The sequence below is a fragment of the Bos grunniens genome, chromosome 19 (genome assembly GCF_055505025.1).
Source record: "Bos grunniens cultivar Pamir isolate PY7600 chromosome 19, Bosgru_T2T1.0, whole genome shotgun sequence".
NCBI lineage: Eukaryota > Metazoa > Chordata > Mammalia > Artiodactyla > Bovidae > Bos > Bos grunniens.
In genome coordinates, this window is record NC_141183.1 from 8,059,381 (window position 1) to 8,281,441 (window position 222,061).

The 222,061-nt window shown below is 53.7% G+C and overlaps 9 protein-coding genes, 7 long non-coding RNA genes and 2 other non-coding genes across 62 annotated transcripts; 10 read left to right on the forward strand and 8 right to left on the reverse strand.

Moving 5' to 3' along the window:
- Nucleotides 1-1,415: 1,415 nt before the first annotated feature.
- On the reverse strand, nucleotides 1,416-11,854 carry LOC147351116 (uncharacterized). 2 transcript variants are annotated; one of them, XR_015147184.1, is made up of 3 exons: nucleotides 11,731-11,854; nucleotides 10,953-11,077; nucleotides 1,416-2,807 (listed from the first exon to the last, which is right to left on the reverse strand). XR_015147184.1 is itself a non-coding variant. In XM_086356285.1 (2 exons), exons 1-2 carry the CDS (start codon nucleotides 10,704-10,706, stop codon nucleotides 2,577-2,579), a joined length of 972 nt encoding a protein of 323 aa, XP_086212411.1. In that variant the 3' UTR covers nucleotides 1,416-2,576. The 2 variants fall into 2 exon arrangements, 1 of the variants encoding a protein (XP_086212411.1); XM_086356285.1 differs by lacking the exons at nucleotides 10,953-11,077; nucleotides 11,731-11,854 and adding an exon at nucleotides 9,966-10,706.
- Nucleotides 8,463-13,667, forward strand: SPHK1 (sphingosine kinase 1). 15 transcript variants are annotated; one of them, XM_086356271.1, is made up of 6 exons: nucleotides 8,463-9,701; nucleotides 11,316-11,510; nucleotides 11,817-11,969; nucleotides 12,065-12,159; nucleotides 12,261-12,376; nucleotides 12,606-13,667. In XM_086356271.1, exons 1-6 carry the CDS (start codon nucleotides 9,638-9,640, stop codon nucleotides 13,408-13,410), a joined length of 1,428 nt encoding a protein of 475 aa, XP_086212397.1. In that variant the 5' UTR covers nucleotides 8,463-9,637; the 3' UTR covers nucleotides 13,411-13,667. The 15 variants fall into 15 exon arrangements, with proteins under 15 accessions (XP_086212397.1, XP_086212395.1, XP_086212400.1 ...); XM_086356269.1 differs by having other exon boundaries at nucleotides 9,104-9,701; nucleotides 11,744-11,969; nucleotides 12,048-12,159; XM_086356274.1 differs by lacking the exon at nucleotides 8,463-9,701 and adding an exon at nucleotides 10,464-11,074.
- An 883-nt stretch (nucleotides 13,668-14,550) lies between these two features.
- On the reverse strand, nucleotides 14,551-63,795 carry UBE2O (ubiquitin conjugating enzyme E2 O). Of its 2 annotated transcripts, none has more exons than XM_086356265.1 (18): nucleotides 63,280-63,795; nucleotides 26,679-26,738; nucleotides 26,461-26,571; nucleotides 24,316-24,413; nucleotides 23,748-23,811; nucleotides 22,957-23,100; nucleotides 22,574-22,683; nucleotides 22,276-22,426; nucleotides 21,600-22,072; nucleotides 21,107-21,261; nucleotides 20,768-20,880; nucleotides 20,546-20,674; nucleotides 19,925-20,014; nucleotides 18,455-19,151; nucleotides 18,120-18,256; nucleotides 16,966-17,169; nucleotides 16,801-16,858; nucleotides 14,551-16,687 (listed from the first exon to the last, which is right to left on the reverse strand). In XM_086356265.1, the coding sequence occupies exons 1-18, from the start codon at nucleotides 63,688-63,690 to the stop codon at nucleotides 16,029-16,031; spliced, it is 3,864 nt and encodes a 1,287-aa protein (XP_086212391.1). In that variant the 5' UTR covers nucleotides 63,691-63,795; the 3' UTR covers nucleotides 14,551-16,028. The 2 variants fall into 2 exon arrangements, with proteins under 2 accessions (XP_086212391.1, XP_086212392.1); XM_086356266.1 differs by having other exon boundaries at nucleotides 22,351-22,426; nucleotides 63,280-63,778.
- Nucleotides 63,796-72,728: 8,933 nt separating this feature from the next.
- On the forward strand, nucleotides 72,729-75,256 carry AANAT (aralkylamine N-acetyltransferase). 2 transcript variants are annotated; one of them, XM_086355253.1, is made up of 3 exons: nucleotides 72,729-73,988; nucleotides 74,279-74,433; nucleotides 74,757-75,256. In XM_086355253.1, the coding sequence occupies exons 1-3, from the start codon at nucleotides 73,826-73,828 to the stop codon at nucleotides 75,060-75,062; spliced, it is 624 nt and encodes a 207-aa protein (XP_086211379.1). In that variant the 5' UTR covers nucleotides 72,729-73,825; the 3' UTR covers nucleotides 75,063-75,256. The 2 variants fall into 2 exon arrangements, with proteins under 2 accessions (XP_086211379.1, XP_086211378.1); XM_086355252.1 differs by lacking the exon at nucleotides 72,729-73,988 and having other exon boundaries at nucleotides 74,060-74,433.
- A 2,175-nt stretch (nucleotides 75,257-77,431) lies between these two features.
- On the forward strand, nucleotides 77,432-79,390 carry LOC147351120 (uncharacterized). The gene is made up of 2 exons (XR_015147185.1): nucleotides 77,432-78,493; nucleotides 79,013-79,390. It is a non-coding gene; the product is annotated as an uncharacterized LOC147351120 (long non-coding RNA).
- Nucleotides 79,391-86,523: 7,133 nt separating this feature from the next.
- LOC147351121 (serotonin N-acetyltransferase-like) lies at nucleotides 86,524-87,978 on the forward strand. The gene is made up of 3 exons (XM_086355260.1): nucleotides 86,524-86,828; nucleotides 87,120-87,274; nucleotides 87,612-87,978. Exons 1-3 carry the CDS (start codon nucleotides 86,666-86,668, stop codon nucleotides 87,915-87,917), a joined length of 624 nt encoding a protein of 207 aa, XP_086211386.1. The 5' UTR covers nucleotides 86,524-86,665; the 3' UTR covers nucleotides 87,918-87,978.
- A 791-nt stretch (nucleotides 87,979-88,769) lies between these two features.
- Nucleotides 88,770-113,706, reverse strand: RHBDF2 (rhomboid 5 homolog 2). 7 transcript variants are annotated; one of them, XM_086355258.1, is made up of 19 exons: nucleotides 113,571-113,706; nucleotides 102,840-103,041; nucleotides 98,658-98,823; nucleotides 97,657-97,799; nucleotides 96,975-97,170; nucleotides 96,688-96,891; nucleotides 95,675-95,798; nucleotides 95,180-95,292; nucleotides 94,852-95,046; nucleotides 93,729-93,840; nucleotides 93,434-93,508; nucleotides 93,086-93,247; nucleotides 92,094-92,203; nucleotides 91,837-91,900; nucleotides 91,650-91,744; nucleotides 91,373-91,448; nucleotides 91,141-91,241; nucleotides 90,824-90,977; nucleotides 88,770-90,135 (listed from the first exon to the last, which is right to left on the reverse strand). In XM_086355258.1, the coding sequence occupies exons 8-19, from the start codon at nucleotides 95,284-95,286 to the stop codon at nucleotides 89,716-89,718; spliced, it is 1,671 nt and encodes a 556-aa protein (XP_086211384.1). In that variant the 5' UTR covers nucleotides 95,287-95,292; nucleotides 95,675-95,798; nucleotides 96,688-96,891; nucleotides 96,975-97,170; nucleotides 97,657-97,799; nucleotides 98,658-98,823; nucleotides 102,840-103,041; nucleotides 113,571-113,706; the 3' UTR covers nucleotides 88,770-89,715. The 7 variants fall into 7 exon arrangements, 6 of the variants coding, with proteins under 6 accessions (XP_086211384.1, XP_086211382.1, XP_086211380.1 ...); XM_086355256.1 differs by having other exon boundaries at nucleotides 95,670-95,798; XM_086355254.1 differs by having other exon boundaries at nucleotides 91,650-91,747; nucleotides 95,670-95,798.
- An 11,619-nt stretch (nucleotides 113,707-125,325) lies between these two features.
- LOC147351123 (uncharacterized) lies at nucleotides 125,326-128,313 on the reverse strand. The gene is made up of 2 exons (XR_015146837.1): nucleotides 127,967-128,313; nucleotides 125,326-125,616 (listed from the first exon to the last, which is right to left on the reverse strand). It is a non-coding gene; the product is annotated as an uncharacterized LOC147351123 (long non-coding RNA).
- Nucleotides 128,314-135,667: 7,354 nt separating this feature from the next.
- Nucleotides 135,668-145,587, reverse strand: CYGB (cytoglobin). Of its 2 annotated transcripts, none has more exons than XM_086356297.1 (4): nucleotides 145,194-145,587; nucleotides 139,779-140,010; nucleotides 139,361-139,498; nucleotides 135,668-136,955 (listed from the first exon to the last, which is right to left on the reverse strand). In XM_086356297.1, the coding sequence occupies exons 1-4, from the start codon at nucleotides 145,334-145,336 to the stop codon at nucleotides 136,884-136,886; spliced, it is 585 nt and encodes a 194-aa protein (XP_086212423.1). In that variant the 5' UTR covers nucleotides 145,337-145,587; the 3' UTR covers nucleotides 135,668-136,883. The 2 variants fall into 2 exon arrangements, with proteins under 2 accessions (XP_086212423.1, XP_086212424.1); XM_086356298.1 differs by having other exon boundaries at nucleotides 139,335-139,498; nucleotides 145,194-145,498.
- A 2,234-nt stretch (nucleotides 145,588-147,821) lies between these two features.
- On the forward strand, nucleotides 147,822-152,224 carry PRCD (photoreceptor disc component). The gene is made up of 5 exons (XM_086356299.1): nucleotides 147,822-148,028; nucleotides 148,321-148,389; nucleotides 150,729-150,809; nucleotides 151,198-151,289; nucleotides 151,622-152,224. The coding sequence occupies exons 1-3, from the start codon at nucleotides 147,955-147,957 to the stop codon at nucleotides 150,748-150,750; spliced, it is 165 nt and encodes a 54-aa protein (XP_086212425.1). The 5' UTR covers nucleotides 147,822-147,954; the 3' UTR covers nucleotides 150,751-150,809; nucleotides 151,198-151,289; nucleotides 151,622-152,224.
- Nucleotides 150,108-153,136, reverse strand: LOC147351126 (uncharacterized). 2 transcript variants are annotated; one of them, XR_015147199.1, is made up of 2 exons: nucleotides 152,765-153,136; nucleotides 150,108-150,359 (listed from the first exon to the last, which is right to left on the reverse strand). It is a non-coding gene; the product is annotated as an uncharacterized LOC147351126 (long non-coding RNA). The 2 variants fall into 2 exon arrangements; XR_015147198.1 differs by lacking the exon at nucleotides 152,765-153,136 and adding an exon at nucleotides 151,687-151,845.
- A 10,487-nt stretch (nucleotides 153,137-163,623) lies between these two features.
- On the reverse strand, nucleotides 163,624-165,487 carry LOC147351127 (uncharacterized). The gene is made up of 2 exons (XR_015147201.1): nucleotides 165,103-165,487; nucleotides 163,624-163,691 (listed from the first exon to the last, which is right to left on the reverse strand). It is a non-coding gene; the product is annotated as an uncharacterized LOC147351127 (long non-coding RNA).
- On the forward strand, nucleotides 164,407-169,298 carry LOC147351128 (uncharacterized). 3 transcript variants are annotated; one of them, XR_015147195.1, is made up of 6 exons: nucleotides 164,407-164,906; nucleotides 165,416-165,487; nucleotides 165,922-166,013; nucleotides 167,571-167,667; nucleotides 167,788-167,865; nucleotides 168,814-169,298. It is a non-coding gene; the product is annotated as an uncharacterized LOC147351128 (long non-coding RNA). The 3 variants fall into 3 exon arrangements; XR_015147196.1 differs by having other exon boundaries at nucleotides 164,631-164,906; nucleotides 167,788-167,917; XR_015147197.1 differs by lacking the exon at nucleotides 167,788-167,865 and having other exon boundaries at nucleotides 164,631-164,906; nucleotides 167,571-167,753.
- On the forward strand, nucleotides 165,773-165,850 carry LOC147351129 (small nucleolar RNA R38). Its single transcript, XR_015148477.1, has one exon. It is a non-coding gene; the product is annotated as a small nucleolar RNA R38 (small nucleolar RNA).
- Nucleotides 167,344-167,428, forward strand: LOC147351130 (small nucleolar RNA R38). Its single transcript, XR_015148478.1, has one exon. It is a non-coding gene; the product is annotated as a small nucleolar RNA R38 (small nucleolar RNA).
- A 691-nt stretch (nucleotides 169,299-169,989) lies between the features above and the next one.
- On the reverse strand, nucleotides 169,990-189,198 carry ST6GALNAC2 (ST6 N-acetylgalactosaminide alpha-2,6-sialyltransferase 2). Of its 18 annotated transcripts, none has more exons than XR_015147194.1 (10): nucleotides 188,572-188,782; nucleotides 184,658-184,721; nucleotides 179,788-179,962; nucleotides 179,002-179,170; nucleotides 178,448-178,586; nucleotides 175,930-176,033; nucleotides 175,275-175,436; nucleotides 174,082-174,282; nucleotides 172,003-172,102; nucleotides 169,990-170,775 (listed from the first exon to the last, which is right to left on the reverse strand). XR_015147194.1 is itself a non-coding variant. In XM_086356296.1 (9 exons), exons 5-9 carry the CDS (start codon nucleotides 177,328-177,330, stop codon nucleotides 170,608-170,610), a joined length of 588 nt encoding a protein of 195 aa, XP_086212422.1. In that variant the 5' UTR covers nucleotides 177,331-177,440; nucleotides 178,448-178,586; nucleotides 179,002-179,170; nucleotides 184,658-184,721; nucleotides 188,572-188,782; the 3' UTR covers nucleotides 169,990-170,607. The 18 variants fall into 18 exon arrangements, 9 of the variants coding, with proteins under 9 accessions (XP_086212422.1, XP_086212417.1, XP_086212416.1 ...); XR_015147191.1 differs by lacking the exon at nucleotides 175,275-175,436 and adding an exon at nucleotides 177,316-177,440 and having other exon boundaries at nucleotides 174,082-174,165; XR_015147192.1 differs by lacking the exon at nucleotides 175,275-175,436 and adding an exon at nucleotides 177,316-177,440.
- A 1,337-nt stretch (nucleotides 189,199-190,535) lies between these two features.
- LOC147351132 (uncharacterized) lies at nucleotides 190,536-198,500 on the forward strand. Its single transcript, XR_015147200.1, has 2 exons — nucleotides 190,536-191,099; nucleotides 195,144-198,500. It is a non-coding gene; the product is annotated as an uncharacterized LOC147351132 (long non-coding RNA).
- An 8,904-nt stretch (nucleotides 198,501-207,404) lies between these two features.
- On the forward strand, nucleotides 207,405-209,099 carry LOC147351133 (uncharacterized). Its single transcript, XR_015147202.1, has 2 exons — nucleotides 207,405-207,719; nucleotides 208,802-209,099. It is a non-coding gene; the product is annotated as an uncharacterized LOC147351133 (long non-coding RNA).
- Nucleotides 209,100-222,061: the final 12,962 nt, after the last annotated feature.

A 222,061-nucleotide genomic window follows, 5' to 3' on the forward strand; every position in this document is an offset into this window, starting at 1 on the left:
AGGGGAAGAAATGCATATAACAGGAAATAAACAAGTCAATTAGCATATTCACGTCATGCAACAATGAGCTCTGCTGCTGCTGCTAAGCCGCTTCAGTAGTGTTCGACTCTGTGCGACCCCACAGATGGCAGCCCACCAGGCTCCGCCATCTCTGGGATCCTCCAGGCATGAACACTGAAGTGGGTTGCCATTTCCTTCTCCAATGCATGAAAGTGAAAAGTGAAAGTGAAGTCGCTCAGTCGTGTCCGACTCTCAGCGACCCCATGGACTGCAGCCTTCCAGGTTCCTCGGTCCATGGGATTTTCCAGGCAAGAGTACTGGAGTGGGGTGCCATTGCCTTCTTTGAGCTCTATCTGGTTTCAAAATAAAACCCACAATAAAACTATCACCCAAAATAAAATCATCCCAAATAAAACCCATGTCCGTTAAGCACTGTCCTCCTGGCAACCACCAACCTGCTTTCTGTCTTGGTGAATTTATTTATTCTGGAGGTTTCATTTAAATGGAATCACACAATATATGGCCTTTTTGTCTGCCTTCTCTCACTTCTTTCACATGATGTTCTTGAAGTTCATTCACAGGGTAGCACAGATCAGGACTTCATTCCTTGTCATGGACAAACACTATTCCTTAATGTGGATAAGCCATGTTTCTTTTACCCGTTCATCTGCTGATGGACACTTGGGTTGTTTCTGCCTTTTGGGTATTGTAAACAGAGCTACTATAAGCATTCGTGTACAAGGTTTTATGTGGACACATGTTCTCAGTTCTCTTGGGTAAACACCTAGAAGTGAAATTATTGGGTCACATGGTAAATCCATGTCTAATTTTTTGAGGAACCTTGAGTTTCTCTCTTTTTTTTTTTTTTTTGGCCACACTATGTGGCATGTGGGATCTTAGTTCCCTGAAACCCTGTCCCCTGCATTGGCAGTTCAGAATGTTAACCAATGAACTGCCAGGGAAGTCCCAGGTCTCTCCTTTTTAAAAGAGATTTTTTGGGACTTCCCTTGTGGTCCAGTGATTAGGACTCCAGGCTTCCACTGCTGAGGGTCTGGGATCCCATAACCCACCCGGCATGGCCAAAGGGGGGAACAAAGATATTTTTCTTGGGGCAGGGTTGTTGTTGGTCAGTCGCTAAGTTATGTCTGACTCTTGTGAGTCCATGCACTGTAGCCCACCAGGCTCCTCTGTCCATGGGATTTCCCAGGGCAAGAATATTGGAATGGGTTGCTGTTTCCTTCTCCAGAGGATCTTCCCAACCCAGGGATTGAACCCACATCTCCTATATTGGCAGGTGGGTTCTTTACCACTGAGTCACCAGGGAAGCCCTGGGGCAGGGTGGGGAGGTTAAATCAGGAGCTTGGGATTAACAGATACACACCACTACCACTATATATACACAAAATAAACCTACTGTAAAGCACAGGGAAATATATTCAATGTATTATAATAACCTATAATGGAAAAGAATCTGAAAAAGAAAACATGTATATGTATAGCTGAATCACTTTGTTATACACCTGAAACTAACACAGTATTGTAAATCAACTATACTTCAATAAAAACAATTTTAACATATGTTTTCCTCAAGGGCTGGCGGGGACTCCAGATTCGTTCTCCACATCTATTAGTAGTAGTGGTGTTAGTTGCTCAGTTCTATCTGACTCTTTGCAACCCCATGGACTGTAGCCTGCCAGGCTCCTCTGTCCATGGAATTCTCCAGACCAGAGTACTGGAGTGGGTAGCCATTCCCTTCTCCAGGGTTTCTTCTCGACCCGGGGATTGAACTCAGGTCTCCTGCATTGCAGGCAGATTCTTTACCATCTGAGCTACAGGGAAGACCCTGTTCCACATCTGTTAGGACCAGTTTTTCATGGGTGACCAGCCTGTCTTTGTTAAGTACACATAACATCCAAGTCTCAGTTTAGAATTAAAATGATGCTGCTGTTCTTTCACGTAGCTCAATGATAAAGAATCCACCTGCCAATGCAGGAGACACAGGAGGCGCAGGCTCCATTCCTTGGTCAGGAAGGTCCCCAGAGAGGAAATCGAAACCCACTCCAGTTTTCTTGCCTGGAAAATTCCATAGACAGAGGAGCCTGGCGGGCTACTGTCCATGTGGTTGAAAAGAGCCAGATACAACTGACTACAATGAAGCCTGAAGCCTGCGCTTCCACTTAGGGTCCTGCCTGAGACCTTAGTGTCCTAGGGTTTGCCTGACTCCTGGGGGCCAGCCAGCCTGCACCGCTAATGGCTGCAAATCGGGGTAACAGATCCACCCCCAAGGACTCAACATGCTTCTCCCCTTAGGAATAACACTTACTCCTGCCAAGAGATGCAGGTGGCAGATCTGATTCCATGCTAATCCTATTTTACAGTTAGATTGTCTTCCCTTCTTAAGTGCTCCAAGTCCTCAATTTGAGAACCAAGTGGTCACAGATACTTGTCACGTGGCAACTGGAATTCAGCCTAAGATGATAGGATCTTTGTGCTTGTTGGCAAATGCCAAGTTGATGCTGTGGATTTTTCTAGGTCATGCCGAGTCCGGAAGATGGATATGTCCTTTAAACTCTGCATCAGAGCCGTCTGTCTGTCCCTCCCTCCCGGGACCCATCAGCCTGCTGCGCAGAGCCAGGAGGAGGTGGGGTGTTTGACTGTGTCCTTCCTGGGCTCTCTGCATCGCTGGAACAGCCACCTGGCGCCCAGATGGGGCTCCCTCCCCTGGATCCTCTGCTGCAGTTGGGAGGGGTCAGCCCACAGCCTTTCTCTCGAGGACTTCTGTGTACAGAACCATGCTTACCGCAGCTCTAGGAAGGAGACAGAAACAGAAAAGAAAGGATACTTTCTTCGTATATGCTTCCCATTATATGCTCCTCCCAAGCCCATTCCATCTTTTGTTTTAAAATAACTTCACTCCTTAGTCTGTAAGCTTTTACAGGTAATCACTCGGCTCCCTTTCTGTTTTGAGACAGGGAGTTTCAGAGGAGGCTGCTAGGATCATCTGATGGTGCCTTGAAGGAGAAATGACAGCTCGACTCATTTTCAAGAAGCTGGTCACGTTGCTGTGGTCAGCACTTTAGGGCAAGGAGCAAAAAGGACAACGAGCCGCTTTTGGAAGTGGCTCTCCTGTCGGATCGGCACAGCATCACTCCCTTGGCAGCACAAAGCTTCGGGGGCACACGTGTGGAATGAGGTTACCGTGTCCCTTGCCCCGGGGCCCCTCTCCTCAGCCCCAGCTGTCCAGCCCATCCTGTGCAATCATTACTTAAATGACCAGGGTTCTGTCTGGAAAGAATCGAAGGGTTTGACCTTCAGGAGGCCAGCCTCCAGGGAAGGGGAATTTCTATTTTCGGGATGTGGATAATGAGTGTCAGGGGCAGGCAAGCCCCACTCCAGGCGCCCATCTTTTTTTGCAGCTTGGCAAAGTAGGGCGCTGGCCCCTCTTTGGCCTCCAGTGAATCGGCTTCTGTGAAGGAGGCCTGAGAGGCGAGAGGGATGCAACCCCAGGTGCCCACCAGGGGCCAGCAGGGTGTCTTGAAAGGGTGTTCCCCATCTCTGGAGGGGGTGAGAGAGGATGTCACCTCTGCTCTGTGGAAGTGGTCCATTCCCAGGTAGGAGGAAACCACCCCAGACCATTAGCGCCAAAATGCTGCATCCAGCCTGTTTGCTTTGGGAACAACCCAAGGACGAGGCTTAGCTTTGGAGCGACGTTAAAATGGAAAACACTGCACAACAAAAAACGCCCGGAAAACTGTGTACACACCCATCCCCTTGGCCTGGACGTGGGGACCAAATAAAAGCGGCTCAGCACTCCCGCTGCCTGGCTGCAGAGCGGCCAGGTCTCTCTTCCTGCTTTCCAGAAGCTCTCCTTTTGGGAATCACCCAAAGCAGTTTGACACAGCTGCTGGCTGCTCTTCCCTTGAAGGAGACGACCAGTCGCACAGTGTCTCTCGGAACCAATATGTGAAATGAAGTCGCTTCAGTCGTGTCCCACTCTTTGTGACTCCATGGACTGTAGCCGACCAGGCTCCTCACTCCATGGAAGTTTCCAGGCAAGAGTACTGGAGTGGGTTGCCATTTCCTCCTGCAGGGGATCTTCCCGACCCAGGGATTAAACCTGGGTCTCCCTCAATGCAGGCAGATGCTTTACCGTCTGAGCCACCAGGGAAGTCGAACCAGTATAAACCAGTATAAATGAGTAACTGATTTCAAAGCACAGTTGAGGGCTTCCCGGGTGGCTCAGTGGTAAAGAGTCCGTCTGCCAATGCAGGAATCATGGGTTCAATCCCTGATCTGGAAAGACGCCAGATGCTGCGGGGCCCCTAAGCACATGCGCCACAACTATGGCGCCTGTGCTCTGGAGCCTGGGAGCTGTAGCGACTGAACCCACACGCCCAAACTACTGAAGCCAGTGTGTTCTAGAGCCTGTGCTCCACAACGAGAGAAGCCACGGCAATGAGAAGCCTGCACAAGACTAGGAGTGGCAACTAGAGAAAGAAGTCCATGCACAGGAATAAAGATCCAGCACATTCAAAAATAAATAAAATTATTTCTTTAAAAAGCAAAACACAGTTGGGTAGGGCAGGGGCTGGCTGCAGCCTCAGAAGGGGACCTTCTCTCCCCTCACTAGTGTTCAGGATGTGGGACTGGGTGCTGGAGACAGGCCAGAGCCCACTGTAGAGAGCCCAAACCGGAGCTGATGTCAGCAAGAACCTATGAAATATTCCTAGCCACCGTTCTCCACGTGGCTGGCCTGGTCCAGCCTCACCACAAAGTATAAAAGTAGCTGGACTGTCGGGCTTCATGACAGGAGCTGTGAGGACCATGTCTTTTGTGTGGTACCCAGTGGGCTGGGCCGGTGGCAAGCCCTTCCTGCAGAGTGGGGAATTCTGCCAAACTGGAAATGGATGGGCAGGTCTGTGCCCCACCCTTTCCTCAGGTGAAAAGTTATTTGTTATCCTATAATTACTATGTTCAGTAAATATGCCAATTGCTCCTTCTCAGGCAATTTCTTTTTTCCCTCCTGTGCAGTTTTTAAAAATGGAAACCGGTGTTCTTTGCGGGGGCCTCTGTCTGATGAGTCAAAGACCACAAAGTCTACAGAATCACGTGTCAATGACCTCAGCAAGAATGTTTTCGGCCCCACCATGACGAATGCGAATTGAGGGAAACCAAGTTCCTGGTTTGTGTTCAGCTGGTACCACTGAGGAGATGCGGAATGCTAGAAAGAAAGTTCTGGCGCCAAGTAAGGACAGGATTCCCAGACATTCCCTGCCCCACTGTGGCTGGCAGAATAACAGCCCCCCCCAAAGATGTCTGTGTCATAGTTCCATGCGACCCATGACTATGTTACCTTATATGGCAAAAGCAATTTTGCAGTTGTGACTAAATTAAATTAAGGCTTTTGGACGGGGAGCTCAACCTGAGTTAGCCAGGTAGGGTCAATGTCATCACAGACGGGAGAACTTACAAGAGGGAGGCAGGAAGATCGGGGGGTTTCCCTGGTAGCTCAGCTGGTAAGGAATCTGCCTGCAATGCTGGAGACTCCAGTTCGATTCCTGGGTCAGGAAGATCCCCTGGAGCAGGGATAGGCTACCCACTCCAGTATTCTGGCCTGGAGAATTCCATGGACAGAGGAGCCTGGAAGGCTACAGTCCTTAGAGTCGCAAAGAGTCAGACACAACTGAAATGACTTAGCACAGCACAGGAAGGTCAGAGTCAGAGAAGATGTGACAACAGAAGCAAAAGTCAGATGGAGACTTGGAGATGCTAGACTGCCAGCACGGAGGTGAAAGAAGGGATCCGAGGCCAAGGAATGCAGGTGCTTCTAGACGCTAGAACAGGAAGGCAGCTCAGCCCTGCCAATCCATTCTAAACTTGTGACCTCCAGAACTGCAAGATGAGAAATTGGTGCAGCAACGAGAACCCAGGACACTAACACAAAACCCAGCTTTGTTCTTCTAAGGACTGTGGAAGAAACCCATCTGCTCAGAAAACCAGAGACGCCATAAGCCGAGGTGCAGGGTAAGATCGGAAAGTCAGGGGAGCGGGGGTGGTGTGCAAGCCTGGGGAAGGTCCCTCAACAGTGGAAGGCGGGCAGGGCCAGTTCCCGTCCCTTTCCTGTGGCACCCACAGGAGCCTGCACTGTTGTCCTCTCTGGAGACACCTAGGACTGTTCGATTTTTTTTTTTTAGTTTGAAAACTGATACATCCATTCACACTAGAGTCCTCATAACTAACTGGGTTTTCCTCCCAGAGAAATTTGCATTCAAAAAAGAACAGGCCCGCAGAAGATAATGTAGACCCTGAAACAACAAATTTCAGCCAGGTCTTTCACCAGGGAAGAGGGTCATGTGGTGGCCAAGGCAGAGTTGCGTGATGCATGCACAGGTTATGTGTGCATGCTCAGTCTCGTCCAATGTGTGACCCCATGGTCTGTAGCCCGCCAGGCTCCTCTGTCCATGGGATTTCCCAGGCAAGAATACTGGAGTGGGTTGGCATGTCCTCCTCCTGGGGACCTTCCAGACCCAGGGATCGAACCCACATCTCCTGGATTGATAGGTGGATTCTTTACCATTGAGCCCCCTGGGAAGCCTGCACATACAGGTCAAGGAACACCTGTGGCCAGTCAACCACTAGTAGCTAGGGGAGAAGCCTGGAACAAGACGCTGCCTCACAGGCCTTGAAAGGAACCGACCCTGCTGACATCTTAATCTTGGATTTCTTAAGAACCGTGACACAGTAAATTTCTAAATCACCCAGTCTGTGGTACCTTGTTATGACAACTCAAGGAAACTAACACAGACGCCTTCAGATCCCAGACCAGCAGCTGAAATGAGTGGCAGGGGTGAGGCCTTTTAGGGGAGGCTGTGCTAGTGAACTTTCCTGAAAGGGATGTGTCCCTCTGAGCAGGCCTGCTCAGATGTGGGGTGTGTGGGAGGCAGAGTCCAGAGACCCAGAAGAGATGCTGGCTGGCAGCCTCGGCAAGGACACCTGTGAGGAGGAGGAGGCCACCTCCGAGATAAATCTAGGCTCACCCCACCACACCTGGAGCAGCTGAACCACCACAGAGACAGAAACTTGGAACACCGCCTGCAGGTCAGGAATCTCGTGTGACTAGTCTGGTCTCCTGCATGCCCATGCAGGACACACCTCTCCACCCACAGCCTGCCACCCTCAATGCGTGTCAGGGTCACTGGGATTTCAGAATGGGAAACCACATCTGGGTCCATCCCAGGAGACCAGTCTTAAAAACAGTCAGGCTGGACACCTCCCTTTCCCTGCCCTTGCAGCCTTCCAGGCAGAAAGCCCTTGAGGTCAAGGAAGGCTGCGGGGGTCCTGCAGTTCAGCCTGGGAGCTGGAACCTCAGGAACAGGTGAGATGGCAGGAATGAACAAATCAATGTTAGTTGCTGAGTCGTGTCCAACTCTCTGCGACCCCATGGGCTGTCGCCCGCCAGGCTCTTCTGCCCATGGAATTCACTAGGCAAGAATGAATACTGGAGTGGGTAGCCAAGGAGATGGCAGGAAACCTCTCCTAATAAAAGCAAGTCATTTGCCATCTGGCAGCCTTGGCTCCAAGTTTCCAGAGAGCTGGGCCAGGCCCAGTGCATGCCTGCTTGCTTTTTTTTTTTTTTTAAAAGAACAGAAAAGGATCAGGTGTGTCCTGGGGAGGCTACCCTCAAGGAGGAGGGAGGGTGACTGGGGGAATTGGAACAGCAGTCTCTTTCACCTCTGAGACAGGTGTACCTGATGGTTGGTGACCGGGACAGATCAAGTCTCATGCCAGGCCTGTGGCCACAGCAGCTAGTTGCTTAATCAGAACCTGGAGGATGAAGCCTGGAGAGGGCTTCCAGATGCTTCCTCTTTCTCAGAGCGATTGAGCAGCGGGGTGGATGAGGCAGCTCTGTGGCAAGCAACACGTGGAGCGGATGGATACTCAAACGCCAGCTAGAAGCCTGGGGTCAGCTGGGCCTCCCGGGCTGGGGGCTGGGATCTGGGTTTGCTTCTCAGCTCTGTAGGGAGCTGGTTCAGTGGCTTAGCTAGGCAAGACCCTTCACCTCTCAGGGTTTCACTTCCCCCAATTATCAAAAGGGGAAAAGCATCTTCCTCTTGCCCAATCCGGTCTCCTGGGCCATGGGTACTGACGAGGATCTCTGGAGATGAAATAACCCTCTTTAGAGAGGGGCTGGGGGCGGGGCGGGCTCGGAGGGAGGGAGGCTGGAGGAAGGAGGTGACGGACGAGAAAGAAGCAGGCGGAGCAGGGACCTTGGGGGTGGGGACGGGGGTTGGGGAGAGGCGGCCGGGAGGACAGAGGAGCCTTTGTGCGGACTGGAACCGGGGCCAGAGGGCTCTGCCCTTCACCTCCCTCCCACTGGGCTCCCGGAGGCCGGATAACAACCCAGCAGGCCGCCCCGCCTCCCTCGCCGCTGGGTTTCCAGTTAACCCCGCCCCCAAGCGGCCGCACGACCCCGGGGGCTCCAGCTAGGGAGGCGGAGGGACCCTGCGGCAGGTGGGCTTTCTCACTAGGCTCGTGCACGGCCACGTCCTCGCTTCCTGGGTCTGAGTCCCACCAGACTCCGAGGTTTAAGCAGCGGCTTCTCAGGACTGATGGAAGCGCTCGTGGGGAGAAGAGGGAGGCCGCCCCCCTCCAAGATCCGAGATCCCCGGGAGCATCACGCCGCGTCCCGCGTCTTCCAGGCGCCCAAAGCCCTGACTTTGACCGTCCTGGCTGGAGGAGCAGGCAGGCGAGGGAGGAGGGGGAGAGGAGAGCCGAGGGATCCAGTCCGGGCTCCCGCAAGGAGCCCCCTCCTCCCGCCGGCGCTGGCGTTCCCGCGTCGCGTGACCGCGGCACTGCGGCTGCAGCGCGGCGCTTGGCTCCTGGCGCTGGATTCCTGGGCGGGGGGTGGGGAGCCTGGAGGTTCAAGATCAGACCTCGGTGGACTCCGATCGCGGCGCTGCTAGAGGGTGATGACGCCCCGCCCCGCTCCCCACTCGGGTTCCTAGTTTCGCAGAGTTTCTCGACCCGTGAAAGCATCGCTGAGTCACCTTCCCGGAACGCGCTCGGGACGCTCACGACCCAGCCAGGGCTGCCCCCAGAGCTGCGCAGGGCGGAGGTGGACACCACCCGGCCGCGTGCCAGGCCAACGGCCCCGGGACCCACGCGTCCCAGCCTGAGCCTCTCCCCTATCCCGGGCCCCGCCCCGCCAGGTGTTGGGGAACAGGGACGCCTGGGTCCTCTCGCAAAGCGGTACCTCGGAGCCGTGCCGAGACCTGCCTCTTGTCGACTTTCAGGGGCGATGGGAAGCGAGACGTGTGAATGGGTGTTGTGTGGGGGCAGGTGTGGGCGCGTGAGCACCCTGCAGCCAGGGCCTGCACCAGCTAAGCCTCCTACAGCGGTTTGGTCTTTTCTAACTTTGGTTAGGGAGTTAGAAACTTTGTAACTTGACCTTGGCAACTTCCTCCTCTGGGTCGCCGCACACTACCCCACAGGGAGCTTACTCGAGCGGGTCGTGGACACTTTCAGATCGGACACTTACTTGCCGGGGATGTGTTGATCACACCCCATTGACACCCGAGGCCCCGGGCCAGTTTGCAGCTCCCCGCTGAGCCAGCAGGGCGACGGAGGACACGCCCCCATGCTTGGCTCCCCAATCCGGATGGGGTCGCCTAGGCCTGTTTACACCGCCAAGCTCCTTTCAGGTGGGTAAGGGGCGCGGGGCCTGGAGCGCCCGCTGGTTCAGGCGAGCATCGATGTTGTCCTCTGGGAAAAGCACCCAACTTCTGAGGTTCTTAACAAGGCCCCCTCCTCCGGACCGCGTACCCTCCGCGCTCCTGGCCCTCCCTCCCGGGATGGCTCCTCTGGCTGTCTCAGGCTCCGTGGCCGTGCGGTCCAGGAAGCTAAAAATAACTCTGGGGGAGGATGGGAGCGGCTGCAGAGACACCCCAGCACGAAATGAGGGGTACCTGGCAGGGCCTGGACCTCGAAATCCGGGTGGGATTGGGGGGCGCGGGCAGCGGGGCAGGTTCCGCCAGGAGACTATCCAGTGACAGGCAAGGGTCTAACCAGAGCCCTGAGCCACGCGCGCCCGGAGCCCCACCCGGGGGCCGCTCAGATTTTGTGCGCGGCGGCCTGTGATGCGCGTTCACCCTCGCGCGCCCGGGACGCTGCGCTCGCGGCGCGCCGCTCGTAGCCGGGCCTGGGGCTCCGCGCCTAGCCAGCAGCCTCCACGTCTCCCGCCCGGCCGCGTCGCTCGCCTTCCTACTGCGTCCGAGAGTCCCCGGACCCAGCCAAAGGGCTGAGCGCTTGGCCGAGCCGTGGGCGCGGGCCGGGCTGGGGCGGAGCGGCAAGGCCAGGGCCCCGCTTGCTTGCGCCGTGCGGGGCCTGGGTTCCACCCCTGCGAACGCCTGGGCCGCGGGGCGTGGCCAGGCCGGGAGGCTAGGCACGGCGCCCTCCCCGAAGTTGAGCGAAAAGTTTGAGGCTGGAGGCAGCGAGGCCGCGCAGTCAGCGTTTACTCGGCGCTCCGGTTGCTCCGCAGATGCGAGGCTGAGCCCGGGACTGGCTGTGTTCAGCCCTAGGCGATTGTGGGGAACGGAGGTAGCGCTTCCCCCAGGAAACTGGACCGACTGGGTAGGGCTGGCCGCCTGCCCTGCTCTCTTGCCCTTCTTGGCTTCCTGGGCGGCCGGGGGAGCCGCCGTGCAGCACATGGCCTCCGCGCCCACTCGGCTCTGGCTGAGGGAGGTGGTGGCTGGCGGCCCGGCTCCGGCTCAGCCTTCGCACGACTCCGGCGCCGTTTCCACGAGCGCTGCGCGCGGCGCCGCAGAGCCCGGCCCTTGGAAACGCGCGCCGCGATCCGGGCAGCTCCAGAGCTCGGGGTAGAGGACGCGGCGACCCGGCTGTTTCGGGCCGAGGATCACTCGCCCCGAACTTCGCGCGCGGCGATGGCCACTCACCTTCTGGGATTTTTTTACACAACTGGACTCCCCTCCCCCTGGCGGCCCCCGGGGAGGGGCTTGAAGACCTGATCCCACGGAGAGAGCCGGGGCTCTGACTCATCGTCGGGCCGGAACCCGAGGTCCTAGAAAAGACAGGCTCTCAGGAAAAGACCCTTTCCCCCTGGGGGTGGGGGTGGTGGGAGCTCAGTTCCAGGACCCGAACGCCCTTGGTGGCACTGGACCTCGGCTTTCTGGACCTCTTGGAAAAATAGGCGATGCCGGTGCGCGCGGCTCCCGGAGCGTGGTCCCAGAACCTAATGGGGCGCCCCCTACCTCAGGGGGCCGCTCCAGACTCCACCAGCGCGGTTTCCTCTCCCTCAGATCCGGCAACCGCAGGGAATGACGCGGGTGCCCCCACAGCCCCGGCAACGGGCGGGGAGGGCGAGCCCCATGGCCGTCACCGAGAGGCCCGCCTGGGCAGCACCGATAAGGAGCTGAAGTCAGGAGCCGCCGCGGCGGACAGCGTCCGGACGGCGCCGGGGACCCCTCGGCAGCGGGGCGAGGTCATGGATGCAGGTTTGTGGGGGCCTGGCGGGGAAGGCCTGTAGGGGGATTCCTATTCTCCCTGGTGAGGAAAGTTGGCCGGAGTCAACTGAACAAGAGGGGCTGGGTACCCTGGAGGCGAGCCCTTTTCCCCATGAGACTAGAAGCTGGTGGGAGTCAGAGCCCAGCCAAACTGGCTGGAGTGCCCCGCTGGAGGCCGCTGCCGCTGGCCAGGCTCAGCTGGATCAATTACCCGTGGATTTCAGGCGCCGCGTTTCCACCCGGGTGCCCGCGTTGTGATCCTCAGCCCCTAGTGGCGGTTCCGGTTTGTGTTTACAGCGGGCGGCTCCCGGAACACGCTCCCAAGGCCCTGCCACGTGCTGGTGTTGTTAAATCCGCGCGGGGGCAAGGGCAAAGCCCTGCAGCTCTTCTGGAGCCACGTACAGCCGCTGCTGGCCCAGGCCGACGTCTCCTTCACGCTGATGCTCACTGGTGAGTTTCTTCCCGGGAGCGGGCGTGGGGAGCATCCCCAGCCGGGGGACCCGCGACTCCAACCTCCCACGTTGATAGCCGCGCCCTCTGCACAGAGCGGCGGAACCACGCCCGGGAGCTGGTGCGTGCGGAGGACCTGAGACGCTGGGACGCGCTGGTGGTCATGTCCGGAGACGGGCTGATCCACGAGGTGAGGCCTTCCCAGGGGAGGCTGGGCCTGGGTCTGGGTTGTGGGGGCGCCGTGGCGGGTGGGGGGAGCTTCCCAGGCTGAGGCCTCCTGTGCTCCAACAGGTGGTGAACGGGCTCATGGAGCGGCCTGACTGGGAGACCGCCATCCAGAAGCCCCTGTGTAGCCTCCCGGCAGGCTCTGGCAATGCAGTGGCCGCTTCTTTGAACTATTACGCCGGGTGAGAGCCAGGGTCCAAGCGGGTTTATTTTCCCTCAGGTCCTGCCAGGCTTTCTTTTATGAGTGCCTGCGAGCTACCACTCGTCTCTGGAGCCCTGAGCCTCTGTTCCAGGGTCCTCTCTCTCTCTCTCTCAGTGACTCCAGTTGGCTGTCACCCGCTGTCAACTCCCCCAGGGGCTCAAGGTTACTTTGGCCTGCCCCAGCTCCTCATCCGACTCCCTCCCCTGCAGGTACGAGCAGGTGACTAAGGAAGACCTCCTGACCAACTGCACGCAGCTGCTGTGCCGCCGGCTGCTGGCGCCCATGGACCTGCTATCCCTGCAGACCGCCTGCGGGCAGCGCCTCTTCTCTGTGCTCAGCCTGGCGTGGGGTTTCATCGCCGACGTGGATCTGGAGAGCGAGAAGTTTCGGCGCCTGGGCGAGATGCGCTTCACTCTAGGCGCCTGCCTGCGCCTGGTGGCCCTGCGCACCTACCGGGGCAGCCTGGCCTACCTGCCCGCAGAAACGCTGGCTTCCAGGAGGGGCCCCTCCCCGGCTCGGGCCCCGCAGGACCCCGCGGACACCCATGTGGTGCCCCTGGAGCAGCCAGTGCCTCCTCACTGGACGGTGGTGCCAGAGCAGGACTTTGTGCTGGTGTTGGTACTCCTGCATTCCCACCTGGCCAGTGACCTTTTCACCGCCCCCATGGGCCGCTGTTCGGCTGGCACCATGCATCTGTTCTACGTGCGTGCTGGCGTGTCCCGGGCCATGCTGCTGCGCCTCTTCCTGGCCATGGAGAAAGGCAGGCACATGGAGTGCCACTGCCCCCACCTGGTCTATGTGCCTGTGGTTGCCTTCCGCCTGGAGCCCAAGGATGGGAAGGGTGTGTTTACTGTGGATGGGGAACTGCTGATCAGCGAGGCTGTCCAGGGCCAGGTTCTCCCCAACTACTTCTGGATGGTCAGTGGCTACAGGGAGCCCCCACCCTCTCTGAAACCACAGCCCTCACCCCGCAGGAAGTCTCAGCAGATGCTGCCCCCATCAGAGCGTCCCTGACTCTGTGGGCCTTGCCCCTGCCTTTGTCTACTTGGTTCACTCTGTGCTCAGGCCCCGCCACCCCTCTCTCCCTCCTCCCCCAGGACTGGAGGGCCTGTCCACAGCCCACGTGGTGAGTTGGGAGGAGGAGGAGGAGAAGGAAGACTGGAGAAGGGTGGGAAGGACAGGCTCTGCCCACCGAAGGCCAGATGGAGTGTTGGGGTAGGAGCAGGGAAGCCACCCTTGAATCAGATCTGAATAAAGTGACATTCCCAGCCTGCTGGTCTTATCCTAGAGGGTGCGAAGAGTGGGGTCTTAATTCTGCCCGGGCTCTAGAATTTAACATGATGACCAACCCAGTGGTCCCTCCTGGATGGGGCAGCATGTGGTACCGGCCCCTGGGAAGTCATTTTGGTAGTGGGCACAGGACCAGAGCTGGTCCAGGCTGCTTTTGCAGGGGTTGGGGCCCTGCCCCAGTGATGATTATACCCCATCTGGTCTGGAGCCAACTGCCTCTTAGCACAGGTAGGAAGACTGAGGTTTAGAGCAAGTATGTCTTACCTAGGGCCATACAGCCAGCGCATCTCAGCCAAAAGGGAGATTGTCCCGGAGTTAGGGGCACTGGGGAAAACTGGCAAGGAGCAAGAGGTCAAAATGGCAGAGAGCTGTCCCCTTTTTACAAGGAGTCTGTCTGTCCAGGGCGGGCTCTGGGGCTCCCCTGCCCTCCTTGTCTGTCCTTGTCGGGGAGTGGTGGGCTGGGGTTTAAAAGGAAGCAGTGGTGAGGAGAGGCAGATTCCAGCCATCCAGAGTGGCTTCGAGCCCAGGCCAGCCCCCCCCAGCATCTGGAAGGAGCTGAACGGGTGGACCTGATCAGAGGCCCCCGGGGAACAGAGCTGCTGCTGCTGCCCTGCTGAAAGGGGGCTCCAGGACCCAGGCCCTGCTCAGAGGCAAGAGCACCCACCCACTGAGCTTCTAGACCCTCACCTCCCGGCCCCTCCAAGTCCTTGACAGGAGATGAAGAGGCTTGGGAGCGGGCTGGGTGAGGAAGGGGCTGCTGCCTTGAGACGCCCCCCACCCCGCCCCAGCCACAGGGATCTTTCCTTCCCCTGGGGAGGGTGTGTGAGGTGCCCCCGAGGGAAAGAAAGGCGACAGAGCCAGATGAATGGCAGAGGCAGGTTTAATGGTGCCACCTTGTCTGTTTTGTACACTGTAATGAGCCAAACCAAAAAAAATGCAAGTAAAAAAAAAAAAAGTTTAATCACACAGCACTTTATACAGATATCTTAAGCAATAGGCATTCACATCTCCACGTGAACAACGCACCGGGAAGCACAGCCCCGCCAGTCACTCTGGGTGATCCTCAAACAAGACCCCGACTCCGGCCTCCAATCGCCGCAGCCCTGGTCTGGCCCCCGTCCTCCCCCGCGCTGCCGCCGGCCGCGTGCTCACGGCGGCCCAGGTGTGGAGCCAGCGTAAGGCGGACAAGACACATCATGCTTTGGCTTCTTATTTTGTCTCTTTTTTTTTCCTAGTAAGAGTTAATATTTTTTGATTTATTCTTTCAATCTTAAATATTACATTACATACACCAAAAATTACATAGCTGCAATGTGCTCAATGGCATCCCCTTCACCTGGAGCTTCACATTATCAAACGCTTAGAAAACTTGTAAACCTCTGGGCCCAGCTCTGCGAGGGAAAACCCTGCTGGCCACCACTCTGCCACATCGAGCCTGCGGTTTTAAGCGCAGGGCTGACAGGCTGTGTTCTTGTCTGGGGCGGGGAGAGGGCTGGCCCACTCTGAGTTCCATGAGCTGCGTGCCACCCCTGCCGGCGTGAGCACTGGACACAGGAGGGGAGAGGGCCCGAGTCCACGGGAGAGGCCCTCGTCTGTGCTGCTGCTCCCGCCTCCGGGGACCTCAAAGCCAGAGCTGCGATCCCCCTCACCCCGAGGGGCAGGAAGGGCAAGGCACCTATAGCCGTGTCTTCCCAGCAGCAGCTCCCTGTCCTTACCCCGTGGCAGCGTGCGAGGGCCACCACCTCCCGGGCGTCGCCATGCACCCGGCCTGGTGCCCACCTCTCGCAGAGAGCAAGTTCAACAGGCCAGGGCCCAGCCGGGAGTCAGTGGCGGCGGCACCGCTCTGGGGAGGGTGGCCGAGCTGGGGGGCGAGGGAAGACCTGGCAGGTGGTGGCGACGGGCGGGCCCGGGACACCAGGAAGCGTCAGCGGGACTCGAGAGGGCAGGCGGGACGGGGCAACCGCCGCGGCAACCCACATTTCATGCAAGGCACGTCCACGTGGCCTGTGTTCTCCTGTGTCAGACCCCAGGGAGAGCCCACCCCTGCCCTGAGGGCGAGACGGCGCGGGAGGAAGCGCAGGGGCACTCTGCCTGGGACTACAAGGGGAAAATCAGCTGCACGGTTCTGATTTCCTTTGCCACAGGGCACCTGCCTGTTGGAAGATTGCTTCGGAATACAAATGGCAGCATCTCAAGAAACTTCCTGCACGTCAGCAGCAAACTCACCTTGGGAGGAGGGGGCAAAGGGCAGGGGGCGGGGCCTGCACTGGGACAGGGGAGGAGAGGGAAGGGGGGAGGCCTCTCCCTGTGGCCACCTACGTGCCTTCCTCCGGGGCTGCTGGCTACTTGTCCCCCGCGCTCTCGGGCATGCCCGCCTCCGTCAGGGCAGCCCGGAACTGCATCAGGACTCCCCGGATGCTCTTGACGAAGCCCTTGGAGAGCGGGAAGAGGGGGAAGCCGAGGTCAGGGTAGCCGCTCTTCTCGGGCAGGAAGCTCCGGTAGCTCTTTCTCCTCTTCTTTGGCTTGACGCTGGGCGGCACCGAGGCGTCGGGCGGGGCCTCCGAGGCCTGCTCCGTGCGGTCCCTGGGGGCTGAGGCCGGGCCCTCCGAGTCTGAGCCCTGGGAGGCCTCCCCGGGGGCTAGCCCCCCGTCCTCAGGTTCCTCTCGGCCGAAGTCTGAGAGCTCGGCCACAGCCGGCGGCTCCGGCGAGCTGCTGTCCTTGGGGAGCCCGTTGGGCAGCGCCTGGGCCCTCTCCAGCAGGGCGTGGGTTTCCAGCCAGGACTCGATGCGGTTCACCAGCCGCCAGCCACCGGTGCTAAAGTGCTGCCGGATCTCCTGCTCAAAGACCTCGGGTGGCCGCCGGACCAGCTGGGTCATGGACTGTACCACGCGGATGAGGGCCATCTCGTTGTAGCAGCGGCTGTTCTCGTAGCCCTCTTGCAGGCCTCGGTCGCTGTCAAAGCCTGCCTCGTTGTAGTACGGTTCGTTCACCAGGATTAGACCTGAAAGAGGGAAGGGGAAGTCCCTCAGGGCTGGCCCAACCTCCACCCCTAGACGGGAGGTCAAGGGGCGCCATGGCCAGAGTGATGGTGCCCTCCAGCCGCACCCCGCCTACCTTGGATGGAGATAAGCACCTGGAGAAGGCTGGATTTGCTCGTCCACCTCTCTGTCCCCTGCAGCACACACACACGCACACACGGTGCACACTGATCAGTTGTGTCCCAGACGCCTGCCCGGACTGGCCCGCCCCCACCCTCACCGCGAGCCAGCGCTGACCCACCTTTCCAATCCAGGTGCCCAGGAGGCTGACGCACACCTTGCCGTTGTCATACAGGTTGGGGTTCAGGCGGCCACTGCACTGGGAGAGGTAGCAGAAGTGGGGGGGCACGGCCGGGTAGATGTTGGGGAGCTGGATGTCGAACAAGTAGAGGCCGTCCTCGTAGGGGGTGCGAGTGGGGCCCTTGATCAGGGCCGAGAAGAGGTCCTAGAGGGGGGTACAGGGAGAGAGTGGGGAGGTTGATGTGGGCATCGGGCACCCGCACATGGAGCCCACTTCCAGTCTTCCAGGGTGCCGTGCGGCTGCAGAGGGAGCAGGAGCGGCCCCAGGATCCACACACCCGCTGACAGCGACAGAGAAGCTGAATGCAGACAACTCTGTACAGACCCACTTGGCACCTCTTAACTCCTGGCATGAAAGGAATTTTCCAAACTGGTTTTTATCTTACTTTTTTTTTTTTTAAATAAACTACTACTTGTAAGTTGCATTCCTCAAAACACCACTGTGACCTCCCCCCGCACACCCCACCACCCCATGAAGGCAACAACGACAACCAACAAGAGGAAAGATCATTCCAGGATGGCACGGCTGCACTGGCTTCGAGGGATCTAGAGGGGTGAGAGGATCTGGACTCGAGGACAATGCTCTGTCAGTCATTAAGGAGGCTCTGCACACACGAGACCCAGGCTGAGGGCCGGGGCAGGGGCACCATCACCAGGGCAACGCCACCAGCCGAGAGACCGCCAGGGCTGAGCGGACCGGCGGAGTGCCGGCAGGCCCGTTCCACAGCGTCCCTTTCCCATGGCCCCTTTCTCCAGGGCTGGGCCGGAGGTGAGCCTCCTAAAGTCACTGCCCCTGGGGCTGGGTCAAGGACCGGTCAAAGGATAATACAGCTTTTCCTGTAACATTCTAATTTTTCAAAAAAAGAGAGAAGTCAAGTAACGTATTACATAATTTTAAACTAAGCTTTAAAAGGGCGGCTGTCTGGTCTAGACACAGCTGTGGGAGATTTGTTGGAGCCTCTCCTGCCCTGTGAGGAGGGGCTGCAGGCGGGCGGCCTTGCGGGTGTCCCCCAGGCCTGCAGGCCCAGGGCCTGAAGCTGCAGCCTCCGGAGTGCCCACCCGGACGCCTGTGCCTGCCCAAGCCCGCCTACTTGCCATTCTGTCCTCAAATGTCTTGACCATGATGCCATCAGGCAGTGAGGTGGCCAGCAGTGCCATCTCCTTCCGCACTGTGCTGAAGAACTTCTTGGCTTCTGGAGGCTGGAACTCAATTTTCTTAAAAGAGTGATTCGCTAGAGGGGGAAAGAGGGTGGTCAGTCCCTCAGGCGAGGCCTGGGAACGCCAACCGGAGGGGCAGCGGCGGCTGAATGTGCTCCCCAGACAGGTGGACAAAGCCCCCGCCTCCCCCGCCGCCCTCTCCTGGCACGGGGACTGGGGCCCACTCCAGGGACAAGGCGCCCTGGCCCTGGAGTGAGGCCAGACGAACTCACAGGGTGCGAACTCCAGCACCGAGAAGACCTCGCCCTTGGCGCTGGTGAATGTGACTCCAGGCTTGCCGCCGCACTGCTGGCAGAGCACCGGGGTCTCACTGGGCCACTCGGCCTTCACTGGCGACTGCCCCTCGGGCTTGTCCTCCTTGCGTTCCGTCTCCGGCACCGCCTCCATCTTCTCTTCCTCGGCGATGGCCACATTGTCCAGGGTCTTCTTGAGGTTCTCCTGCAGCTTCTTGATGTCATCTAAGAACTTCTTCTCCCGCGTGGGTTTCTCAGGCTCTGCCGTGGGGGAGGTGGGCGAGCCTGTCAGCAGCTGCTCCACCGTCATGTTCTTGAGGCTCTCCAGGATCTTGATGGCTTCCTTCAGCTCCCGGAAGCTCTTCGGGGGCCCGTCCTTGCCCGCCTTCTCCATCAGCCCAGCCACGGGGGCGGCCATGGCCACGGCCCCCTGGATGGCGGCCGTGGCGGCCTCCTCGCTGATCACCACACCCTTGTCCTCCTCTGGGGCTGCCGGCTGCTCGGCGGTGGGGATGGGGGGCTCCTCTATCTTGGGGTGCTCATCCTCCACCAGCCCATTGTCTGTCTCCCAGCTGTCACTGTCGTCTTCCCACTCGTCTGAGGATGCTCCACTGGTGCTGCCTTCCACTGAGTCGTAGTCCGACTCCTCGATCTCAGACTCGATGTTGTACAGGTGCTGAGGGGAGATGGGGCGCGGGCTGGTCAGAGGCCCTCTGCCAGGGACCCCGAGCCTCAGAGCTGACACTGACCGGGCGCCCTGAGGCCTCAGCAGCCCTGCCGCCCTTTCTCCCTTTCCTGCTCTGGCCTCGCGGTTGGGCCTCTGCGCTAGGTGGTCCCTAGGCCTCTGGGAGGCACCCCAGCCCAGCCCCTGGGTCCAGGGTACAGCAAATGCCAGTGCCAGCCTCCTCGTCACTGACCGCACTTGGTCCGCTGGACCGCGGCAGACTCTGTGACTCTGTTCCCGTTCCTGGAATGGCCTCCTAGACGAAGGGGGAGCCACCCCTTCGTCCATCCTGTACTGGCACAGGGAGAGGGGAGCTGGGGTGTGAGCATCAGATCAAACGAGGGGCACAGAAATGGAGCTGCGAAAGCCTGTCCATTCCTGCCCCCCGATCTGTGACAGTTTCCTAGAAGTGGTGGGGGAAGGCTGCTTCTTACAGGGCGCAACCTGTGCATTCTCAGCGCAGTGAAATAGGGATCCAGGTAGATCTGTGAGAACCTAGACATGCCTGGCAACCAGGAGCCTGCCAGGTGGGGCGGGACGGTTGGGCCCACTGCAGGCAGCCTCTCCGCTCTCCCGACTCTCATCCGGGGCTCTGGGTGTAACACTGCCCTTCCTTTCCCCAAGACCCTGCTCCCCAAAAGAAGATTCCTTTTCCAGGAAGGCCCTGAGCCCTTGGCCTGGCTGTCACAGTCTGGAGCTGAGCCATGGGCTCCCGGGGGTCTCACCTGGGGCAGGATGATGGTCTTTGAGTTGTCAGCCCACACCACCTCCACTTTGCTGCTGACATCCACGCGGGCTACCTGGCCTACCGATGGCTGCAGTGGAAACAGGACGGGGTCAGGGGCAGCTCTCCGAGAGTGAGGGCACAGGCAGGGCCGTGAGAATGGAAGCGGTGTGGGCGCCGGCCAGAGACCAACGTGAGTACTTGAGAGCACAGCCCTCTGGCTGAAACACCGCCAATATCGCTGTCCACTGAGCCTGGTCTCTCTGGATGCCCCCTGGATGAGGCTCCAGCCTTGGGGCTCTGGTACCCCTTTCTCCCCTGCCCAGAATCTGCCTGACCTCACCACATGTCCCCACTTGTTCCCTGGGGCCCAGCTCAGAGTCACCTCCCCAGGCCTCTCCTGTGCTCCTACGGCACCTGCCACCACGCTCACAGGACTGAGGACAGGGCTGGGCGCCCCTAAGAAACCACCCATGGAGCCCGGGGAGCAGCTGTGTAGACCGGCAGGCGGGCCCTACAGGGGGCGGGGCGGGGCGGGGCGGGGCCGGGCCCCTCCTTCGCGGGGCGGGGCGCCCTCTGGCGGCATCGACAGGTACTGCAGCGGCCGTGCAGGACGCCCTACCTCGTCCTCCTTGTGCGGGGCTCCGTCCTCAGCGTTACCGATTCGGATGACGATGTCAGTTGTGCGGAACCGGAAATCAGGGTGATCGGCGATGTCGTAGACGCTCACGTCTTCCTCCTCTCCGATCAGCTAGGGCGGGATGGGCGGTCGTGAGCCTGGGGGCTCTATGCCCAGCTCACCAAAGCCCACCCTGAAGGAGACACGGGGGCGGCCCCTGCTCACCTCCACGTCGTCACCGCTCGGCCGCAGCTTGAACCACTTCACCATGCACGTGCGGCCCACGTGGTCCCCAGACTGCACCACGCCATAGACAGCGGGGTCCGGACAGCTCTGGACTGTGGACCCAGAGCAGGCGAGGAGTGAGCTAAGGCACCCTGTTGGGGCCACCAGCTGCCCCCACAGCCGGCTGCAGGTAAAGCACAGGAGCCCAGGACCCACTGCTTCCCTGGCTTGGTCAGAGAAGGCCAGAAAGGCTGCCCCGTCCATAGCGGGAGCCACCTCCCAGGGGAGGCCTGATGCCAGACCTCCTGACCCTTCCTCCTGAGCCGCGCCCGGCACTACCTCGCTTGTCCACCACGAAGTCTCCGGGGCAGAACTCGTTGTTGTCCAGGTGGTGCACAGGGAAGAGGTCATTGGAGCGGATGTTGCACTCCACGGAGCCGTCCTGCCACATCACGTCCGCCGAGGTCATCGTGGTCACCACCTCCACAGCCACCCTGCAGGCGGGCCAGTGAGCAAAGGCCAGGGATGCTCCCTCCCCACGTGCCCTCCCTGTGGGCTTGGCAACTTGGAACTCAGCTTCAGGCAGGAGGGAGGAAACAGCGCTGCTCCCCTGCAGTCTCCATGCCCAGCATCTTCCAGAGAATCCCTCAACCCTGGTCTCACCCTCTCCCGTTCTCAGATCCTTCCATCCCACCTGGCCGACCCCAGGCACCCCTGAGCCCGCATGGGGCTTCATACCACATGTGCACCCATGAGCCCGCCTGCGTGCAGGTGCCAGGGAACGGTCTCGGGCTAGACACCCAGCCAGGAAAGAGGGTGCCCCTGAGTCTACCTGTCCCCCGGCTTGAAGTCGCGTGTGATTTTATTCTTCTTCCTCTTGTGTTTCCTCTTTAAATTCTTTATTGACAAGGGGATGCTCTTCTTGCGACTCGTGCCGCTGCCGCTCTGGGAGGAGGTGGTGGAGCTGGCGGAGGAGGTCACCGAGCTGGTGTCGTCTGTGTCGTCGGCGGCCTCATCGTCCGCGTCCTGCTCGGCCGAGTGCAGCCTGTCGTCCCCACCCTCCTTCAGCAGGAAGGGGGGCAGCTGCTCACCCGCCTCGTGGGCCTCCTCTGGGCCCTCGTCCTGCATCTCCACTGGGCTGGAGGACCCATCGGGCGTCTCCTCGGGGCTGGCGGAGCCCGTTTCGCTCTTGGCTTTGGCCGCCCCCTTCTTGCCTGCGTCCTCCATGGAATGGTCCCTGGAGCACTGGACGTCCGGGGAGCAAGATGTGATCCTCACAAGCTGTTTCTTCAGGAGGCGCTTCACCTGCCGGCAGAGTGGGAGGGCGGGCGCCATGGAGAGCTGACTCCAGGCAGCTCGGTCGAGGGGTGACGGCTGTATACACCTAACTGGCCTGCAAGGGTCATCAGGGCTGCCCCCCAAGGCCTAAGGCACAGACCTTCCTGCTGTGGAAATGGCTCAAGGCCAGTTCCTCAAACGCCCGCCAAGCCCCAACCCCGAGGACATACCTTCTTGGCCACAGAGCCCTCCCCCTGGGCGCAGTGTTTTTCTGGACATTCACAGGCAATCTTGGCCGGCTCTACCTTGGCTGGGAAGACATACAGACAGCGCTCCCCAAGCTGCCGCTGAGCATGGTCAAAGCATCCGAGACGCTTCACCCTGGGAGGTGAGAGGGAGAGGGGAAAGGCAGACGCTAGGCGAGGGGGTCCTCGGCAAGCCCCCCGGCATCTGTGCCTGTGGCCCAGAGACTTGCTTGGGGACCACCTCTGGGGCTGCTGGAGCAGGGGGCGTGCTGGGGCCGCTCACCTGCCTAGGTTTTCCTGGGTGATGACAGAGGGTGGGGGGCTGACGCTGTCCGTGCCCCCTGGACAGAAGCTCTTGGTGATCCAGGTGACCTTCAGCTCTACAACCTGCACCTGGGGAGGTGGGCGGACAGGCCCGGTCAGCAGACTAACACCGCTCGCTCCCACAGCCGTCCTCCAGAGCGGGAGGCAGGTCTACATCGTAGTTCAGACCCTCCCAGAGGTCACGGAGGCCTCCTCCCTCCAGAAGGGCCCAGCGGACCTGCCACTGGCCACCTCCCTCCTTCGCTCAGCCCGGGCTCCCCGTCCTCAGAGCAGCCCCCTTCCAGGCGAGGCAGGCTGGGCAGGAGTGCCCGGGCCTCACTCCCTGCCACGCCTCCTCCTTACCTCTTCGACCACCACGCGGAACTTGCTCTTGGTGCTGAGCACCGGCTTGACGCCCGACAGCCACTGGACGCTGGAGAAGATCTTGGCAGGGCCAATGAGCACCTGGCCCGGGTAGAAGCCATAGGAATCATCGAAGAAGAGACCCTGCAGGATTGGGGGCCAGAGGAGGGTCCCTGTGAGTGCTGCCTCTTAGGGGGCGGGGGCAGCAGTGTCCACACCTGCCGTCCACCCCAGGCCTCCATGCTCCACACCACCTAAGACTGCAGAGTAGCACCTCTCAGACCTCAGATGCACACAAACCGCCAGGGGTTTTACTCGCTAAAAGGCACGGCTGGCCCATCCTGCTTACAACAAGCTCTCGGGCCACAACAACGCTGCTGGTCTGGGGGGACAAAGCTCTAAGAGCGGGGGTCCCCAAACCTGCTTGATCACACACACTCTCCTAGTATTACTTACACACTGTCATTCACCACTGCTCTAAAATGTCACATCACAGTAAAATACTGTGTACACTCCAAGAAAAAGGGAGATTTTAAAAGGATGAGATAAAAACTTAACAAAACGCAAAGAAAGTTCTACTGCTTCCTGCAAACACCCAAGCTTTTACACCTTCTGATACACACCCCCTCCTTCCAGGAAAGCACTGGCTGAGACCACTGGTCGCCCAGGGCCAGACCCCGGCTCTCTGCCGAGAAGCCCCTAAGCTCCCTCCTGCAGAGCCCAGGGCTGAGGAACAGGAGACGCGCCCCCCACCCGCGGCCCCCCAGGCTCCTGGGGTGGAGCCAACGTACAGAGTCGCTGACGTGCGGGCAGACGTCGTAGAGCTTGGCGCCATCCTCCGTGTTCATGGAGCACCTGCAATAGGGGGCGGGGGCTTGGTGGGCACCGGACCCAGTCCCTGAGTCTCAGGGGAGGCGAGGCAGCCAGGACCCCGGAAGGAGCTGGTCAGTGTCCACAGGACTTGTGTGGAGGCGTCAGTGCCTCTGCAGGCCTTAAAATGGGTAATTCACCCTCCGCCCACACCTTAGTCCCTGCACTGGAACAAGGAACTCTCTAAAACAAACAGGACTCAGCCAGCAGATTTCAGCGTTCACCCCCTTAAAGTGCCTGAAGGAGAGCATCAGCCCCTCTTGGGGGTCCTATGTGATGACGAGGGTCTCCCCAAGCCAGGGTAGAGCGAAGACCAGGAACTGAGCCGGAGAATCCAGCCAGGCTGACAAGGAGACCAGCCCAGGGTCGGGCCCTGAGACGCAAGGCCTGCAGCCCCTGGCATGGCCCTCGGGGGACCTAGGACGCACCCCTGCCCCTTCCCCAGCGGCCCCGCCCTGCGAGGGCTCCTGTGTGGTGGGGAGACCGCACCTGGCGCCGTTGGACAGTTTCAGGATGATCTGGTTCTTCAGGTCGTAGACCTTGCCCAGCCAGCAGTCGTAGGCGATGTAGTCCCCGTACATGAAGGGCTGCAGACCAGACAGACAGGCGGTGAGAGACGACGGAGGACTCTGGTGTCCAGAACCCTCGTTCCTCTTGGCCCCACAGACGGCAGGAAGGCTCCATGTGGGTCGGACCTAGTAACTGTGCAGCAAGCTTCCCCCAAGAGTCCCCAGCTGCTCGCCCTCACAGGGGCAGAGGCTGGACGGCCTTCTGAGGACACAGGACACGTGAGTGGGAGTGAGCTGGGGTGGGTGGTTACACAGTAAAGTGATTTAAATAAACAGATAACTATATGGAGGATATCAAGAGCCAAGTCTCCCTGCTGGGGACAGCAGCCACTAACACAGGAAGGGGAAGAGAGAGGAGCTGGACTGGGGTCAGAGGGATCAAGACGGGCTCACACATCTGAATACGTACACAAGATGGGCACAGGCACATTTAGACGTGCGTGCTTATCCACCTACATACACATATAGACGTGTGCACTTATCCACCTAGATACACATACGTGGATTCCCTAGCGCTGCCCTGAATGGGGCCCAGGAGCAATCAGCACACCCAGTTTGCACTGAGACCATGGCTTTTGAAAGAAACTAGGGCTCGCTGAAGAAACGGCTGATTCTAGTCTGGATCAGAAATCAAACAATATGGAAAGTAAAGTGTTTTTTAAAAAAAATGGTGGAGACATGTCAAAAGAGCACAGATGCCAGCTTGAAGGGGTTCCTACTGGCCAAATCTGGGTGGGATCACTGAAGCAACAGAACAAGTAACGGATTACAACCAATGAATAAAACAGGACTCTCTGCATCTGATGTAAAAAATGAGGAAATAAATGGCACAGAAAGTACAGCTCTTCCATATGGTAGAATCCCAAACTCATAATAAAGCAGGCAGTGATGGTGTCATGAAATCACCATTTAGCAGCCATCAGGCTGCTGGCTGGGTCAGGTGGGAATTGTTAATGGAGGCTAAGGCTGGTGGATGGGAGTTGAGAACCACCAGTTTATTGACACAATCCCGGAATATCTCCCCACAAAACCAATATGATCGCTGGCCAAGGGGTGAAATCTGAGTTTGTTGGGAGGCAGCTCAGCAGAGCTCAACACGACTGGGGAGCAAAGAGAACGTCCCCACACTGCAGCCGAGGCACGTTCCGGGGCCAGGGAAGAGCTAAGCGGTATTTCTGGGGCAGTTCTGCCAGAAGCGCGGGGCCCGAGGCTGTCACGGGCACTGTCGGACGGCCCCATGCTCGGGGTCACCCAGGACAGGGAGACAAAGCAGGACTGGGAACTGCTCCAGCCTGGGGAGGTCAAAGCACTGACGACTGAGCGTGCGCTCCTGATGGAGGCCGGGTCAGAAGGGGAAAACAGAGATTGATGGAACAACTGAGTGGGTCTGTGGATGGACAGTAACGGGTCAAGGTCCCAATCTAGGGGTTTGAATGGTGGTTAAATAGGAGAGTGTTTCTGTTTTGGGAAAATATACACTTAGTACTCGGGGGCAGATAGAATCATATCTGTAGCTTGCTTTCAGAAGTTTCAGAAAAGCAGGGACTTCCCTGGCTGTGCAGTTAACACGTGGCCAAGGCAGGGAGGGGGGTACGGGATCGTTCCCTAGTCAGGGAACTAAGATCCCACACGCTGCATGGTGTGGCCAAAAAAAAAAAAAGGTTAAAAACAAAGTTTCAGAAAAGAGGAGAAAAGAGAGGCGGGGAGAGAGGGGTGGGTAAGAGGGAGAACAGGCAGGAGCCAGTGCTGACGCGGCACCAGGTGTGGCTCCCGAGGCTGCGGGAGACACGGCACCTACAACCTTCAGCAAGCTTGGAATCGGAAATGCATAAACTACTGGAAAAAATTGTTTCAAAAACGACGACACAAAGTCTTAGAAGAGAAAGGAAACCAGCCTTGTCTGCCAGAGACATAAAGCGCCACCTGACCTCAAGTCCGGATGGCTGACACGTGAGAAGCGCCACAAGCTGCAAGGAGAGGCTGAGCACTGGGCTTGGCCGCTCGACCTGGAAGATGCTGCGGAGAGAAGCAGAGCCCCGTGGGGGGAGGCCGGCAGGGGGCTCACCCAGATGTGCTGCAGGTCCTTGCTGTTGACGGGGTAGACGATGCAGTTGGTGCCGATGAGCTTGACGGCGCAGTCAATGTTCACGTCGATCACGGTGCCACACTGGCTGTCCTGCGGGCGAGAAGGCATCCAGGCCCAGGGAAGGTGCCCTGGGGGCCACCCCAGACCTGCCCCGACCTGCCCCAGGGCCATGCCCGCCGGGTGGGACGGGGACTCACAGTGGAGCGCATGTGCCGGACCACATCGCGGGGCACCACGGAGCGGTCCTCGAGCTTCAGCTGGAACAGAGAGCGGAGAGTGAGAGCTCGGCCTCCAGTCACAGGGGGTACGGCCTCCTCCCAGCTACCACCTCCTTAGTGCAGCAGCGCTTCACTACGTGCAGCCAAGCGCAAAAACCCCGAGTTCCCCGGGGCTTTCCCAAATCCCACACGCCCTTCCCCGGCACCTGGATCTGGGGACAGGACCGCACTCTGATCAGGGACAGACCAGGGGCAGCCTCCCCGGTCCACGGTGAAAGTCGAGCTCACTGGAGGGAACTGATCACACCGGAAAGGGTGGCTAAGCGACAGACCATGGAAAGCCTCACTTAAACGAGAGCAAAACATTCTGCTATGAGCGGAGTCCTGCCTCCGCCTCTGCCTGCCCTGCGCCCCTGCCGCTGAGTGCTGGGGAGGGTGGGCTGGAGGAGGAGCATGACGCAGGGCTGGAGGGCACCCCGAGGCAGCTATCAGCCGCACCACCTTCTAATCTGGGCTATCCTGCCCAGCCAGCTGGAGCCTGCTCCTTATCGACAGTCCCGAGGAGCACTGTAGGCTGATGAGTAACTCAGGACGCCAACCTCTGTGCACAGCAAGTGCTGACCCCTTCCCTCCATGACTGTCCCCCCACCTGCCCCTGGGCACAGGATCCCCACAACAGCCCGACGGTTCTCCACTGAGCCAGCCCACCTTCTGCACTGGCCCCCCAAGCCTGGGGAGGCTCCTCTGGGGTTCTTCACTGTATCCTGGGAACAGGGGGGCTCTGGGACTGCCCACCTCCCTAGCGCAGAACCTCCAAGACCCCAAACGAGGAGGGGGGAGGAGCTGTTCCCACAGACACCCAGCTGAAGACCCTCAGGGTTACTCTCGCCACTGCAGAACCTGGGGCCTGGAAAGGCGACCTCCATGAGGTGGCCTGAGGTACTGAAAAGGGAGACACTCAAGGTCACCGAAACCCCTGCATCCGTGCAATGTGACTTATGAAACAAGGAAAGCGGAAGCAACGGGCCTGCCACCAACAGGCGACCGAGATGCTCCCACAGGGAGCGAGCCCCGGGTTAGGCACAGCGGACCTTCGCCGGAGACGAGACGGCGCAGCAGCCCTTGGGGGCGCAGAAGGTTCACAAGGCGGTGAAAGCACAGACGGCCCCCGGGCGCCTGGCTCAGGGTCAGCGCTCAGCCAGCGCCCACTGGCTGGTGACCCCAAGTTCAGGCTCCGAGACCCCAGGAGGCTTCCAGGGGCCATGTGGAACTCTGCCAAGAAGGTACTGGAATGACGGTGCCGTTTTGCTAACTCAACCAACCTCCTGTCCTCTAACCCTCTGGGTCCAAATCCCCGGGTAGGACATGGTATTTTCAGTGTGCTGTCCCGCTCTATCTCAAACCTCTGCTCCCATTTTAGACTTCAAAAAGCCACAACTACAGGTCTTTCCAAGTTGCCATGGAAACCAGGAGTTGCAGCAAGGGGAAGCCCTCTAGGAGAGGGGCTGTGCTGCGAGGGGTGGGAGGCGACCCTGCATCTGGCCTTGAGGTACAGCAGCCCCACCTCACGTTGGGGTCGGTCCCTGAGAGCGTCCTGGGGAAAGGATGGGAGTGGCCCGGGGCGGACCCTGAGTCGGTACAGTCCCGGCAGGGACACGGCCCAGCCCTGCTGCCCCCGTGGGCGGAGGGGATGCTGAGGCTGTTGCTCGGAGGCCCAAGAAAGAATGCCACAGCTCATGAAAGCTGGCATCGTGGCCAGGCCAGGGGTGGGCTTTCTCCTTCCTCCCCTTGCGCAAGTGCTGCCAGGATGTGGGACAGGCAGGTCACAGAGTTCCCAGGGAGTGGAGGGCGGGTGCTGGGGAGCCAATGTGTCCACGGGTGGGGCTCTCCTGACCTGCACTCGGCCTCCTGCCAGAGCCAGACTCCCTTCCACCGTGAAGCCGGGTCTCCAGATTCTAATGCTGCAGGACAATGACAATGACACAGTGCGTGCCGAGTGGGAGTGGCAGGGATGGCAGGGAGGAGCGCGGGGCGCCGGGGCCACGATTCTGTCCACGTGCCCTCCCCTGGGAATCCCAGAAGAAGAGCACAAAATACCCGGGAGGGCAGGATGACTCGCCAGGCTCTCCTCTCCGCTCCACAGCATTGCCTCCTGGGCGCCCGCGTGCCCCCACACCAGGCACGGCTCTCTGCACATCTGCTGGGCGCCGCCCACGGACCAGGCCTTCCCCTCGCCCTCCTCACCTCTGCCTGCCCGGGGCACGAGCTCCCGGCATCTCACAGTCTCTGGAAGGAACCCCTGCTCTGGAGGCCTCTCCTCACAGCGACAGCACACCTGGTGTGTGTCACGCTCCACACGCACGCGGTCTCCAAGCAGTTCACGTGTTTCAACCTGAGAAATCCTCCACAACTGCGTGGAACCAGTACACCATCCTGGCCTTCAGAAAAGGAGACTGGGATGAAGAGCAGATGAAGTCACGTGGGCAGGGGCACACAGCTCCTAAGTGATGCAGCCTGGACTTGAACTCAGGCAGTCCAGCTCAAGTCCATTCTCTTAACCACAGAAAAAGCTCCTCCCTTCCCAGAGCTGTAGAGACAAGAACGGAGCAGACCGCATTTCTGGCAGCTCCATGCACTCTGCAAGACAGCAATCCTTGTCCTGGTTGTAAAAGCAGTAACTGCTCTGTTCATTTCTGGAGCACATGGCAGGCAGCTGTCGTGGCTTCAGCTGGTGGACGTCATGAGGGCCCCCGAGCACCCGCCAAGGCCAAGGCCACAGGTGGGAGAAGCCTCCTGGTCTCTCTCAGCAGAGCACCCTCTGCTCCTCCCGCCCTCCAGAGATCCAGTACCCACCACAGGTGCTGGACACTGGGCCGACACCAGGGGGGCACTGCGCCTGCTCCAGGAAACGGCCAGGTTCACAGGGAGACTAAGCCAGACACAGTCTCATTCTTTGTTCGGTGCACTCTGATGTAGTTTTTATCATGATCAGCTTTAGAATTCTGAACAAGCTCTGAGGTGGTCAACTATGGTTTAACATTTCTGGAGGAGAGTTGTAGCTGTTGGAGGTTTCTGAACAGAAAAAAAAAGACAACACAACACACCAAAATAACACAGTGTCTGAGTGAAGAGGGGCTACCGGTGGTTTCTAAAACGAACGTGCATTACTTTGGAAAGACTGAGGGGCAGGAGGAGAAGACAGCGACAGAGGATGAGATGGCTGGATGGCACCACCGATTCAATGGACATGAACTTGGGCAAACTCCAGGAGATGGTGGGGGCCAGGAAGGCCTGGCGCGCTGCAGTCCGTGGGGTTGCAAAGGGTCGGCTACAACTTGGCGACTGAACAACCGCAACAGCAGCTGGTTTACAATCCTGTGTTAGTTTCAAGTGTATAGCATGGAGATTTGTTTCTGTGAGTTTTTTTCTTGGTACATTTATTATAGCTTATTATAAGATCCTGGGTATAATAATTAATTCCCTGTGCTTAGACACTTTTGGGACATGTCTGAGGGATGTGCCTGGTGGAATCCAAGAACACATGTCCTTTGCCTCCACTGCCTCCTCTGGAAACGAGTAGCAAACAACATGCCCACCACCCAGGGGGAGCGGGGAATTCCTGCACCTTTGGGGGTGGGGGAGCCAGGCTTCAGGAGAACAGGCACTGCTGAGACAGGTCCTGCTCTGACTCAGCTTCCATTCAGTGAAGCACAGGAAGAATTACTCGCGCGCGCACACACACACACACACACCCACCCACACACACACACCCACCCACCAGGTAGTGCCATAGGCCGTACAGAAAATCAAGGCACTACCAGGCAATGTATGCGGGAGTGACTGGAAGTGGGAGGTGAGCACGAGTGAGTTATTTTAAGTGGGTGCTCAGGAAAGACCATTCCAAAGTGACATGTGACCAGAGGTCTGGGTGTATTAAGGGAGGGAGCTTGCCAAGCAGACAAGAGAGCCGCCCCAAAGACCCGGGAGCCTGTGCCTGGAGTGTTCAATGGCCAGCAGAGGCTGTGACAGCAGCAGTGAGCAGGAGGCGAGGCCGGGTGTCTCAGGCCTCAGAGAAAGCACCGGGGAAGGACCCGAGAGTCCACCCTGAGTGAGGCAGAAGCTCCTGCAGCTCTCTGTGGCGGGGCATGCTGGGAGAATCACCTGGCGATTGGGCAGAGAAGATGCTGCAGAGCAGGCAGTGGGACCAGGCAGCCCAGAGTTCTCAACTGCGCAACTGTTCCCCCAAGAGGACACATGCAATGTCTGTGGACACCTGGCTGTCAAGGCTGGGGGAAGGGGCTCCTGGTGGGTGGAGGCCAGGGATGCTGTTAAAACATCCAACAAACCACAGGACAGCCCACGGCGGAGAATGATCAGCCAAAGCATCACCGGTGTGGAGGCTGAGGAGCCCCGAGGCTGCTCCCAGGTGAGCCCAGCGGTGTGGACACCAGAGGTGGGTTAAGGGATCGCCCTCTGGCTGCTTCCTGAGATCAGAACTGACGGGGAGCTTCAAGCCGGAAAGCAATGTAGCGGCACAGGAGGGAGTGGGGACCCCGCGTGGGGGACGGCCACCTGCAGGGAGGCTGCACACGTCCATCCCGCCCCTTTCTAGGCTCCCAAGGGCTCTGCCCCTTGCCCCACGGGCCGCCCAAGGCGCACACAGCTCCCCTGCGCTGCGGCTCTGATGCTGGGCACTGATGGTGCCGCAGCTCAGGGTCTAGACCCTCAATCACAACACTGCTCCTGGCTGACCTGGGAGAATCTAAATCACTGAATAAAAATGTTCTAAGGAGAGAAAAAGACAAACTAAGGCTGATCAACTGGTTGAAAACACAAGGAAGCTGAAACAAGATGCTCCTTTCCAGTGGATCTGAACATCACATCCTGTAGGACTGGGTGGCCCTATGGGTTAGCATGCTCCGTGGGGGCCAAGCACATGCCCGAGGGATACAAGGGGCCTTTGTGCCTAGTCCCTAAGATCAGGACCCACTAACAAGGCCCCTAGCATGCGCGGGGAAGCAGTAGGAAGTTGGACAACAGGCAGAGGACGGCCCTGAAAGGAGCCTGAACGTCTGTGTTGAGGCTGGAAGCCACCCACCCACCACTGTCCTGTCAAACTCTGGAGGTCAAAACATGGGAGAGGAGGGGCCTGTGTCCTTCAGACCCAGAGCAAGAGAATCACGTGGGCTTCTCCGAGGGTTAGTGATATGGACCGCACCAGATCCTCAACTGATAATGGGAGTAGCTTCAAACTCGGGGCTCAAGGACCAGCTGTCTGCCAGCCCTACAAGGCACCCTTGGCGAGTGAGTGAAGACGTGGAAGACGGTGTGTGTGTTGGGGGGGGATGGGCCCTCTGTGACCCTGGTTGGGGTAGGGTGGTGTGGGGAAGTGGCAGGTCCAGCAGACACACTCAGACGATGAGGCTGTTTACCTAGGCCAGGACTCAAAGAACGATTCCTCAAAGAAATATGATGAGGTCAGACCAATGCTGGAAATTTCTAAAGGCCTGCTATTCCCAAGGGGTACAAACAATCGGAGAAACACGATCCCTCCTGCCCCTCGAGCCAGCACAGTGATCACTGCGGGGTGGGGGTGGGGTCGGGTGGGGGGACTTCGGGTCCCCTAACCAGTTCCCCTCGCTCCCTCAGCCGAGGTCACAGAGGCTGCAGTAGGTCCCAGTTCTGCTGCCCTTGAGTCCACTTGGCTGTGAGAACCCGGGCTCACTGCGGAGGCTGCCCTGTGCACTGCAGAGCGAGACGGGGGCGGGGGCACGCTGGCCACTGGCTGAGAAGCCCAGCTCAGTTTGGGGGGTGAGACTAGAGGAAAACTATTCAATAGGAACTTCGCTAAAACCTAGGACTGAGGTAAGTGAAATTCTTTTTAGTGTTCCTACGGATTCAAGGCTTGATAAGATTACAAAATGCGAAACAAGGAATGTATACAGTCTTTTAAAAGGATGTAGAAGGATCTGGTGCAGAGATGGGTGGGGAAAGAAGGGCAGGCCCAGGGATACTGACCACCTCCTTCCAATACAAATGCAGTCTGGAGGCCAGAGGAGCCGTGCTGGCAGACTGGCAAGTTTACGCCTTGGTGCAGAATTCCGGAAAAGCCTTGCGAATCCTAGAATGGATGCTCCCTAGAGCAGAGATTTTTTTTTCTTTTGCCATGCAGTTTCGCCTGTGCGATCCCCATTCCTGAACCAGGCCCTTGGCAGTCAAAGTGGGGAGTCCTAACCACTGGACCGCCAGGGAATTCCTGAGCAACACTGTTTCCAACCGAGGGCTCAGACCTGTTAGTGGGTTATGAAATCAATTTAGTGGGTCATGGCCAACACTGGGCTTATCACATACAGGAAGGGTGAGTACTATCTCGAGAAAACTTTTCCAGTTGCATAAATAACATACATGAGTTCTGGGTCACAACGTAAAAGGTGTAGTCAATGGTGGGTCACTTTCAAGGTGTCTGAGAGCCCCCACCCCACCCAGCTGCTCCACGGATCCTCTCTGGCTGGTCCTTTCTGGCTTGGGTTTCAGCCGGTTATATCAAGTGGAGGGAGACATTCTTCTAGTCAGAAGCTCGTCTAGAGCCAGAACCAAGCAAACGATCAAAAATCCTAGGATCCAAACGTTTACACGTAGACACTGTGGGTGGGGTTGGGGAAACTCTTAACTCTTTCTGACCTTACTTAAAATGTCAGTATGCTGGCTTTCAGAACAGTCCCACTGGGCGTGGCAGGAAACGGTACTAACTATGGGCTGGAGCTGGGCTCCTCTGTCAGCTTTCAGTTCTGAATGGATCTGGGGACCTGACTGGCCAGTGAGCCTAGTGAATGCCAGAGTAATGACTTTCTCACAGCAGTTGACCATCATGTGACTGAAAGTCCCTAAAAATCCAGCCATCAGCAAGCTGCCCACCTGAGGATCGAAGGTTTCACTAGCAAACACAAATGGCTGGAGGGCCTCACGTGCCTGCGGGAGAAGAGCTGGAAACGGCTGGGCAGTGGGAGAACAGACCAACGCTGGTGCCCCTCGCTGGAAAATTCTGTCAATCCCATGCTACAGAAACCACTCAACAGAAGCTCCGCTGAATTTGAAGACTGAGGTCAATCAACTCAATAGTTTTTTAGTGTTTTCTATAGATTTCAGAACGAGATAAGAGTACAAATACGAAGGTATGTGTCCCGGCTTTACAAAACTTAACATTTAGTTGGGGGGAGACAAAATGAAAATACCTGAAAACACTTACACGAGCAAATAACACAAAAACTTCTGTTGCCAAAGGGCAGGTGGGAAGGGCCAGGCTGCAGAGGCACCCCCCCTCCACCCACACACACCCTTTCAGACGAAAGCTGTGCTGGCCAGGCATCTACACTCTCACCCCCCAGGGTGGTGGCCCTGTCCCCAGGGCCCCCTTGCTCCGATGGCATGCCGCAGACCAGAAGCCTGCAATCAGGGCCAGGCAATACAGCATGGCTGCATCACTGCCTGGAAACTGCAGCTGCGGCCTGCCAGCTTGCAGAGACGGCCCAAGACTCAGCATGCCCAAGGGGACAGAAAGGGGACCGCGTCCCACTGCCTAAGTGGGAGGGAGGGCCGGGCAGCTGTGCCTGGCAGTGGACCAGCGGAAGCCCAGGCAGCAGAGCTGGGTCTGCAGACGCTACAGCGCTCAGGGGGAGGGCAGCGCCCGCCTTCAGGAACTCTGCACTGCACCCAGTGTCTGGCCCCAGCCTGATCAGCCTGGCTCCAAAAAGGACAAAAGAGCCCAGGATTCCTGGATTCGGAAGGAGGGTACGAGACGGGAAGCTTCAGAGTGAGAAGAACTCCCTCCTCAAGAGATAAAGGAGAAGTCAACAGCGTGGTTTCAGGCCTGTCCTTATGGCTGGGCTGCTGGGCATCCCTGAGTAGGCAGACAGCAGGCCTAGAGAGGGCTCGGGGCTGCTCTCCAGACCCCTCCCTCTCCCCCACGAGTCTGATGTCAGCTTAGCTCGCAGAACGATGACCCAGGCTGGGAACCCCGCAGGCAGACCTTCACAGAGCTCACACTGTGCAGGAACAAGCCCTGCGTGGAGAGGTCGGAGGTACTGCTGTGGTCTCTCTCGCCCTACAGAGCAGGCTGGAGGCTCAGAGAGGTGAGGGGCCTGCCCCAGACCACCGGCACCAGGACTCCAGGGCCCTGGATCTGCTATCTCCTTCCTCATTTGGTAGGAGTGGCCCTCGTCATGGCCCGAGGCATCTTCCTGGATCTCACTGGAAATGCAGGCTCGGAGGCCCCCGCCAGCCCGGCCACCTTAGAGCCCACGGGGTAACAAGGTCTCCAGGTGACACATGGGCACATCACCATGTTCTCACTCAACAGCGGCTCAACAGAGGGGCCTCGGGGTGGAAGGAGGGGCCTCGGGGTGGAAGTAGGGACCCAGCCCAGGCTCCCTGCCCAGTCGGTCCCCTGGATGGTAATCTGAAAGCAGGCATTCTGAAGAGGCTCCTAATGCGATTGTGATACGTAGCCGCAAATCCTGGCTCTTCTGACTGGCATTTTAAAGGCAGCAGAGAGGAGGAGAAACAGCTAAAGGGGTCTGTGTCTGAGTCCAGCGGGGCAGCCAAGCCCACCCTCAAGCGTCAGGACCCCACGTGGAGGAAGCACAGCCTCCCGGGACGTACACCAACCTCCGTCTGTGCCTCAGACACCTGCCGTCACTATTTCAAGGCGTGGAAGGGATACCCACCCTAGGGCACCGGGTGTCACTCAGGCACCAAGTGGCCTGATGACCCTGGCAGAGACTGAATGGCTCCTGGGGGCTGCTGTTAACCTCTTGGTTTGATTTTTAAGTCCTAAAACCCTGACTGACCTCAAAAGAGCAGACTCCCTGTAGCGGGGAGGAAGTGTCCCTCCAGCCTCGTTGGCACAGGGAGCGAGGTTGCGGTTGGCCACGCTGAGAGCCAGGGCCACGGAGGCCACAGCACCGCCACACCCCGGCTGCGGGGCTGACTAAGTCCCGACACCTCCCTGGGCTGTCCTGGGATGGGCAGCCCCTTCCAGAGGTCGTCCCCTCAGTGCCTGGGAGCCCTGGGGTCTACCTGCCCAGCTCCTGCCCTTGCTGAGGGGCCAGGTGGCGAGTCCATTGGGAATGTGCACCCCCAAAGCCCACCCCCATCCCCCCGCCCCCGCCGGCCTGAGAAGGCCCTGTGACGGGAGCGCCAAGGCAGAGCGTGGACTGCACCCCTGAAGGTTTCTCCCCAGGAACTCAACCTCAGCTGGAGGAAACAAATACACAAAACTAACATCTACAAAGACAGAAACAGAAGCAAAAATTAACATACAGGTGCATCTTGATTTAAAAGGCATTTCTAAAAAGTCTTGTGTAAACTGAAAGGATCTCAGTATCAGGGAGCTCTTTCAAAGAAAATCCCAGGAAATCTTGGAGTCTGCCAGTTACCACCTTCTTGTTTATACGGTCACAATTCTCCTCCCCTTTTAATGAGAGCAGACACACCCACTTCCATGACCAAGAGTGAGGTGTATCATGAGACTCGGCCAAGAATGAATCAGAGCGCGCGGGAGATGGAGCGCTCAGCTGGCGGCACGGCGGCACTGAGGTGCCTACCCTGGGAGAGGTGTGATCCAGGGACCCGGTGAGGAGAAGATAGCACCGGGCCAGGGGTCAGCATGGGTGCTCTCAGGTCCGGGGGAGTGAGGTTGGGGGTGGGGGGGAAAGGAGTCCTCACGGCCCGCTCAGCAGCAAGGGCCTGGAGACGGCATGCAGGGGGTGGTCCCAGAGCTGGCACTCATGGAGCGAGCCTCGCCCCCGGCCCCCACCAGGACCAGGAGCCTTGAAGCCTCACGAAGCCCTTGTGCTGTCGGAGAAGGGGTGACCAGTGAGCAGAGTCCAGCACACGAGACCCTGGCCTGATTTTCTGTCTGACTAAGCACGAAACTTCTTTCCTCTGAGCTCCTCTAGGTCTCACACAGGAAGAAGGACGTCTCAGCCAGAATTCATATTATCACAGGTCTGAAGGAGGACATGATTCTGAGAGTGAGGGATTCAAAATGCATCTCAACCACTGGACACCCACCTGCAGACGCCAAGCCCTAAAATCAGCAACAGCAAGGCAGTGTTTTGGCTGAACACCCACCACTGTGTTTGATCTCTGAAGGGCAACTGGTGGAAACGAACCAATGGCCCCATAAAAACAGAGTGGAGAAGGCTAGATATATTTAACCTAGCTGTGCTGAAATAGCAAAAGATTATGAAGAAAAACGGACGCCACCTCGGCAGGTCCCTTGGGAGGAGGACTAAGGTTTAAAGCAACTATCAGAATCCTCAGGGCGCTGTCAAAAATACAGATTCATATATATATATAAAATCCCAAACCTACTGAATGAATCTCTAGGTGAAACCAGCAATCTATTTCTTAATGTTCCCTGGGTGAGTCTGATTACCAGCCTGGTTAGAATAGCTCTACTTTCTTCTAAAACAAAAGAGGGCCCTGACTACTCAGGGACATTTGTTTTTAATTTTTTTTTTTGGCCGCACGCCATGGCCTGAGCAGGATCAAACCCTTGTTCCCTGTAGTTAACCCCTGGACCATCAGGGAGGTCCCTGTTATTAATTAAAAAAAATTTTTTAAAGATGAAAAACCTGGGGATCAAGATGCAAAAGTGAGGTGGATTACAATAACTAGCAAAGCAAGGCTGGGCTCACACCCGCCCCGCCCAAGTATACCTGACACACTCCAGCGGGTCAGCCCTTGAGCACACATAGGGACCAGGTTCTCTAAACGATGTGGCCCCAACTCTGACCTCTGTTCAGGTGGTCCAGACTCTGGCCTCCATCAGCTTCCAGACAGACGCCAAGAACAAAGCCCCAGACCCTGGGGGCCAAGAGTCCTGGGACCTGACCCAGGCGGGCTGCTGCCTAGGTGGCAAAGAGCGGAACTTGCCAGCACGCGTCCCTGGACACCCGGGCGACTCGGTTTTCCCATGGTGGAGACCTCCAGGCAGGAAGGCAGCTCTGGGCCCCACACTGCGGCCACAAGAACTGCAGGGATTTTAGAGCTCGGTGGCCGGACGGGCAGGAGCTGGTGCATCGAACGCGGCTCTCCTTATGGGTAAGAACCCCGAGTCTGAGAAAGAACCACCCTGGCAGGAAGCTCAGTCTCTGCCTGGTCCAGTTCTCAGGGACGACCACTGGGACCTCGGCTCCCAAACGCTCCTGCTCCCTCCTCTTCACCTCCCCTCTTTCAAACCCGCAGAAAAGTGACATCACCTTCAAGATGACGTCATCGCTGGCCGGCAGAGCTGGGCCTGTTCCCGCAGTGGCAGGCTGGGGACGCCTCTCCCCAGGAGAGCCCACAGCTCCTGCGGTCCACACTCCCAAACGCTGAGAATTGCTGCTGATCAACAGCCATACTCCCTGCGAAATGCACCCTACCTTCTACAGCAGACTCAGACTGACAGGGATTCACTCAGCATTGCTATTTTTAAAAATGCAGATATGGGAGGAAAAGGCAGTAAAAATACACACCAGAGCCCTGGTCCAAGGCGGAGTCCTTCCTCCAGGGCCAGGTTCTCACTGAGGTGGGCTGGGCGGTGGAGTGGGGGGTGGGGCTGACCTCCTGGGCAGTTCTGTCTTCACCATCCGTGAGGGCTCTGTGCCCCCATCCCACCCACCCCCTGAGCTGCCCCGTGGGCCGGTAAGGGGGATCCACACCAGGGGGGCAGGAGCTTCCAGGACTCACCCCGGAATAACTGTCATCCTCTGCTTTCCTCAATTACAAAACTCCATCTTTCTAACACAAACTGGGTGGGGGGCTGCAAACATGTCCTCTCCCCACCCCCTGCCCAGGAAGCAAGAGCTTTGGCCAAGGCACAGACAGGAGAGGAGGAAGCAAGGTGAGCACCCCCGGGATGGAAAGCGAGCCAGGGCCTCACATCCCTGAGCAACGGTCCTACAGCCAGCTGCTCCCAAAATGCTGATGGCCTTCTGAACCGGCCTGATGCCCTCGGTCCGCGGCACAGCCACCTGGAGCCCCACAGACAGGCTGGCCCCGCGGGGAGCAACTGACTGGCCTCACCACTCACCAGCGCCCACCTCGACAGTCACGTCTTCCTTTCTCAGCTACCCCATGTCACCAGAATTAGACCAGGGGAGGATCAGGTAGCCTGCCCTCTGAGCAAAAGATTTCTAACAGAACGAAGCACAAATGCTTACTGAGCAGCTGGCTTCTAGGCTGAGCGTGTGGTAACTGGCGTGGCTGGGAACAAGGAAAGGACTCGCCACCACCCACTGGAGAGAGGTGAGGAGAAAACACCTATAGGTACCAGAGACCCAGCTCAGTCCTGCAAGCTCACAACTCCTCCAAAGACAGAAAGGCCAGAGTCATTGTCATCTGAGCCTTCAAGGCACAGGTGACTATCTTCTGTTCTCTAAAGGACCGTAGCAATCAGCATCGATGAAAATGCATTAACACATTTCGACGAACGCCCTGGAGCATCAGCACCCCTGCCTGAGAAGGGCTGGAGATGTACCGGGTACATGGTATATACCTTTTACGAGAAACATTTCAGCCTTGCTATCTCTCCAACCTGCACGCATGCTAAGTTGCTCAGGTGTGTCCAACTCTTTGCCCTCCCATGGACTGTACCCTGCCAGGCTCCTCTGTTCCATGGGATTTCCCAGGCAAGAATACCAGAGGAGGTTGCCATTTCCATCTCCAGAGGATCTTGCTGACCCAGGGATCGAACCCGCCATCTCCTGCATTGGCAGGATTCTTCATCACTGTGCCACCAGAAAAGCCCATCCCTCCGACCGGGGCTGGCCGTATTTCTCTTAATCTCTGGGCCCTCAGCACTGGCCAACAGGCTGCGGGACCGGAAGTGTGAAGAAGAACCAGAAGATGACCCCAGGCTGGCGTCTGAAGAATCCTCCCCACCTCCCGCAGGCGGCATCCAGCAGCCCCCATCAATCTAAGTGGAAGAAGACGGGACAAGCACTCTGCCACGATCCTTTCAAGGTCCAACTGAGTCACATGAGGGTGATGGCAGGTGGCAGGTCTGTGATGGTTCTGAGATGGAAGCCCCCAGGACATGAGTGGCATGTGGCGAGTAATAGAAATGGAATTCTCTTGCCCACCCCTGCTTATGCTCTGCCAACGACTGGAGGGCTTACTTCACTGGTCAGTTTGAACTGCCCTGAAACAGGAGGTGAAGCACAGAGCTGTGCAGTGAACCACACAGGGAGAGGGTGCGACGGGGCACCCAGCGTGAACCCCGCTTCCCTCGGGCCTGGGCTCCAGATCCGCCTCTCCTCTCCCAGCGGCCAGGCAGGGACAGAGCCCGCCCTGCAGAAGCCTGGGTTGGCTTCCCTCGACATCTGTCACAGGCTGCTCACGCGACTGTGGACCATCCATCCATCTATCCACACACTCACACGACAATCTGCACACCCACGAGGATGCCAGATGCTGCGTGTGCCTGGTGTTAATGAAACATCAGGCTGGGAAGAGCCGGGAGGAGGCGGGGGCACGGAAGTGCAATGAGCAGTCACACACGAGGCGCCGCCACAGTGACAATCACGGCTTTTACACGTGCCCAGACAGCTGACTCCAGTCTTTGCTTGGGCGTCATCCCATCAGGAAGGCCTCCTCTGACCGCCCCGCTTCCTTCTCCCGCAGCACCTGCCCTGCCTGGAAGCAGATGGCTTTGGGGGAACCCGTGGGAACTGGGCTGGGGACAGAGGCAGTGGTCAGCAGAACCCCCACCAGAGAGCCACTGGCCCCCCAAGGAAGCAGGCAGTGGAGGGTGGCAGCTCCTTCAGGAACTAGGCTGGAAGGAGGGACCAGGGAGGGGACATCGGCTGGGGAAGGGCCTCTCTTTAACATTTCGAAGACAGGTCTGATGGGAGCTGCCCAGGGAGGCTCTCAAGAGTGCGGCCTGTAAGGTAACCAGGGCGGCGCCTCCGGTCTGGCCCCCTCTACGAGGCTGGCGTCCTACAGGCCAGCCGAGCCTTGTGCCAGCTCGGGCAGGCTGCAGGGCTCGGCTTCAGCCTCATAAATGTCACGCGTGGCCAGTGAGAGACCCTCTGATGGCTGCCACCTCTGAACATGTGAGTTGCTCCTCCAACTAGAACAGCCGCTGCTCAAGGGCAGGGTCCCGTCACACGTGGACTGCGGTCGTCGGCCCGGCCCAGGGGTCAGCCCTCCACCCCACCCTGGGGGGCCCGGTCTAACAGGACGGCTCTGGTCTTGCCCCTCTCTCTCCTGCAGCCTCCAGCCCCTCTCCAATGCCTGCCTGGGTGGGATCTCATGGCCTGGATCCCAGGACACCCCCTGGTCTAGGTGCAGCCCACCTCCCACCAGCTTCCGGAGGAAGGTCCGCGGGAGCACGCGCCTCCAGTCCTCGCGGGCCGGGCAGAAACGTCTGCCAGGCGACTGGCTGGTTGTGACGCTCTCACAGAGCGTCGAGGGCTCTGCTCATCCAAACTGAGGGCCTCTAGTGTTACCTGGCGCTGTTGCTCCGATTATTCACTGTGATCCGTGTGGATTTCCTTCCATTTCCTTCCATTACCTGTCTTTCTGTCTACCACACTTTTTCTTTCCTCTTTTTTTCCAGTGAAATGACCTAGTTTTTATAATGCTGAACATTCTCCCTCTATTGGCTTGAAACCTTTCAATCCTGTTTCTACCGTGAACGTTTTAACGTGTCCAACTGACTCAGAAAGTCTAGAGGAAACCAGCTGCCCTCCCACTCTTCCCTAACAGTTCAAAGATCTTCATGTTGACTCCCATGACCCTCTCCCTCATCTCCACTGACCGTGTGTCAGCATTTTAGTTTCTAACCCTCCTCAAGTCAGTAACGACTCCAGTTTTACACGCTGGCCACGATTCAGCTCGACCACAAGTTTTTGCTGTCTCTGACCTGGGTTTAGTTTCCTTCTTCCTCAAGTCCGTGAAGAGTCTGTGAGTGAATGAACTTGGGTTTCTATTTCTGTGAAAATGCTTATATATTTTAAAAGTTAATTTATTTTTAACTGGAGGATAGTTGCTTTACAATGTTGTGTTGGTTTCTGCCGTACACCAACACGAATCGGCCGCAGGCATACACACGTCCCCTCTCTCCTGAACCTCGCTCCCACCCAGTACCTGTGCTCTGTTCTCGCGATAGAATGATATGCTGGTCTTATCGTCCTCGTGAAGATTTTCTTCCACCGTGGTCTGACCTCCCTATTACTATGTAGACACTTGCTGGGCTTCACTGTTGAGCCTTGGGAGCAATCTCTGTTTTCCTCTCAAGCTGCTTTTAAGATGCGCCCGAGCCCTCTGGGAACTCCACCAGAGCCCGCCTGGGTCCTCCTCGCGCCCTCCCCTCTGCACCACCTCTCTGGATCTCTGTGCTAAGTCTACGTAACTTCTTCAGATCTCTTTTCTGGCTCATGCGTAATTCTCTCCTGGGATGTGTCTATTTTGCCGGTTAACATCTCTGTTGGGTTTTATATGCAACGGCTAGAGTTTTTATCGTAGAGATTGTATGTGGTCCTTAAAAAAAAACAGCTTCTTTAAATGTACTGTATCCTATTCTGTTCTTGATTTCTAATCTTTCTTTAACCCTCCGATCACCTTAAACATTATATTAAGATCTCTATCATCTGAAGTTGTAAAATGTTGGAAATCCTCCTGTTTTGTTGTGACACCTGATTCTTGCTTATGATTTCTATATGTTTAATAATTTATTGGCACGGGCTCGTAATTTGTAGAAATTGTAGGATTCCAGGTGGCCTGAGCTGTGCAAGGGTCATTCTACAAACTTTTTGCTTTTCTTTCTGCAAGTGGCTCCAGGAGTATCACCAGCCTGGTGCTGGCTTGGGGATTCCTAAAACACGTAGGGATTATAATACAGACCTCAAACTCAAGATGTTTTGATCGCTCACAGCAGACTTCCCCCAGCACCTGAGTGCAGGATAGTGATAAACTTCTTCATCATTTCTCTGGCTCCATGGGGGAGATTTTCTCATGTCTGTTTTTTCCCGTTTTACCACTTAATAGCCCTTTAATGGGGATTTCTATTTCAATTCTATATGTTTTTAAAAGAATCCCAAGTTATATTATTGTTGGGCCTGTTTCAGAGCCCAGTAAATATCCCTGGGGCTTTCCTGATGGCTCATGGGTAAAGAATCTGCCTGCAATGCAGGAGACACAGGAGATGTGGGTTCAATCTCTGGGTAAGGAAGGTCCCCTAGAGTAGGAACTGCCAATGAAGGTCCCTACAAGTCAAAGCTATGGCTTTTCCAGTAGTCATGTACAGATGTGAAAGTTGGATCATAAAGAAATCTGAGCACTGAAGATACTGATGCTTTTGAACTGTGGTGCTGGAGAAGACTCTCAAGAGTTCCTTGGACAGGAAGGCAATCAAACAAGTCAATCCTGAAGGAAATCAACCCTGAATATTCATTGGAAGGCCTGATGCTGAAGCTCCAATATTTTGGCCACCTGATGTGAAGAACTGAGTCACTGGAAAAGACCCTGATGCTGGGAAAGACTGAAAGCAGGAGAAGGGGATGACAGAGGATGAGATGGTTGGATGGTGTCACCGATTTGATGGACATGAGTTTGAGCAAGTTGGGAGTTGGTGATGGACAGGGAAGCCTGGTGTGCTGCAGTCCATGGGGTCACAAAGAGTCAGTCAGACACTACTAAGCAACTGAACTGAACTGACTGAGGAAATGGCAACGCAACGCCAGTATCCTTGCCTGGAAAAATTCCATGGACAGAGTAACCTGGCAGGCTATGGTCCATGGGGTCTCAAAGAGTCGGATGCGACTGAGCAACACACACACACACACACCCCCCTCCACCAGAGCTGCCAGGACACTAGCAGCCTCCTCTGGTTTTAGGTTCCCTCTTTGATTCTGTGTCTTGTTATTTCATTTCTTTCTCATTTGTTCAGTTATATTTAACATCTTTGTTGTATTTCACATAGCACTTCTAAATGATCCCACTTAAGAGTGGTTCTATTGTGCACTAGCTTAATCTACCACGTCACACTGGAAATCTACTCCATTGCCTTCTGGCTTCCCATCAAGTTGAGAACTCGATGCATCTTCATTCCCAGACTTGTTTAGTGACTGTTTGGTCGCTTTGGAAGCTTTATCCCCAGTGTTCTGGAATTATACGAATGTGCCAGTTAGGACTTTTCCCATTCACCACCCTGGAACCTTGTGATCATCAATTCTGGAAACATTTCTCATTTCTTTGATACATTTCTGCCCTTTGTTTTCCCTCTCTTTAGATTGCCTAGATGTCAGATAATCTATTTCCTGGGAGTCTTTGTCAACGCTTTTTTTCCTTCTAATGTTGTGTTTTTAATTTCTAAGAATTATTTCCTCTTCTGACTTTTATAGCATCCTGTTTTATTTCATTGACAAAATCCTGACTCTTATTTCTCTGAGGCTATTCGCTATGTGTTTTGAGGGTTTTTCTGTTTGCAGTTATCAGCTGTTTCCTCTGATATATCTTTGTCTTTGCTTGTTCTGGCCTCTACCCTTCGTGTTGGGAAACAGGCAGTGATCCTTGCTGTCCATCCCTATTTTTAAATGAGTCATCAGGGAATTCTTTGTGATGATGGAACAGGCCTGTACTTTGACCGCTGTGGTGGTTACGTGAAGCTACATACACAAGCATCCGGGACATGTCAACTTCCTGGTTTTGTCCGGGTTACGTACGGTGTGACCGCCGGGGCAACCTGGGTGAAGGTGCAGGGCGCCTCTCTGGACCATTTTTTGCAACTTCTTAGGAATCTACCTTTATTTCAAAATAAAAAAATTGGAAAGCTGAGGCAATAAAAAGATGATGGAAGCTTTGTGCACACAAGCAAGCCTCTGGACTCACGCTGAGCGTATTAGCTGAAGCATCCAGCTTCTGCTTTGAGGGCCTGCCAAACGCTAGCAACCACAGGTCTGTCTCTGACACCGTTTCTTCTTCCAGAGGGGAGTCCTCCAATCCCGGGCCCTGCCTGGACTCAGGCTCCGGGATTTCCCCTCAACTGGACAGACTTCCCTGAATCCCCTTCTCAGGGTTTGGCTGCCCACTTTGCTCCACCTGAGGTGCCTCGCCCAGAGTGTCTGGTTTGAGGGTTTCTCCAGAGCATCAGCCTCTGCTCTTGTGGGCAGAGGAGATAAGTATTCTCTGGTTGGTACAAGCAGACAGGTAACTCAGGGAACTGCATTTCCTCCCACGGAGACTCTCAGCGAATCGCCCCGTCTTCAGGCCCAGACGGAGTCCCGGCACTGAGGGACCCCAGGCTTCCATACCGCTCCCCCGGGCAGGTCGCTGCGGCACCAACACCAGCTCCTGCTCTGCCGCCTTCCACTGACCACGTTCCACAGCTCAAAGCCTCCTGTCTATTGTCTTCTCTCCTATTCTCGGTCCTCGTGGGTTTAGACATTTTAAAAATTCCTTTACTGTCATTTCGGAAGGGTTTCTGGAGGAAGTGGAAATAAATGAATGTGTTCAATCACCCGTGTGAACCCAAGCACCCTACGTCAACCAGAGCTCCTGAACTTGAACTCTGTGAAGTATTTACACACAACCACAGCCCTAAAGGGCCTTCCTGGTGGTTCAGATGGTAAACAGTCTGCCTGCAATGGGGGAGGCCCAGGGTTGATCCCTGGGCTGAGAAGATCTCCTGGAGAAGGGAATGGCTACTCACTCCAGTATTATTGCCTGGAGAATTTCATGGACAGAAGAGCCTGGCAAGCTACAGTCCATGGGGTCTCAAAGAGTCGGACACAACTGAGTGACTAACACTTTCACTTTTATAGTCCTAAAGAAATGAACCCTGAATATTCATTGGAAGGACTGATGCTGAAGTTGAAGCTCCAATACTTTGGCCACCTGATGCAAAGAACTGACTCATTGGAAAGGACCCTGATGCTAGAAAAGATTGAGGGCAGGAGGAGAAGAGGGTGACAGAGGATGAGATGGTTAGATGGCATCACCGACTCAACGGACACGAGGTTGAGCAAACTCTGGGAGAGAGTGAAGGACAGGGAGACCCGGCGTGCTGCAGTTCGTGGGGTCACAGAGTCGGACACGCCTTAGCGACTGAACGACGACAACAACAACGGGACATGTGTGCAGATGGGAGAGATGCTAACATGTCAGCAAAAACAAGAAACCACCAACTCAAATAGGAAGTCTTCGGTCTCGACACTCAGCTACAAGTACACGCGCACTACCGGCGAGACCTCGGGCGTCTGACGGGCTCTTCCAGTAATGGCAACTCCAAGATTTGCGATGGGGGACAGGAAGAGAAGCACAACTCCACTCCAAACTCCGTCAATGCTCTGAAAGGGCCACCTGTCTGCTCCTACAAATGCTTTTGTTTCAAAGGTCAAAGAAACTTTAAATTCCATAGATGGCTGTGATTTCCAATCAGGACTGATACAGGACAAAGCTGGGCTCTGGGAGGGAGGGACCTGCAGTCATTGTCAGGCAACAGGCACGGGGAAAAAACACTTCCCACACTTACAAAATGAGACCAGACTCTTACATGCTAACCTCAAAACAACCACTGAGAAAGTCGCAGGGCATGAATAGCAGCACATGTGCCCCTCGGCAGCTGGCCATGCTGCTTGAGGAGGGTGGATCTGTGAAGCGGCGGCAGCCAAGACACACTCGGAAAGCCCAGGGCCTCGCAGACAAAGCCCCGCGTCACACACAGGCATCCTTGCACCGTCTCAGCACGGCCACCTGCCAAACGGCTCCAGAAATGACGGTGACCAAAGCACACTCATGTCAAGCAACGAGCACTTCATCCCCACTGTTGTTACTGTTTAGTCGCTCAGTCGTGTCCGACTCTTTGTGACCCCAGGGACTGTAGCCCGCCAGACTCCTCTGTCCATGGGATTCTCCAGGCAAGAAGACTGGAGTGGGCTGCCATTTCCTTCTCCAGGAGATCTTCCCAATGCAGGGATCAAACCTGCGTCTCCTGAATTGGCAGATGGATTCTTTACCCAGAGAACCCCATTTCATCACCTACCGCATAAGAAATATTACAATCTGTACTATGAGAGAGTCAAGGAGGAAAAAAGATGATACAGTCTATGCCTTTGAAAACCTTCAATTGTAAATGGCATACCATGCATATTTTAAGCAACTGGAACATATGTGCAAGGTTGCCCTGCTGTCCAAGAAGCCCCATTCAACAACCTCATTCTCATTCTAGAGTGACTGTGCAGCGTCAGAGGTACAACAATCAGAACTTTGTTCTTAGAAAGATGTAGAACCTAAAGGTCTTTGAGACCCTTTAATAAGGGTCTCAAATCCCCTAAAGCTATAACAGGAAAGGGAGTTAGATCCCAGTGTAAAGCAAGACACCTCGCACAGACCCCAGGGACACAGACAGGGCCCACCTGCCAGGGTCTAAAGGATAGACAAGACCCAAATGCAGGGTCTCAGAGGCAAGTCAACACATCACCATATCTAAAAAATGGGCAAAGGATGTATCTCAATAGACATGTCTCCCAAGAAAATACATCTATGGCGATCAAGGAGATGAAAAGACACTCAGCATCATTAGTCATAATGCACATGGCATCATAATGTGATACCACTGCACACCCACCAGGATGGCTATCATCCAAAGACTGATAAAAACAAGCCACCAGGGAAGCCCACAGTGGATGACTACCTGGCTGTAAATAGGAATGAAGCACTGCTCTGTGCTGTTTCCGGTGGCTCAGTGCTAAGGAATCTGCCTGCCAGTGCAGGAGATGTGGGTTTGATCCCTACGTCAGGAAGACCCCCTGGAGAAGGAAATGGCAACCCACTCTTAGTATTCCCGCCTGGAGAATCCCACGGACAGAGAAGCCTGGCAGGCTGCAGCCCATGGGGTTGTCAAGAGTCAGACGTGACTGAGCACGCACGCACTGTCATATGCTACAACGTGAAGGAAATTCGGAAACAGGCTAAGGGAGAGCAGTCAGACACAGAGGGCCACACAGACATAGGAGGCCGACTCTTCATGTTCCCAACTATAGGAAACGTGCAGAACAAGCAAACCCAGGACGACACAAAGTGCTTACTCCCAGCGGTTGATAGGAGTGGGGGATGTGGTGTAACTGCTGATGGGTTTAGGGTTTCTTTCTTGGGGGGTAATCAAAGTGTTCTAAATTTAGACCGTAATGGTGGGTGTACAAACCTCTGAATATACTAACAACCATCTGAACTGTCTTCCTTAAAAGAGTGAATTTTATGGTATGTGAGCTAAGTCGCTTGCTTCATCATATCCAACTCCCTGCGACCCCGTGGACTGCAGCCCGCCAGGCTTCTCTGTCCATGGGATTCTCCAGGCAAGAATACTGGAGTGGGTTGCCATGCCTTCCTCCAGGGGATCTTTCCAACCCAGGGATCAAACCCACATCTCTTATGTCTCCTGCACTGGCAGGCGGGTTCTTTACCACTAGTGCCACATGGGCATATGAGTTATATCTCAATAAAGCTGGTGGCTGTTGCTGTTTCTTTTCCCCCAAGCTCAGGTTAAGCTGCCCGGTTGTATGTTCTTGAGTAGAAAGTTTTCTTGGAATATGTCTCTTGAGTCATGGTGTAAATCCCCTAAATCCTCTGTACTATAGATTTTCTTTTCCAAGTCAAAAACCAGAAACTGTCTCCACTACAATTAAAATCGCCAGAAAACTAAAATCAACACCACTGACCCCCTCGACTTCTACTCAGAATTAGATGGGCGCCTCCCGTGGACTCCTCTGTCCTAAGGCTTAGTGTCGGGGTTCATTTGTAGCTTCCATCAACCTTAATCTCAACCACTTAGCCCCTCGGGGTCTTAGTTCCCCGATTACAAAATTAAGGAGTCAAACCAAATCTAATCACCCCCTCCGGTCCCTTCCCTGCTACCATGGACCTCGACACCCTAAAACCTGGGATGCAGCCAATATCAACCGTCTCCGGGCCTCAGCCGAAGACCCACCTGCACTGATCACGCCCTTATGGTCCAGGGTCACCAACACAGAAGAGGGGAACCTAAGGTGTGAGTGTCCATGGGAGGCGGGGAAGCTGGAAGCCCCTCTATGGAGGAAACACACGCCAACCTTGGGAACTACTGCCAAGGACACAGTCCCAGTGCTTCTGTGAGCTGCGCCACCTGGGAAGTGTCTCACTGGAGCCACAGGGAAGAGAGTCCGAGCGCTAGGTTCACGCCTGCCCTGGAGAAAGCAAACAGCCCACTGCCCATGACACAGTCTGCTCTGGGGCTGTGGAGGGTCCCCTCAAGAGTTTATTTAGCCTTGGCTTCTGGAAGGATTTCTGGGGTGGCCCCAGCCTGAACCTTCACGCCTCGTGAGCAAAATGCCAAGAGTGGGCACAAAAGGCACTAGGAAGTTTCTGGGAATGCTTTTTCGTTTAAACTTGAAAACAAACGAACAAACCAAACCACAACTGCCATTCCCCTCCCCGCTCCGCACCCACCCATCCTGGGCTCCACCACGGGTCTTTTGATTCAAGGACCGCCAACAGCCCCCACTCACATCAGTGGCACCTCTGGCTACTGAGAAGACCCTAGACAGAGGGCTTGGGGGCAGGTGCCAAGAGAAAATAAACGCTGGTCCTGCTGCCCCCAAGAGCACAGTGGTCTCTCCCTATGTGGTACCCAACTCAACATGGCACACTGCCCGCGCAGAGAGGAGAAAGTGGGGAAGGACAGGCCAGGGACGGGACACTCTAAGTGCATCACTCAACGTCGCAAAGCTAACAGAGAGGGCAAAGCCCACCCAGGCCGGCCTGGAGTATGACCTGGCGAGTGCAGACAGCTGTCCAGAAAGCCATGGTATTAAAAAAAAAGGGGGGGAGGCGGAGGACAATATACACACGTGCAGTCAGAACAGGCAGAGAACAGCGGAGACCGTTTTGAAATGTACAAAAATACTGAAGCAGCACGCTGTGCACCAGGAACAGCGCCGCAGGTGAAACACACCTCAAAGACACACTCGCACAGACACAGGTCAGATCTGCGGTTCCCAGGGGCAACACACCTCAAAGACACACTCACACAGACACAGGTCAGGTCTGCGGTTCCCAGAGGCAACACACCTCAAAGACACACTCGCACAGACACAGGTCAGGTCTGCGGTTCCCAGGGGCAACACACCTCAAAGACACACTCGCACAGAGACAGGTCAGATCTGCGGTTCCCAAGGGCATCCCGGAGGGGACTGGAGGAAGGCGGTCAAAGGTACAAACTTCCAGTTAAAAGTAAGTACTGTGGACGTGATGTACACCGTGACAGATAGGATTAACACGCCGTATGTTATATATGAGAGTTGAGAGTGAATCCTAAGGGTTCTCACCACAAGGAAAAGAATTTTCTTGTTTTATTTTGTATCTATGAGACTATGGATATTCACTAAATTTATTCTGGTCATCATGTCATGATATATTTAACTCAAACCATTATGCTGTATACCTTCAACTTATACAAAGCTGCACATCAATCGAATCTCAATAAAACGCAGGAGCAGGGAGAAAAAAAGTAGCAAATAGTTTTAAAAATCTAATTAGGGACCTCCAGTAGACCTTAGGTGGTCCAGTGGCTAAGATTCCACGCTCCCAATGTAGGGGGCCTGGGTTCAATCCCTGGTCAGGTAACTTTTTTATCCAAATGCTGCAACTAAGACCCCACTAAGACCCCACATAGCCAAATAAATACATATTGAAAAAAGAAAAAAAAAAATCTAATTAATTCAGTCTTGCTGCAGAACCATCACAGAGACATTCTCAGCGGGGTGTTAATATATGCCTAGTCTTGTTAAATATATATGCTTAGAACAGACTAAGTCTGGTCATAGTGATGGTCTCTGGGGAGAAGAAATGTTAGAAAGGAAACAAACATTTCATGACATCCTCTTTAAGCCTTTTGAATGTTGTTCCATCTGCATATATTATCTATTTAAACACACACACAGGAGCATTAAGATTTCAATTTAAAGGGCAGACAAGCTAATTAGCAATATCCCCCCTTGGACCTGCAATCATATTTACTGTGTGGGCTCCCAAACATGACCAGGAAACTGAAGCAGAGCTAAATGACTCCCCGGCAGCGGCAGCTGCCAGCCAGTGCTATGCTGAGTGGTGCTCAGGGTGATCTCGTCCAGTCCCAGAAACCGTCCAAGATTCTGTCTACGGGGTGAGCTGTGGACGCGGAGCCATCACAGGTCTCCATGCCGACTCCAAGCCCCAGGGAGCACTTCCTGCACCCTCGTCTTACTCACGGCCCCCTCGTCCAGCCCTCTGCCTGCGGAAAATGCTCGCCGTGAGCTGAAGGCACGACAGACTGGCCCGCCCGGCCTGCAGAGCTCAGGGCCAACCGCTGGCACAAGAAGGGCTTATTTCTTGGCAACCGGGGCTGACTTGCGCTCTAGTCCCCTAGATGCTGCCAACTAGCCGGGTGCTCCTGCCTCAGTCACAAAAGGCTTCAGCATCGTGCTGGCAAACAGGCGTTCTAAGATGAAGTGTAAGTGGAGACCACTTGGGGGGAGGACAGTGTAGTAAAGTCAATCAAGTCTTAAAAATGTATTCCTACCCCTTGACCTGTAATTTCATTCAGGGATTTAACCTAAGAAACTTACAGAAGTAGACAAAGATAGAGAAAAAGTATAAGATGTCAGTCCCATCATTTAAAACTGAAAACCTGGCAACAATTTAGCTGGTTGAAAGAGACGGATCAGAGAAACAGGTTCATCCATCGGATGGAATTACAGACATTAAGAATCATGTTATCAAAAATTTTTTGTGAAATGAAAATGTTACCAAAAAGAAACATATCTGCCTCTGAACACCCAACTTGGGAGACTATGAAGGCCCCAAGGTATGGGTGACAATTCTAATAGAGAGAATGCAGAAAAAGCAGGGGGAACTGCATCTGAATGTAGTTTATGGGATGAGCGATCAACAGAGGAGAGGACCCTGAAGGGCTGAACAAGCCCCTGTGAGGCGCCCACAGCGCACCAGCGTGACCGTGGGTTCCGCAGAAGGTTCGGAACTGAGACCCCAAGGCTGAAGCAAGGTAAAAGTGGCCAAAGTTTCTGTCACTGGTGGTGTTTCTAAAATACAATCTGGGGACTGTCTTGATGGCTCAGTGGATAGGAATCCGGCCTGCCGATGCTGGGGACACGGGTTTGGTCTCTGATGCAGGAAGATCCCACATGCTGTGAGGCAACGAAGCCCGTGAGCCACAAGTACCGAGTCCACGCATCTAGAGCCCCGCGCTCTGCAGCAAGAAGCCCCGCAGAGCCACTATCGAGTAGCCCCCCTTGCTGCAACTGGAGAAAAGCCCACGTACAGCGAAAAGACCCAGGGCGGCGAAAAATAAAATAACTAAATAAATTTTAAAAATTCACTTCATAGAATACAACCTGGGAGTAAGTCTTTAGGTTCGAGCCCAAGAGAATCAGTGCACATCAAACGAAGCAGGTGGGGTAGCCCGCCCAGCAACAAACGTGACAGGGCTTCCACGCAGATGATACTGCCTGTCGTGGGAACGGTGTGTTCCAGAACACTAACCAGCAAAGAGAAGACGGTTCTCTGGGTTTAAAGCCTCCACTGTTCGGTGGGAATACACAAGTACTGCAAACTTGGAACTCCCCTGGACACGTGCAAATGGTCCATTTACACGGTCCATTTTAAGTTTGTTAAGTGGTGTGGGGGCAGGATTAAGCACGGTATGTACTTTTGTAAACAAATATTGATACGCTGATAATAGACTAGAATAACCATCCACTGCAGTGATAAGCAGTAGTTATACCTGAGTGGTGGAATTATAGGTGACTTTTTTTAAACCAATTTTTCTATGTTCTTGCAACTGTGTACTAAGTGTGTATAAGTAACTCAAAATAACTTGAGCAATCAGAAAAAAGCAAAAAACAAACTACCATCTAGGACAAATAAGAGAATAATCCCACCGATTTTCTTCAGGGATGATCACAGAGACTGACAAGAGGCCACTGAGCCTGCATCTTCCCCGCACACCTGACCTGGATGCTGCACTCCCACGCCCTTGCATTCACCTGTCCACCCCCTGCTGCCCTCTGCTCTCCTCCGGCGCCCTCCACGATTCGTGTGGCTCCCAACTGTCTCTTTCTAGAGAGCTTGACCCCTTCTCTCCAGCATCAAAAGCTGTTGAGCAAAATTCTTCAGTACAATGACTCTTAGGGCAAAGGATGGAGTGTGGATTAGATAAAGAGCAAGAGCAATTAGAACGGTTTTTCCAACATTCAAAAGGCAATTATGCTAAGTGCACTGTGGAGTCGTAGATTTGGATCCTGGAACAAAAGGAGGACATGAGTGGAAAACCAATCCAAACACAAGTGTGTGTTTCAGTTAATGGTGTGGAACCAGGACTAAGTTCTTGCTTTTGACAAATGTACCATATTACATAAGATGTCAACCTTGGGGGAAGCTGGGAGAAGGGTATACCGTGGTCCTTACAACTTTCCTATAAACCTCAAGAGAGTTTATACTGCAGACATGAAATAGGACAATGATAAGAATAAAAGAAAGATGGGGGACAGGCTGAATACGCTTTTCCACGGCGGGTATCTCTCTTCATGTGGCTGCTTCCAGGCACCCACGACACAGCACAACCAAGACTGAATGTCCTCACCCTCTGTCCCTGGTGCTGTTACGGGAGGGGCATCACCTGCTTGAGCCCTTGGGAAACCCAGGTCTCTGCCACTTTAGGGAAAGAGAAAGATGACACGTTCAAAGCAACCATGATGCTGCCTGGCACAGAGCCAGTGAGCCATGGATACGGGCTGGACACAAGACGGCAATTTCAGCCCTTTTCCTCCTAGACTGGTTGCATTCTATTCATAACAACTGTCATGTATTTTCACCCTTAAAAGAAATTAAATCCAACGACACGTCTTGGAGACAGCTGCATATAAATACCGGTCAGTAGGCAAAAGGGAGTATGTCTGTGCTTAGTCACTCAGTTGGGTCTGACTCTTTGAGACCCAGGGACTGCAGCCCGCCAGGCTCTTCTGTCCATGTGATTCTCCAGGCAAGAATACTGGAGTGGGTTACCATTCCCTTCTCCAGGGGATCTTCTCGAATGCAGGGATCAAACCCAGGTCTCCTGAGTTGGCTGGCAGATTCTTTACCGTCTGAGGTACCAGGGAAGCCCAGGCAAAAGGGTAAAGGGGAAGAAAACAGGTTTTTCTGCTACTAGGACCCTTAAGCACTGCCTGCTTATCGAGGGCAACTCAATGTCCCTTCCCTCCTGTGGCCCATCTTTGGCCAATCTCTGGCATTAACACTGTTACTAGAAGACTAAGCAGAGGGGAGACAAGAACCCTAAATCAGATCTATGTGTATATATATACACACACTTACAACTTGGGGTGCAGGGTAGATTAAAAACCTGAATCTACAACAACAGGGTTTTAAGCACCTATATATGTCAGTCCAACTCAAAGGGTAGTTAGTTCCAACCAGCAGACTCTGCATCACAGGGAGGACATTCCCCTCCAGGTCCTCGGGCCCGCCCACCCCAGTCTGACTGTGTCAGAAGAACCTGCGTTAACAGCAGCCAGCAGATTCCACGCCATCGGGTTTCGCAGGTGTGACTGGGGATCATTTACCATGCTCTCCCCGCTCCCCCTAGCCCCACAGGTAAACAGGGTGGTTAGATCCATTTTTAATTGAAGGAGTTACTCCTCCATGTGAGTCATTCGGAACGTAAGCTTTCACAGAAAGCCCTGTTTCTCAAGAAGCACCCCACGGAGAGAACACAGGGTGTGAGACGCAGGGAACAGCACAGGTGACCTGGGGTTCAAATGAAGGGGCAGAGAGTAGGTGAGGAGCCCCGAAGACACGCAAAGGCAGGGCCGGAGGCTGGGGGTGGGGCGCTCGCCCGGGAGCTCAGCCTACCTGCTGGGCTGAAAAGGGGTCCGGAGGCCAGGAGGCAGTCCGGGCTGGGGCAGTCAGAGCCGGAACCAGTGCAGGAGCGAGGACATGCAGGGCAAGCAAGGGGCGTTTCCAACAAAGATCTGAAGACAGACGAGTCGGGGCCTGGCACCAAAGGCACAGGCAACAAAAGCAAACAAAACAGACAGTTCGGGCTTCAGGAAAATGAAAACAGTTTTATGCATCAAAAGACTGCCAAGAGAGTAAAGTGCAACACCCACGAAGGAGAAAATACCTGCAATCAGGTATCTGACAAAGGATTAACATCCAGAACAGACAGTGGTGGTTTAGTCGCTAAGTCGTGTCCGACTCTTTGCGACACCGTGGACTGTAGCCCACCAGGCTCCCTCTGTCCATGGGATTTCCCAGGCAAGAATACTGGAGTGGGTTGCCACTTCCTTCTCCAGGGGATCTTCCTGACCCAGGGATCGAACCCAGGTCTCCCAAATTGCAGGCAGATTCTTCACTGACTGAGCTACCAGGGAATATAGAGAGAACTCCTAAATATAGAGAGAACTCCTAAAACTCAATAACAATAGAGAACAATTCAAGTCAAAGACGGGCAGATGATCTGAATAAATGTTTCTTCAAAGAAGACACACAAGTGATCAATAAGCACATGAAAAGATGCCCAACACCGCTAATCTAATCGTTAGGGAAATGCAAATCATAACTACAATGAGGTATCATCTCACACTCAGCACGATGGCTACTATCAAAAAATAAATAAATAAGAATTACAAATGTAGGGTGTGGAGAAATTGGAACCCTTGTGCCCTGTTGGTGGGAATGTAAAATGGTATCGCTGCAATGGAAAAACAGTTCGGCAGCTCCTCAAGAAAGTAAAAATAGAATTACCATATGATCCAGCAATCCCACTTCTGGGTGTATACCCAAAAGAACTGAAAAACAGGATCTCAAAGAGGTATCTGTACACCCATTTTCCTAGCAGCATTATTTATAACAGGGAAAAAGGGTCAGAATGGGAGCCCAAAAAGGAGAATTTTAAGTGATCCTAAACGTTCTGATGTTTAGAAGATGTACACTTGAGTACTTGGAGGTGAGCGTCATGTCTGCTCCTGACTCACCAGGGGCTCTGGAGGAGCGTATTTACATACTCTTACAGACACAGATAAAGCAAACTTGGCACGAGGACGAGGTTAACTACTGACTCATGCTGGCTGGTAATTAGTAATCACTGGCCTAGTCGTTCAACTTCTCTCTGTTTAAAACTGTCTCATAATAAAAAGTTGGGAAAAGAAATGTTTACAATTCCACAGACTTGCAGGTGGAGAGGGCAGTTAACACTCGCAAAGTTGGAGGTTCTAGATGACAGGATGGAGCCATCAAGGAAGCAGCTGGGAATGTGCGAGTAAGGACGAACATGCAGGTACCAGCAGCCTTTCCCTGGTGGCTCAGTCTGCATTGTGGGAGACCTGGGTTCGATCCCTGGTTCGGGAAGATCCACTAGAGGAGGGCATGGCAACCCACTCCAGTATTCTTGCCTGGAGAATCCCCATGGACAGAGGAGCCTGGTGGGCTGCAGTCCAAGGGGCACCAGAGTCGAACACGACAAGCAACTAAGCACCGCACACAGCACAGCAGGCTGAAGAAAAGCCCAGAGGAGAGGGGAATCTTCAAAATTTCCTAAGAGGAAAGAAGGTAAGAGAGAGAAAAATTCACTACAGCCAGAAGAGTTGTAACTCAATGGAATAGAGTTTCCATTAAGAGGGTGATTGATGGACCATACTGACAAGGCTGGAGGGTCAACAGGGCAGGGACTGAGAAAAAGCTCTAAGTACCATGACCAGGAATTCCCTAGGCCTTTGTGACCTTCGGAAGAGCTGTTCACACCCTTCAGTGGGAGGCCAGAAGGAGAAAGGCTTTGGGGTGCTCCGGGCACGGGGAAATGGAGGCAAACAGCCCTTCTCACCCGGGGGTGGTGGGTGCCCCCAAAGCACGCTGGGGGAGGGTGAGATGCTTTTTCTCCCTTGTCCTGAAGATGACATCATCAGCCTTCAGGGCCCTCAAACTCCCTCAAGTAATTAAACAGTCAGAGCTGCTTTCAGCCCGGAGTATGTCAGGTCCTGATGCTCCTGGAAGCCACACACGAGACACAGATGTGTGTGTCTGTCTTCCTTCCCACCTGCAGTTAGGGGGCCAGTAAGTATAGTCCCGTGGACACGCCTGTCAAGGCAGCTCCTCCAGCCCTCATCACAGCAGCATCTCCCACAAAAAAGGATTAAAATTAAAGCTAGAAGGAAGAACCTCATCAGAACTGCTGAGTGTGAAGGACCAGCTCTCACTTGCAGGATGCAAATGAAGAACGCTCTTCAGACTGCAGGAAATCTCTCCAGGAGCTGGGGGTTTTCATTTTATTGTTGAATAGGATTGACTGCAGTTTGTTTTTTTTTTTTTTAAAGCACTACTCAGTATCTTGAATTCTTTTAATTGCTCAGATTGTCATAGTCAGAATGAATTTTTACCAGATATAGCTATGCCATCAACTTAAACCATAAGTGATCCAGTGTCTAGTTCCTTTCATCTTGCTGCAGAAAATAAGATGTTTCAGTCTTTCAAAATATGCAAACACACCAAAAACCCCTCAACGAGTCAACTGGATTTAAAGGACACGCATCCCAGGACTTACTGCCCCAGGACTTACTGCCGAGCTGAACCCCTCTGAACAGCAGGGGTTTGCCTCAATGTTTAAATCGTAAGACCTTTTTCACAATCCTGCTTCAGAAGAACACAGCGGACCTGCAGACCCAATGGACCAAGAGATCCATTCAGTCAGCCTGGGTCGAAGGACACGAAACCCTCAACCGCAGGGTGTAGCCGAAGAGCAAAACACGGGCAAATAACCTTGGAGTGGATACATTCAGAGGGCCATCCACTAACGTGATTCAGTTCTATTCTGAACTACAAAAAATTCCAGTAAGCGTTTTGCTCTTCGCTGTTGGCAACCACACGTGTCAGGTGGCTCCTAATAGAGCCCCCTGAGGCTGGCAGAAATGTCAGCGAGAGAAGCAATTCTGAACGTGTGTTCCAGCTCAGTCAGAGTTGCCACTGTGGGCTCAGGAGCATGAAAACCTCGTCCTTCTCAGGGCTTGGCATCCAGCCGCCGGGCCGCTGGAACCTCAGGGAGGAGCTACGGTTAAAAACACCAAACTGCTGGTCAATGTGAGTGACAGCATCGTGTAAAGCGAAAAGCACTCTGGAAACGTCCTGCTGGCCATTTCTCCCGCTTGAGCATCTTCCCACTCCGATCTGGGCAGCAAACTCCGAAAAGCTTCTTTCAATCAGAACAGGAACACAGATTGCGTCTTCCAAGGGTTAAGGCTCTTTAAAAGAGAACCCGCTCATCACCGAAATCACCGTAAATTCAACTCGGAGGGGACCACAGGGTCAGCTGCACTGGTCATGGGTCCAGTGTTGTAGTGATGGCAATGCACATCGCACACTGCACCCGCATCCCTTTTGTAAAGCGAGGGCCCCATGGATGTTCCACTGGAGTCCATGAGGCCCGTGGGTAAAGTTATAAAAAAGAAAAAGTTCCTCTTGATAGAACAGGAAAATGACAAACAGAAAGGCAGGACTGCCGGGGACATGGGGTGGGGAAAGCACCAGAGGACCTCAGTGTCCTAAAGCAAAAACAGGTGGGGAGTGGAGGCAGCCTGATGGGGAGGGGCTGGGCCCGGGAGAGGGGACTGAAGGAGCCCACCTGAACCCAGCTCGGGACTCAGCATTCCCAGCGGGAGGGTGACGATGGCAGCAAGACTGGGCAGGAGGTCAAGACTGGGCAGGAGGTCACGCTGGATTTCCTGACATCACCCTCGTCTAAGACAACACAGGAAGGCCGGTTACCTGCAGGCAGGGAATCAGACTTGCACAGGTTTCTTTCACTCAACATCTAGAGGTATTCACAGGTTCTCTAGAAATAAAGTGTCTTCTGACAGTTGTTTGGATAATGACCAAGGGGCTAGGGAATGAATGACAAAAGTAGGCTGGAAGCAGCCTGCAGTGCAAACAGGGTGTTTCCCCCACACTTCTTCTGCTCTTGTCCAAGACGGCCTCCCTTGTGGCCACTGGTCCACCTTCCACCCATCCCAACACCCTGCCCTTTCTCCTCGCCTGTGGTTCCCTCCCAGTCCACTGGGACATCCAAGTGTGAAAAGACTGGATAATTAATGCCAACCACAGGGCTAGTGACTCATGTTTGATGGGGGTACTCAATTCTAGTTAACGACCTATGAAACCTCAGGTGACGGCAAACTATATTTACTTCCACTTTATTTGGGTTCCTCCACTATTATCAGTGTGACTGGATAAGTTACACAACTACTCTGTTCCTCGGGTTCCTTCTCTAAAACAGTAATAATAGTACCTAATTCCCAAGGGTGTTGTACACATAAGTGAGCCAAACGCATAAAGCACTTACCGAGTGTCCAGCACATAGTAACACAGTAAGAAGAAGAACAAGCATTATGTAATCTTTAAATACAAAAGCAATACTCTGCCATCCTTGTAATTCACAATCTCATTTTCTGTCTTTTGGGAATTTCAAAAGATGCCCCTAGATTCTGAAAGATAAACATACCTACATACACACATTCATTCCGTCCCCTCCTGGAGGCTGGTAGACTTTGCCAGGTGTTACTTTAAATGTCCATTACTGTTTTCTTATAAAGTAACAGGAGTGAAGATCATGAGTATTTATAGACGAGGCTTAAAGAAGAAGTCAAAGGTATAATCCACCAGGTCATAAGCTGCAGCATCATCAAACAGGAATGCCTACATCACCGAAACAGAGCGCACCTTCTGGCTTCCCTGTGGAGGAGCACCACCTGCGACACATGGATGCGCCCTCCTGAAGGGGCGCGGCTGGCCCTGTCTGATGGACATCAGGACAGTGTCTGCCAACAGCCAAGAGGCTGCTCTGGGCACCACCCAGCTAAGCTGCTGGTTATTCCACCTGTGCAGGCTCAGTTCAGTGGCTAGAAAGACAGACCTCGTATTTTATTGCAGACAGAGAAAAGGAGGCAGTGACGAGGCCAAGGTCATTCAGAGCAGGTGACAGCCAGCAAGAGCACCCAAGGTTTTTACTTCCAATCACAGGACGCAAACACATGTCCCTCATTGGGTGAAAGTGCCCTTGAGTTGGGCAGAGGGCCAGACAGAGAAGCCAGGAAGACACTGAGGCCTACAAGTTAGAAACCAGAAGCCAAGGGACAAAGATTAAAATCACAGAATAGTGGTGAGATGCCACCGCGCTGTGATCCTACCTGAATAGAATGCAATCAGATGCGCTCAGCCCTGCACCCTGGTTAACCTTACGTAAATTCTTCCTATTACATCACTGAGAACAATTGCTTTTAATGGGCCCAGCACTGGACCAGCGAGGCAAGCAAACCTCACACGCTATGATGCTACACCTAAATAGCTTTCCCCGTGGAAATGCTGGCCTGAGTAGGAGCCAAAAATAAACCCAAAAGCCAATTCCAGAGGGACCTGTCACCAGGAATGCCACACACACACACAAAAACACACACCACCTCACAAAAGGAGGGTGATCGTGAGAGACAGACCGTGAAAACTGTGGCAACTGAGAGCAAGAGACAACGCATGAGAGACGGGAAAGCAAACGAGTGTAAACACGAAGGCCCTAAAGCTGCTCAAACAGCAGCTGGCGCTCTTCCTTACAGGGGCTGCCTGTCCAACCACGACAGGTGGAGATCAGGACGACCCACCATGTTTAGCCAACGCTCAAGAAGGGCAAGAGGCTGTCAGCACTCGGCTTCATTCCAAAAATCTACTCAAAGGATGACCACTGATGGGAAGGCCGAAGTCTCCACACAGGAGACCCATGGCCGAACGGGACAAGCCTCAAGTGGATAAATCAGCTATCACACTGAAGGGGTCAGGAGCTCAAGGAAAGGAAGGAGCACAGACTGGGTGCCTCTTTTTTAGTCCTAAAGAGGCCTATAACTTTCGCTGCTTGAAGCCTCAGGAGTTAGACCATAAATCCTGCAGTTTCCAGAAGAACGACTTATTTTTCTGTTGATAACTTTCACGGTAGTGGCCAGGAGGGGACAGGACTTGCTGACTGTCCTCTTCATCTCTCTTTCTCAATTTGCTCATTAAAAACTTAAAAGAAATTAAGAAACTAAGAGTACTCACAGTCTGCCATATTAACATGAAAACTACAAAAAACACTCCACAGCCTACCAAACAATTCACATTAAAAGGACACTATTTATAAAATGGCAATAGGTGGCAGCTTTAAAAAGAAAAGTTTCCCAAGACTGGCACTGCTTTATCCTATCAATAACTGGGTTCTCAAGTCTCATAACCAGATTAGTGATGGAGGAGGAATCACTCTCGGTCTAATGGTCTTTACAGCACACTGTCCCTTCAATGGGTATATAAGGAGTGGGAAGTGAGAGGGAAAGTCTTCCTAAACCATAATGTCACACGGTCCCAGGCCCCACCCCACCACCCCAGTGGGTGCTCAGGAACAAAACCTCAGGAGCAGAACTGGTCAGGGTCATCTGTGCCTGTGGTTTGCGGTAACAGAGAGCTACCTACCAGGTATAAACTCCCTTCTTTCCCGCCAATAAAACCATTCTCAAGTCCTGACGGAAGCACTAGCTCCTGCCATCTACTCATGGGCACTACGTATCACCCCATCCCAGGATCCCTATGTCCCTGAGGTTTTGCCAAGCTCAGAAGCGGCAGAAACTACAATGGCAAAGAAAACATCACCGCTGGAGCCACGATGGACTTCACCGAATTCAAAGCAAGTCACAAGAGGGCAGCTTCAAAATATATCCAACCTGGGGCCTTAAACTTATTTTCTATTTAATTCCAAAATAGATTATTTTAAGTCAAACTTCATAGAATTACACATTGTGTGAGGAGACAGACTGAGCATAACTGTAAACAAAGTTAACCACCAAAGTCGAGAAGAACAGGAACAACAACTGAGAAACACTGCAGCTCCCAGCAGCGAGCCGGGCCTGCCTCCCTGAGTCCCCGGGCAGCAGGCCCTGGCAGAGGCCAGCGAGCTCCATCCCAGAAGTCACAAACCTCTAGAGGAGATGGTTAGAAAAAACGTTTTTTAAGAACCAGTGGAAAGATGCCGGCAACCCTTCACCAGTGACACAACCTTCGCTAGTGTAACAACACACAAATGCAGTGCATAGGGCAAAAACTCCTGTCTTCCCAACAATACTGGCAGTAATTTTTAACCAGCATTCTGCAGCAAAAGGTCATCTATTCCACATACTTTTGCGTGAACTTATCATTTTCTCTCCGACTCAGAGAAGCTACCGCCTGATCTGTATTTTTCTGAGGGGAAGCCAGGGGTCCTGTGCAGGGATTTCTGTGCCCATGGATGCGCATGTACTGGCTAGGAAAAAGACTCTGCTGGTATCAGTGGTGACTTCTGCCACTAGGAAATGGATCACAGGCTCTTCCGGAGAGTGGGGACTTCTTCCCAGCCAGACCAGTCATCACAGAATCCTGTGCAGGTCGCCTTCGTCTCCCAGATTAACTTCTAAAGTGCCCTCCCCTGAAATCAGACCACTCAACACCCCGGGCAGCTAAAACAGTCCAGGCCTGATTCTCGCCAAGAAATGTTTTCTTGAAGGAGAGGAGGAGGAGGAGATGAAATAGGGGTGAAAGATACAAGAGGCGTGTGTGTCTGTGAATTACTGATAGGAGTTCACACTGGGGGAAAACAAGATATGAAAAGCCACCAAACCAACCCTGGTTCACGGTTTAAGTTTTATGATGATGAACGGGGGAGTCTGCTATTTGCTTAATGGCCTCAGGTAAGACAAATCCTTCAGGTTTCCAAATGGGTGGCTCCTCTCCATCCAGGGTTCTATAGAATTTTTTTTTTTCCCCAAGGAGTCCATCTGTACTTAAGAGAGTCATCAATTCCAGTCAGTAGCTGCCACATCCCTCCCTGCACCCTCAGGGCTATTAATATCAGGGTTCCGATTGTTAATGATTTTACTCAAAGTTCCCTGCAGCAGTTAAAACCAGGCAACAAGCTAAAACACAAAGGGGCTGCTTTTCTTCACCCATAATAACGCATTCTGCAATCCAGTGAACTTCCTGGGGTTTCATGTCTGCCGAGATTTTCACCTCTATCTTTTGTTTTGGAATGCCCATAAGCCCTCCCTGCACGGACCGGCACGGCCTTCCTTTCTGGATGCATAATGCAGTAGGTAGCTGCTCTGGGGGTCAGCAGAACGCCGCTCTGGTGTAAAGCCGAGAGCGTGCCTGCCCCAGGAGTTCCCCCACCGGACTGGGTTCACATACAGGATCTTGAGGCCGACACCGCAGCAGCCTGGCACGGGCTTGCCAGTTCGCCAGTCTTTAGCGTGGGAGAAGCCCGGGGCCCGGTGGCCCAAGGCTGGTGCAATGACTTTGCACCGGAGCGTCCCCGCCGCGGAGGCTTGTCCTCCCATCTCGGCCCCACTGCAGTGTGGCACCACTACCGGGCAGCGCCCTGCACGCCTCCCCTCTCGGCCCAGGGCTCGAGCGGCCGACTCGGTCCCCCGCCGGCCCCCCGGCCCGGCCCCCGCCCGCCGGCCCGCCGCACCTTGGTCTCCTTCACGTGCTGCTTGACGCCCTCCGGGTACCACTGGACGCGCACGTAGCCGCGGCGCAGCGGGCTGGCCCGGCCCTCCTCGTGGCCCGCGCCCCCAGCCTCCGAGCAGCCCGAGCTCCCACGGCCCTCCTCTTCGCCCTCCGAGTCCGAGTCCTCGCCGTGGATGAGGCGCACCAGCCCGAAGTGCACCGAGCCGCGGTAACGGCCCGACACCAGGTCGTGGGAGAAGAGCAACCGCTGCGAGCCGGCTTCGGGGCCAGAGTCCGAGGATGGCCCGGAGCCCGAGTCCGCCGCGGACGCCGGCGCCGGGACCGAGGCGGGGGCTGCGTCCGGGCTCGGGGGCACGTCCGGGACCTGGGCGGGAGCCGGGGCTGCGGGCGCTGACGCTGCGGGATCCGCCATAACTGCGCTGCGCGAGTCTCGGGCGGCGGCGGTGGCGGCGGTGGCGGTGGCGGCGGCGGCGGCAGCAGCGGCGGCGAAAAAGGCACGGGGAGGCGGGGCCTGCCGGCGCCGAGGGGCGGGGCCACGGCGCGCTGACGTGGCTGCGTGCCGCCGTCGTCAGGGAACCGAGATGCGGTTGCTAGGGGCTACTGCCTGGTCGCTAGGGGACGCTGGAGATTCTGCCGCTGGCGAGGGGCGGGGTGGGGAGGGATGGACTGCATGAGGGCGGGGCGGGGCCAGAGGGAGTGAAAGGACGGAGAGAGGAGGCAGGGGTGGGGACCCGGGGGCGGGAAGTGGAGTGCTCACCGAGAAAGAGGGGAGGGGTCGAGATAGGACGGAGGACGGTCCGGAGACCGTCCACAACACTTAATGAGTTCCCTGGACGTCTCCAGTCTAGTTCTAGGCACTGGGAGGGATACAGAAGGAACAAGATACAGCCTCTGTCCTCTAGGTGTTTACAATCTAGTTGGAAAGACGAAACACACACATTAAATAGCTTAAAGGCAACTCCAAGGCAGCTTGTAAGCAAGGCTAAATATAGAGTGTATCTACAGTGTACTGCATTAGGGAATTCCTTGCAAAGCCTGGAAGGTCATGACCCCTTAGGGACTGGTCAAGAAGTTGGTGAAGGAGTCCCAGAGAAAGATTGGAAACGTAAGCAAGTGTTAGTGGCCCCTATGGTTTGGCTTTAAACTCTTGCCTGGAAAATCCCATGGATGGAGGAGCCTGGTGGGCTGCAGTCCATGGGGTCGCTAGGAGTCGGATACGACTGAGCGACTTCACTTTCACTTTTCACTTTCATGCATTGGAGAAGGAAATGGCAACCCACTCCAGTGTTCTTGCCTGGAGAATCCCAGAGACGGCGGAGCCTGGTGGGCTGCCGACTATGGGGTCACACAGAGTCGGACACGACTGAAATGACAGCAGCAGCAGCAGCAGATAACTTCAAAGCTCCCTGAGGCTTATGCGTTGCAAGAAGGAGGAGAGAGGGGTAATTAAGGGTGTAAGCCGTCGATTCCAAATTTTGGGCATAGACACTTACTAACCTTATGAAGTTGGCAAGCTGATAAACTTCTTTTCACCTTAATTTTCTCATCTGTAAAATTGGGGAGGTAATAGCAGTACCTCTGTCATCTGGCAGTTGACAGGATTAAGTGAAATAGAACAGTGCCTGGCATATAGTTCCCCAATAAAGGAATTTTTAATATATTTCATTATTATAATATTTCAAACCCCCTGCCTAGACTAACATTCTAGACTGGCAGAATTCTTAGACTTACAATCTGCTCCAGATTGCCATTTTAAAATATTAAAAGTAATTATAAAACAGAAGTAATTATACTGATGTGTCTCTCCTAAGTAACTTCCAAAAGATTTAGATACATTCTCAAAGGACAGAGTCATACTGGGTTGTTGAAAGGAAATTAGGAATACTCAAGATATGGCCCTCCTCACCTTTCTCAGTTAAAATCATTTTTTTTCACAATTTTCTGCAAGACCATGAGTGGTAAATTAGCAAGATAAGTCAATATTTCAGTATTTAGGTTCTTCAAAAAAGGCATTGGGTAGTTTATAGACTACCGAGGATATAGAACTATACTCGTGGAAAAGTTATGAGCATTCATGAAAGGAAAAACATTTTTTTTAATTAAAACACACATGGAGTGCAGATGGCAACCTGAGTACTTGAGATGCCCTGAGTTAAGTACTTACAGAGTGTTGATATATTACTGGGTGTGGGGTGGTTGTCAGTGGACTTGTATCTTGGAAAATTCACATACTAAGGTATAGGAAAAAAAGACTTAAGGGGAGATGAGGATGTGATGGAGAGACAAAGCTTGATTCCCAAATCATGGCCTTCCTGTCCCAGACCACAGTGCAGAATGTCCATCTGAAATTATTGCTGAAAAGACGCAGTACCCTACTCCTTTCTCCATAAAGACTTAGGAGGCTTAGTAGCAGTGACATAGTAGCTTCTGTTCCATCTACCATGTCCCTTTAGTTCTGTTTCCTTGGCCCCTGATCACCTAACATTTATCAATAACTTAATATTGACCCGCACAGTGGCAGACACATTCACATGATCTTATTTGTTATCACAATTCTGGATACAGGTGTAATTAACTTTATTTTACCAGTGAGAAACAGGGTCCAAGGAATTCAGTGCCTTAAGGGCATAAGGTAGGAACTGGTAGAGTCAGGTTGGAACCCAGGTTTCCTGACTCAAGTTAAGGGTCTTGTGTTTTTTTTGGCCAGGCCTCCAGGCTTGTGGAATGTTAGTTCCCCAGCCAGGGATTGAACATTGGCCCTCGGCAGTGAAAGCTCAGGGTCCTAACTGCTGGACTGCCAGGGAATTCCTTCAGGTATCCATCAAGGGATGGGGGGTGAGCAAGACCTTAGAAGGGGCAGGGCAGGTCTTTGTTTGATGTCAAAAATCTAAGTGAGTTTTGCATTCTTCTCCAGCTTATGCCAGTGTTTGTTTTAATGTAATAAGAAAGTCCTTTCCTCCCTAATCTTGAGTAAAATTAGCACTCCAGGAAGATGTGCCATGTTTATTCTGCAGCTTCTTATAATAATGGCTAATAATAGCTACCCTGTATTGAGCTGTAACTTAATGCCAGGTACTGTGATAAGTGTTTTACATAGATTACCCATCTTTACATAGATTTAACTTGTGCGGGAGGAAGTATCAGCCCCACTTCGTGAAGCACCGCCCCAGAGGGTGCTGTCCCCCCGCCCCCACCACTACCAGGAACATGCTAGGTTGTAGGCAAGAGCCCTTGATTTCAAATGCTGATCCCTCCCTTGCTCAACCTGTTTCAAGCTGGTGAATCCTCGCACTAATATGTGTAACCTGGTGCCTAGTAAGCACTGGCACTCAGTAAGGGTACCATCTTGGTGGGTACATCAAAGGTCTGAAGTTCCAAACTTCCATCGGGCCATTTTCACATTGTCTCCTCCATATACCCGAGGAGTTGAAGCTGGGGTGGGGAGAGCAGCCCTCTCTTGCCCCTGCCGGCCCGTGCTATCTCAAAGCCCTGTCTATCGCCCCCAGTTTGAACTGCATCTGAGCCCTTTTCCAAAGAGAAGCTCAGTACATTCCTTCCTACCTCCTAGTGACCTTCAGTGACCTCACTCAGCCCTGAGATGCTCCAGGCAAAGTGTGAGACTTAACTCCTTCCCAAACCCCAAGCCCCCAGCCACAGTCTCTTGCACGTCCAGGCTGGCTAGTGGGGGTGACCCTGGATGGAAGTGACTGCCTGATTTTTATTTTCATAACTGTTGAATGGGGAAAAAATAAAATAAAACAGACCTGTATTCCCCAGCGGAAAATCACCGTTCTCTCATGGGCTCAATACTTAGCTCTTCGTGGAGAATAGAGATACTTCTTGGGAGAATTTTGCTTATTTACAAATGTGCCTGCCAGAAACGGAGCCAGCCTGGCCACTCCCCTTGCTAAGGGGCTGACTGGGTGCAGGAGGCAGCAGACCTGGCAGCCAAGTGAACAGATCCCTGTGAAGCAGGCTGTGTCTTTCCCTGCCTTAACTGGCCACAACCGCCTCTCCAGAACCTTCAAGTGAACATGAGCCCCACGCTGCCCCCTACTGGAACCCTACCCTGCTTGGCCTCTCCAAACCTCTGAGTAGGAGGAAATCCAGATGGGCCCAGAGAGGTCCCTTTCACCTTGCAGTGAATGTTTGAGAGCTCTAGGCTGCCTGCAGCACTGGGGTCTTTGGTTGGGAAAGGGGGGCAGGAAGGGTGTGGCCCTGGGGAGCCCTCCCACACCCTCAGTGGCTGGCTGGAGAAATGCCTTTGAGGTCCACCACTGGCTTGCTCTAGAATCATGGGCTCTTGGGATTTCCCTGGTGGCCCAGTGGTTAAGAATTTGCCTTCCAATGCAAGGGACATGGGTTCAATCCCTGTTCAGGGAACTAAGATCCCACACACTGCAGGGCAACTAAGCTTTCATGCTGCAACAAAGTCAAAAAAAAATTTTCTTAATTTATTTTTAATTGAAGGATAATTGCTTTGCAGTATTGTGTTGGTTTCTGCCATGCATCAGCATGCATCAGCCATAAGTATTCATATGTCCCCTCCCTCTTGAGTCTCCTTCCCACCTCCCACCCCATCCCACCCCTCTAGGTTGTCACCGAACCCGTTTGAGTTCCCTGCGTCATACATTTAATTCCCACTGGCTATCTATTTTGCGTTTGGTAGTGTTAATGCTTCCTGTTACTCTCTCCATCCGTCCCACCCTCTCCTTCCCCGGCTGTGTCCACAAGTCTGTTGTCTATATCTGCATCTCCACTGCTGCCCTGCAAACAGGTTCCTCAGTGTGCACGCGCGCGTGTGTGTTAGTCGCTCAGTTGTGTCCAACTCTGCAGCCCGTCAGGCTCCTCTGTCCATGGAATTCTCCAGGCAAGAACACTGGAGTGGGTTACCATTTCCTCCTCCAGAGGTTCATCAGTACCATCATTAACAAAATTTTTAAAGGATCTTCTTGTTCCTGGAGCCTCACTCCTCCTTGCTTTGATGCCCTGGGTGAACTAACCGCGGGACGTGCCCAAGGTCACCCTGCAGTACAATCAGAATGAAGACCCGGAGCAGCTGGTCTTTGGCTGGCCACTCACTCCTGACCATGAGGATGGGTTGCAGTCCACAGGGTGAAACCCTTTGTGCTGGGGGTGACAGTGGAAAGGGTGAGCTGTGAGTGAGAGCCCAGGATGGGCAGGCTCATCCTGCTTCGCTCCTTCCTGAGGATTCAGGGCCCAAGGACAGCAAATCTGCCAGACCAGCTTGCAGAACAGGAACAGGGCTGCTGTGGCTTAACCATGCCATACTCTTCACCACCACTGCCCCACCACCAAAGCATGGGCTCTTCCTGGATGACCAGCCATGGGAGCAAAGTGGCATCTTCTCCCTAAAACCCCTGCCTTCTCCCAGAGTCTTCATCCAGGTAGATGGCAGGGACACTTACCTAGGTACCAAGTTGGCCACCTGAGGGTCAGCCTTTGATATGGAGCTCTGTAAGTCAGCTAAGCCCAGAACCTGGTCCCTCCACCTCCCTTTTCACACGCAAATAGCCCCTGCCTGCTTCACTGGAAGGGTCCAATGGGGCTGGGGTGATGGGATGGTGCAGTGGTTAAGGCTGAGTTTCTGGAGTTAAATGAACTTGGGTTTGAAGCTTGTGTTGCCACTGACTCACTAGGTGACCTTGACTTATTTTACTTCTCTGAGCTTTGGTTTCCTTTGGGAATGATAGCAATACCTACTAGCTAAGGCTGTTAGAATTTAACTGACATAAAGGATCAGAGATGCTTTGCCGGTGCCTGGACACTGTAGGAGCCTGATCAATGTTAGCTGCTGCTATTAGTTCATCTCCGCCCCTCACCACCTTGTTCCTGGAAGACTGACGTATAAACACCACCATCCGACTTCTCAGCTTAGTGTCTTTCCGTGGTTCTCCATGGTCCATCAGAGCGTGGTGCTCGGGGCCCTTCAGGAATTCCTTCGTTAATCCCTCCCAGCTGCCTCCTGTCACGCCTCCACCGCTGCATCCTGTTCACACACTCCCTGCTGCAGCCTCAGCTGCTCATGCCAGGATCCTGACTCTCCAGTGCCTCTGTGCTTTTGCTTGGCATTTTTCATTCCTCTACTTCAACACATGGTTTTGCGTAAAGAACTCCTTTTCATCTTATGACGTCTTCCAAGAGCCCCATTGTGCCCACTGATTCCTCCACTTGCCTAGTCATACCTGCCTGATTGCATTTATTTCACTCTATTAGGACCATTTGTTGGCATGCCTGTCTCTCCTGTGGGACTGTGTCTTCTTTGTACCTTTGTATTCCCAAATCTAGCACAGGTCTGATTCATAGTAGGTGCTCAAAAGAGTTTTGTTACCAAACAGACTCACAGACATAGAGAATGAATAGACTTGAGGTTGCTGAGGGGCAGGAGGATGGATTGGGAGTTTGGGGTCAGCAGATGCAAACTCTTAGATATAGAATGGATAAAAAACAGGGTCCTACTGTAGAGCCTAGGGAACTATATTCGATACCCTGTAATAAACCATAATGGAAAAGAATATGAAAAGGAGTGTATATCTATGTATAACTGAATCAGTTTGCTATACAGCGTAAGTGGACACAACATTGTAAATCAACTATACTTCAATTAAAAAAAATTATTTATGTTAAATGATTGTGCAAAACAAGCCAGCCTCTCTCAAAGGTCCCGAATATGCCAACAGGTCACTGGACACCTCTGTTTTTGCTCAGGTCCCCAGTTCTCCATTTTTCCTAGACACACACCCCACTCAGGCACACTCACCCTACACACACATACATACATACGCACATGTGTACACACACACACACACACACACACACACACACACACACATATGTGCTGCCCCTTCCCCAAGACTTTGCTGTCTCATTAAACTTTAGTCTCTAGATCGAGGCTGCTCTCTGCAGGAGCCCCTAAGCACATGTGGCTCTTGAGCACTTGAAATGTGGCTGATCTTGGGCTTCCCTGGTGGTCCAGTGGCTAAGACTCGGTGCCCCCAATTCAGGTGACCTGGGTTCAGTCCCTGGTCAGGGAACTAGATCCCACATGCCACAACTAAGAGTCCCCATGCTGCAGCTAAAACTTGGTGAAGCCAAATAAATAAATGTTATAAATAAATAAAGTTATTTAGGCATCATTTAAAAATGTGGCTGGTCTGAACTGACCTGTGCTGTAAATGTAAAATACACACGACTTTTTTGTCATCCTTCATCTGTATTTTGTATTTATTCTATAATAAATATATAATTATATACTATAGAAATGATAATTTTTTTTAAAACAAAAGGGTCCTCAAGTATAGATTCACATATAATTGGCACCACACCATACCATAAATTTGTACTATGTACCCTTTTTTTTTTAAGATTCAAGATAGTTTTATTACATCAAGCTACAGACTCAGTATAAAAAGGAAAAAAAAACAGAATATGAAATATGTGTAATAATTTTATATCAGTTATTTGTTGAAATGACAATACTCCTTATCTACTGGGTTAAATACAAGATCTTATTAAAATCGAGTTAGCCTGTTTCTTTTGGCATCTTCTCATGTGGTTACTAGAAAACTGAATATCATGTGTGGGGCTCCCAGGATCTTTCTGTTGCACAGCTGAGCTCCAGATCCTTAGGGTGCTGTAGGTCCCTTCTTTCTCCAGGAGGTGGCGATCTCTCCCTGCTTTTGACACCTCCGTTCCAGAAAGGTCTGGAAGGTTCCTGAGGAACCTGTGTACCATGGCAGATACTGAAAACCCTAAATAAGGACGAGACCACATTCAGTCTATCTATCCAAAGGAGGCTTCAATGGAAATCCACGGAAAGTCAAGGAGCTAAGTGTCATCCTCACCAGCAGAAGAATCAACACCTAGCTGATAGAATCCTTGTCTATGTGTCTAGCTCGCTGCCACACATTCAATGCAATCTCTGTTTTCGAGAGGTTTATAAGCTGCTGGGAGCTTGCTGGGTGAACCTCCTGCACACAATTCTCCATCTCGATCCCCATCCCCTGGAGAATCTGCTAGTGACAGATTAAGGTTGGAAAGGTCAATTTTTGCTCAGTCGCTCAGTCGTGCCCGACCCTTTACAACCCCATGGGCTGTAACCCTCCAGGCTTCTCTGTTCATGGGATTCTCCAGGCAAGAAGACTGGAGCGGGTAGCCATTTCCTCTTCCAGGGGATCTTCCTGACCCAGGGATTGAACCCGCCTCTCCTGCATCGGCAGGCGGATTCTTTACCACAGCGCCACCTGGGAAGGCTGGAAAGGTAAATATGATTAGACAAACTGTGCTCTGTGCACTCTGTTCAGGGCAGATCTTAAGTGCGGGGGAAGAATGAGAGAAGGATGCTGCCCTCAAAACCACCAAAAAACACAACTCTTACAGTTTCACGAGTGCCTGAACTGAGCGCTGCCTTCCTTGCCTGCCTGGGCCGTTCAGTTGCTCTGTTGGGAAAACTGGGGTCTCGGAGGCGTCACTGGAGTTTTTCGTGGGGTCCACCTTTCAGTTTCCCCCAGGTGGATTCCCTGGGGTCCTGCAGCGGGAGCCCAGCAGCAGTCACATGGTGGCAGCCCGCCTCACCCCCATTCCAGGCCCTCCAGGTGCAGCTGAGCTGCGGCAGGCTCTGTGCTGGGGGTGGGGTGGACTGGCTGAGGGGAACTTGGCCCTGGCCGTGCCGGCGGGTCATACATCTTTCGTCAGTGCCCTCTGCTCTGCTGCGGCCTCTGCTTTGTCACCATAAAGTGGCTCTTCTGCATCTGTCCCCCACCCTCCCCCACCCCTCTCTCCTGGAAGGACTCGTAAAGTCCATGGGGGGTGTCCTTGTTAGGAGACTCTGAGCTCCTGTCTCCACGCTTGGCTGCAGGAGATGCTGCTGATTGTCCAGTACTTGGGTTCTGGGATGTGTCCTGATCCAGGGCTTGCTCGTCTCCTCACCTTTCTTCCTGTTAATGGCTCATCCTGCCCACGGCTCCACCCAGAGAGAACATCCCCCAGCTCAGCCCCAGCATCCCTGTGGGGACACACAGCCCCTAGAATGTCCTTTCTATATTGAGACTCTGATGTCCACTCCATCATGGGACAGCCAAATCTGTTCTGGTCATCTCACTGCTACAGAGCATTAGTGGGGTGGGGGCTCAGCCAGGTCAGAGGGAGGCTCTGCTGGGCAGGTGGGCAGTCAGGTCCCATGGTCCTCTGGGGTTCTCCGTGTGGCCTGGACAACCCGGCTCCACTGTCATAGAATGTCCTGGAGCAGGAGCCCACCATCGCCCAGGATCTGCCTGGGACCACAGAGCCTGTGGGAGAGACCTGGTGGGCAGCCACAGCTGGCACCCAGATGTGTGTAGCCCTGTCTTGTAGGCTGGGGGGCCCAGAGGAGAGCTGGTGGACGAGGTGACAATGGGACCCCTGAAGGGGAGCAACTGGGGAGAAGAAGCGAGAGGTGAGCTGAGTCAGAGCCAGGGGAGCTGTGGTCTTGGGACCCTCTCAAGGGGGCTGGTGCTGGAGGGAGTCCGTGGCATAGAGAGTGGAACTCCATCATCAGGGGTCTGGGATGCAGCCCCCGAGCCAGAGTCCCCACATGGAGACATCAAATGACGTTGACTTTGCATCCCATACTCAGCCTTGGTCTCTTGCCTCTGGTTCTGCAGTTCTGATTAGCCACTGAGCAAGTCCTCTAAATGATGACACGCTTGGGCTGCCAGAGCTGGGAGGACCCTCAGAAGCGGGCTTGCCTAGGGGACAGAGCGTGAACACCTGTGCCAGTCAGTTGGCGCCAGGACACGGATTAGACTGGACCCACGAGGCTTAGCCCCGTGCTCATTCCCTCAAACCCTGGGGCCTCAGCCAGCCACTGTAATCCTCCACATCCATGTGCCATCTGAGGTTTCAGCCTCAGCCAGCAGGGACAGGGCTCGGCGTGGGGGGTGGGGGGACAGAGCCCTGCTGACTACATCTGCCTGTAACGTGGGGGTGGGGCAGGCAGGGGATTAGAAATCTCTGAGATCAACATCACAAGTGTCTGGACTTTTCTGGTCCTGAGGCTGTGGACAGCACCCAGAGTGGTGGCTCTGTGGGGGGAACATTAGAGCTCCTGCAACACAGGAGTCCTGGTAAGTGGAACCCTGGACCCTGGGCTCCTAGAATTTGAGAGCAGGAGTCCCCTGCCTAGGGCTTGGGGACGGGGGAGAGAAGGAGGCAGAGGGCGGGAAGGGGAATGTGCAGCTCACAGGCTTTGTAAGGGAGGGACGGCCGCCCCTAAGAACTGCACATCAACAGGGCGTCAGTGAGTGAGAAGGGGGCCCAGGGAGCCAGAGCAGGCACAGGGCAGGAGGAATCGATGCTCTAGCCCCTAGACTCCCCGCTCCAGGTCCCCTACAAGAGAGGCAAGAGGCGCCATCGCCCTGGACGGCCCCCTGGGAGATGAGGACCAGCCCCCTGACCATCACCCCTCTCCAGCAGGTGTGGAGGGACCCTCCTTGTCACACAGGCCCCTTCTGAAGTTGGGGACCCCTTGGGTGGCAGCCGCACCCAGGATGTCCACGCCGAGCATCCACTGCCTGAAACCCTCGCCTCTGCACCTGCCGTCTGGGATCCCAGGGTCCCCAGGCCGCCAGCGGCGCCACACACTCCCCGCCAACGAGTTCCGCTGCCTCACCCCAGAGGACGCTGCCGGCGTGTTTGAGATTGAGCGAGAGGGTGAGCAGCTCCCTGGCCCCCCAGGGTCAAGGATTCTGGGGAACTCTGCTGCTGTTGCCCTTGGGGGAAGACCTCGGAGTCCTCTGTCCTTGGCAGATGGGCCCCCAGAGTGTCTGATGGTATGTTTTGTGTGTGTACAGGAGCACACGCGTGTTTCAGGAGAGTGGGGGGAAGAGCAGCCCTGAATCCCATGCTTTCCCAGGGGAGGCCTGGGGACCCGGGGAGCCCACCCAGCATCCACACAGATGCTCAGTGGACTGGGGGTCACCCACTCGTGCTTCCTGACGCAGCCTTCATCTCTGTCTCCGGCAACTGCCCCCTGAATCTGGACGAGGTCCGGCACTTCCTGACCCTGTGTCCCGAGCTGTCCCTGGGCTGGTTCGTGGAGGGCCGCCTTGTGGCCTTCATCATTGGCTCCCTGTGGGACGAGGAGAGACTTACTCAGGTGAGGATGGGGGTGACCTGCCCAGTCCCGGGAAGGCCTCAGGAAAGGAGGCCACCACCTCCCGTGGAGGCAGAATGTGGGGGAGGAGCGGGAGCCTGGGATCCAACACAGGAGCTCACGGTGCGTCCTCTCCCGGCAAGAGAGCCCAGTCCTCTGGGGCTCAAGGCTCTGATGAAGGGGACCACAAAGGGGCGGGGTCATAGCTCCTAACTTGGGTAGCAGGGGGCTGACTGGGGACTCGCGGGGCAGCTGCTCTTGGCCCAGCGGGGGTGGTTTTGGGGTGCACAGAGGCGACCCTGACTCGTGTCCGCCTCTCGCCCCAGGAGTCACTGACGCTGCACAGGCCCGGGGGCCGCACGGCCCACCTGCATGCGCTGGCCGTGCACTGCAGCTTCCGGCAGCAGGGCAAGGGCTCCGTGCTGCTGTGGCGCTACCTGCAGCATGCGGGCGGCCAGCCGGCCGTGCGCCGGGCCGTGCTCATGTGCGAGGACGCGCTGGTGCCCTTCTACCAGAGGTTCGGCTTCCATCCCGCGGGCCCGTGTGCTGTCGTCGTGGGCTCACTGACCTTCACGGAGATGCACTGCTCCCTGCGGGGCCACGCCGCCCTGCGCCGGAACAGTGACCGCTGACCCCCTGGGGAGCCCATGGTCGGGAGCTCCTACTCAATCCCCGGCCGTCCCCTTCTCTGCCCTGCCATCCCCCCTGCTCTGCTTGGTCTGAAGGGAGACGGTGATTCCCAGGGGATTGTGGAATGGAGAGAATGGGTGAAATAAAGAGAGAGCAGGGCGGCTGCTCCCAGCCCAGGTGCCCTCCTGGGGTGCAAGTACTGTGTGCTCCTCTCTGTCCCTGCCAGGCCCTCCAGACCCCCTGCATCCATACTGCGCCCACACGTGCTGGGTCCGTGAACTGGGGACAGTGGAAGGCATCCTGCAGCCTTGCTTCTGCGTCTCACCAAAGGAGCCCCTATGCCCCCAGACCCACGGCTGCCCATTCTGGTCCTCATCCCTGGAGTGCGGGCAGCCGGCGGGAGGGGAGGGCAGGGGCCACCTCCCTGCTTGCCCACCACCCCAGGTGCCCTGGGTCCTCTGCCCACAGTAACTTCCATCCCATCGGGTGGGGGGTGAAGGACTGAGGGGAGGTGCCGCGTTCTGCACAGCAGGTGAGATAGACCTGAAACGGGGGTGAGCACGTAATGAAAAGATAGACACATATAATTTGGCCAGCAGGGAGTCAGGGAGCCCTCCCGCTCTCCATGGCAGGAACACAAAATGGCTCCTTCCAGCCCGCACTTTTATTGGCAGAAGTCACATGAGATCATTAGGGAATAGCTATAGGGGGGAGTTGGATTAGCTTACCGTAAAGAGGGAGTAAAGTTAAGGCTCTGCTGTTGATCAGGAATATCTTGTTTGTTTCCGTGGGGACGGACGCTGGGGTAGGCAGTGAAGCGGGGCAGAGAGCACGTGCCGCTCCAAGAATGTCCGCTGGGCATGCTTCCTGGGACAATCACGGGCGCGCAGTGTGCCGCACCCTTGAGTCCCGGGGCAGGTTCTGGTCTCTGCTACCCTAGGCTGCAACAGGGAGGCACTGTGAGTGATTGAGTGCTGTATCCCCACCCCAGCATTGCTTCGGCCCGGCCGGCCCTCCCCTCTGCCCAGCAGACCCCGATTCTGCTATGGGGAGGGGCAAGAAGCAGAGGGCCATGGCCAGGCAGGGCTGAGAACGTGGCGGGAACCCAGCCTCGTCCCCAGGAGGGGCGCACTCACAGTAACGGGGAGGGGTCTGTACCAGCAGAGCCGGAGGTAGGGGCCGAGCAGCAGCCCAGGACCCTGGAAGAAAGGAGCCCACCCCCAGGAGGGCTCCCGATGGCAGGGCAGCACAGGGGCTGTCAGGGCCTCAGCCCCGAGTTGCAGAGACGCACAGGCTCTGAGTGTCCCCCACCCTGGGCCTGAGGAAGGGGGGCCTCGGTCTCCCAAGGAGCCCCCCTTCAAGAGCATCTCCTCTCAGATTCAGCCTCTCCTGGGGGAGGGAGCTCCTGGCGGGCAGGGAGCTCCTGGGAGCAGGGCCGGCCCCATGGGGTCTCTGGGATGTGTGTGGGGGGGAGTTGTGCAGGCCGACAACCCGGTCCAGACAGTCCCTGCGTCCTCCAAGCTGGGTGGGAGCAGCCGTGCTGGCCCCGCCAGGCAGGTGGTCAGTGTAGCTCCTGGTCCAGCTCGTACTTCTCTGCAGAAGCAGCTGGTGAAGGGTAGGCCGGTGAGGCCAGGGGTAGACCTATAGCCAGATGATGAGCAGGGTGGGTGGGTGCGTGGGGAGGGCACAGGGTCACTTCCAGGTGCCAGCTGGAAGCTTGCGGGGAGGACCGGGCATATCCAGGCGTGAACTCTGGGACCTGGGTCACCCTATGTGTCATCCCCTTCCAGGGTGGGGACCCTAAAGCTGAGAGCCTCGGGGTACGGGGAGGTGCCACTGGAGCTGCCAGAACATGGCTGGACTCCTCCCTCCCCCACTTCCTGCAAACACTGAGCACCGACTGTGTGCACGCCCAGGGCAGTAAGCAGGACAGGCAGCCTGCTCCGGGTGGCGCGCGTGGGAAGCACAGACACTGAGCAAGCCCACAGCCTGAGGAGGAACTGATCAACAAACTGCTGACTCTTAGGGTCAAGAAGGGTCACAGTAGGCTGACTTCATTTGGCCTAATTCGTAGCTGTGGGATATGCTGGCAGGCAGTGGTCAAGGTCACGGAGCAAAAGCAGAGAAGAGGAGGAGTGAAGGGCGGAGTCCCAGCAAGGAGGTGACCTCGGAGCATGAATCAGGGGTTCGGCTGTTCCCTCTCATCCAGGGATTAAGGAATCAGCAGTGGGAACCTCGCAGCTGTCACGCGAAAGAGGAGAGGGAGCAGGTGGGGCCCCGTTTGAGAAGCTCCCTGGGACCCTGACACTGACGCGGCCCTTGCTCGCTTGGTCAGATCAGTGGTCAGTGCCACCCTGTGCCAGGCCACCTCGGTGCCTCTGAGCTACCTCTGGCTCTGTGCTGGAGGCAAGGTGGGGTGGGGAGACTTCTCCAGGCCTTGGCCCACGCTGGTGGGTCAGTATACCTTTCACTGATGTCCTCTGCCTGTTGCTACCTCTGCTTTGTCACCTGGAGGAGCCCTGGTGCCTCTGGCCCCTACCCGCCCCCACCCCTCTCTCCTGGAAGGATGCCCAGCGGCCATCAGGGTGAAGCTGAGCTCTTCTCTACACTCTTGGCTGCAGGAGATGCTACTGGCCACTCCTCCTCGGGTTCTGTGATGCTCCTGATTCTGGATCTGCTCATCTCCTCGCCTTTCTTCTGGTTATTGGCTCATCTTGCCCACCCTCGGCCCCGAGAGAACATCCCCCAGCTCAGCCTCCACTTTCCCTGTGGGGACATGCAGCCCTTCAGAACGTCCTTCCCATACTGAAACTCCAATGTCCTCTCCTCCGTGAGGACAGCCAAGTCTGTCTGGTCATCTCACCGCTACAGAGCGTTAATAGGGTGGGGGCTCAGCCGGGTCAGAGGGAGGCTCTGCTGGGCAGGTGGGCAGTCAGGTCCCATGGTCCTCTGGGGTTCTCTGTATGGCCTGGACAACCCGGCTCCACTGTCATAGAATGTCCTGGAGCAGGAGCCCACCATCGCCCAGGATCTGCCTGGGACCACAGAGCCTGTGGGAGAGACCTGGTGGGCAGCCACAGCTGGCACCCAGATGTGTGTAGCCCTGTCTTGTAGGCTGGGGGGCCCAGAGGAGAGCTGGTGGACGAGGTGACAATGGGACCCCTGAAGGGGAGCAACTGGGGAGAAGAAGCGAGAGGTGAGCTGAGTCAGAGCCGGGGGAGCCGTGGTCTTGGGACCCTCTCAAGGGGGCTGGTGCTGGAGGGAGTCCGTGACATAGAGAGTAGAACTCCATCATCAGGGGCCTGGGACGCAGCCCCCGAGCCAGAGTCCCCACTCGGACACATCTGTTGGCGTTGACTTTGCATCCCACACCCAGCCTTGTCCTCTCGCCTCTACACTGGTGACAGTGGTGTCACCTGTGACCGCCTTGCAGGTAGGTGGCATTTTTCTCCTGCCCCCTCAGCCCCCAGCCTGGGCAGAGCCTCAGAAGGCCTCTGAACAGCCACGGGCAGTGGAGTGGGCACAAGAGATAAATATTATGACCAGGAAGGGAAAGCGTGCAGGGTGGGGTTTCCAAGGGCCCAGGGGGCTGAACTGTGGGTCTAGGCCTCTGCGGGAATTCCATTTCACTCCAGGATCCCTGTGGGGGCCCTCATCATGCCCCCCATTATTCTAGCAGGGTCCTCTGGGGAACCTTACATATTCCCAGCAGTTCTGTGGAGTCCTGCCCCAAGGCCATAGAAGCAGATCCAGAACTACGGTCACCTCCAAAGCAGACTGAACCCTTTTGTAACCGTTGCCAAAAGCCCCCTGATCATCACCAACCAGCTTCCTGACCCCAGATGAGTCAAGAGAGCCAGTGCTTACCCTATAGCGCTCTAACCAATCACCTAATGTCAGCTCTCCAGCAGGAACTTACTTTGTCTTGAGACTTTAAAAATTGTCTCCACAGGAGACCCTGATGCTGGGAAAGATTGAAGACAAAAGAAGGGGACGACAGAGGAGGAGATGGTCAGATAGCATCGTCGACTCAATGAACATCAGTGTGAGCAAACTCCTGGAGATAGTGAAGGACAGGGGAGCCTGGCGTGTTGCAGTCCGGGGGGTCCCAGAGAGTCGGACACGACTTAGTGACTGGACAACAACGACAACCCACAAAAAACGTCGTCCCTCCCTTGAGCATGCCTGCTGTTCTAATGGCATCTCCCAGTAATAAACTCTATTCTCCCTCCGTCCGCTCTCCCTGGCCTGTCAGGAGGTGTCTGCCTACTGCGCTCTCAGTGCCCACATTATCTCTGCTCTTGGTTCTTAATAAACTCACTCCTTTCTGCAATACCCTAGGTCTGGAAATATTCTCTTTCAACCCACATGCGGACTGCCATAAGTTCCAGCCAGGAAACTCTTGGTCCGTCTATACTCTCGCCCACTGCCACAGACTCCACTGGAAGTGATGGCTGGGGCTACAGAGGTTTGAAACTCCCAGGCTCTGTGCACACAGCGGGCTGGGTACCTCTGTTGGGTGACCCACATTCTTTCCCCACAGGAAGACAAGCAGGTTGCAAAGTCATGACTAAAAGGCTGTTGGGAGAACATGTGCTTTGAGTAGTGGTTTTGAGGCCAGGCTGCACAGGAGAATCCCCTGGGGGAAGGTACACAGGCCTGGAGTCCCATTCCAGGATGTCAATATCACAATCTCGGAGGATGAGACAGCTATTGAAATATTTTTAAAGCTCCCGTGGGATTCCAATGGGCAGCCAGGTATGAGGACCACGGTTCTGAAGCAGGGAAAGCTGGACAGGTGCCAGTCATGGCCGGGGGCATCAAACCAAGGTGTACATTACAGGTTTCTCCCACTGTCGGGAAGTAGGGAGTTCTCATGAAAACTTTTGTAAGCTGAAAGGCTGTGAAGCGAAGAAGCAATTACCATTAAGTTATATGGAAACACTTTTGAGTGTTCCCAGATCCCCCAAATAACCTTCCAAATCATACCAAATAACACATAAAACCTAAAATAACACTAACATATAGGGAAGGCAGGAATAATAAGATAATCACACAGCGTTTATCAAATAGAAATAACGTACGACAGTTAGACTCAGTTACCGGAATGGGGAAGATAAAACACACTGGGAGGCCGAGAGGTGGTCATGACGGTGGGTTAGGGTCGGTCTTGGTGGCGGCGGGGGAGGAAGACTGAGACTGGCGTGCAGGACTGAGAGGAAGCAGTTCATCTAATAACATCTCACCACGTCTGAATCCATCAGGGCAGGCAGGTCACTGACAGTTGTGTATTCTAGGTCTGCTTGCCTCGAAGTCAAAGGTCAGGGTCGCTGTCTGCTGTACCTGATGTCGCTAATGTGGCTGGCGTGGCTGGTGAGGAAGGCTGGGAATAGGACAGTAAGCTTGACTGCTTAGACTCACATGTTGTTCTATCATAGAACCCTCAATAGGCAGTCAACGTGCAAAGCTGCCCTAAACCTACATGCTGATTCAAAATTAGTCCTGTTTTCCTGTAATCATTGTAGCCCTGGCAATGACAGTGAAAACCTCAGTCAACGGCTTCTCCGGTTCCTGGACGTCTTCCCTCGGGCGTTTTGCTATTGCATTCAGTTTGTTCGCTGCCAAACGATCCCCCAATGCTGTTTTCGATTTTCACCTCTTTTCATGGAATAGCGAAAATCCTCTTCCGATTTCTTTTGGTTAGTGAAAACAGGTATTAATGTAAACCTTTCATAAAACCAAAATGGCAGAATGTGGACTTTTGAAAAGAAGGTGATAACTGTATGAGGTTTGGTAGCCAAAGGGTCCAGCCAGCCCAAGGCTCAGATAGGCGCTGCCCTATGCCCTGTGCCCCGCGCCTGGTGCAGACCTGCGATTCTCCCCGGCTCCCTCACGGCCCTTTACCGGCCCAGGCTGACCACTTCCCTTCTCATACCTCACAAACAGGGTTGCCAGACAAAATTCAAGACCTCTGGTGAAATTGAAATTTGAGATAAACTCCTTTTTTAGTATAAAAATGTTCTACATATCACATGTATGCGTGCGTGCTAACTCAATTCAGTTGTGTCCGACTTTTTGTGACCCTGTGGACTGTAGCCTTCCAGGCTCCTCTGTCCATGGGGATTCTCCAGGCAAGAACACTGGAGTGGGTTGCCATGCCCTCCTCCCGGGGATCTTCCCCACCCAGGGATCAAACTCACATCTTTTAGTTTACTTGCACTGGGAGGCGGGTTCTTTATCACTAGGCGCCACCTGGGAATCATTCATTCTTTAAAAAGTATTTGTTGTATACCTGGGTCAAATTTCACCAGGTGTCCTGCATTTTTATTTGCTAAATTGGACAGACTTAACTGACGTCACCTGAGGCTACTCCCTTGGTTGACGGATTCAATTACAGCCCAGGCGAGGGGGAGGACACATCTCTAGCGAGTCTGCTGCTGCTGCTAAATCGCTTCAGTCGTGTCCGACTCTGTGCCATCCCATAGACGGCAGCCCACCAGGCTCCCCAATCCCTGGGATTCTCCAGGCAAGAACACTGGAGTGGGTTGCCATTTCCTTCTCCAATGCATGAAAGTGAAAAGTGAAAGTGAAGTTGCTCAGCCATGTCCGACTCTTAGGTACCCCATGGACTGCAGCCCACCAGGCTCCTCCATCCCTGGGATTTTCCAGGCAAGAGTACTGGAGCGGGGTGCCATCGCCTTCTTTGACTAGCGAGTCTAGTGGTCTGAAATGCCTCGGTAGGGAATTTCTTGGCAGCCCAGTGGTTAAGACTCTGCGTTTCCACTTCAGGGGACTTGGGTTCAATACCTGGTCAGGGGATTAAGAACCTGCATGCTTTGGGGCTAAGCAAAAAAAAACCTCAGCAGATTTTTACTCTGGCTGGTACCAGGCACTACTGCTGTCACTCTTGATGTTGATTTCACTGCAGAGGGCACCCTTATCTTTGTTCCCATCACTCTCTCCCTGTAATGGGGTATTGTCATTTTCTTCCTGTTGACCGGGAGAGAGGCCTTGTGATCAGCCTTCCCTGCCCTTTCCTGCCCACCATGGGAGCCATGCACCAGTTTAGCTGTGTTTTGTATCCTGCTGGTCTTGTTCTCTGAGGATCCATGTGCCTAGACAGGTTTTCCAGAAAGCATAGGCCATATGGTGTCCAAACAAAAGAGGTGCATTCAACAGTGGGCATTTCTTCACAGCTCCAGGCTGTTGGGATCAGCCACCAGGGGGCGAGGTGGAGCCACAGGATCTAAGAAGAGCTTTGTTGTTCAGTGGCTAAGAGGTTTCTGACTCTGCAACCCCATGGGTTGTATCCTGTGAGGCTTCTCTGTCCCTGGAATTCTCCAGGCAAGAATACTGGAGTGGGTTGCCATTTCCTTCTCCAGGGGATCTTCCCAACCCAGGGACAGAACGCACGTCTTCTTGCTTGGCAGGCAGATTCTTTAGCCACTGAGCCACCTGGGAAGCCCCTATCAGAGGAGGCCTTTTCTGGGACCCCAGGTTGGAGGTGGGGGTGCCCAGCCCAGGTCCTGGACATGTTCCTCCCAGCAGGTGTGAAGGCCAAACGTGAGGAAGTCTTCTGGTCAGTCCTGAAAAGTCAGTCGTGGGTTCCCAGAAGGGGAAAGACAGGAAGTTGCTCAGTGGCAGGTGGGGTAAGCAGGGGTCATGTGAGCTCTGGAGGTTCTGCTGGGCCTCAGACAGCAGAGGGGCCCTGGGTGAAAGGGTGTGGGGGCACCTGGGCTGATCTGAGGTTACTCTAGCGTCAGGGCCAGGTGGGCCCAGCAGCACCTGGCCGGGCCAGCACTGGAGTGCCTCCCGGGTCCTGGTGACAGCAGGGGCTCCTTCCATGGTGTGTGGACAGGGGTCAGCTCTGCTGTGCAGGAGTAGAAGCCAAGGGCCGACAGGGCAGGCGGTGTGTGTCAATGAAGGACAGGGCTGGGTGCTGGCTAGGGAGGGGCTGAGAGCTGCAGGAGGGGTGTGAGTTGGGGGTAGAAAGGGAAGCCAGGGGCCATCTGCTGGCCTGAAGAGGGGCTGGGGTAGTGGCATAGGAGAAGGGAGCAGGAGGCAGTTTGCTGAGACTCTAGATTCAGGAGGGAAAGCTCACGTCAGATACTAAGACCAGAGGGCAGCCCTGGGCATGGGATGAAGCCAAGGTAGACCAGGAGCCCATGGGGTGAAGCCAAGGTGGACCGGGAGCCCATGGGGTGAAGCCAAGGTGGACCGGGAGCCCATGGGGTGAAGCCAAGGTAGACCAGGAACTCTGGAGTGGACCTGATAGGCAAAGCAGTCTTCTGGATATTTAAGTAAACAAGTAGAACAAATATGCACAAAATCACACAAGCTAAATTTAAGAACGTAATGTACCATTTCCAGCACCTCCCCAAAAGCTCCCTTTGAGGGGACTTCCCTCGTGGTCCAGTGGTTAATACTCTGAACTTCCACTGCAGGGGGGCGTAGGTTCCATCCCTGATCAGGGAACTAAGATCCTGCATGCAGCTGGGATTTTTAAAAAGCCCCGCCCCCAGACAGGCACTGATCCTCTGAGGTGGCAAAAGAACACACCTGCCAATGCAGGAGACCCAAGAGACCTGGGCTCCATCCCTGGATCGGAAAGATCCCCTGGAGAAGGGCATGGCCACCCACTCCAGTATTCTTGCCTGGAGAATCCCATGGACAGAGGAGCCTGGTGGGCTACAGTCCACGGGGTCACACAGAGTCAGACACGACTGAAGTGACTTAGCACACACACCCTGCCTTTGGAGATCTTCCCCAAAGCGCTCAGAAAGAGGTGCACGTGCAGAACCAGACTTTGGTTACCTACACCACGGAGGAGGTAATGTATGCGGAAGGACCTCCAGGGTCAGTCAGCGATGGAGCCCCTTCAGAGGCTTGTCCCTGTGGACACAGCAAGGTCTGAATTGCACAGTTGCAGCCATGTGTGTGTCTCCAGGCTCACTGGTCCCACCTGCCCATCTGGGAACCAGATTTGAGCTGACAGGTGGCTCACTAGCTCCCTTTGCTTGGTAGACCCTGACTGGAGGACACTGATGACCGCGAGGAGAGATGTGAAGATGTGAACTGGTCACTTGGAAAATCGATGGGGCCTAGCAGCCCTGGGGGTAACATACAGCTCACCTCACCTCTCTGAGTTTCAGTTTCCCTCTCTTTGACATGGGGTTCATACTCACTGGGCGGAGCTGTCATGTGGATTAAAGGAGACTCTGATCCAGGGTTCAGCAGGTATCAAGTGCTATAAATGCAGCAATCTTGGGCTGCCAGGGCTGGAAGGACCCTCAGAGGAGGGTGCGCCCAGGTCCCCAGGGGACAGAGGGTGATGCCCCAGCCAACCAGTGAACACCAGAGCAGAGGTTAGAGCCTGACCCCTGAGGCTTAACACTGTTTAGAAATCAATGACAAGCCCAAAATGGAGTCCCTAGTGCTAAGCGGCACCAAACTGAGGTTTTAATACCTAACCTCTTGGCAGCTTCTGCCTTGCTCAGGTCTGGAATGCTAAACCAGTCAATCTGGAATTTCCTGGTCAGCATTAGTGACATACTCTTCCTGATAGACCTCATCTGCTCTTTCATTATAAAAAAAAAAAAATCATTTTTATTTTTGGGGCTGCACCATTTGGTTTGCTGGATCTTAGTTCCTCGACCAGGGATTGAAGCTGAGGCCCCAGCAGTGAAAGAGCCGAGACTCAACCGCTGGACCATCAAGGAATTCCTCATCAGTTCTCTCCTCGTTCCTGGCCCCTTCAGCCTTTGAAGGCATTCAATTTCGTACAACTCTTTGGAACCCCTTTCTAAATATTTAGTTGCTTCTTCATGACCGTGCTTGGTCTTCGTTGGTGCATGCGGGCTCTCTCTAGTTGCGGTGCACGAGCCTCTCATTGCGGGGGCTTCTCTTGTTGCAGAACAGGGGTTCTAGGCTGCCTGGGCTCAGCGGTTGCGGTTCCCAGGCTCTAGAGCACAGGCTCAATAGTTGTGATGCAGGGGCTTAGTTGCTCCATGGCAAGTGGGATCTTCCCGGATCAGGGGTCGAACCTGTGTCTGCTGCCTTGGCAGGCAGCACTGAACCACCACTGAACCACCAGGGAAGCCCTGGAACTCCTTTCTATTTGCCAGGTGGGATGGTGCTTGACTCATGTTCAGTTCAGTTCAGTCACTCAGTCGTGTCTGACTCTTTGCAACCCCATGAATCGCAGCACACCAGGCCTCCCTGTCCATCACCAACTCCCAGAGTTTACTCAAACTCACGTCCATCGAGTTGGTGATGCCATCCAGCCATCTCATCTTCTGTCGTCCCTTTCTCCTCCTGCCCCCAATCCCTCCCAGCATCAGGGTCTTTTCCAATGAGTCAACTCTTCGCATGAGGTGGCCAAAGTATTGGAGTTTCAGCTTTAGCATCAGGCCTTCCAATGAACACCCAGGACTGGTCTCCTTTAGGATGGACTGGTTGGACCTCCTTGCAGTCCAAGGAACTCTCAAGAGTCTTCTCCAACACCACAGTTCAAAAGCATCAATTCTTCGGCACTCAGCTTTCTTCACAGTCCAACTCTCACATCCATACCTGACCACTGGAAAAACCATAGCCTTGACTAGACGGACCTTTGCTGGCAAAGTAATGTCTCTGCTTTTTTAATATGCTATCTAGGTTGGTCATAACTTTCCTTTCAAGGAGTAAGCATCTTTTAATTTCATGGCTGCAGTCACCATCTGCAGTGATTTTGGAGCCCCAAAAATAAAGTCTGACACTGTTTCCAATGTTTCCCCATCTATTTCCCATTAAATGATGGGACCAGATGCCATGATCTTAGTTTTCTGACTCATGAATCCCTGAATAAAGCCAATTTGATCTTAGAATGGACTCAGTTGACTTTTGTTTTTGAGCGGTCCCAAGTGATCTTTTCCCCAACCCCTGGGGCCTCATCAGCTGCTGTAATCCCCTCTGTGTCCTGCATGCCAGCCTAAGGTTTTGCCCTCAGAGGTTGGGGACAGGGCACAGCCCTGCTGGTTTCGTCTTGCCTGGGGTGACATGGAGGTGGGGCATTGCCTTAGAAATCTCTGAGGACACTGTCATGCGCTGCCCGGCCACACCTGCTACAAAAGCAGGTCCTGGATTTTCCTGGCTTCTGAGCCCAAGGACGGCCTCTGGGGTAACTGGCCCTGTGGTCCTGGTAAGTGGGATCCTCTCACAGGTTCCCAGGAACAGGAGTCCCCTGCTTAGGGCTTGGAGACAAGGAGAGAGAAGGCAGAGGAGGGTGGAGAGTGCAACTCGCAGATTACAGGCTTCGTAACAGAGGCATGGCTGGATCTGCACATAGACGGGGGTCAGGGAGACAGACAGAAAGGGGCCCAGGGAGCCAGAGCAGGCACAAGGCAGGAGGAATCGATGCCCTACATTCCCGCTCCGCCCTAGCGCCCAGACTCCCCACTCCAGGTCTCCTGCAACAGAGGCAAGAGGTGCCATCGCCCTGGACGACTCCCTGGGAGATGAGGACCAGCCCCCTGACCATCGCCCCTCTCCAACAGGTGTGGAGGGACCCTCCTTGTCACACAGGCCCCTTCTGAAGTTGGGGACCCCTTGGGTGGCAGCCGCACCCAGGATGTCCACGCCGAGCATCCACTGCCTGAAACGCTCGCCTCTGCACCTGCCGTCTGGGATCCCAGGGTCCCCAGGCCGCCAGTGGCGCCACACACTCCCCGCCAACGAGTTCCGCTGCCTCACCCCAGAGGACGCTGCCGGCGTGTTTGAGATTGAGCGAGAGGGTGAGCAGCACCCCCGGCCCCCCAGGGTCCGGGACTCTGCTGAACTCTGCTGCTGTTGCCCTTGGGGGAAGACCCTGGAGTCCCCTGTCCTTGGCAGATGGGCCCCCAGAGTGTCTGACGGTGTGTTTTGTGCGTGTACAGGAGCACACGCGTGTTTCAGGAGAGTGGGGGGAAGAGCAGCCCTGAATCCCATGCTTTCCCAGGGGAGGCCTGGGGGCCCGGGGAGCCCACCCAGCATCCACACAGATGCTCAGTGGACAGGGGGTCACCCACTCGTGCTTCCTGACGCAGCCTTCATCTCTGTCTCCGGCAACTGCCCCCTGAATCTGGACGAGATCCGGCACTTCCTGACCCTGTGTCCCGAGCTGTCCCTGGGCTGGTTCGTGGAGGGCTGCCCCGTGGTCTTCATCATTGGTTCCCTGTGGGACGAGGAGAGACTTACTCAGGTGAGGATGGGGGTGACCTGCCCAGTCCCGGGAAGGCCTCAGGAAAGGAGGAGACCATTTCCCATGGAGGCAGAAGATGGGGGAGGAGCGGGAGCCTGGGATGTCTTCCTCCAGACCCAACACAGGAGCTCACGGTGCGTCCTCTCCCGGCAAGAGAGCCCAGTCCTCTGGGGCTCAAGGCTCTGATGAAAGGGACCACAAAGGGGCGGGGTCATAGCTCCTAACTTGGGTAGAAGGGGGCTGACTGGGGACTCGCGGGGCAGCTGCTCTTGGCCCAGCGGGGGTGGTTTTGGGGTGCACAGAGGCGACCCTGACTCGTGTCCGCCTCTCGCCCCAGGAATCGCTGACGCTGCACAGGCCCAGGGGCCGCACGGCCCACCTGCATGCGCTGGCCGTGCACCGCAGCTTCCGGCAGCAGGGCAAGGGCTCCGTGCTGCTGTGGCGCTACCTGCAGCACGCGGGCGGCCAGCCGGCCGTGTGCCGGGCCGTGCTCATGTGCCAGGACGCGCTGGTGCCCTTCTACCAGAGGTTCGGCTTCCATCCCGCGGGCCCGTGTGCCGTCGTCGTGGGCTCACTGACCTTCACGGAGATGCACTGCTCCCTGCGGGGCCACGCCGCCCTGCGCCGGAACAGTGACCGCTGACCCCCTGGGGAGCCCATGATCGGGAGCTCCTACTCAATCCCCGGCCGTCCCCTTCTCTGCCCTGCCGTCCCCCAACTCTGCTTGGTCTGAAGGGAGACGGTGATTCCCAGGGGATGGTGGAACGGGGAGAATGGGTGAAATAAAGAAAAAGTGGGGCAGTGCTCCCAGCCCAGGTGCCCTCCTGGGGCGCAAGTACTGTGTGCTCCTCTCTGTCCATGCCAGGCCCTCCAGACCCCCTGCATCCATACTGCGCCCACACGTGCTGGGTCCGTGAACTGGGGACAGTGGGAGGCATCCTGCAGCCTTGCTTCTGCGTCTCACCAAAGGAGCCCCTATGCCCCCAGACCCACGGCTGCCCCTTCTGGGCCTCATCCCTGGAGTGGGGGCAGCCGGTGGGAGGGGAGGGCAGGGGCCACCTCCCAGCTGTCCCACCACCCCAGCGCCCCAGGTTCCCTGCCCACAGTAACTGTGCTTGTGCCCCGTCGGGTGTGGGGTGAAGGGCTGGGGGACGTGCAGTGAATGGCCAAGAGCTGCACCCCCAGCTCCAGCACCGCTTCTGCCAGGCTGGCCCTCCCCTCTGCCCAGCCAGACCCCTGACTATCTCTACAAGCAGCTGGGGCTGGAGTAGCGTGGGAGTCCAAGGATTTACCAGTATCGTCTCAGCATACCTCCTGAAACCCTCCAGGTGACCCCAACCTGGTTTCTGCCCCTAACAAATCCCTCAAAATTCCCACAAGCTTCCACGGTTCCTTTGGGTCACGCCTCTGACCCCTGCTCCTCATGGCTGACCCCCGCCACTCCACCCCTAAAGTTCCAGCTTTTATTTTATCGAGGCCTCAGGTCAAAAGCTAGTCCTATCTTAAAGAATTTAATTCATTTAATTCATTTCAGACGTTGTCCATACAAAGTTAGCGTTACTTTAAAAAATTAGGACCATAATATAAATTGGTAAAAAAAAAAAGTCCTGATTGACCTTGGCAACCCCTGGGCACAGGTCCACAGGGTGGCCCTGCCCCTTTCTTGGCAGAAGTGAGACAGAGGGTGGTGAGCTGCTTGGCATTAGTCCAGCCCCAGGAGGCTGAACACGAACTCGAGGGGAAGCGCTGGCTGGGAGGGCCTGGGGGCCCTGGAGTGGGTTGGTGGGTTCAGCTTCTGTTGGGTAACAGCCCAGGCTCTCAGCTTCCCAGTCCAGCTGTGTCTCTCTGCTCCTTCTCTGTCCCAGACCACGGCCAAAGCCTCTCCCTCGAGGTCTGGTCCAGGAGCGTAATGGGGAGGCTCACCAGGCCACTGATGGAAGCCGAGCATGGACTCACAGGACAGAGAGGGGAGGGACAATAGGAAGGGGACCGTGGCCAGGCAGGGCTGGGAACCCGGCGGGAACCCCAGCCTCATCCCCAGGAGGAGCTAGCTCACAGTAATGGGGAGGGCTGGGGACCGTACCAGCAGAGCCGGAGGTAGGAGCTGAGCAGCATCCCAGGACCAGGAGGGGTCCTGACGGCCGGGCAGTGGAGGTCTGTCAGGGCCTGGGCCCCGAGCTGCAGAGATGCACAGGCTCCGAGTGTCCCCCAGCCCAGGCCTGAGGAAGGGGGGCCTTGGCCCCCCATGAAGGCTGCCTTTAGGAGCGTCTCCCCTCGGACTTGGCCTCTCCTGGGGGAGGGCTCCTGGGAGCAGGGCTGGCCCCATGGGGTCTCTGGGGTGTGGGCAGGGCGCTGTGCAGGCAGACAGCTCGGTCCAGACACAGTCCCTGCATCCTCCGAGCTGGGTGGGAGCAGCCGTGCCGGCCCCACTGGGCAGGTGGTCAGTGTAGCACCTGGTCCAACTCATACTTCTCGCAGAAGCGGCTGGTGAAGGGGAAGCAGGTGAGGTACTCGACCCAGGGCCAGTGGATGGGGTAGATGTACAGCCAGATGACCAGCGAGGCAAAGAGGCCGGCGAAGACCACCAGCGACACCAGGATGAGGGCGCGCTTGCGGTACTTGTCGCTCGTGCCGAAGGTGATGTAGGGCAGGAAGGCGAAGGCCAGCAGCAGCCCGCTGAGGAAGCCGAAGATGTGGGCAATGTTGTCGATCCAGGGCAGGAGGCCGCAGATGAAGAGGAACAGCACAATGGCCGACAGGTTCAGGAAGGCCTTCCAGGGCCGCTCCAGCAGCTGCCAGCTCTGGAAGAGCTCCACGAAGAGGCAGGCCAGGAGGCCGAACTGCGACCCTGCAGGGCCCACCTGGGGCAGGTGGGCGGGGCACGGACACGGTCACTTCCAGGCGCCAGGTGGGAGCCCGCGGGGAGCCCTGGGCACAGCCAGGCTGGAGCCCTGGGACCCAGGTCATCCTGTCCGTGAGGCCCTCCCAGGGTGCGGACCCCGAAGCTGAGGGCTGAGGTGCAGCCAGCGCCGCCGGAACCCAGCTGGACTCGTTCCGCCCACCCTACGTGCACAGTGGGCACAGCAAGCAGGACAGCCAGCCTGCTCCGGGCAGCGCACGTGGCGGGGACAGACGCTGAATCAGCCTGGAGCGTGAGGTGGAACTGACCCACAAACCCTGCTTTCTTAGCAAGAACGGCCACACGAGGGCGACTTCATATGACCCAGCCTGTAGCTAAGGGGCGTGCTGGCCGGCGGTGGTTGTGATCACTGGGAGAAATGAAGTGGGGGTTGGGGTGGGGGGGGTCCAGGAAGGTCTTTCTGGAGGTGACCCTACATGTGACCTGGGGGCATCGCTGCTCCCTCGTGCCCAGGGACAGACTAAGGAACTGGCCAGGAAGCCCCCAGCTTAGCTGTCCATAGACTGTTGAGCCTGACACAGCAGGGGCTGTGCGTCCCTCGGGTAGTGGTGGGGGTGGGGTGGGGAGGGGAAGGAAGTGGCAGGGCTAGCCCCACCCCGCCCAGTCCCCAGAGTGCCCAGAGTCCCCACCTCTGCCCGGTACGGAAGGAAGAGGGCGCTGGCGAGGTTGCCAGTGATGCCGCTGAGAATGAAGATGATGGAGATGCGGTGCCAGCCAGCCAGCTTCTCCAGGTCACGCAGGATGGTCATTTGGAAGATCACAGACACGAGGCAGTGGATGACGCTGGGCGGGGACACACGGGCATCGGCTTCCGCCCGTGGCCACCAGCCAGGCACTTGGGGGGCACCGGGGCCCGGCAGGTTGTGCCCTGGCTCAGGGGCCCTTCCTCCAGGGGTCCAGGTGGTACCACGGGGGCCTGGGGGGTGGGCAGTGAGGGGCCTCTTACCCAGCGTGGAGGAACAGAGACAGCCAGAGCCTATAGAACTGATCGGGGACCTCGGGGTTGAGGAAGGGCAGCAGTCCACACACCTTGTCCAAGCAGTGCACCTGGGCCGAGCGCACGGCAGTCAGTCCCCGGGACCCGGCCGGGTGGGAGGCCCTGGTGTGCGGGGTTGGGACCAGATGCCCGCTGTGGGAGGGCGCGAAGGCTGCTCACCGTGCCCAGGGCCCCGCCTTACCTGGGAGCAGAGTGTGGCCTTCTCGTGGAAATAGCCGTGCATGAACTCACAGTATTCGCGCGTGGTGATCTCACAGCTGGGGACGGAGAGGCAAGGGCGGACGTCAGGGGACTGAGTCCCGATCCCTCGCCCGGTGTCCAGCGCCTGGCTGCAGCAGGCGTCGCTGGCAGGATGGGTGCCCCTCTTCAGGGACCCTCACAGCATGGATGGAGGGGGCGGGGGAACAGCGGCAGAGGAGGAGCACAGGGGCTCGGGCCCGCGGCCCAGGCCGGCTCACCTGCCCTTGGTGCCAATGCAGCAGGGACGGCCCCGGATCTGGCAGTCCATGTGCGGGAAGCCCGAGCGGTTACTCTTGGCCTGCTCCGTGCAGATCTGCTGGGAGGGGCACGGAGTGGAGATGGAGCTGTGTGGCGGGCAGGTGCCTCCCTGCCCTGCCTGGACCGCTCTCCTCTCCGCACACTCACCGGCCACTTGGTGATGTCGTCGGGCCAGATGTGGGCACCACTAGAGGCCGGCTCCTCACAGGTTCTGGAAGTAGACATTGGAGGGGGCAAAATGTGGGGCCTCGGCACCCCCAGCTTGCCACGCCCCCCGGACCGCACCCCAGCCGGCCACGCCCACCAGCCAGCACCCAGCCAACCACGCCCACCAGCAGCACCCCCACGGGTGGCACCAATGACATGACACTCAGCCTCATCTCAGAGAGCTCAGCCGTGGGTACCTGGGGTCCTGGTTGCACACGGCCCCAGAAGTCCGCTTCTGGCCCAGATCAGACTTGTCCATGGGGGGCCCTGTATCATCCTGCCACTTGACGAAAGTGGCCAGAGTCTCCTGGAGGATGGGGAAGGGCTGGTCATGGCAGGCTGGACAAGGTCATGCCCATCAGAGTGGGCAGGGGTCCCTCTAGGGCAGAGGCTCATTCCCTGCTGTCCAGGTCTCTGGCTCATCTCCCAGACCCCCACCCGTCGCTGACACTCCCAGGACTTAGCTTTCACTTCTCTGGGGCTGGGGAGGTTGATACTCTCCCTGTGCCAGGCTGCCTACATTGGGTGTGAGGCCAGGGAGTGGGGTGTGAGGCCAGGGAAGGGCTGTGAAGCCAGGGAAGGGGGCTGTGAGCCCAGGGAGGGGGTTGTGTGAACCCAGGGAGGGGGGTGGGGTGTGAGCCCAGGGAGGGGCTGTGAAGCCAGGGAGGGGATGTGTGAGCCCAGGGAGGAGGGTGTGAGCCCAGGGAGGGGGGTGTGAGCCCAGGGAAGGGCTGTGAAGCCAGGGAAGGGGGGTGTGAGGCCAGGGAGCGGGGTGTGAGGCCAGGGAGTGGGGTGTGAGGCCAGGGAGTGGGGTGTGAGGCCAGGGAAGGGGGGTGTGAGTCCAGGGAGGGGCTGTGAAGCCAGGGAGGGGATGTGTGAGCCCAGGGAGGGGGGTGTGAGCCCAGGGAGGGCAGTGTGTAGCCAGGGAGCAGGGTGTGAGTCCAGGGAGGGGGCTCGAGCCCAGGGAGGGGGGTTTGGAGCCCAAGGAGTGGGGCGTGAGCCCGGGGAGGCGGGTGTGAAGCCAGGGAGGGGGGTGTGAAGCCAGGGAGGGGGCATGAGCTTGGGGAGGGCAGACAAGGATGGGTGCAGTGTGCTGACACCGCCCCTGCCGGGCCCTCCCCCAGGCTGGGCCAGTGGAGCCAGCGCAGACAAGCGGGGCTGGGCGGGGCTGCAGGGCCCAGGCCCCCACCGAGCAGTCCTTCCTCTGTGTCTGGATGCAGCCTGAACGGTCGTTTTGGACACAGCAGCCCGAGTCCCGCTCCAGGTCTCGCTCCCGCAGCACGAGCTGCTCGATCTGTTGGTCCTTCCGGATGCAAGGTGAGAACTTGGCTCCCAGGTGGATCAAGTCGATCTGGGGAGGGGGCCGCCGGGGAGGGGGTGGTGAGCTCAGGCCCAGACCTGGCCGGGAGCATTCCTCCCGAGGGTGCTCCTGCTGAGGGGGTCTTCCAGGTTAGACACAACCCCCCTCTCTGCCCAGCTGGGGGTGACAGGGGCAGGGGGCTCCCTGTTGAGATGCCTCCGCGCCTGGGCGCCTCACCGAGCTGGGGCCAATCCAAAAGTTCTCCTGCTGGATGTACTTCACGCTCTCATACACACCTTTGTTCCTGAGCACCTGGCGCAGGGGTGGAAGGAGGCGGGGTCAGGGCTTTCTCGGTCCCAGGGAAGGGCTTCCAGGAAGGGGCTGAGAGGCAAAGCAGAGGAGAGCCCAGAGCCCCCTCCTGCCTGGGCCAGGTCTATGTCTCGGAGGGACCAGGTGGCCCAAGACAAGGATGCCTCTTGTGGGGGAGGCTAGGATTCCCAGGATGGAGACCCCCTTCCCGAGCCCCACGCACCAGCTGGGTGGTGATGTGCTGGGCGAAGCCCACGGGCGCGATGCCGTACGTGCCGATCACCAGCAATGTGATGATGACGTGGACAAAGGTTAGCCAGTAGGTGAAGTAGGGCCTGCGGGCAGGGCCTCGGGTCAGCAGAGCTGGACTCACACCCCGACCCTCAGGCCTGTGACACCCAGCTGCTGACAGCTCTTACCTGCTCCCAACCCTCCACTGCTCTGCTCAGACTCGTCCTTCACCACCGCAATTCTTAACACGCACCTCTATGCCTTTCTTTCCCAGCTGAAACCCTCCCCGTGGCTTCTCGCTGCTCTGGGAATCAAGTCTAATGCTGCCCACTCCCACTGGTGGCCAGGCCTTGCTGCGCCTGCCCACCTTCCTGGCCTCCTTCCTCTCCTCTTGCAGTTCTGGGAACGCACCCCTGCAGCCCCGGGGCCTTTGCACATGATGCTTCCTTTGCCTGAGATGCTCTGCCCTTCTCTTTTCACCCAGCTAACTGCTGCTCCTCCTGACCACATGCCTCCCCAGCCTCTGGTTCACTCCCTTCTCTGTCCTCCTTCTCTGGGACACACTCCACACCTGCTATCACTTAATTTTTTGTGATCTGGGGTTCAAAGTCTAGCAGGTTGCTGCTAACTGTACACAGAATGGCCTGTTCCCAGTCCTCTGGCTTCCCCAAGGTCTTGTACACAGTCCCTCTCCACAGGCTCCTCACTCGGGGTCACCGCTTCTAACCACGCCTCTGATCCACCACACTTGCCCTGCTCTGCTGTCCCTGGGCCTGTGTGGCACTCAGTGAATGCTTGTTGTCTGGGACCCAGGGAGAAAGCGGGCCCAGAAGCAAGGAGAGGCAGCAACACCTGACGACTCTTCCCGGGTGACGTGCGCACTCGCAGGGTGACCCCGGGGACTGTCCCTGCTCCCCCGACACATAAGAGGTGCTCATCAAAGGCTCGCTGAACAAGGAGGGATGCTCCAGGAGAGGGCCCAGGGGGATCTGGAAGCCCCCCGGTCCCTCCTGGATGGCTCCCAGCCCCTCTCCCTGGGCCTTCTCCTGGGAGCAGCCCTCCGGGACAGTGAGCACCCCCAGGTCTCGGAGCAGGCGGGCCGGCCGGCGGCTCACCGGTGGCTGTCGAAGCTCTCCAGCTGCCGCTGCACCGTGCTGCTGATGCTGCGGCGGTAAGTGCGGTTCAGCCAGTTGCCCACCACACCCAGGCCGTAGTGCCGCTTCTTCCGGTCGAAGGCAAAGTGCTTCACCTTGGAGGCGATTCGCTTGCCGCGTTTGGTGGGGGGCACCGGGGCTCGGCTGGACTCCTTCCTGGTGAGGACGGTGGTCTCAGCCGGGTACCCTCACCCCCTCCTTGCCACGAGGAGGGGACCAGGAGGGACCTGCAATCTGGGGAACCCCTCCACCCCGCCCCCCACACCCGGGAGGACTGCCTGGAACTCACAGGGGAATCTGGTCGGGAGAGACTGGGGAGGCTGAGTGTGGGATCCCCCGGAAGTAGCTGGCGGAGAGTGGGGGCGACTCAAACACGTCATCGGGCATGGAGCTCATTTCTTCCTGGGGTAGGGGTGGAGTCAGGGACACAGCAAGAGACAGTGTGAGGAGTCACTGTCCCCCGGCCTGCCCCCCCAGCAGCTCAATTCAAGGGCAGGACAACGTCGGACAGGCTCCCGGGGAGAGAGGAAGGGGAGGCACGTGTTTGCGGGCCCTGATGGTGACTCTCCCAGCTGGCACCTGCCCCACCCCAGGCCCTCGCTCTGCCAATGAAAGATGGGGGGCCTGGGAGCTCCGAGAGGCAGCACCCCCATCCCACGGACAGGCCTCTGGACATCTGAGGGCCTCCCGGCAGAGCGCGATGGGAAGTCGGGTCTCTTCCCACAGCTCTTGCCCACCCCAGCCCCCTGACCCGGAGGGCCCACACACCCCGTGCTTGCCTTACTAAAAAACGAGGAGTCGAATGTCTCCGCCCCGTCGACCACGTCCTCCTCCAGGGAGCTGGGGTAGGCAAAGCTGCACTTGACCACCCGGCTCCGCTGTCCTGTGGCCTCTAGCACTGAGCGCCCCTGTGTGGGGCAGAGGCACGGGCGTCAGGCCCAGGGGAGGTGGTCCTGCCCCGACACCAAAGGGGTGTCAAGGCCATCCTCCCAGGGAGGTGGGACCCCGCGCAGAGCAGGAGTGTCTGTGGAGGCCGGGACTGGGCTGCAGCTCCTCCCCAGGCCTGCACACAGTACTCTGTCTGCAGTTGGCTGCCAGCTTCTCCTGGCAACCTCCCGCCTTTGGGCTTGGGTACCTGGCACCCCACCACTCACCCTGCACCCTTACTCCCAAGGTTCGGGCTTCCTGGCACAGCACACGGGGCCCCTGCTGACCTTTCTGATTCCACCTCCCATGATTCCTCTTGTGACCACCCTTCACTAAATCTACCTGCTACTGCCTCTTACCCCCAGGCCTTTGCATATGCCGTTCCCTCTGCTGAAAATGCTATTCCCTTCCTGGTGAAACTTTCTTTATACCTCTCAAGTGCCCTCTCTGACATCAGCCCCTCTCCTGGGCAAGACGGGGCAGCCCTTCCTCTGGGCGGGCCCCAGCACCTGTCACACCGCATGGTGACATCTTCCCCTCACCCGAGCTGAGTGCTCCTCTAGGGCAGGGACACTGGCTCAATTCTCTTTGCAGTGCCCCTGTGCCCAGCATGTAACAGGGGCTCCACAAACATGGGTCAGGGAGCGGTGACTGTACATTTCACTTCCTATTTCTCCTGTGTATGTGTCGGTGCAGAAACCAGCTGCCCGCACTAGGGAGAAGCGGGGCTAGAAGGATGTGGGTGAGTCTGCCTGCTGGGCTGTAGCCCCCTTCTCCGCCCAGGGATCCCGGAGCAGCCACTGCCCTGGCACAGACGCAGGTGCCTGGAATGGGGGAGAGAGGGAGCAGGCCGGGCAGAGGTATCCTTACCTTAAGCAAGGCTGCAGCAGCTTGAAAGCTCATGTGGGCCACAGAGATCCTCTTGCGGCGGGGCAGGTGGGAATAGCCGGAGCGGACGCTGGTGAAGGAGGTGAGGGAAAGGACCCCGGGGGTCAGCGGTGGGTGCGGGGCGTGGGGCCGGTCCACCTCATCCGGGTGGCGGAATGCCCGTCCTCGGGCCAGGGGGTCCACAATCTGGACGGGAGGGAGGCAGTGAGCAGAGGCCGCCGGGAGCTGGGCCGAGTCACCTGATGGCCCCATCCCCGGCTGGAGCCCACCTTGGGCATCTTGCAGGGCTTTGGAGACTCAGTGTCCTGGAAGGAGGGCACCTCTTGGCTGGGGAGCTCCAGGTCCCGCTGGCACGAGGCCTTGAGCCGGCCGTAGCGCACGCTGCAGTGGTGAAGGCTCCGGCGCTGCCAGTGCTGCCGCTTCAGTTCCCAGTCTCCACTGACCCCGAACCACTGGGCCGCGCCCCTGAGGGGGCGGACAGGGCACAGGGCGCATGTCACCATGGCGGCGGGAGCAAGACAGGCCACGTGTGTGGGGAGGTGACAGGGTGCGTGTGTGTGCAGTGGGAGGGGACAGGACATGTGTGGGCGCAGTGGGGGGTGGGGGGCAGACTGACTCCCCGACTCAGTGTCCAGGGACTGGATGGGCAGAGGCAGGGGAATAAAGTCCAGGGCCTGAGGGCTGAGCCCGGGGCCGGGGGGAGAGAGGGGGACCCTCCTCTGCAGTGCAGGGTCCACCCCCAGCTCCTTGACCCCCTGCAGCCTCCTTGCCGGGTCTTCCTGCCAGGCACAGAGCCACCCGGGCCTCAGTTTCCCCAGCCTGGAACATGGGCTGCTTGTCCACGCCTCCCAGAAAGGGGCTTGGGGCCCCGGAGTGTCAGAGTCCGTCGGGTGGGGAAGGGGGGTCTGCTGTGTGGGGGAGCATGTAGGCAGGGGCGGAACGTGTGCTCACTTGCGGATGCTCTGGGACAGCGAGGCCTGGCGGCGGAAGCCAGGACGCTTCTCTGGGCTGCCCTCCTGCCATCGCCCTCGTGGCTCCTGGAGGCTGACGCTCTTCAGGAGGGCCGGGTTCCTGCGCCTCTGCCCTCCGGATTCCTGGAGGTGGGAGAGGGAGACGGGCTGTGACTCTGTAGAGCTCCGAGCCTCCCCGGCTGCCTCTACTCTGGCTTCCAATGTGAAAACCAAGACAGGACAAACCTCGACCCCAGCTGACCCCAAGCCGCGTTCTCATTCTGAGGGTCAGATGGGCCCTTTTCTAGTGTGTCTGGGAGCCTGGCACTTACTTCCCCAGGGCTCCCTCTCTAGGTCCTGGCCATGGCTAAGCTGCAGATTGGCCCGGCTTTGTGTGTTTGAAAGCGCCCTTGGCTGCGTGGGTGGCACGAGACCGGCACCCCGGGGCCCCGGACTGCACGGGAGCCCACGCTGTGAGCAGCGGGTTCTCAATGGACTCTTTATGGAGCACTGGTTGGGATGCTGGCAACAGTGATTCATCCCCGTTCTCCTGCATGAGCAAAGCGCTGAGAGTCGGGGTGCCCCTTCCCCTGAGTCACAGACAGTCTACCGCCCGCAGAACAGCCAGGGCCGGAGGGCTTCCCTGGTGGTCCAGTGGCTAAGACTCTGTGCTCCCAATGGAGGGGACCCAAGTTCAGGACCCTGGCCAGGAAACTAGATCCTGCAACTAAGACCTGGCATAGCCAAATAAAAATAAATAAAAGAAGGGACTGGGGCCGGAAACAGCTGATTCCCAGGTGGGACTGACAGGAGTTTCCTATTTTCCCTGGCCAGCCACGAGACTGAGTTCCTGAGTTCAGAAGTCACTCCCAGTGACACTGGGGGCCAGGAAGCAGTGGGTGAAGCCTACGGCAGGGGCTCCAACAGGCTCCGGAAGGGCCCCCTTCCAGGAAGTGAAACTGCCCTAGAGATGCCAGGGGACACAGAGGGGGCCCCTCTTACCTGGGGCAGCATGCTGGCCTGCTCGCTGGGGGCCGAGGTCTCGGGCGGAGGGATGGTGATGGACAGGTTGGGCGGCTTCCGGCTCTGTAGGCGGCTGCTGGACACCGAGGAGACCCTCTCTCCGTTCTTGTCATCGGAGGCCATGGTGGGTAAGGGGGCAGGGCAACTGGAAGGGCAACGGAGGGGGCACAGGTGTATCGTCGAGAGGCAGCAGGATGTGGGGGGGCACGGGGACAGTGCAGGGTGTCAGGGTGTGCCATGGCGGGCAGCCCAGATTGAGAACAACCCATGGACAGTTGGTTCAAAACTGACTCCGGATACTAAACCCCGCAGCAGCACACTGATCGGACTGGGTGGGGTATGGTGAGAAGGTCTATTTTCATCCCTTCATTTGCATTCTAGGCCAGCAGGAGCCTGGAAGGTCCCCAACTTGTCACCTCGTTCTGTTTCTGGTCTCTCTGCTTCAGGCGAGGACCACACCCAGAAAGGAATGTGAGGACCAGGGATGCAGAAGGGATGTGATCTTGGCCTGCCCATCAGTCTGGCTAGAGCAGGCCAGGGGCCCGGAAGGCAGATTCCTTGGACAAAGGGCCCTGCCTTCGTCCCTGGGACAGGGCTTGGGGCGTATAGGGAGAAGGCTCCAGGCGGCTCACAAACAAGGGACCCACAGCTGTGCAGGGAGCGGGTGGTTCTCAGAGAAGGAATCCCTGGGCTGCGAGCGAGGAAGGGAAGGTCCAACCTAACTCCTGGGAGCATGAGAAAGCCACGGTGCTAGACCCTGTCCCCCTGGACTGCCAAGTTCCTCTTTCAAAGGTAAGTGAAACTGCCATCTGTCACTTTTTTCTTTTCACAAAGGAAGAATATTACATCTTAGTGATAAAAATGATACACGAGCATTGCAAAAGAAAAAGACTCAGACGACTAAAGGAAAGTGAACTGCTGGCCCGCCTGTCACCCCGTGTTCCGGGAAAGAGCTTGGTGTGCGCATGCTTCTCTGCACCTGGAAAAGGACACGATACTTAACATTTCCTTGTTGTTGTTTAATTGCTAAGTTGTGTCCAACTCTGAGACCCCATGGACTGTAGCCCACCAGGCTCCTCTGTTCATGGGATTTTTCCAGTCAAGAATATTGGCATGGTTTGCCATTTCCTTCTTCAGGGGATCTTCCCGACCCAGGAATAAAAGCTGCGTCTCCTGCGCTGGCAGGCAGATTCTTTATCCCTGAGATGCCAGGGAAGGCCACTTAACACTTCTATCATTTCTCTACAGCATGGACATCCTCCTCTGTCAATGCAGACAGACAGATCTACCTGATCTGTCTTGAAGACTGGGAAGGTTTCTAAGAATGGAATGTACCAAGATTTACTTAGCTCCAGACTGATGGTTGCTTAGAGTTGTGTCCAGTGTGAAGGACACCCTTGCCTACATCACACGTGTTGTGCTATGCTACATCGCTTCAGTCGTGTCCGATTCTTTGCGACCCCATGGACTGTAGCCCACCAGGCTCCTCTGTCCATGGGGATTCTCCAGGCAAGAATACTAGAGTGGGCTGCCACGCCCTCCTCCAGGGGATCTTCCTGACTCAAGGATGGAACCCCTGTTTCCTTATGAATCTGCGTTGGAGGTTCTTTACCACTAGCGCCACCTCCAAGTTTTATAACAGACAAACAGTGGAAGGGGAACGACTGGACTGAAGAATAAGTGCGTCTTGAGTTTCAGTGGAACTTTCCAAATGGCCCAGCCAGGAGGAAGTAGCGATTTACCCACATCTGGGGCTCTTCCATCCTCACAGGTGCCACTGACTCCCACACCCTCTTTGACCCAACAGAACGAGCACCCTCTGACTTGACTAATCTCTCCATTTCACCTCTCACTCTGCCCTGTGACCTCTGTCTTGCTAAAATCCTTTGCTGTTTCCTCTCCCTGCATCCCAGGGCTGCTGGGGCAGGTCTGATTTCTCTTCCCTCACATCCATCTTCTGATCGGGGTGGGGCCACATGAGGCCAAGGTGCTGGATGTCAGGGCAACACAGCAGCCACCTTTGTTTGGAGCCTGCCTGCTTCCCCAACCCTCACCTCTCACCTGAAGGGTCCCAGCAGCCCCCTGACTCCTCCTGATCTGCTGCCCCCTCGAGCCCCCACCCCAGGACCATTTCCACCCAGTGGCAGAGTTCGCCTTTTAAAACACAAATCATACCATGCTCAACACTAGGCTGGGATCTCCAGTTCTCACTTAAAACCAAGTCCAGACTTCTCACTGGGGCCGCTGGTGAGTCTCCTTATCCCTTCATCTCCTCCTCGGTCCCACCCTCACCCCAATCGGGCCACCTGGGATCCCTCACTGCCCTACACCTGCCGCTCTATTAGGAGGTGCTGGGGGGTCATGGTCAAAAGCACAGACAGGAGCTGGGTGGCCTGGGGCTTGACCTGCCTCTGATCACTGGTCACCTAGGTCCTCACCTTATGGGGGGAATAACCCCCTCCCCTAAAGAGACATTCTGGGCATCACGTGACTGCACGCATGACACGCATCAGGCGGCACGTCCACAGACACTCGTTCCAGAATGTTCATAGCTCCACGTTCACCGGAACTCAAAGGTGGAAACAAGCCAAACGCTCGTCAAAATACAAGTGGAAAGGGGGAGAGATAGATTAGGAGCTTGGGATTAACATATACACACTACTATATCTGGGGCTCCCAGTGGCATAGAGGTAAAGAATGAGCCTGCCAATGCAGGAGACGCATGGGACGAGGGTTCGATCCCTGGGTTGGGACGATCCCCTGGAGAAGGGAATGGCAACCCACTCGAGCATTGTTGCCTGAGAAATCCCATGGACAGAGGAGCCTGGCAGGGCTACACAGTCCACGGGGTCACAAAGGGTGGGATATGACTGAGCACACACCCCTTCCTTCCTTCCTCCTCACCACTATACACAAAATAGACAATCAACAAGGACCTACTATATAGATCAGGGAGCTCTGCTCAGTATTCTGCGGTGGGTCTTCCCTGGTGTCACAGTGGATAAGAGTCCATCTGCCAATGCAGGGGACACGGGTTTGAACCCTGGTCCTGGAAGATCCCACATATCGCGGAGCAACTAAGCCTGCGCGTCCTAACTTCTGAGCTTGCACTCTGGAGCCCCTGAGTCACAACCTGGAGCCCGTGTGCCTGAGCCTGTGCTCCACAATGAGAGGAGCCACCGCAAAGAGACGCCCGCACGCCACAACGGGGAAGAGCCACTTCTCTCCACTAGAGGAAGCCTGTGAACAGCCACGAAGACCCAGTGCAATTAAAAAAAAAATTCTGCAGTTTGGGAAAAGAATCTGAAAAAGGTAGATATATGTACATGTGTAACTGAATCACTCTGCCATACACCTGTGACTAACGCAACATGATACATCAACTACACCCCAATACAAAATAAAAGTTAAAAAAAGGGCACTATGATCTATGGGAAAAAACAAACATTCAAATGAGTAAACAAAATGCGCTAAATCCACACAAGGGGCTATTACTCAGCCATGAAGGGGAATGACTCGCTGAGACAGGCTAAACACAGGTGAACCTGGAGCACCTCATGCTAAATGAAAGCCAGACACAAATAGACCGCGTACCCCAGGGGTCCAAATGCAGTCCCGAAGAGGCACATCTACAGAGACAGAAGCATGAGTCATGGCTCAGGGCTGGGGGTGACAGCTAAAGGACGGCGGTTTCCCTCTGAGATGATGAAAATGTCCTAAAGTAGATGAGTTTTACATGAATTGTATAGATTAAATGTGAACTGTATCTCAATAAAGACGGTTAAGAAAAAAAAAGTTACAAGTACGTGCTCCATAAACGCTGGGCCTCTGGTTGGGACCCTGCTGGCTCTCCCCAGATCAGATTAGCACCTGTGCACGCAGGTGGCTCCTTCTCATCATTCTGGTCCCAGCTTGAGCGCCACCTCCTCCAAGGAGCCCTCCCGGACTGCCCGAGGCAGCACCCCTCCTACCCCACGTGTCTCTCCGTCGCTTCACCCTGCTCGTCTCCCTCTTTCTGCCTTATTCACAGCTGCATCTCTACTGTCAGCAGAGTGCTGGCCCATGGGTAGCATCAGTACATATTTGCTGCAAGTCAGGTAAGCAAGCAAGGAAAGCAGCTGGTACCCGGGGTCCACGCCACTCGGCTACCCAGTTACCTACCTTCAGGCTGTGGGCTGAGCTTGCAGTTCCCTGAGTCTTGTTGCTGAGGACTTTAGAGCATGTTCTAGTCCTTTCCTCACTCTGCAGAGATGCTCTGGGGTCAAGTCTCAGCTCTGTGGAGAGGTGGCTGGAGGCAGAGACAGATGGAAAGACAGACAGATGACTCCGGGTCAGGCAGGGCTGCTTCCTTGGTGCTCACAGCCTATAAGGAAGGGGAGGCAGGTTCAAGGGGGTATGTCAGGACCAATGCATCTTTCCATCTTCTTGACCTCAGTCTCCTCATCTATAAAATGGGGATAATTCCACCAGCTTCAAAGGTGGGAGATTAAGAAATAACCCCTCTCCTTCTCCCCTTGTGGTGATGAGCTAGGTTCTTTAGACCGCCCAGACGCCAGGGGCCTCTGGGCGTGTATCTAACAAAACCACATAAAGACCTGGGCTCTGGGCTGGGAACCATAATCAATACGCTCCCTACTTTCTTTTCTTGTTTCTAGAGAACTTCATTAGAAACACTAAACTTTTAAAAATGCAGGCATTATTGGCTATCTTCTGATCAAGATTTCTTTTCAATTAGACAAAGGCAGATATTCAAGGCAGTGTTTAAAGGATTCAGGCGTGTTTTGCTGTCGTTTTGGCTCTTTAACAATTAGTTTAGGTGAAATCTATGCCTGCAATGCAGGAGACCCGGGTTCAGTCCCTAGGTTGGGAAGATCTCATGGAAAGGGAATGGCTACCCATTCCAGTTTTTTTTGTCTGCAGAATTCCATGGACAGAGGAGCCTGGTGGGCTACAGTCTGTGGGGTCGCAGAGAGATACAACTGACTAACACACACACACACACACACCATAAAAGGATTAAAAAGTGAACAACTCGTGGGACTTCCCTGGTGGTCCAGGGGTTAAGACTGTGCTTCTGCTGCAGGGGGTGAGAGTTTGATCCCTACTTGGGGAACTAAGATCCCACATGCTGTGTGCTGCGGCCAAAAGAAAAAAAAAAGTGAACATCTTGAGGGCATGGCTTTGTTTCTGAGAAGTCCTGCACAGGGGACATGCTGGTATAGCAGAGGAGGGGCCCCTTGATGGAGCCCCTGAGGCCGCTGGGGGCAGGACGGGTCAGGGCCCCAGGTGGGCCAGGCCTTGCCTGACCCTTTACATGCATTATCCTACTCTGTCCTCAAAACTTGCTTTGAGGTAGATATTATCAACTACCTTTTTGTGGATAAGAATGGAGGCTCAAAAGGGGTTGAGTAACTTGCCCAAGCTCACACAGCCAGGATGGGGAGCAGCTGGGACTTAGGCTGCTCTGGCTACAGGGCCTGAAGCCTCTTTGGGAACAGGCGCCCCTTCTCCCTAAATCAGGAATACACTTGCCGCCAGAGAGCCTCCTATCAGGGAGACAGAGCAGAGTCTAGCCTGGAGAGAAACTTGGTCGAACATCTCAGCGTTTTGCAAACTGTGCTTCTCAGCGGTCTGGGGTCACCAGAAGTATCCAAGGGGCCACCATGGGGTAAACTGGAGGCTGGGGGAGGGCCCGGGACCCCCGATTCCACAGGGTAGCACTCCTCTGGCTTTGAGCAGGCCGCTCACCTCCAGTCCTACAACTGCAGATGAGAGCTCTGGGTAGAGAGGGGGTGCCAGAGAGCTATCTGAGGCCCAGCTGGTGGCCCGGAACGCTTCCTGCTTAAGGCTTGGCCAAGACTTGGGCATCCTTCCTTCTTTCGCACACGTGGGGAGTTCTGACCTGCACCCCAGGGCAGATGGGCTGTCGGCAGGCGCCTCAGACGCCACTTGGCACCACTCAGGGGACCGCTCCAAGTCAACAGCCTCGCCTGGGGCCCCAGCACGGAAACTTTTCCCGCTGGGCCCCCCCTGGGACCAGGTCGCAGTGAGAGGGCACCAGGCGGGCACCGCCCTGGGAAACTGGCACCAAGGATGAGTGGAGGCATTGGGGGAAGGCTGGGGGCGAGTCTGGGGCTGCCACACCTGAGCTCAGTAAGGTCACCAAACAGTTGGATCCCTGGGTGACTCGGAGCTCCTGATGAGAAGAAGGGCAGACTCAATCCAAGGCTGGGGGAGGGGGGACTGGACCCACCCCGGGGAAATCTTAGCAGTCCCGAAGAGAAGTGGCCAGTCCCGGAGAGCAGAGGCAGGGCAGGGGCGCCTTTTCATGCAGAGCCATTTAACCATCCTCATAGCGTGGTGCCCAGAGCCTTGGCCTGTAAGCAGCGTGACCTCCACGGCCTCAGTTTCCTTCTCTGCTACGCAAGGGGGTTGGACAAAATGATGCCCCGCCGTGACATCCTCGAGCCCACATATTGGGCATAAAAACACCACTTTGCCCGTCACTCTCCCCCCGTAGTGGGTATGCCCCCAGCTGATGCAGACACGGGGGGTGGGGGCACCAGAAGCCCAGCCCCTGCCTCTGGACTCTGGGAGGGAGGAGCTGGGGGTGGCAGGTGCCTGGGGTAGATTCAGGGGTTGTGGACAGACTCTGGGTGCCCACCATAACCCAGTCTAGGGCGGGGAGGAGCCCAGATGGCAGAAAAAGTGCTGGAGCGCTGGGAGCGCCTGCCCCGCCCAACGTTTATCTCCCGCGCCCCAGAACTGCTTGCTCATTGCAGAGGAAATTGTGGCGTCCTGGGACTAGGCTTCCTCCTGACCAGTCACATCCGCTGCTCTGAGATCCCCCGCCAGGCCTGCTGCAGCATCCAGCCCAGGGTCGGGGGTGGGGGGGTTTGAGGGCAGGACCCACCTGGCTAGACCACTGCCACCTGCCCATAAAATTCGGACTTTGTTGGGGGCCTGTCCCAGAAAAAGGCCTTCAGTCCCAGGGTACCCAGGAGACCCCAAAGGGGCCTGGGGAGAGGAAGGGGTTCCACCCTGGACTAGGGGGGTACATACCCAGAGCAAGTGCAGTACAAAGTTCAAGTCACCCCAAGGTACACCCAGAGTCTAAAACCCCACTGCCTCCACGCCCAGAGGCATAGCCTAGGATCAGACACACATGGCAGAAACGCAGACTCAGACACTGCACGCTGGTTTCGCCAGGGAATCCGGTTTCCCCACAGGGCGGGGCCGGGCACCGCCAGCTGAGCCCTGTCCTGGCAGCCACAGCCAGGGCAAGCCAGGCCTCCCCGCAGTGGGTCCCCCGCCGGAGCCCTACCAGGGCAGCTGCCCCATCCCCAGGCTGCATGGGCCCACTGTCCCCGCCCCACCTGCCCCCAGGTGTGGTTCCATCCCTGGGAATCTGACTCTGGTGTCCTGTTTCTCTCTCCACCTGCCCACCCCCCTGACACACCAGCAGTTTCTGAAGCCACCCCGGGTCTTGCTCACGCTGGATGGATTTTCCACACCCCCTGGGGCTCTGAGGACCTCCTGAGCCAGAAGCAGGCAGGGCAACTTGACACAGGACTCAGCCTGCGTGTGGCCAGACGTGGGGACACAGGAGAGGGAGGGGTCCCTGGGAGGAGGGATGAGCAGCCCCTCCTGAGAGGGGCTTTCTGAACCATAAGGTCAGGAAGGTTAGGGGATCCCCCAAAACGAGGGCCTCAGGCCCCCCGAACAGAGGAAGAAGAAACCACCATCTGGCCCAGAGGTTCCCCCCAGCTGGCGGCAGGCGGGCAGTCTTGAGGGAAGGGAGGTGGCCAGGCAGCTGGGTCCTGCCTGTCCCCCCGCTGAATCACAGGATGTCGGGGTGAGGGAGGAGGGCAAGGAAGTGGCCTCTCCCCCCACTTGCTTCCCTGTCACAGAAACCGAAACCTGCTTTTTTCCTCCCCACAGCTGTTCTGGGAACCGCTGTGAAAAAAGCAGCAAGGAGGAAGCAGGCCCTTGGGCAGTGTGCAATCCCCCAGTGAAAGCCCTGGCTCTGTTGAGCTGGGGTGGGGGCCGGGGGGAAGTGGGGGGCTGCTCTGGCTGCTGCAAGGCCCGGCAAGGGGCAGCTTATGTAACAGGTGCCACCTGGCCGGGCTCCCTACCCGCGGCCCCACGCTGGCCCGAGCAGCCAGTGACTCACCCTGAATGCCTCCCTGCCCTGGCAAGAGTGAGTGCGGATAGGAGAGCCTGGCAGGAAAGAGCCAAGAAGGCCAGCTGAGGGTCGGACAGGATCAGGAAGACCAAAAATGGACAGATGAAAAGGGAGGGAGGCAAGTCTCCCAGGTGGGGGCCGCAAATCCCACCATTAGAGTTAGAGGAAGGACAGTGGGGAGGGGATGCCCATCTGTCTCCAGAGGCCAGCGGGAGCCCTCCCCGGGACCCCCTGCCTCCTGGTAAGCACCCACTTCCCCAGGGGAGCCAGCCGGCAGACTTATTTCACAGGCCGCCCTTCAGCCCAGCTCCCCCCAACAGAGAGGAAAAATGAAACCACTTGTGGGTTGGCGCCCCAACCACAGGGAGAGGCCCCACTCACAGAGGGCCCTGGCCCAGGGAGGCCCGGATTGATCCTGCTTTCTGCTCAAGCTCGAGAAGATACAGAATCTGAGCACAGGGTCAAGGACCTGGTAACCTTCCCCATCCGAAACCAGGCTTGGGCTCCCTGGCTGGGGTGGCTTGGGAGTCACGGCCGACCACAGACCCGGGACGTGGGCGCCGGGCTCCAGGCCGCTGCCAAGAGCATGCAGGGGCGAGGAGGACAGGTTGCCGTGTTCCCAGCCCCCACCCCGTACTACCCAGAGGTTTGCTCAGGACCACACACCAGTGGGGGGCGGGGCTGGCTGGCAGAGATGTGAATGCCCCATCCCTGTGGGGATCCCAATTCCAAAACCCAGCTGGAACTGCCCAAGCCACACAGCCCCCCATCCTAAGGTGTGGGCCGCTGTTGGTAACATACGGGGGACAGGCATTATTGGGAGGGAAATGCCACCAGATGGCCCAACCGACCACGATGCTGTGCCCTGTCCACCACAGTGCCCTCTCCAAGGCCCCACTGGCCTCCAGGAGCTGCTGATGGAAGCAGACCAGGGACACAGCTGGGCAGAGACCTTCCAGACCTCAGGAAAGTAGTAGCCTCTAGCAGCTGGGGGCCGAAGGCTGCTCAAGGACAACAGCGGGAAGGGATGGAGTAGCTGGGTCCTGAGATGCTCTGCCCGGCAGCCTGGCCTCCTCTGGGAAGGTGGTCTATTCCCTCCTGGTTCTACTGCTCCTGGAGCATAGCCAGAAGGCTCTGGTCCATCCAGGCTGGATACCAGGGCACAGGAGGGAGCCTGAGGGGGTGGGGGTACCTGCACCACCAGGCACCACACTCACCCAGACCTGTCGTGAACCAGGCTTTGCTCCAGACACTCCTGAGGAGTGTGCCTCTCTCGGAATCTTCAGGCACTGGGAGCTGGGTTTCCACTGGTCCTCGGAACCGGTAGGACCTAGCACACGCTCAGTGGTGGGAGGGGATGGGTGCAACACGGGTCGGGGAGGAGGAGAGGCCCACATCCCTCCCACCAGGGGCTCCAGACCCCGAGGCGTTTGCAGACACAACCAACCCCGGCACACAGAACAGGCCTCTGTGGTGTGCTCGCGAGGGCGGAGGCCACCCAGTTTCCATCCCCGCCTTGTGGCCTGGCTCCAGACAATGAGAACACTGTCCTACTCGGGGAGACGGGGTCAGAGGCCCGGCCCTGAGCGCTGTGTGATATTAAGCAAGCCACTTGGCATCTCTGAGCTTCGGTGTGTTATGGGGTCGCCCTGGGAGGCTGGGGAGCCAAGGGACAAAGCCTGATATTCCACAGAGAGGTTAAACGCTTCGCCCGCTGTCACTCAGCCACTGTCAGGCCCTGGGCTGCCCGGGGTCGCTCACCTCAACACGCTCAGGACAGGGTGCAGGGTGCCCCACACTCCTGGAGGCTGGGGTCGGCCGTTAGCACAGAGTGAAGATGCCAGGCAGACACTTTTCAGCTTGTAAACAGTCATTAAGGAGCTAATAAACCAGACTTCCCAGAATCCTGCCCTGGGGCTTGCTCCGTCCCTGGAAGAAGCTGGCCCCAGTCCCGATGCCTGCTGCGAGGGCTCTGGGACACGTAGACGTGGGCCAGCCAGGCCCCTCAGACCAGAGGGGCTCTCCACACGCATTACCAGCTCTATCTCTCCACCTTGCTTTGGAGCCACTGAGGTCCTCTCATCGAGAAATGGGAGCTGAGGGGGCTCACACTCTAGCTTGGCCACCTATCCACTGGAAGAATGAGCAAGTTATGACTTCTGAGCCTCAGTGTTCTCTGCTGTGAAATGGGGTGATGCAGCAGAGATGACATGAGATCGTGAATGCCCAGTGCCTGGGAAAATTGGTGGAGGGTAATGTGTAGCTTCTTTTATTCCTGGCTGGCCTCCGCCACCATGGCTGACGTGGTTTCTACATCTGAGCCAAGTGCCCCGGAGGCAGCAGATCTTTGACAGGTGGGGAAACTGAGGCTCGGAGAGGTAAAGGCAACTGTCCGAGGTCACACGGTTAGGCCGTGGGGCTGTGGCCTCCTGCTATCTGGGAACTGGTGAGGCGAAATGGCAGAAGAGCGGGCAGGGGCTGGTGACTCAGGAGCTGGGGCAAGTTTGGGGTGCACAGGCCTTTGACTCATGAGCCCCTCCCATCCCCCCACCAAGTAGAAATGACATCATCTAACGCTTGGTGGCACTTCCCAGCTTATCTAGGGCTTTCACAACCATTCTCTCATCCTTGTCCTTATCTCATGATTGTCACTGGCTGATAAAGCCATCAGCTAATGAGCCAGGACTCGGGCCAGACTGCAGTTCCAAGGCTGGCTTCTACCCAGTCCTGCGTAGGTACCCCTTCTCTTCCAGGCCTTCTGGGGTCTGCACCAGGGGGCAGGACCTTGGGAGAGCCACCAGGAGAGGGCACGACCACCCGAGGATCCTCGTGGCACAAGCTCTGGGGCCACATGTGGGAGGCAGAGAAAGCCAAGCTGGCCCGGCTCCCAGCTCCAGGCAGCCCGGCCAGCGGGGAGCAGGGCTGAGGGTCACGGCCTCCACAACCCCCCCCCACCCCACCCAGCAACATGACGCACACGCTGGAGGGTGGGGGCCAGCAGTTCACAGCCTGGTCCTCCCTTCCCTCCTCCAAAACCCATCCTCCATTCCCATGGCCTCCATGATGCTGAGGTCCCCCACCCTGGACCCGGCCACTTCTAGAGGATGACACAGCCACGATGCCATTCCACAGCCTGTTCTCAGCTTGTCCCCCCAACAGGCCATGGTAAGACCTCTGGCCTCACCACGAGTCCATCCCAAGGGCACACAGACATGTCCCTGTTACTGCGATGTTTCTGTTACTCCCTCACCACGCTCCTCGTGCAGCCAGACACCTGCCCAAGCTTCACATGAACCACCACTGGAATCCTCCCAGGCAGACCACTGTGACCCCGCTGGGGAAGCTGAGGCACAGAATATTTAAGTGACCCTCTGCCCCATCCTATTGACCACACTTTCATAGCCCAGGCACCTGCCAGAATCTGGGCCTTGCTTTTTGGCTCCCCCAGCTGGGAATCAGCCCCTCCCACCACCACCCCCACCCTCCTGGCCAGCATCCCTGATGGGCCCACCTTGTCTGCGTTGCCCACTTAGTGCCAGCCACTTTCCTAGATGGCCAGATGGCATCACCGGCTCAGTGGACATGAGTTTGAAAAAGCTCCGGGAGATGGTGAAGGACAGGGAAGCCTGGCGTGCTGCAGTCCATGGCGTCGCAAAGAGTCGGACACAACTGAGCGACTGAACAACTTTCCTGGAAGGTTCAGAATGTGCCTTCCCAAGGCTCTGAAACCGCAAGCCTTGCATCTGGGTCCCTAGATAAACTTACTGAATGAGAGAACGCGGACACGGTGGCTGTCTGTACTGCTCTGATGCGGAGAAGAAAATGCTTTCTTTATGCTGGTCCCGAGAGCAGCCCTTGCTTTGCAGGCCCCCCACCGCGGTCACCACTCCTTCCCCAGGCTGGCCCAGCTGGACGGGAAACCGGGAGCAGAGGCGTGAGCTCACTCTGGAAATCCCCAAGGGTGGCCAGGGCATCACTAAGGTCTGTCCCAAAGTGGGCGTCACGGAGACCCAAGAGGACCTGCAGTCTGGAGTGTACATCCCCTTTGATGCTACACGAGGGGGCAGGCAGGTGGCGGGGCCGCCCTAATCCCGCCACCCCTCATCCCAACCCACAGGGAAGTGCCAGATGGCTCATTCAAGTCACAGGCACAAACACACCATCCCTTGACTTCTTGCTCTCATCTGAGGCCTCACCTGGGGAAGAGTTTACACAGCAAGTCACACACCCTGCAGAGAAGTCTGGCCACCACCACTGAACCGGAGCTGGGCTTGGACCCCAGCGGCCCCCAGTGCTTTTATGGCGTGACTCATTCCTCCTCTTAGAGGACCAGGAGTCCCCACCTTGGGCAGTGAGCGTGTGCCGGTGTGTGTGTGTGTCCATGTGTGTCACACCAGGTACTCAGAAATGAGTAAGTGAGGTAGAAGTCACCTGGTACTCTGTTGCCAGCTGGTGGCACAGGGTTTTAGGGCTGGACCTGGGAAGGGGTGGCCCAGGTTCAACGTTAGGCCCTGCTGATTACTTCCTGAACAGCTTTGTGCAAGTCTGACTGCTGCTTTATGCCTTCAGAGGCACACAGAAGATGGGAGGTCGCTATTACAGGTTGCTTTGTTTTTGTTTTAGCTGAAAAGGTGAAAGCCTCACTCCAGCCTTTTAAAGTTAAAAGATTAAAGAGAAGCCCCCCCAAAGCAAAAGTCAAACCAGAAACTGCCACTTGCCCTCTGACCCCACCAGGGTTCCCAGGTCAGAAGGCCAGGGACCACAAGTAAACAGGATGGAGGGTGGGCGTGGGAATGGAGACTGTCAAGAAGTGGGCAGGGAGGGCAGTGAGGGGACCTGGGCTCCTGGGCGTGGACGGCTGCTTCATCCCATCCTGCCCTTTCTATGACAGCCCCCGCTGCAATTCCCTGCACAGCGGGGAGCCCAACGCAAATAATTAATTCAGAGTTGTCCCTACCGGGGAACCCCCTGGCCTGTGGCTCTGATGACCCCCATCTCTCACTGGGGCTCTGCTAACACCATGAGCAGGGGGGGCCTCGTTGTCTAGCATCAGGGCCCACCCTGGGTCTCTCATCTCACCCAGAGTTCCCACAGCCACCGTGGAACGTTTTACTGCCGGCAGGAAGCAGACTGTGAAGCGGCAAGGAATGTGTCCTGTTATTCCTCGGGTGTTATTTTCCTGGTATAAGTGACTGAGGAGTTAGAAGTAGGTTCAGAAGGGAAAATGACAGCCGGTCACATGGTGTCAGGCATCCAGGCCCGCCCAGCAATCAAGGGTTGGGCAGTTTCTGAGCACAGAGTTGCCCCCTTCCCACCCTCCACACTGTGCTGATGTCTGACCCCCAGGGCTGCCCTGGCTCACCCGGCGTGGGAGGTGCCCTGGGGGTGCAGCACTCCAGGACCCAGCTGTGAGAGAGCCCCTGTTTCCAGCCCCTCCCCCATGGCACCGAGAACTGCTTAATGCAGGGCCCGGGGTTTAAGTAGGGAAGAGGCTGGTGGCACCAAGGGCGGCCTGCTGTTAGGACAGGACTGCCCTCACGCCTTCTTACTGCTTATCTCATTTGGGTTTATTTCTCCTCTAACCTGGTGAAACTGAGGCAGGGAGGAGCAGTCAGTGAGAAGTAATCTGATGGACCCGGTACCACGCCAAGCTCAGCACAGCACTCCTGACACTTCCCGCTGGATAACTCTTCATGGTAGGGGGCTGTCCTGCACACCTCAGGATGTTTAGCATCATCCCCAACCTCTACACGCTAGATGCTGGGAGCCACAACACTCACCCTCCCCCCCCCACCCCCAGGTGTGACAACCAAAACGTCTCCAGGCACTGCTGAACGTTCCCTGGCAGGCAAATCACTCCCCCAGGCCCGTTTGAGGGTCACTGCTCTGAAAGAAGCTTCACTTTCCACTCTGCTCTGCCTCACCTACCGTGAGTGACAGTAACAACACAGACCCTGGGCCCATCACATTTCAGCAAATACCACCCACACAGGGTCCTAAGGCTAGCCATTGGGAAAGAGCAGCCAGTCCACGTGGGGGGTCAGTCCGCAAGCCCTCCCCTCCTCAGACACTCCCTTCTCAGCTCCAACTCCAGACCTTCTCCCTTGGCCTTTCACCCCGGGCTCCTAGGGACATACTCCTCTCTAACCCAACGCAGTACCCTGGGGGAACGGAGAAGGTTGGGGGGGGGCACCTTCCCAAGCCCCTCTGTCCAGAAGTCAGGACTCCTGGGTCCAACTTCTGAGCTCCGGTCTGGCCTGGCTGCGGCACCTGTTTCCACCCCGGGGAGGCCGAACAAACTCCGCCCCGGCCGCTGCAGCTCACCCAGGAGAAAGTGGAGGGGCGGGGAAGGTCTGAATTCCGGGCGCTTCTGGGGCAAGGCGGGACTGCGCGGTCCTGCCCTGGGGCTTTCCCCCCGCTCTTCCTCCTGGGACTTTAAACTGCGGCCCAGTCATCCTGTCCCCGCCTCTGGTGACTCGTGGCCCAGGGACCCGGGAGGTGTCTTATCCGAGCTGAGCCTAGGGGCCGGCAGACCCGGTCCAGGGGCCCCGTCCCAGTCCAGCCCCGGCCTCCGGTATCGGCCCACGTGGAGCCAGCGCCGGAACCTTCGTCGGTCACGCACCGCCTCCCCGGGCGCGACCCCGCGGCCCCTCTGGCGCCCGGCGCCCAGCTGCCGCGAACCGGCCCTCCCGGTGCCCCGCGCTCACCTCCCGGCGGCCCCAAGTCCCCGGGACTCAGCTCCAAGCTGCGCCGGCCGGCCGCTGGGTAGTGGCTCCCGGGGGCGGGGCCCCAGCGCTCCGCCTCTTCCCTACCTGCGCGCGGTCGGCGGAGGCGGGGCCGGACGCCTGGGCGGGGCCGGGTCCTGGAGGCGGGCCCGAGCTCTGGGGGCGGGGCCTCTCTCGGTCCCCTAGGCCAGCATCCTCTGTAGCTCCAGGGTCGCGCTGTCCCCGCCCGGGCAAACCCTATTTTCCGCCGGAGCTACTCTCATCCAGGCGCCGTCCTCTCCTCCCCCGATAAAACGTATAATCTAGGTCTGAAGTGCCATCATCCCGTCAACTTCCAAGAAAAGCCTCTCCAATAACAGCCCCCTCCCAGAGCCTTCATCCCTGGATCAAACGAGCCTGTTCCCTCGGGCCTTTTAGCCCTCAGGCGTTCCTTCAAACTCATTTGGAGAGTCTCGCTTGCAAGTCCTGCTGCGGTTGCCGCCTCCGGGACGCCTCCTCTGATTTCCATCGCTGCTCTAGACTCTAGTCCACCGCGAACGCGCCCTCCCCCGCATCCTGCTGCAGCGAAGGCTCCCTGCCTGGCTGAGACCCGCTCTTACTCAACTTCCCCCGCCCACTCGCCCCCGGCACTGCGTCCAGGCCTGGCGCCGAGGACAGAAGGGGACCTGGGGTTTGCTACTGGGAGAAGCCCTCACTGAGTGCCTGAGTGGCGGCGGGGTCTCTGGTAAAGTTCCAGGAATCTCCTTTAGGGGAGACCCAGTTGAAAAAAACACACAAACCCGTGTGGCCTCTGGCCCAGTGACACGGAACCTTCCTAATGGGGCAGGACCTTGGTTCTCACAGGGGCCTGCGTCCGAGGAAAGCACTCAAGATCTGGAGATTGGACTGCGGGGTCAGCCTTCTGGCCGCAGAGCCTGTCTGAGCCTGTTCTCAACATAGCAGCCACCCTATCCCACCTTCTTACCCATGAAACCACTGGTGGCGGCATCTCTACCGCCACAGGAGTCTCAGATCCTTCAGCCTCCCTGGGCCTGCGGCTGCCTTCTCTTTAAAATGGGGTAAGGGACTCCCTGGTAGTCCAGTGGCTGACTCTGTGCTGTCAAGGCTTGGGGCCCAGGTTCAATCCCTGGTCAGGGAACTAGATCCCACAAGCCACAGCTAAGACCTGGTGCAACCAAATAATTGAATTAAATAAATAATTCATTTTAAAAATAAATAAATAAATAAAATGGGAGTAAAAGGAATTTCCCAGCAGTCCAGTGGTTAGGACTCTGTGCTTCCACGGCTAGGAGCCTAAGTTCGATCCCTGGTCAGGGAGCTAAGATCTTGCATAAATAAACAAATAAAAATGGAGATAAAAATAGGCCCTGATAAAAAATAGGACCGATGCTGAAGCTGAAGCTCCAATACTTTGGGGACTTGATGCAAAGAACTGACTCACTGGAAAAGACCCTGATGCTGGGGAAGATTGAAGACAGGAGAAGGGGAGGACAGAGGATGAGATGGTTGGATGGCATCGCCAACGCAATGGACATGAGTTTGAGCAAGCTCTGGGAGCTGGTGATGGACAGAGAACCCTGGCGTGCTGCAGTCCGTGGGGTCACAAAGAGTCAGACACAACTGAGTGGCTGAACTGAACTGAAAAATAGGCCCTGTCTCTTATAAGAAGCCCCTTGAAGGGCAGGAGGCACGTGCTCATAATTGTGAGCAGCTGCTATTGTTAACCGCTACTGCTGTTACTGTTGTCATAGGAGGACCTCAATGTCTCCTCAACTTTGAGCCAGTCTCTCTACTTGCTCTCAGCCCAGAGGAGCTCAGCTTTGATTCCTAGCCTCCCTCCTCTGCTGCAGCCTCGCCCCTGGCCCTTTAGCTCGACAGGGGTGGGGGCAGGCAGAGTCCCCTCCACCCCAGGTGCCCACTTCTGCAGGACGTCTCAAGCATGTGCCCTGCAGCCGGGCCCAAACCCCTGCACCTTCCTTTCCCAGAGGCATCTATCCTCAGAACCCAGCTAACTGGTCCCCCGAGTGTGTGTGGGCCCGACTGACGCCCTGCTGGTGCCCAGTCACTCCGTCCTGGCCTTCCCACCCCTTGGTTGGGGTCTGGCTGCCCAGGTGCCCCTGTTCCCTCCTCTGGATGCTGATGTTCTGGCCTAGCCTCCTGCGGTAGACTAGACGAATAAAATCATTGGTGGGGGCGCAGGGGCGGTGGTGAGATCTCGGGTGAGCTCCAGTGTCCAAATGCCCCTTTCTTAGCCCTGAGCAGGCTCTTATTCCCCCCCAGACCCACCCCTGGGAGAGACGTGGCTGGCCCAGAGGAGCCAAGTTTGAAGTGAGACACCAGCCAGGGGTGGGGGAGGCAGACGGTGTCTGGTCCCTGTGGGGACCAGAATCAGACAGTGATGTTGGTCCCGGGGTGGGCCAGGGCCTTGGCTTTTTATGAAGCTCCTGACCCCCACCTTCCTGCTATTTATCACTGACCCGGATGGGGGTGGATGGTAAGGAAAGAGGGGGAGGGACTCGGGGGTGCTGTGGACCATCCAGAGAAAGGCACCTCTACTCCTCCCCATCCCCCAGGCCTAGTGGAGTGGGGGTCAGGCCAAAGCTGGAGGATTGCGCCTCACGGCACATGCAGGGGCCATTTATTTATTGTGCACCACCACATCCACATCCGGGGAAGCTGCGGGGTGCAGACAACTAGACCAGGGCCCACATGCAAAGCTTGGGACTCCATAGGGTAGATGGGATATCAGAGCGGGAAGGAGAGGGCAGCGAGCCATCCTGAGTCCTTCCCCTGATCCAGGGGCTATAACACGTTATTGCATGTAATACTCAAGACAACTCCGGAAGTGGTACCATGATTATCATCTCCTTTGTAGGGATGAGAACACTGACGCAGGGAGAGATGTTGATGGAGCAACTGGTATTTGAACCTAGTCCCCATCTGACTCTAGCTTCTGGCAAATGCTCAGCCCAGGAACTCCAAGGAGAGCCTGCAGGAGACCCCAGGCGGGGAGGGATTGCAGTGGAGGTTGACGTCGTGGATGGTCCCATGGGAACGTCTCCCTGCCCGGACACATGGGGCAGGGATACTCATCACAGCATTGGCTGCAACAGCAAGCACCTGTTGGAGAGAAGGCTGTTAAATAGAACAGGGGGGATTTGTGCTAATGTCACCCAGTTATTTTTTTTTTCTGATCTTTTTCAACTGTGTGCTTTTCTTCCCCCCCAGTCACACCACATAACATGTAGGATGTTAGTCCCCAAGCAGGGATGGAGCCAGTGACCCCTGCATTGCAAGCGCAGTGTCTTAACCACTGGACTGCCAGGGAAGTCCCTCACCCAGCTGTTAAAAGCAGGGAGCCCACCTCTCTCTATGTTGATTTGGAATACATCCAAGTTACATGTTAATATATAAGTATAGCTATAATTCCATTTGTTGTTGTATAGTCACTAAGTCATGTCCAACTCTTTTGCAATCCCACGGACTGTAGCCCGCCAGGTTCCTCTGTCCATGGTAGGTTCCCAGGCAAGAATAAGAGAGTAGGTTGGCATTTCCTTCTCCAGGAGATCTTCCTGACCCAGGGATCAATCAAACTCAAGTCTCTTGCATCTCTTGCATTGGCAGGTGGATTCTTTACCACTGAACCACCAGGGAAGCGATAATTCCATTTACCTACATTTAAAGAGAATGTACATATATATGCTGGTAGATCCACATAAACTTCTGGAAGTGTGTTTGTGGAGTGACCTTGCATTTGAGGGAGGGGAATTAAGAGAAGAGAAACAGAGACTTGTTTTTCATTTCATACCATATGCATGCATTAATTTTCTAACTAACCAAAAAGCACAGTCTAAGCTTTTCTTTTAATACGCCTAAAGATATAGGAAAGATCTTGATAGGGAGGAATGAGGAAAGGACAGTCCAGGTGGAATGAACAAGCAGGAAGACACAGGGGTGATTCTGGGGGAAAACTTCTGGTTTCTGGGGTGGGCTGCATCACAGGACATGTTGGGAGGATGGTGGACAGCAGCAAGACTGGGCAGGCAGGTGGGCATGTGCTGGAGACTCTGAAGGATCAGGATAAAGTGTTTTTATTTTATCTTGTAAGTAATGGAGGTTGGTTTATTTTTTATTTTTTGGCTGTGCTGTGAAGCATGTGGGATCTTAGTTCTCCCACCAGGGATCAAACCCACACCCCCTGCACTGGAAGCATGGAGTCTTAACCACTGGACTCTCAAGGAAGTCCCAATGGTGGGTTTTTGTTTTTTTTTTTTAATTGAGAAATTGCATTCTACTATTTTATACTCACATAGCTCTCTGTGAAAGGGGGCTTTGTCAGACATGTTTACATTTTTCAATCTTGACAGCGATCCTGCAAGGTAGGTCAGGGCGAGTTTTACAATGAGGAAACAGGCTTTGTGAGTAAAGACCACACACTCAGTTTTAAAATGAGAAGCTTTGCCCTTTGTACGCACCGCTTTGCAGGAAGGCAGCAGAGAGGAGAAACCACCGACCAACCCAGCAGAATGACAGGCTTCCTTTCACGTCTGAGCAATCCCAAGGCTCCCTCGTGACATTCAGATCAAGGAGATGAGACATCGTGACCCTTGGGAGAGAAGGGCAAAGGACCTTGAAGTCATCAGTTCGCAAACTCAAAAAAGCTCTGATGACATACCTTTCCTGGGGAGTAAAATATTAGCGGTTTCTTTGTTAGTCATAGCTAGGATTTAAACTAAATTTCTTTTTCTTCCTACAGGCTCATTTATTTTTATTTTATTGGAGTATAATTACTTCCCTGGTGACTCAGGCAGTAAAGAATCTGCCTGCAGTACCGGAGACCCAGGTTCGATCCTTGGGTCAGGAAGAGCCCCTGAGAAGGGAATGGCAACCCACTCCAGTATTCTTGCCTGGAGAATTCCACAGACAGAGGACCCTGGCGGGCTACAGACCATGGGGTCTCAAAGAGTGTCAGACACGACTGATCGACTGACACACGTAATTACTTTACAGTGCTGTGTTAATCTGCTGTACAAGGAAATGAATCAGCAATATGTATACATATATCCCCTCCAATTTTTTTTAGAACACAATGAAGTTCTATTGAATGAAGGGATATGTCTACTTTCTTGTTGAGGTTCAGAGAGGTTTAGGGCTGTGCCTAAGGCCACACGGCTGGTGGAGCCCAGAGGAGAGTGCTGGACCCAAGTCCTACACTCTTTCCAGCTCTTTCCATGGACCACACAGTAACAGACTGGTTTGGATGAAGATGGGGAGGCCAGTGAAGAGGCTGCTAAGAGTCCAGAGACCGGAGTGGGGCGGGACCTGGAGACCCAAATGGTGGAGTGTGTTGAGAAAGTCATCCTCTCTCTTCAGAATTTAGCCAACACAAGACCCTAGAGTTCCTTTCCGTTTATGCTCTAGGTTTACCTCCCCTCACCCACGGGCTCCATAAGACAAAGTCAGGAAAGAATGGACTTCGGTGGGTGAAACGGAGGGGTTTTCCAGAGAAGGGAACCAGCATCTGCCTCCGCTTGCTGCTGGCATTGATGGTGCAGGGCCGCCACCTAGTGTCGCTAAGCGGTACTGCACCAAGGGATGCCACCTGTGGTCAAAGGGACGCAGGGAGATTTCCTTTCCTCTGTATACACTTGGCAGTTAAAGGTTACAGGCAGAAGGCCTCGGGCGCGCCTCTTAAGAGGACTAGTGAGTGTCGGTAAGATGCTAAAGCTTATGTAACTCTTCTCCCTGCCATCCTGAATGTCTTTCAGGTTGTCCTGTGACCCTCTACAGGGGTGCTTGAGGATTACAAGACCCCGGGCACCCCGAGAACTGCCTGCTGTAAGGCGAGTGCAGAGAAAAAGAGAGTGAGGTGGGCAGTCAGGCAAGAAAAGGAAATTTATTAGAGGGAAAACGAAAGGGTGACTGGCCCTTGGGAAGAACCAGTGTCCTCCCGTTCTGACGGGGTCTTTCTTACACCCCGCCAATGAAGAATTCTCTGAAGGGATGGTTAATTTTTAGCCTGTAGCTGAGTCCTGTGGTCATGTAGCCAAAGGTCTGGAATCTGGTGGTCTTGTACCTTTCAGAAGATAGACACCAGTGAGAAAACAGAAAGTCATTTGTGCAATTTGGTCAGTCTCAAGGGTCACTGTGATTTTATTCTTTGTTTGCGAGGTCAACATAATGAGCCATCTTAACAATGAGCCCCCATGTAGACCCTATCATTCCAGCCTTTTTGATTTAGGATAAGGGCCGAAGGTCAGTCTTCTGTAACTGCTTCCTTCGGGACAGGGGCATCGTGGGGATGAGATAAGAAAAGGCTGGAATGTGGGTCAAGGGGATCTGTGTGGGGTCGAAGATTATGATAATTTGAGTGAGTTAGAAGTAGCTTGTGGATAGTTCGGCTGGTGGAGCCTTGTAAGCAGCCCTGAAGAAATTTTGAAAAGAGACACATTAAACCTGGGCTGAAAGTTAGAATAAGGGTAAGCAGAGGGAGAGGGCCTAGAAAGCGTAGGACCCAGGGCATCCAATTCCAATTGTTCAGCCAGTTTTCCCATGAATTCCTGAGGTGTTGGCATGTTCTTGAGGCCTGTTTGTCAGATTTCTTGCTGATTTCAACGCCTGATTTGCTGGTGTAGAAGCAGCAAGTTTCCTCCAAAAATAGACATAGGCCCCCGTTTTCTGACGTTAGAAGGTCTAACCCCCTTCTGTTTTGGAGGACCACAGCTGCCGGGGAATCTGGCTGGTTTTGGATAGTTATAAGGCTGGTAGCCATTTCTTCTAGGCTCTCAGTGAGGTCTTTAGAAAGGCTTTGGTAGTAGTTTAAAGAGGTTGTGAGTCCTGTGGTTTCTGTCCCAACCCCAGCCGCTGTTCCTAAACTGATCAATAGAGAAATGAATTACCCATCTGGGGTCAGTTATGAGTTAGCGGGATATGGAGGGTCTGATTGTTAGGGGCAATTGAAGTATCTGGGGTCAGATATACCAGGGTGTATGTTCCTGTCCAGTTAGCTGGAAGACATAAATGGGAAGATATAAATAGGCGGTGGCTCCACATGAGAAAAACATTCCAGCAGTAAGAAGACAACAGCTGAAATCGATAGCAAATAGGAGTCTTTCTGGGAACTTGTTAGTAGTCTCTGAAACTGACAGTGACCTCGCCAGCGTAGCCCCTACAAGAGGAGTAGAAGGGAGTCTCCCTGAGAAAGCGAAAGAATGTCCTGCAGTTCCCGAGACGTGGTAGACCGATCGGCCTGAACGGAAGGAGAGATGTGAAGTGTAATTACAGGGGTGCCATGCTACAGTTCCTAGTTGAGGGTGAGAATTGTTTACAGAGTTTTGTCTAGGAAAACAGAAAGGAGCCTGTTGTTGCAGAGGTGGTGGGTGTTAAGGAGCAGCAACCAGGCTAGATTGGAAGGTGGGTTGGGATAGTAATAGAAGCTTTGAACTTTGTGAGAAGGTCTCTTCCAAGAATAGGAGTGGGGCATTTGGGGAGTATGAGAAAAGAATGCAAAAATGGGGTATCTTGAAGTGTGCAAGGTAGAGGCTCGGTTATTGGAAAATCCCCACAACAGAGACCTGGGAGACCTTGGTTTTTCCGGAGTAGGCAGGCAGAGCAGAGTAAGTGGCCCCTGTGTCGGTGAGAAAAGAGATCGGCTTACCTGCCACTGTGAGAGTTACCCTGGGCTCCTTAGAGGTGGCAAGAGACGGGGCCTGGAGCCCTGGGCACCTCTAATCCTCAACGGCGGGTCCAAGGAGGCTGGGCAGAGCTGGGTCAGAGGACTGCTGCTCGGGACCAGGAGGGGATGTCCGGATCCCTAAGGGGGATTTGGGCAGCCAACCTTCCAATGTCCCTTTGTGCCACAGCTGGGACACGGGCCTGGAGGGGGCCTTGGCTTTAGACGTGAGTGGGCCCGGTGGCCTTCTTTGCCGCATTTAAAGCAGGGCCCACACGGCTTCCTGCCTTTGTTGGTTGATGGAAATTTGGAGCCATGAAGGGCAGTAGCTAAAAGGTGGTATTTGGCCTGATCTCGTTGGGCCTTCTCTAGCTTTGCCTGTTTTTCCCGATTATTGAAAACCTTAAACGCTAAATTTAAAAGGTCTTGTTGAGGGGGTTGAGGGCCTTCTGCCTTTTTTAGTTTCTTTCAGATGTCTGGGGACGATTGGGAGATAAAGTGGGTGTTAAGGACAATGGTGCCCTCTGCTGAAATGGGATCAAATCTTGCATATTTTTGTAGGGCTTCCATTAGCCTGGCTAGAAATTGTGCTGGGTTTTCGTCTAGCCCTTGAATTATTAGCCAAAGCTTATCAAAGATGATAGCTTTATGTTCTGCCTTTTGAAGGCCCACAATGAGGCAAGCAACCACGTGATGACAGGCTGCTGGCCCAGGTCTCCCTGCCTGATAATCCCAGGATCATCTCTGGGAGGGGACAGCCGTGACCCCTACAGGCTTCGTGTGGTCAGCCCTGTGTATCTCATCAGCTTGCAGCCGGGAGGTTTGCCATACTTGTTCCTTCTCTTCTGGGAGGAGGTGGAGGAAAGGATGATGTAAATATCATGCCAGGTTAAGTTGTAGGACTGAGTAAGATACTTGAATTCTTCTAGATAGTTATCCGGGTCTGAGGAGAAGGAACCAAGACGCTGCTTTTTGATTTGCAATAGATCGATAGATCAGTGAGGGAGGCTGGGACAGGAACCCAAACAAAGCCTTCTGCTCCCGCTGCTTCCTGGAAAAGAGGAGTCGGGCAGGGGAAGGAGCGGGGTCCTCAGGGGAAGTTTCCTGTTTTAATGTTGTTCAGGACTGGCTACGGGGAGGGCATCTACGGAGGTTGGGGTAGAGCCTTGGGACCCTCGGGATAGAGGGTGGGGCTGGGGTCTCAGAGCTTGCCTTTGGAACAGGCAGGGGAGGGGGTTTGAGGGAGAAGGGACCGTAAAGTGGAGGTTGTGGAACTGGATCTGGAGTGGCTACAAGGGGATTGGGAGCGACAGGGGGTGGGCTGTGGTCCGAAAGGTTGAAGGAAGAAGGAAAGTCTGAACAGGGATGGGAGACACTATATGCGGAGGATGTGGCCCAGAGTAGGCTGAGTATTTGAGAAGTAGAACAGGATTCACAGAGGGAGGGTCCAGAGTGGAGAGAGCGAAGAATGCCTGAACAGAAGGGATCTCTGACCGCTTGCAGAGGTTTTTCGAGGTCGGGAGTTCCGTTTTCTGGCCATTGGGACCTGTTTTCAAGTCTGTAATGTGGCCAGTGTTAGAACAGTAAATAAGGCTTTTTGGTCTTATCTCCCATTGGAAGCCCAAGGCTTTTAGGTTTCAGAGAAGGCATCCTAGAGGAGTAATCCTTGAGGGCTGGGATTGAGAATTTCCCGTTGTGGCCAAATAGGGAGGTTAGATGAGGGCAAGAGAAAACAAGGAGAAAGGGCCCAGACAAAAGGTATCTCCATTCTCAGGACCTTCTCAGAGAATAATAGTCTGCTTTGAAATGGGTGTCCCCTATTTCAAAATGAGGTCCATGGGTATCCCCCCGCCTAGCTCTAGGACTTGGAAACGAGAGAGGGGTGGGGGAGAGAGAGAGAGAACTCGAGATAATGGGATTTCACTCACCCTTGCAACTGAGGGATGAAATGTGGGCCAGTGTGTGGATGTCAGTCCAGAAGGCAAGTGGAGGGTCCTGTCCTGGAGCTCGTCTCGGTGTCTTGGCAAGGTCCGAGGGAGGGGGCCGCCGGAGGTGGGCTCGTGAGAGGAGCCCACCCTGTTGAGGTGGATCTTCCCTCCCAGAATGGAAGGCAAGGGTGAAGAAAAACAGAGCGAACTGGGAATTCAGGCAAGAAAAGGAAATTTATTAGAGGGAAAACGAGAGGGTGACCGGCCCTTAAAGAGAACCAGTGTCCTCCCTTTCTGACGGGGTCTTTCTTACACCCCGCCAATGAAGAATGCTCTGAAGGGATGGTTAATTTTTAGCCTGTAGCTGAGTCCTGCAGTCACGTAGCCGGAGGTCTGGAATCCAGTGGTCTTGTAGCCTTGAGAAGGTAGGCACCATCAGCAAAACAGAGTGTCGTTTGGGCAATTTGGTCAGTCTCAAGGGTTATTGTGATTTTATTCTTTGTTTGCGAGGTCAACATCATGAGCCATTTCTACCATGAGCCCCCATCAAGGACCGATCACCTGCTCCTCAGGGGAAGTATTAGGGTGTCCAATGTCCCAGGGCTAATTATACTCCAATGTTCAAAAAAAAAAAAAAAAAAGTGAAAAATAAAATGAAAATAATGTATCCTTTGTAATTAATCGGCAACAGTTTGTAAACTCTTTTCCTGGGTTCTATGACCCTCCAGCAAATTATCAAACCCAAAGAGGGGGTCCTTGAAGCCTCTGATTGGTAGCCGAGTCAGATGGAAGTTGTAGGTAACCTAAGGACCCATGGCTTACAGTCTTGTGGGGCTGGGACTTTGAACCTATGGGGTCTCCGCTAACCCAGGCTGTTAGGGTCAGAATTGCCTGGTGTGAAAACCCACACATCTGGCGTCAGAACTGTAGCAAGCGTAAGCAGAAGGAAACAGTGAGTGAGTGAGTTTTTCCTAAAACACATCCACACAGGGAAGTACCAAAGAGCACGCATGAAGAATGTGGCAGGGCTCCACCCACTGAGACAGAAAGACTTCTGCTGTAGATAATTGTTTGCACATCCCCCCTTTCATATAGCGAAACCTAACTCCTAAGGAAAGGCTTTGGAGGTGGGGCTTTTTAAAAATAATTAGGTCATGAAAGCAGAGCTCTCCTGCATGGGATTGTTGTTGTTATTTAGTTGCTAAGTCCTGTCTGACTCTTCTGCGACCCCTGGGACTGTTCACCGCCAGGCTTCTCCGTCCATGGGATTCTCCAGGCAAGAATATTCCTTCTCCAGGGGATCTTCCTGACCCAGGGATCAAACTGATGTCTCCTGCACTGGCAGGCAAGTTCTTTACCACTGAGCCACCAGGGAAGCCCTATGCATGGGGTTAGTGCCCTTGTATTAAGAGGGCTTCCCTTGTGGTCCAGTGATTAAGAATCGGCCTTCCAATGCAGAGAATGTGGGTTTGACCTGTGGTTGGAGAGCTAGGATCCCATATAACATGGGCCAACTAAGTCCATGTGCCACAACTAGCAAGAAGCCTGCTTGCGGCAATGAAAGATCCTATGGGCTGGAACTAAGGCCTGACACCACCAGATAAATACGTACATATGAAAAGAGCCCCCGCCCCGAGTTCCCTTGCCCCTTCTGCCACAGGAGGATACAATGAGAAGTTTGCCAACTTCTCACCCCAGAAGAGGGCTCTTTCCAGAACCTGGCACCTGATCTAAGACCATCTGCAACACATATTAAGATATTCAAAGTGAAAAAGCAAGTTGCAAAATAATGCCTCAAGTATGATTTTGTTTAGCTAAGATGTGAGTGTGTGTATGTATGTGTGTGTGTGTGTGTAAACACCTGGATCCCCTCACTATCAGCCCAGGTCTCAGTTTGGGAATAAGAAATTGAGCACATGGGGACTTCCCTGGGGATCCAGTGGCTAAGACTCCATGCTGTCAATTCATGGTTCCCAGGTTTGATCCCTGGTCATGGCACTAGATCCTGCATGCTGCAACTGAGACCCGGTGCAGCCAAATAAATACATAAATATTAAAAGAAGAAGAAGGACAAGAAGTGATGCTGAAAGCTCCGCTTCTCTGTACACTGGTTCCAAATCGAATCTTGGAGACAGAGTTTTGGGTGATATAAAAAAGGATAGCTTTATTGCTTTGCCAGGCGAAGGGGGACACAATGGATTCATGTATCCCCATGTATCCCAACTTGGACACACTGAGAAGCTTTATATTAATTGCCCAAAAGGGGCATGATCAGCTTGTGGACATTCTTCTGATGGGTTGGTGGTGAGAGAAGTAGGAGTCAGCATTGTCAACCTTTGGGTCCAACTGGTTGGGGGGCTCCATACTTGTGGGCAGCACATGACTTCTTTAATCATGGACTTCTCCCACCTGGAGGGGGGTTTAGTATCTGCAAAACAGCTCAAAGACATTGTTGTGTGTGTCCCTTAATGAAGAAACAGGATCTTGTCCCAGGGCTGCTCTTGACTGTTTCTCCTTGGTCTCCCATCCTCTCCCCTTATCAACAACTGCTTGAATCTGCCCATTGGAACAGGAAAGATCATGGAGGCTGAATAAAGGCAGTTTCCTGGAATCAAAGAAGTGGGGGAACACAGAAAGGCCTTGTGCCCAGAAGCCCACAGGGTCCTGCATGCTATCAGAAGAAGCTGAGCACATGACGTCTACAAACACTTGCTGTCTCCCACCAGCTCCCCTCACTCTCTGATCCAGGGTCCCTAATCCACTTCCTTAACCAACTCCCCTCCCTCCCCGGCCATCAGCTGCTTCTTCTGTGAGATCTCAGGACTCATCTGGGTCTGAACTGGGGCCACATGATTAAGAAAGTGTTGCTGGGCGGAGACAGGCTGCAGCACGTGACAGGGCAGAGGGACAAGGGAGCTTCTGGCATCCCTCTGATAAGGACACTAGTCTCATCAGAATGGCTCCACTCTCATGACCAATCACCTCCTAAAGTCCCCACCTCCAAGTACCAGCACCTGAGGGGTCAGGTTTCAACATATGGATTTTTGGAGGGGACCCTATATCCTGGCTTCAAAATCACTGCAGATGGTGACTGCAGCCATGAAATCAAAAGGCAATTGCTTCCTGGCAGGAAAGCCATGACGAACCCAGACAATGAGTCGTAAAGCAGAGACATTCCTCTCCCGACAAAGGTTTGTAAAGTCAACGCTGTGGTCTTCCCAGTGGTCACGTACGGTTGTGACAGCTGGACTGTAAAGAAGGCAGAACACCAAAAAATTGATGCCTTCGAACTGTGGTGCTAGAGAAGACTCCTGAAAGTCCCTTGGACAGCAAGGAGATCAAACCAGTCAGTCTTAAAGGAGATAACCCTGAATATTCACTGGAAGGACTGATGCTGAAGCTGAAGCTCCAGTATTTTGGTCCTCTGACGAGAACAGGCGACTCACTGGAAAAGTCCCTGATGCTGGGAAAGATCGAGGGTGGAAAGAGAAGACAGCGTCAGAGGATGAGATGGCTGGACAGGATCACTGATGCAATGGAAATGAACTTGGGCAAACTCCAGGAGATGGTGAGGGACAGGGAGGCCTGGCATGCTGCAGTCCATGGGGTTGCAAAGAGTCGGTCACGCCTGGCTAACTGAACAGCAACAGCAATAACCTGGATTCTCCCCTGAGCTGTCAGAGTGAGTGCAGCCCTGCCCACACCTTCCTTTTGGACTTCTGGCCTCCAGACTGTGAGAGAAGCAGAAAAGTTTCTGCTTTTTTAAGTTGCCCAGTTTGTGGTCATTTGTTCTAGAAGTCCAGGAAACCAACACATTGAGTTATTCAAGTTCTACAACAACCACCACCAAAACCACACCACCAGCTCTAGCTCTGACTCTCCTTGTCAGAGCTTCTTGCACTCCTTTAAGAAGCCCAGCTTATTAGTAGATAGGGTAGGGGGTCCCCAGAACCAGGCATTGCTTTCTTGACAGAAGAGATCCTATTTTTGGCTAAAAAGTCATTTTTGTGATCTAAGCCTGGCCACAGTGCTTGCTGAACAGGTTTCAGTAACTAGTGATTTTAAGAGAACAAAAGGATGCAGGCAAGGGACTTCCCTGATGGTTCAGAGGTTGAGACTCTGCACACCCAATGCAAGGGGCCCAGGTTTGATTCCTGGTCTGGGAGCTATATCCTGCCTGCCACAACTAGGACCCAATGCAGCTAAAAAAAAAAAAAAAGTTATCAGGCAAGAGAAGTAATAATAGCAAAGATAATAAATCAGTTGTAAAGACTTTGGGTTTTGTTTCAATGGTAAAGATTAGCTTGGAGCCCTTTCTTGAACTGTTTTACAGAATTTAAACCCCTCAGCCACAATGTCAACCAGAACCTCAAGAATGATGCTGGTGACCTTTTCTGACCCTTATGACTTCAATCAGCTAAAGTTTGGTCTCTATTGACCTTTGCCCCAATTCGATGCTTCATTTTCCTCTGCTCCACCCCCCTTTATGAATATATATAACCACTCAACCCCACCCCTTCATGAATATATATAACCACTCAACCCCACCCCTTCATGAATATACATATTAACTCAACCCCACCCCTTCATGAATATACATATTAACTCAACCCCACCCCTTCATGAATATACATATATCACTCAACCCCACCCCTTCATGAATATACATATATCACTCAACCCCCCCACCCCACTTCATGAATATACGCATACCCTTAGCTTAAAAAATGTCCCCATTTTTGCTGCTTTGGGAAAGATTCCCCAGTGTTTCTCCTTACTTGCTGCAAGTAATAAATGCTTCCTTCTCCCGCTGTTTGGCTTGACTGTGTCTCTTGGCGCAACGTCCACCGAGTCCAGCCCAGTTTTCGAGTAACAAATTCCCTGCCTCTCATCCCTGCCCCGTTCTCAGGACTGCACCTAATAACCTCTTTCCCCAGCTGCATTCCCGGCAGGGGGCTCCTCCGGACTCCCGGCCTGGCCCTTGTGGGGGCGACCCCTCCTCTCTGTCCTTCCTCCCTCTGTCCACCTGCCGCTGGTCTTTCGCCTCCACCCGACTCTGCTTTCTCCCCGGCTGTTCTTAATTCATTCAGGAATGTTTCCCAGCGTCAGCTGTGGCTGGACGGCTCTAAACAGGAAAGAAGGGCAGGGAAAATGGATCCTGACTTCATTAAAAATGTTGATTTTTTTCCATCACGGATTTTGTGGGCATTAACTTCTATCTAACAACAAAAAAAATATTGCAGGGGGTACTTTCCTGGTGGTCCAGGGGACTTTGTGCTTTCACTGCTAAGGACAAGGGTTCAGTCCCTGGTCAGACAACAAGATCCCACAAATCAAGGGGCATGGCCGGAAAAAAAAAAAAAAAAAGAAATGCATTAAAATATGATTTCTCTTGGGATTTCGCTGGTGGTCCATTGGTTAAGACTCCGTACTTTCAATGCAGGTTCGTTTCCTGACTGGAGGACTAATATCCCACATGCCTCTGAGTGTGGACAGAAAAAAAGATTTCTCTTGATTTTTGGGCTTTGAGATGCCCCGTGAGTTTTGCCCCTGAGGCGAGTGCCTCACTCACCTCATCCTACTCCGGATCTGACACGTGAGGTTCATGCCCCCATGGCAGGCTGTGCCAATGAGGGAAGCAGACAAGCCAAAGTGTAATATCAGGTCATGGTCAGAGCCACAGGAAAGCTCGACCAGGGCGCAGAGAGATGGATGGGATGGGCCCGCTGTGTTGGAGAGGTGGTCAGGGAAGGCTTCTCTGAGGAGATGAGCTTTGAGCAGAGACCTGAGTGAAGGGAAGGATGGAGCCATGAGATGAGGCAGAAGGAAAGCACTGTGGCACAGGGAGCAGCAGGTGCAAAGGCCCTGGGGCGGGAGTGGGCACGTGTGCCTCTCAGGAGCATCAGGGAGGTGAGTGGGGCTGGAGCACGGAGACGGAAACGAGGCTGGAGAGATGGGCCCTGGGGTAAACGGTGCCATCCAGCGGGCTGGGCCAGGACTCTGCGTTCTGAGTGTGACTGTGTGAAGCTGTGGGGGCGGTAGGGGGGGGGTTTGATGGGAGTGAGTGGAGGGCTGATATAGTCTTATTCATTCTCTGGGTGCTAAGTGGAGAAGAAGACACCGGGGTGGGAGTGGAAACTGCAGGCTGGAGTTGATTGCCTGGGAGGAGACGGTGGCCTCCTTCCCTGGCTCATTTCAAACTGAGGACCCAGGGACTTCTCTGATGGGCCACTGGATGAGACTCCACGCTCCCAGTGCAGGGGGCTCGGATTCCATCCCTGGTTGGGAAACTAAGATCCCACAAGCCCCAACTAGGCTCTCGTGCTGTAACTACTGAGCCCATGTGATCTAGAGACTGAGCGCCCCAACTAGAGAAGCCTGTGCGCAGCAACGAAGACCCAGTGCAGCCAAGATAAATTTAAAACAAAATAAAACAAGCAAACAAAAGAAACCAAACACACAAACTAAGGGCCAGAATCTCCCTGGAAACATGTCTGGCACATGTGCCGCTGTGGAGTCAGCTGTCATCGTCACCATGTGACCCGGACGTGAAGCATTGATTTGCACAAACTCCAAGAGGCGCCATTTAGCAAAGAGATCTCGGTGAAATCAACGTGAACCATAGGATCCCAACTTAACGTACAACGCAATACGTACATGGCAGGTGTGAGGTATGTCAGCCCGGGGAAGAGGCTGCAAGGATTTAGACCAAAACGCTGACAGTAATGAATTGCCTCTGCTTGAAGGGATCACAGGTGACTTTTTTCTTTTGTGTTTTCCTTTCATCCCCAAATTCCCTGCAATGATCATGTATTGCTTTCGTAATCATACAACCCCCCCACCTCGAATGCTATTTTTAAAGCTACGTATAAAAATTTCAAGCATTATAAAATTTTTAATGTGTACAAAAGACATCTGGAAGATTGGGCGAGGGTGATGGATTCTGGGTGAGGCTACATTTTCTGAAGCGCACTTAAATTTTTTGGTTTTTGCATAATAAAACTGTTGCTTTTAACAAGGAATGGTATTGCACGTTCTGTCTTTGGACTTACATGAGGTCAAGGGCTCACTTTCCCACCTGCCCCTGGAGGCTCCTCCCCTCCCCCTCTGCCCACCTCTCCCCCTCCTTCCTCCCCTCCCCCACCCCTCCTCACTACCTTCTCCCCAGTCCACACTGGAGGGATGGGTGAGACAGGAGGGGCTCTGAGGACACTCTGGGCTGTGAGGGTGTTGCCTCTTTCCATGAGACCAGTCCATTTGGAGGACCCAGGGCTAGGCCTGCCCACTTGCCCTTGTGCAGTTACTCAGGACTCATCCCTGGCTCGTGGTGGTACTTGGTGCTCCCCTATGGTCTGAGGCTGTGTGTGCTCAGTCGCTAAGTCATAGCAGACTCTTCTGCAGCCCTGTGAAGTGCAGCTGGCCAGGCTCCTCTGTCCGTGGGATTTCCCAGACAAGAATACTGGAATGGGTTGCCATTTCCTTCTCCAGAGGATTTTCTTGACCCAGGAGTTGAACTCGCTTCTCCTGCATTACAGGCGGAATCTTTACCACTGAGCCATCAGGGGCTGAGGGAGAAAGTGACAAAGAAGCTGTAACTCAGACTTTCCCGATCTTTCTACTACTAGGCTTGACCTCTGGACTTCTAGGTTCATCTGCATTGTCCAATTTTAGCTAGCCTCCAGCTCAGTTGGCTTAGCTAGAATCCGTTACACCCTCATCTTCCACAACGCGTTTTGATGTCTGAGGCCCCGCCTTCCATGATGTCTGAGGCCCCGCCTGCCTTCCCCAAGGATCCCGTCATTGAAGCCACATCCGCGCCCCAGTGTCGCCCCCTAGCAGTCTTACATCCACATTACAGAGGATGTACAGTCTTACATTACCCTCCCCCCTACCCCACCCCCCGCCCCTTCCCACTCTCGCTCCTTGGCTGGAAATTTCCACTCACCCACTAGGTGTTAGAGTTGAGCTGGTTCTAAACTGAGCTCTCTTTCCCCCAACTGCAATAGTTGTGAATAAAATCTGCTGGTTTTTTTTTTTTTTTTTAATACTTACTTATGTGGCTGCATTGGATCTTAGCAGCATCCTGTGGGATCTTTTGTGGCGGCACATGGACTCCTGGTCAGTAGTTGTGGCGCTCCAGCTTAGTTGCTCCTCAGCCTGTGGGATCTTAGTTCCCCTACCAGGGATCGAACCCTGATCCCCTGCACTGCAAGGTGGGTTCTTAACCACTGGATCACTAGGGAAGTCCCAGTGGCAGAACATCTTTAAAGCCGCGGCTTGGGGGCGGAGACGATGATGGCTGCGGGAAGCGGCGTGGAGGAGACAGAGGGAGGGGCAGAGGCTTGGACCAGGGGTTGCAGCAGAGGTGGTGGGAGGAGACCCAGTAGGGATCTAGTTTTGAAGTTGGTCCGACACGATTCATGGAGGGATTGGATGTGGGGATGTGAGGGACTGCAAGAGAGGACAGTGAGGATGGGTCTGAGGTTTCTGGTCTGTTTACCTTAGCGAGTGGAAGGGCCACTTTCTAGGGGAAAATCGCCAGGAAGAACAGGATTTGGCAGGAGGAGCATCAACAGTTCTGGCTCATCCAGGTGAAATTGTAGGGCGTTCAGGGGGCAGCTGGCCACTGCAGCCTGCAGCACAATGGTGCTGTCAGAGCTGGGGCTTAAATTTGGGGCCTGGGTGAGCTCACCGATGAGACAGTATCGGAAGACACCCCGGAGGTCAGGGGAAAAGGGAAGAGCCGAGAAGGGGCCATGGTGGGTGGGGGATGGGCTGAGGGGGTGAGACAAAACCAGAAGCTGTCCAGAGAGTATTCCTGGGGGTCCTGGCCAGCGTCCAGAGTGAGTGGTTAAGACAGATGCAAAGTGGACACAGGGCAGCCTGACCCCCGGTGGAGGAGCAGAAGCCAAGAGGCATGGAATGGGGTGGGGGACCCCGAGTCAGGAGAGTGGGGACAGGGCAAGGGCCAAGATGGCAGAAGGGAAGCGCTCCAGAGGGAGGGGGTGGCTCTTACAGGACTCACCTGGGAAGATGGAGAGGTGGGCTGTGCCTCTGGTGGGAGACCAGATCGGGGCAGGGGGCGGGGGGGGGGGCGAAGGCGTCTCCATGAAGCGAGAGTTAAGGTCATTAACTGAGAAGCCAGTGCGCATGAGGTGCTCAGGGGGCTTGAGGCAAGAAGGGAGGGTGAGAAGAGCCTCAGAGCATGGAAACGTGAGTCTGCTCCCGAAGGATCATTGGACCTGGAGCTGCCCTCTCCCAGGCCCCTGCTGGGTTCACAGACTCCTGGGCAGCTGTGCTGGGGTCCTTGCTTCCAGCGAGGCTGGGCCGTGTGGTTTTTTCCTGATTCCCAGAGGCCTGACTCTCTGCGCTGCACAGCTTGTGGGGTCTTAGTTCCCCCACCAGGGATCGAACTCCAGCCCTCGGCAGTGAAAGCGTGGACTCCTAACCTCTGGACCACCGGCACATTTCCCAGACCCCCTTATTCTGTGAGCCTTAGTGGACTTCTGTTTCCCGCCACCAAAACCTCCGACCCAGTGTCACCAACCCTAAGGGACCATTCCGGTCCAGGCTCTTATCTTGATGCCACAGTGCTTTTACCGGATGTATCAGATGAGCCGCTCTGAAACCCATTGCCCTGGAAGGTTGGAGGAGGGAAACTTTTGAGGCCAAAGATGAGTGTTTTTCAGTTGGGATGTCTTAAAGGATGTACTGAGAAAGGGCTGAGAATAGAGTGAGATGAGTGAGGCATTTGCCTGGGACGCAATATTTAAGGGTGGGAGCAGTAATCAAAGGAAATAAATACAATATTAAAGAAAACTTGATTAAAACAAAAATATCCATGATGAACAAAAAAAATTAAAAATTTTAAACAAAGGCCACTGTTTTTTTCCCCTCCAGCTGCGCTGGGTCTCTGCTCCTGCATACGGGCTTTCTCCAGGTGCCGCCAGCAGAACCACTGCCTAGGTGCGGTGCCCGAGCTTCTCAGTGAGGTGGCTCCTCTTGTCGCAGAGGGTGGGCTCTAGGGCATGAGGGCCTCAGCGGTTGTGGCACGGGGCTGGGATCTTCCCAGACCAGGGGTCGAACCCACGCCCACTGCACTGGCAGGTGGATTCTCAACCCGTGGGCCACCAGGGAAGTCCCTGTTGTTTATTTTGGTAACCCCTGCGAGGCTGTTGTGTCTCCAATTAAGTGAGTTTATCTGTTGATGTTGGTAACCTAACAGCTTAGCAAATGTGGGGCTTTGTGTATAGTCTTTTAAAAATTACTTTTTTCCCACTTGGGTCAAAACAGGGGAGGATATTTTCATAAATATACATGGGGTGTACATTTTTTCTTTTGGCTTTAGGCTTGGTTGGGGCACCACTTCCTCTAAAGCAAGGGAGAGGGAATTCCCCACTGGTCCAGTGGTTAAAACTTGGGATTTCACTGCCGAGGACTTGAGTTCGATCCTTGGTCGGGGAACTAAGCCACGCGCGGCCAAAAATAAATAAAGAGACGGAGGAACGTGAGCCCCAGAGGAAGGAAAATAGGAATAATTTGGCCCGCCCGCTCAGGCTGAGGCTTCTTCCCGCGTGACGTTCCCGCCTCGGCCAGCAGGCGTCACTGTGGGGCTGCCTCACTGGGTCCGCGTGGCAGGGAAGGAGACAGCCTCTGCACTCGCGTTCCTGACACCCCATCGCTCACCGCCAAGGGGAGCTGACCCACTTGCTCTTCTCGGTCGGCGACAAGCTTATTCCTCAGCACAGAGCACAAAACAAAACGCCAGTCACTGCTCCTGTACCCGGTAGCCTCCTGCCTCCAGCCTGCCACCCACCAGGACCCGGTGAGCCCTGCCGAGCATCATCGCCTCTGTTCAGACTTTTATCAGGTCCCTCCTCAAGCAACACCCCTCCCCCAACTATAGGGTAAATCACCAGTTGCCAATGTCCCCTCTTTGTGGGGTGGGCAGTGGAGAGAATCTTTCTCCAGAGCCGCATTCCAGAAAAACTCCCATCTCCGAGGCCCCTTCACCACACTCCGGTCAAGAGAAGTGAAATGGGGAGGGGTTTTTCTTTCTAGAGACTACCCCCCACCTCCGACCACAGATGCCCCTTCTCTTAGCCACAGCCACTGTGGGGACCACAGCCACGCGGTCCCCACCGCCACCCAGAGCCCTCTGGCTCTGGCTCAGTCTGAGCCCACCAGGGACCATGAGGCCCGGAACCTGGAAGTCTGGCAGTCACTCATCTTAGCCAGCTCCTCGCCCACCCCCGCCGTCCTTCTCTTTGTTGCTTCCAATGACCTGGCGGTCACTTTGTCCTGAGCATTCCCACGTCCCCAGGACCATGGCATGCATCCTCGGTCTCCTCATGCCTGCCTCGCAAGACAGGTCTCATGTTCACTCCTATTTTAAATTAGAGGTGACCCATGGCTCCGAAAGTCTGAGTGACTTGCCCAAGGTCACACAGCGTAGGGAGACAGTCCCTGCAGAGCCGGGCGCTCTGTCCCTGGAATAGCCTTGCCCTTGCTCCATCCTCTCCAGCCTGCACGTGCCTCCTGTATGGGTGAAGCGCCCAGCTCATTTTTGGCCCCAGGTACTGGTCTTGCTTTCTAAGAGTGGAGTTTATTTATTCCCTGGATTGCTATCCAGCACCTCGGCTGTGCCAGGTCCAGGCAGTGGAGGCTCAGCCTTCATTCAAGGAGTTCACGGCCTGGAGAGATGAGACTTTCCTTGTGTGTCAGCTGAATCTTCCCAGGCAGCCGGAGCCCTCCCCAGAGGCAGACGCTGCTTCCTGCTTCCCCTGCAGCCCACCCCGGGGGTGGTGACCTCCCGGTCGCTCTGCTCCTCGGGGAGTTGTGCTGCTGACTGTTGCCGCCATCAGGGGTGGGGGCTGGGCAGGCCTGGCCTGAGGCTGTGGAGTGGGAGACAGACGGGGCTGGGAGCTGAGGGTTCAGGGTGGTCCTACGGGATAAGGCTTATAAGGGCAGACTTTCTCAAACGCCCACAGGCTACCCCACCCATGAACCTCATGCGGCAAGCAGGGTATGGGACAGCCAGCTCAGGTCTGGAAGGTCAAGGCCTTGCCCTTGGCTTGCTTGGCTCACTAAACTAGCAGGACCTTCCTTTCCGAACTTCTCTCCCTGGAGTCTTCCCTCGCTTATCCTATCCGCACCAGGGAGATTTCCAGAACAAAAGGTGAAAAGTCTCCCGGACATTTTAAAACAAGCCCAGACTCCATTTCTGCCCCACCCCACCCCCAAGAGCCCAGCTTCCAGTCTGCAGCTCTGTGATCCCGACTGAACCACCAGGGGGATCCGCACCACCGTCCTGAGCCCCAGTCAGAGGGGCCCGCGACCAGCCAAGGCTGAGACGCAGGTGAGGGGGGCCCTTGGTGGGGAGGTCACCTTCCAAGAAAAATGCCCCGGTCTTTAACTCAGGATGGGGAGACAGAGGCGAGGGGCAGATGGCAGGAAAAGACCAAAGGAGTGTGCACAGACACGGGAAGAACGAGTCTGTTTAATGACACGGCTGGGTCTGGTTACAAACGCCAGAAACTACAAAAGGAGGACAGGCAGTTACACGGACGGCTGCACGAAGACGGGACGGGAGGAGGCGAGCATGGAAACCACAGCAGCGAAGCATCCTTGAGGACGACACGCACGACCCAGGGGCACACATAGGCGGGGGAATCCCCAGCAATGCCGACCTGGATGGATGGACAGGCCCGACCACCAGCCAGCAGCCAGGCGAGGCAGGGGAGGGAAGGCCCGTGGCCCTCAGAGTGCCAGGACGAGACAGAGGCATCTGGTCCCATCACCACTGCCCTGCCTGGCAGATAAGCAGCCTGGATTCCCTCCCACTGTCTTAGCGGCAAAGGCAGATGGAACCTGGCATTCCAGGTTTCTTGACCACGGCCCTTCCCCTGCTGGCTGCAGTCACCCCGTCCAGAACTTCCGGCCCCCTCTGCCTGCCCCGGCCCATCTGGGGGCAAGTCAGGAAGCCACCTCCTTTTGTAGGGGGCAGAGGTAGGGCGCGCCAAAACCTTTCTGTCTCGAGAGCTGGGATGTGGGCAGCTGGTCAGAGAGAAGGGTCTGGGCTTTGCTGGCGAGCTGCGTTGCCTCCGCCCTGCCATGTGGCCCTCTCTGTGCATCTGTGGGACCCCCATTTTCTCTTCCAGAACACTCTGATCTCTGCCCAGAAGCTGCCAGGATCCCTAGGTGGGCAGAACCGAAGCCTCATACGTACCTCTGGGCCCCACTGTACACATTATAAGATATGTATGTATATATATATATATTTATATAGAGATTGGATATAGAATATATCTGTATATGCAATAGACGTGTGCATGGTACTCTAGATAAGTGATGCGGAGACCAGACCGGCGTGTGGCCAGGCAGATAGAAACAGGCCTCTTCGTTCCTCGAGTGACTCACAGACCTGTCCCTGATCCCCGCCGGTCTCTAACAGTGAGTAGAAAAGCTAAGAAGGGTGTGCCCGGCTCTTCAAGGAGGGAGGGTCCCCCATCCCCACAGGCCACCCGCTTTGGCGCCCTTGGAGTCAGCATCCGGGTAGCCGGTATCACCTCCCGGTGGCTCCGGGGGGGACTGTGGCCCAGGCGGAGGCAGCCTCTTTCCAGGAAGATGAGTCAGGGATTCTTCCAGCTTCCTTGGCACCCAGAGATGGAGGGTCTTCAGAACTCGGCCTTCTGCTCAAGGTGCTGCCAGGGACGGGGGAGAAGAAGAGGGTCCTATGGCCCTGAAGAGGGCAGCGTGGCCGGTGGGCTGTGGATGAGACAGAAGGAGGTGACAGGTTACTAGGGCCTCGGCATGGGGCCAGGGGACCTTTGCGGAGGGGCCAGGGGTCAGGGACTGGTGAGGTAGACACTACCCTCCTGGAGACCCATGTGGGGCCCCTGAAAGGAGCCCACTGTACCCAGCTTCTAAGGCCCTCTTCTGCCAGGAACCTGCGGTACGACCTCCGCCAGCCCCCTGAGCCTCAGCTCTTTTCCTCTAAATCCTGAGTCCTGCCTGCAGCGCCCACCTCCATGAGAACTGAGTGATGGAACTGCCTGAAAGTGTTTCACAAACTACAACGAACCATATAGACATGAGTGCTTGTCCTCAGTTGTAAGATGCGGACACTCCCAGGTTGGCCTGTGGTACCCCCTCGGGCCACCCATGGGTGTCCCCTTGGCACTCACCGCCCCCCACCCCCACCGCCACCCCCTGACTGCCCCCATCAAACCCACACACACACGCTCACACACCCACACACACCCTTAAGCAGAGACAGTTCAATAAACAGTGGCATCTGGCCCAATATTGCGTCTCTGATAAGAGAAGCTAGATGGAGGCCTTCTAGAACTCTGCCCTGGAACTCCGTCCCACCCTCTGAACCCGTTTGGACTCAGCAGTAGTTGGGCCCGCAGGCCCTGGGCCCAGGCAGACACACTCTCTTGGGGGTTACATCTGTGCCCCGAGGAGACGAGAGTGTGGAAAGGGATGAGGGGATTCCCCCAGAAACGTGGGGTGCTGGGGCCCAGGAAGGTGCAGGGCCCCGGCCAGTCCCCATGGTGGCCCATCTCCACGGAGCCCACAGGAGCAGAAACGGGGGAGGCGGGAGATTTCGGCGGTTTCCTAATGTTTAGGGTTTGGCAAGATTTCGGTCCCAGGGGTCCGGCTGAGGCAAGAGAGGGGAGGCGACGGGGCTTCGTGTCGGGAAATGCTGTCCATGTGGCTCTGATTCACTCGCACCGGCCAGCTCTCTCTCCCCGGCCCTCCAGGCCCCTATAAAAAAGCCCTTTTCTCTAGAAGCAGGAAGTCTCCTCTCCTGGCTGTAAACAAGCTCCTCTTTGGCGGCAGAGCCTGCCTGGGGAGAGGCGTGGGAGGGCAAACCCCCTTCCTCCTTCTGACCCTCTCCTGGCCCCTCCGGCACTTCCGGAAGCTCTGCAGGCCCTGCCAGCACCTCCTGAGCAGGTAAAAAGCCGCCTGCCGGCTTCCTGTCCATCTGCTCTGAGGTCTGGGGCCGGCCAGGGCCCAGCTGCAAACATCTGGAGCGGCCCCCTGGCTGTTGCCAGCAGTCCCCGAGGGCTCCGTTCCCTCGAGTGGTGCTGAGGCAGGGAAGGCAGCAGGAGAAGGTGGGGGCCAGGGTGGTCAGTGGCAGGAAGGCCGGGAGGCAGGGCCTCGCCAGGCTGCCCTCGGAGGACCTGAGCTGCGCGGGGACGCCTGCGAGCAGAGGTCCGGCCGGCCCCACGGGCCAGCTCCCAGCTTGGAGCCCCGGAGGGGGCAGGGGGAACGCAGCCTCTTCCCTGGGAAACTGCTGGGACTGTTTCTCTCCAACGCGTGTCCCGAGCCTCTGGCTGACCCCTGCTTCCCATTCCCTTCCCGCCCCCGCGCCTCTCCCTCCTCCCGCCTCCAGCCTGGCCTGGCCTCCGCCCCTCCATTGAGCTCCCAGAGCCCCAGCCCCAAGGGGGCCCAGGGAGGCTGGAGTGTTCCCAGCCGCCACGTCTGGGGGCCAGCCCTCCCCGAGTGCTCCAAGTCAGCTGGAGTCACCCGGAGGCCACTGGCCACCCTCTCAGAGCCCATCCCCAGGGCCTCACCCCAGAACTGGGAACGTGGACTCCGGAGTCAGCCCGGAAGCAACCCTCCCCCACACCCACCCTGCTGGTGTGCGTGGGAGGGACACCCACGTTGGCCCCGAGTGGGCTCGGCACGTGCGTGCATCCCCGTGATTCTCCTGGCTCCGGCCTGCTTGGAGGCCAAGGCGGGAGGGAGCGCTGCTCAGCACGAGATGAAAAATAGCCCCATGTGATGGGTGCCCGGGGAGGAAGTGGCCAGAGCTGGCCTGGGCTGCCTCTGGGCCTGATGAGCCAGCCTCCTGCCAGGAACCTTCCGAGCCTCTCTGCCTGGGGCAGCCTCGGTCTTGGGGTGCTCTGTGTGCCCCCCAAGTTCTAGGGGAGGGGAGGCTCTACCCAGGGAGAATCCGTCTGGGGCCCTTGGCATGAGTGGGCCTTTTCCTATCGTGCCTGTTCTTCTCTGTCCACTCCAGAGCCACCCTCCCTGGGAGTGTCCCTGCCCTGGAGGGTGGTCAGCCCCTGGGAGTCAGAAGAGGTGGGAGGCCGGGGGACAGGGGAGGACACGGCAGGGAGGCTGCCTCCTCACGTGGTGGCGTTGGGGACCTGCTGTACCCAGCCCACTTCCTTGTAGGCAGCGGTCACGTGGCTGTAGATGAGGCCGCGAAGCTTGGCCCAGGCTCTCTGCGTCTCGGGGGGAAAGTCGTTGGCAAATTCCTCAGCGATCACCTCCAGGATGACTCCAGAGAGGATCTGAGAACGAAGAAAAGGAAGCGGGGAGTGAACCCTGGGGTCCCCGCGCCCCCAGCCGCCCGCAGAATCCTGTGGTTGGCTGAGGGCATCATTCAGGACACAGCACCTGGCAACTTTGGGAACCAGACACCCTCAGGACCCAGCCCCATCCTGCTGCCCCTCCCAGGGACAGCCACGCCGGGGGACAAGGCTGGGTGGCACCCTGGGCTGTCGCTGACTGTGGGGCTCGGGAGCCGAATGGGGTTTGGTGTTGGGTGGCAGCGCCCATCCGGGGACCCACCTTGAAGTACACGGGCTCCACCTTGTGCTTGAGGGCGTGGGCTTTGCCCACCAGGGAGAGCACAGAGGACACCTTCTCGGGGTCATGCAGGTTCTCCACCACCGTGTTGAGGGCCCCCATGACCCGGCAGGCATGCTTCCGCAGCTGTGGGCTCCGCTCCATTTCCAGGGGCTCCTCCATGTGCTTGAACTGGCTGAAGTACTGCTTGGCCGACGGGAAGTTCACAAAGAACCTGCAGGAGGCAGCAGGCAGGCGCTGAGCAGGGGGCGGCCTTGGGCCCCACCCTGAAGTGTTCGGATGATGGCGGAGCGCAGGGAGGACCCAGGAGGGGCAGCAGGATGGGGCTGGGTCCTGAGGGTGTCTGGTCCCCAAAGCTCCCACAGGTGGGAGAGGGTGAGGGGGGAGAGGCAGGACCCACTCCCATGCCACCACGTGCAGCCGTCCCGCAAACACCGGCCCTTCCTCTGGCCGAGCTGGTGGACATGAAGCCCCTCCCTGGGTCCCAGCCTTTTCCAGCAGTCAGATCTGCATGTCCTCTCCCAGGTCTCTGCCTTCCTTGCTCCCTTGCCTCTTGCCTTCCTCCCAGACACCACACGTTTTTCAAGGCCTGCTCCAGTTGCAGGTCACAGGGTAAGAGCCTGCCTTCTGGGAATCATGGGCTGGTGCTGATCTGGGGGGGGAGTTAACTTTTCTGAGCCTCAGTTCCTCATCCACGAAACGGGCACCGCTGTTCCTTTCTTGAGAGTCCCTGTGGGATGTTGGGAGGAGGCAATGAGAGAGCTCCCAGCAGTGAGGACGCAGGGTGCTCAGTGAAGGCCTTTGTTATGATAAGGTCAGAGCTCTCTTCCTAAACAAAGGAGGGCCCCAACCATGACTTAACTCCTGTCACGGAAGGGAAGGGAAGGGAAGAAATGAGACTCAGTCCTCCTCCCAATGCCGTCCCTTCCCTCTTCACTTCGTCCCTTCCCTGCCTCCCTCCTCAGCCTGCAGTAAACAGTCATCGGTTGATTTAATTAAAGATATCACTTGATGTCACCTGCCTGGTGTGGTTCTGTAAGTCCTTCCAGTCTGTCGGTACATCTGACCTCTCCAGCCAGCCTGTGCACACCTTGGGGCAGACCCCAGGGTGATCTACCCCTTCCCTCTCGGGTTTATCTGCAATTGTCTAATTCCCCCCAAATATCACATCCACTATGCACGAGTCCTGGGTTCGATCCCTCGGTGGGGAAGATCCCCTGGAGGACGGCATGGCACCCCACTCCAGTTTTCTTGCCTGGAGAATCCCCATGGACAGAGGAGCCTGGTGGGCTACAGTCCAGGGGGTGCAAAGAGTCAGACACGACTAAGTACACAGCACGTCACATTCACTGGGTCGCTCTCCCGCTCAGAAACATTCCACTGCTCACCATTGTCCTACCAGACACAGTCAAAATTCCTTAAGATTCCAGGCTTGTTAGAAACTGCCCCACACCTGCTTCTCCAACACGGGGTCCATATTCTGTCCCTATGCACCAGCCCAACAGCTTCACTTAGCATCGGTAAAAGATTCCTCGGGTGAGCTGGCCTGCCCTTCCACACAATGGACCACCTCCCTCCTTCTTTCCGTGTGTCAGTCAGGCCTCTCCAGGAGCACACAGCCCGGGCCAGGGGGACTGTTTTCCTTCCAAGGCCATCAGTGGGTTCCCTGCCACCTTTCACGGCTTTTTCCCTTTCTACCCGTCTCGGTCCCACAGCCCCAGAGCAGAGCCCGGGTCTCACGCACCCTCTGACCCTTCACCCTGGCCCAGGGCCCTGCGGTTTGCAGGATGGTGATGACATTCGCGTTCCATCTCTCTCCCAGTAGGGACAGGGAGGTACGTGGCCAGACTCGATCAGAACTTATGTAACTTAACTGAAACTTCAGAAAAAGGAGGGACCGTCTTGGACCTGTTTTTTTCAGGTTGTTTTCACACCTTTGGAGTGTTCCCCTTTGTGATCAGAGAGAACTGGTAATTTGCTAAAATGACCCTTGGGGCAGGTCTCAGATCTGAGAGCTGGGATAGATGCAGGGAGAACAGCTGGCCCCCGCCACCCTTGCAGGCAACTAGACGGAGGCTGGCGGGGGAGTGACCGGGACACAGTCCACATGGAGAGCTGGGAGGGCCCCTCTCAGAGACCAAGTGTGACCCTGGACAAATCACTTCACAACCTTCTGTCTGCAAAAGTGTGAGAGGAGTCCCTGCACCACTGCTCGCTACTTCACAGATATACTGGTGAGGACAAATGAGGTGATGGGTCTGAAAATACATTGGAAAAAAGCATCATAGTGCAGGACAGCTATGAAAAACGCAATCTGGCTTTAAATGGGGAATCTCTGACTTTGGAGATCTTACACGGCAATAAGAATACAAATTTCTACTTGGCTGGTGAACACCAACATGCAGAGCATGTCCATTTGTCGGGTTTCCTTTAATGCCACAACCAGGTGGGTATTATGATGAGGCGGTAACAGGGACTATTTATTGAGCACTTACTATAGGATCTCATTAATCCTTGGGATACCATTCTGAGGTTGGCACTGTTTTTATCTCCATATCCTCAAAGGAATTGCTGCCCAAGGCTGCCCAGCGGAGTGGGTAGCAGGACCAGGAAGGAGCCGGAGCAGCTCCCACATTGATGACTTCCCCAGTCCATCTCAGAGGCTGCTCTGCTGGGGATGGTGGCCTGGGACCCAGCGGGTCCGCTGCCCAACAACACCCAGCACCACGTTATGGCCCCAAGGAAGGACGGTCCTGCCACGTCCCTCTTCTGAGCCGTGAGAGTCTAAGGGCCTGCACTCTGCCCCTTCATCCTGGGGTCTCTCCCAGGCCCCTGCGTTTACTCCTGACCCTCTCAGTCCCGGCCTGCGCTGCTGCTGGGAGAAGCCTCAGCGGCCAGCCTTGGGGAGTTTCTCAGCTTCCAGAGGCATCTGGGCTTCCAAGAGAGCCTGAAATAGGCCTGTCTGCGTTAGGGGGAAGGCGGCAGTTACAACTGGGAGGGGAGCCTTCCTGGAGCATGGGTGCTCCCTCTTGGACTCTTCCTGCAGGGAAAGGAGGTGTGGGGTCTGGGCGGCCCCTCTGCTACCTTCCTTGTGGCTGCTGCCTCCTCAGGGGGTGAGACTGGCCCCAGGGCTACTGTCTCAGGCTCCACCTGGCCTATGGATGGCCCGTGAAAACAGGAGGTGGTCAGGACAAAACTGGGGGGGTGCAGGATCTGGGGAGGGGCCTGATGTGAGAAGCTTATCAGTCTTGCCACCTAACACCGCCCACCCTGGGGCAGATAGCAGGTGCAGGAGTGAAAGAAAAGGGAGGCTGGTGGAACAGGCGCTGGGGGAGGGTCTGCTCCGCCAGCTTCTCTCCCAGGCTGGGCTGGGCTCCGGGCAACCGAGGTGGGGTCAGGTGAAGTGTAGCCGGGGGTTATCAGCAAGCCAGATCTAACTGCTATCTTGGTCTTCTTCTTGGGTTAACTGTGGGCCTGCGCACTTGGTAAACACCTCCCCAGCCCAACCCAGTCCCCTCTGAGAAACCAGCTCCCCCCAGGGAACTAGAGGGGCACAGAGAGAGAAAGAAAACCTTGCTGAGAGCTCAGACCCTCCAGAAACACCTCGGGGTTCAGTTGCTTCCTCGGCAATTCCCTACCCCCCTTTCCTGGGGAAGTTGGGTGGGATCCCAGGAGCGGAGTTGTGGACACATCTCCTGTGCTGGGCTTAGTCGCTCATTCGTGTCCGACTCTTTGTGACCCCATGGACTGCAGCCCGCCAGGCTCCTGTCCATGGGATTCTCAGGCAAGAACACCGGAGTGGGTGGCCATGCCCTCCTCTCATGTCCTTATTGGCAAATGGCAGGGTGTCGGGACAAAAAATAGCCATGGTCCTGTTAACCTCACCTCATTTCCTCCTGGTGACCCGTGTGGGTATCCTCCGCGTGCATCCTGAGACCTCAGTGCTAAAAGCCACCTCCCCCCCCCGCCCCCCGCAGGATGCAGTCTGGCGCATCTGTGACTCTGCGACCCACCGTGTGGGTGCTCGATAGTGCAGAGATGCACCTCCCATGTCTGATGGCTTGGGAACCTGAAATCCCCTCTTGCCTTCTCCACCACCCTGGTTGTTTCTGAGCCTGGGAGCTGCCCAAAGAGCTGTCTCTTCCTTGGGCGCCCTCCTGGAACTCCTCAAGAGTGCTGCTTGCTCTTTTTTTCCTCCAAAATCTGTTTCTAAGTTGGAATCAGGGCACATCATTATGGAGCTGGGTAGGTCCCAGGCTTGGGGGAGGCAGAAGGGAGAGAGTGTGGGAGAAAAAGAGGAGCCAGAGATGGGGCCAAGCCTGGGAGACAGGCATGCACTTCAACTGTCCTTTCCAATGGGAGGTTTCACCCCATCTTTAAACCAAAAGACTGCCCTGATCTGTCCTAGATTTGATAGCTTCCCTCTGCCAAGGACAGAGAGTTGGGGGTGAGTGTGGGTCTGGGGCCTCCCTGCCTGCACCCCCCAGGGACAAGCATGTGTGGGAAGAGAGCAGTGATCTGGAGCAGTAGTCAGGTACTAGCTTATGCACTCTGTGGGAATGGCATGCATGTGCACTGACTAGTGTGTAGGAGTGTGAATAACGGTGTCACTCTCTGTGTGCATCCCTTGGGGGCATGTGGTTCCTGAATGACCCCTGAGCCCAAGACCCATGACCTTTCCTCCCCAGACCTGGGGTTCAGGATGGGGCCCTGTTTCCTGAAGCTTCTCCCTTTCCCTCCATCAAACTCAGCAGGGACTGTATCCGCGGGGACTGTTTACTTCTCCACTCACCTGCACCTCACCTGGGAGCTCCCTGTTGGCCTGGCCCCAGGGGCAGGAAGGGACCAGCTGGGAAAGCGGGACCTCTGGGGTCCACTTCTTCTGACCTCTATTCTTTTGCCCTTTGCGCAGCCCTTCCAGGTCTCTGCATACGGGAAGGGGCTGAGCTGGAGAAAAGGGTTTGCTCCTCTTTGTCCTCTTTGGCTGATCCTCAGTTTTCTTGTCTCTAGAATGGGAAGCCCCCACGACCTCTATTGGAAAGGCCGTAAAACGTGTGTCCAAAACAGCTGCGGGTGGCTGAGGTCGCGGCGAGGTAGGCAAGGCTGGCTGAACCAGGAGTTCTGAGGCCCGGGAGAGGAGGGGGATGGAGGTGCCTTCCTTCTGTGCCTGGTTCCTAGTTCCTGGTGAGCCCCTCGCCCAGAGCTAAGAAGGGCTCGGCCAGGGCTTCGCCCACCCCAAGCCGCCCCAGGCTACCCGCAATCCCCCGACCGGCCCGGGCCCCAGTCGCAGCTGGGAAGGTGGCGCCCGAGCTCGGACCCGGGCCGAGCCCGCCTCTGCCCGGAGCCGCTGCCGCCGTCCCTCCCCCGGGCCCGTCGCCGGGCCGGGACGACACCTACCTCACCAGGATGGCCACCCCCACGTCCTCGCAGTTGGCATAGAGCCGGGCCCACGTCGCCTGCACCGCCTTCCTCTCCGCCTCGGACAGCTCCTCGCTCCGCTCCCTGCGCTCAATCTCCATCTCGCCCGGCACTTTCTCCATGAGCAGCTCCAAGCCCAGCCCGGCTTCGCTCGGCGACGGCGGGGCGCGGGGCGCGGGGCGCGGGGAGCCGGGGCCGGCTGCGTGCGCGGCGGGCGGCGAGTGGTAGAGCGCGCCGGAGGGAGGGAGCGTGTCTGTCTGTGCGCGCCGGGTGTGTGTGTGAGTGTGTGTGTGTGCGCGTGTGTAGGGTATATGTGCAGGGGGCGGGGGACCGCGAGCGGGGGGCGGGGATGTGGTCTGCCGGAAAAAATGTGAAAAAAAATAAATCCGCTCCAAACCCCCAAACCCGTGTCCGTGAGCCAATTCCGGCAAGGTGAAGGATGGGCGGGGTGGGGGCGACGCGGGTGGCGCCTGCCCGCCCTCCAGACCGGAGTTTGATGGCCGGGCGGGGCAGGGGCGTAGGTGTGGCGGAGGTACTGGGGGTCCCGGGAGGAGGGGGCTGGCAGTCACCGGGCGCGGGGCTGCGCGGGCCGCACAGGAGTGCGCCGCGCTGGTGCGGGTCTGGGGGCGTGTGTGCACCCTTCCCGCCAAAGGGAACTGACTCTGAGTCAAACACTCCCGGGCATTTGCGGCGTGGCCGCGAGCCCGACGGGGCGGAGGCGAGCCCCTCCTGCAGCGCCGCGGTGGGAGCTGAGCTCCGGCTCGACTCCCGCCTTCCCCGAGCCAGCCACGGGGCCCTGGCGCCACCCCCAGCGCTCCGGACCCCAGACTCCGAAGGGTTTGGGACTGGAGTCATCTCCCTGCTCCAACACCTTACAGGAAAACCCCGGTGCGGGGACAGGAGGGCGGCCGTCGAACTTGAGCGGCCAAGAGGTCTGAGCCCCTCTTTGCTTCCCGCCAGCACCCCTCCCCCTCGGTGCACGCACGTGGCCTCAGAAAGAAGGCCCTGGAGGCCCTGGGTGACTTACCAATGACACAGGCAGGCCAAAACCTGGGACTCCCCTAATGCTGGCCCTGGAGGAACAAAGTTTGAAGGAGAGGCAGCCGACTGGGCAAAAGGGCCCTGCGGTGGGGATGGCAGGATGTCAAGAAGTCCTGGGGAGGGCCTGGACATCGGAGCCATCTCAGCTGCCAGGGCCTGGCTTAGGGAGGGGTTCTGTGGGTGGAGAAGACAAGTCCTGGTGGGCTTCTCAGGGAGGCGCGATTGGACCAGAGGTAGGGACGGTACCTCTGAGAGCCGCCCTTACGGTGGGGGTCCCACCTCTGACTCCCAGTTGAAGCCAGAGGCTGCAAGCATCTGAAAGCTGCAAGGGCACTTGTCGGGTGTGTCCACTTCTCCCTAAGGCTTCCTGGTGACCCTGCTTTTCCAACTCTGTGTCTACTGCTCAAGTTTTGCAAGAGGTGTAGCTTGGCTCTTCAGCTTTGGTTGATGTGCTTCTTTAAAAAATCATGTTTCCAAGTAGAGTGCCCTGGCACAGCCCCAGGTCTGGGCCTCGATGGAGTTCAGGGTCCAGGTACCTCGCTGGAACCCTGGCAGGAGGTCTCTTGCCATCAGGTCTCAGCTGAGGGAGGGCAGCGCCAGTGCCCTCCTCTGGGGGTCTTGGAGAGGGATAGAGGAGAATGGGTGGGCTCGTCGCTTAGGCAACTCCAGACCTGTGTCCTAGCTTTTGATCTGTGCTGCGCATGCTGCCTGGACCAAGGCAGAGCACGCTGTGCTGGGCCACCTCAGAAATTCCTCCGAGAGCTTCCCATGGCCAGTGCAGTGGCCTTCCAAACAGCGGCCCAAGAGGTTCCCCTGGGATGTGGACAGAAAGTAGGAGAAATTTACTTTCATCTCAATCTTTACAAGCTTTATGCATGTCTCTGGTGGCAGGACTGCATTTGCACAGTAATATGGTGTATAATTCATGAGTGGATGCATATAATTCCTTTATGAGTGTACCTATATGTTTCTTTCATGAGTGCACACTTAAATTCTGCTTCTAACTGAAGAGGGTATGTAATCAGAAGCGTTGGGTGAGGACTGTCCAGAGGTTAGCAGTGAACCATTTAGCCAGCCCTTCACTCCCTGGCCTCCCTTGTCTTTCTGGCTTCATCATCTATATTCTTCCTCCCCTCCTGACATCTCCCCTGTGACATCACGGCTCCACCAATACTCGAATTTCAGTTGCTGGAACATGCCTTGAGTTTTCACGCCTGCAGCCCTGGCAGAGTCTTCTGTCTGGGGGCCCACTCTTCCCTGAGCCCCTGCAAATTCAGCCAAGATGAGAGAGCCCAACTTCTCTCTGAAGTGTCTCCTGATGCTTGTAATTCCCAGAGAGTTCTGTAGGCGTCTTTAATCGCCTGAGTCTCTTCGCGGTGGGTGGTGGCCATTTGTTTAACTTGCCAGGGAGTTTGTTTTAGACTCTAAGCCCCTAGAGGGCCAGGCCCAGCGCTTAGTCATATCTACATCCACAACAGACAGAGGGCGATTTACCCGCCACTGGGGGGACAACCTGGGCCCAGTGAGGTTAATCAGGCTTCACAAGGTCGGGTCTGCTGACCCCACTAATCAGCTTGAGCCTCCTAATCCATCGCCAGCAGGAACTTCAGGACGGAGGGCAGGGGCTCGGGAGAGCTGGTGGGGGCCATCTTGGCCTTCTCCTGCAGACTCGGTCTGGAGGGGATGGGGCAGCTGAGACATGTGCACCACCCTCTTCCTGCTCAGCACCTTGGCCATGCTCTGGCGCCGCCGATTTGCCAACCGGGTCCAACCGTGAGAAAATCACTGGGCCCGGGCTGGGATGGGGGAAAATGATTGGGCTGAAGGCGGGCAGGGGCTGCCTGGACTCACAGGGAGGCTGGGAGGGGCTTGCCGGGGAGCCCTAAGAGGATTCCCCTTGGAGTAGGGGGCACTCCGAGTTCTTCGAAGGTGCTGGCTGCGGCCTCCGGTCCCCAGAACCCAATATGGCTTAGGTCTTGCAGAGAAGCAGGAGAGGGGTCTGGGGTCTGAGCTCTGGGATCTGGGTGTTACCCACAGCTCTGCCGACCTCTTTTCCCTCCCGCAGAGAGCCCAATGGAGTCGATGGGGCAGTTTCGGGCAGCAGCTTGGAAACAGACCTCCAGTCGTCAGGCAGGTAAGGCAGAAGAGCCTCGGGTGGAGCAGGGAGGGCGTCACGAAGGAGGCTGCCACTGTCCCTACTCCCTGCCCAGGCCCTGGAGTGTACGTGTGTGTGTGTACGTGTGTGTGTGTGTGTGTGTGTGTGTGTGTACGTGTGTGTGCTCCAGGCTGGCCCCTCACCCCAGTTCGCCTGTTCCCTGTGTGCCTACTGGGTAGGCTGAATGTCTGTTTTCTCCAGCTGGGTATGGGAGTCCCAGCCTTCCCCTGTGGACCCAAACTGTTCTGTCTTGCGTGTCCGAGAGTGGGGTGGTCCCCAGGGCCCCGCCGTTGGGAAGCGCAGCGGGAGAGGAGAGAGGGAGGAGGCATCAGCAGCTCTGTGATCCTCGGCCTGCCTTCCCCTCCCCCTTCTTCTCCCGCGGCCCCGCCCAGCCTCGGCAGCTCCACTGCCCGAACCTCCAGCAGGATTCGCTGTCTGGTCCCCAATAGAAGGCGCGGGAGGCGCATGACGTCACCGCCACCGAGTGCCATTGGCTGGGCAGCCCCTGCGGGCAGGACGCTGTCTCCAGTGGCCAGAAAATTAACTCTTTCCTCTTCTGAAGCCATGCGGCCTTTAGAAGGGGTGAAGTTTGGGCGGGGGGGTAACGTCTGGACTTTCCCTTCCCCGGGTGACTAGTGTCCTTTGATGAGAGGGGCTCTATGCCCAACAATAAACACTGAAAAATCGACCAATATTTGTTAGGGGCACACTGTGGGAGATGTTGGTCTGTGCCTGCGGGCCCACCTGGTGTGGGGGCCTAGCTGAAGAGGGACGTTCTCTCCTGTAACAGCTTCTTCTGAGCCCCTAGCACTGCTCCTCTTACTCCCCGTGAAAGACAGAGTGTGATGGCCTTGGGCTTCGGGGGACCCTGGGAGGAGGCTGTCTCCCCACAGGCTCCGATGGCTGAGACAGACAGCATGCACTCGCACGCTTGTCTGGACGCCCCATGCCTCGTCCAGGGTGTGGGGAACGTGCCTGCGCTGTGACCCCTAGATAGCTCGAGATGGGCAATAGAACATGGGTCTTACTTCTCAGTCTTTGGATTCCCCTAGGTCTGGAATGTCAGAACCATGTTCCCCGGCTCCCCGCCCACCCCCAACTCCATCTCTCTGACCTCCCCTGGTCCCCAGGAAGCCCAGGGCCTGTGCAGGAAGCGGAGTCATTTCTGTGATGCCCTTCCTCTTAGTTCCCCGACTGGGGATCCAGCCTGTACCTCCTGCACTGGAAGGCAGTGTCTTAACCACTGGTCCTCCAGGAAAGTGCCCTGGTCCTCACTGTGGGGTTTGGGTCTAGCGTGGGGCAGGCATGCATGCTCAGTGGCTGTCGTGTCCGACACTGGGCAGCCCCATGGACTGTAGCTCACCAGGCTCTTCTGCCCATGGGCTTTCTTGGGCAATGAGTGGGTTGCCGTTTCCTCTGCGGGATCTTCCCGACCCAGGGATCAAACCCATGTTTCCTTCATTGGCAGGTGGATTCTTTACCACTGAGCCACCAGGGAAGCCTGGAGTGGGGCAGCCTGAGTTTAAATCCCACCTCCCCTCTTACTGAGAGCCTGTGAGCGAATTATGTAATCTTTTATTTATATGTAAACTGAGATTAATAACAGAGAGGTTGCAAGGTCTCTGTGAAGTTTGAGTGAGATAACCATTATAATGCACTGGCACAGAGTAACTGCTCAATTAACACCAGGTTCTCTCTTGCTGTTATGACATCACTGCTTTATTCTTCCCTGGGGGGCTCTCATACATTAACTCACTCAAAAGAGTCCCTGGCCCCAGAGGTCCGGCCCTTCAAGTATTTCTGGCTTTTGTCAGTGTTGCAGGAAACGGAGGGAGAGGGAGATGGAAAGGACTTGCTAGAGGTTGTCCGCCCAGTTTGTGGTTGACGTGGGACTGGCAGGTCTCTGACTTCAGAGTCCATCTCCTCCACATGAAATGCCCCTGGAGCTCCTGTCAGGAGAGAAAAGGCCAAATCTGGGACCATCTGGCCGGGCCTGGTCTGCTGTGGCCTTGCCAGGACTGTTAACTCCTCGGGACTCAGCTAACTGGAGAAACTGGCCTCCCATCTACCCCTCTCGCAGACAGCGGGTCCACGGAAGGCTCGCCTGGAAGTGGGGAGTGGGGCGGGGGGCGGTGGTAGATGGGAAATTTCTGCTCTCCAATTCCACTGTTGTTAATTCCAACTAGCTTCTGGGAGCGGGGGGCTCCTGTTCCTCTATTGTAGGGTGAATCTCTAGGTGCAGGGCTGGGAGAAAAAGACTGGAAACAGGGGCGGGTCATCCCCCCCAGTCCTCTGACTCCATATTCTTTCCTGTTTAGGGAGAAAGAGCCTCTGAAGTAAGCCCTGGTCTCTTGAGGCGGAGCTCAGCCCCAGGGCCTGGGATCAGCTGGCCACGGCAGGTAGGGCAGGGTCTGCAGCCTCGAGGGCAGAGGGCAGGGTTGGGGACAAGGCGGGAAGGACACAGAGTCCACAAAGCCTGGCCGCATGGGAGCGTGTCAGGCTGTGGTCACGTCGGAGGTTGAGCGTAGGAGGGTGGACTCCTTCCGGTGCCTCCTTCCCGGAGCCTGTTGTGTTCCAGGTCACAACGTAAGGGTTAGTTTTAAGAGAATGAGGGGTCATCTCAACAGCATTTTCTAGGCCTGGGGATGAGGTGGTGGTCCTGCTGGGGGCCTGAGGGCTGTCTAGAGGACTTCTTAGGGAGGTGGCACTCTGGGATGCCCACTCTGTAATGCAAGCCCCCGCTCTGGGATGGGAGAGCCAGCCCATCAGCTGGTTTTTCTCTTTCAGCTCAAGTCCCAGCGTGCCCCCCACCCCGGAAGGACGATGTGCTGGAAGCAGCAGCTGCAGGACGGGAACCAGGGAAAGCAGTTGTCGAGAAGGTAGACTCCCCTTTTGGCCCGGACCACTGGTCTGCACCACCCTAGGCCCTAGCGTGGGGCTCCTGGAGAAGTGGGCCTGGTCAGGCAGGTGGGAGGGCTGGAGGTCTTGAGCTCTGGGACAGGCTCCCTTCCTCGGAGGCGACCCAGAGAGAGGGACTCAGTGGGGTGCCCCAGCCCTGTTAACTCTGGGGCAACTCTTGCCACCTAGGGGGTGACAGGAGGGAACAGTAAGGAGTGAGGGGACTCCAGAAGTGAGGGACAGCCATGGCTCACGTTTGCCGAGGAGGGGCTGCCTGTCGTCCTCTGCTGAACCCTCACAATAACCCATGCAGGCTGGTCACGCGATCATCCACGGTTCAGAAACAGAGGAAACTCGCAGAGAGGTTCGCTGACTTACCCAGCGTCACTCAGCCAGAAAGTGGGGGACCCCAGGCTCATAAGGAGGAGGGGTGCAAGCCTCCTGAAACCACCTGGAACCTGTAGCTGCTCAGGGGAAGAAGCGGTTTCGCTGGCCTGGCCACCCATCGCTGGCAGCTCAGCTCGTCCAGAGCTGTATGGTGTCACTTGGCGGCAGTGGCACTCACGTCCTGTGACATTTGCCGCTGCCCGGTCCCCAGAGCTCCCCAGAGCTCACCCTGCTGGCGGCTCTGCTGAACCGATCACTAGGAAGGGCCAGCTGGGTCTATGAGGTGTCTGCCTGCAGCTGGATGGAAGCAACCCACAGCTTGTTCTGTGCGCGCGCGCGCATGCATGCGAGCCTGTGTTCCAACTGGGCAGTAACGTGTGGGAAGGGAGAAGCGTGACACTTGTTTTTGTCAGTCTGCTGACTGCTCAGTAGCGGCGGCGGTGGCCTCCTTTGCCCCCAGCTGCTCTGCCGTTTCTCTTTACGATCCTGCCTGATCCCGAGTGGAGATAAAAGCAGATTTCCGCTTCTGCTCCCTGAGATCCAGGCGCAGACCCGGCAGGCAGCTGCTGCCCACTGCCTTGCGGCCATTCATTTTCCCAAGCCCCCCTCCTCCCACGTGCATCTCTCCTCCCTCTCCAGCCCCAACTGCTCACCCTCCCACCAGGAGCGAGGCCTCTGCCTGGCCAGCCCTGCTCCCTGACTTTCAAGAAAGAGGAGCTTCTGTAGACAGCAGGGAAGGCTGAGATGCAGCAGACTCGGGGAACCCACTCTCAAGGGACAGGGAGGAGGCACAGCCTGCTGCAGGGAGCCTGGCAGTTCCGTGGGAGCCTCAAAAAGTAGGGCAGGGCGGAGGCAGGGTAAGGGTCGCACCAGGGGAAGGAGCTCCGTGCTGGAGCTGAGTCAGAGCCCCACTGCCCGCCTGATATGGGCCGCAAGTTCGTGACCACCTGTCTCAGCTCTCGTCAGCCTGTCTTTCTCTGAGAGGCATCACCGTCCTGGTGGCAGGACTCACAGGCTGAGGGCCAGAGGGCACTGTTCCCAGGACCTGGCCTGTGCTCCCCGATCCTACCTTTGCGTTCATTCTCTAATCTCTTTGCCATATTCCTGTCACTTCATCCTGGCTGCCGCTCTCTGCCTGTCTCCTTCCACTGGGCTGAGGAACTGTCAGAGCAAGGTCGGCTCGCTGTACCGGGGCTGGCTCACCGCCCAGACACACATCCACAGAGTGACACCCCTTTGCAGCCCTGTTCTCAGAGCCTGCCCAGGAGGTGAAGGCGCCCCTGGGGACCATTAGCCGGAAGAAGGGAGGGAAAGCAAGAGGAAGGGGCTGCTGGAGGTGGGGGGAGGTGTCTGCCGGGCTTGGAGGCTGCCCAGGCCCTGGCAGCTGGGGTGCCATGTGGGCTGGCTGGGAGGGGCTCTCTCCCCCAGGGAGCAGGCTGGCTTTGGTGGGAGCAGATTGTGTTTACACCTTCCCCACACGCCCGGCCCACGCTCGCCTCTTATTCTCAGGCTCTCCCACCCCTGGGCTCTGCACAGTCTGCATGCTGGCAGCTCCTATTGCAGAGTTGCCACCCTCGGCCGAGAACTCCTCTTCAGGAGGCTGCCCGGGGCCGAGGCGCCCTTTCCTCGGCCCACTATCTCCCGTCCCAGCAGCTGGGTTGAAGCCCGTGGAGGGGGGGGGGGGCGGGGGTGTGTGGACCCAGTGTTCCCAAGAAGCTGAGTCCGTCTCTCTCCCATTTCCTTGGTAAGAGCTGCTGCTTGGATATGAGAGCAGAAAAGTTCAGGGGCTTGGTAGATCAGCTGTAACAAGAGGGAGGGGATTAAGGGGAGACTCAAGAGAGAGAGCTGGGTCCCTCCTGGTCCAGGGTGTGGGCTGTTAGTAAATAATGATCAAGGATTTGAGAGCGAGGAGCCCAGGGTCAGAGCACCAGGTTGAAATCTTGACTCCACTGCCACTTCATACTTCTGTGGCCTTGGGTACATTATTGAACGTCTCTGTGCCTGTTTCCTCATCTATAGCACGGAGGTAATAGTGTTAGTTTCCTGTCTCACAGGATTGATGTTAAATTAGATAATGTGTGTAGCGTGGAGAAGGAAATGGCAACCCACTCCAGTGTTCTTGCCTGGAGAATTCCAGGGACAGGGGAGCCTGCTGGGCTGCCGTCTATGGGGTCCCACAGAGTCGGACACGACTGAAGTGACTTAGCAGCAGCAGTAGCGTGCTTACCACGTTACTAAGTGTTCAATATATGTGAGCTAGTGGGATTGTGTTTGTAAACTGTCAGTTACTGAACAATTATAGAACAATCATTAGGTAAATCTAACAGCTAGAGTCCCTCCCCTCTTTCCCAGAGCCCTCCTGGCCTGTCTTTCCACATAGACGACCACCGGGCGCTTGGCAACTCTGAAATAAAGAGTAGAGGGTGGCACTGCTGGGTGGGGGCCACCAAGTAAGACCCAGCACCCAGTGAGACGGTACAAGAGCCTGCTGCTGTCGCTTCTGGGTACCTAGAACCCCATCCCAACCTCCAGGGGGTAGGGACGGTCCTGGCCTGGACACCTGCCCCCCAAGAGGCTCCGCTTCTTAGCTCCAGAGAAGACAGGCGGCAGTTGCCCTGATGCTCTTCTACCCTCTGTCTGAATGCTAATCTCCCTGCCATGGAAGCCTGAGTGACAGGGAAAAGGCTGCTAGGAATTGCAGGGCAGCCGAGGGCAGCAGCAGGAGGCAAGGAGGTGCTGTCGTCTGCGACTTCTGCAGCTGAGGCTCAGTGCCGCTGCCAGTCTCTCCTGGAGCCTGGGAGACTGGGACACGACCAGAGAACTTATGAGGCAGCGGGGGTGGGGCGGGGGAGCAAGGGAGGCAGCCGCAGCAGCTGCGTCTGGCATGACCCTGGGGTGCAGAAGCAACCGGGGAGAGTACCGGCCCATCCCAAATGTGTGACTGTATGTCTACGGACAAGATGGTCCTGGGCGGGGGCAGAGAGCAGAGGCCCAGTCTTAGACTGGCGGGACACGGCCCCATCTGAGGCAGCCACGATGACACAACAGCAGGGGGCCCAGCTGGCCCCGCTGCTCCCGGGCCCCCTCTGCAGGCGCCCCACTGCTAGAGAAGCTCAAGACCTTGAGATAGAGCCTCAACAGAAGAAGAGCCAAGTGGCTGATACTGAGATTTACTTTGATGATGATAATGATACTACTACTATTAATAATAATGGCTAATAGGTCTCAAACACTCTGTGCCAGGCGCTGTGCCAAGAGCTTTATTTATAAGCACTGTCTCATTTATGAGGCAGGAACTGCTGTTAACCTCATTGACCCAATAAGGAAAGTGAGGTTCACAGAACTCATTCAAGGTCACTCACAGCTGGTGGCAAAGCCAGGACCTGCGCTCGGGCAATGTGATACCGGAGCTCATGAGCTGGCAGGGCAGGAAGGGCCTGAGTCTTGAGGAAAGCCAGGGTGACCCGGCCTCCAGGCCCAGGGAACCAGTCGTGGCCTGGCCTGGGCGGTGCCTCTGCAGGTGGGCCGGGAGGGCTCTGCCAGGATTATCTGTGTGCTCTCTCTTCTGGAACCCATGGTTCAAGGTTCAACCCATGGTTCTGAAATGGCTAGTCCTTGCTTGCCAGCTGACAGGGGAAAGGAGAGCGGGCTCTGCAGGATCTGTCATCCTCTCAGGGAGGAGGCAGTGGCCACCAGCAGGGGTGACAGACAGACAGGCCAGCACTCAAAGCCACTGCCAATCTGCTGTCCCCTTCAACCAGGGCAGAGAGAGAGGACACAGCCAGCAGCCTGGCTGGAGGGGGAGCTGGAGGAGGGGGAGGGCTTCGAGCAGGTGGCTTTGAGAGGGAGCCCCTGACTTAAACTGGAAATGAGTCCTGGTACATAAGGACTATAGACCCTCTCTGAGGGATGCACATGCCCCCTAGTGGGGACTAAGCCTAGAGGGTGGACAGAAAATGAAAACAGAAGTAACCCATGACTATGACCTGTGAGCCTAAGTGGGAAGGGCCAATCCCATTCTTTGGTGAAGACACACACATCCACTTAATGTCACGTGCAGAAGCCAGCTGAATTAAGCATTAAAGGAGACTATTAATGTATTCACTTGCTTGTTTATTTGACAAGCACATATTGGGAGCCCGCAACATACAAATCTTGTATTAGGTGTTGGGAGTGAGACAGCGAAGAAAGAGACAGTGCCTGCCCTTCCAGTTAGAACAAGACCAAGACCTCGGCCTGGCAGGCCCAGTTCTGCCAGCCAGACACTGCCTGACCACGTGACGGTTCCTTCTCTGGACCTCCACCTCCCCATTTAACAGGCATGTGTGGGAATCAGGTGGGCTGGCACTGGCGACGGAAAGGACTAACGGCTGTCCTCAGGAAAAGAACTACTAAGATGAAGGGGACCAATCAGATGACCTCTGGGGGCCCCAGAACTTCTCCCAATCAAGAGACTCTAATGGACTGTGTCTGGAGGTGCTAACAAGGACTCGCTCACTCAACAGACATTTATGGAGTGTCTGTGTGCCAGGCACTGTGGATGCCAAAGTGAATTAAGACTTCCTGCCACAAACAACTAGAAAACTGAGCAAAATATAAGAAACAGACACTTGACGACAGGCAGCACACAGGATGGTGACCTCACGACTTCCTGGGCATCTGCCTCAGACAGTTCCCTGCCTGCGGCGGGGGGGCAGGGGGCAGAACATGCAGACCACGGCGGTCTTACTAGGGTGAGGAGGCACCATCAGAGTTCAAGACAGTGTGGCAGGGCGGAGGGGTGGGCGGCGGAGGAGGCAGTTCCAAAGGACATACACACAGATTGATGGGATCCAAAGACAGGACAAAGGTGATTCAACAGAGAAAGGGAAATCTTGATGACAGAAAATAGAAAGCACTAACCATAAAAACAAAATGGATAAACTGGACTAAATCAAAACCGGAAAGACTAGGAGAAAGTATCTCCCAAGCAAATATCTGAGACAGGACTTGTGTCCAGAATATATAAAGAACTTTCACAAGTCAGTAACATGATAGGCCAATAAAAAAGGGAGGGTTTTAATAGACTCGTCATAAAGAAGTATACGTAGGACCAATATACACAGAAAGATGCTCAACATCACAGTCAACAGGGAGATGCATGTTAAGACCACAGTGAGATACTGCAACACGCCCACAAGAATGGCTAGCGTTAAGACTGACCATAACAGGTCCTGCTGAGGGTGCGGAACCAGCGTAACTCTGAAACACATTGCTTGGGAGAATGTAAGCAACGCAAACCACTGGGGATACCAGTTTGGCAGTTTCCCTTGCAGTTATCCAAGAGAAATGAAAACTTATGTCCACAGACAGATCTGTATAAAAATGTTCATTGCAGCTTTATTAATCATAGTTCCAACAGCCCAAATGTCCATCAACATGTGCATGGATAAAAATATTGAGGTATATTTATCTGACGGACTAATACTCAGTAATTAAAAAGGAAATGAACGACTGTTACAAGCTACAGCATGGGTAATTGAGGGAAACCAGACACAAAAGAGTACCTGCTGTAGGATTCTATTCATATGAAATTCTAGAATGGGCAAAACGAAGCTGTAGTGACACAAAGCAGATCAGTGGCGGTCTGGGGCCAGGGCTGGATGGAGATTGACTGTAAAAGGGTGTGAAGGGGATCTCTGGGGGGTGAAAATGTTCTAAACCACGAAGGGGTCGTGGCTGCATAGGTGTATACACTTATGGGACTACTGCACTGTACATTTTTAAATGGATGCATTTTATTGTATGTAAATTATGCCTCAATAAAGATGACTTAAAGAGTTAAAAAAGCAAACAAACAAGAATAAAGCTTTGACTCTTGTCTTGCTTACCGTCTAGCGGAAAAGCCAGACATGAAAACAAATTATCATAAAATCAGATCAGATCAGTCACTCAGTCGTGTCCGACTCTTTGCGACCCCATGAATCGCAGCACACCAGGCCTCCCTGTCCATCACCAACTCCCGGAGTTCACTCAGACTCACGTCCATCGAGTCAGCGATGCCATCCAGCCATCTCATCCTCTGTCGTCCCCTTCTCCTCCTGCCCCCAATCCCTCCCAGCATCAGAGTCTTTTCCAATGAGTCAACTCTTCGCATGAGGTGGCCAAAGTACTGGAGTTTCAGCTTTAGCATCATTCCTTCCAAAGAAATCCCAGGGCTGATCTCCTTCAGAATGCATTGGTTGGATCTCCTTGCAGTCCAAGGGACTCTCAAGAGTCTTCTCCAACACCACAGTTCAAAAGCATCAATTCTTCAGCGCTCAGCTTTCTTCACAGTTTAACTCTCACATCCATACATGACCACAGGAAAACCATAGCCTTGACTAGACGAACCTTTGTTGGCAAAGTAATGTCTCTGCTTTTGAATATGCTATCTAGGTTGGTCATAACTTTCCTTCCAAGGAGTAAGTGTCTTTTAATTTCATGGCTGCAGTCACCATCTGTAGTGATTTTGGAGCCCAGAAAAATAAAGTCTGACACTGTTTCCACTGTTTCCCCATCTATTTCCCATGAAGTGGTGGGATCATAAAATACTGGGTATTAAAAGAAGGATGTTCACATAATAAGAGCTCCACTCACTGTGTGCTTCCCTGCACATGCTAGGTGCTTTGCACGCACAGTCCTAAACGGTCCTACCGGGTTCGTGAGAGCCTCCACCTCCTCCTGCTGCAGATAAGGAGCCTCTTATCAGAGAGAGGTGAAGTCATCTGCCAGGGGTTATTTAGCTCACATCAGCAGAGCTGGGACCCGACTCCAGGTCCGCTTGGTCGCAGAGCATGTGCTACATCAGCCAACCGTGGGAACACTGGAAGGAGCTAGGGGACTGTCTGAGCATCTCAGGTCAGACTTCGCAAAGGAGATGCTGAAGCATGAGTCGGGACTTGATACGCACAAAGGGAAGGACAAAGGGAAGGAAATGTCCAGGCAAAGGAAACAAACAGCATGAGAGCAGGTGCTGCAGCAGTTATGAGAAGGGGTTTCTGGGAAGGGGAGTCATGTCCAGAAAACAGGAGGAAAGGTCAATGGCATATTATGTATCCTTCAAATTCACTTATTTTTAAAAAGCCTATTAAGCAATAATTTTATGAGCGGCAACAGATCTGCAGAGCAGGCAAATGAAACGTGTGCTACTGGTCACCACAGGAAGGAATCCACTGCAACCCAAGGTCATCCATTCTCAATAAACAGGGTACATGTTGTCCTGTTTCTTCTCCACAAAGTTAAAAGCTCTGTGCAATGGTCCCAGATTTCTGCTGAACGGGATTTGTGGTCCTCTTTCACAGTCCTGAGAAATTGAAGTGGAAAATATCCTCTGTGCTTTGAGGATATGCTTTCGAGCTGGATGAATTAAAATCACTGGAGTTAGCAAAACATGAGCCACTGTTACAGTGTATCTTTCCAGGAAACCCAGCACAATGGTTAGGACCATAGGTCTGGAGGCTCAACTGAGTTCCCAGTGCCTTCACACACTAATGACTTTCATTTTTCTGCACTTGAGTTGAAAAACGGAAGGATAATGACAGAGCTGTTGTGAGAGTCAAATGAAATAGCCAACTGAAGGTGGTTAGGGTCATCAAGTTTTATACATTAAATTTGGGCAGCTTTTTGTATGTCACTCATATCTCAATTAAAGAGGTTTTTAAAAATATATATATTCTTCTATTTATTAATCTTTGGTTGTGCTAGGTCTTCATTGCTGGATATGGGCTGTTTCTAGCTGTCGCGAGCAGGGGGCTACTCTGTTGTGGTGCATGGGCTCGGTCGCCCCGCGGCATGTGGAGACTTCCTAGACACGGGATCAAACCTGTGTCTACTACATTGGCAGGCAGATCCAGTGGACCACTACAGAGGTTCAGTATATAAAGTGTTTTTTTTTTTTTTTTTTAAAGGCACTTAAAACAGTGCCTAGCATGGAGTCAACACTGTACACCAGCTATTATTTTTTTCAGGATGGTAATTTGATCGTGTCAGTTCGTCTTTATTTTGCCATGGCCCATTCTTCCCGAGAATAATTACCAACAAAAAAGAGAGGATGATTTGGGATATGTCAGTCCTATCATTTGGAGTCATATCATTCTAATGAACACCCAGCTTAAGATGGCTTAAACAATAAGGAGGTTTCTTTTTTAAAATCTCCCACTCTGTATTTCACTCAAACTAAGATGCCAGTGCTCACAGGATGCCTCCCACATTTAGAAATATTGACATGTAAAAACATGTGTCTCTGAATCAAACTAAAGGTCTAAAGGCTGGGGACATCGGGACTGGCTTCTCCAGCAGCTCAAAGCATCTTCCAGGACTCAAGCTTGTTCTGTCCATCACTGCCGACTTTCCGCTCTTCCTAGGAAGCAGCCCTTCCGGACACAGGATGGCTTCCATGCTCTCAGGCATTACTTCACGGGGTCCCAAAACCAGAAGGCAGGCTGTTGTTTTTCAAAACTAGAAAACCTTCCCAAATGTGGCAGAACTGCACTGCAGATCATTTTCTAAACCAACTCCTGGTGAAGGGAAGAGATTTCTCATGGGCCTGGTGCAGACTATTCAAGACTCACTCCTTGGGGCAGAGACGGGGCTTGCCTCCCAGCAGCTCTGCGGTGTTCGTCACATGGAGGACGGGCAGTGGTGGGGCTAAGGGTGCCTGCCACACAGGTGGGAATATCACTGGCGAAACTGCTCCCCATGTAAGCAGCCAACTGCTCGGGAAATACTGCTCCTCCTTCGTGTTCTTATTCATAAAATTAAACACAACTTTCCAGTTAAGACATTAACCTCAATATTTAAAGACTCTTTTTCTATTAATGTGGGTTTCAAATGTGTGTGCTCAGTTGCTCAGTTGTGTCCCGCTCTTTGCAACCCCATGGACTATAGCCCACCAGGTTCCTCTATCCACGGGAATTCCAAGGCAAGAATACTGGAGCAGGTTGCTATTTCCTTTGCCAGGGGACTCTTCCCCACCCAGGGATTGAACCCACATCTCCAGGGTCTCCTGGAGGCAGATTGGCAGGTGGATTCTTTACCACTGAGCCACCTGGGAAGACAGTTTTTGAATAATACCAAGTCTTAAATTTGGAAAACTCAGCAGTGGCCACAGGACTGGGAAAAGGTCAGTTTTCATTCCAATCCCAAAGAAAGGCAATGCCAAAGAATGCTCAAACTACCACACAATTGCACTCATCTCACACGCTAGTGAAGTAATGCTTAAAATTCTCCCAGCCAGGCTTCAACAGTACATTAACCGTGAACTTCCACATGTTCAAGCTGGATTCAGAAAAGGCAGAGGAACCAGAGATCAAATTGCCAACATCCATTGGATCATCAAAAAGGCAAGAGAGTTCCAGAAAAACATCTACTTCTGCTTTATTGACTACACCAAAGTCTTTGATTGTGTGGATCACAACAAACTGGAAAATTCTTCAAGAGATGGGAATACCAGACCACCTGACCTGCCTCCTGAGGAATCTATATACAGGTCAAGAAGCAACAGTTAGAACTGGACATGGAACAACAGACTGGTTCCAAATAGGAAAAGGAGTACATCAAGGCTGTATATTGTCACCCTGCTTATTTAACTTATATGCAGAGTACATCATGAGAAACCCTGGGCTGGATGAAGCACAAGCTGGAATCAAGACTGCCGGGAGAAATATCAATAACCTCAGATATGCAGATGACACCACCCTTATGGCAGAAAGTGAAGAAAAACTAAAGAGCCACTTGATGAGAGTGAAAGAACAGGGTGAAAAAGTTGGCTTAAAGCTCAACATTCAGAAAACTAAGATCATGGCATCTGGTCCCATCACTTCATGGCAAATATTTGGGGAAACAGTGGAAACAGTGTCAGACTTTATTTTTGGGGGCACCAAAATCACTGCAGATGGTTGACTGCAGCGATGAAATTAAGAGATGCTTGCTCCTTGGAAGAAAAGTTATGATCAACCTAGAGAGCATATTAAAAAGCAGAGACATTACTTTGCCAACAAAGGTCCATCTAGTCAAAGCTATGGTTTTTCCAGTAGTCATGTATGGATGTTGAGAGTTGGACTATAAAGAAAGCTGAGCATCGGAGAATTGATGCTTTTGAACTGTGGTGTTGGAGAAGACTCTTGAGAGTCCCTTGGACTGCAAGGAGACTCAACCAGTCCATCCTAAAGGAAATCAGTACTGACTATTCATTGGAAGGACTGATGCTGAAACTGAAATTCCAATACTTTGGCCACCTGATGTGAAGAATTGACTCATTTGAAAAGACCCTGATGCTGCGAAAGATTGAAGGTGGGAGGAGAAGGGGACAACAGAGGATGAGATGGTTGGATGGCATCACCAACTCAATGGACATGGGTTTGGGTGAACTCTGGGAGTTGGTGATGGACAGGGAAGCCTGGCGTGCTGCAGTCCATGGGATCGGAAAGAGTCAGACACAACTGAGCGACTGAACTGAACTGAAATCCTATCAGTGAATGGAACTCCGTGAGCTGACTGCCTGAGCGCAGCAGGTCAGCTGACCAGATTTCCCCTCTGCAATCAGAGCCAAGGTCCCTGCACAGCCCTGGGGACTCCTGCCCTGTAAAGCTTCTGATCTACTTCTGTCATTTATCTCTAGACTGTGTGACTCTCCACGTAACAAATATAGGTCTACACTGGCCTCGAGTAATGTAAAATTCAAATGTCCTAGAGCTCACCAGCAAATGAAGTCACAACAACATTAGCATTCCCCTCTCAATAGCTCTGAGCCCTTGCCCTCATTCAGGAACGCTGGCGCATTGTGTGTTTCCCGGTTATTTCCGGGTGGCCTGTGCAGTGCACCTGACACGTACTCGGGCACAAGGGCTCGCTGCGTTTTGCTCAGGCACTTGGCCACAGCCCAGCAGCCCGTGACACCCCATCCGCCGTGAGCCTGCTGTTGTTCTACCAAGGGCCCTGTCAGGTGTGAAAGCTCCACTGTGTCCTCTGGCACAGTGGCCCTTCCAGAGCTGGGATGAACAGCCCTCACTGCACACTGGGTGGCAATTGGTCTGGGACCCAAGACAGCCCCTTGCCTGCAATGTAGGGCACCCGGATTCAATCCCTTCGTTGGGAACATCCTCTGGAGAAGGTAATGGCAACCAACTCCAGTATTCTTGCCTGGGAAATCCCATGGACAGAGGAACCTGGCAGGCTACAGTCCATGGGATTGTAGAGTCAACAAAACTGAGTGACTAACATTTTCACTTTTTCAGACAGCCCCGCAGGAGCCCAGAGCCCTCGGTCTTTCACAGATCAGCTCCTGCAGTCTCTCATCCTCACTCTTCCTGCCAGAAAATGGCTGGGAACTGGAACAGGTGCCCATCATCCACACCCCACTTGTCAGTTTCATCCCTAACCGCCCATGGAAACACACAAAATCTGTTTTCCTTCCCCTCCCCCACAACCCCAAACCCTTCTATATAAGATCAATTTATATATACATACTCACAGTGCAGTATAACTTCATCGTAAAAGTACAGACTCTACAAGCTAGGATCAAACCCCGATTCCACCAGTTACTAGTGTGTGAACTGGGGCAAGTTACATAACATTTCAATGTTCCTCTTTCCCCATTTGTAAAAACAGGAGTAGTGATAACGCACTTCACCATGCAGTGGTGAGGATGAAACAAATTAATATCCATAAAGTACTCAAGGAGTGAATGTCTCACAGTAAGTGCTATAAAGCATTAGCTATCATTACTGTTTTGCCAGCAGATCACCTGCCTACACACAAGCAGCTTTTGGCAAATTCCACACTTAGAGCCTGAAATACATTTAGTCTGCGGGGAGAGACCTCATTATTTCTTTTGGTATTGTACAAAATACTTTGTCTTCAAGGGTAAAACAGAGAAACTTAGGGGCCAATTTCACACAATCGGAGCTATTGCGGAGTTAATGATTGTATTTGTGGAGTACTTACTGTGAGCAGAGGCAGTGGAATACCAACTAGGTCTGTGAAGAATTAAAAAAAAAAAAAACAAATTAGACTTCTGCCTTGAAGAGCTTACAATCAAATTAAGGAAGGCAAACATTAACAAATGTGGTAACTTGAAAATAAGTCCCCGAAACATATTACTACACACAGAACAATTTAATCCAGACTTAAATGCCACTGAGATCATTGCTAAAGGGCTGGTGAGAATGGGGAAAGGGTGATGTAGAAAAGGCTTCGTGGTCTTGCAACTTTACTATTATGATTATTATTACTATCTGTCGTAGGACATGCGGCACGTGAGATCTTAGTTCCCTGACCAAGGACTGAACCAGTGTTTCCTGCACTGGAAGCCCAGAGTCAATCACTGGATTGCCAGGGAAGTCCGCACATTTAATTTCCAAATAGGTATACATTCTGGCTCTGACTCTAGTCGTTGTTTTGCCCTTTTACAATTTCAAAACTAAAGCCGGGGTGACTGCCTGAAAAACAGCCCTCAGCAGTAGCAGACGGTGTTACACTACTCTGTTCTTTTCGTAAAGTATAATTATTTTTGCATGGCGCCCCTGGGGTTCAGGGGAATTTCGAGCCTGGCCCGGCCCGGCCCGGCCCGATGCGTCGCTCTCGGGCGCCCTCTGCCGCCCGCGCCCCAACTAAGAGCAACGGAGCGGGACGTCAAACAACGAATTCCCCGGGAATCTCCTTTTCCTTCACTAACGTAACCACCCCCTCCATGACTCTAATAAAATCCGTCGAGCAATTAACTACGAAGTCCGGCGGGGCCCGAGCTCCCTCAGTCGTTCCTCTGGAAGCCCCCTCGAACTTTCTGCGGCCTCCACCATCCAGCCAGTCTCGGCCAGGGACAGCCTGTTCACTCAACAGATAGCGACTTTGTGACCGAAACGACCGTCGGTCTTCGTTTTCTAGCCGCCGGGGTTTCTATACAGAGCAAGCCTCCCGCCCTGGGCTCTCTACTGTCCCCAGTGGCGGCCACCATTTTACCCTGGCTTCGGGACCTCGGGCGCCCCTCAGCGGCCGTCGATCACACTACATTTCCCAGTAGCCCTTTCTCAATAGCGCGAGAGTTCGCGCGAGACTTCCGTGAAGACTTGCGCGCAGGCGGAAACCCGCCCCCTCTTCCGATGCGGGCTGCATGGCTGGAAGTCATGGCTTCCTCGCTGTGGTTCCAGCAAGGCCAGCAACTTCGGCTCTTTGGCCGAGGGAAGGCTGTGGAGGTGGGTAAAGAGCTTATTCCTTGATACGGCGCTAGCATACTTGGCCTTCCGCTGCTTGAAGGCGAAATAGTGACGCTAGGCCTGGTTCCCCCAACCCCCACCCCCATAGGTGGTTGGGAGGATTAACTGAGGTGAGAAAACACTTTCCAAAGGGTGTGAGTTTTTGTTACTGAAGGGAGAGAGAGCCCAAGCCCACCTTTGGCATCGGAGCGTCCCTCCTGGGGGAGAGCGTCTCTTCCATCCTGCGCACCTCCCAGGCCTCACGGCCACCCAAGCGCTGAGCTTCCAGGCTCCGCGGCCCTGCTGGCCCCCAGGTCCTCCCACGGGGCAAGCTCGCATCCAGGGTATTAACGTCTAAATATTTGGCTTCCTGTTGGAGAGCGTAGAGGACAGCCCCAAGCAATTTACGCTTAATTCTACAGCTGATAATCAGTGGCGTGGTAGACTTTGTTTGGAAGGCTGCAGTTTTATAGCGACCCTTAACATGCTTACGTTTTTATTCTCCACAGGCTTTCTTTGGCATCTGCAGAGATGGTGAGCAGCAGACCTGCTTAGAAGTAACGAATGGAAGTCTGAAATAGGTAAGGATGCATGTAGGCAGGAACTTGGGTGGGCAACAGAAATGAGAAAGCCGAGATGGTCTTAAAGCCTGCCACACACCGCAGCTCTGAATCCTGGCTGACTCAGGACCAGTTGGGGGTCCTACCCAGAATCCAGAAATGAGGATGGTCTCTGTGCCAGTGTAATTGGGGCCACTAGGTGTCGCTCTTTGAAACCAAAGTGGATGCCACTGCATTCACGGGTAAAAGGGAGACTTGGAACTTGAGCTTTAAAGTTGATTGAGATTTAGAAATGTTCCTTACTGGTTGAGCTGAGGATGATTTAAAGTTATCCCTGTCTGAAAAGACTTCTGTTGTGAGGAATTCTAACTTGCTGAGGCTCAACGTTTTAAATTATGTTCTTGGGAATGAATAAGTTTGTTCCTGTTAATGTGTTATCCATATTTCTCTTTTAGAATAAAGATGTAGGCTGTGGGCTTTGAAAAAGTCACAAGAAAGCCATCATCCAGGGATGTAAGGATGTAAGGATCTCCTGATGAGATAAATGGTAAGAGTTTTAATTTTCACAGAATTGCATAGATTATGGTTCCTTTAAGTGTTGGCTTGTTAGATTTCAGAGATGTGTGGGTCTTCCCAGACATTAACAGCTATCTGAGAGATACTTGTGTAGACCTTCTTGAATAGTTTTTCCTTTTAGTGCCCAGAGAAGTAGTATGAACTCTTTCCTAGACCCCTCACCAAGTACCCTCACAGTGATTGTTACAGCACTATGAGGTAGATGTTTTCCCTATGTTGCTCCCGAGTAAGTAAACTGAATTAATGAGCTCACTTGCCCAAAGTTACACAACTAGGTTATTTTTTTTAAGAGCCATAAAAATATAGCTATAAGTGATTTTGGAAGGGGGACATTATTATTAAGCTTTAGTGAGATATAGTTGAACAGCTGGTCATTGAGTTCGACTAGTGGTTCTCAACTAGGGGTGGAGGGTGTTGCTGGGATCCAGGCAATGCCCCTAATTACCCTGTAGTGCACATGACAGGCCCCCCACCACCCCGACAACTCCCCACCCAAAATGTAGAGTTAAAGTTGAAACCCACTGTTAGATTGAGACTCCAGTCTCAGCCTGTTAGCAGGTAACCACACCAGAACCTTGTTTCTTCATCTCTAAAAGACAGGAGTGGTGCTTTTCAGATCTGGCTCTGCACCTATAGAATGTTCCTGGACCCCACCTCCGGCCATGCTAAGATGGGTGAGATGGCTCTATGAGTGTGGCCCAAGGATCACGTGTGGCCATTTAAGAGCAGATGTGGAGGAACAGTGAGATGATCTGATCTACTTTTAGCTCAGGGATTTTTATTACAGCAAGGTTATAGTACTGGCTATTTTTAAGTAGCTCTCAGGGCAGATCTATAATCCCTATCTTAAAGAACTGAAAGCCACATGGTCGCTCTGCGGTATCGTTTTGCACACAGAGGTGAGCAAAGGAGAAGTGACCTTGCTTGGTGTTGATTTTTCTTGGCATCAGGCACCCTTTGCGCAGCTGGCCTTCAGTGGTCTGGCTGGAAGAAGTAATCTGCACTGTTTGAGACATTTTTACTGACAGCTCAAAGATGCTGGAAGATTTACTTGGCTACTAGACACTTTGTGCTCAGGGAGACCCTGGCTTTAAAAGGACAGGAACTGTCACCGTGTCAGGTCTGGGACGCTGGGTACAGCTAGGCACTAGATATAAAGTTTTTGCCCGTGAGGGAAAGCACGTTCTAATAAAGCAGATAAGATTGAATGAGTTCCTGAGAAAGGAAGGAATTTGGTAAGGAGAACATGGTTTGCTTGTGCTGTGGATGTCAGTGCTGTGGACTGGCAGCTGGGTGGGGAGCTGAGTCCATGATGATGTGAAGTTATCCCTGTCTGAAGGCCGAAAAAAGGCCTTTGAGTGTGGAATCTGGATATCTGAGACTCAGTTTCCTAGGTTTGCTTTAGAGAAAATTGAGGCCTGGTTTATTTGGTTTGTTTGTTTGTTTAATGCCTGAATTAACAATGAGCTATCCGAGAGATACTTGTGTAGACCTTCTTGAATTTTCCTTTGCAATTTCCCCCCGCCAGGTACAGCCTCAGTTTGAGGCCGAAAAGGATACTCCAGAAAAAGACACTGGCTGCAGTGCTGTGGTGGCTGCCCTGGACCCGACGTGGAATTTCTCTCGTGTGTAATAGAGAAAACCTTTGGAACAGGCCTGGGTGGATGTTCGTTTTGTTTCCCCCAGCCCTTGGGTTGTGCTGAGTGGCAAGGTGACTTTGACATAGATTCTGTTTTCTTTGCTAGGTGTCCACAGCGTGTGTAACAGGACCGATCTGCTTTACCTAAAGCAAGTGAAACCGTTCCTCTCGCGTTGTTTGTAACGTAAGCTGTTTTTATCTTACGTGTCCGAAAGAATCCCCGCAAGCCTGTGATGGTTAGTTATCCCTGTCTGAACATCTCGACTGAGGGAAAACAATCTGTTCTGAGGCTTAAGGGGCTGGCTCTGGGCTCTTAAAAGCAGTTCAGGCTTTACAAGGGATCAGATGGAACGCACTCCAAAGGGAGTTGTGCTTATGTACCCTGCCAAGACCCCAGTCCTGGGGCCCCATCCCTCTGCCACTTGAAAACCAGTGGTGGGCTGCCTTGTCACCCTTTGGCTCTGAGGGCACAGGCTATAAGAGGTGGCAGAAATGGGCAAGTGGCCCAGATTTGGCTTATGCTCTTACTGTGGAATGAAAGAGTGCTTGTCACATATTTCAAGAAAATGAATGCGCTCTTTGAGACAGACGGCAATGGAAAATGTATGCCGGCTGTGGCAGTGAGCACACTTCAGGGCTATCTGATCTCTCGTCTTTTTACTGTATCCTGACATTCAGGAAAGAAGGGGTACCATGGCACTAGCATGGTTTCCAGGTGCCTTGTTCATGCAGGGCACTCTCCTGGGGTTAGCCCAGCTCTTGTCTGAATGGCATGGCTGGCTTGTGAGCAGGAGAGTAGCAGAGTGGCACTGGGCTTTGTTCCCATTGAAATGCCACGCTTGAAGTGGGCACAGATTGCCTCTCTTTTCCGCTGACGTTGGGAGGTATGTGCAGCTTTTCATATGTAAGGTCACATATTTGTTCGGTCACCAAGGAAGCTGTATTTGGGGTGGGATTTAAAGAACTAGAAAACTGGTCTAAGCAGCCGACAGCCTAGAGCAGACATAGTGAAAGGGCGTGCCAGAAGGTGGGAAGGTCTGCCTGCTGGGTCACAGTCTGCTGCTGAGTGGACTTGACTGTTGTGCGGGACCCAAGTGAACCTGGAGGGGTTTTTTGTGTTTTGTTTTTTCAGTTCTGCCGCAGGTGAACCATGGCCCTTGGCAGTGAGAGCGCCGAGTCCTAACCATTGGACCACCAGGGGATTCCCTGAACCTTATGTTTGACTTCAGAGGGCGTCTGAATATAAATGCCCCCAGCACTTGGTGGGTGCTCTTTACTGGGCCCTTGCACCGTCTCCTGGAAAGAGGCATTTGGGACCCACTAGCCTGCCTTACACACAAACACACAGGAAAATGATCGATGGCTTAGAATGAGTTCCTTCAGGATTGCCTCTTGTAAATTAAGGTATAACTAAGAACATGTGCAATACCACACACAGAATTTAGGTGATCTTGGTGCAGTGGGGGGACTGCAGTGATTGTAAAATGAAACTTGCATGTACACGCTCTGTTGAAGACTAAGGGGAAACAGGTGTTGAGCCTAAAAAAACATTTCTCAGTGGGTTTCTACAGTGTCTTGGGCTTAACTTTAAAGCAAATTAAAACATTTAAAAGTTGACTTCCTAGCATTTGTGGATTTCAGATTGAGACCTGTTGTAAGAGCAATGATTTCTCCTGTGCATCAGCACATTCTTTTATAAATGAAAGTTTAAAGCTTCTCACTAAATCGATCTTATACCATTGACTGGTTTGCTAACTACAGATGTGATGGGAATAGGGAAAAAATAAAATATGGGGGGAAAGGGGTCCAGGCCTCAGGAAGCCATGCTTTCTCAAGTAGCTGCTATAGTGGTTAAATCCTATATGTCGTTTTTCTTAGTCACCTGTCTTAAGTTTCTAAGGCAGCGGTGTTGTATGGAGAGGAATGACCCTTCAGAAGCAGGGGCCAGAGGCCAGGTTCTGGATGGGAGGCCTCCCCAGCCCGCTCCACTGCCTTATGGGATATAGTAACACCAGCCAGTCAAACCCAGGGTTTATGTGCGGAGCTGTGTAGTGGTCATTCAGTTGATTTACACTTTGAAGCCCGTATAATCTAAAAGAAAGCTGCCTGTATCCAGTCAAATTATTGAAGCCTTGATTGTCAATGTCCAGTGATGAGGGTTTGTTACCCAATAATGTCCTTTTGGTGATGGGGTGTTAATACATCTTCAGTGGGCCTTTAATCAGAGGCCAGGACTTTCTGGTGGTTCAGACTCTCCATGCTAATACCCTGCGTAATACACTACTTTCCCCAACACAAACAGACACAGTGGTTATCCGTCATTTATGCAATTAACTAATTTCAAATGACTTTCTGCCCTTTGTGCTCCCACTTTATCAGGGGGCAGAAGTGAGTCTGTTCCCTTTCTCAGAAAAGCTGTTCCAACATGTCCTTGAGGTGAACTGCTTTGGAGTCTGAGGCCGGACATGCTAGTGGGAGGATTTGGGCTGAAAAGTGCATTTGTTTCTACTGCTGCTTGACCTTCGTTAATTGAGAGGCCCTGAGCCACTCCACTGACCAAGTCAGTCTGTGCCACTGCTGGCTTGGAAAACACTCAGCTCTGAAGGATACCTGCATGCTCGTGCTGGTCGGTCTCATCTTGAGAGTGTTGTCTTCAGTTTTAAAGATGAGCCCAGCAGAGCAATGTTTTTCCTCGACCAAGGTTGGGTTGTCTCCCTGGGCCCAGAGGAGTCTCCTTGGGTGAGCTAAGGACAAGGCAGGGTGTCCCACAAAGGGCAGTCTTGAGTGACATTGACACATCCACTCTGTCCTCTGTAGTGAAGGGGTAGGTGGATGTCAAGGATGGAACACACAAGAAGGTAGCTTTAGTTACTTGAGGGCCCAGGGCCGCAGCTCTGCAAAAATAAAGGTCTTGGATGCTTTTGGGTCACCGCTGGTACAACCAAAGGATGCCAGCCTTGTGCAGGTCCCTCCAAAGGGTGGCTTCCAGGGACAGGTCGTGGTTTGCATAGAATATCAGTGGCTTCTTCATTCGATCGAAATAGTGGTCAGAAAATTTCTGGTAGTTGCTTGTGATGAATCCATAGGCGCTAACCTGGAGAAGGACAGTTAGCATTTGAGTTAGCATTTGAGCTGCTATGAGAAGCAGCTCATTAGCATAATGAGCTGCTAGCATTTGAGAAGCCATTTACACAGGGCTTCCCTGGTGTAAAGGGCTTCCCTGGTGCTCAGATGGTAAAGAACGTGCCTGCAGTGTGGCCCCTGGAGGAGGGAATGGCAACCCAGTCCAGTATTTCCTGGAGAATCCCCATGGACAGAGGTTCCTGGTGGGCTACAGTCCATGGGGTTGCAGAGTCGGACACGACTGAGCGACTAAGCACAGTTTATAAAGTGGAAGGAACTTAGGCATAGCTGCCTTGTGTGGAGGTGAGAGTAAACAACCGTTCTCACCCACGTTTTCATATCTGCACTGTGTTATTTCTGCACATTTTCTCACCCAACTCTTAAGCGTAGATACTGTCCCTGTTTTACAAATGGGGAAATGGGCTCAGAAAGATAACCAAAACGTGTGTCCGCAGTCACAAGCTAATAAGTAGCTGGGCTGGGTTTTGAACTCTGGTCTGTGACACCAAAGCCATGATCATTATGCTCAAGATGGAGGCAGAAAGCCCCTTACCTCCCGTTTCCTGTTCTCATGGTGACTGCAGACAGGAGAGTCCTGTTTTAAACATGGAAAAGGGGGACCAGAGTCCAGTGGTGCTTGGAGTCCAGTGGTGCTTGTCCTCCAGCTCTTGTGCCTGGGTCAACACTGCCTTTCCCTGAAAACTGATTCTCAGCCTCTGTCTCTGCAGCTCATGGGTACCACCCCAGCAAGAATTGGCTCATGGAGTGATTTCAGAGACTCCACGTGTGGAAGGATGCCCACCTCAGTTTGAGAGTGTCCTCCCAAAACAGATGTCCCTACCCACTTTGGTTGAGATTTTGCTTTCACAAGAGCAGTTGGGTCATATGTCCCTTAAACACCATGTGCAGCGTCTGCCTTGGGGCAGAGGGTGAAAGGACAAGCCCAGGGGAAGGTGGCCCTGGGGAGGAAGGCAAGACTGGGTCCGAAGGCTGTCCCCTACGGGACCGAGAGCACTTCCTCCACCCCATTCCCTAGACTAGGTGGCTCCTGCAGCTGGGGAGCCTTCTGCCACGGGATGGAGGCCCAGAGTCCCAGGTCTGGGCTAGCAGGCCTCACGTAGAGGATCTCATGGATGGAATAAGGTTCCATTCACACCAGCTCTGCTGCTGTGGGCTCCTGAAAGAGCAGACCTCTTACCTGGTCACAGGTATGTAGAGCTGTCAGCAACATGAGGGCCCCAGTACTAGGCATGTATAGGTCTCCAAATTTTGTGTTAATCAACTTTGATTTCAGAAACCTGGAAGCAAAAAGAAGTGTCAAAACTCAAAGACTCCAGAGGACTTCTTTGGTGGTCCAGTGGACATGGGTTCAATCCCTGGTCCAGGAAGATCCTACATGCTGAGGAGCAACTAAGCCCGTGTGCCTAGAGCCCGCACTCTGGAGAGGCCACCAAAATGAGAAGCCTGCACCCCACAGCGAAGAGCAGACCTTGTTCGCCACAACTAGAGAAAGCCTGTGCAGTAAAGAAAACCCAGGGCAGCCAAAAAACCCCAGGACTTTTGGTCTTGCACATTTGCTTGAGGGTTGTGCCATTACACCAACTCAGGCAGGTTGGGAAACGGCAAAATTTTCTGGCCCTTCTGCCCTCACCCATCTGCCATTTGGAGAAAGATGAATTATACACAAAAATCTTTGGTTGAAATAACACCTTAGGTAACAAGCAGTGAGCAGGAGGAACAGGCCCTCCTGAAGAAACATAGGTGAGACCCTTCCCTCTCTCCCTCTCTAGAAGCCTGAGTCCAGCCTAACTTGCTTTTCCTCTCTGCAACACCCTCCCGCACCACAACGTCTAGGGCATAGTTGGCGTAGTTATTTAACCTGACACCTAAATTTCACCTCCGGACTGGCCAAGCAGGAGCCACACATGAGGACAGAGTACACGTAGGTCCTGTGACTGGGCCGCTAGTGAGATGGCGCACATGTGTGCAAGCACACGTACACGCTTCAGACACCCAGATGGTCCCAAAGTGAGGCCGCAGTATGGTGACCACGAGCCTTGACCTCAGCCCTGGGTTCTCATCTAGGCCTTGCCAGGCAAACCACCCAGCTTCTCAGCCTGTTCTTCGTCTGTTGAGTGGTCTTCAGCTTGCCTCCCAGACTCCCCTGCCACCCCTGGCCTGCTCTGGGTCTTGGGGTGCTAGCCTGGGGCTGCATGCAGTAGGTTTCCCAGCTGCAGCACTGTCACCACTTCAGGCTGGACAGATGTGCGTTGCAGGGGCTGCCCTGTGTCTTGTAGGTGGTTCAGCAGCATCCCCGGCCTCTGCCCACTAGGGGCACTCAGGTCGCCTAGTGACAACCAAAACTTCAGACAGGACGGTGGACCAGCCTCCTGCTGAGAACCACTGATGGGTGGGATGGGGGTGGAGATCTGCAGGCAGGGGTTCCCCAGGCTCCTCCCAGGGTCCTCCTGTGTTTGGGCCTGAACGCTGGCTTCCACTAGTCCCCATACAGCCCCACACTTACAGTCCCGCTATACCCAGCCTAAGCGTTGGTGAACGTTTTTGGTAAGTAAGCCTGTTGGGTTTCCTGTCTACCTTGAGTGATAGAACATCACCTCCATCAATGTATTTAACCTGGTGGCTCAGTGGTAAAGAATCCACCTGCCAATAACAGAAGACGGGTTCAATCTGGGTTCAGAAGGTCCCCTGGAGAAGGAAGTGGTAACCAACTCCAGTATTCTTTGTGGGAGATGCCATGGACAGAGAAGCCTGGCGGGCTACCATCCATGGGGTCACAAAGAATGGGACAGGACTGAGGAACTAAACAAGTAAATGAAGCAGTGTAAGTGCTGCGGGGCGGGGAGTGGGGGCGGCCACGGTGGTCCTCGGCACATGACCCAGCTTGGGGTTTCATCTTCAGGGGATAAAGCCAGTGCTGCCAGAGAAGGCAATGGTACCCCACTCCAGTACTCTTGCCTGGAAAATACCATGGACGGAGGAGCCTGGTGGGCTGCAGTGCATGGGGTCGCTAAAGAGTCAGAGGCGACTGAGCGACTTCACTTTCACTTTTCATTTTCATGCATTGGAGAAGGCAATGGCACCCCACTCCAGTGTTCTTGCCTGGAGAATCCCAGGGATGGTGGGCTGCCTTCTATGGGGTCGCCCAGAGTCGGACACAACTGAAGCGACTTAGCAGCAGCAGCAGCCTGTAGGTGTGGGGCGAATGGTGGGGGTGGGCAGGGGAGTTGCTCCCAGCACCACCCCTGCCCGCACCTACCTCTCTGTCAGGTAGCTGATGAAGTCTGGATGGAGTAGCCTGAATTTGCTGGCAGAGGAGTCCAGTCCAAAATAGGTCTGAGGCCTAGGACCCACGATAGAAGTGAACAGAGCGGCCCGAGGCGTCGTACGACGGGTTGTGGAGTGAGGAGAGGTGAAAGGCGCTGGGGCGGTGTCGGTGGATGGACCGGTAGGGGCGGGGCTGGGAGTAGTAGCGGGAGAAGGGGGTGTAGAAGGTGGCTGGGAGCACCGTGGGCACCACGTGCGGCTTCCCGCCCACCAGGACCTCGGTGGGCGGGGTGTAGGAGAGGGAGGAGGGGGGCGTGAACAGGGCGGGGGGAGACGGGTAGGAGCAGCTGACCCGGGGGAGGTGCGGAGGGGGCGGGAGGAGAGGGAAGTACAGGGAGTCGGGGGGCTTGCGCGGGCGGTCCCGGGCCCGGCAGGGGAAGGAGCAGGGGAAGCACTGGTTCTGCGGGAGGGGCGAAGTAGGAGGCTGGAAGAAGGGGGCCTCTTTCATGAAGCGGGGCACGTAGGGGGCGATGTAGGACGGGATGCCCCGGATGGGCCCAAGCCCGAGCCCGATGTAGGAGGCTGAGGGCGCGGGACTGTGGGCGGGGGACTTGGCGCCAGGTATGGGGGGAGTTTGGGAAGAGTTTCGGGAGAGGGATTTCAAGCCAGATTGAGAGGGAGATTTGGAGGCAGGTGGAGTGGCATTTTGGGAAGACCCCCGAGGCTGGACATGAGGGCTGGGGGTCAGGGAGGAGGCCCGGGAAGAGGGCTGTGAGGCATTTGGGGTGGCAGGGTGAGAGGGGGCACGGGAAGACCCCCGGGTGGGGGACGGTGAAGGAGCTGAGCCGCCAGAGCTGGCGTAGGGCTGCTGGTTGGTATGGTTGGATCTGGACTGGGAGGGGGACTGGGCAGGGGATGGATTAGGGGAATGGGAGGGGGAGCTCATTGGTGTTGGGGAGGCTTAATGTCCACCCGATGTCTTTGAGCCAGCCCCTCCCAACCCCCAGGAGCCAGTCCCGTCTGGGTCGCAAAGCCCACCCCCAGGAGCCGCTGCCAGGCGATTGTTGGGTCATCAGCAGGTTGGGGCGGGGCACAGGGCGGGGCTGGCGTAGCCGGCCTGGCCCCCGAGGGCTTAACCCCTAAGGACGCCTCAGAAGGTGCTCTTTGAGGGTGGGTGAGATGTACCGGGGCCAGCCAGCGAGACAGGAGGGTCGGTCCTTGGCGGCCACAGGGGTTGGTGCAGATTTATGAGGACCCGACTCAGGGACAAGAAATTGTCTTCAGCACCACAGGGAGAAGGTTCAGATGAGGCCCGGACATGGTTCAAAAGAGCTGGACACGGGCCTGCTGTCCAGGAAGGTGGGGGAGGACAGACAGAGGGCCCTTTGTTCCCACTCTGCAGGACACTGGGCCCACGTCCCCTGCTCTCCCATTTCATGGGCAGTCTTGGGAGGGTGCCCGCCAAGGAGTGGCATGGGTCCTGGCCCTCACTCTTAGTCTCCAAACACAATGCACTCAACGGGACAGCAGGGACAGCTGCGGACAGGCCAGCTGGGTGGCTGGGCGGGTTATGGGGACCGCAGCTGAAGCTGAGGGGCCAGGCCTGCCGGCCCCCATTCCAAAAGGAGCCCCTTGAACCTGCAGCCCACCTGGTCAGGAGGGTCCCTGGGGACCAGCAGCATTACCTGGGCTTTCCCGAGGGTAGGAAAAAAAGAAGAGTTTACTCTTCTAATGCTCTGGTGGATTCTTGGGGCCTTTCTGGCCACCTTCAGCCACCTTTCCCATCTGACGGTGGACCCGGGAGCAGTACCGTGCCCTATTTCCCTGCTTGGCTGCTCACCTGTCTCCTTTATCGGTGCCCTCGGGGACAGGCACACCCAGGATGGCGGATCTCAGCATCAGGTAGTCACGGATGTCCGAGGGGATGAAGATATAGCGCAGGTACTGTTGGGGCAACAGAGAAGCAGCCCCGGTGGGGACAAGACCACGGGGACTTCCTGCTCCGAGTGGACCGCCCTCCGCCCGGTCCGGCCCCTGCCCGGGCAGGAGCCTCTCCTTTCTGAGTCTGTATTTTCCACTTTTGGGTGCCCTGTTCTTTCGGGTTCCACTGAGGGTTTCAGCACTCAGACCCGCTGATACTCTTCCCTTCAAGGAGCCGTGCTCAACTGCCATTCCCTTGAGTGTGGGCTGGACTGAGGGACTAAGAATTTTTCTAATGGATACGAAAAAGTGGGAGTAAGGAAGCGTGTGTGACCCCCTTGGAGAGGGGTTCATAAAAGACACTGGAGGAGCTTCCTTGCTCTCTGGGATCACTCGCTCTGGGTCAAACTAGCTACCCCATCGGGGAGGCAGTGTATTAGCCTGCAGAGGGGCCCACATGGTGAGGGCTGTGAGGGAGCCATCTTCACCCTGGCCCAGGCGGGCCTTCTGATGACCGCGGCCCCTGTCAAGCCTGACTGTGACTACTGGGAGACCCTGAGCCAAAACCACTCCGATGAGGGACTTCTCTGGTCCACTGGTTAAAACTCCACCTTCCAATGCAGGAGTGCAAGTTCAATCCCTCATCAGCAAACTAGGGTCCCACATGCTGCTGGTGTGTGTATGCTTAGTTGCTCAGTCGTGTCCAACTCTTTGCAACCCCGTTGGACTGTAGCCCGCCAGGCTCCTCTGGCCATGGGATTTCCCAGGCAAGAATACTGGAGTGGGTTGCCATTTCTTTCTCCAGGGGCTCTTTCCAACCCAGGGATTGAACCTGCATCTCCTGTGTCTCCTGAATTGCAAGTGGATTCTTTACTTGCTGAGTCATCTGGGAAGGGCATCCCTGATGGCCCAGACAGTAAAGAATCGGCCTGCAATGAGGGAGACCCAGCTTGGACTCTGGGTCAGGAAGATCCCTTGGAGAAGAGAAAGGCTACCCTCTGCAGTATTCTTGCCTGGAGAATTCCAAGGACAGAGGAGCCTGGTGGGGTACACCCCATGGGGTCGCAGAGAGTTGGACCACGTGACTGAGCAACTAACACTTTCATGCTGCCAGAGGAGGCTAAAAAAAAAGAAGTGGACAAAATCACTCTACTGAGCTGCTCCCAAATTCCTGACTCATGAAAATGGCAAGATAAGCAGTACTTGTTGTTTACAGCTATGAGGTTTGGGGGTCATTCGTCATGCAGTTAAGGAAAACTCATACAGGTTCTTCCCAGGTAGCACTAATGGTAAAGAATTCACCTACCAATGCAGGAGACATAAGAGATGGGAGTTTGATCCCTGGTTCAGGAAGATGCCCTGGAGGCGGGCATGGCAACCCACTCTAGTATTCTTGTTTGGAGAATCCCGTGGACAGAGGAGCCTGGAGGGCTACAGTACATAGGGTTGCACAGAGTTGGACACAACTGAATCGACTTAGCACACATGCATACAGGTTCTGTGGCTACACCAGAAATGAAACTGTGCTATCTTGTTTCATCATGAGCTAAAAGAGGCCTCAGAGCATGGATGCTGTAGCTTGGACACCCCTGACGTCCCTGGTAAGAGGAGGAAGCTGCTGAAAACTCAAACCAGCCCTATCAAGCACCACAGCACCCTTATCTTGGGACCTCCCCGCTGCATGTGGTAGCCAGCCTGCTCTAGAAGGGGAAAGAAAGTGAAAGTCGCTCCAGTCTTGTCTGCCTCTTTATGACCCCATAGACTATACGGTCCATGGAATTCTGAATTCTCCAGGCTGGAATACTGGAGTGAGTATTTCCTTTCTCCAGTGGATCTTCCTGACCAGGAAATCGAAGTGGGGTCTCCTGCATCACAGGTGGATTCTTTACCAACTGAGCTCTCAGGGAAGCCCTCTAGAAGGGGAAGCATGGTGTTAGAGCAGCTGGGTGTGGCTGAAAGAGCCTGGAGGCAGCAGACAGACTCAGGTTCCAGTTCTCAGGGGCTGCTGTGCTGAGTGTGTGTGGGGTTGGAATGGAGGAGACACTCAGCAAATACCCTCTGGCTGGCTGTGTGCTGCTGACCTCTGGGTCAGGGGGGTAGCAGGGGTTTGAGTCGGGCTCCACTGCCAGTCTGTTGAACGAAGGGGCCCTGAGTCTTAGTGCCCTCACCAGTAAGAGGGGGCTGACGTGGCCTCTGTAAAGTGCCTGGCACTCCATAAGCCTTCAGTAAACATTAGTCATTCACGCTCCACTCCAGAGCTTTCCTGGTCCTGAGCTACAGGGCGCCCCATTACACAGGCCCTAGATCCTGGCGTACAACCTGTCCATCCGCTGGGCTGGGGCGTGGGAACCCCGTGGCCTGCCCTGTGGTGCGATGGGGGGCGGACAGGAAACAACGGTGCTGGCTGTCAGGGACCGTGGTGCCCATGGGAGCCTCACCTGTCCCTGCGGCACAGAGGTGAAGCCCACGTTCGAGTAGGAGATGAGGGAGTTCTTCATTGTGTTCACAGTAAAACCGTAGAAGGAGATCTTGGTGCCCACGTCATTCTCGAAGCCTTTGATCACCGCACCGTTGAGTCTGGTCCAAACAGAGGCTCATCAGCCTGCTTGTGGCTACACGGTACTGCATGTTGACTTCCATCCCCAGGCTTCTGGCACTCCCTCTACCCACGGCAGCCCCAGTGCCCAGTCGCCAGCCCCATCCTGAAGCCGGGCACCTGAAGGATGCCCTGTGAAATGGGCGAAGCCAGCCCTGGCAGCTCCTTCCTCCTGGGTCCCCTGGGTTGACCACAGCCTCGTGCGTCTTCAGGGTCTGTCTGCCTAACGCCCTTGTCCACGCCTGTCCGCCCGTCACAACTGCTGAGCTGCCTGAGGCCGCTGCTGCTCCATTAGCCCACGCCCTCACCTACGATGCTCCCCCCGGGGGGCTGGCTGGGGACCAGCTCTCCACCCAGCTCCTCTCCTGCTTCCTCCCTGGCCCCTAGCCCACATACCTGAACACGTAGTCATGGGCATCGATGTTCTGACCCTGGCGGGAGCCATTCAAAATGCCTCCGTTACCCACCACGGCACACCGGATGCAACCAGGAAGCAGCTCCCGGGAGACGGCGAACAGCCTGGTGCTCTCCGAGCCATTCAGGAGGCTGAGGGTGGAGGTGATGGCTGTGGGACAAGGTGGAGTGCTGTGAGGGGCACTGGGGCCTTCCCGAGAATTCCTGGCACCCGCACCTGCCTGAGGCCTGACACCAGGCCCCTCTCAAGAGGCACAGAAGGTGGAGGACAGGGAAACGTCCGTGGGAGCAGGACGCCTGCAAAGAGGGTGGTGGGGCGGGAGGGTTGGCTGTGGCCCCAGTCATCTTGAGAACTCAGATAACCAGTCCTCCCAAGACTTTGCTTATTCCAAAAGGAAATAATTTGGGGCCTTCGGGGGTAGGGTGAGGGGCCGACTTAAAGTGGAAGGGGCTCTGGGTGGTCTCTCCCAGCATCAGCCATCATTGGGCTGTTTGAGGGCTCACAACTGCTATCCTCAGCCACCTTTGCACACTGGCCATCTTTCATGCCAGGCCCCAGGAGGGCAAGAGCCACTGGTAGAGGGGTCGGGTGGGGCAGTAGCCAGGCCCCTCTCCTTGACCCTTGTAGAGGGTGCTTGTAGAGGCAGGGAGTCTCACAGCAGTGGAGGTGAGCCTTGAAGCCTGCCTGGGAGGAAGTGAGGAGAAAGGGGCACCGTGGCCCCAAAGCAGGAGGAATGGACTATTTAGGGCCAGAGGGCTGCAGGTTACCTTGGTGGGAGAGCCCCTGCCAGCCGTAGGGGGCTTTGTGCTGGCTCAGGCTGTCCCAGAGCTGCGGGGTGAAGAGGTCCCCCGACAGCAGCACTGGAGTGGAGAGGTTAAACAGATTCCGGAAGCGAGGGTGCCGCTGAACGGCAAGAGAAAGTGGATGTCGACAGAGCAGGTTCTGTGGGTGACAAGATAAGAGGGCTGTTTCTTTTTTTAATTTACTTATTTAGCCGCCTTGGGTCTTAGTTGCATCATGTAGGATCTTCGTGGTCAGGTCTCTCTAGGTGTGGCATGAGAGCTCTCCAGTGGCACTGTGGGCCTAGCTGCCCTGAGGTATGTGGGAATCCCACTTGCCCAGCCAGGAATGGAACCCACGTGCCCTACACTGCCAGGCGGATTCTTAACCACTGGACCCCAGTGTTAGTTGCTCAGTTCTGTCCCACTCTTTGTGACCCCATGGACTGTAGCCTGCCAGGCTCCTCTATCCATGGGATTCTCCAGGCAAGAATACTGGAGTGGTTGCCATTTCCTTCTCCTGGGTGGGATCTTCCCACACCCAGGGATCAAACTCACCAGGGAAGCCCAAGGACCCCCAGGGAAGTCCCCGAGGGCTGTTCTAGAAGGTAGGGTGGGTAGGAACCTTCCAGGGAGCCCGCATACCCCACAAGAGGGCTGGGAGGGAAGTGCTGCCCTTCCCCTCTCCAGCCTTGGGCCACCCCCTAGATGTGCCAGCCAAGCTGGCCTGTACGCAGTGGCCTGGTAGGGGTCAGAGAGCTTTCTGGATTTACCCTGCCCAGCCCTTCTCCCTGGATGCCACGTCTCTGGGGCCTGACGGCTCTGGCCTACTACTTTACCTCACACTTGGGGGGAACTTGAGGGCACTTTCCCACAAATGGGTAAGAGCTGCCTGCCCTGTATTGGAGGAGGTCCACCCCAGGCCTTGGAATCCATCAGCCTGGGTCCAAACCCTTGCCCTGGCCGTCCTTGCTGCAGTAGGGTTCACATGGAAAGGGCTACTGGGAAGATCTGTGATGTCTTTGACCAGCCGGTGCCTATCTTGAGTTGAATAATGTCCCCTCTCCCAATTCATGTCTGCCCCAAACCTCAGAATGTGACCTTATTTGGAAAGAGGGTCTTTGCAGATGTAATCAGTCAGGTGAGATTATACCGTAAGGTGGCTCAGCAGTAAAGGATCTGCCTGCAATGCAAAAAGGTGAAGGAGACGCGGGTTTGATCCTTGTGTTGGGAAGATCCCCTGGAGGAGGGCTAGGCAACACACTCCAGCCTGGGGAATCCCATGGACAGAGGAACCTGGTTGGCTACAGTCCATAGGGTTGCAAAGCGTCAGACACGACTGAAGTGACTGAGCCACACACATAAATGGAGTATAACTTCTAATGTACTAAGGTGGGCCCTAAATTCAATGACTGGTATCCTTATAAGAAGGCATGTGCTAGGCTTCCCGTGGTGGCTCAGGGGTAAAGAATCCACCTGCCAGTGCAGGAGACATGAATTCGATCCCCTGATCCGGGAAGATCCCACATGCCGTGGAGCAATGAAGTCTGTGCTCCACAACTATTGAGCCTGTGCTCTAGAGCCCGGCAGCCGCAACTACGGAGCCCATGGGCCGCAGTGGCTGAAGTGTGTACGCCCTAGAGTCTGTGTTCTGCCTCAAAAGAAGCCACCGCAATGAGAAGCCCGTGCACCGCAGCTAGAGAGTGGCCCTCGCTCACCACCACTAGAGGAGGGCCCATGCAGCAACGAAGACGCCGCACGGCCAAAAATAAATAAACAAAAATAAAATCATACAAAGAAGGCACGTGCTGATGGTGGGGGTCGGGGGCAGAGAGTGAGTGATGAAGCTGCAAGCCAGGGGACAGCTAGAGCCCCCATAAGCTGGAAGAGGCCAGGAGAGATTCTTCCCTGGAGACTTCAGAGGGCGGCTGGCCCTGCTGGATACCTGACTTCAGACTTCTGGCCTCTAGAACTGTGAGAGACTCCATTTCTCTTGTTTTAAGGCTCCCAAGTTGGTGGTCATTGGTGCCAGCAGCAAAGGAAGCCTTGCAGGGGCCTCCGCACGCAGGGGCCTCCGCACCCAGCGGCCTTGAAGGAGAGCACGCGTACCAGACAGGCCCCAGCCCCCCTCTACCCCCAGACCCCCGTGTTAGATTCCTGAGCAGCCCCGGCCTGGTCAGGGCTATTCTTCCACTGAAGGGGGTCTTGGTTAAGACGTTGGTTTCATCAAAGGACAACGCGGGAAAGAGTACAGTCATTTCTGCTGTTATGTGACATACAAATGCCTAAAAACCATCGTGCAGAACTGCAACCCAAACCACAGGGCTTTCGGGAAAAGGGACTACGAGCAGCAGAAACTCAAAAAACTTGATCAGTGATGCATAAAATGAAGATAGAAGCAGTTTTACACACATTCACTGGTTAGGAAACATCTAGAAAAGTGAAAATGTTAGTCGCTCAGTTGTGTCCTACTCTTTGCAACCCCATGGACTGTAGCCCACCAGGCTCCTCTGTCCAGGGGATTCTCCAGGCAAGAATACTGGAGTGGGTAGCCATTACCTTCTCCAGGGGATCTTCCCGACCCAGGGACCAAACCCAGGTCTCCTGCATTGCAGTCAGATTCTTTACTGTCTGAGTCACCAGAGAAGCCCAAGAAATATATAAATAGTTCTCAAAATATGGCACTTGACCTTGGAAAAGAACTGACACATTCTTGGGGATGTGGGCTTCGGAAGGGTGGCAGTTTGGGAGTTATCGTGAAGTGGTGGGAAGCCGGTTATTAAACATGCGATGAAGCAGATGGCTGTCTGAAGTGTGCATGTGCGTGCCTTTTGGGTATTCCTACATGATTCCCTTTGGTGCAGTATGGTTTTCTGCATTTACCAGTGTTCTGGCTGACAAAATCACTGATAAACACACACGAAATTTGGGTTCTGCTCAACTTGTTTTACTCCCACAGCAATCTTTATGGACCAAATTCATGCTTTAAAAGCAAGCATTAAGCTGAACTGACTACATCAGTCTCACTCCTCTTCAGTTCATCATAGGGGTGTTTTCCAGGGTCTCCTTTACAAGGCTCCAAGAGAAAAATCTTCAGGTCTCCATATCCAGAAAGGCGCACTTTGCTTGGGCAGCTGGCTTGCTTTTATCTCATGGACAGGGTGGCAAGCTTTCCTTCTTTGCTGTTGTCACAGGGAAGCTCAGAGCCCATCTCTGACACCCTCTGGCATATTTTTCACGCACTTATCTGACATTGTCTAACTTTCTTACCTTTATTTTTCCTTTACCTACTTCTTCATTTTTTTTCCCCCATGTCATATATATCCAAAAGACAAAAGCTCAAATCTTTTTGTTTTTAAACCAGGTGAGGAAATATGTCAATTAGCATCAAGTAGGAGAAGGCAATGGCACCCCACTCCCGTACTCTTGCCTGGAAAATCCCATGGATGGAGGAGCCTGGAAGGTTGAAGTCCATAGGGTCGCTGAGGGTCGGACACGACTGAGCGACTTCACTGTCACTTTTCACTTTCCTGCATTGGAGAAGGAAATGGCAACCCACTCCAGTGTTCTTGCCTGGAGAATCCCAGGGATGGGGGAGCCTGGTGGGCTGCTGTCTATGAGATCGCACAGAGTCTGACACGACTGAAGCGACTTAGCAGCAGCAGCTCAAGGTGAAAGGACTTTAGGAAAAGTAAAGATGACCTGGCCAAGTGCTTTAAGACGCTTGAAGACTTTCTTTAGCCAGTCCGCCAAGTGTCCACCTGATCTCTGTTCTTGGGGCGGGGGGTGGCGGGGGTGGGGTCTCCATCACCTGCCGAGGGGAGCTCGCTCTGCCGCTTACAGCTTTGCAGTTACTCAGTCTTGCATGTGGTGAGATCTTGCCCCCATGAGACCTCAGTTAACAAGTTCCAGTGTCTTGGGCATGAAAAACAACTCTTAAACCGGGACCAGGCCAGAACTACATAGTCATCATCCCGCTTGACTGCAGCCTGCACAGAGGGTGAGGGCATGTTGCTCGGGAGTTCAGACCCAGCCCGGGGGTCCAAGAGAGGCCTGAATCCCTGTGCCACCTCTTTTCCATGGGTAACCTGAGCAGGGTATCTCTGTGCCTCATTTTACTGCAAAAGCTGCCTCCCGACCTTGCCGACAGGTGTAAGTGAGAGAACGCAGGTAAAGTGCTTGAGATGGCCTGTAAGGCCACGGTCACTGTGCTCTGTGACAGAGCAGAGAGGCCCCTGGGCTTGGGTTTACTTCATGGTAAACAGTTTACAGGGCTTCTCAGGTGGTGCTAGTGGTAAAGAACTCACCTGCCAATGCAGGAGACGTAAGAGATGCGGGTTCGATCCCTGGGTGGGCAAGATCTCCTGGAGGAGGGCATGGCGACCCACTCCAGTATTCTTGCCTGGAGAATCCCATGGACAGAGGGCTACAGCCCATAGGGTTGCAAACAGTCGGACACAACTGAAGTGACTTAGCACGCATGCATGCTAACAGTTTAAATGTGAGTTTTACAGTAAAAAGACATTTTGAGGTGTAGAATGTAAAAGTCAGAGAACTTTTAATGATAAATCAAGATTTGCAAGAACTTTTCTGCTGGTTATACCCCAGGGAGTAAAGATGGAGCCATGTTTCTCTGCTGTTGGGGTGCAGGGACCTCAGTGGTCAGGTCTAAAGAGCGCTGGCTGGCCCCTCAGTTCCGTGCTCCATTCTCTGGGTGGGGAGGGGGATGTAGCCGGGGTGGGAGGAGAGGAGGGAGGGGGGTTTCCAGAGAGCTCCCGCCCAGTAGGCTTGTAAGAATGTTCTCATTCCCATTTTCCTTTCCCCTTGTACCCCGCCACAGGGTAGCCCGCCACTGTACCTTTCGTGTCCTAGAATTCGGTGCCTTGGGTCCAAAGAAAGCTTGAGATGATGACGTGGTGTTCCTGGGGGAGAAGGCGGAAGTAAAGCCGGGGTCTGACCTGCCCCCGGAGCGTGCTCATCTGGTAACTCTGGAGGCTGATCGTCCATCAGGGTCTGATTTTTTTATTTTTTCCCCTATGCTCTGATTCTTGCTCATCTCTTTCTCTTTGGGCACAAAATATTATCACCTTATTATGTTCTGCCTAGCCCCTTGGCAAGTGGCTGAAATGTGGAATGTATGGGAACAGCGAGATGGTGGTTAAGACATGAAAATATAAAATAGGAAAGATTGCCAGCGGCCTGGGCTCGTGACCATCTAAGCGGTCTCCCTGTTAAGGCCCGCAAAACAGGTTTTAGATCCCGGGTGCCCTGGGCCCCCTTCACCTGGCGAAAGGGGTGGGGCCAAAGCCCGACACCGTGGGTTTGGGTTCCAGGATCTCTGGAAGCCACTGAACTTCTCAGAAGCTCAGTGTCTGTGTCTGTTCAGCAGGGATGATCATGCAGGTATGCAGATGGTCAGATTGAGACAGGCTGGGGCCTGGGACCCTTTGCTGCAGTGCTTGCACTTGGACAAACGTCTCCTTGAGCAACAAAATGCAAAATAAACTACAAGGGACTAAAAGTAGCTGAGTACATGCGGCGGCTGGGGCAAATTATGAACAAGAGAGATACAGAAAGACCAAAATCTGAGCAGAAGCAGGTATGCACATTGACCTGGCACGTGGCACCACTAAGGGGGTGGGCGGGCCACCTAAGCCACCTCTCTGGCCTGACCCCCTGGACCCACCCCTACTGTCATCCTGTAGAAGGAACCAACTCACCGAGCCCCGCCCCACCCCCAGGGAGCAAGCAAGAAAAATTGGCATTGGGTTTCCTTCCCGTTGCCGCCCGCAGGGGCCCCAGTAAAGCCCTGCCTGCATTCTTGTCGGGAGCCTTCAAACAGAGTCTGTGTTATCTTATGTAAGAAGTGTCTTCTAAATATTAGCTATTGTTACCTAAAGGGCAAAGGGAAGGGACCCTGTGACAGCCTCAACGACACTGACCCTTCTGGAGGGAGGTAAGGGTCTAGGTTACTGCCCTACACCCACCTGCTAGGTGCTAGGTGGTCCCTGCACCAATGTGTGTGTGTGTGTGTGTGTGTGTGGCGCACACGCGCTTAGTTGTGTCTGACTCTTTGCGGCCCTATGGACTGTATGTAGCATATCAGGCTCCTCTGTCCATGGGATTTTCCAGGCAAGAATACTGGAGTGGGTTGCCATTTCCTTCTCCAGGGGATCTTCCTGACCCAGGAATCAAACCCGCAGCTCCTACAATAGCAGTAACTTTCTTTACCACTGAGCCACCTGGGCAGAGGGCAAACAGGAAGGAACAGGAGCCCCTATCCATTCAAGAGGGTAGTCAGGCTATTCCCAGACTCCTCCCACCTCCCCTACAACCCCGAGGGAGCAGGTGGGGAGGATCTGAGGTCAGCAGTTTCGAAGGAAACAAAGGCTTCCAGTGACTTGCTTCTAGGCACCAAGACCGTTTGAGCCACAAGGGCATCTGGACCCACCTGCCTTCAGGGTTTGTGAAAGACTTTGGAAGAGCAGGCCAGAAAAAGCAGGGCGATCCTATCCTCCACTCAACCCAGATCAGCCAACCACAAAACCCTGTAGCTCCTCTCAGAGGAGGAACTGGCACCGTGGTGCTCAGCGCAGGTGGCCTTCAGGAACCCCCAGGGAACTTTTGAAAAACACCAGAATTCTGATCGGTTGGTTCTGGGTCTCCAGTGATTCAACCCCCCTCCCCCCACTGTCATCCCTTCCTCCCCAGTGATTCTAACATGCCAGCCAGGCTTGGAATCTGACAGAGGAACTGCTGAATGGGTGGAATAGAAACAGGAGGGAGCCCTGAATCGCTCGGGTCTCAGGAAGGCCAGCTCCTCTCCAGAGCAACCCTTCTGCTCAAGAGACTCCCCCGACACCCCCCACCCCGGGAATCCAAAGGCTTTTAGACACCACCGTGGGAATAAGGCTTCTCCAAAGGCTCAGCGGTAAATGCAGGAGACAATGGGTTTGGTCAGGAAGATCCCCTGGAGGAGGAAATGGCAACCCACTCTAAAACAAGTCTAGAAATCCCAAGCCCAGGAACTACTGATTGGACCGATTCCACCCTCTAACCTGCAAGGAGAGCCTCATCTCCTATCTCCGGTGTGCCAGGCCTGGTCCCAGCACTCGGCTTCCCCTGGACTCCCCACCGTAGCCCGGGAGGGCTGCTTTTGATCCCCAGGTGAGGGAGGGTTACATAGCTTGCTCGCCCTGCTCAGATTTCCATCCCACCTGCCCCTCTGCTTGTCCAGCTCCTAATGAGGCTGAGTCTGGACCTGGCCCCTGGGGTTTAGCTAAATGCAAACATCACCAAAACATCAAGGATATGGACAAGTCGTACTAGATTTTTAAAACATGAAAGGTCTTTTAAAAAAGCTTTGTTGAGGTATAATGGATGTTCAGTCAACCTCATATTTATAGTGGTATTAGTTACTTTTGAAGGATGTTCAAATAAATGTGTTTCAAAACATCTTTACAGAAAACTGATACGGATCTCCTTTCTTAATACCCTCAGTTCTTTTCAGTCCTTTTCCTTATGCAATGTCTGACTCCAAGGAGGCAAAGTTAACTTCAGGTGTTGCCAGCTAGAACACCTTTGTTTCTAAAGGGAGGGGACACATAATCAATGGCAAGCGTGTTTCATATTGTTTTGTAACACTGGGTGCCCTTTGACTTTGTTTCCTGAATGTTTTTGGTTTTGTGTTTTAGTCGCGAAGTCCTGTCTGAGTGTCTGACTCTTTTGCGACCCCATGGACTATAGCCCGCCAGGCTCCTCTGTCCTTGGGATTTCCCAGGCAAGGATACTGGAGTGGGTTGCCATTTCCTTCTCCAGGGGATCTTCCTGACCCAGGGATTGAACCTGGGTCTCCTGCTTGGCAGGCAGATTCTCTACCACTGAGCCACCTGGAGAGCCCCATTCCTGAGAGCAGACACTAATTCTGACTTCATTCCCTTTAGTGAGGACTGTGTGGATCGAAAAGCACTGGGAAGGGAAAGCCAGGGCCCAGAGGCCTCTGCAGCAGACTGTAGGTACCCATGGGGCCTTACAAATCCAAACGCTGGGCACAGCTCGGTCCACCTTCCAGAAGTAAAGCTAAATCCCTTTTAAGGTTTCTTCAGTAACTGGAACCGTGACCTACCAAAGGCAGGCTCTCAGGTTTCTCCTCCTGGGGCACCAAATGAAAGGAAGGTGCCCAGGGTCAGGGAGAGGGAGCGGAGCGCAGCAGGAGCAGCTCAGGGAGGGAAACTTGGATGGAGCCCAAGGTGGGCCGCAGTCCACCTCTTCACCGGATCGCGCCCGGACGGGGCTTATCAAAATAAACAACGGAACAGAGCGGGAGGAGAGAAGCGACCCGGGCGCGGGGAGGGCAGGGACCACAGCGAGCCGGAGAGGCGCGACCTGCCGCCGCCGGGCTGAGGAGCCGCGCGCAACGCTGGATCTGGGAGACTTGGGTCCCCGCCCCCAAAGTAGAATCTGAGAAATGTGAGGTTAGCGAGGGACAATCCGTGGAAAGCCGGGACTGATTTTATCTGAATCCGATGTCCAAGCCAAAGTAGGACAGATGAAAGGGTTTCTAATTAGGGCTGGAGGGAAGTCAGCAGAAAGCTGTCGGGAGTGGATCTCCGGTGAGCAAGGGGCGAAGTTCCTCTTGGATACAGCAGCAGCTGTGGGACCCCCGGCAGCACGAGTTTAACGCCGGGGTGGAGGCTCTGGGTACAAAGGGCCGCAGCCCGAGTCCCCGCGTCCCCTGCACCCTCCGGACAGGTCCCGCGCGGCAGCTCCTACCTGGCTTCGGTTCGGGGCCCCAGGTGCAACTCCACCGCCGAGGAGTACAGGGCGACCAGGATCCCGGAGCAGACAGCCGCGAGCAGGAGCAGCGGCCAGAAGAGCCGGCCACGCTGGAGCCCCATGCAGCCTTGGCCCGAGGGCGTCCCGTGGGCAGCCGACCCGGGCGGAGAGGAGAGGCCCGGGTGCGCTGGGCTCGACTCCCGGAGTCGGCCGTCCGGCCCCGCCCGGCCCCCCCGCCCCTCCCCGCCCCGCCTTTCTTCCTCTGTCGGCTCCCGGCCTCCGGACGCCGCCGCACCCTTGGGGGCTGTGCGGCGGGTCCCGGAGGCGAGAGTGTCGCGCCGGCACCCAGAGCTGCCCGCGCCTCTCAGGCGCTACCCTCTGTCCTCCGGACTTGGACGGCCCAGCCCAGAGACGCCGCGAGCCGGTGTTGGGCAGGGCGCTTCCCGGTACCGTGAAGGGCGTGCGTGCGCGCGGTCCGGGGGCTCTGTGGGACCGCGGGGCGCGGGGAGACGCCGCCACCTGCCGCCTGGGCCGCACACTGCGCCCTCGGGGGCCCCCTGGGCTCGCGGCTTCCTGGCACCCGAGGCCCGTGGGAGGGGCGGGGAGCATGCAGGGTTAAACCCCAACCGCTCAGACCCCGGCTGGAATTGGAGGGGGTGGGGCAGGGGGCCTGCCCGGGATGGGAAGGGCGGGAGAGCTGAGGTTGTCCGTCTCTCTGATTTATGGACTGGCCAGAGCCCTCAGTCACAATGCGTCCCTGTTACAACCCCGGGGCAACCTGGAGATCTCAGCAGCCCAGAGACACCTGAAAGGTGTAGCAGAGGCTCAGGTGTCATCAGGAAGGCCCGGGGAAGCCCGGGCTCCCGTGCACCGGAAGCAGAGCCTTTCCAGGGGTAAGCGGTAGATGAGACACTGTATTCTCCAGTGGACATCATCCTGGCCCCAGAAACCTGTGAAATACCCTAGACCCTGAACTGTCAACAAATGCGAGGATGACAGGCAACTGCAACTCACCCACCCCCAACCCCTCCCCAATTCTCATGTAAAGGATAAGCCTGGGTGCAGCAACAGGTATCTGTCTAATTGCAAGGCTTACTGGGAAAACTTCGTGGAGCCTCTGCTCTCCGGCAGGAGCAAGTCCTTCAGGCTCAGTTCACACTATTTAAAAAATGCTGCCCCTGGCTACCCTCCTGTCAGACCGACTTAAATTGATGATTTCAAGTCTTTTAATCTTTATGGTTTTCCATCCCCCAAATACCTGTCTCTGTTACTTATCCCTTGATCAGCACCTTCTCCCATTTCCTCAGGGGCTGATAAAACATCAGACCTCTCTCTAAGTTCCTAAGTCTCAAACCTACCCCCAGCCCCTTGTGGTCAGGCGGTAAAGAATTCACCTGCAACGCAGGAGACTGGGGTTTGATCCCCCGGTGGGGAAGATCCCCTGGAGGAGGACATGGAAACCCACTCCAGGCCTTTTGCCAGGAGAATCCTATGGACAGAGGAGCGTGGAAGGCTACAGTCCATAGGGTCGTGAAGAGTCAGACACCACCGAAGTGACTTAACACGCACACAAGCACATCCATATTAAGGATTTGGGTCCATCTCCAGTGCCTAAAAGACAAGTACCTCAAGACTTCCCTGGTGGTCCAGTGGCTAAGACCCTGAGCTTCCAATGTAGGGGGCCCAGGTTTGATCCCTGGTCAGGGAACTAGATACCACATACCACAACTAAAGTTCCCCTGTGCCACAACTAAAAAGATTCTGCATGCTGCCACTAAGATCCTGCACAGACCAATAAAGAAATATATACATATATTTTTAAAAGGTAATACCCCACTAAGACCAGAGCTTCCTATCCACCACATGGGGTTCTCCTTCCCGTCTGCAGCCTCCTGTGTCCTCGCCCCTCCACTGTCTGCCGGCACATCAGTTCTCTCCCTGAAGCTTTCTTTCCTTTCCAGCCAGGCCCCTGGGGGTCATTCATAATCTGAGAGCTACTCTCTCTGTGTTCCTGGCTTTCCGCCCAGCAGAACTCCGACCTGGATTCACACTCTGATCGGCCTGTGCAGTGTCCCCTCCCCCACGCTGCCCGCTTCCTGGCCTGGCTAGGAGCTGCTGACCGGGGACTGTTTCATTCCAGAGTAGAATGGTACCCACTGGGCATCAGCTGGGCTTGCTACAACCAGCCATTTCCCCGTCCTTGGTTAGCTCCAGCTTCCATCCTGCCCAACAGGGATTCCAAGACGTCACCTCAAGCCTCTTTTCTCCCTGCCTCCTTACCCCCTCCTCCGAGAGGGGAGCTTCAATTTCCCAGGCCCACAATTACAAAGGCACCTCCTGGCCAGAACGTGAAGGGTCTGAGGTTTACTCTGTGATCGGGCTAACAGGTCAGCCTGCTACAGTTTGATGGATGCCTGCAGAAGACGTGAGACTCTGGGGTCAGAGATGAGTGACTTGATTCCTGGTGGCACAGTGAGCAACGTGAACTTCAAGATGGTGCCTCCTTGCTCTTCCGAACCCAGAAGGTGAGGCAGAGGGACCCAAAAGGGGCCACACAGCGGGTTTGCTACACATGCGGTGGGTTTGCCACACAGCTGAGGAACCTTGAACAAGGGAAACCAGAATCTTTTCCAATGGGCTGCAAGCAAACCTGCCGTTGCCCTCGAGGCAGGCATTAAAAATTATACTGGAGGGACTTCCCTGGTGGTGCAGAAGTTAAGACTCCGATCTTCCAATGCAGGGGACGCGAGTTCAATCCCTGGTCAGGGAATGAAGATCTCACATGTTGCAGGGCACTGCCAAAAGACTTTTTTTTTTAAAGAGAGGAAAAAAAAACTTAGGCTGGAAGTAAGAAAATTTGTCTTCTGCTCCAGATGGGGGTCTTATCTTTGTCTTCTAAGACAGTTTGCTATATACCAACAATCTTGGAAAGATAGTCTGGGACAAAAGGCAGTTAGTGCTTCTGCTAATGTGTGCAGAAATGTGATTCACCCGGTGAGGGCTCCCAGCGTGTTAATGTCATGCCTCTTCACCTGCACCCACCCAAGCTCTCCTCCTGTAAAAGCCGGCCTCTCTGCTGTGTGCTCCCACCTCTTTGGGTTGCCCTTTGGCAGCCATCCCTTCCCCATCTACAGGGTCCTTGTCCCGGCCTATGCGTGTGTGCTCAGCTGCTCAGTTGTGTCCGTCTCTTTTGTGACCCCATGGACTATAGCCCTCAGGCTGCTCTGTCCGTGGGATTTTCCAGGCAAGATTACTAGAGTGGGTTGCCATTTCCTACTCCTGGGGATCTTCCCAACCCAGGGATCGAACTCTCATCTCTTGTGTCTCCTGCATTGGCAGGTGGATTCTTTACCACTGTTGCCACCTAGGAAGCCCCCCTGGGCTATGAATATATCCCAAAGAGCTCATCCTAAAAAGCAAAACAAAGTCAAACAAAACCTCTGTTGAGCTGGCACCCTTCGTAACTACCCTTTCCTTCTCATCCTCATTCTTATTGGGACAACCACGCTGTGACCATTTCTCTCCGAATCTGGTTTCTTTACCTACCTCCCCACTGAAACTGTCCCATGGAGGCCACCAGGGCCTGCGTCGTTCCCAGCAGAACAATGGAGCAGACGTTTTCCTGTTCTAGTCCTGCTGTGTCTGCCTCTGAATCTGAATTCTGAAGAAAATTAAAAGTGTCATTTGCAGGACTCCTTTTAGGTGTTTGTTGAATCCAGCATCTGGCCACTCCCACAAGGTAGTTTCTGCTGACTGCCTTTTTCTGGTTTAACAGTCATGCTTTCTTGTGTGGACCTGAAACAAACAGATGGTCAGCTATTTCAACAGCAAAACTGGTTTTATTTGACCTACTGTATAGCACAAGGAGCTGTTACTGCTCAGGGTTCTTGGCCTCTTTAATCAATAGAAACTGATCAGAAGCCAGATAAGAAATTCAGGCAAGGCTTTACTGGGGGCCAGAAGGAACTCTTGCTTGCTTGATCCCTGGGGAGGGGCAAGCTTGTTCCTTATATGGGGTGAGGATAGGGGTGTGTCCAGGGGGTGGGCTAGAGGGGTGGTGGCTTGGGTGGTGGTGTGTGCAGGGTTAGGGTTAGCCATCCTGTCTTTAAAAGTGACACTTGGGTTTTTTGGTCTCTTTGTATCGTTTGGGTCCAGAATTTGCCCCAACTGTGCATGCATGCAGTTGTTTTTATTTTTTTAATTTATTTTTTAATTGGAGGAAAATTGCTTTACAATGTTGTTCTAGTTTCTGCCATACAACGTGAATCAGTCATAATCATATATATACATTCTCTCCCTTTTGAGCCTCCCTGCCTTCCCCCTGTCTCAACCCTCTAGGTCATCACAGGGCACCAGGCTGGGCTCCTGTGTTATATAGTAACTTATCACTAGGTACCTATTTTACACATGTGCTCAGTCACTCAGTCGTGTCTGACTTGAGACCCCATGGACTGTAGTCTGCCTGGCTCCTCTGTCCGTGAAATTTCCCAGGCAAGAATACTGGAGTGGGTTGCCATTTCCTCCTCCAGGGAATCTTCCCCATCTGGGGATCAAACCCTTGTCTCCTCCGTCTCCTGCAGAGGCAGACAGGTTCTTTACCACTGAACTACCTGGGAAGCTCTCTTTATATTTTACACTTGATAGTGTATATATTGGAGAAGGCAATGGCACCCCACTCCAGTACTCTTGCCTGGAAAATCCCGTGGACGGAGGAGCCTGGTAGGCGGCAGTCCATGGGGTCGCACAGAGTCGGACACGACTGAGCGATTTCACTTTCACTTTTCACTTTCATGCATTGGAGAAGGAAATGGCAACCCACTCCAGTGTTCTTGCCTGGAGAATCCCAGGGACGGGGAAGCCTGGTGGGCTGCTGTCTATAGAGTTGCACAGAGTCGGACACGACTGGAGTGACTTAGCAGCAGTGTATATATGTTACTGCTACTCTCTCAATTCGTCCTTCCCCTGCTGTGTCTAAAAGTCCTGCATCTGCATGCAGTTATTTTTAGTCCCATACAGATTCCTTTTTTGTATTTCATAGCTGGAGGAAAGGTGTGTCCAGATACAAGTTATATATAAATATATTTATCTCCCCTGGTGGTCCAGTGGTTAGGACTCCGTGCTTCCATTGCATAGGGACCAGGTTTAACCCCTGGTCAGGGAACTAACATCCCTGCAAGCCACTTGGCACAGCCAAAAAAAAAAAAAAGAAACATGGGGCTCAACAGAGAATTGGAATTTCTGGATCTATAATTAAGGACCATATGCAGGTCCCGCAGGGCAAGGGAAGGAGTAAACAAAGATTCCAAGGCTTTTCACTGGCTGAGTCCTTGCCAGGAAGAAAGCGGTATCTTTCTTCTTCCTGTTGGGCTCTGCTGCCCTTGCTGGGCATGAAAGCTTCCCCCTTCTGTCTCCTGACTCTATTTAACTGAGGTTTCTGTTTATTAGTTCTTTACGCCTGCTTATTTGCTTGTCTCATCTATTTTTGTTGGAAACTGGACATTTTAATTAGCGTTGTAGCAACTCTGGGTACGGGTCCCCCACCCTCACTCCCCCCAGGCTTGTTGTAACGCCCTTGTTTGTTTAGTGACTGGCTGGCTTATTTTAAAGAAGCCTCCCTCCTCACCCACCCCCTTCTCCCCACTTTGCAGATGAAGAAACTGAGAAGTGATCCGAGGTCACAGGGCTTTGAGACATGTCACATTTCTTTCTTTTTTTGTTGTTTGTTTTTTTTTTTGAGATCCCACATTTCACTTGGTCTTTTACCATTTTCTTTTCGTACTCCTTTTATCCCTTCATGTCTCACTACCCACAAAGTCCATGAATGCTCTTCTCAGAAAAGTCACAGTTTAGGGATGAGATCAGGCCTGGGGATCAAGAAATGGATGTCCACTCTTCTCTCATTAGCTAGGACCTACTAGAAGTGTTGTACTCCACACCTGCTTGGCCCACGGCCACCCTGCATGACATCCATCCACAGAGACAGGGCCTCCTAAGCGCTCCCAGATGACCTGGCCAGGGAAAGCCCCCCTCCACGACCCCTTGGGTTTTTCCTCCAAGAACCTCCCACCCACTCGGCCAGCGAAAGCAGAGTCTTCTCACCCACCACACCCTCCACTAGAATATCTTAGTTCACATCTCCTCCACCTCCTCACACTTCTGAAGACTTTTTTCTTTCCCACTGGTCTTTGTGGTCCCTGAAGTGTTAACCGCTGGTGCATAGGGAAGTGCAGTTTGGGGTCTGCCCACCGTCACCCTGGGTTAGCCGTGACTTGGGCCAGATCCTCTTCATTTCTTCCCCTGACCACATGCAGCTGTCAAGATGCGTTAATTGCCAGTTGATCTGTTGCTTTCAACAATGCCCTGGCACATAAATTGCTCTATAGACTGGGGCTCCTTTGAAGGAACAGCTCCTGAGGTTACTGTCTCCTATTTCTCTCCCTGATTCTCTCCTGCAAATTAGCTGACTTGTGCATTAGCCTAATCTTCATGGAATCTACACTCTTCTTCCAGTTGCCTTTCAACACAGCCTCCTTTTTTTTTAAAATATATATATATATATTTATATGCAGAGTACATCATGAGAAACGCTGGACTGGAAGAAACACAAGCTGGAATCAAGATTGCTGGGAGAAATATCAATAACCTCAGATATGCAGATGACACCACCCTTATGGCAGAAAGTGAAGAGGAACTAAAAAGCCTCTTGATGAAAGTGAAAGTGGAGAGTGAAAAAGTTGGCTTAAAGCTCAACATTCAGAAAACGAAGATCATGGCATCCAGTCCCATCACTTCATGGGAAATAGATGGGGAAACAGTGGAAACAGTGTCAGACTTTATTTTTCTGGGCTCCAAAATCACTGCAGATGGTGACTGTAGCCATGAGATTAAAAGACGCTTACTCCTTGGAAGGAAAGTTATGACCAACCTAGATAGCATATTCAAAAGCAGAGACATCACTTTGCCAACAAAGGTCCATCTAGTCAAGGCTATGGTTTTTCCTGTGGTCATGTATGGATGTGAGAGTTGGACTGTGAAGAAGGCTGAGCGCCAAAGAATTGATGCTTTTGAACTGTGGTGTTGGAGAAGACTCTTGAGAGTCCCTTGGACTGCAAGGAGATCCAACCAGTGCATTCTGAAGGAGATCAGCCCTGGGATTTCTTTGGAAGGAATGATGCTAAAGCTGAAACTCCAGTACTTTGGCCACCTCATGCGATGAGTTGACTCATTGGAGAAGACTCTGATGCTGGGAGGGATTGGGGGCAAGAGGAGAAGGGGACGACAGAGGATGAGATGGCTGGATGGCATCACTGACTCGATGGACGTGAGTCTGAGTGAACTCCAGGAGTTGGTGATGGACAGGGAGGCCTGGCGTGCTGCGATTCATGGGGTCACAAAGAGTTGGACACGACTGAGCGACTGATCTGATCTGATATACTTATTTATTGTTTGTCCACACCAGGTCTTAGTTGGGGCATGTGGAATCTAGTTCCCTGACCAGGGATCGAACCTGGGCCCCCTGCATTGGGACTACAGAGTCTTAGCCACTGGCCACCAGGGAAGTCCCAGCCTTCTGTTTTGAGAGCATTCTTAGGCTTGAACTTCTCCACTCTGTTGCAGATAAGGTCAGTTCCTTTGGGAAGAGATTAGACCTGTCTGTTTTATAGTCTGCTTCTGTCCCTGGGCAGACTCTCTGAGCCTGGCCTCCAGCTGTGGATGGGGACAATGATGTACTTCTCTCTGAGTGATACCCCTGTGTAAGAGTTGACCAAGTGGCAGAAGAGAGCCCATAGCTTCGGGTCTTCTCTGCTTGCCTCTCCTGGAATTAAACCACCACTTTATGAGCCGGGGCAGGGATGACCAAGGCCCCAGAATCCTCAGTGATATCACACCCAAAGTAGAGCCTCATGCTCCATGAATGGGAGGGCTGAGCAGAAGAGAGTACATAGCTTAGCCTCAGAAGCAGGTACCTAGGGCAGGATGAGAAATGTTGATGCATTAATCCTCCTAGAAAGAACCCTCTGACAGGGAGTTGATGGGAGAGTGAGCCCTGTGCACTTGGCTGTAACAATCTGGACTGGAGTTTTTGTTTCCACTGGGATGGGAGTAAGGAGGGAGAGAGAGAGAGAGAGAAAGAGCAATTCTGGCTCAAAGACTCTTATCAACTTTTGGTAGATTTTCTCCAACAGATGTTTCTATATTTGCTGTATATTTTTAGGACCATTTCCAGATACTTCGAATGGTTATCTGTTAAAAAATTTTTTTTTCTTTTATTTATTTGGATGCTCCAGGTCTTAGTTGGGCGTGCAGGATCTTTAGCTGTAGCATGTGAAAGTCTTAGTTTTAACAGGTGGGATCTAGCTTCCTGACCAGGGATTGAACCTGGGCCCCTGCACTGGGAGTGTGGAGTCTTAGCCACTGGACCACCGGGGAAGTCCCAGTGGTTATTTTTTATACTTTTCACCAGTTCCACTGCAGAGTGGGTCTGTGGAATTTCTTGGGCTGTCATATTGGAAATTTATCCCCTGCAATGATTTTTAACTTAATGTTGGTTTTTCTGTTGGTTTGTTATTCTACAATTTTATTGTTTGAATCAGGAAATTTGAATACAAACTGGATATTTGGTGAATCTAAGAAATTCTTAACTCTTTTAGGTGTAATAATATTACACCTAATATTTTAAAGAGTTTTTAAAGTCTTTAAAACTTTAAAGTGTTTAAAGTCTTTAAAATATTATTTTAAAGAGTTCTTACCTCTTGTAATGCATACTGAAATGTCTGCAGATAAAACAATAATGATGCATGAGATTTGCTTAAAATAGTTGAGTGTGGGCCCTAGTGGGAAGGGGATAAGGACTACAGATGAAACAAGATTGGCTAAGAGTTGACAATTTTCCTATTATGTTGTATTAGTACTTGTATTATTATTAATATGAGCTGCATGCTAGGAGTTCAGTGCACTATCCTTTCTACTCTTGTATATGTTTGAAATTTTCCATAATAAAATGTTAATTTTTTCTTTTGTCTACATGTGAAATATACTTCATTAGATATCTTAGAAATATGTCATTTAGTTGAATTAAAATCTTGAAGAGTATATATACATACTTTTCGCCTAAGATTATGTTCTACAGAACTGAGAGATCAAACTTTGAGTGCTCTTCATTCTGAAACAACTTTTATAAGCATCTTTGTAAAAAAATTTTTTTAACTAAAATCAATTTATTTTTCAGTATCTGAAATGGCATGAATTTCAAGCAAGTTCCTAATCAAAATTTATCAGATGTTCTAATTATGTGCCAGAAGCTAGTTTTTGTTATTTTAATCAAAACCATTTTTAGATGATTAATTATTATTTTATGAAAAAAGCCATGATGAAAATTGTTCTAGTTTTAATTCAAGAATTTATAAGAAGAGAAATTTATGCACTGAATTGAAGCTGAGTAGAAACTGAGCTTGCAAAAAGAAAATACAGTTGATGACAAAATTTTGAATATCAGCAGGGATGTTCTGGGTCAGTCAGAACACGGATTAGCATTTGTGATTCAAACAATTAGTGCCTAATGCTTTTCAAGATGTAAAATGTTTCTTTTTCTACGTTTTTTTCTATAGACCTATTAATGGGAATTTTTTTTCAGTCCCTTGAAAAATGTCAACTTCTTGAGAAAACAAATGTTATTTTGTCAGAAATGAGAAACTCGTCTTAACAAGAGATAATTTGTCTGATTGTATGACAGTGCAGTTGATAAAATTTTGCACAATTATAATTGGTCCTGGGAATAATAGGAAACAAAAATGTTAACATTATGAAACTCTAAAGTGATTTCATCATTAATCTCAATTGTGCTGCCGTAATACTGTATTTATTATAATGAATTAACTTTCCAAAATAAATCAGTGATTTTCTATTTTCCTGTCTATGGTGCTTAACACAGTTCACTATGGTTTTTTTTGTTGTTGTTGTTAGTTTGGAATGCACATTGAATCCATGTGCTATCTTGTTTTTAAGGGAGGAGAGCCTTGTTTTTAAAAATAAGTTGTTTTTTAAAGATGTATTTATTTATATTTATTTGTCTGTGCCAGGCCTTGGTTGCAGCACGTGGGACCTTTAGTTGTTAGTGGAATGGGGAGCTCTTAGTTGCATTATATGGAGTCTAGTTCCCTGACCAGGGATAGAACCTGGGTCTGTTGCATTGGCAGCTGGGAGTCTTAATCCCTGGATCACCAGGGACGTCCCTCTATTTACTATCCATTGACTTCCTGGATCCTAAATATTTTTCAAATCTGTGCCCATCTCCCCGCCCCTACTATAAGTGGACAATATTGGGTTACAACTGTTTTCTGAATCACCAGTCTGCCTTCCATCTTGTCCTCTCAAATTCAACTTTTGCTCAGCTAGCTGCCAATGTGACTTAGATGGTGCTCTAAACATAACCTCTCTTCTGCTTAAAGATTTCAGAGATTCCATACTGTGCATGTGTGCTTAAGTTGTTTCAGTCACGTCTGACTCTTTGCAACCCTATGGACCATAGTCCACCAGGGTCCTCTGTCCATGGGATTCCCTAAGCAAGAATACTGGAGTGGGTTCCCATGTCCTCCTCCAGGGGATCTTCCTGACCCAGGGATCAAACCCATGTCTCTTATGTCTCCTGCATTGGCAGGCTGGTTCTTTACCACTAGCATCACCTGGGAAGCCCAGGTCCATATCACTGATAGTAATTTTTAAAGTGTGAGGATACTTTTTTCTACATATATATAGAAAAGCCCTGTCCTCTAGTTTGAGAAACATTGTGGTAGAAGTTAGTTAAAATATGACATTTCAGGAGATGGGTAAATAATCATCAATATAAGTGGGGCACTGAACCCATATGGCAGTACTTACCAGCGTCCAGATGACCAGGAAGGCGTCTCTTAAACTTTTAAAAGAACAACAGTAAAATGAAAACCACTAGACTAAACATTTCTCATAGGCTTCTGGATAAGGATGATAGGCTGAACACGTGCATTTATTTATATTCCCTCTTAAAAAACCACTACGATAGATAATAAAGGGATTTTTTGAAAGCGTAAACCCACAAAGTTGAGGGAGAGAGTTTTAGAGATCACAGCAACACAGTTCTGCAAATTGAAATCAGAAGGGTAAGAAGTAACTGATTTAACATCTCCAGATAGCTGCATGTGAACTTTTAGTGGGGAGGCAACAACCAAACTAATTTATACTATAGAAGCTTCAAAGGGGTTAGGAATTTTTGGTATTATGTACCTCTATAATGAGGCTTGATAGAAATACGTTTAAGAAAATTCCTTTCCACACACTCTTCAACCACGTGCTGCCCTTCATTCTTGGCAAAAAACCAGAGGGTTGTTTTCCTCTAAGAGTTGAATAGAGTCTTGGTCTGGAGGCTACCAGGCACAGTGGAAGATACGGTACATTAGTGAAGCCAAGAAGATTCCCAAGTGGCACTCATGGTAAAGAACCCACCTGCAAGAGACATAAGAGACGTGGGTTCGATCCCTGGGTCAGGAAAATACCCTGCAGGAGGATGGCAACCCACTCCAGTATTCTTGCCTGGAAAATCCCATGGAGAGAAGAGCCTGGCGGGCTACAGTCTGTAGGGTCACAAAGAGTCAAACATGACTTAGCACACATGCATGCACATATTTTAGAAAATACTTATTTATTTCACCGTGCAGGCTCTTAGTTGCGGCACATGGAATATTTGATCTTCTTGCTGTGTATGGTATCTTTTAGCTGCAGAACGCAATTTCTTACTTGCAACATGTGAACTACTTAATTGCAGCACATGGAATCTAATTCCCCAACCAGGGATTGAACCAGACTTCCTGCTAAGCTCAGAGTCTTAGTCACTGTGGTCATGCTTGTTGTTATTTAGTTGCTAAGTCATGTCTGACTCTTTCCTGCTACCATGGACTGTAGCCCCTCCAGGCTCCTCTGTCCGTGGGATTTCCCAGGCAACAATACTGGAGTGGGTTGCCATTTCTTTCTCCAGGGGATCTTCCAACCCAGGGACAGAACCTGCATCTCCTGCATTGGCAGGCAGGTTCTTTACCACCAGCAGCACCTGAGAAGCCCCGTTCTTCCCTGCTGCCCCTAGTGCCCACATCCCCCACTCTTTTCTGCCTGCCTGTGTGTTATTTTTAGCATTCTACTTTGATTTATCTATAAATCAAAATGTGGCCTTGCCACGTGCCTGGTCCAATCTTAGCTCCTCAACCAGGGATCAACCCATACCCCCTGCAGTGGAAGCGAGGAGTCCTAACCTCTGCACCACTAGGGAATTTCCTATCTATAGTGTTTCTGAGTATATCTCTTTGTGTGTAGTTCCATTTATTTGAGTTCATTAATTTCTCAGTAATGTTTCATAATTTTCAGTATAGATATGTGCGCATTTTCCCTTAGAATTTTTTCCTAGGAGTTTCGTGCCTTGGGATGTTATTGTAAATTACGCTGTTTTAAAAATGTTATTTCTTATTTGTTTGTTGCTGACATGCAGAAACACAAAGGTTTGTTGAAGTGACTTTGTATCTAGAAATGTTGCTGAATTCACTAATTATTTTTAGTAGTTTTTAGATTATTCTGGATTTTTTATGTGCACGATCATGTTGCTAGACAATAATGACTTTCTCATCTTTATGCATTTTATGCCTTTTTCTTGCTTATTGATATGGTTAGGATATCCAGTTTAGTGTTGAATAATAGTCAAGACAGCTGGCATCTTTATCTTTTTCTTAGTCTCGGGAGGAAACTTTTCAGCATTTTGCCACTCAGAATGATATTTGTTACTGACTTTATTTTTTAGCAGCTGTACTTTATCAGATTAAGGAAATTCCCCTCCATTCCCAGTTTGCTAAAAATTTTAAAAATCATAAATGGGTGTTGAATATTAGATTTTTTCAAATGCATTATTGAGATAACCCTATTAGGTCTCTCTTTTCAGTCTGTTAGTGTGAATTATATTGATTGCTTTTGCCATCCCATATTTTAAATTGAGGAATAACTCACATACATATATATGTATATACTGAAATACATAGATTTTTAAATTTTTTGTTTATGTTTAATTGGAGTGAAATGCATAGTTTTAGTATACAGTTCTGAAACTGCACATACTTCTGTAACCGACACCCCGTCAAAATACGGGCGTTTCCATCACCTTTCCAGTCAATCCGCCGTTGCCTCTAGACACAACCACTATTGTTTTCTTTCGATAAAAATGAGCTTTGATTGTTCTCCAGCTTCATAAAACTGGTCATGCAGTCTATGTTCTTCGTGATTATGTGCTCTAGTGGCCTGTTCTCTTTTCTCGTATTTATTATTCCACTGTGTGCATATACCACACATTATTCAACCATTCTCTTATTGATGGACATTCAGGTTTCCAGTTTCTAGCTATTATGAACTATGAGTAGATCTGCTATGAACATTGTTGTACAAACCCCTTTGTGTATATATTTTTATTTCTCTTGGGTCAATCTTTAGAGGTGGAATTGCTACATCATAAGGAAGGTGTCTATTTAGCCTTAGAAGAAAGAGCCTGACATTTCCAAAACAGGCTTGAATTTATCTATTTCTTTTTTCAGTTTTGTCGGTTCTTGTTTCATGTAGTTTGAAGCTCTGTTATTTGATATATGTGCTTTTACAATTGTTCTGTTTATTGATATGTTGACCATCTTATCATGATAAAATGTTCCTGTTTGGTTCTGAGATTATATTCCTTGTCCTGAGGTCTATCTTGTTTGGCATTAATATAGCCACTCTTGCTTTTTTATTGTAAATGTTTACATGGTTAACTTTTTTCTTTCTTAAATAATATATGACTGGTCTTGCTTTTTTTAAATTCAGCTTGTCAGTCTCTGTCTTTCAGAGTATTTAGTACATTTACATGCAATATAATTATTGATATGATTGGGCTTATACCCACAAGATCACTGAATGTTTTCTATTAGTTTCGTCTGTTCTTTGTTCTTTTTTTCTTTCGTATTTTATCTCTTCTATTGGCTTATTGGCTGTATTTCTTTGGGTTATTTTGAAAATAGCTGTTCTAAGGTTTATAATATTCACCTTTAGTTTATCATAATCTACTTTCAAATGACAGCATGCCATTTAACATATAATGTGGAAACTGTATACTTTCATTTCCCCTTCCTATCCTTTATATCAATATTATTGTACACTTTACTTCTACATGTGTTTAACACCTTACATTTCGTCACTGTTTTCTTTTCTCTGAATAATCAATCATCTTTCAAAAACATTGAAAATTAAATCGGTGTTTCATCATTTCCAGAGCTCTTCCTTTCTTCTTGTAGGTCTGAGTACCCACCGGGCATAATTTCCTTTTCTTTCAGGACTTCCTTTGACAGTTCTTCTAACACAGGTCTGCTCAGTTCAGTTCAGTTCAGCCCCTCAGTCGTGTCCGACTCTTCGTGACCCCATGAATTGGAGCACGCCAGGCATCCCTGTCCATCACCAGCTCCCAGAGTTTACTCACACTCATGTCCATCGAGTCAGTGATGCCATCCAGCCATCTCATCCTCTGTCGTCCCCTTCTCCTCCTGTCCCCAATCCCTCCCAGCATCAGGGTCTTTGCCAATGAGTCAACTCTTCGCATGAAGTGGCCAAAGTATTAGAGTTTCAGCTTTAGCATCAGTCCTTCCAATGAACACCCAGGGCTGATCTCCTTCAGAATGGACTGGTTGGATCTCCTTGCAGTCCAAGGGGTTCTCAAGAGTCTTCTCCAACACCACAGTTCAAAAGCATCAATTCTTTGGCGCTCAGCCTTCTTCACAGTCCAACTCTCACATCCATACATGACCACTGGAAAAACCATAGCCTTGACTAGACGGACCTTTGTTGGCAAAGTAATGTCTCTGCTTTTGAATATGCTATCTAGGTTGGTCATAACTTTCCTTCCAGGGAGTAAGCGTTTTTTAATTTCATGGCTGCAGTCACCGTCTGCTGGCCATGGCTTTTTGAGCTATGTGAGCTCTGGTTCATTCACCTCCCAGATTCTTAGTAGTTGTTCTTTTTCTGGTGGTTTCCCTTTGCCTGGCTTTGTGGACATTTGCCATATACTGGCTCAAATTAATATTCACCAATAGGCTCAGCTAATACCATGGGCTGAGGTATGCTTGAAATGGTGTGTGATTGTGGAATGAATGTATGTCTGTGTTTTAGTGTATATACACCAAGTGTATACTTCCTTTCCCTTTCTGTCTTATGACCTGTGTTTATTCTTTCCTATCTATCCAAATTTATATACAACTCAGAACAAAATATGTTCCCATTTATTTATACTCTAAATATCATAAGACAGCAACAAAATATCATAAAAGCTGATCAAAATACCATAAAGAATTTATAGTAATAATTTATATTCGTAGTGGGGAGGAATTCAAAGTCTTAATGTGCAGCCAAGTTCCTGGAGAAATGTAAATGTGTTTAAGTTGTTTTACTATCTGTAAACTTTGTGGTACTCAGACTTGTTTACTTGCTGTTTAATGTTCAGCACAAAGCAATGCACTAGAAAATTCTCACTTGGGTTGTAGATAGACTTCAATTTAGAGTTTATATTTCTGAATTGAAGAGATAAAGTCCAGTTCCCTTAGGAGCAGGGGTGGGACAAAGTCATTTCCTTTCCTTTGGTTTTCTTTGAACACTAGCCAGCCCTTGCATGCGTGTTCAGTCGTGTCTGACTCTTTGCGACCCCATGTGCTGTATAGTCCATGGAATTCTCCAGACCAGAATACTGGAGTGGGTAGCCTTTCCCTTCTCCAGGGGATCTTCCCAACCCAGGGATCGAACCCAGGGTAAATAAAATAATAAAGTCTTGGCAATTCCTTGGTGGTCCAGTGGTTAGAACTTGGTGCTTTCACTGCCATGGGCCTAGATCAAAAAATAAAATTTAAAAAAAGTATTAAAACACACACACACACAAACCAAATCTACTGGACTAATCCTGAGTGGAAGGACTTCCCTGGTGGTCCAGTGGCTAAGACTCCACACTCGCAGTGCAAGGGGCCCAGGTTCCATCACTGGTGAGGCAACTAGATCCCACATGCTGCAACTGAGTTTTCATGTCGAAACTAAAGATCCCACATGCCACCATGAAGACCCAGTGTGGCCAAATAAATATTTAAAAAAACACTGGGTGGGAAAGCAACAAAGTCCATATGCAATGGAAATTTGCCATGTCTATCTAGAATCCAAACACGTGATTATTTTGCAGTTGCCAAGTAAACAGAGAGAAGGATCTCCTTCCTACCATGGGAGCTGAAGGACAGCCAGCCCTCTCCGGCTGGCAACCAAGCACAGCTTGAGGGGCTGCAGCTCCCTGTCACTCTACCTCGATGCTCTTCCTGGGCCGATTGGGAGATGCAGGGATAAATGGAGATGTCTTATAAGTGATGAAGAAATTTACACCACGATCTCTTGTACATGATCAAAGCCCAGTGGAGTTCTGGCAAATAGCTGGTGAGAGCGACACAGGGGTGTTGTCCGCAGTGGACAGTTCCAGGGGCAAGATCAAGCTTGGATACAGGCTCAGCTGCCTGGTCACATGAGCACCTATTTGGTTTCACTTCATACCTTATGAGAGCACTGAGCTCTGGGCTCAAAAACAGGATGTAATTGAAATCATGTGTGGGTGTGCACGCCTACATGTACACAGGGGTGTGTGTGAGGGCAGTGCTAACCAGTGGCCTTCAGCCAGTGCCCAGAACTGCACAGACCGGCCCCACCCTCCATCCGCTCTGGCTCAGTCCTCACCGGGAGCCCATATGCCTGCACTTTCCTACACAGCTTTGCCTGCACAAGACCAGGCAAGCGCTTCTCGTCCCTGCCGGGCCCTGGCGACAGTCGCCCACTGCACCGAAACAAATCAAGTCCTCACCTGCCTCCTTCCCCAGGGAACTCTAGAGTTCAGATGTTCATGCCAAGCCCTGCCTGCTGGCCTCCGTGGCTGCTGTAGTTGGGGAGAGAAGAGGGTAGGGATGTGTCCTCTAGCCACCATCCCCCTCAAAGCCCTGGGCTTGACCCCCTGGGATTAGTTAGACAAGGAAGGAGAGAGGGATGTCAAGATAGAATATGGTAGGAGGTAGAATATCTGCTTCCAGATACCTCCGAGGCAGAACCTCAAAAGGCAGGAGAGTGGGATGCTCAAGAGAGTACATCGCAATCCACAATTTCAGTGCCTTTTTTTTTTTAACTTATTGGTTTATTTTTGGCCATGCTGGGTCTTCATTGCTGCAGGGGCTTTTCTCTAGCTGTGGGGACGACGCTCAAGTTGTGGCGGCAGGTCTCTCATTGCAGTGGCTTCCCTTGTTGCAGCTCCCGGGCTCTAGAGCAGAGGCTCAATAGTGGTGTGCACAGGCTTAGTTGCCCTGCAGCCTGTAGGAGTTTCCAGGACCAGGGATCGAACCTGTGTCTCCTGCACTGGCAGGCGGATTCTTTACCGCTGGGCCACCAGGGAAAACCCTCAGCTGTACTGCTGACTGACTGTGAGCTGGGACAAATTCTTCAAGCTCGCTACACCCTGGTTTCCTCATCTGTAACAACTTCATAAGAACGGCCACATTTATCAAGCTTTGAAACATATACATCAGTTCAGTTCAGTTGTTCAGTCGTGTCCGACTCTTTGTGACCCCGTGAATCGCAGGACGTCAGGCCTCCCTGTCCATCACCAACTCCCGGAGTTCACCCAGACTCACGTCCATCGAGTTAGTGATGCCATCCAGCCATCTCATCCTCTGTCGTCCCCTTCTCCTCCTGCCCCCAATCCCTCCCAGCATCAGAGTCTTTTCCAATGAGTCAACTCTTTGCATTAGGTGGCCAAAGTACTGGAGCTTCAGCTTTAGCATCAGTCCTTCCAAAGAAATCCCAGGGCTGATCTCCTTCAGAACGGACTGGTTGGATCTCCTTGCAGTCCAAGGGACTCTCAAGAGTCTTCTCCAACACCACAGTTCAAAAGCATCAATTCTTTGGCGCTCAGCCTTCTTCACAGTCCAACTCTCACATCCATACATGACCACAGGAAAAACCATAGCCTTGACTAGATGGACCTTTGTTGGCAAAGTGATGTCTCTGCTTTTGAATATGCTATCTAGGTTGGTCATAACTTTCCTTCCAAGGAGTAAGCGTCTTTTAATCTCATGGCTGCAGTCACCATCTGCAGTGATTTTGGAGCCCAGAAAAATAAAGTCTGACACTGTTTCCACTGTTTCCCCATCTATTTCCCATGAAGTGATGGGACTGGATGCCATGATCTTCGTTTTCTGAATGTTGAGCTTTAAGCCAACTTTTTCACTCTCCACTTTCACTTTCATCAAGAGGCTTTTTAGTTCCTCTTCACTTTCTGCCATAAGGGTGGTGTCATCTGCATATCTGAGGTTATTGATATTTCTCCCGGCAATCTTGATTCTAGCTTGTGTTTCTTCCAGTCCAGCGTTTCTCATGGTGTACTCTGCATATAAGTTAAATAAACAGGGTGACAATATACAGCCTTGATGTACTCCTTTTCCTATTTGGAACCAGTCTGTTGTTCCATGTCCAGTTCTAACTGTTGCTTCCTGACCTGTACACAGGTTTCTCAAGAGGCAGGTCAGGTGGTCTGGTATTCCCATCTCTTTCAGAATTTTCCACAGTTTATTGTGATCCACACAGTCAAAGGCTTTAGCATAGTCAATAAAGCAGAAATAGATGTTTTTCTTGAACTGTCTTGCTTTTTCGATGATCCAGCAGATGTTGGCAATTTGGTCTCTGGTTCCTCTGCCTTTTCTAAAACCAGCTTGAACATCAGGAAGTTCACGGTTCACATATTGCTGAAGCCTGGCTTGGAGAATTTTGAGCATTACTTTACTAGCGTGTGAGATGAGTGCAATTGTGCGGTAGTTTGAGCACTCTTTGGCATTGCCTTTCTTTGGGATTGGACTGAAAACTGACTTTTTCTAGTCCTGTGGCCACTGCTGAGTTTTCCAAATTTGCTGGCATATTGAGTGCAGCACTTTCACAGCATCATCTTTCAGGATTTGGAATAGCTCAACTAGAATTCCATCACCTCCACTAGCTTTGTTTGTAGTGATGCTCTCCAACGCCCACTTGACTTCACATTCCAGGATGTCTGGCTCTAGGTCAGTGATCACACCATCGTGATTATCTGGGTCGTGAAGATCTTTTTTGTACAGTTCTTCTGTGTATTCTTGCCATCTCTTCTTAATATCTTCTGCTTCTGTTAGGTCCATACCATTTCTGTCCTTTATCGAGCCCATCTTTGCATGAAATATTCCTTTGGTATCTCTGATTTTCTTAAAGTGATCTCTAGTCTTTCCCATTCTATTGTTTTCCTCTATTTCTTTGCATTGATCACTGAGGAAGGGTTTCTTATCTCTTCTTGCTATTCTTTGGAACTCTGCATTCAGATGCTTATATCTTTCCTTTTCTCCTTTGCTTTTCACTTCTCTTCTTTTCACAGCTATTTGTAAGGCCTCCCCAGACAGCCATTTTGCTTTTTTGCATTACATAACCATATGTAAAATTAGACAGCCAGTGGAAATTTGCTCTATGACCCAGGGAACTCAAATCTGCTGCTCCGTGACAACCTGGAGGTAGGGCATGGTATAAAAAATGGGAGGGAGGATCCAGGGAGGGGATGTGCAGGTACCTCTGGCTGATGCATGTTGATGCATGGCAGAAACCAACACAATATGGAAAAACAATTGTCCTCCAATTAAAAGTAAATAATTAAAAAAAAAAAAGAATTGCTACACTTATCAAATATGCCTGCAACGGTTCTGGAAATGGAGGGAGCCCTGTACAGATGTTTTTAGTCCCATGCAGACTGAAAAGTGATGTGTCAGGGACAGATGCTGGAGCAGGAGAAAGACAGGGCCCTTGTGGGTGAAATGCTGTGCCTGCCCACAGTGCCAGGCTTTGGATGGTGCGATAAGAGGGCTACACCTGAAAGCCTGGTGTCACCAGGTGCATTGCTTGCAGAGCTGCTACAACAAGCCGTCCATCCTTAGCTGCCTGCGTATACACACTCCTCCCAGGGAGGTCAAGTCTGTTTCCCCCCAGCTTAACTCTGGGTTGGCCTTAGACTTTCTTTGGTCAATAGAATGTGGCCAAAATGACACTGTGTGCTTTCTGACAATCAGCCTCATTTGGCTTTGTAGCATCTTTTTTTTTTTTTTAATTATTTATTGGACTTTCCTAGTGGCGCACTGGATAAGAGTCTGTCTGCCAATGCAGGGGACACAGGTTCAATCCCTGGTCCGGGAAGATTCCACATGCTGTGGAGCAACTATGCCCATGTGCCACAACTACTGAGCCCTCGAGCTGAAGCTACTGAAGCCCACGCACTTGGACCCTGTGCTCCACGCAAGGAGAAGCCGCCGCAAGGGGAAGCCTGCGGACCACAGTGAGGAGTGGCCGCTAGTGAACTAGGGAAAAGCCCATGAGCAGCAATGAAGACCCAGCACAACCAAAAAGAAAATAAACTTAATTTAAAAATATTTATTTATTTTTATTGATTTATTTGGCCTTGCTGGGTCTCAGTGGTGGCTCGCAGGATCATTAGTTGTAGCGTGTGGGGTCAGTTCCCTGACCAGGGAATCAAACGCCGGTCTCCTTCAGTAGGAGCACAGAGTCTTAGCCACTGGACCACCAGGGAAGTCCCTGGCCTTGTAGCTTCTGCTCCAGGGTGTTCTTGGACCCCTCTGCCACCATGTCCAGGAGTCGGGCTAACCTCCTGGAGGATGAGAGGCCTCACAGCAGAGAATGAGAGCCAGCACGAATGCCTGGACAGCAGTGTGAGGCCATCTTGGAGCGTCCAGCTCCAGGCCTGCAGCTGCGTGGGTGACTCCAGACCGAAATAGGAGGAAGCCGATCTCAGACTCGATCGTTGAGCCATAAAATCATGAGCAAATACATGGTCATTTGTTCAAGCCTTCAGAATTCGGAAGGCCTGGAGGGCCGCTTCTCAGGGAGCGGGGTTTCGCAGGCCCAGGCTCTGGGGTGGAGCTGCTGCTGACATCTGGGGGCCCAGCAGCAGTTGCACTTCCTGCCGGGGCTTCCGCAGAGGGCTCACGCTGGGCTCTTCAACCCCGGCCTGCAAATGTGCCAACAGCCTTCTTATCGCATCTCACATCCCACTCGCCTGGCCTGGTGGCTGGGGAAATGCTAAGTTTTCAGCAGCCCAAAGAGGGCGGCTAATTTAGGAGGATTGCACAACCTGAGGTCAAGGCTGAACACCCCAGCTGTCACCACTGAAACAAAAGGAAGGGGGTGGGAGGGGAACTTTGAATGGTTATGAGGCCTTTCAGGGAGGTTCTACTAGAGCATTCAAAAATGTTCTGGGACTGATGTCCCCCCTCCCCGCCTGCCAAAACAAACAGAAAGAGAAAAAAAACAACAACAACCTTGACTTTTTATTTTTTTGCAGTTTATTTTTTTACCATTAAAAAATGGAAGCAGAGTTGACTTACAGTGCTGTGTTAGTTTCAGGTATACAGGATTTTTAAATTTAAAAACTCAGTAGAAGAATTCCCTGGTGAGGCAGTAGATAGAAATCTGCTTGCCAGTTCGGGGGACATGGGTTCTATCCCTGGTCCCGGAAGATTCCACATGCCTCGGAGCAGCTAAGCGCGTGCAACGCAAGTGCTGAGCCCACGTGCCGCCATCACTGAAGCCGGTGTGCCTAGAGCCTGTACTCCCCAAGGAGAAGCCACTGCAGTGAGAAGCCTGCACACCGACTAGAGAAAAGCCCAAGCAGCAACAAAGACCCAGCACAGTCAGAAAGAAAAAAAAAAATTGAAGTATAGTTGATTTACAAAGATGTATTAGTTTCAGGGCTACAGGATTTTTAAATCAAAAAACTCACAAGAGAATCTGAAAAAAAGAGTATAGTCTTTGGTTGAAATCCAAATGCTTGGTTCACAGGGCAAAAAAATAATAACTAAAAATATGTAAATTATAAATCAAGCAAGAGACTTGAAGGGTGGATCTTAGGGACAAAAGGGAGCACAATAAGGTGGGAAGACATGGGTGAATGATAAAGATTTTCCTGATCTGACTCAGACTCGCAGGTTGGAGAAGATAAGCCCTGGGCTTATCCTGGTGAAATTCCAGAATTCCCAGGAGTGGAATCCCAGTGGCAGGAATGCATTACTTAGAAAACGAATTAGCCTTCTGCTGGACTCTTTATACTTTCCAGACTGGAGGCTGGAAGACAATGAAGCAGGAGAGAGAGGTTCCTGGGAACCGTGTGGGTGTATTTATAAATCTATAAACGTCCCCGGCAAGAGATGACATGTGTCTGTCTCTACTCTAAGCCAAGCCCTGTCATCAATGATACTGCTCTGACTGTTTAAATGTCTAAATCAGAAACCTACCTGGTCCCTCATCCCAAACACTTTTCTCACCAACCCTCTTTTTCAGATTCCAATAGTATCTCCTGATATGGGTTTTCTGATTTCTTTAGTCCCTAACTCTGAGATACTGATCATATTTTTAAAATTAATTACTTTGGGCTTCCCAGGTGGCTCAGTGTAAAGAAACCGTCTGGCAATGCAGGAGACCGGAATTTGATCCCTGGGTCAGGAAGATTCCATGGAGGAGGAAACAGCAACCTACTCCGATATTTTTGCTTGAGAAACCCCATGGACAGAGGAGCCTGGCAGATTACAGTCCATGGGGTTGCAAAAAAGTCAGACTTGACTTAGTGACTAAAAACAATAATAAACAACCATTTCTTTTTGGCTGTGCTGGGTCTTCATTGCTGAGTGCGGGCTTTCTCCACTTGCAGAGAGCGAGCGGGGGCTAGTTGCGGTGTGCAGGCTTCTCATTGAGGCGGCTTCTCTTGTTGCAGAGCATGGGCTCCAAGGCGCTCGGGCTTCAGTAGTTGCAGCTCGCAGGCTCCAGAGCGCAGGCTCGGTAGTTGTGGTGCATGGACTCAGCTCCCTCAGGGCACATGGGATCCTCCCAGCCCAGGGATTGAACCCCTGCCTTCTGCATTAGCAAGACAGACTCTCAAACCCCTGGACCACCAGGGAAGCCCCTCATTACTTTTCTGACACCTCCCAAACATGCACCAGTGCTGGGTAAATTTACTGCATCTCGGGGGAGAGGAGTTCTCCAGCCATGACATAGGTTAGGCTCTCCCAGGAGTGTGTGTTTCACTTGGAAGGAGTGTGTCGCCTACAGGAAATTAAAGAGCGTGTGGAGCCATGCCTTTTCCTGCCCTCGCATTCCACTGATGGTGAACATACGCTGACTGCTATGTCCAGTCACCTGGGCGTGCTTTTGCTTTGAGATCTTGAGGAAGCTGGTGTGTGTGAAGGGGATCAGGAAGGCTCCCAGTTTCCTGGTTCCCAGGCAGCCAGCACACTTCAGCTCTGTGTGCTTTTCCAGAACGTGGTGGTCCAGAGAATGCCATGTTTTAGTATCAATCCCTCTGCAAACAATTCTGTGGACGTGTATAAATCCTTGAGCTTGTTAAGATAAGCCTTTGTCCTTCTGTGAACACTGGTGTGGACTTTCACCTTCCCTTTATATACCAGTCGACAGCAGGCGCTGGATCGCCCCTGAGAACAGAAGATGCCACCATCCTCTGCTAAGGCAACTCCAGACCTCCCGTCACTAACACCAACATCTCTTCTGCTTCATAATCCCTCTCCATCTCTGTAACACACCCCGGACCCAGGAACAACTTTTGCATCCGGGTACCTCGTCTCATTTTCACAAACTTCAAAAAAACCTAAATGCTTTCTCACTACAAGAAGAGCAGAGGGACTTCCCTGAAGGTCCAGTGGTTAAGGCTTGGCCTTCCGACACAGGCGGTGCGGGTTCCATCCCTGGCTGGTTGGGATGCAGGCCTTCCAATGCAGGCAGTGCGGGGTCCATCCCTGCCTAAGATCCCACATGCCTTGTGGCCAAAGAAGCAAAACAGAAACAATATTGTAACAAATTCAATAAAGACTTTAAAAGTGATCCACATCGGAAAAGAAACAAAATTTATTTTTGTTGTTTTTTAATTTATATAAAAAAAGAAGAAAAGCAGGAACAAAAACTGCTGACCCAGAAGCCACTGGGTGGAACAGAGGTAGATAGAATAGCAAATTGTGAGCAGTGGGAGGATTGCACATTAATGTGCTAAGTCCTCTAGCTGTGCTGACTTAGAAACAGAAGGCCCAGGAATGTGAGAAAGGAGAAGCAATGTTAGTGGCAAATGGCTTAGTAACAGTGAGAGCCTGAGCAGCAACTTCTGAGCAGAGGGAGGAAAGAGAGAGGTGGGTTAATGAAAGCTCAGTGATGGGACCCCCTTGAGTTGGCAGATCCTGGGGTTTGCCCTTTGGCAAAATTCCCTCTTCCTGGTCCAGGCTTTGAATCCTTACAAATGCACTCCTGGTGGGAGCAAGATTTTGGAGGAAGGTTTTGTTGATGTTGTTTGGCAGGGGGTCAGGGGTGTGCCACACCACAAGGCTCAGATGGCAAAGAATCTGACCTGGCTTCGATCCCCTGGCTTCGATCCCCTTTTTCCCCTGAGTCGGGAAGATCCCCAGAAGGGAATGGCAACCCACTCCAATATTTTTGCCTGGAGAATTCCATGGACAGAGTGGCCTGGTGGGCTACAGTTCATGGGGTTGCAAAGAGTTGGACACAACTCAGTGGCTGACACACACACACACAGGAAGCATGTGGGATCTTACTTCCCTGACCAAGGATTGAACTTGTGCCCCCTGCAGTGGAAGCTCATTCCACCGGACTACCAAGGAGTGCCCAAGCCTTAGGGTTTGGAAGGGTAAGCTTGAACTTGACGCTCTTAGTCCAGGCTGGAATGGGTCAAAGGAAAGGGTGAGAGCTATTAAGTACAACTTCTCTCATTGAACTGATAGTGTGTTCCTGCTAAATTTCTTTCTTTCTTTTTTTTGGGAGGAGGGGGCAAGCCTCGTGACTTTGGGGCACTTAACAAACCCGGGCCCCCTGCAACGGAAGTGTGGAATCTGAACCTCAGACCTCTAGGAAAGTCCCTAAAATTGTATTTTTAAATGTGTGACAGAACTAGGCTTCCAAGAAAGGCAGTTCAAAATGCGTTTCCAGTTGAGAGCTTTTATAGTAAGAAAGAATGACTCAATAAAACAATGAGACCCAGAAATGTTTAACGTGTCAGGGTTATCCTTAGAATTTGAGTCAGCGATATGGGTTAAAGATCAGCCAGAAAGGGCTCTGTCACAGGTTGGCTTCCCAGAACCAGAGCCTGAGCCTGAGGTGGTTTATCAGGAGACGATTCTTCAGGAAATACCTGTCAGGGAGAGAAAAGGGGCGGTCAGTTTGAGGCTTCAGGTAAAGTCTAGATTTGGGGATTTGAGCACAGACCATATCACGGCTTTGTTCTAACCCAAGCAAGATGGTTGGATGGCATCACTGACTTGATGGACATGAGTTTGAACAAGCTCCGGAAGTTGGCGATGGACAGGGAAGCCTGGCGTGCTGCAGTCCATAGGGTCGCAAAGAGTCAGACACGACTGAGTGACTGAACTGAACTGAACTGAAGCAAGATGATGCCACTCTAATGGCAGAAAGTGAAGAGGAACTAAAGAGCCTCTTGATGAGGGTGAAAGAGCCGAGTGAAAAAGCTGGCTTAGAACTCAACGTTCAAAAAACTAAAGATCTTGGTATCTGCTCCCCTCACTTTATGGCAAATAAAAGGGGGAAAAGTGGAAGCAGTGACAGATTTTATTTTCTTGTGCTCCAAAATCACTTCCAAGACCGCGCCCACGGACCCACGGCAGCCGTGCGGGAGGAGCTGTGTGCGGTGGGCTGTGTGGGCTGCACCAGGCTGACCGGGGGCACCCTCCTGCACACGCCACAGCCGCCGGGACGTCTTGCCTCTCTGGTCGAGGCCTGGGACCTGGATATTGAGGCCATCAACCGAGGCTATAAGCGGGCTCTGCATGAGGCGCCTCCATGGGCCATCCGCCACGTGTGCAGTACCTGCTGGGCTGGGGGGGCAGCTGTAGGCGGCGGCTGCCTGAAGGAGGCCGACGGGTAAGAGGTGGACCTTGCAGAGAGAACTCCACCCTTCCCCACACTCTTGGTCAGCCTCCACACCATTCCCTCTCAGGCTTCCCCTAACATCATCGCTGACCTTGTGGGGTTAACTGCCTCAGCCTTCTGTTCCAGACAGCCTCCCATGATAGAGCAGCAGAGAACAGAACGTGTTCAGATCCCCTGGAGAAGGAAATGGCAACCCACTCCTGTGTTCTTGCCTGGAGAATTCCATGGACAGAGGAGCCTGGCAGGCTACAGCCCATTGAGTCGCAAAGAGTAGACACAACTGAGCAACTATCATTCACTTAAAATCACTTTGGACGGTGACTACAGCCATGGAATTAAAAGATGCTTCTTTCTTGAAAGGAAAGCTATGCCCAACCTAGACAGCATATTAAAAAGCTGAGACATAAGTTTGCCGACAAAGGTCCGTCTAGTCAAAGCTATGGTTTTTCCAGTGGTCATGTATGGATGTGAGAGTTGGACTATAAAGAAAGCTGAGAGCCAAAGAATTGATACTTTAGAACTGTGGTGTTGGAGAAGACTCTTGAGAGTCCCTTGGACTGCAAGGAGATCCAACCAGTCCATCCTAAAGGAAATCAGTCCTGAATATTCACTGGAAGAACTGATGCTGAAGTTGAAACTCCAATACTCTGGCCACCTGATGGGAAGAGCCAATTCATTGGAAAAGGCCCTGATGCTGGGAAAGATCAAGGGCAGGAGGAGGACGGGGTGACAGAGGATGAGACGGTTGGATGGACATGAGGTTGAGCAAGCTCCAGGAGATAATGAAAGACAGGGGAGGCTGGCATGCTGCAGTACACAGCATTGCAAAGAGTCCGACACGACTTAGCGACTGAACAACAAGGGGGAGGGGCTTACAGTCCTTCAGTGAAGCATTGGCTTCCAGGAGTTGGGGGCAGGGTGGACTGTCCCAAGATTTTCAGAGCAACCAGGGCAATCCTCTAAAGAAGGACATGGGAATCAGCCAACAGCCTGGGCATGGCTGCACTGGCCCATGACCAGGCTTTGGGCGCGTCCAGCGATCTGCAGTGTGCCTCATTCTGCTTCTGCTGAAAATCTTCTCTATTAGGAGATTACTCAATGGTAGCACTAGAAATGCCAAATAAAGAGACTTCATCTTTTTTCTGGTGATGATCTTTCTCAAGAGGCATGTACCTTATTCCTCCTCCTTTTTATGTGGTCCTTGAACAGTGTTCTGGAAGGTGGCCCTAATTGCTCCAAATTCTCCCAGTTAGGCTGCTTGCCCAAGATGGTGTCAGTTATGCTATCAGCCGTTAAGATGGGATGGGGGACTGGGGATTCCAAGGGGAGGACAGTAAGTCACAAGATGATAGGAAGGCAGAGGCTTAGTGTTCAGATGTTTGTGCTGCCACACAGACAGGTGATCTAGATAAAAAGTTACCTTTCTTCCCGGCCCAGGTCCCCTATCTAAATTCTTTTAGGTGATTAAGACAAGGGTAAATATTTTTCTTGAGCTTGCTAGGTCTTGATTGCCTTCCGTTCAAAAGAACTTGCGGGATTTCTGTGGTGGTCCAGTGGATAAGACCCTGTGCTCCCAATGTAGGGGGCCCGGGTTCCATCCCCATTCAGGGAACTAGATCCCACATGCTATAACTAAGAGTTTGCATGCCTCAACTAAAAGATTCCGCATCCTGCAACTAAGACCCAGTGCGTGCATGCATGCTAAGTCGCTCTTGTCCAACTCTGTGATCCTATGGACTATAACCCGCCAGGCTCCTTTGTCCACGGGACTCTCCAGGCAAGAATACTGGAGTGGGTCGCCATGACCCACCCCGCCGGGGATCTTCCCGACCCAAGGGTGGAAACTGTGCCCCTGACGTCTCCTGCATTGGCAGGCAGGTTCTTTACCACTAGTGCCGCCTGGGAAGCCCCAGACAACCAAATAAAATATATAGATATACACTTATAGCTTGCCAAGGAGGTGCATTCTGGGGAGACTCATTCTGAATTCCAATCACAGATATAATGCCCTTTCATTCCTAAACATTTCAATCAGTGTTTTCCAAGCACAGGGATAGTCTCTTATATAAATGAAGCGTTAGTCACTCCATTATGTCCGGCTCTTTGCGACCCCACGGACTGTAGCCCACCAGGCTCCTTTGTCCATGGAATTTTCCAGGCAAGACTCCTAGACCGGGTTGCCATTCCTTTCTCCAGGCGATCTTCCTGACCCAGGATCAGACCGGAGTCTCCTGCGTTGCAGGCAGATTCTTTACCACTGAGTCACCAGGGAAGCCCATGTCTCTTATATAACCCAGTACAATTATTTTAAAAATCAGGTAATTAGCATTGATATGAAACCATTGTCTAATCTGTAGACCTTCTTTGTATTTTGCCAATTGTCCCAATAGTCTTGGATAGCAAACAAAATAAAAATCTAGTCCAGGGTCCATTCTGATAACGCATTGCGATGAGTTGTCATCCCTTCTGGTTTCTTTTAATCTTGAGCAGATTCTCAGCCTGTGTTTGCTTTTTGTGACCCTAGAATTTTTTAAAGATAATATGTGAGTTTCACAGAATATCTGATAGACTCTTCCTCAGTTTGGATTCTTGTGGTGTTTCCTTGCAATTAGACTGAAGTTATTATGCCATCAGTAGGGACACTATAGCACTTCCCAGGGGGCGCTCGTGGTAAAGAACCTGCCTGCCAATGCAGGAGACATAAGAGAGGCGGGTTCAATCCCTGGGTAGGAAAGACTCCCTGTTGGGGAGCATGGGAACCCACTCCAATATCTTGCCTGGGGAATCCTATGGACAGAGGGGCCTGGCGGGCTGCAGTCCCTGGGGTGACACAGAGTCAGAACCAACTGAAGTCGCTTAGCACAGCAGCACAGCACAGGGGCACCGTGAAAGCAATATGGCATCCTTCTCAGATGCTGGTTTCTTCCATTACGAGCGATATTAACTGTCATCACTTGGTGAAGTTAGCATTTACCAGGTTCGTTCACTCTAAAACTACTAGTTTTCCCTTTAATTTGTAAGTATCTGGGGGGAGATAGTTTGAGACTATATAGAAAAAAATAAAGGATATTGAGTATGTAAGACACAAAGGCAAAATACACAAAAATGGACACTTAGGGGAACTCCCCCAGCAGTCCAGTGGGTAAGACTGCACTTCCACTGCACGGAGCACTGGTTCGACCCCTGGTTGGGGAGATAAGATCCCACATGCCGTGTGGCATGGCCAAAAAATAGAAAAAAACAAAAGCAAACCCAAAAACCCACCCAGTAAAGTCCCTCCCTCCCACAACCCTTCCTACACTCACCCTGGCCACCCTGTTCCTATTCGCCCTTCCCCCTTACGTAACCAATCTCCCTAGATTTTGGTATCTTCTCTTTGTGTTTCTTTTTGCAAAAATATGTGATACATGTATATTTTCTTGTTTATTCTTTCCTACATAAAGCATATAAATATTGTATATATTTTTTGTCTTTACTTAACAACAACAACAAAAAAACACTTAACAATGTGTCCTAGAAACCACTCCCTGTCTGTTCATGTATATCTTCCTGATTTTATTTCAGCTGCATCATCTCCATACATGGTATGGATGTACCAGTCTTGATGTTTGCATTTCTTATGCTTAAGGATTTCAGCAGTTTCCAATATTTTGCAACTTCAAACAATGTTGCAGTGAATAACCTCGTGCACATTTATTTTTGTATTGTTGGAGGTATATCTTCAGGGTAAATTCACAGATAAAGAGTTTTTTTTTTTTGGTGGGAAAGATCAAGAGGTAAACACATATATATCAATAGTTTGATTTGAGATAACCAAATTCCCCTTCACAAGGGCTGTTAAAATTTGCATTTCCATGGTCTATTTTAGAAGTTCCTGTTTTCCTACAGCCTGGCCCAGAAAACGTCAAGCTTCTTAATTTTTGCCAACCCGAAAAGTGAAGAGGGGTATCTCACAGTCATTTCAGCTTGGATCTCCCTGAGGACTGAAGTTGGACATGTTCTCACCCGGTTAAGGGCCACTTTTACATCTTTTTTGAGGAAGGTGTTGCTGTTCATGTTTTGTGCCCATTTTTCTGTTGGGTTTTGGGTCTTATTTCCTTCCATTTTCATGAGATTTAAAAAAAAATATATCAGAGACATTCACCCTTTTACCATGATATTTATGGCACATATTTCCCCCATTTCTTATTTGTCTTTGGCTTTATGGTGATTTTTGGCCATACAAAATGTTATTGTATTTATGTAGTCACATCAGTTATTGTTTACAGTACCAGTTTACAGATTAATCAGTTATTTACTTCTGGTTGTGCTGGGTCTTTGTTGCTGTGCATTGGCTTTCTCTGGAGAAGGAAACGGCAACCCACTCCAGTGTTCTTGCCTGAAGAACCCAGGGACGGGGGAGCCTGGTGGGCTGCCGTCTATGGGGTCGCACAGAGTCGGACACGACTGAATCGACTTAGCAGTAGCAGCATTGGCTTTCTCAGGTTGCAGCGAGCAGGGGCTGCTCTTTAGTTAACAGGCTTCTTCCTGCACTCACTTCTCTCGTTGAGGAGCACAGGCTCTAGACCTTGTCAACTAAAAACAGATGTACAACGCGAGAGTTGTGGGTTAAGTTTTATTTGGGGTAAAATGACGACTGCAGCCCGGGAGGCAGCATCTCAGAGAGCTCTGAGAGAGTGCTCCAAAGCGGCTGTGGGGGAAACTCAATATATAAGGTTTTGGTGAAGGGGAGTTCAGTGCCATGAAGCACTCATTTTACAAAAGGTTTTTGCTAGTCATGAGGATCTGATGTTACCATGAAGGGATTTAGTGCTTCTCTAGATATGAGGAGATGCAAAGATAAGTGAGTGAGTGAAGTTGCTCAGTCGTGTCCGACTCTTTGCAACCCCACGGACTGCAGCACACGGGAGTCTTCCCTGTCCATCACCAACTCTGGGAGCTTACGAAACTCATGTCCATGGTGATACCATCCAACCGTCTCATCCTCTGTTGTCCCCTTTTCCTCCCGCCTTCAATCTTTCCCAGCATCAGGGTCTTTTCAGATGAGTCAGTTCTTCAAATCAGTTGGCCAAAGTATTGGAGTTTCAGCTTCAGCATCAGTCCTTCCAATGAATATTCAGGACTGATCTCCTTTAGGATTGACTGGTTGGATCTCCTCACAGTCCAAGGGACTCTCAAGAGTCTTCTCCAACACCACAGTTCAAAAGCATCAATTCTTTGGCACTCAGCCTTTTTTATAGTCCAATTCTCACATACATACGTGACTACTGGAAAAACCGTAGCTTTGACTAGATGGACCTTTGTTGGCAAGGTGCTATTGCTGCTTTTTAATATGCTGTCTAGGTTGGTCATAGCTTTTCTTCCAAGGAGCAAGTATCTTTTCATTTCATGGCTGCAGTCACCATCTGCAATGATTTTGGAGCCCCAAAAGATAAAGTCTGTCAGTGTTTCCATTGTTTCCCCAAATATTTGCCATGAAGTAATGGGACCAGATGCCATGATCTTAGTTTTCTGAATGTTGAGTTTTAAGCCAACTTTTTCACTCTCATCAAGAGGCTTTTTAGTTCTTCTTCACTTTCTGCCATAAGGGTGGTGTTATCTACATATCTGACGTTATTGATATTTCTCTTGGCAATCTTGATTCCAGCTTTTGCTTCATCCAGCCTGGCATTTCTCATGATGTACTCTGCATATAAGTTAAATAAGCAGGGTAACAATATACAGGCTTGATGTACTCTTTTCCTGATTTGGAACCAGTCTGTTGTTCCATATCCAATTCTAACTGTTGCTTCTTGACATGCATACAGATTTCTCAGGAGGCAGGTCAGGTGGTCTGGTATTCCCATCTCTTTCAGAATTTTCCACAGTTTATTGTGATCCGACAGACAAAAGCTTTGGCATAGTCAATAAAGCAGAAATAGATGTTTTTCTGGAACTCTCTTGCTTCTTCAATGATCCAGCGGATGTTGGCAATTTGGTCTCTGGTTCCTCTGCCTTTTCTAAAACCAGCTTGAACACCAGGAAGTTCACGGTTCACGTATTGCTGAAGCCTGGCTTGGAGAATTTTGAGCATTACTTTACAAGCATGTGAGATGAGTGCAATTGTGCAGTAGTTTGAGCACTCTTTGGCATTGCCTTTCTTTGGGATTGGAATGAAAACTGACCTTTTCTAGTCCTGTGGCCACTGCTGAGTTTTCCAAATTTGCTGGCATATTGAGTGCAGCACTTTCACAGCATCATCTTTCAGGATTTGGAATAGCTCAACTGGAATTCCATCACCTCCACTAGCTTTGTTCGTAGTGATGCTCTCCAACGCCCACTTGACTTCACATTCCAGGATGTCTGGCTCTAGGTCAGTGATCACACCATCGTGATTATCTGGGTCGTGAAGATCTTTTTTGTACAGTTCTTCTGTGTATTCTTGCCATCTCTTCTTAATATCTTCTGCTTCTGTTAGGTCCATACCATTTCTGTCCTTTATCGAGCCCATCTTTGCATGAAATATTCCTTTGGTATCTCTGATTTTCTTAAAGTGATCTCTAGTCTTTCCCATTCTATTGTTTTCCTCTATTTCTTTGCATTGATCACTGAGGAAGGCTTTCTTATCTCTTCTTGCTATTCTTTGGAACTCTGCATTCAGATGTTTATATCTTTCCTTTTCTCCTTTGCTTTTCACTTCTCTTCTTTTCATAGCTATTTGTAAGGCCTCCCCAGACAGCCATTTTGCTTTTTTGCATTTCTTTTCCATGGGGATGGTCTTGATCCCTGTCTCCTGTACAATGTCACGAACCTCATTCCATAGTTCATCTGGCACTCTATCTAGCAGATCTAGGCCCTTAAATCTATTTCTCACTTCCACTGTATAATCATAAGGGATTTGATTTAGGTCATACCTGAATGGTCTAGTGGTTTTCCCTACTTTCTTCAATTTAAGTCTGAATTTGGCAATAAGGAGTTCATGGTCTGAGCCACAGTCAGCTCCTGGTCTTGTTTTTGCTGACTGTATAGAGCTTCTCCATCTTTGGCTGCAAAGAATATAATCAATCTGATTTTGGTGTTGACCATCTGGTGATGTCCATGTATAGAGTCTTCTCTTGTGTTGTTGGAAGAGGGTGTTTGTTATGACCAGTGCATTTTCTTGGCAAAACTCTATCAGTCTTTGCCCTGCTTCATTCCGTATTCCAAGGCCAAATTTGCCTGTTACTCCAGGTGTTTCTTGACTTCCTACTTTTGCATTCCAGTCCCCTATAATGAAAAGGACATCTTTTTTGGGTGTTAGTTCTAAAAGGTCTTGTAGGTCTTCATAGAACTGTTCAACTTCAGCTTCTTCAGTGTTACTGGTTGGGGCATAGACTTGGATTATTGTGATATTGAATGGTTTGCCTTGGAAACGAACAGAGATCATTCTGTCGTTTTTGAG

What these genes read in the sequence shown, in the direction of transcription:
- ST6GALNAC2 (XM_086356286.1), bottom strand. Translation starts at nt 189,183, where the DNA reads ATGCTCCCCGCCCCTCCCACGGGCCTCGGGTGCCAGGAAGCCGCGAGC. An exon ending in GCAGGGGCTCTCCCACCAAG is followed by an intron (nt 179,171 to 179,787) that starts GTAACCTGCAGC and finishes CTTGTCCCACAG; the next exon opens with CCATCACCTCCACCCTCAGC. An exon ending in GGCACCGATAAAGGAGACAG is followed by an intron (nt 174,283 to 175,929) that starts GTGAGCAGCCAA and finishes TACTACTCCCAG; the next exon opens with CCCCGCCCCTACCGGTCCAT.
- LOC147351116 (XM_086356285.1), bottom strand. Translation starts at nt 10,706, where the DNA reads ATGTGCTGCACGGCGGCTCCCCCGGCCGCCCAGGAAGCCAAGAAGGGC. An exon ending in CGAGGTCCAGGCCCTGCCAG is followed by an intron (nt 2,808 to 9,965) that starts GTACCCCTCATT and finishes TCTCCTTCCTAG; the next exon opens with AGCTGCGGTAAGCATGGTTC.
- RHBDF2 (XM_086355254.1), bottom strand. Translation starts at nt 98,801, where the DNA reads ATGGCCTCCGATGACAAGAACGGAGAGAGGGTCTCCTCGGTGTCCAGC. An exon ending in CACAGAGGAAGGACTGCTCG is followed by an intron (nt 92,204 to 93,085) that starts GTGGGGGCCTGG and finishes CCCATCCTCCAG; the next exon opens with GAGACTCTGGCCACTTTCGT. An exon ending in GTGTGCAACCAGGACCCCAG is followed by an intron (nt 91,901 to 92,093) that starts GTACCCACGGCT and finishes GTCTACTTCCAG; the next exon opens with AACCTGTGAGGAGCCGGCCT.
- UBE2O (XM_086356265.1), bottom strand. Translation starts at nt 63,690, where the DNA reads ATGGCGGATCCCGCAGCGTCAGCGCCCGCAGCCCCGGCTCCCGCCCAG. An exon ending in GACTTCAAGCCGGGGGACAG is followed by an intron (nt 21,262 to 21,599) that starts GTAGACTCAGGG and finishes GCCCGCCTGCAG; the next exon opens with GGTGGCTGTGGAGGTGGTGA. An exon ending in CCCCGCACAAGGAGGACGAG is followed by an intron (nt 20,015 to 20,545) that starts GTAGGGCGTCCT and finishes TTTCCACTGCAG; the next exon opens with CCATCGGTAGGCCAGGTAGC.
- PRCD (XM_086356299.1), top strand. Translation starts at nt 147,955, where the DNA reads ATGTGCACCACCCTCTTCCTGCTCAGCACCTTGGCCATGCTCTGGCGC. An exon ending in TTTGCCAACCGGGTCCAACC is followed by an intron (nt 148,029 to 148,320) that starts GTGAGAAAATCA and finishes TCCCTCCCGCAG; the next exon opens with AGAGCCCAATGGAGTCGATG. An exon ending in GACCTCCAGTCGTCAGGCAG is followed by an intron (nt 148,390 to 150,728) that starts GTAAGGCAGAAG and finishes TTTCCTGTTTAG; the next exon opens with GGAGAAAGAGCCTCTGAAGT.
- CYGB (XM_086356297.1), bottom strand. Translation starts at nt 145,336, where the DNA reads ATGGAGAAAGTGCCGGGCGAGATGGAGATTGAGCGCAGGGAGCGGAGC. An exon ending in GGGGTGGCCATCCTGGTGAG is followed by an intron (nt 140,011 to 145,193) that starts GTAGGTGTCGTC and finishes TGCCTCCTGCAG; the next exon opens with GTTCTTTGTGAACTTCCCGT. An exon ending in TGGAGCCCGTGTACTTCAAG is followed by an intron (nt 139,499 to 139,778) that starts GTGGGTCCCCGG and finishes CTTCGTTCTCAG; the next exon opens with ATCCTCTCTGGAGTCATCCT.
- SPHK1 (XM_086356268.1), top strand. Translation starts at nt 11,210, where the DNA reads ATGCCGGTGCGCGCGGCTCCCGGAGCGTGGTCCCAGAACCTAATGGGG. An exon ending in CTTCACGCTGATGCTCACTG is followed by an intron (nt 11,970 to 12,047) that starts GTGAGTTTCTTC and finishes CCACGTTGATAG; the next exon opens with CCGCGCCCTCTGCACAGAGC. An exon ending in GAGACGGGCTGATCCACGAG is followed by an intron (nt 12,160 to 12,260) that starts GTGAGGCCTTCC and finishes GTGCTCCAACAG; the next exon opens with GTGGTGAACGGGCTCATGGA.
- AANAT (XM_086355252.1), top strand. Translation starts at nt 74,110, where the DNA reads ATGTTTTGTGTGTGTACAGGAGCACACGCGTGTTTCAGGAGAGTGGGG. An exon ending in ACGAGGAGAGACTTACTCAG is followed by an intron (nt 74,434 to 74,756) that starts GTGAGGATGGGG and finishes CTCTCGCCCCAG; the next exon opens with GAGTCACTGACGCTGCACAG.
- LOC147351121 (XM_086355260.1), top strand. Translation starts at nt 86,666, where the DNA reads ATGTCCACGCCGAGCATCCACTGCCTGAAACGCTCGCCTCTGCACCTG. An exon ending in GTTTGAGATTGAGCGAGAGG is followed by an intron (nt 86,829 to 87,119) that starts GTGAGCAGCACC and finishes TTCCTGACGCAG; the next exon opens with CCTTCATCTCTGTCTCCGGC. An exon ending in ACGAGGAGAGACTTACTCAG is followed by an intron (nt 87,275 to 87,611) that starts GTGAGGATGGGG and finishes CTCTCGCCCCAG; the next exon opens with GAATCGCTGACGCTGCACAG.